This window comes from Mustela nivalis (genome assembly GCF_964662115.1).
Source record: "Mustela nivalis genome assembly, chromosome: 14".
Lineage (NCBI taxonomy): Eukaryota > Metazoa > Chordata > Mammalia > Carnivora > Mustelidae > Mustela > Mustela nivalis.
The window spans coordinates 19,153,289-19,412,395 of record NC_139033.1 but is presented as its reverse complement, the minus strand read 5'-3'; the positions used below and the strand labels follow the sequence as shown (position 1 = coordinate 19,412,395).

At 54.4% G+C, this 259,107-nt stretch overlaps 10 protein-coding genes and 1 pseudogene across 57 annotated transcripts; 7 read left to right on the top strand and 4 right to left on the bottom strand.

Moving 5' to 3' along the window:
- The first annotated feature begins 4,169 nt into the window (after positions 1 to 4,169).
- On the top strand, positions 4,170 to 23,294 carry ZNF605 (zinc finger protein 605). Of its 33 annotated transcripts, none has more exons than XM_082699967.1 (8): positions 4,171 to 4,332; positions 7,062 to 7,189; positions 7,299 to 7,410; positions 8,705 to 8,894; positions 9,011 to 9,184; positions 12,427 to 12,547; positions 12,776 to 12,865; positions 17,977 to 23,294. In XM_082699967.1, exons 5-8 carry the CDS (start codon positions 9,170 to 9,172, stop codon positions 19,770 to 19,772), a joined length of 2,022 nt encoding a protein of 673 aa, XP_082556093.1. In that variant the 5' UTR covers positions 4,171 to 4,332; positions 7,062 to 7,189; positions 7,299 to 7,410; positions 8,705 to 8,894; positions 9,011 to 9,169; the 3' UTR covers positions 19,773 to 23,294. The 33 variants fall into 33 exon arrangements, with proteins under 33 accessions (XP_082556078.1, XP_082556104.1, XP_082556107.1 ...); XM_082699966.1 differs by lacking the exon at positions 4,171 to 4,332 and adding an exon at positions 4,498 to 4,658; XM_082699955.1 differs by lacking the exon at positions 4,171 to 4,332 and adding an exon at positions 4,508 to 4,658 and having other exon boundaries at positions 12,776 to 12,931.
- A 7,426-nt stretch (positions 23,295 to 30,720) lies between these two features.
- On the top strand, positions 30,721 to 32,756 carry LOC309848407 (uncharacterized protein). Its single transcript, XM_082700006.1, has one exon. The coding sequence runs from the start codon at positions 30,799 to 30,801 to the stop codon at positions 31,771 to 31,773; it is 975 nt and encodes a 324-aa protein (XP_082556132.1). The 5' UTR covers positions 30,721 to 30,798; the 3' UTR covers positions 31,774 to 32,756.
- Positions 32,757 to 40,561: 7,805 nt separating this feature from the next.
- Positions 40,562 to 70,961, top strand: CHFR (checkpoint with forkhead and ring finger domains). 2 transcript variants are annotated; one of them, XM_082699991.1, is made up of 18 exons: positions 40,562 to 40,685; positions 40,864 to 41,007; positions 45,967 to 46,066; positions 49,705 to 49,814; positions 50,705 to 50,764; positions 50,915 to 51,124; positions 55,861 to 56,028; positions 58,215 to 58,374; positions 59,315 to 59,469; positions 59,557 to 59,719; positions 61,643 to 61,785; positions 62,779 to 62,895; positions 64,034 to 64,117; positions 64,626 to 64,696; positions 65,710 to 65,797; positions 67,722 to 67,829; positions 68,532 to 68,604; positions 69,781 to 70,961. In XM_082699991.1, exons 2-18 carry the CDS (start codon positions 40,875 to 40,877, stop codon positions 69,821 to 69,823), a joined length of 1,986 nt encoding a protein of 661 aa, XP_082556117.1. In that variant the 5' UTR covers positions 40,562 to 40,685; positions 40,864 to 40,874; the 3' UTR covers positions 69,824 to 70,961. The 2 variants fall into 2 exon arrangements, with proteins under 2 accessions (XP_082556117.1, XP_082556118.1); XM_082699992.1 differs by lacking the exon at positions 55,861 to 56,028 and having other exon boundaries at positions 40,586 to 40,685.
- A 6,692-nt stretch (positions 70,962 to 77,653) lies between these two features.
- On the top strand, positions 77,654 to 122,816 carry GOLGA3 (golgin A3). 2 transcript variants are annotated; one of them, XM_082699904.1, is made up of 25 exons: positions 77,654 to 77,996; positions 82,225 to 82,513; positions 84,596 to 84,739; positions 88,464 to 88,576; positions 95,045 to 95,703; positions 96,096 to 96,207; positions 97,848 to 98,154; positions 99,493 to 99,695; positions 102,721 to 102,858; positions 104,581 to 104,742; positions 105,028 to 105,396; positions 106,997 to 107,074; positions 107,822 to 108,085; positions 108,561 to 108,655; positions 109,395 to 109,611; positions 111,283 to 111,426; positions 112,000 to 112,197; positions 112,975 to 113,091; positions 115,669 to 115,808; positions 116,380 to 116,512; positions 116,737 to 116,859; positions 117,587 to 117,751; positions 118,562 to 118,725; positions 119,295 to 119,510; positions 119,613 to 122,816. In XM_082699904.1, exons 2-25 carry the CDS (start codon positions 82,405 to 82,407, stop codon positions 119,707 to 119,709), a joined length of 4,467 nt encoding a protein of 1,488 aa, XP_082556030.1. In that variant the 5' UTR covers positions 77,654 to 77,996; positions 82,225 to 82,404; the 3' UTR covers positions 119,710 to 122,816. The 2 variants fall into 2 exon arrangements, with proteins under 2 accessions (XP_082556030.1, XP_082556029.1); XM_082699903.1 differs by having other exon boundaries at positions 84,596 to 84,859.
- Positions 122,817 to 130,473: 7,657 nt separating this feature from the next.
- On the top strand, positions 130,474 to 154,896 carry ANKLE2 (ankyrin repeat and LEM domain containing 2). Of its 3 annotated transcripts, XM_082699944.1 has the most exons (14): positions 130,493 to 130,732; positions 134,123 to 134,250; positions 137,356 to 137,829; positions 140,635 to 140,841; positions 142,020 to 142,213; positions 142,294 to 142,482; positions 145,859 to 145,981; positions 147,742 to 147,808; positions 148,536 to 148,708; positions 149,840 to 149,946; positions 150,778 to 150,968; positions 151,395 to 152,040; positions 152,695 to 152,826; positions 153,234 to 154,896. In XM_082699944.1, exons 3-14 carry the CDS (start codon positions 137,361 to 137,363, stop codon positions 153,436 to 153,438), a joined length of 2,703 nt encoding a protein of 900 aa, XP_082556070.1. In that variant the 5' UTR covers positions 130,493 to 130,732; positions 134,123 to 134,250; positions 137,356 to 137,360; the 3' UTR covers positions 153,439 to 154,896. The 3 variants fall into 3 exon arrangements, with proteins under 3 accessions (XP_082556068.1, XP_082556070.1, XP_082556069.1); XM_082699942.1 differs by lacking the exon at positions 134,123 to 134,250 and having other exon boundaries at positions 130,474 to 130,732; XM_082699943.1 differs by lacking the exons at positions 130,493 to 130,732; positions 134,123 to 134,250 and adding an exon at positions 130,979 to 131,400.
- Positions 154,897 to 157,258: 2,362 nt separating this feature from the next.
- On the bottom strand, positions 157,259 to 165,594 carry PGAM5 (PGAM family member 5, mitochondrial serine/threonine protein phosphatase). Of its 2 annotated transcripts, none has more exons than XM_082700008.1 (6): positions 165,344 to 165,594; positions 162,127 to 162,305; positions 160,666 to 160,791; positions 160,470 to 160,558; positions 160,210 to 160,340; positions 157,259 to 158,234 (listed from the first exon to the last, which is right to left on the bottom strand). In XM_082700008.1, the coding sequence occupies exons 1-6, from the start codon at positions 165,532 to 165,534 to the stop codon at positions 158,084 to 158,086; spliced, it is 867 nt and encodes a 288-aa protein (XP_082556134.1). In that variant the 5' UTR covers positions 165,535 to 165,594; the 3' UTR covers positions 157,259 to 158,083. The 2 variants fall into 2 exon arrangements, with proteins under 2 accessions (XP_082556134.1, XP_082556135.1); XM_082700009.1 differs by having other exon boundaries at positions 160,210 to 160,343; positions 165,344 to 165,563.
- A 3,053-nt stretch (positions 165,595 to 168,647) lies between these two features.
- On the bottom strand, positions 168,648 to 178,226 carry PXMP2 (peroxisomal membrane protein 2). Its single transcript, XM_082698851.1, has 5 exons — positions 178,046 to 178,226; positions 176,593 to 176,709; positions 174,369 to 174,531; positions 171,509 to 171,628; positions 168,648 to 168,991 (listed from the first exon to the last, which is right to left on the bottom strand). The coding sequence occupies exons 1-5, from the start codon at positions 178,165 to 178,167 to the stop codon at positions 168,923 to 168,925; spliced, it is 591 nt and encodes a 196-aa protein (XP_082554977.1). The 5' UTR covers positions 178,168 to 178,226; the 3' UTR covers positions 168,648 to 168,922.
- Positions 178,227 to 178,431: 205 nt separating this feature from the next.
- On the top strand, positions 178,432 to 225,056 carry POLE (DNA polymerase epsilon, catalytic subunit). Of its 2 annotated transcripts, none has more exons than XM_082699902.1 (49): positions 178,432 to 178,548; positions 180,848 to 180,989; positions 181,363 to 181,443; positions 181,803 to 181,847; positions 182,001 to 182,093; positions 182,394 to 182,548; positions 183,937 to 184,078; positions 184,221 to 184,301; positions 185,287 to 185,394; positions 185,706 to 185,816; positions 186,270 to 186,355; positions 186,639 to 186,758; positions 188,049 to 188,181; positions 188,273 to 188,386; positions 188,499 to 188,711; positions 188,969 to 189,076; positions 192,185 to 192,313; positions 192,389 to 192,491; positions 192,583 to 192,729; positions 193,116 to 193,261; positions 196,594 to 196,742; positions 197,891 to 197,983; positions 198,176 to 198,320; positions 200,483 to 200,640; positions 200,949 to 201,144; positions 202,206 to 202,420; positions 204,113 to 204,215; positions 204,622 to 204,702; positions 204,810 to 204,932; positions 206,613 to 206,825; positions 207,111 to 207,320; positions 207,493 to 207,636; positions 208,810 to 208,950; positions 209,148 to 209,301; positions 209,379 to 209,485; positions 209,595 to 209,771; positions 209,855 to 210,078; positions 210,177 to 210,397; positions 210,705 to 210,909; positions 211,342 to 211,515; positions 212,399 to 212,524; positions 213,620 to 213,752; positions 215,025 to 215,205; positions 215,567 to 215,695; positions 215,800 to 215,993; positions 222,178 to 222,378; positions 222,638 to 222,763; positions 223,423 to 223,512; positions 223,633 to 225,056. In XM_082699902.1, the coding sequence occupies exons 1-49, from the start codon at positions 178,487 to 178,489 to the stop codon at positions 223,744 to 223,746; spliced, it is 6,846 nt and encodes a 2,281-aa protein (XP_082556028.1). In that variant the 5' UTR covers positions 178,432 to 178,486; the 3' UTR covers positions 223,747 to 225,056. The 2 variants fall into 2 exon arrangements, with proteins under 2 accessions (XP_082556028.1, XP_082556027.1); XM_082699901.1 differs by having other exon boundaries at positions 178,435 to 178,548; positions 215,022 to 215,205.
- A 295-nt stretch (positions 225,057 to 225,351) lies between these two features.
- Positions 225,352 to 229,764, bottom strand: P2RX2 (purinergic receptor P2X 2). Of its 3 annotated transcripts, XM_082699284.1 has the most exons (12): positions 229,540 to 229,764; positions 229,297 to 229,432; positions 229,133 to 229,204; positions 228,957 to 229,032; positions 228,790 to 228,886; positions 228,556 to 228,636; positions 228,308 to 228,446; positions 227,789 to 227,919; positions 227,528 to 227,618; positions 227,322 to 227,387; positions 227,155 to 227,232; positions 225,352 to 226,986 (listed from the first exon to the last, which is right to left on the bottom strand). In XM_082699284.1, the coding sequence occupies exons 1-12, from the start codon at positions 229,713 to 229,715 to the stop codon at positions 226,882 to 226,884; spliced, it is 1,248 nt and encodes a 415-aa protein (XP_082555410.1). In that variant the 5' UTR covers positions 229,716 to 229,764; the 3' UTR covers positions 225,352 to 226,881. The 3 variants fall into 3 exon arrangements, with proteins under 3 accessions (XP_082555410.1, XP_082555409.1, XP_082555411.1); XM_082699283.1 differs by having other exon boundaries at positions 225,352 to 227,232; XM_082699285.1 differs by lacking the exons at positions 228,957 to 229,032; positions 229,133 to 229,204 and having other exon boundaries at positions 225,352 to 227,232; positions 229,608 to 229,764.
- Positions 229,765 to 242,075: 12,311 nt separating this feature from the next.
- LRCOL1 (leucine rich colipase like 1) lies at positions 242,076 to 245,539 on the top strand. 7 transcript variants are annotated; one of them, XM_082700012.1, is made up of 6 exons: positions 242,076 to 242,391; positions 243,688 to 243,813; positions 243,915 to 244,040; positions 244,262 to 244,384; positions 245,184 to 245,277; positions 245,363 to 245,539. In XM_082700012.1, the coding sequence occupies exons 1-6, from the start codon at positions 242,302 to 242,304 to the stop codon at positions 245,410 to 245,412; spliced, it is 609 nt and encodes a 202-aa protein (XP_082556138.1). In that variant the 5' UTR covers positions 242,076 to 242,301; the 3' UTR covers positions 245,413 to 245,539. The 7 variants fall into 7 exon arrangements, 5 of the variants coding, with proteins under 5 accessions (XP_082556138.1, XP_082556140.1, XP_082556137.1 ...); XR_014303015.1 differs by lacking the exon at positions 245,184 to 245,277 and having other exon boundaries at positions 243,977 to 244,040; positions 244,262 to 244,786; XR_014303016.1 differs by lacking the exon at positions 245,363 to 245,539 and having other exon boundaries at positions 243,977 to 244,040; positions 244,262 to 244,786; positions 245,184 to 245,269.
- A 6,849-nt stretch (positions 245,540 to 252,388) lies between these two features.
- On the bottom strand, positions 252,389 to 253,758 carry LOC309847628 (large ribosomal subunit protein uL4 pseudogene; annotated as a pseudogene). Its single transcript has 2 exons — positions 253,729 to 253,758; positions 252,389 to 253,576 (listed from the first exon to the last, which is right to left on the bottom strand). The product of its transcript is annotated as a large ribosomal subunit protein uL4 pseudogene (transcript).
- Between the last annotated feature and the right edge of the window lie 5,349 nt (positions 253,759 to 259,107).

Genomic DNA, 259,107 nt, shown 5'->3' with positions numbered 1-259,107 from the left:
TCCCTCTCTCTCTCTCTGCCTGCCTCTCTGCCTACTGTGATCTCACTCTGTCAAATAAATAAATAAAAAAAAATACTGTTAAAAAAAATTTACTTGGCTTAATTTTTATTTAGCAATACTATTTAAAGACTATTAAGTATGCATAATTTTATGTGTACATGGTACATTCTCCAGAATAGGTCCTATTTGGACCACAAAATTAGTTTCAATGGATTTACAAGGATTGAAATCATACAAAGTATGTTTTATGACAACAGTGGAATTAAATTAGAAAGGGAAAAAAAAAAAAAAAGGAAAGAAGTCAGCTCCAGGAAAAATGTAGGAAGTCCCCAGATTAAGTCTCTAACTCAAAAAAATCACAGAGAAAATTAGAAAATACCTTGAATTAAGATGAAAATGCAACATATCAAAAATGTCTAGATAGGCACGCCTGTGTGGCTCAGTGGGTTAAGCCTCTGCCTTTGGCTCAGTTCATGATCCTGGGGTCCTGGGATTGAGCCCCACATGGGGCTCTCTGCTCAGTAGGGAGCCTGCTTCCTCCTCTCTCTCTCTGCCTACCTGTGATCTCTGTCAAATAAATAAAATCTTTAAAAACAAACAAACAGGGGCGCCTGGGTGGCTCAGTGGGTTAAGCCGCTGCCTTCGGCTCAGGTCATGATCTCAGGGTCCTGGGATCGAGTCCCACATCGGGCTCTCTGCTCAGCAGGGAGCCTGCTTCCTTCTCTCTCTCTCTCTCTCTCTGCCTGCCTCTCAGTGTACTTGTGATTTCTCTCTGTCAAATAAATAAATAAAATCTTTAAAAAAAACAAACAAACAAACAAAAACAATGGAACAACTTTTAAGCTATGAGCGTAAATGTTCCTGTTTCAGAGAGAATTAGGAATGTAAAAGCTGTATACAGAGCATAAGGAAAATCAGAAGACATTTCAGCACCAAGCAAAAAATGCGTTTTGCTTTTCAATACACAAAACTTAGTCTTTATCTGAGAATTCTTACTTGAGAAAAAGCTTATGAACATTTAAGAAATTTTTAAGATTTTATTTATTCGACAGAGACAGCACAAGCAGGCAGAGCAACCGTTGGGGGTGGGGGCGAGTAGGCTCCCCGCTGGGCAGGGAACCCGGTGTGGGGCTTGATCCCAGGATCCTGGAATCATGACCTAAGCCAAAGGCAGACACTCAACTGACTGAGCCACCCAGGCACCCCACTTATGAACATTTTAGATCTGAAAAAACCTGTAGTGATTTCTAACCCAGTATCAGAAAATTCAAGCTGGACTCAAGCTCTATGAAGATAATTCCCATATGTACAGAACAGACAGTATTCACAACATAGTTCACAAGGTAGAAAACCTCTGTAAATGCCATGAATATTGACAGGCCTTTAACTGCCATTCACCCCTTATCAAATGACAGGATATTTGGCTAAGTATAGAGCTTCTAAGTATACGCAATGTGGGAAGACTTTTAGTTATTGCTCAAGCCATATTAAACATCAGAGAATTCATACTGAAGAACTCATACTCTATGAACCTCATTAAGTCTTTCAATACCATTGATTTTTCATTACACATCAGAGACTTCTAGACCAAGATCCAACTTTACCCAAAATAAACCGAGAGAACAGGTCCCATTCCCACTGTGAAGTGTGATTAACTAGATATGGGGGTATTAACTAAATCAAGTACTAAATGAGAGGGGTCCTTGGGGTGAGCACTGGGTGTTGTTAGGGTCCGTGATCAAAGGAACGAGACTGATACAAAGCGAAGGTCAAACAAAACTTTATTTCGCGCCACGCATCAAGAATCAAACTACCGGTCAGGGCTGTCTCTTACGAAAAGGCGAGGACGATGATCCCGACAAGGTCCCAAGAAGGCCGCTCCGGACGAGGCTGCTCTAGATGAGGCAGCTCCGCAGATGAGGCCGCTCCACGATCGGAGCCGCTCCCAAGAAGAGGCCACTCCCAAGATGAGGCCGCTGCTCCATGAGGTTGCTCCCCAGACAGGGCCGCTCCCAAGAAGAGGCCATTCTGGACAAGACGGCTTCCCAGACGAGGCCGCTCCTGACGACGAAGAGGCAAGGAGGACAGCGACGATGACACGGAGGACAACCCGGATGACACAGACTCGGCTCCCCACGATGCCACTCTGACAAGGCTGCCCCCCAGAGGAAGCCACTGCTGCAGACAAGGCCGCTCGTGGCTCGGGGTGGCAAGGCATTTTGCGGCAAGGCTGCTGGTGGCTAGGGGCTGTTGGCATCTCTGGGCCACTGGCGTCTCAGGACCACTGGTATCCAGGGGCTGCAGGCATCAGGACCACTGACCGCTGGGCTGCTGGACTGCTGGAGTCTCAGGGCCACAGGCGTTGAGGGACCGCTGACAGCTGGACCGCTGGTGTCTGGGCAGCTCGAGGCTGCTGGAAGCTGCAGGCGGCTGAAGGCTGCAGGCAGCAGCTCTCCGGGCGCCAGAGGCAGGACCGCTGGAGGCAGGACCACCGGAGGTGGGACCGCTCCCGGCGGTTAGAGCTCTTACAAGAGCTGTTATAGCTCCTCCACTCCGCTGACTCTTCGCTCCCGTCGCAGCTCTCCTCCTTCCCTGCTAGCCTCGCAGCAACCTTTATGCGGTTGGTTGAGTCCCACCCCTATACAGGTGGCCAATCGGATCTCAATCCACCCTAGTGGATATACACATGCTGCACCGGCTGGACATCCCCACCCGGCCTGCCCGGCCCCTACATCAGGGTCCACAAGCAAGTTCCTCTGGGAGGGGCAGGCCTTACAGGTGCTGGACGTGAACGATCAGTCACTAGATTCTACACCCGAAACTACTGTTACGCTGTACGTAAACCTTCTGCTATTTGAATAAAAACGTGGGAAAAAAAAATTGTGTACTTGAAAAAAGCCTTCTCTTTTAAAAACACACTCAATAGTTTGATCCAATTCACTCAGGAAATCAACTAATTCATCCAGAAAATAGTACCCAAGTGAGTCGGGTGGAAAGTGACTACACACTTACGTGTCCATCTTATTTTATTTATTTATGCGGGAGAGGGCGAGAGGGAGCTCAGAGGGGGTGCGGGGCAGAGGGCGGCGCCAAGTGGGGCTGCGTCTGGGGACTCGGGGATCAGGACCTGAGCCAACGGAGAGGCTTCACCGACGGGCCGCCGGGCGCCCGGAGCCTGTCCTGGAAGTCCAACCGCGAGCAGACCGCGTGCAGGGGCGGACTCGTCCCCAACGGAGCCACGAGGAACAACATTCGGGACGAGCAGGCCGCGGAGCAGCGCGTTTCCCAAGCAGCGGCGTCGACCAGCCGTCGACCCCGGACCGGAGCCGGCCTGGCGCGAGCCGCATTACGGCCCGCGGCCCGGGCGACCTCGCGCCGCGGGGCTGGGGAAGCGGCCGGCCCCTCGCGCTCCCGGGCATCTGCCGCGATCCTGGGCCGGCGCGGCTCTCGGGTCGGCCACGACGGGGCCCTCCACACCACCAGCAGCCGCGGGAGCCCGCGCCGTCCGTCGGTGACCACGGCGGCCGCGCCAGGAGCCCGCGGGGCGGGACGCGGCGACCGGGCAGCGCGTGTGCAGAAGCGGGACCGGGGCGGAGGACGGCAGGGCGCGTCGGGCGACCTCCCGAGGGCGTCCTCCCCGTCGGACAGAAACTGCTAGCGGGACCTTATTTTGTTTCTGTTTTTTAAAACGGGCTCGTCGCGGGGCGCCCGGACGCCTGGGGGGCTCCGTGGGATGAGCCCCTGCCTTCGGCTCGGGTCGTGGTCCCGGGTGCTGGGATCGAGCCCCGCGTCGGGCCCTCTGCTCGGCTTCCTCCTCTCGCTCCGCCTGCCTGTGTCTCTGTCAAATAGAGAAAATCTTTAAAAACAAAACGAAACCGGCTGCTCGCGTGGCTTCCGCTGTCCGGTCCCCCGACTCCTCTTCCCTCCTCTCCAGTGACACGTTCTCCCCAAACCCTCGCGGCCGGGTTCTCAGTCCGTCTGTCGGCGCTGTGGGCGGCACGTCCCCGGACCGGCCGACACCACGCGCGCAGGACTTCGACCCGGCACGGACGACCGGCCGGACACCGCTTCCCCGGGACCCGCCGACACGCGCCCGCGCGCACGCTCCGGGCGGCGCAGCCCACCCGCCCGGGGGGCCCCGACGCAGGAAGCCCCAGGGCGCGCGGAGAGCCCGACAACCGGAAACCGCCGACCTGCCGTCCGCAGACGCCCGCCGCAGAGCCCTCTGGGAGATGTAGTTCGGGGCGAGCCGCACTCTGGGAAATGGAGTTCCGCGCTCGCCCTTCCGCCGTCGGCCGCGTGAGTCCCGCCGCTGTGGGCCCGAGCCGAAGGGTGTGTGCGGCGGGGGCGGGGCGGCGAGGCTGCGCGGCTGGTGCGGCCTCGGTGTCCGTGCGGGCCCCGCGCTGACCCCGGAGCACGCGCCCACTGGCTCCGGAGCCGGGTGCGAGGAGGACCGGGAGTAGGCGGGGGCAAGGTCCCGGGGCGCAGGCGCGGGTCCCTGCTGGGCGGGGCGGGGCGTGGGGGCGGCGCGGTCTGCGGACCGCGTTTGGGGGGCTGGGGTGCTGGGGACGGGGCGGGTGTGGGGGGCCGTCTGCGGGCGCCGCGATGAGGACCCCGGGGGAGGTCAGGAGCAGGGGCACCGGACGGCCCAGACACGGGTGTGTGTGCGATGAGTCCGTGTGGGCCGGGGCCGGCGGAGGGCGTTAAGTGGTGGGGGAGGCCTCGGGGGTGCCTCTGTTGGGAGGGGCTGTGGACGGAGGCCTAGACTGGAGGGGTTGGCCGGGGCGGGGGCGCGGGAGCCTCCAGAGGCTGCGCTCCGGGCTGGGGGAGAGGGTGTGTGTCGTCGGGGATGCGGCTTGCGGGAAGAGCAGGGTGCTTGAGGTGCCTTTGCGTTGACAACTGGTAAGGCCTTTGGGGGGGCCTGCTTTGGGGTGTTTAGAGGGCTCAGGGTTGGTGGACCGAGGACTTCGTTGCCTGGAAGGCATGTTGGTTCCTGACCCTGTTGGATTTCACCTGAGCCCTGGGCTTCTGGGGCGCAGGAAGGTTGAGAGGTCTCCCCCCACCCCCGTGTGTTCCAGGGAGGAGCGCGCTGCAGAGGACCCCGAAACACATGCCCCCTTGTTGGCTTATGACAAGGCCAGATACCCGTCCTCCAGACTCTCGTCCTGTGCCTCATCAGCGGCCAGCGGACTGGAGTGCCGGCTGATGGGTCAGGACAGAACCCGTGGGCTTGACAACGGGTCTGGGTGCACGCTGCTGGGTGGCCTGTTGGGGGTTGTGAGTGAGCAGACAGTGGGGTAGGAATTGGAGGTACCAGCCCATCAGTGTTTATAGAGAGCTGGTGGCCCTTTCGGATGTTGATTAGGAGGACTGTGGGGGTGTTCGGGAGTGGTGGGGGGATTAGAAAATAGGGTATGGTGGAAGTGAATGGTTGGGGCCGTGTATGCTTAAGCATTGGGAGTCCCTTGAGTGTGGTGATGGAGGCTGGCGAGGCTGAGGGGCTTGGAGAACAGTGACGGGGCACTTTAGGGTGAGTGGACGGGCTACTGTACGAAGGAGGACTTGGGATTCTGTGATGCGGATTTCACGGACTCCGCTTCTAGTCGACGGATGGAGTAGACTGCCAAGGTTATTGGGTAGGAATGTGGGGGGTCCAATGTGGCGTCAGTGTTGAGAAACTGGTGGGAATCGGAGATGACGGACTGACCTTGGCTGGGGCTTGGGGCCAAGTGAGGAAGAGCCTGCAATGGTCAGGAATGGAGGGTCCTGTGGGGGTGGGGCTGGGGAGCGACTTCGGATTTCATTGATGGATGCACTCCTGGGCCACTTGGGGGTGATGATGGGGGTTTTGCTAGAGGAGTCACTGTGGGTGTGGATGTGTAAGTGAAGATCTTGAGGGACCTCCTGCAAGGTCAGCCGTCGGTCCTGGTGGGATGAGGGGCGAGTGGGGTGAGTGACAGTGGGGCTTGTGGCACTCGGTGGCTGTGAGGTCTGGAGACTTGGGAGGGCTCTTAGTGGTCCGTGAAGGAGGGGCTGGAGAATTCTCAGGTGATCAGTGTGGGTAAGTGGGAGCCTCTGGGGGCTGAAGTTCTGTCTGGGGGCTGGGGGGCGAGGGGGTCTGGTCATTCTGGGGGCTTGTGTGTGATTGAGGCCCTCTTTGGTGATAGGGCCTGTGTGAGTTGTATTTGTGGGTTTGGGGGGGTCCCGGTGAGTTTTGGTCGCACACTGGCTCAGGCAGCACTTCCACATAGTGACTTCTTTTTTTTTTTTTTTTAAAGATTTTATTTATTTATTTGACAGAGAGAGATCACAAGTAGACAGAGAGGCAGGCAGAGAGAGAGGAGGGGAAGCAGGCTCCCCGCTGAGCAAAGAGCCCGATGTGGGACTAGATCCCAGGACCCTGAGATCATGACCTGAGCCGAAGGCAGCGGCTTAACCCACTGAGCCACCCAGGCACCCCCACATAGTGACTTCTGTTGAAAGACATATTCTTTTTTGTTTTTTGTTTCTTCTCACCCCGCACATCACATTGTTGATGTGTGACTGCTTCTTTTACTGGAATAGTTCCTTGTTTAAGTGTTCTCAGTGACCCCGTGGGCCGTACGGTCCTCCCCCTTGCTGGCTCAGTCCCGTGACCTCCTCCATCCCTGAAGCATCTTAGCTGCGTCTGGCTCCAGCCCTCTGCATGTAGTGCACCGTGATGGGCATGGTCTTCCCACAGCCTTCCGCTTCCTGCTCACGGTCTGCACGGGGCGGGCGCTTTGCTGACTGAGCTGCGGAGGGTTCTCGAGCATGTGGTGTTGGGGGCAGCCTTGTCTCATCTGTTTCTAGCCCTCGGCCCAAGTTGGGGTGGGTTGTAACTGCCTCGAAGGGGCCGGTGTTCCGGCTGTGCTCTGGTCAGCTGCCCTGGGGCAGAACCCAGCAGTTGGCTAACCTCCGGGCATAATTTTCATTTGTGGCTGACTTTTCTCTATATCCACAGGGACATTGGAGACTCCCTCCCCGTGCGTGAACGAAACACAGCTTTTGGACAAAGAGCTCTTGCTGTCCATCTTCTACAGGTGCTATAAACTCTCCATTCAGCTTATTTTCTGAAAAGGTGCCCACTGCCCTGTCCACCATGTTCAGTCTTCCTCGCTAGCCCGTCAGCCTGTGGACACGGTGCTCAACGGCTGTTCCTAGACCCCAGGTCCAGACCAGCAGTTCTGGACAAACCTCCAGCAGGATTGCTAGGAGAGGTAGAATTTGTCCCTCTTGTCCCCAGGTTGGGTGCTATGATGTTGGACATTTCTTTTCAGGTATGTTCTTAGGAAGGAGATAACATCTCGGTGTGATTTCACGCCCCTGGCTCTCGTCTCCTCTCTGGGAATGTAAGTGACCTGGTCCATGAGCAGTGAAGGAATTCATGGTGTAAGTATGTGTTTGTGTCAAGATGTCGTATTTATTTATTTATTTTTAAAGATTTTATTTTATTTATTAGTTAGAGTGAGAGAGAAAGAGAGCACAGGGAGGCAGATTGGCAGGCGGAGGCAGAGGGAGAAGCAAGCTCCCCGCAGAGCAAGGGACTCGATCCTAGGACACTGGGATCATGACCTGAGTCGAGGGCAGCTGCTTAACCGACTGAGCCACCCAGGCGTCCCGTATTTTTTGTTTATTACACTTAGCTGAAATCTTGGTTTTATTTTTTCCAATAATTCTGCCTAAGATACCTTTACGTAGCTTGCATTCTCTTAAAAAGTTCTTAGAATAGCAGTAGTACTTGGTTCTTTGGCCTCTTGGGGAAATAATGAAAATCCAAATCAGCCAACCCAAAAGTCTCTTCACAAAAGTGGAAGAAAAAGAAAAGCAGTTTTCTTGTTGCGTAAAAATTAAACCTGCAACAAGACTGCACTGAGCTCTGCAGGCAGCGCACTGAAGAGATCACGGAGGCAGAGAGAATCTCACTATTCTCTGTAGCCAGGCCGGCACACCCGTTACACACACGTTCTCAAGGTCAAGGATAATTTGTTACATGCAGCTCATACTGCATTTTCCAGTACTTGAGGTGGCCATTGTGTTAGCCTTTTGCCTTTGTCCAAAGGAAAAATCGCCTTCTCATATCTTCGTGATAAGAGGTAGTTTTACACCCCGGGTGGGTGGGGGGAGCAGGTGCCAAAGTCGGGCACTTGGATAGGGTCCTGCCCTTCCTGAGATTGGGAAATAGGGGCCGATCCTCCTGGATGACATCAAAGAGATAGCTCCCGGCCCTTAGGAAAGACATACTGGGGGATAAACCAGACCAGGCTTACTAGCTTTAGGTAAGATTTACATACTTTTCCAAGGGGCAGAGAACAAATGTACAATTACAGGTTTTCTAAAGTACTTTTTTGAATAGAAGTCACAGGAGTCTCCCTTTCTTTTCTTTTTTTTTTTTTTTTAATTTTATTTATTTATTTGACAGAGAGATTGAGAGAAAGCACAAGCAGGCAGAGCAGAAGGCTGAGGGAGAGGGAGAAGCAGGCTCCCCACCCAGCAGGGATCCCAGGACCCTGGGATCATGACCTGAGCCAAAGGCAGAGGCTTAACCCACTGAGCCACCCAGGCGCCCCAATAAAGTCTTTAAAAAAAAAAAGAAAAACAGCTTTATTTAAAAAAAAAGAAAGGGAAAGAATGTTGCATCTTACTCTGTAGCACCAGTACTAGTAACTTCATGTCATTGTTCCAGAAAATACTGCTGCACAGTGAGTGAGCCAGGGGTCTGTTTGCGGAGAGCGTCTTGGTGTGGTGATCCTTCTCTACGCACGTCTGGCGGCACCGGTGGGGCGCGTGGATGGAATCTGGCATTGGCGGGCTGGAGCCAGGGGCTGCAGAGTGCAGGCTGGTGCAGACCTGGCCTGATGCAGGCTTGCCAGGAGGTCCTCTCGCATCTGATTCTTACCCTGCAGCCCTGATTCAAGTTGTTTGATTTCCCAGTAAGAGAGAACACAGATTAATGACATCATCTAAGATAAAATTCCCACTGCATCTCCAGGCCATGACTGAGGAGCAAGAGAACTCATGTGAGATACGACGGAGGAGGCTTCGGGACTAGGGGTGTCCTCTCAGTTTACAGACATTTGACCGGAGGCCTCTACAGAGCAGCAGGACGGGAGGAGTCGCAGAACGGAGCCGATTTTCCAAGCCGCAGAAAATGTTCAAGTCCCAGGTGAGTTCTTTGTTCTCCAACAGTCTTCTTCCATAGGCGTGACAAGGCTTCTAGGAAAGCTCTTAAATACAGTTAAACCATGATCAGAAACATGAGCTTGGGAATGGCGGTGTCCGAGAACAAGGTGGATTATGGAGTCACACGAAGTCTTCGGTGGAAGCACGGATCTGTGGGAAGCGAGGTACGTTGTTGCCAGAGGTGAGCCGAGTGCAGATGGGGAGGGAAGCGCAGGTGGCGCTGGTACGTGCTTTCCTCGGACAAAAGGCAGACTACCTACTCAGTGCAGCTGACGTTTGCAGATGATGGCTTCCAGCGAAGACGTCTGGCGCGTTGTTCATGTGGGTGATAAGTGGACAAAGTCCTGAACAGTTGCCCCGGGAGGCATAAACCCTGCGGTCGATGAGCTTACTTCCCAGACTGTTCCTTACAGAGTTCCTCAGTGTGAACGAAGGGCTTGAATCTGAAGTAAAATTCAGAACTCAGAGTTCGATACAGGACGGAACCAGTGGGCCTGGACCACCCGTCTTACCTATGTTCTAGCATTAGGAAAGAAACCTAAGTCACCTGGCAGAACTGATCATTACAAATAACCTTCAAATGGCCCCATAAATATTCACTCAGTTGTAATTTTGATACTTTTTAGGTAGAAGTGTTTTTGCATCTTTTGGTAAAAGCTGAGCATGGAGGTATGTACCTTTAGGTCTTTCTACTTTTTGACTTAACAGAGTGTCACGATGGTTGAGGCACACACATCAGCGCGATCCCAGAGGACACGTGGTCTCCTGGAAACAGAAGTTATAGAGGGACCCCAGGCGGGGCCTGCTTTAGTCCAAGTTAGGTTAACACGGCCCCCAGTGGGGGCGCTTCTGCCCTGCGGTTTTTAGTCCGTCTGGGTAATGTGGTTTTAGAGGGACTGCTGGGGGCATTTCCTTCCAAGTCAGTTTGTCCACGACCGCAGGTCATTAGTCCAGACTTCGTTAGATGTGGGCAGCATCTGGGCGTGTTTGGCCTGCGGAGCGCAGGAGCGCAGTCCGTCCTCGCCGTCTCCCGGTCACGGCTTTGGTGGTTCAGCCGTTGGTCTACTCGAGAGTCTCCAAAAGGCAGCCCTGAGAGTTGTTTCTTTTGGTTTTTGTTCTCTCCAGTAGGAGGAGAAAGCTTTCAGGAACAAGTCCAAAAATCAAAGGCCATCCATGACCTTCTCCAGCACCATGCTTCCCTGGGTGCTAGGTTTATTTTTTTATTTTTTTAAGATTTTATTTATTTGACAGATCACAAGTAGGCAGAGAGACAGGCAGAGAGAGGAAGGGAAGCCTTCTCTCTTCTTCTCTCTTCTTCTCTCTTCTTCAGAGGTGCCCCTGATTTTTTTTTTTTTTTAAGTTGACCATGTGTTCAAATCTGCATCATGCGGGTTTTTTCCTAGAGCTTTTTACTTTTATGTTTTCCCTTTAGGCCTGTGATCCATTTTGAATTAATTTTTATATAAGGTGTGAGGTCTGTGTTGAGGTTTATTCTTTTGCTTATGGGTATGCCATTGTGCTAGTATCGTTTTTCTTTCTTTGTTTTTTTTTTTTTTTAGAGATTTTATTTATTTATTTGACAGACAGAGATCACAAATAGGCAGAGAGGCAGGCAGAGAGAGAGGAAGAAGCAGGCTCCCTGCCGAGCAGAGAGCCTGATGAGGGACTCAATCCCAGGACCCTGAGATCATGACCTGAGCCGAAGGCAGCGGCTTAACCCACTGAGCCACCCAGGCGCCCCAGCATCGTTTTTCAAAAACACTCCTTTCTTCGTGGAACCCTTTTTCACAATTAGTTGAGCATACTTGGGGGTGTGATTGTAAGCTGTCTGTTCTATTCGCTTGTCTGTGTACTTATCCCTTGCCGAACAGTAGGTTGTCCTGACTGTTGTGGCTTTATAGGAGGCTGTGAGGTCAGGTAGAGGGAGTCCCACAACGTTCTTCGTCCACACTGGTTTCACCTTGTAGCTCCTTTGCCTTTTGTCCCAAAACCCTCTGCATACTTGTTTTATGGCCTCTGTAACACCTTCTTTCCTGGCCTGAAAAGACCGGAAAGTTTTAAAAGCGTGCTTTTTATTCTACTCGTCTGCATATTTTGGCACCATTTGCCGTTCAGGGAGCTCCAGCCACTCCCTGTATGTGTTCCAGAAGATACGGGGAGGACCGCTAGTTCTTAGCACGTGGGTGCGGACGCAGGGGGAGGAGCGTGTGGGAGATGGGGATGTTGTCAACATTGGTGTTGGCAGTAGCTATAAAACAGGACTGTCACTTAGTGGGTGGGCACCAGGCGTGCTAGAGGTCTGACGCTGCATGGGACTCGGCTAAGAATTGTCCCCACATAGCAGTGGCACCTTCTTTGGGAAGCACTGTGCTTATTTAAACACAACGTATTCCAATTTCTTTTCTTTTTTTTTTTAAGGTTTTTATTTATTTTTCAGAGAGAGGAAGCACTGTAGGGGGAGGGGCAGGCAGAGCGAGAAGCAGGCTCCCCGCGGAGTAAGGAGCCCCATGCGGCACTTGATCCCACAACCCTGGGATCATGACCTGAGCCCAAAGTAGACACTCAACTCATTGAGCCACCACTGAGCCACCCAGGCATCCCAGAGTGAGAACACAGGCCCGGGGAGCGGCAGGCAGAGCGAGAAGCAGGGGCCTTGACACGGGATCACGACCTGAGCTGAAGGCAGATGCTTAACCAACTGAGCCACCCAGGCGTCCCCTATCTTAACGGATAGGTGGGTGGGTAGATGAGTGAATTCAAAATGAAAAATGGCTCAATGACATTATTGTTTCTCTCAAAGTATAACGCAAGGTTCGGGTATCCTATGCGTTACCAATTGCTGTGTAACAAGTCCCCCAAACCTGTGGCTAATAGCACAGTTTCTCCCACAGCCTCTCTGGGTTAGAAGTCTGCCAGCGGAGCTCACATCTGGTTCCCTTACAGGGTACAGCAGGGCAGTGAGCCCCTTCCAGGCGCAGTCACGTGGGAGTTGGTCGCCTCGGTGCCTTGGCACAGGCCGCTGGAGCCCCCCAGCCCCAGGGAGAGCAAGACAGGGCTCCCCAGAGGGAGTGGGTCAGTAAGGGCAGCGCGCGTGCCGGAGGGAGCGGGACCCCAAAGGGAACACGAGGAGTCCGAGATGGGCGAGGCCGCCTCCCTCGCTGGAGAAGAAGGCGTGTGTCCCACAGGAGCCCCTCCGCGGCTCTAACCGTGGTGACGCTTTTCCAGATCTCGTTTGAGGATGTGGCTGTGGACTTCACCTCGGAGGAGTGGCAGCTCCTTAATCCTACTCAAAAGAGCTTGTACAGAGACGTGATGTTGGAGAACTACAGCAATCTGGTTTTCTTGGGTAAGCGTGTTCGTGTGTAAACCGTGTGGATCCACTACCTGGGGGGGCTCTCAGGTTTACTGACTTGGGGGTTAAGTTTCCGATGTCAAAGATTCTGATTTCTATGCCCACCTGACAGATTTTGGGCCACTTGCTTTGTCTTGTAGTCTCCGTAGTAAATCTCCTCCGTGTGGAAGAGTTGTCAGCCCGAGGAGTCGGGTCCAAGTTGTCCGTGTTTCCAACTGACAGGTTATCAAATTATCAGACCTGATGCGGTTTTCAAGCCAGAGCCGGAAGAGCCGTGGGTCACAGAAGCAGCCCCGCGTCGGGCCGCGGCAGGTGAGAGGCACTCGTGTGCGGGGCGTCCGGTGCCCGCTGGATCACGGCTTTCTGACGAGAGCTGGGGTATGATGTTTTGAAGAGTTATTTGGAAATGTTATTTGTAAAAACTGTTTGAAGTTCCTGCGTCTTTCGAGTTGGCTCGGGCTGGGGACCTGAGTGCTTCCTGCGTCTTAACGAGCGCTCCGGCCAGGTCTGCACGGCGGGCTGTGTCCTCTTGCGTGGAGCTGGTGGCCACACGTTCCCCCTGCCCCCCCGCTGCACGAGCCGGTGGCCGGCATGGCGGACCTTGCTTTCCGGGACAAGGGTCCTCTCTCAGCCTCCTCGGCTCCTTCCTCCTCTCCTGCACCCCCACTCCGCAGGGCGGGCCTCCTGCCTCCTCCTCAGGGCTCCTTCCGTCCTGTCGCAGGGCGCCCGCCGGTCCTCTGTTAGTGTTGTTTCTGCCTCTCGTTGTCACATTTCTGTCTTGAACCCAAAGGGAGTGGAAGGGGAATCCGTGCATATAGAGCAAAGCCCGAGCACCGGGAGCCTGGTGGGGAGGCCCCGCTCTCTCCCTCGTCCGCGCGGGCGGCTCCCGGGCACCTTGCGGTGCCTCGATGTCCCTCTTCCCCAGGCTCCTCAGTGACCCGCCAAGAGTCTGCTGGGTTTAACCCCGTGGGCTGGGTTGGTGTATTCATGACATTTCTGTGGAAGAAGCTCACGGAATGGCAACATCTCATCCATTCTTCTTTGTTTTCGATTCCTGGGCCCTGAAGTCAGGGCTGCCTCCCTTAGAACTAGTGTCTTCACATGTTTCATACATTTTTCTCTGCCCGTGAGCCCCATACCCTTGCCACGGAGACCCGGTGTCGCTGCTCCGTCGGAGCCCTCTCTCCCCCGGCGAGAGCGACTCGCAGCCTCTCGGAGATCTCTGGCCACTCAGTGTTGTATTTGAGGAGCCCTGGCCCTGGTCAGGGGTTACCTGGAGTTTTTCACCAGTTTTTAACCATGAGGTCATAACAGTTTTCCCCCCATGTATTAAGATGGTCTCGCTCTCCTCTCCTCCCCGTAGAACTTACGGTGCGATGATGATTCAGTGTCTCACTAGTGGAGTGTTGTGGGGCCTGGTAAGGCGGGGCCTTTCTTCCTTCTATCCGTTGGTGCAACGGTCGTCACCTCCCAGTGTCTCGGCTCACCCTAGGAAGTACGTCACGTGACTGAGGTCGAGGTACCATTCCCAGGGGTGATTCGGTCCGGGTATGTGTTCCTCAGAAAATACTGTGTGCGAAGGTAGATGTTTGTGTTCACCCTTAGTTTAGAACCACCGCTGTCCTGTGGGACGAAAGGAACCGAGTGAAAGGGTCATGACGCAGCCTTGCAGGAGCAGGGGTTTTTAACGCAGAAGGAAATGCAGAACTATTTATTCGTCACTCAGTATTTGAACAGAAAGTGTCTATGTTAAAATGCAGGGTTCTTTATGAAGATTCCTGATACAGGAAGGAAGCGCGTTAGAAGCGCAGTCGTGAGTGCACAGGGTCCTTCGTGTACTGAGGCCTTGCTCCCTGCCTGCGCTGGGGCACGTCTGCGCTGGGGCACGCCGGTGAGAAGTACAGACCCCTCCCTGCCCTCAGGTCTGCATTCTAGTGGGGGACACAGAAGTAGTGATTGCCTGTTTGATAAGTGCTAGAAAGGAAATAAGCAGGAGATTGTTATGACGCCCTTGAAATGATGTTTACACTTGAATGAGCCACGTTGAAAGCTGGGAAGAGCGCGCCAAAAATAGGAGCAGCCATGGGGCGCCAGGGGGGCTCCGTCGTTAAGCGTTCTGCTGGGGTTGTGATCTCAGGGTCCCGGGGTTGAGCCCTGCATTGGGCTTCTTGCTCGGCGGGAAGCCTGCTTCTCCCTATCCCACTCCGCTGGTATGTGTTCCTTCTCTCGCTGTGTCTCTGTCAAATAAATAAAATCTTAAAAAAAAAAAAAAAAAAAAAGAAGGAGCAGCCATTGCACAGGTCTGGAGGCAGAAGAGGCCTTTGGGATCAGAGGGGTGCGGAGGAGTTCAGTGCGGCTGAGCAGCGGCGAGCGAGCGCGCGCGAGAGGAAGGCAGAGTGGTTGGAAGAGACGCGCGTGTTTGCACATTTGAGCCACGGTAAAAGCTTGCATTTACCAGAGGGTTTGGGTTTTTTTTTTTTTTTTTTTTTTTTTAGAAGTTTTTTTTTTTTTTTTTTTTTTAAGATTTTATTTATTTATTTGACAGAGAGAAATCACAAGTAGACGGAGAGGCAGGCAGAGAGAGAGAGGGAAGCAGGCTCCTTGCTGAGCAGAGAGCCCGATGCGGGACTCGATCCCAAGACCCTGAGATCATGACCTGAGCCGAAGGCAGCGGCTTAATCCACTGAGCCACCCAGGCGCCCGGTTTGGGGTTTTTTTTTTAAAGATTTTATTCATTTGACAGAGAGAAAGATCACAGTTGGCAGAAAGACAGGCAGAGAGAGAGGGGGAAGCAGGCTCCCCGCCGAGCAGAGCCCGATGTGGGGCTTGATCCCAGGACCCTGAGATCATGACCTGAGCCAAAGGCAGAGGCTTTAACCCACTGAGCCACCCAGGCGCCCTTTAAAGGGTTGTGTTTTGTTTTTTTTTTTTAAGCAAGGGGGTAAAAAGCCTGATCACGTTTTCTAATTTGCTCGCTGGCTCTCTGGAAACTAGAATTGAGGGGGAGCAAGGCTGGAAGAAGGAATATTAGTTTGAAAACAGAAGTGAAATGCAGGCAGTGTGGACCAGAGTGCGGCAGAAAGAAGTGGGTTCACCCGTGCCTGGCCCTGCGTAATGCCTGTAACCTACACACTAGCTTTCCAAAATGACAAGATTTTTATTTCCTTTCCTTTCCTTTTTTTTTTTTTTTTTTAAAGATTTTATTTATTCATCAGAGAGAGAGAGGGAGAGAGAGTGAGCACAGGCAGACGGAATGGCAGGCAGAGGCAGAGGGAGAAGCAGGCTCCTTGCCAAGCAAGGTGCCCAATGTGGGACTCGATCCCAGGATGCTGGGATCACGACCCGAGCCGAAGGCAGATGCTTAACCAACTGAGCCGCCCAGGCGTCCCTCCTTTCCTTTTTTTCTTTTCTTTTTTTTTTTTCGGAGAGAGAGTGGGGGTGGGGTGCAGAGGAGAGGAAGAGAGAGGGAGAAACGGGGTCCCCGGCAGACTCCCCGCTGAGCACAGAGCCCGGCAGAGGGTCAGATCCCAGGACCCCGAGATTGTGCTCTGAGCTGGAACCAAGAGTCGGACGTTCAACTGACTGAGTCCCCCAGTGCACCAAGATTTTGTAATTCTTTTTTTTTTTTTTTAATTTTATTCATTTATTTGACAGAGAGAGAAATGACAAGTAGGCAGAGAGGCAGGCATTGAGAGAGGAGGAAGCAGTTTCCCCGCTGAGCAGAGAGCCCGATGCGGGGCTTGATCCCAGGACCCTGAGATCATGACCTGAACCGAAGGCAGAGGCTTAACATGCTGAGCCAGCCAGGTGCCCCAAGATTTTTAAATTTTTTTTTTTTTTTTTTAAGATTTTATTTATTTATTTGTCAGAGAGAGAGAGAATGAGAGCGAGCACAGGCAGACAGAGTGGAAGGCAGAGGCAGAGGGAGAAGCAGGCTCCCTGCGGAGCAAGGAGCCCGATGTGGGACTCGATCCCAGGACACTGGGATCATGACCTGAGCCGAAGGCAGCTGCTTAACCAACTGAGCCACCCAGGCGTCCCTGGATTTTTAAATTCTTAAATATGTTTTGTTACAGTTGAACTCCTTAAGTATTATTTTATGTTATTTATTAACTTGTATATATATAAAATTTTATTTCTCGTTTTGATTTTAATTTAAAATTTTCATTTCTTTACTCAGATTTCATGAAACTATTTTTTATAAACACTTCAGGGGGACTTCACACTTAGATGTCTATGTATGACTCTTGCTTTTGATCTCCAAACTTTTGCTCAGTCTTTTTCATCTCAATGAATAGTATCAATATCTCTACTCACTTAAGCTCCAAACACTGGGTCCTTTTATTCTCTATATCAGCAGCTCTAGTTGGTCCTTTTTCTGAAATTCTGATATGTCTGAGAATTAGGTAAGTCTCTACCCCCACGCACGGACGCACACACACACAAACTCATGCAGAAAAAAAGTATTTGCCTTATATTTGAGTTCTTGCCAAATCTTTTGACTTGCAGAGTACCTCCTGAGAATATTGGCTCACAATTACTAGTAAAGATTATCGTAAGGTAAACAGACTTTCACTTTAAAATAGCCGATAAATGACCATGTTGTGGAAACCACAAAGAGTTGTACTTACTGGGTCCTGAAGAGTCTGTCCTAATGTGCTATGCACAGGCTTCTTGTGGTTTGGAATGATTTGCACAGGTGGATTACATATAGATTCATTATAGATTACAGATTGAGTTAAAATGTCAAAAAAAAAAAAAAAAAAACACTGGCTAGCAAGAAGGAGCCTTTATGGAGAAGTCAGTGATGGCGGCGTTTCGGGCGACAGCCTTGAACCAGAATGTTCTTCAGCTGTGCTGATCATACAGGAACCTGTTTCTTGTCTTTTGAATGACACTCAATAGCCTGTGTCTGCTCTGTATTCAGTATTTCTGCCTTCGTAGCACTCAGCAGTGTGCCAGTCCTTTTCCGTGTGCGGGCTGTTCAGCGATGCCGTCCCGGGGGGCCCCTGGTGCGGGCGGGCTTTCCTGTGCTCTTCCTCGTCTTCCCTCTGGACGGACAGCAGATAATCACATTAGTGATTAATAGTCTCTCCAGCGTTTGAGTATAAATTGCTCATGGTCGCTGCTCCTTGAGTGGATTTCATCTTTTCTCATTTAAAAATTCATGTTTCTAAGCCCTTGTAACTTTTAAATGTTTTCATTTCTGTTTAAACATTTTTTTTAGGCTTTTATTTAAATTCCAGTTAGTTAACATACGGTGTCTGTCAGAATTTCTAGAGTCCAGTAAATAGATATTATATTTGGGAGGGGTTTTGTGTTTTGTTTTGTTTTAATTGGGATCCTAGGCTCATTTCAGTTTTATTCAACGAGTATAATCATTGGGAGATTTACACAGTATGATTCATTTGTTTCCTTTTTAGAAGAAGTCTGGCTAGATAACAGTCTCAAAATGTGGCACCAGGATAATCAAGACAAGCTTAGAAGTGTGGAGAGAGGCCATGAATATGATGTTTTTAGGAAAATATTTCATTCAAGCATTAACTTTGTTCATTTAGCAATGAGACCCCATAAATGTGGCTCAGGTGAAAAAAGTTTGAAACATCCTTTTGAGTTTCTTATTCCAAAAAATAACCGTGGAAGAAAGAAACCTGATGAGCTCAATAAGAAATACTTATTGTATATCAAAGCTGATAGAACCCATGGTGGAGAGCCATACTGTGATTGCAGTAAATGTAGGAAGGCTAGCCGGACGGGGTCATGGCCCCGTGCAAACCACAGAACACACACAGGAGTCCACTTGTGCGTGGACTGCGGCAGCGTTTTCAATAAGAAGTCACAGCTCATTGTCCACCAGCGGACGCACACGGGAGAGAAGCCCTACGGCTGCAGCGACTGCGGGAAAGCCTTCTCCCAGAAGTCCTTGCTCACTATTCATCAGAGGACGCATTCGGGAGAAAAACCCTACGGGTGTGGAGAATGCCAGAAAGCTTTCAGTAGGAAGTCCCTGCTCATTTTACACCAGAGGACGCACACGGGAGAGAAGCCCTACGGCTGCGGCGACTGCGGGAAAGCCTTCAGCAGGAAGTCGCAGCTCAAGAGACATCAGAGAACCCACACGGTGGAGAAGCCCTACAGCTGCAGCGACTGTGGGAAGGCCTTCTCCCAGAAGTTCAAGCTCATTACCCACCAGAGAACTCACACTGGGGAGAAGCCCTATAACTGCAGTGATTGTGGGAAAGCCTTTTTCTGGAAGTCACAGCTGATTACGCATCAGAGGACTCACACAGGCAAGAAACCGTATGCCTGTACCGAGTGCACAAAAGCCTTCAGCAGGAACTCACTGCTCATCAGGCATCAGAGGATCCACACGGGGGAGAAGCCCTACGAGTGTGGTGAGTGTGGCGAAGCCTTCATCAGAAAACCGCAGCTCATCAAGCACCAACTGACGCACACAGGAGAGAAGAACTATCAGTGCGGTGACTGTGAGGAGGCGTTCTTTAAGAAGTCAGAGCTACTCCGCCATCAGAAGACTCACTTGGGGGAGAAACCCTACGGATGTGTTGAATGTGGAAAAACCTTCTTTGGGAAGTCGCAGCTCCTAACACATCAGAGAACTCACACTGGCGAGAAACCGTATGAATGCGGTGAGTGTGGGAAGGCCTTCACCCAGAAGTCCAGCCTGATTTCACACCAGAGGACACACACAGGGGAGAAGCCCTATGAGTGCACGCAGTGTGGGAAGACCTTTAGTGAAAAGTCAAGCCTCATTCATCACCAGAGAACCCACACTGGAGAGAAACCCTTCGAATGTAGTGAGTGTAGGAAAGCTTTTGCCTGGAAGCCACAGCTTCTTAGACATCAGAGAATTCATACAGGGGAGAAACCCTATGAATGCGGTGAGTGTGGGAAAGCCTTTGTTCAGAAAGTGCAGCTCATTAAGCATCAGAGAAATCACACAGGAGAGAAAACCTACGGGTGCAGTGAGTGTGCGAAAGCCTTCTTTGAGAAGGCACAGCTCATTATCCATCAGAGAATTCACACAGGGGAGAGACCCTATCAATGTGGTGAATGTGGGAAGGCTTTCACTAGAAAGTCTCACCTTATGAGGCATCAGCGAATTCACACGGGAGACAAATACTCCGGGTGCGGTGAGTGTGGGACCACCTTCCGCAGGGAGTCACAGCTCACGCTTCACCAGAGGACTCACGCACTCTAGAAACGGCGTGGTGCTGTGAACATGGGAAATCTGGCGTCCGATGTCTGTTTGACGTGTCCAAGGACACACGCATGGGAGCAACCCCGTCAGTGCACTGGGAAGGCAGGTCTCACCCAATTCAGAGAGGGAATTTGTTTAAGTAGACAGTGTAAGGGAGCCTTCTCCCGGAACACACAGCTTATCACCCATTGATGACTTAACGTGGAAGTCTTAGCAGTATCGTGTAGCAGACCCTGTAGTCAGAAGTGACAGCTCATTGTTAGAGGACCTACACTCGCGGGGAAACTGGACTGCTGTAAAAACCAAGCGAGAGGTTTCATCAAGAAAGGGTAACTCACAGTACACTAGAGGTTATATACACAAAGGAAATGCTGAATCGTCTGGACTGGAGATTTCCGTATGGAGGAGAGGTCCTAATGGGAAGAATTTTTATAAGCACGATCTATTGAAAGAATTCTATAACGTGTTTGTTGTATATAAGTTGTTATGAAAATGGTTATTTTAAAATGGTAGATGTGTTTTAAGTATGAAAACTTCTGCTTTCTGCTGTGTTGGTCCGGCAAGAACCAGATTGACTCCCCTGCCTTCAGCAGCTAGAAACGGTAAAATGTATGTGGAAGAATGGTTTAGAGACCGATGGCAAGCAGGTGTCTGTGATCCCCAGCAGACCATGGACAGAGTGAGGTGCGCTCCCAGGCTGCCGTTCCGGGAAGGGAACACATGCGGTCTTGTCGAAGAGAGCTGCTGACTTGGCCTTTGGAGAGGCCAGAGTAGCTAGAATTTATAGGGAGAGGAGAGGAGAGAGCTTTCTAGAGAGAGGGCTGCAGAAACCTACAAGGAGTCCCCTTGAGTCTTTTGGCTTAGCGCTGATTGGCATGTGTGTGAAAGGAAAAGTCGTGCTGGAAAGCAGGAGGCTGAACAGCTCCCAGAAATCAGTGCCAGGCTGGGAGCAAAGTCCCGCCGGCTGGAGTGGAAACCACTCTGAACACGTGCGGCGTCAGGTAGGATTCCCAGCAGACTATGATCTTGTGAAGGAACTAACCCTAGATTCAGAGCTGCTCTGGACCCACAATGTCTGGCATCCAGAAACTTCCCGACACGCAAAGAAACTATGAGAATACGACTTGTAGCCAGGACAAAAATGAGCCCGTAGAAGAGACATAGAAGAGACTGAAGCAGTTGACATTGGATAAGGGTGTTCGACTAGCTTTTATGAGTTAGAGGAAAACATGAACGTGATAAGACCTGAAGTGGAAGGTGTATTTTCAAAACCCCAAGTGGAACTCCTCAGGATGAAAACAGTGGTAATCTGAAAATTAAAAACAAAAACCAAACAAACAAAAAAACCCACACCAATAACCAAAAAACCCAACTCTGGATGGAATTAAGAACAGATGAGACACAGAAGAGGAAAAATCGATGAATTTAAGTAAGAATAAAAAAAAAAACTGTCCAACTGATGTACAGAGGAAGAAAGCCTGGGAGAAGAGAGGACGGGTCCATTGTAGTGGGAGGGGGTCCTAGGAGGGGGGGGAGGGGGAAGAGAAGGAACGCGGGAGCTGAGTAAGTGCCAGCTGAAATTGTTACCATGGGATGAAAAGTGTCACTGCACATATTCAAGGAGTTCAGAGAACCCCAAACAAGACACACAAAAACCCCTAACGGACATCATAGATGGAAGAAGAATGGTTATAAAGCACCTCGGGACAGACAGGGCGCGCTCGCAGAGCAGAGTACGTCGGCTCGTGGGCAGGTGCCGCTCCACGACGTCGGATTACTGGGGAAGAATAAAGCCCCACACCCTGGTGTTTGTTACCCATCAAGAAGACTTCTCAGAAATGAAAGCAAAAGAAGAGGCTGTAGGCTTAGCTCCAGGAAAATTAAAGTAAGTCTGGGGGCCACAGGAAAGGAATGCTGGCTGGAAGTGTGGATCTACAGGAAGAAACGAAGAGTTCTGGGAGTGCTGAATATGTGGTAAATATAATAGATTTTTTTTCTCATTTTAAAATGTTTTAAAAAGGTAATCCATTGTTTAAAGCCAAATACTGACAGTGTGTCATGGGTTATGATCTATGTAGAAGTATATGACAAAAACAACACTTTGGATGAACTTTCCAAAGTAGTCGGATTGATTACGTCCTCCGAGTCCAAAGCCTGCTTCCCCAGGGCTCAGGGTGACTCGGATCCGTAGCAGCTGCGCACGAGCGGCCCGTGTGATGGACTGGCATGGGTGCGGCGCCTCCCCGCCCTCCTCTCTGCTCTGCACCCCAGGGGCTGTCCCTCTAGGGTTCCTACTGAAGTGTGAACGCGGGAGATGGTAGATCCCCCATGGGAGGAGAGAGGCTGGACTCTGCCTTCCCTCCACTGCCTCCCTTTCCCGGACCTTGGTTTTGGCAGAGTCTGTTGCCGTATGGCCCGGCTCCTGCGGGGCAGCCCTCCTTTGGGGCTGTAGACTCTCCCTTCTCAGCTCCCACCTCCCTCTCCTTGCCCTTCACGTGCCTCACCATCCCTGGCTGGCGTCCTTACTTCTGAACCCGTTATCTGTAAATAGTCGCTCAGTTAAATGCGCTTGAATTAAAATTTGGAGCGCACCACTTGGTTTCTGTGCCGTGTTAAGGTTGAGCACTTAACAGCACTTTGAGTGCCAGTTACTGGTGCGTGTGCCTCACAGGGCACAGACTGACATCTGTCAAGATTCCCCACATGAAATGCCAGTGTTTTCTCTCTCTTTTTTTAAACCATTCCACAGAAATTATAACGAGTAACAAAGTGTTTTGTGTTTTTTGTGTTTTGTTTTGCTGCAAATGTCCGTGGCCGCACAGATTGTCGTCTGCTGCGTGTGCAGTGGTCTTGCACTTATTACTAACCCTTCTTCAGCAATAGAAGCCAAAACTCTTACGAAGTCTTATGCTACCTCTGGATTAGCCAAGCAATTTACAGAAACACATTGGCGTTTATGTTCAATATGTATGGACGAGAAAAAAGGATAGCCGGGTCCTGAGTGAGGCGGAAAGGAATGGTGCCTCACAGACCCCAGGATCTCCTTTAGAAACACTGATGGGCATACCCTCATTCCGTATTCTGCTGCTTCTCTGTATAATTCACGTAATCTGTAACCCATGGACAAGATTTCCATGCCAGTAAGAATTGCCACAGAAAGTCTCTAAAGGCTCCACACCAGTGCCCACCACCAGCACGACGGTCTGGAGAAGTCAGAGTCAGGTTGAAGCGGGCGGCCTTCAAGCCTGGACGCGGCAGCCCCGTCCGTTGTCACTTGACAGATAGCTCTTAGGAAGTTGGCCTTTCTGCACCCTCTCTCACCTGGCCCTCTTCTCTTGGTTCCCCAGGCGGCTTTTGAAGGGAAATAATTGCCCTCAGGCTACACAGCTGCATTTTCTCTCCGGGTGCGTTTGTGTTTCGGTATGCATTTTGAACTTTTCATGCAGGTCTTCTGTTTTGTGTAACCCCGAAAGACGCCATACACAATGTAGCCTGTGCCAATAAACTTGTGTATTTCTCTGGTCCTGTCGTTAAAGAATTACCTAGCCAATGAAATCAATGTTTCAAGGTGTGGACATGTTTGGAACACAGCACTGTGATAGTTACCTGTAACGGCTTCTCTGTAACAGGACTGTGTACTCTCTGTGTGACAGCAAAATGGTTTCCACCAGCACAGCTCTCCCCGGGTCCCCTGTAATTTGTCACTTAGTGAAGGGAAAGGCCACGCTCACTCTCAGCGTAGAAGACTTTATCTCATGATGCGTGTCTGCAGCTGAGAAGCAGGCCGTGTAACATCACGTGACCAGCTCACGGGCATGACCGGTAACTAAGTTACACGGTCCTGCATGTGTGGATCTGGTGATGCTGTCCGGTCATTGTTTATTTCCTGCATGGGGTCTGGGCACTTGAGATGAGCTGTTGCTCCTTGTAGCCAGACTTGACGTCTCGTCGTAGAGATTGTTACTTTGAGAACATGAAGATGAAGTAAACCAGGGACCACCAACTGTATTGAATCCCGAAATCACTATGCTCAGGTATTTTACAACACCTACGTCATCAGCAGTGCCCAGCAAGGAGAGTGTAGCTGCAGAAGCAGTCACCGGTAAGGTGGAAGAAGAATGCAAACAAAGTGACATTTGTAGTTTGAGGTTCTCACTTAAAGCCTTGCTCATTCCTGTCATTAAAATGTATTAACACATCAGGCTCAGCTTCACGAGAAGATGGGGAAGCAGATTAACTGCTACGTTAGGGGGGCATGTAAACCATGGACTTGCTACCCCTGTAGCCATCAGCTGGCAGGGTGGGTGTATCTCCAAACCGTGGTGTCACAGGCCAGCCCTGTGTGGGTGAGCAAGTGTACATACTTCTCTCTGGTGTGAGTTTGCACAGAGCAGAATGTGGGGACAGGGCACCTGAGATCTGGGCCAGCCGTGCTTCCCATACAAGGATGGGGCAGACACCGCTGACGAAGAAGGTGGGCCTGCTGGCCCGGTCTCCACTGACTGGTACCCCTAGAGAGCAGGGGCGCCCCAGGGAGCTGTGCTAGCTCACACCTATTGCCCACACTTCTCTGTGCTGTATTGGAAAAGAAAGTCTCTGTACCTCTACGTTTACTGAGTAAACGGTTCAACGAATCAGTACGCGTGAGCGTGATCATTGGTGACCGTGACCTCTAGCTTCTGTTCGCTGGGAATCCCAAACCGAGTCTGAGCTCTGGCCAGCTTCCAACACGCTTACCGTCCACACACACCTGAAACGTGCGGAGAAAAGCACCTTCCGGTTCACCCGGCGGCCAGTGGTCCGCCTGGCTGGGGTCTGGGGTCTGTGCAGAAGAGCGGCCTGCGTTCTTGCAGACTACACCGGAGACTCCCCTAATCCCTTGAAGCCTAAGTGAGTAGAACACGGGCAGTCAGCTCTACCGCAGCACAACCTGTGAGAGCGTGGAGGTGGGGTGTGCGCATTCCGGGTCGGATGTCCCCCACTCGGAATCCCCACGGAACAGACGGGCAGCGTCCGGCCCTGCGGCTGGGGGCGCAGACCAACGCCCTTGTCCGGTGCTCTGCCCACAGGAGACGCAGTTGTCCCTGGATCCCTTTCCTGTCCTTCTGTTTTCTTAAGTGATGTCCACCCCGGACATGGGGCCTAAACTCACAACCCAGAGATCAAGGGGGCCGGGCTCACCCGCTGAGCTGGGCAGGTGCCCCAGGTTCCTTCCTGTCTTAATGCCCTCCGCCCCCACCCCAGAGCCCTGATGCGTTCAGTACCCGAGCGCGGGGTTAAGGCCGATGCTTCTGGCTGCTGAGAGCTTCCGGTGGGAGAAGCTGCAGCACTCGTTCTGCGCACCCCGGGCTCTCGGAAAACCGACGGGGCTGCCGGCGAGCCCGCCGCAGAGCCCTCTGGGAGATGTAGTTCTGGGGCGAGAGGCACCCTGGGAAATGGAGTTCTGCGCGCGCCCCTCCGCGGTCCGCGGTGAGGCTCTCGGCGCGCGGGCCCCAGCGGGAGGGGGCGGGGCGGGGCTCGGCGTCCCCGCGGCCTCGTGGGGACAGCGTTCGGGGCGGGGGCAGTGTGGGGCGGTCCGTGGGGACCGGAGATGCCGAGGGGCGGAGGACGCAGCGCGCCGCGCGTCCTGCCACGTGGACAGCGGCCGCGGAGCCGGCGAGTGCCGAGGGGCCTGCGGGGGCCGGGGCCGGGGCCGGTGGAGGAGCCGGGCCCCTGCGGCTGAGGCTGGCGGGAGAGGGGCCAGCGGAAGGGGCGTTCGGGGCGCGCGGCTGCGGCGGTTGGGTCTGCGCGGGCAGCGCCGGGGCCGCAGGCTGCTCGGCGGGTGCCGGCGGTGTGGACGGCCGCCGCGGCGACTCGGGGTGTGCGGTGAGCCGGCGGCCGTGGGGCGCGGACTCTGGGTGCCGGCAGCGGGCTGTGCTGCGAGGCGGAGAGTCCGCGGCGGCCGGCGGGGCTGCGGGGCTGCGACGCGCCGCGAGTGGGCACGTCCCGGAGGGGCTTCTCCGCCGCCTGCTCCTGAGCCTCCGCGGGGAGCGCCCGGAGGCCGGCGGTCTGCGAGGCGCTGTGTGTGTCGCCGGCACCGGCTCGGGAGGAAGCGGCCGTGGGGTGTCCGTTGGCCTCGGGGACTGCGGAGCGGGGGCCCCAGGGCTCCCCGGGAATCAGGATTAGGGTGCCTGGTGCGGAGGAACGGGGGATGATGGAGTGGTTGGGGACGCCCGGTGTCCGCAGGGCACGAGCCCTTGGGGGCCTGGCGGGCCCAGTGGGGAGGGCCGGGACTGCATCTTGGGGTCCTGAGTTCCAGTCCCGGGTCGCGTCGAGCCGGCCGTAGCCACCAGAGGAGAGTGACCGCGGGACTGCGGGCTGAATGATTTGGTCGCTTGGGGCTGGAAGTCAGACACTGGTTGGCCTTTGGCTGTAACTGGGGGGCCCTGGGGTTGACTGGGGACAGAGTAGGTTTGGGCGACCGGGGAGACATTTTGTGGGGAGACTCCCTGGTCATCCGGAGGCCTGAGGGGTTACTAAGTGTGCGGGTCAGCGAGGGCCTTGACGGTGTCCGTGAGCCGGCTGTGGGCGTCGGTGGTGGCCCAGCGGTGTCCGAGCCACGGGACTCGCGGAGCTCGCGGGAGCAGGAAGGGCTGTGGGGCTGCCGGGAGGGGTTCGAGGCTCACGACTGCGCGGCCCCGGGGGTCGGTGACTGAAGACGGGGATGCTGGTGGAGCGCTGACGGGGCAGCCAGTGCGGGGCAGCCAGTGCGGGGTAACCACGTCTGTGCTCCTAAGTGTGGGTCTGAAAGTGGCTTTACTGTGTGGCCTACAAGGCAGGTGAAACATGTAAGACTTCAGATCCCGTCTTTGTAGTGTCACCACCTATGAGAGCCGCACCTCTGAAGTAGTGGCGTTACTGATAATGATTGTTATTGGTAAGAATTTCCTGGTTTCCCTGTAATCCCGTCACGTGGTCATAGGAGCACTCACCAGCCTTTACTCAGTGTTTCTGTGCCAGTCGTGGTTCGCAGGGATTTACGTGTAGAATTGTCGAGAACATCATGGGCTTCAAATGAACGACTTGTATGTTGAGGAGAAGCTCTGCTGAATTCCTCTCTTGTTTCATCAGCTGCTGAATTCCGTTTCCTCGCTTCCTTATGCCTTGACTTAAAAGTGAACGCGACATTCTTATTTTCTGTGGGCTCTATATTACTGGCCTGGTCTCTTTCCCTTCCCCGTTCCGAGAGAGAGCGAGTGCTTGGGGGAATGCTGCTACTAAGGGGCTGGGGTTCCTTCTGCATACCCCCTATTATGAGTCCTTGTGAGGTCTGTGCAGAGTCTATAGAAAACCCACTCTGAGCTTTAAAGGCAGGTTAAATGAGTTTCCAATGAGAGAGGGGTATTTCCATCTTAAAGAGAGTTTGTTACCCGACTCTACAGATTCTAGTTTCCGTGCACTAATTGGCTTGTTTGAGATAAAGAAGTCTCTGGAGCAAGGGTCCTGGGTGAAGAGAATCCTGACCCGAGACCTTTAATTTGAGCGTCAAGATAAGAATCCAGAAGATACACAGAGCCTGCAGTTTTCCCGAGAGCAGCAGAAAATGACCAAGTCCCAGGTGAGTAACTCATTTATTTCCTCAATTGTGGTACCGTACAATTCGCCCATTTTAAGTGAACAATTGACTGTTTGTTGGTGGTGGTCGTTTTTCAGTAGTTTAGAGGCTTCTGCAACCATCTAATTGTTGAGCCACAATCTAAATTTAGCATATTTTCATCCTCTAGGGGCGCCTGGTGGCTCTGCCTTCAGCTCAGGTCATGATCCCAGAACCTTGGGATCTAGTCCGGCTTCCAGCTCCCTGCTCAGCGGGGAGTCTGCTTCTCCCTTTCCTTCTGCCTGCTGTTAGCCCTGCTTGTGCCTTCTCTCTCTCTCTCTCTCTCTCTTTTTCTGTGAAATAACTAAAAATCTCAAAAAAATGTGAAAAGGACATTTTCATCCTCCTAAAAGGAAACCTATCTCCATCTCCGCAGCAGGTAACCCCCAGGGACCCCGCCCCAGCCCCAGGCCCCAGCTCCTGGGTTTGCCCATTCTGCGCATCTCATATCCACAGGATCACACGTGATGGGGTCTTTTGTGACTGGCTTCTTTCATGTAGCCTGCTTTTAAGATGGGCCATGAATTAATACTTTATTGTGTTTTGTTGTGGAATATTCTGTTGTGTGACTGGGGCAGTTGTGTTTATCAGTTCCTCATTTGCTAGACCAAATCGCTGTTTGCTATTTTGGCTGCTGTGGATACTACTACTGCCAACATTGGTGTGTATGTTCTCTTTTCTTAGGTACATACCTAGGAATGAACTGCTAGTTCCTGTGGTAACTATATTTAACATTTTAAAGAACTGATAGACTTTTTTCTAAGTACTGTTTTCTTTTTTAAGATTTAATTGCTTAGGGGCACCTGGGTGGCTCACTGGGTTAAGGCTCTGCCTTTGGCTCAGGTCATGATCCCAGGGTCCTGGGATCGAGCCACGCATCGGGCTCCCTGCTCAGTGGGGGGCCTGCTTCCCCCTCTCTCTCTGCCTACTTGTGATATGTCTGTCTATCTCTGTCAAATAAATAAAAATCTTTTTAAAAAATGATCAAATAAATGTATCATTTGGGGATGACTTCATTTATAAATAGTAGCTCTAATAATAAGGCCACTGAAGGGTCACTTGTGTGGCTGTCAGTTAAGCGTCGGCCTTCGGCGTAGGTCATGATCCCAGGGTCCTGAGATCGTCTCCCGGGTCGGGCACCCTGCTCAGCTGGAAGCCTCCCACTGCTTGTGTTCCCTCTCTGTGTCTCTGCCTCTGTCAAATAAATAAAGATCTTTAAAAAATAATAATAATAAGACCTCTGAAGTTTCTCCTGCTAGGACACATGGAAGCAGACAGCCCTGGGCTGGCACGGCACGTGAGGGGTGCCATGAAAGACTACGGGGTTTTCTGGGCTTCTGCTCTGTCGTACTCTGCCAGTTGGTTTTCTGTGTCCCACATGCCGCCTCACAGCTCAGGGTGGCTTCTGCGGCTCCAGTACAACGTCTACTCAAGAGCAGGAAGAGGGAGGCCTGGGTGGCGCAGCTGGTTAAGTGTCCAGCTCTTAGTTTCCACTCCGGTCCTGATCCCAGCGTCAACGATCAGGCCCCACATCAGGATTCGTGCTCAGCGCAGAATCTGCTTAAGACTCCCTCCGCCTCCCCCCGCCCCTCCTCCTGCTCCCTCTTGCCCTAAAATAAATAATTCTTTTTAAAAAATCGTAAAAAATAAAAGCAGGAAGAATAGTAGAGAGCAGAGGGTATTATCAGTGTGTCCCTGTCTTCCCAGAAAAGCAGCAGCTTCCCCCAGGTGGCCTCGCACACCTCCGGGAGCCGTTGCCAGCACGGATCACGGGACTGACTCTAGATGTAAGAGAGGCAGAAGGGCCAAGGGAACGGCTACGACTTGTGACTGGGAGCGGGCGCGTTGGCACCCCTCGTACAGCTGAGGTTTGCAGACAGGAGAACAGCTATCCCGAAGGCTGCTAGAGGCTCCTGCCCTGGGGTCTTTGCACCATGGTTTCACCGTCGGAGACCCACTGGTTCAGCTTTACTAGGAGCGTGCTCTTCCAGGGCCCGCCGTCGTTCGAGGACGTGGCTGTGGACTTCACGTGGGAGGAGTGGCGGCTGCTGGACTCCACGCAGAAGGCTCTGTACCGAAGTGTGGTGCTGGAGAACGTGAGCAGCCTTGTGTCCCTGGGGAAGGACACATCCGGTGTGGACTCGGCCCCGTCAGCTGGCTTTCCCTTTCGTTGACTGAAAAATGGGACCTTTGAAGTGTGTCATGACATAGGGCTTTAGTCTAAGAATTCAAAAATTCTTAGCCCTTTTTCGTCTCCAGAGTGTCTGTCCACGCACATCCCAAGTGAATGACGTCTTTCACAGCCTCTGGAGCTAAGCATTTACTTTTCTTCAGAAGCCCGAGCCCAGGAAATTGGGCCCAAGTCCTATGTGAGTTTTCCATACACAAGGTTTCAGCTCATCAGACCAGATGTGACCTTCAGGCTGGAGCAGGAGCAGCCACGGGTACATCCCGAGCCCGAGCTTTGCAGGCGAGGCCCCTGGGCGGTGGTGGAGTTAAATTCCAGCTGGAAGTGAACAGTGAAGACGGTGAGGGGTGGGCACCTGTGCAATGTTGTGTCGAGAACCCTCGAGGTCACTAACCCTCTGGAAGTGACCCGGAGCCATTGAGATGAGCTTCTCAGATAGGCAGATATCGTTTCTAGCGCTTACCATGTGAGGATAGGTCATCTGTCTTCCTTGGCTCTGATTTTCGAGTGAGCTCTGCCTCTCTGGTCCGTCCTAAGGAGCTCAACCCCTCTTTCTCCTGTTGGACTTTGTTCGTTCATTTTCCTCTCCACACCAGACCTTATCCTGCTGAGAGATCCCTTTTCTTTTCTCTAGGACACAGGATCCGTTGTGATTTTTTCCCCTTTCACTGTTTTAATTCCCACATATCTTCTTTCCCCTTTCATTGTGAACGCCTCCGACTACTGTTGCACTCCCACAGTCTTTCCTCTAGTCTCGCCTTCATTTCTCTCATGATGGTTTACTCCTCCTTGCCCTGTAACCAAAGAAATAACTTCGGAGTCCTCATTCCCTTGCTTCTAGTGCAACTTTTTTATTGCCTTCTCTTAGGGTTGAGTGTGTGTGCAGATGAAACCCTTTGCCTGGAACAGATTATTCTATCATGGCTCCTAACAACCTGTTTAGTCCATTTTTTTTCTTCTCCTTATCCATTATCGGTTTTCTACCTCAGTTTCCATGAAAGCACTTTATTTAATTTTAATTCCCAAACATGTACCGGTGTGCATGATTATTTCTGCGGTTCTGGTTCATCTGGTTCACAGTTATTGAAGAATTCACTAAAGGGTTTTAATTCTTCTCTTTTCTAGAATACTGGAAAGTTGATGAATACAAAGCATGGCACCAAGAAATTCAAGACAGGATTAAAAAATTGGAACAAGTTCATGAAATGAATGCAGGTGGAAAAATATTTCAGTCGAGCATGAACCTTGCCCCTTTAAAGCAAAAATCCAATAAGCGTGTCTCAACTGGAAAACATTTGAAATACTCACTAGATTTATTTACTCAGACTGGAAACAGTGGGAGAAAGAAAGCTGGGAAGGTCAGGGGATATGAGAAATCCTTTCTCCATATTGCATGTGAAAAAACTCCTGTTGGAGTAAAACACTATGAATGTACGGAATGTGGAAAAGTCATCAGCAGGAAGTCACGGCTCATCGTCCATCAGAGGACACACACAGGAGAGAAACCATTCAAATGCAGTGACTGTGGCAAAGCCTTTTCCCAGAAGTCACACGTCGTTACACACCAGACAGTTCACACAGGAGAAAAACGTTATGGATGTGAGTGTGGAAAGGCCTTCGCTAGAAAGTCACACCTCATCACACACCAGAGAACTCACACGGGAGAGAAACCGTACGGATGCAGCGAGTGTAGCAAAGTGTTCTCTCAGACCTCACAGCTCATCATTCATCAGCGAAGTCACACGGGAGAGAAACCCTATGCCTGTAGTGAATGCGGGAAAGCCTTTAGTGGGAAATCACAACTCACCTCTCACAAGAGAACCCATACAGATGAAAAGCCCAACAAATGCAGTGAGTGTGGGAAAGCCTTCAGGGAGAAGTCAGGTCTCCGTAAGCATCAGAGAATCCATTCAGGAGAGAAGCCCTACGGGTGCAGTGACTGCGGGAGAGCCTTCAGTGGGAAGTCACTGCTGCTTCGACATCAGAAGACTCATTCAGGAGAAAAGCCCTACGGATGCAGCCAGTGCGGGAAAGCATTTATTTGGAAGTCACAGCTGCTCATACATCAGCGAACTCACACAGGAGAGAAGCCCTATGGTTGTGGCGAGTGTGGGAAAGCCTTCTCCCAGAAGTCCCACCTCCTCGTACATCAGAGAATTCACACAGGACAGAAACCCTAGAAACAGAGTGGACGTGGGGCGCCCGGGGGGGCTCATTCAGTATGAAACTTTAAAGACACGTATCGTAGCTGTAGTGAAAAGAAGGGCCATCTGTACCCCAATGTTCACGGCAGCAGTGGCCACAGTCAGCAAACTGGAAAGAACCAAGATGCCCTTCAATGGACGAATGAATAAAGCAGATGTGGTCCATATACACTATGGAGTATGATGCCTCCATCAGAAAGGATGAATCCCCAACTTTTGTAGCAACATGGACGAGACTGGAAGAGATTCTGCTGAGTGAAATAAGTCAAGCAGAGAGAGTCAATTATCATATGGTCTCACTTGTGAAGCATAAGGAATAACACAGATGACATGGGGAGAAGGAAAAGAGAAGTGAACTTGGAGAAATCGGAGCGGGAGACAAACCATGAGAGACTGTGGACTCTGAGAAACAAACGGAGGGTTGGGGGGGGTTGGGTGAGCCTGGTGGTGGGTGTTTTGAAGGACACATGTTGCATGGAGCACTGGGTGTGGTGCAAAAACGCTGAATTTTGGAACACTGAAAAAAAATTAAAAAAAAAAAAAAGATACGTGTCTGTGTGTATATGTATGTTGGCAATGACGACAGCCAAGTAAAAAGCCTGTTGCTTCAGAGGGATATAGGCCTTACGTTCCTGAGTATGGCTACATGTTATACATTTATATATTCTTGTAGCACTTGTGAAAATAATCTGTGAGCATGGTGTATGTCGTGTTTATGGCACGGAGTCTGTGAACAGTGCTGCACAGTGGGTATCATTTGTACCATGACAGAGGAAGGTACGCTGGGCCAAATGATGTATTTCTTATTTAACAAGTAGTATAACTTATATTGCCAGATACTTTTCGGCACATGTAAATGAGTTTGAGAACTCTTACCGTGCTCTGTCTTCAATAATAGAAGCCAGAATTTTTCAGTAAAAGCTCCTGCCTCCTCTGAGTGCCCAGTTTATACACAGAACTGCTATTCACGTTAGACGCGCAAAGGCAAGAAGACACGTGAGCATGAGACAAGTGAGCAACAGAGAAGCTCTGAATAGCACTGCTCTTCATCTGAATGTGTAGGAAATAAGGTTCGTAAAAATAAAAGACCCACAAAGCATCTCCTCCTGTTATTTTTCAGTGGGATTTCTATACAGATTAGTTGTACATAGGTCAAATATAATAGAGCTAAGAACCTGTATTTTGGATTAATATGCTAAGAGATCATGTAATCCTGTTCTCTGTGTCAATCTTTTAATGTTTTCCTAAAGTAACTTGCAAATAATTAGAAGAAACTCTTAAAAAAAAAAAAATAACAACAACCGTGTAGTTCTATAGGCTTACATGCAGAGACTTGCTAGGGGAATTAGGATTTTGGGGATAATTTGATTCAGACATCTTCTACAGATGAGACTTTAGAAGTTGAGGTACCTGGGATGCCCGGGTGGCTCAGTTTGTTAAGCAGCTGCTTTTGGCTCAGGTCGTGATCCCAGGGTTCTGGGATCGAGCCCCACATCTGGCTGCCGACTCAGCGGAGAGCCTGCTTCCCCCTCCCACCCTGCCTGCTGCTCTCCTTGCTTGTACACTCCCTCTCTGTTAAATAAAATAAATAAAACCTTAAAAACAGTTAAAAAAAAAAAAAAAGAAGTCGAGGTACCTTATTGTTTGTAAAATAAATCTCTATTTAATGTACAAGAAATCTTGCAGTGCACAAGGTATTATCTTGCTTTTAAATAGGCCAAACTTAAGTATATTTGTAAATAATGTGTCTTGAAAATGCCAAAAGCCTTTCTTGAATGTTGATGAACTTCAGAGGTTTGCATCACACCCTAAATGTGTGATTTACATTCATGGTTTTTTTTTTTAAAGATTTTATTTATTTATTTGACAGAGAGAGATCACAAGTAGGCAGAGAGGCAGGCAGAGAGAGAGAGAGAGAGGAGGAAGCAGGCTCCCTGCTGAGCAGAGAGCCCGATGCGGGACTCGATCCCAGGACCCTGAGATCATGACCTGAGCCGGAGGCAGAGGCTTAACCCACTGAGCCCCCCAGGCGCCCCAGCAAACAGACTTAAATCCGGTTTACCGAAAACGCTTTTTACCCGCGTAACCGCTCAGCCAGCGCCCCCGGCGCGCCCCGAGCGGGTCGGTCACTCAGACCCCGGGTTCGCTCGGGACCAGCCCGCGGCGTTTCCCTGCGGCCGCGCCGCGCCCCGCCGGCCGAGTGCGGGCCTGCGCGTGGCCGGGGACCGCACCGCGCCTCGAGACGGCGGCCCCCGTCGCCCGGGCCGCAGGGCGGAGGGGTCGCGGCGGTCGCGTGCGGGCTCCTTCCCGCGGTCCCGCGTGCGGGCGCAGAGGGCGGAGCTGCGGGGGGACCCCGGCCTCCGGCGAGCTTCGCGGGCGGCTCCCGCATCGCGACCCGGGGTGCGGCCGGGTCGCCTGGGCGAGTCGTGAGCCCGCCGGGGCCTAGGGCGGCCCGGGACCCGCTCTTCCCGCCGGGGCCGTTCCGGGCTGCCCCCTGCCCCCGAGTCCCGCGCAGGTCCCCGGCCGGGGGCGCGCGCCCGTCCCGCCCTCCGCGGCTCGCTCGGGCTGTTGGGCCCCACGCGGTTTCCCGCAGTCGCGAGTTCCCGCCGGGGCAGTCGGTCCTTCGTGGGGCTGCCCTTGTCTTCCGCGGCATTAGGGGGTTTGCCCCCTTTTTCTCCCTCAGGTTGTAACTTAAATACCTATCTCCGAGTTTAAATTTGTAAGATCTAATCTATATGTTTATTTTATATTTACTCGCTTACAATTTAAAAAGTACAGTCTCCAGGGCAGCAAATGGAGCCGATTGTTTCTAGAGCATGTGACACACTCGGACACTGTTTAAGTACAGTTGCTGGATGGACTTTGTGTGGAAGGGCCTGCTCAGCCAGAGGGAGCCATTCTGCTGTTTCTGCAGTAAACACCGATGGACCCCGCGTCCCCAGAGGAACTGACTTAAAAGCAAGTCCGGGAAACCAGTCCCAGGTAGCAAAGCCCAGATACTAGAGCGGGTCAGGCCAGGTGGAGACGTCCAACCAGTGGGGCGCACATACTGTCTCCCTGGCTACCAAGGAGCGTGGGCCCCGCCTTATGCCAATTCTGACCAAGGTCATAGGCCAGTTCAAATATCTACTTGGGTAAATCGAAATCCATTGGCCGCGCGTGTGTGACCTAGCATGACTGTGCAGTTTTCTCTGTGTGTTGCAATCTCATGGGCCACCTCTGTGTGGCCAGGCTCAACCAGCTCTGTAAGTTAGTCTGTGAGGCTGGGAGGGGTCGCGGGACCACGGGGTTGGTTTGATTCTTGATGCTTGGCCCGTAATAAAGCTTTGCTTGATCTTCGCTTTGTACCAGTCTCGCTCCTTTGATCACAGGCGGTTATTGGGGGACCTGTCGCGGTGGGTTACTTCATCCATTGGCTTCACTCAGAGGAAGAGCATTTGTGTTTCTTGAGGGATGAATGGTCTCTTCGCCCTCAGCAGGGCGGGGTCCGGGCAGGGGTACGTCTTCAAAGTGGCTTTCATAAAAGAGTAGACGAGTTTAAATTAAGTGTAAAGCGTGTACATCAGTACAAACGAACCTCTGCACTCCAAGTCCCTATATCCAAACCCGGTTCTCCCTGGCTTCCCTCTAGGGGTCTATGTTGCCGAGGCATCCAGCTCTCTTCGGAACGCTGTGTTGCCTCGGTCTTGCCTCCCTCAGTGTCGCCCGTCACCAGAGTCTGTCCCCCCTGTGTCGCCTGTCACTCGGAGTCCCGTACTTTCTTGTAGTCTGTCCCCCGCTCAGTGCCGCCAGTCACTCGGAGTCCCCTGTTTCTTGTAGTCTGTCCCCCTTGTTGGGTCGGCGGCTCCGGGAGTGCAGGAGGAACAACAGAAATGACCGCGGGCTGCCGTCTTCCAGGTCCCTCCCCCATTCCCTAACCCTTGACTCTCCAGCCAAAAGGATGTCTGCCCGGGTCTGGCTCCATCGGATGTCTGTGATACCCGATACCTATGCAGGAAACAGGAGCATCAGGACTCCCCCACACCCTCCAATCACCAAAGACCTTACCTTGTATGTAAACCCATGCCCAGTCTTGGCCTGATAAAAGACCCCGCCGCCTCCCTCCCGGCTCCAACTTCCCCAACTCCCCCTTCCCGAGCCGGGGAACCTCACCTGAGAATGCCTACCTCCTCCCGGTGTGACTTTCCTGGCTTCCCTTCTCCTGAGCCCCCAAACTTCGCCAGAGAGTGCCTTTAACAAATCTTGCCTTGCGTTTACCTCGCCTGTAAAACCTGACACCCCTCAGAGTCCCGCACTTTCTTAACTATCGCACATTTGCAGCAATATCCACTCTGTCATAGCAAGTAGCTTCCCAGTTGTTTTCCCAATTCTGCTCTTTCAACAGATTGTTTTCCTGAATTTGGTTACTTTTTTGACTTTATCTCATTGTCCAGTTTATAATTAGATTTGGGTTACTAATGACAAAGTATACATTTTTCAAAAACATATTCACTAAGGGGTGCCTGGGTGGCTCAGTGGGTTAAGCCTCTGCCTTCGGCTCAGGTCATGGTCTCAGGGTCCTGGGACTGAGCCCCGCATCGGGTTCTCCGCTTGGCAGGGAGCCTGCTTCCTCCCTCTCTCTGCCTGCCTCTCTGGCTACTTGTGATCTCTGTCTGTCAAATAAATAAATAAAATCTTTAAAAAAAATATATATATATATATATTTTTTTTTTTTTTCACTACAAGACCAACCCCCACCCTCAATAGTCAACAAACAATCTTTTTAATTGTTCCATTAAAACAAAATAGAATCTGTTTAACTAAAACTTTCTGGCTATCGTCAATGTTTTAAAAAGTCCTATCCAAGTATGAATTACTTTAAAATCCACTCTTTAGCCTGGGTGGCTTAGTCTGTTAGGTGTCTGACTCAGTTTCAGCTCAGGTCACAATCTCAGGGTCCTGAGGTGGAGGCTGCCCCTGTGCTTAGGAGGGAGTGGGTTTCACATTCTTTCTCCTTCTGCGGCAAGCCCCACCCCCATGCACGCTCTCACTCTCTCTAAAATGAAAAGTAAATCCTATAAAAATTTACTTCTTGTTTTTTTTTTTTTTTATTGAATATACTTAACAATGAAAATCTGTTATTGATAGTAATACATTTTTGGTAAATCAGCAATGCTGGTGAATGTTGAAACTTGGTGTATTTGGGAAATTGGCTGCTGGAAAGCTTATTTCCAGTGAACTGGTTAGAGAGAGCATACTATGTTCTTAGTTACGACGGCAGTGGCATTCTAGGGCAGATGAGTGTGCAGATACAAGAGGTGTCTCTGCAGAATGAGATTTCTTGTTAAGCTTTAAATAGGAACACTCGGGGTACCCGGGTGGCTCAGTTGGTTAAGCGTCTGCCTTCCACTCAGGTCATGATTCCAGAGTCCGGGCATCGAGCCCCACATCGGGCTCCCTCCTCAATGCAGTCTACTTCTCCCCTTGCCTCACCCCCTGCTGGTGCTCTCTCTGTCACCCACGTTTCCTTGGATGTAGGCTACATTATCTACAGAAGGGGGCAGCTCTCCCTACCTCATCTGTGATTATTAGGGTGAGTTAACCCCTCTGGCAATTCCCACTTTGCTCAAGGCTGTATCAAGCATCCACAAGCCCAGCCCCAGGCCAAGCCTCACCTTCCTTTTCTGGGGCAGCGCAGCCTTCAGGAGCACCCGGAAGGACTCTCAGCGGCCTGAGTGTGTTCGGTAGAGCTTCCTTTGTGTGGCCCCTGGTTTCCACTGCTTTGTACCCCCTTGACACGTATCCATGGCTTTGCCTCTCGACACTCACAGGCTTTGTAGAAAGACCTAACCCTTGCCCACTGTCCTGCCCTCCAGAGTATTTCCTTATGGAACCGCGATGCTAGTTCACATGTTCCTGAGAATCACTTATGTAGCGTATCTTTTGTGGGAGCCATATTTGTTTTTTCAAATCAAATGAATTAATTCCTTAGCAGGGATAATGCATAGAGGTGAAATCAAATGTCTAGTGTTGGCACATATATATAATGTCTGGTGTTGATGGCTTGTGATTTTGTAAATTTATCTGTGAGGTGTGAAACCACCTGAGTATAAATGCGGAGTTGTCTGTGATAAACGTCTTTCCTCTCTGCCTTTACCTCCAATTTCTTTCCTTCTGCTAGATTCTTTCCGAAAATTTTCCCTCAGGAGGGAAAGTGTATTTTCTCTGTCACCTCTAATTTTTTTTTTAAGATTTTATTTATATACTTGACAGAGATCATAAGTAGGCAGAGAGGCAGGTAGAGGCAGGTAGAGAGAGAGGAGGAAGTAGGCTCCCCGCGGAGCAGAGAGCCCGATGCAGGACTCGATCCCAGCACCCTGGGATCATGACCTGAGCTGAAGGCAGAGGCTTTAACCCACTGAGCCACCCAGGCGCCCCTCATCTCCCATCTTTTTATTTCAGACATCAGCCCCTGCTCTGATCTGCATGAGTTCTGTGGCTTTATTTTTTGAGCGTGCTTTTCAGCAGCAGCACACTTGCTTTTGGAAGCTGTGCTTCCTTTCAGTCACCAGCCTATCACTCCACCCCAGTGGCCCTGCTTTTTGGGTTGGATGCCATGGGGTAGAGGAAGCTTGCTGTCTCCTGACCAAGTCTGCAAGGTTGAGGAATATCCATGATTTTCCAGATTGGACGTTTCTGGATGCATTGTACGTGTTTCCAAACTGCAATTACATTGTATTATTATGACAAGTTTTTTAGTCTGGTCTCAACATTTTAGCAGTTGAAAGTTGAAGTATGTTCCAGTTAACAAGAAACTTTTACTTTATGTAGTATTTAAAATAAGGTGCTGTCCTGAGGCAAGTACTATGGGGATCAGCAGGATTTGGGAAGAACATTATGCCCTCTCCAGGTATTAGCTGACATGTCCGTGTTGCTCCTGGCTCTGTGAAGCAGTCCACCCACCGTCTTTCCTGCAGAAAGGTCCCATCCATTGGTGGATAGATTCCGATGCCACTATTTTTTTTTTTTTTAGATTTTATTTATTTGACAGAAAGACACAGTGAGAGAGGGAACACAAGCAGGGGGAGTGGGAGAGGGAGAAGCAGGCTTTCCCCAGAGTGGTGAGCCCGATATGGGGCTTGATCCCAGGACTCTGGGATCATGAACTGTGCCAAAGGCAGATGCTTAATGACTGAGCCACCCAGGTGCTCCGATACCACTAAGTTTTATTTTTGAATGGTGAATACTTTTCTTTACTTACTTGTATATATTCAGTGAAGCAAAGAAATATATTCATAAGTCTTTTTTCGCTAGGGGTCCCTGATCGAACCCCGGATCCCGCTCTCTGCTCAGCAAGCAGCCTGCTTCTCCCTCTCTCTCCCGCCTGACTCTCTGCCTACTCGTGATCTTTCTGTCAAATAAAGAAATAAGATCTTAAAAAAAAAAAAAAAAAAGACTTTCTTCGATGATGTAAGTAACGTTAAGATGAAAATCCTCTTCCTTTCCCTGGATTACATTCTCAAAGCAGAGGTACAAGCAATGGCCGATCCTGCGTCTGTGCAGGATCACACTAGGTCATTAGAAGGAATCAGTACGTCGTGGTGACATAACCCCAGGTAGATGTGTTCTCTTGGGATCCGCGTCAAGAACGTACTTGGTCGGAGCCGGGGGCCCCGCTCGGGGGAGCGGCCGTTCTCGGAGGAAAGCCGCGCCGCTGCTGCGGCCGGTCGGCGGGGCTCTGGGGCCGAGGCCGGCTCGGCCAGGTGAACCCTGTCTGCAGCACCGAGTCCGGCGGACGGCCGCGTCTCGCTGGTTCTCCATCTAAACCGATGTTTTGTCCAAGATTCTGTTGACCGGCGAGCGGGAGCAGCAGAGGGAGAAGCGGGTTCCCTGCGGACCGCGAGCCCACGGGGCTGGGTCCCCGCCCTCCGGCCACGGCAGACGCTGGACCGACTCGGCCACCCGGGCGTTCGGAGGGAGTTTTGATTCGGCCTCTCCGGTGTCCGGCATCGGCGACAGCCGGAGGCAGGCGCGGTGCCAAGGCTGCGTGGCCGGGAACGGCGGGCCCGACCCCGTCCGTCGCCGCGGCCCCGACCCCCGTCGCCGCGGAAGCCCGGCCTCGGGCTCGGGCGGGCCCGCCTGCAGACGCGGCGCGGCGAGCCCCGGCGAGCCCCGGCGAGGCCCCGGCGAGCCCTCGGCGCTGCACGGGCGGCGGCGGAGGCGACCTCCGGGGACTCTCCGGGGCGCCCGTGAGAACCGCGACGCGGACAGCCGTGCGCGGCCGACGGCACGAGGGCGCTCCCTCCCGAGGACGCGCGGCCGGCCGCGGGCCTGCTCCGCCGCCGCCCCGGGAGAGCCCCGCGCCCAGCCCGGCCGACGCGGAGCCGCGGAGACCGGCCGGCGCGGGGGCTCCCGCTCGCCCCGCGCTCCCGGCGCGTCACCCGACTGCCCGGCCTTCGCTCCCCGGCCGGGGGCAGTTGGCGTCCGGAAGTGCCGGCCGATCGCCCTGACCCCGCCGTCGGCCCGGCGGAACGTCGCTTCCAGCACCGTGTGCAGTTATTGCGGACGCCCAACCCCCGATCACTCCATCTCTTTTGCCCCGACTTAACATGGCGCCGACGGCCGAGCGCCCGCAGACGAAGTCGTCCCGGCCATCACCAAAAATGGCGTCAGGACCGCCGCCAGCCGACTGCGCACACTCCGGCGGCCCCCACACTCCGAGTCTCGCTGGCCTCTCGGAGTTCCGCTCTAGCCGCCGCGCTCGGTGGGCGCCGCCGCCAGCCAATGGCAGCGCACGGCCGCTGCTGGCCCCGCCCAGCGGATCAGCTGAGGGATCCGCGATGTCTGTTGACAGCGGAGGGGGCGGCGGCGGCGGCGCGGCCGGTTCCGGGTCCGGCGCGGGGCGGGGGGTAAGCGGACGGCGCGGGGCTGCGGCGGGCGGCGGGCGGCGGGCGGCGGGCGGCGGCGGGAGGCGGCGCGCGGAGGGGGCGAGCGTCCGGCGGCGGCGTGGCGTGGGCGCGGAGGCCGGGAGGCCGCGGGGCGGAGCGGCGGTCCGAGCGCCTCCGCCGGCGTTTCCGGGTCTCTCAGATGCGAGGCGGATGGAGCGGCCCGGGGAAGGCGAGCAGCCGCCGCAGCAGCAGCCGTGGGGGAGGCTCCTCCGCCTGGGCGCCGCGGACGGCGAGCCGCACGTCCTCCTGAGGAAGCGGGAGTGGACCATCGGGCGGAGGAGAGGTGCGGGCCGGACGCCGGGGGCGCGGGGCAGGGCGGGGGCCGGGGACCAGGCTCGGGGACCAGCGCTGGGGGCCGGGCCGGGCACGGAGGGCCGGGGGGCCGCCGCCGGCGAGGAGGGCTGCGGGCTGGCCCGGGGCCGGGGGCCGGGGCCGGGGCCGGGCCGGGAGGCTCCCGAGGCCGCCGAAGGGCCCTGGGCGGGGCCCGCTGCGCTGTCCAGTTGTCCCGGTGGAACAGGCTCCGGTGGACGAGCCGCGGTGCCTTCGCCCGCGGTCGGCCCGGTCCCCGCGGAGTGTTTCGGCGGATCATCGAGTCGTCGCGAGCCCTTCGGGAAGCAGCGCCGTGATGGCCGGACCCCGAGAGCGCAGGGTCGTCGGGCCGGACCAGAGAGCGTCTCCCCGGGTGGGGTCGCATGAAGGCCGGCAGCAGAAGGAGCCCTGCAGAGTCCGGGGTGGAAAGTGAGCCAGCGGGTCGCCGAAGCCCCCGGGCGGACGACAGAGTACCCGGAGATGAGCGCGCGCGGGGGTACGGCAGGCCCCGGTTCGGGGCTGCCGCGGAGATGGGTAGCAGTAGGCGGCTCCGTTTGTTTTTATTTATTTCTTAAGATTTTATTTATCTGCCAGAGAGAGACACCGAGAGGGAGCACGAGCGGGGAAGCAGGCTCCCCTAGAGCAGGGAGCCCGATGCGGGGCTCCATCCTAGGACACTGATCAGCACCCGAGCCGAAGAAGATGCTGAGCAACTGGGACCCAGGCGCCCTGGTGGCTACGATTGAAAAGCTCTCAAGTCCCCGCTCGTAGAAGTGAGCTGCTCACTCTAGGTTGGAAGTACAGGGCGCAACCAGAGTCCCGCAGCTCGCTGGGACCAAGTGTGTCACCCTCCAGGCTCAGCTGCCTCCAAACTCCCAAGGGCCCATCTGGCTATCTGACCGGCTTGGTATCTTCCCCGCAGGGAGAGAAGTGTGCTGCTCAGGTCGGCAAAAAAGTGTGCTTTGTCTGAAAGTTAATACATCATCACTCCAGCTCTTTCTCTCTCTATATATATTTTTAGTTTTTTAAGTCCAGCCCAATTAACATACACTCTTTAGTTTCGCCTGTGTGATACAGCGATTCCGCAGTTCTGTCCACTACTCAGGGCTCGTAATGAGAAGTATACTGGAATTCTGTTCACCTAATTCACTCTTCCCCCAACCCTCCCCTGCCTCCGCCAACCAGCCGTTCTTTTCATGTAAGACTCTGTTGTTTTGTTTCTGACTTTATATTTTAAAAAAGAAAGAATGTGGAAAAATATTATTTATTTATTTATTTATTTATTTATTTTTTTTTAAAGATTTTATTTATTTGTCCAAGACAGAGGGAGAGAGAGCGAGCAGACAGAGAGGCAGGCAGAAGCAGAGGGAGAAGCAGGCTCCCTGCCGAGCAAGGAGCCCAATGCGGGACTCGATCCCAGGACCCTGGGATCATGACCTGAGCTGAAGGCAGCTGCTCAACCAACTGTGCCACCCAGGCGTCCCGGAAAAATATTATTTAAAAACAAGTATTTTTTATATGTTAACTATACTGGAATTTAAAAAACTAAAAAAAAAAAAAGGCTAAGTACTATGATAAAAAATAAGGATAATAAAGTAAAACACAATTTGGGGGGTTATTTTACCTGCACCTGTTTTTGTTTTTTGTTTGGTTGGTTGGTTTGGTTCGGTTTGGTAGTCTTAAATCTCAGTATCAAGTTAACTTTTTTTTTTTTTTTTACAACATTGAATGTTTTTACCTGCCACTAGAAACTTCTGAAAAATGCATTAATTGTCTTTAATTTATGTAATAGGAATTTGGTGAAGAGCAGAGGCCCGGCGTTTCCAACCTGGCCCTGCTTCATAACTTGCTTTGGGCTAAGGACTTCGCTTTCCTTACCTTTCTACCTACTTCACTGAAGAGTAATGCGGGTCTTACTGCGAAATCCTTAAAAGGAGCCTGGCTGGGAGTTAGCTCTTAATGTTAGCCATTGTTATTGTAACACAGTATTGTAACATCATTTTGCATGTTAATACAAGGAGCAAAAACAGGCTGTTGGGTAAATCTTCTCAGGAGAATTCCTTTTGGTGAATGTATTAATCTCTCCATGGGAAGCAGAAGTTGCTGTGTTAGCCTGTCAGGCTGTTGTAACAAAATGCCACAGACCAGGAAGCTTAAGCAATAGACATTTGTTTTTCACAGTTCTTAAATCTGAGGTCCAAGATTAAGGTGCTAGTCGATTGGTTTCTTGGTGAGAGGCCTCTTCTGGATTGCAGACAGCTGCCTTGCTAGTCTTCTCCTTCGAGACAAAGTTTTGGTGTGTCTTCCTACTCTCCTAAGGGCACCAGCCCTATCAGATTAGGGCCCCACCCAGTGGTCTCATTTAATCTTTATTCCCTCCTCCCAATCCCTGGCTGCAGTCACACGGGGGTTCAGACCTTTAAGAGGAATTTTGGGAAATACACAGTACGTAAGAATTGTAGGGCTTGATTACATTTCTTTTTTTTTTTTTTAAGATTTTTTATTTATTTATTTGACAGAGAGAGATCACAAGCAGGCAGAGAGGCAGGCAGAGAGAGAGGAGGAAGCAGGCTCCCTGCTGAGCAGAGAGCCCAATGCGGGACTCGATCCCAGGACCCTGGGATCATGACCTGAGCCGAAGGCAGCGGCTCAACCCACTGAGCCACCCAGGCGCCCCTTGATTACATTTCTTTTAAAACAACACGCGTGGTTTATGTAAGGCATTATTTCGAGGAGAAAGAGAGAGCTGAGTTGGTGTGTGTGGCAAGGGAGATGGAAGACCTCACCTTCCAAGAGCTTCCGTGCTGGGGGCGTGGCCAGCCAGCCTCCCGAGGAATTTAACCCACTGAATGATAAGCGGGGCAAATGCCAAGAATAGAACTTAGCACAGAGTATCTTGGATCTACGTTAGAATGCTATGTTCTGGTGTAGAGAAGCTTGTTAAAAACCCATCCCAGTGGCATGGTGACTAGTGCTGGGCTGGGGGCGGCCGGCACACTGTCCTGCTGGTTAGACTCCATGTGCTGGGAAGATGGTGAGCGCAGCTGAAATGTGCCTTGGGTAAATGTAGCACTTCCCCTATGTATAATGTGGAGTAAGATGTCTAAAGCTTCGGGTTCATGGAGATACAGTTCACGGTAAAATTCACCCCTTCCAGGCGCCCGGTGAGTTTTGAGAAACGGAATCACCACTGCTGTTAAGAGGCAGAACATTTCCATCACCCTAGAAAGTTCCCTAGTGGTCCTTTGGATCAGCCACCTGCTCTCAAAGCCCAGCTCTGGGCACTATCCATCTAATTTCTGTCCCTGTCATTCTGCCTTTTCCAGAATCTGGATCTAAGTGTTCCACCACCGTCTGTGTATGGCTTCTGTCCTTTGACATAACCCATTTCAGGCTGTTGTGTGTTTAAGTAATTCCTTCCCTTCCCTTTGTCTAGGCTCCACACCCAGATTGAAGCCCAACACAGGGCTTGAACTCACAACCCTGAGATCAAGACCTGACTGGTACCATGAGTTGTTCACTTAACCGATCAAGCCACCCAGGCGCCCCCGTAATGTGTATCTTTTTGGTGCTGTGTAGTCTTCCAGTGTTTGGGTGTACCACAGTTTGTTTTTTAATTCACTGGCTGATGGACACATGTATTGCTTCCCATGTTTGGTTCTTTTTCTTTCTTTTTTTTTTTTTTTTTTAAAGATTTTATTTATTTATTTGACAAAGAGAGATGACAAGCAGGCAGAGAGACAGGCAGAGAGAAAAGGAAGCAGGTTCCCTGCTGAGCAAAGAGCCCGATGCGGGGCTCGATCCCAGGACCCTGAGATCATGACCTGAGCTGAAGGCAGCGGCTTAACCCACTGAGCCACCCAGGCGCCCCTTGGTTCTTTTTCTTTAAAGATATTATTTATTTATTTGATAGAGAGTTCACAAGTAGGCAGAGAGCCCGATGTGGGCTCGATCCCAGGGCCCTGAGATCATGACCTGAACCGAAGGCAGAGGCTTAACCCATTGAGCCACCCAGGCGCCCCCCCATGTTTGGTTATTAAAAGTAAAGCTATAAGCCTTAGTAGCTATAGCATAAACTCATTATAAGCACATTAGTGATTCAATAGTAAAAAGTTCTTGAAAGATTCTATTCCTTTGGTTTAAGGAGAGAACAAAATATTTGATGATATCTCCCTTGCATTTAATGAGGGTATAATGATCATGTCCAGCTATGGATGCATTCCCCCTTCTGTGTTAAATTTTCTCAGACATGTACCTCAGTCCCATTTTCTGTGACTCTTGATTATTGCTTCAGTTTGTGATGATTTATGAAGCCTTAGATAACACTGAGAAATTAAGGAGTAAGTGAAGATATTGAAGAGTTATTTAAGTAAGACCCTTAGTTTTAAACTTCTTTTTTATCACGCCGGCTGCATAGATGTGCATATTGTGAAATTGTCACCAAGAAGCTCTGGTGTGTAGCCAGAACTGTTGATGGTGTGGGTATCCTTTAGGTAATGGGGAGTCAGAAAAGTTCAAGACATAGTCCCTCTCCCTTTGCTTTGGATTAATACTTAAATGCTTTTTCAAAAATTGCTTCTTATCGGGGCATCTGGGTGACTCAGTCAGTTAAGCATCCAACTCTTAATTTTGGCTCAGGTCATGATCTCGGTTCTGGGATCGAGCCCTGCATCAGTCACTGAGCTCAGTGGTGAGTCTGCTTGAAACACTCTCTCCCTCTGCCCCTTACCCCACTCTCTCAAAATAAAAAAATTTTTAAAAAAAATAAATAAATCTCAAAAAAATTGCTTCCTTTCTTGCTTTATTAGGTGTTGTCTCCTATGGTGCATACAACATGGGTCCTGATTTTCAAGCACATGCTTTGATAGGCAAAGGGTAGTATTATGCATGGTCCCCATGGTCATATCCAGTGTGTATCCTTTCTCTGTTTTAGGTTGTGACCTTTCGTTCCCCGGCAATAAACTGGTCTCCGGAGATCACTGTAAAATCATAGTGGATGAAAAATCTGGTCAGGTGTCACTGGAAGATACCAGGTAAGCTCCTTCTGAACTTTTCTTAAAAGGATTTCTTGTTTTTGTTTTTATGTAATCTCCACACCCATCGTGGGGCACAAACTCCCAGCCCTGAGATCAAGAGGCCCACATTCTTCCGACTGAAACAGCCCGGTGCCCTTCGTTCTGGACTTCTGTTTCTTCTGGAGTCCATTGACTACAGAGAAGAAACAAGGGCTTGTTTTCTATGACACAGTAGTTTGGTAGGCCGTCAAATTCTTAGAAAATGTATTTTCCTGTTTCCAATAACACTTCAGTGTCTGTGACCCTTCTTGAATGTGTTCAAATTATGGGCGCCTGGGTGGCTCAGTGGTTAAGCCGCTGCCTTCGGCTCAGGTCATGATCTCAGGGTCCTGGGATCGAGTCCCGCATCGGGCTCTCTGCTCAGCAGGGAGCCTGCTTCCTCCTCTCTCTCTCTCTCTGCCTACTTGTGATTTCTCTCTGTCAAATAAATAAATAAAATCTTTAAAAAAAAAAAAAATGTGTTCAAATTAAAGCAAAAATATTTCTGAAAGAAAGATTTAAAAGGCAGCGATAACCTATTCAAGTTAGACTTTCCTCCAAGTCAAGAAAATAAAAAATTGGGATGCCTGGGTGGCTCAGTGGGTTAAAGCCTCTGCCTTCGGCTCAGGTCATGATCCCGGGGTCCTGGGATTGAGCCCCGCATTGGGCTCTCTGCTCATCGGGAAGCCTGCTTCTCTTCGCTCTCTCTCTGCCTGCCTCTCTGCCTATTTGTGATCTCTGTCTGTCAAATAAATAAATTTAAAAAAAAATTGTATACAACATAAATAGTACATAAAAGTGAAAAGCTTTCCCAAATCCCACTTACCTATTAGAAATACGTATTTATTTTGTATTAATGTATTTATTTTGTATTTTGCTAGATACATTGTTTCTCCTTTTTCACTTTCATTTATGGGGCGCTTATGTCAGTGCACCCGGACCCATCTCGCCGCCTTCACTGTGATTATGTAATGATCCGTCAGCTCCTTTACTGATGGAGAGTTATTATTTTTTACGTTTTCTTTTTTTTTTTTTTTTATTTTAAGATTTATTTATTTATTTGACAGAGAGAGATTACAAGTAGGCAGAGAGGCAGGCAGAGAGAGAGAGGAGGAAGCAGGCTCCCTGCTGAGCAGAGAGCCCGATGCGGGACTCGATCCCAGGACCCTGAGATCATGACCCGAGCCGAAGGTAGTGGCTTAACCCACTGAGCCACCCAGGCACCTTTACGTTTTCTTATTGTAAATGACACTGCAGTTATTGTCTTCCAGAACTCCTTGCATTCATGTCTGATTATTTGCTTGGGGCACATGTGTAGGAAGGAACGCGGTGTCAGAATGTGCTTTCAGCCTGGTGCGAGGGGCAAAGTGGCAGGTGGCCTTCAGCAGCGTGTTGACAGTGTGCCTTTTCCACCAGACGAATTCTTATCGTTGTAAAGGTCAAGTGTTAGGAGATTGGCGGTTACGGTTGTAGGGTAGAAGACTAGGAATTAGTTTATTAGGCAGAAGTGATGCTCCTTTCCCCTTTTCTACTAGGTAGCAGATTGAGTTATTTCTTAGCCTGATGGAGAACAGCATAGCGCGGGTTCTGGAGCTGTCCCACGGCAGGGCGGGGCTCTCCGGGACTGGCCATGGGACAGTTTTGTAACAACTCGCTGCAAATTTACTGGCTTTCACAGAGCTGCGATCTCATAGTGTCGAAGATACAGAGTCGAAGTCAGGTCTCACTGGACTAAAATCAAGGTGTCGGCAGGGCTGGCTCCTTCTGGGGGTTCTAGGAGAGAATCCTTTTCTTGCGTTTTCCAGGCGCCGCCGTGTTCCCTGGCTGTGGTGGCTGGAGGGGAGAGGGTGTTCCCGGCCGGAGGAGGTGCAGGTGCAGAGGCCCGGGGCACAAGCAGGTCCTGTGCACGCAGAGTGAGTGGCCAGTGCAAAGCCGGGCAGTGGACCTGAGTGGGAAAGCCCTGGTGTCCACGCTAAGGAGTCTGGACTTTAGCCTGAGAGCAGGGAGAACTGATTGGGGTTTAAGCAGAAGAGTAAAGTCAGACTTTTTTGGTTAGAAAGGGCGTGAGAATGGATTGTGGGGAGACTCCCAGCGGCAGTGACCGGGCTGTACTGGGGAGCACCACCAGCTGCTGGAAGTGAAGCCGCGCTGGGGCACTGGCCGCTTCCCTGTGACAGGCAGAGCGGAGTGGTCGGGACAGAGACTGGGAATATTTACTTTGTGGCCCTTTACGGAATAGTAGACTAGTGGGCATCTGCTCAGATGTGAAAATAAGGCTTTTCACCCCTGGAGGCCTTAGGAGTGAAGCTGCAGAGTCAAGCTCGGGTGGTCTGAGCGCCTGTGGTCGGTTCGGTCCGCTCGCCGCGTTGTGTCCTTGTCCTATACGTTCCCATGCTGCGGCGGGTGCTTCGTCCGGTCACGACTTTCCATCAGGTTTCTACTCAGGACTCCCTCAGGGAAGTGCTGTCCCGTCCTGTCCCGGCTGACTCAGACTCCTGTCTGTCCCCTTGGCAGCCTGTCCCTCTTCCATCTGTGCTCCCTGATTGACCGGAGTGACCTCCCACCCGAGGGACCACGCCACCTTCAGCCCGTAGTCGGCACTGATTTGCTTCTGCCGGAAACCTGTCTTTCTCTCTCTTTTTTTTAAGTAGGCCCCACTCCCAGTGTGGGGCCCAGTGTGGGGCCCAGTGTGGGGCTTGAACTCACGATCGAGACCCGAGCCGAGGCGCGCCTGGGTGGCTCAGATGGTTAAGTGTCTGCCTTCGGCTCCAGTCATGATCCCAGGGTTCTGGGATTGAGCCCCAGTCGGGCTTCCAGCTCAGCGGGGAGTCCGTTTCTTCCTCTCCCTCTGCCTGCCCCTCTGCTTCTGCTCTGTCTCTCTCTCTCAAATGAATAAATAAAATATTAAAAAGAAAAGAAAAGACCTGAGCCGAGATCAAAGAGCAGGACGTTTAACTGTCTGAGCCACCCAGGTGCTCGTTGGAACCCGTCTCAAAGATTTCATTTATTTATTTGACAGAGAGATCACAAGCAGGCAGAGAGGCAGGCAGAGAGAGAGAGGAGGAAGCAGGCTCCCCGCTGAGCAGAGAGCCCGATGTGGGGCTCGATCCCAGGACCTGGAGATCATGACCTGAGCCGAAGGCAGAGGCTTTAACCCACTGAGCCACCCAGGCGCCCTGGAACCCATCTCTTAAGAGGCGTCAGTGCTGACTGGAATGAGCTGACCTGGTTGAAACTCCTGGAGGGAGGGCTGAATCTGTGGGCAGAGCAGAGTGCAGAAGCGGGAAAGAAGCTGGAAATCAGAGCTGCTGGCAGAATTCCAGGGCTCCACCAGGAGGCAAATGGGGGAGAATGTGGCGTAGGGAAAAGCAGACACGTCGGTGAGATTGGTGACGAGTTTGGCTGTCAACGAGGGGTAGCAGGCAAGCTTTTCCTCGGGAGAACTGCGGTGTGGCACTGGCATATATGGCTCCTTAAATATTTACGTTGTGCTTAGGAGTGTTTTATCGTTTTCAAAGCAGTGATACTAATTTGATTCCCTAGTGGTGGTAGAGAAAGAAAATTTTCACTCCGGAGTTATTTTAAGTAGGCTAAATTGCAATTCGTTGTCTCTGCAGCACCAATGGAACAGTGATTAACAAGCTGAAGGTTGTTAAGAAGCAGACCTGCCCTTTGCAGACGGGGGATGTTATCTACTTGGTGTACAGGAAGAATGAGCCAGAACACAGTAAGAGAGAGGGATTGGACAGGGTGGACACAGGGGTGGTTCGTGGCGGGGAGGTCCTGCCGCCGCTGGGAAGCGTCGTTGAAAGGAAGTGTGCTGAAGCAGCTGTTTCCAGTAGGAATGTAGTGTTAGCTACATTTTCTCTGCTCTTGATATAGACTCTCGGCATGAGTCATGTCTGTTGAGAATGGGAGTGTTGACCCTGCAGTCTGAGCCCGAGCCATTCTTCCGAAATCCCACCCTGGCCACAGCCATGCATCTCAGCAGAGCCAGGGGAAGTGAGCGGGGGTGGGCCGGGTGACATAGCGGAGGAAACCTCAGTTGTAGGGAGTCAGACCTAGAATAGGAGCTGGAGGCCAGAGGTCATCTGCTTTTGAAGACCTTATAGGAGACAACAGACATCTGACTGGATTCCATTCGGGCGTTTCCAGATCTGAGTATTTGTTTGGGGAGGAATGATACAGGTCAAGGAGAGTTGAGAGGGAGTCTTTCAAAGGTTACCATGAACTGGAAGAGGGAGGCAGATATTCTCGGGTTGTCTTCCACGTCGTCAAAACCAGCCCCTGGCCACGTGGCAGGTCCCGTGTCTGCTCCTGCTGGTGGTTTGAAGCGACAAGCAAAGCACAGGTTCACCCCCTGCTCATCGCTCTGCCTCCCCTAGTCTGCCTCCTGCCTGCAGACCTTTTATTCCGAGCCTTATTTATTTTAAAGTTGGTTACGTTATCTTGGGTCACTTGTTTTGAAATCTCTTGAACTGGTTAATGTTGTTACCCGCTCGCAAGTCAACATCGTCAGCAAGGACCGAGGGACCGACGTGACAAAAAGGAACAGAAAGGGGAATGGGGTTCCTGATGGTCCTGGGGACTCCGTTCTGATTGCTGATTTCCTTTTAGATGTGGCATACCTCTATGAATCTTTAAGTGAGAAGCAAGGCGTCACGCAAGACTCCTTTGGTAAGTGAGGCCGTAACAGCGCAGGTGCGTAGTAAGGGCTGTTGGTTCTCACTAGGAAAGCCTTTTCATACGCTGGAACGTCTTGGCTGAAGCTGTGGTGCTCCCCCTGAACCCTGACCGTATGCTCTTTCTGTTCTTTCGTGTTTGCAGAAGCTAATAAAGAGAATGTGTTCCACGTGACCAAAGATACCTCAGGTGCAGGGCAAGGTGATGACCCCCAGGTCCTGCCGTCATCGCCCACCACTCAGGCGTGCTTTGAGGAACCACAGCCATCGACGTCGACATCAGACCTCTTCCCCACGGCTTCTACCTCTTCCATGGAGCCCGCCTCTGCAGGGCGAGCGCCTTCCTCCAGCTCTGGTGAGAGGGGAACCTCAGGGCGGTCACTGCGTGCCTCTTTGGTCACTGATTATGACCCGTGTTATTGTGGACGGAGACAGACATAGAAGCCACTGGGGAAGCCAGAGGTGGCATCAGGCATTAGGCTGTCAGCAGCAAGATCGCTGCCGGAGTCGACGGTGTCGTGTTCCATCTGCGGTAGAAATGTGGAGAGTCCGGCCGTGCAGTAGCATGGTGTGTCTTGTCCTTGTGCGGGGATATAATTCACAGGCCGTAACAGTCACCCCGCTCAAGTGTACACGTCTGTGGTTTTTACTACATTCATAGTGTTGTGCGTTCACACCACTGTATCATTCCAGAACATTTTTGTCACCCCAAAAGGAGACCCCACACCCACCAACAGTCACTGCCCCTCCCCCAACTAATCTGCTTTCTGTCTGTGTGGACTTACCTCTTCTGGACGTTTCATACAAGTGGAGCCATGCAGTCTGTGGCCTCTCGTGTCTGCTGCTTTCACCGAGCATAATGTTTCCAAAGGTCACCCAGAGGAACATATAATTTACTTATTTATTTTTTAAAGATTTTATTTATTTATTTGAGAGAGAGTGCACAAACACACACCAGCGGGGGGAGAGACAGAGGGAGAGGCAGACTCTCCGCCGAGCGGAGAGGCCAACTCGGGACTTGATCCCAGGCCTCCAGGATCGTGACCTGAGCTGAAGGCAGACGCTTTACCAACTGAGCCACCCAGGTGCTCCTGGAATAACATGTAATTTAAAACCAGTTTTTCATGTACTGGTCTTTACCTTCCTCCCTGGTCACTAGAGAAGATTCAGACTCCCTGGGTGCCGTGGGACTTGAACATTTCTTTGTAGATAACTGTTAGGGTGTAGAGTGTATACATATATATGTTCTGTGACTTGGATCGTACTATATATGTTCATTGTTTTAAAAGATTTTATTTATTTGAGAGCGAGAGCAGCACAAGCGGGGGGGGGCAGGTGGGGGAGAAGCCGATTCCTCACTGAGCAGGGAGCTCAGTGTGGGGCTTGATCCCAGGACCCCGGGGGTAATGACCTGAGCCAAAGGCAGAGGCTCAACAACTGAGCCCCCCACCGCCCCTACATATGTTAATGTTTTAGTTCACTTTCTTAGCTGTTCTTCTATATTTTTTTCCATATTCTCTTTAGGTTTATCTTAAGTTTAAAAAAAAGGTCTTTTTGAGATTTTTTTGATTGGGGAGAATTGACATTTTTACAGTACCCAGGACAGTGGTGGTTCACCCTGGTCATTAAGCTCTTTGATGTTCTTCAGTGAAGCAAGCCTTCTTCACCTTGTTTTGGGAACTCAAAATTATCCCTAGAATGCTTTTTTTATTCTTGGTTTTTTTTTTTTTTTAAGATTTTATTTATTTATTTGAGAGAGAGACAGTGAGAGAGAGCATGAGCGAGAAGAAGGTCAGAGAGCAAAGCAGACGCCCCATGGAGCTGGGAACCTGATGTGGGACTCGATCCCGGGACTCCGGGATCATGACCTGAGCCGAAGGCAGTCGTCCAACCAACTGAGCCACCCAGGCGTCCCATTTTATTCTTGTTTTTTAAGATTTAATTTATTTGAGAGAGAGCAAGTGAGTACAAGCCATGGGGGAGGGGCGAGGGAGAGGCAGGCTCCCCACTGAGCAGGGAGCCGCTGTAGGGGGGGCCTCAATCCCAGGACCACGAGATCATGACTTGAGCTGAAAGCAGACAATTAACCGACTAAGCCCCCCAGGGACCCCTCCCTCTCTTACTCTTAACATTGTAGTGCACAGGGACCGCCTTAAATCTCGGCCAGGGTGTGTTTGGCTGTGAATAGTAGAAGACATAGTTCCCAGAGCAGAGTCTGGAGACTCGCAGCCTCGCCCTGCCTCACCAGCTCATGATGTCACCGGGCACTTCCTGTCCGTGGCGCGTCGGCTCTTTGTCTTCTTTTAATCTTCTGCTTGCAAGAAGCCCAAGTTCTAGCTGTCGCAGACACATTCAGAGGCAGGAACCAGCAAGGTCTTTCTAAAAATTTTAGAACTCGGTTGTGGGCTCAGCAGCAAAGGACTTGTCCCCAGAGGTCCCCTCCGTCCCCTCCGTCTCCTCCGTCTCCTTCGTCTCCTTGGCCAACCTAGCTGTTCTCCAAGGTGGTCCTTATTTTAGCATCTGTTCTGGTGGGACTTGGGGAAGGAGAGGCAGTAAATGCAGAGACTCTGTATGCTGCCTTGAGACCGGAAGCCTTATTTCTCCCACATTATTTGAACTTGTTTCCATATTTGTGAACTTGGTTTTCACTTGCCAGTACAGTTGCTCTTTTTAGCGTAGGGAGCACCACTCTCCTACTGGCTGCCCTCATTAAGGCTTTTTAGCTCTCTCTGCCGTCCTTACCCAGAGCCTCCGCTGCCCAGCCGAGTCCCCAGCGGCAGCGGGCTCACACAGCACACCACGCTTTCTCCCCGGGTCAGTGGCACCCGGCTGAGCACCAACACCCTCGTGTTACGGGGACTTCGGCGCGTCCATAAAGGACTTCGAGGTACTTAACAGGCATGCTTGCTTACACAACGGTAGTGGCTGGTGAGCCCTGTATCTGAGTCTCACCCACCACCTCCAGGAGATAACCAGCAGCAGAAACCAGACTCATGACCACAGGAGGCCCTCCAGCCTGTCTCCTGGTACTGCTGAACTCGAGTCCCAGCTTCTCAGACGCCTTTGACTTACCGCTATTTCAGCATCATACCTCAAACTCCTGAGTAAAAGAAAAGGCAATCACACTACCTAGATAAAAACATGCCAAATACTGAAAAATTGCCCAGATGGTTGAAGTTCTCCCGGTTCTGTTGGCTCGCGTGCCCTTTAGAGTATCCCCTGGGTTCCTTAAACCACAGAGACACGACACGGTTAGGTCACGAGCTGCCCTGCTGCTGGTTCCACCCACCCGAGGGCTTCCCCTTGTGAGGGCCGCCCCAGGAGCAGTAGAAGTGACATTCACTGACCTTGAGTGTACCCCGGGGAGTGTTGCGTATGAGCGCAGATACGATGGAAGGCTGTGGGCATTCTGGATTAAGTGCTACTCTCCAGCTGTTTGTCTCTGTAAAAACATGCTTTGTCTCTGGTCCCAAGCTGTGTGTTTTGTGGTTACTGTAATAGCTATTCAGAATTGAAGCACAGAATAGCTCTGATAGCTCTGATACCAGTAGGAATCTTTTCTATTCCATCTATATACTTAATGCAGTGTATAATGTGAGTGGGTGGGATTTGATAGTTTATTTTGGTAATGTTCTAATTTCATTCAAGGAAACCGCAATGCGGTATCACCTCACACCTCTTAGAATGGCCAGCGTCGAAAAGACAAGGGATGACAAGCGTTCTTGAGGACGCGGAGCAAGGGGAGCCTCCCGTGGTGTCGTGGGAGAGCGGGCTGCTGCGGCCCCTCTGGAAACCAGGGCCGAGGCTCCTCAGATGGTGAAAAAGGGAACTGTGTCTGACGCAGTAGCCTCGCTTCTGGGTGAATATGCGGAGAAGTGAAATCACTGTCTGCAGGAGGCACCTGTACGTCCTTGTTCCCACAGCGGCGTTCACGGAGGCCAGGACCTGGAATCGAAGAAAATGTGACACGTGTGCGTGTGTGTGTGTGTGTGCACGCGCGCGTGCACATACAACTGTTAATTTTACCATGAAAGGGCAAAAGGGCAGTGCATTTATGTATTGTACGATTAAAAAAAATCATAAAAAATTTTTCTGTAAGCAGATTGTTCAGATGGAAAGCTTAGCGCCAGTTGTGTGAAGCTGGGGGCATCTTCCTGTGTGTCTGAGTGTGTACATACTGATAAGGTTCGCAGCCTGCTGAGTGTGCTCTGGGTGCCAGGTGCTCTTACAGGTTTTGAGTTCACCCTCCCCGTGGGTCTCTTGGAGAGACACCGCCATCGTGGTGTGCATTCTGGAGGGAGAGCTCAGGAGCCGCCCCCTTCCCCCCGCCCCCCATAGTGGGAGTGAGAACCAGAGCCAGGAGCCGCCCCTTGACCCCGTCTCTTCTCTTCCCTCTGTGTAAAGCTCATTTGCTCCCTCAACAGTTTTAACCATTTTCCTTGGGCGGCTATAGGGCAGTTTCATTCTTTTTCAAAATAACGGCACTAAACACTTGCATATTACCGACTACGCTTGTACTGTCGCGGATGGTATTATAAACCAGGTCTTTATCCAGATGAAGGTTATTAGAAAGTCTCCTTACCCTCCTGCCGGCTCGTTTCAATCAGTGCTTCCGGCTTCCGGCTTGCGCGGATCAGCGCTGCCCTGGGAGGTGCTCCTGCTCCTTCCTTTCTCGCCGCACCGTCCCTCTGCTCTGTCTGGCCTTGGTGTCCCTGCCGTCCAAAGTGCGGCTCTTCTGAGAGGACGGGGTGTAGCTGCGCCAACATGAGTTACGGCACGGTGAGTGTTCGGCCTTACTTCGCATGCGGATTGGCCCCGTGTGAGACGAAACGTTCCAGGCCGATCCCAACCACAAACACGTCTGCCTTTGCTTCCACGCGAGCACGCTGCTCGCTCCAGGTCCATCCAGCACAGCAGCGGGCGCAGGTGCGTTTAAGAGACGCAGCTCCGTATTGCTAGTGAGTGTGTGTCACTGAGAATGTGGCATCTTGGATTACGTAGGCCTGACTCGAACCCGTGATGCTTCACCTGCTGTGCTCTCTCCTTCCAGGGCAGGTGAATCCAAACCTCTCTTGTTTGTCCTCCTCACAGGTTCCGGAGATGCAGGCGTGTCCCCGAAAGAGTGTGGTCCGTCTGTGGCCGGTGATGAAATCCCGACCTTTCCTTCAGCCTTCCCAGACGGAGAGGGGGCTTCCTCTTCTCTGTCAGAGCCCCGGGATCAGGAGGATTTGGAGCCCAGCAGGAAGAGAATGAAAGGAGGTCAGAGTCTCGGGGTTCTGTGTGTCTTGGCCCTTGTGGGAGTGCCGGGGTCCCAGCGGGCCTGTTCGAGCGGCTTCCGGTGGGGCCTCCCATTTTCCAGAAGTTTGAGGATAGGTCTCAGGCAGACACCTGTGGTGCCTCGGCTTTTTGGAATGGAAATCTGAACCTTTTCTTTCTTTCTTTTGTCATCATTGGATTGCACTGTGTTTACTGTCAGGTTATGCTCGTGGTCCAGAAGCAATGTGTTCTGAGTTGCTGTTCTGTCCACATTTGACAATCATTTTTTTAAGAATATGTGGCCTTTGGAGGAGTCTGGCTGGCTCATTCGAGGGAGCCTGTGACTCTCGATCTTGGAGTTACGGATTCCAGCCCCACGTTGGGTGTAGAGCTTACTAAAAAGTAAATGAACTTTATTTTTTTTAAAATATTTTATTTATTTATTTGACAGAGAGAAATCACAAGTAGATGGAGAGGCAGGCAGAGAGAGAGAGAGAGAGGGAAGCAGGCTCCCCGCTGAGCAGAGAGCCCCATGCGGGACTTGATCCCAGGACTCTGAGATCATGACCTGAGCCGAAGGCAGCGGCTTAACCCACTGAGCCACCCAGGCGCCCCGTAAATGAACTTTAAAAAAAAAAAAAATTGTTGCCTTTAAGCGATAGCTTTAACCTTTTCGTAAAGGTGATTCAGAGAAAAATCTATTTTTAAAAAGACAAAGTTAAAAAAACTATAATAAATTTTGGGAATGTGTAGTGGGACAATGGCTGCGCCGCAGGCTGGAGACCGCCCGGGGATGGGATCAGTGAGACCAGGGGCTCTGGGAGGGAGGAGGACCTTGGGGGAGGAGACTGGAAGATTTTGCATATTGTGTGAAAATTGAACTGACTGCCTTGGGGGTGTGTGTGGAAAAAATCAGCAATAGTGCGTAAAATAATAAGCTAGTATAAAAATGAGGCCACTTTGGGGGGTACCTGAGTGACTTAGTGAAGTGTCTGCCTTCGACTCAGATCTTGATCCCATGATCCCAGGGTCCTAGGATCTAGTCCCAGTCGGGCTCCTTGTTCAGCGGGGTGTCTGCTTCTCTTCCCTCTGCCCCTAAACCCCATCTCCCCCCACCAAATAAATCTTTTTTTTTTTCCCCCCACCAAATAAATCTTAAAAAAAAAAAATCGAACCCAGGCAAGGTATTATATAGTTAAAAAATACGAAGTTCTAGGGTGCCTGGGTGGCTCAGTGGGTTAAGCCGCTGCCTTCGGCTCAGGTCATGATCTCAGGGTCCTGGGATCGAGTCCCGCATCGGGCTCTCTGCTCAGCAGGGAGCCTGCTTCCTCCTCTCTCTCTCTGCCTGCCTCTCTGCCTACTTGTAATCTCTCTCTGTCAAATAAATAAATAAATCTTTAAAAAAAAAAAAAAACGAAGTTCTATACCAGCAAAAGTAGCTAAAAACACGAAAGTCGTTAACTCAGTGGAGGTTAGACCACGGAAGAGGGCTCCTGCTTCTGGTTTCTTGTAAATGTTTGACTTTGTAAATTGTGTGCAAGTATTTCTTTAATTAAAAATAAAAATTAAGCTGTGGTTAGCAACGCACGAGCACTGTGGAATAGCAGAACAGAAAAGAAGATTCACAGCTCCTGGTCACATCGGAGCGCGTACTTTCCAGTGTGTACACAAGTCACGTTTTTTGTTTAAACAAAAATGACATTACATACAAATCCTGAGTGACAAATGGCCTTTAAGCATGTATCCCGAGTGCCCCTCTTTATGTGATTACGTTTAAGTTTCGTACGAAACTTAAGTGTATTGGAATTTGAAGCTGCTTTTCAGCCCCCTTCAGAACACCCTTTGAAATACAAACACCAGGGGCGCCTCGGTGGCTTACTGGGTTAAGCCTCTGCCTTCAGCTCAGGTCATGATCTCAGGGTCCTGGGATCGAGGCCTGCATCGGGCTCTCTGCTCAGTGGGGAGCCTGCTTCCCCCTCTCTCTCTGCCTGCCTCTCTGCCTACTTGTGATCTCTCTCTCTCTCTGTCAAATAAGTAAATAAAATCTTTCAAAAAGAAAAGAAACACAAACACTGGCGGGAGCTGCGTCTTCCGTCCGTAGGTTGAGGTGTTCGTGAACCCAGAAGAGCCAGAGTCTGCTGCTTCCCCGCTTGGCTGCGGTGGTCACAACACACCCCTTTCTCTCGCAGATGGGGGCCCTGACGTGACCCTGCAGTTGCTGGCCGCAGACCAGTGTAGAGACACCCACACCGGCCTGGGCAGTGTCCGGTCCGAGGCCATGAAACCGGACAAGATGGAGGAGACGCTCACGTGCATCATCTGCCAGGACCTGCTGCACGACTGTGTGAGGTACGCGCCCCGCGGCGAGGTGTGCCGGGCCGCCGCAGCCGGGGGGAGCGGCCGCCGCGGGGTAGCCAGCCTCTGGCTCAGGGCAGGTTCGATGCTGTGGACGTCACTGTCATTTGACCTGTGTGGCCAGCCTGCCCAGAGCCCGGTGCCCGTACCTGAGGCTGTGGAAGAGCTCACGAGGCTGCAGTGGCAGTGGCCTCAGTGGGCACAGGCTGGCACAGCTCCCAGTAGATAACCCCAGTAGCCTGTGTGTGTTCCACAGACACAAAACCGGAGAACTGTACCGAGCCTTAAGGGAATGTCGTAGTTAATCCAGGGGCAATGCCCCGGAATGTGGGTCCCAGGAGCCACTGGGGAGAGCCCCCTCCTTGCTTCTTTGGGGAACTGAAGGGTGAAAGCCCTTAGAATTTCCACTGAAATGCAAGCCTTTTCCACACTCAGTGTCCCTGTTCCTCGTATGCTTCAAGTCACAGCCTGCTCTCCTGTCCCTGCTGGAGCATAGATTGTCACTTCTGGTTTCTCTGAATTCCCAAGGACCAGGTGAAAGTAGTTGAGGTCGAGCGCCGTTCTGCCAGGGGAGCCGGATCCCCTGGTGGCCTTCCCTGCCCGACAGCTGGGGCTGCGGCTGCGGCCAACGCGGGGCCCCAAATGTGATGTGTGTTGCGGCCCGACAAGCAAGGGCTCTAGGCTCTGCTGAGTCAAGTGAGCTCCGTGGGTCGGGGGTAATCGCATTTTTCTGTTTGTTAACGAACCCTCAGCCTGAGCAAGGCACATCCTCCTCTGGGGAGGGACCGCATGAACTGGGGTCCCTGCTTCTCCTGCTCCAGGCAGGCCATGCCCCACGTGCCCTGGCGTCTGGGGGGCTGCTGTGGCCTGGCAGACAGATGCTCTAGCGGCGGGTGATGCGGGGGAGTCTGAAGACCTGTCCTTGTGCCCTCAGCCTGCAGCCCTGCATGCACACCTTCTGTGCCGCCTGCTACTCGGGCTGGATGGAGCGCTCCACCTTGTGCCCCACGTGCCGCTGTCCCGTCGAGAGGATCTGTAAAAACCACATCCTGAACAACCTGGTGGAGGCCTATCTTCTCCAGCACCCAGGCAAGTGGGGAGCCCGCCCAGCTCCTGGCCGCTGCGGGGGTCTCTCCGGGGCCCCTCAGCCGGTAGAGCCACGTCCTTTCCCTCCAGACAAGAGTCGCAGCGAGGAAGACATGCGGAGCATGGCTGCCAGGAACAAGATCACGCAAGACATGCTGCAGCCCAAAGTCAGGAGGTCGTTCTCCGACGAGGAGGGCAGCTCAGAGGACCTGCTGGAGCTGTCCGACGTGGACAGCGAGTCCTCCGACGTGAGGTGAGCCTCCGCCTGGCTCCGAGTGCGGCAGGGAGCTGGGCAGGCAGCGCGGGAGTCCAGGTTGGATTCCGCCTCCAGCAGCCTGGCTGCTGCACAGTCTGGCCTCGCTTCTCGTGGGCGACGTTAGCCAGTGACCTTGGCTGCTTTGAGCATAGCAAGGATGGGGTGGACACCAGCCAAGGACAGCCACTCCCTTGGGTGACTGGGGTGGGTACTTGCCACCCTGCCTCCTCCAGTGCCCCCTCCCTCTCAGGTTCGCACACAACATTTATTTTTTGCTGCTGTTTATCCGTATTTCCTTCTAGCTTTACTGAGATGTCATTGGCACCCAGTATCTTTTGAGTTCAGGGCATCCTGGCCAGCGAATGGCTTGACTGCCGACTCTTCTAAGATGAAGAGCACCAGAGCCCACGCCCTGTCGTAAGGTGCTTGGGTTCTGGCTACAACAAAGTCACGATGTAACGCGTTCTTTGTCCCACGTGTGCGCGTGTACTCAGCAGCTCGTGCAGGGAGTGTCGGGTCCCGCACTGGGAGCTGCATGGTCCGCGTTGGTCGGGATGGTACCATGGAGAGGCCGTGGCCGCCTGGCTGAGGGGATGTGGTCCTTCGAGACCTGGTGCTAGCTGCCATTTCCTGACTCAGAAGTCCGCCGTTTGAGTTTCGGGTGGAGGCCGTCAGACTGAGACAAAAGTCAAACCTCCCAAATTTACTATTCTTTGTTTCTTTTTGTAAAATTTAGCAAATGATGGTCAGGCCAACAGAAGGAATCAAAAATCACTTTAGCATGAACATATTATGGTGCGTCCTTGTGGCCACTCGTAGAGGTGGCCACACAAGCTCCTTCTGTTAGTAAGTAAAACGCGGTGTACTTAGAAATGCTCGTACGAAGATGGGATTGTGCCGTACACGTGGTTTTGTCGGCTTTCTAGTATTCTCATGGAGAGGCCGTGCTGCGGTGCACACTCTGTGGTTACAGTTTCGTGCACATGTGCATTAGTTGACAGAGGTCAGTGACGGCACTGGAGTGGTCAGGTCGGAGAGCCTGACCCAGGGTGCCCTGCTGGACTGGCACCTGTGTCATCTCGTGCCCGTCAGGAAGGTCCTAGCGATAGCCTCTGGGAGGTTTGTCAAGGGGTGTCGGGAGACCTGCCTGCACTCGGCGTCGCCCGAGATGAGTGCCATCTCGTTCCGAAATGAGGTTGAGCATTTTCGCTGGGGGTATTCTAGAAAGGTCTCACCCTTTCTTCCCTCTCTGGCTCCTGCTGTCGGAGGCAGGCCCAGGAAGGCGCTCTCCGAGATGAGGGAAGAGTCTGTGCCTATTTCCTGTGGATTCTATTTTGCCATCTGTGTTTTTAGGAAGCTCAGTGGAAGGGCATAAAGCGAGGCGGGGCAGGGCTGCTGCGAGGACAGCGGTATTCAGCGGGGCACAACGCGCGCTCTGACTGACGCACTTTCCCAGGCGCTGGGGTGGACGTGCTGAGTGCGCCGGGCAAGCTGGGGCCGCCTCCGGACGTGGCTCCGGGCTCGCCCAGCATCAGGCCTGTGAGCGCGCGCCCCGCCCCGTGTGGGGACTGAGCGGCCGCGCTGTGGGGGATGCGGTGCCGAAGCACGGCCCGGGCAGGGCCTGTCTCCATGTGTCGGGAGCCGCCAAGGGGGCTGAGGGTGGCGAGGGACAGAGAGCCCCCGCTGCTCTTCCGGGTGAGCGCTGACTGGGTGCCCAGCGGGGACAGGCTGTCCTTCCCCATCACACACTGGGCGGCGGCGGTGGGACGGGGGGCAGAGAGGACACCTCCAGGCTTGGCTTCTGGCTCTGGTCTTGTCATGGGGCTGGGGGCGTGGCCGCCACCCCCGCACACTTGAGAGCAGGAGCCTCCTGCTTCTCCGCACTCAGGTGCGTGTGGCCTTCGTGTGCCCCCCTTGCAGCCAGCCGTACATCGTATGCAGACAGTGCCCCGAGTTCCGGCGGCAGGCGGGCCGGGCCCTCCCCTGCCCAGGGCCTGGCAGCGAGCCAGGGGCGGCACCGGCTCCGGGGGACGCGCCCTCCACGTCCACCAGTGTTTCGACAGGTGAGATGCCGCCTTCCGTGCTGTCGTCCTGCTGCGACCACCAGGATCCGGCTGTCGCTCCTGCCCTGTCGTTCCTGTCGCTCCTCTCCCCTTTCTGCCTGACTCCTGTCACTGCCTCCATGGCCCTGCCACCTCTCGTAACCGCTTGCTTCTCCGGGTCTGTTTTGGGCTGAGAAACCAGAGTTAACTTTTCTCGTGGTCCTCTGCTCCTGGGCAGTCCTGGGGGTTTAGTCCTGAACCTGACATTTGGGCCAGATGCCGACAAGAAAGGGACAATGGACAGGTGGAATCTATGTTTGTGGCCCTGGCCATTCTGTAGTTCATGGCCCCACAGGGCCCAGTTTCTTCGAGCCTTGTCACAAGGCCAGTGACCCAGGATTGTGACCCAGAGCCGTGTTCACAGATGTGTGCCATCACGCCGTGGCCCTGTGGACAAGCACGGGCAGTGCAGCGCCTGGTCACCTCCCGACTCTGCCATCCCTCAGGTGGGCTCTGTCGTTTTCAGACTGCAGATGGAAGTCCCCGGAGGGACTGCGTCTGTAGCAGATGTGTGTGCACAGGCGATGCCTCCCGTGTGGCCAGGAGTGTCCGGGGGCTGGGCTGTATGGACACAGCTCCCAGGGTGGGGTCGGCCACTCATGCCCACCAGGCCTGTCACTTGTTGGAAGACACAGAACTCACTTTATTGTTTTATCACATGGGCTTTATAGCCTGAGGAAACGTTAGAAACCTTCAAGTGAGCTTGGAAGTGTTGCTGCAGCCACTGAGCCGAGAGGTTGCTCTGCTATTTTTTGTTCTGTTTTTTAAAAGGCTCCTTTCCAATGGTAAGCTTTCATTTGGCTATTTAAGAAAACAGGTCAGAGTTCTCCCTGGGTTTTCTTGTGGCTGAGTTCCCTTGTGTGCTTTCCAGACACTCCCCTGGATGGGGGTCTAACCTGTTCTTTCTGCCTGTGTCCCGCTATGTGCCGCCCGGATATCCTGTCTGTTCCGCAGCCCAGGATTATGTGTGTGCCCTGCAAGGAAGCCATGCCATATGCACCTGCTGCTTCCAGCCCATGCCTGACCGGAGGGCAGAGCGCGAGCAGGACCCCCGCATCGCCCCCCAGCAGTGTGAGTAAGGGTGTGCATGTGCACCGCCTGCCTGAGCAGCTTCCCCAGCATGGAGCCCCTCTTGGGGTCCCTCTAGGCTCAGGTTTCAGAATGGTGGTGACTGCTGCGCCTGGTGTAAAGACGTGGCTGTGTGTTCTCATCTGCAGGATCGGCTGTCTGTGCAATCCTATCAAATAGCCATCTTTTTCCATTACTTGATAGCCTACCCCGTCATAAACCAAGTTTCCACATACGGGCAGTCTCTTTCTGAAGTCTGCATCCGATGTTTGTCCCCACATCAGGACCGTAACATTTCTCTAATATGTCACTTTTTTGAAGAAGATTTTTATTTATTTTATTTTTTAGAAGATTTTACGTATTTGTCAGAAAGAGCACACACATGTTCACAAGCAGGGGGAGTGGCAGGCAGGCAGAGGAGCAGGCTTCCCGCTGAGCAAGGACCCCCATGGGGGACTCGATCCTGGGACCCTGAGATTATGACCTGAGCCAAAGGCAGATGCTCAACCTGCTGAGCCACCCAGGCACCCCTTTTATTTGTTTATTTTAAGGAGTGCGTGGGGTGCCTGGGTGGCTCAGTGGGTTAAACCGCTGCCTTCGGCTCAGGTCATGATCTCGGGGCCCTGGAATCGAGTCCCGCATTGGGCTTTCTGCTCAGCAGGGAGCCTGCTTCCCTCTCTCTCTCTCTCTGCCTGCCTCTCTGTCTACTTGTGATCTCTCTCTCTCTCTGTCAAATAAATAAATAAGTAAAATCTTTTTAAAAAATAAATAAATAAAGAGAGTGCATGTGCATGAAGGCGGTGGGGGAGGGAGAGGCAGGGTAGGAGTAGAGAGAGGTTCACAGGCAGACCGCCTGCTGAGCAGGGACCCTGACTCGCTTGATCTCGTGACCCTGAGATCATGACCTGGGCCAAAATCAAGAGTCAGACTCCCAACAAACTGAGTCACCCAGGCACCCCTATAATGTGTCACTTTTAAGTAAAATAGGTGGAAAGCCATGCTTTTCTTTGCAGTTGCTTTTATTTTATTTTATTTTATTTTATTTTATTGCTGTCAAAATTGAGTGTGTCACTTATTTAACGGTTATTTGAATTTATTCTTCACTGAAATGGCCTGACTAGAGGCTGTGCTGTGTCCACAGGTGCCGTGTGCCTGCAGCCTTTCTGCCACCTGTACTGGGGCTGTGCCCGGGCCGGCTGCCTTGGCTGCCTGGCCCCGTTCTGCGGTAATGCCGGGTCTTTGGCTGAGTTCTGTGCCTTTGCATGTTCTCTCGGTGCCTTTGAGGGTGGTGACGGGGTGGTGTGGCCCGCGTTGTAGGAGGCTGCCACAAGTGACCCTGCTTTGTCCTGACATACTGCGTATGTCCGACGTTTGGAAGTGTCACTCTGTTCCAGCTCAGAACCAAGCAGTAACAGAGAGGTACAGGGATAGGAGCTCAGTCAGGAGGGTGTCCTTATGCGCGAACAGCCCCACTAAAGACACCCAGTTTGGCCGTGGCTTTGAGTCTTCGCTGTGCCAGACCAGGTGCTCAGGAGGCGGAGAGGGCCATCCGTTTCAGGAAGGAGTGGAATGGAAGTCATTTTGCCTGTTCTCTTTTTAAAACTATTTTATCATGGAACTTTTTATTCTTCTAGACTCTGTAAGAAAGGAAATTGGGTTATCTTAGTGTCAGTGAATGGTGCTTTCATAGAGCATCTGTAAGACGGGTGACTTTGCTTCCCTCTGTTTGGCAGAGCTAGACCTGGGCGACAGGTGTCTGGATGGGGTTCTGAGCAACAACCACTATGAGTCGGATGTCCTCAAGGTAACGGACGGACCTCCCGGACAGGCGTGGGGGGGCTCAGGCCAAGCGAGGCCCCCTGAGGTGTGCAACTCCGCTAATGGCTCTTCCTGGTACTGCTGCTGAGTGCACCGTGTGGGTGTTTTCCTATTTTCCAAAAAGGAGGTATTTCCTTCATGCCCATTATGCCACAAATCCGCAGGACTCGCTCCAGTGCCCGCCCCAGGCACAGAGCTTCGGAGTCTGGGTGGGGAGTGGGCTGGCCCCCTGGTGGAACCAGGGCCTGTCTCCTGTTTCTTCCTTTCTGACATTTTCCTTGCCATGCTTTAGAAGCTGGCCCAGCTCTTAGAAGTTCAGGGTCTGATGTGCACATCAGTCCCTTGCCAAGAGTCCCGGCTTCGTCCCATTTACGTGCAGTGCTGCGCACACAGGACGTGGGGCCTCTCCCCTGCGCGGCGGGCTCCTCCGCATGCTGCGCTCCATTCGTGGCTGTGAGCCGTGCGCGCTCGCACAGACGGAGCCCAGCAGCCGTGTGTCTGCACGGCAGAGTGTAGATCCAAACCCTGCACGCGTCCTTACCTGGTCACGGGCCTGTTGCTGCCCTAGGGCTGCTTTGGCCAGAGTGGGCTGTCCCGCCACTGCTGTGCGAGGACTGTCTTGGCAGAATTTTAGAGGGAATGTGGCCACGCCCACGTCCAGGCTTCTGAAGCTAGCCCTTGTTTCGAGGCTCTGATAGAGCACCTCAGACGAGAACCCTTGGGAACTAGGTGGCGAGCGTGTCACCGAGTCAGGCTTGGGCGGCCCGGCCCGTAGGCTGTCCCGGGTGTCCTGCGGCCTTGGAAGCAGACCCCCCCCCCCGCAACCAGCTGCACACAGCGCTCCCCCCCAGCTGCCTGACGCAAATCCCTGCCGTGCCGAGCTTGCCCGGGCTGTGGCTTTATCCACCTTCAGGGGCCTTTTATGAGGTGTTTGCCTTGTCACTTTAGTGTTTCCTCTTCCAAGCTAGTGGCTGAGGTTTCTCTTCTTCCCCGTCACAGAATTACCTGGCAACCAGGGGTTTGACGTGGAAGAACATGTTGACGGAAAGTCTGGTGGCTCTGCAGAGGGGAGCGTTCCTGCTGTCCGGTAAGCATCGTCGCGCTTGCTTTCCTCTCTCCAGAGGCGCTGGCTTGGCCTCCTTGAAAAGCAGTAACGCCGGCCAGGCGGAGCCCGGGGCTCCCACGCAGCTGCCTTCCCACAGGCACAGCCTTGCCCTCCCCCGCCTGATGGAGGCCAACAGAAAGGCGCTGATACCGTAGGTTTTCTGTGTGTAAAGTTAGGTCTGAGCCCGCAGGAGGTATTCTAGGGTTTCTCTGCCGTGGGGAAGGGCGGGCCCAGCCTGGGGACCCTGGGGCTGGTGCTTCCCAGATCCTCGGGCTCCTCCTTGGCCACTCACTTGGTGTGTTGCGAACTTGAGGTGGGCTCGCCCTGTGTTGCAGGACACCCAGTACACTGTGAAATGGGATTTTTGTCACTGAGGGAGGGGACTGTAGCAAATCAGCAAATGCCTATTTCTTTTTTTTTTTAAGATTTTACTACTTTATTTGGGGGGGGGGGCTGTGCAGGGAGGAGTAAAGACAAAGGGAGAAGGAGGAGGGAAGGAATCTCAAGCAGACTAGACTCCTCTCTGAGAGCAGAGCCCCACGTGGGGCTCGATCCGACAACCCTGAGATCATGACTTGAGACCTGAGTGGAACCTGACAGTCGGACGCTCAACCGACTGAGCTATCCGGGTGCCCCAGATGGCCTTTTTTTCTGAGACACACATTATCATGAAAGACTTTAGAAGTTGTTGGGGATGCTTCTACACAGTTCCTGTCTTGTGGACACGGTCTCACGAGCATCTTGGGTGTTCTCTGCAGCAGCCCCGTGGCTGCCCAGACCGATCATCTGAACAGGGCCTGAACTCCATTAGCTCCTTAAGGACTGCTGTAAGGGTGACATGGCTCTCAGAGATGTGTGAGTGACAGAGGGAGGCAGAAAGGGTAACGTAACCATCACGGGGAGTCCCAGCAGCTGAGCACACAGTGACGATGCGTGGACGGCCGGGCCCCTGCCTGCGCGTGCACACCGTCCTCGTAAGTGAAGGCCTGCCACCGCGCTGTCCTGTGGCCTGTTAGCTCAGCATGATACCTTGACCTGCATCACATACCGATTGACGAGTAGAGGATATTAAGTATTAAGGGATTTTCTCCTTTTCGCTCTCGGAGCCAGCACTGCAGCTGCTGGGGGGAGCATGCGCTCTGGCAGGCTCGAGAAACCGTCCGGCTGGGATAGGTAGGAAGGCTGTGCACAGTTGGGACTCTGCCGTAGTGACTCTCCGCGCCAGGACGCGACTCAGGTGTGAAGGCCAGTATCTTCTCGAGCCCGGCTGCCCTGCGTCTGCCTTTCGGGTCTTGGAAATACAGGACAGGCAAACGGGGCGAATCGTCATTTTGTCTGCCCGCGTTGGAGCAGTAACAGAATTTATGCTCTTTCTGTTTCATGGTTCACTAGCCTGTCTTTGACCTTGGCCCATAGTAGGCTGTCTGGATTTGGGGGTCTGGGTTGGTAGGGTACCTTTATTATATAAAGGAGCAGCAGGTTGTCATCTGTGTCGTGCATGTGTTTTCCACTGATCGATGACTCTTCCTTTCAGGGCCTGTGTTTCCATTCTCTGTTTAAGTCGCAGGCGGTCAGATTTACAAGTCCTTTCCTGTGTGCTGTTTGGTTTTTGTCACATAATTAGGAATAAGTCAAGAGAAAAATAATACTCATTCCTTTCAGTACTTTAAAAATTTTTTAAGATACTTGATTTTTTTTTTTTTATCCAGTGGAATTACTTTGCTGTGAGGAAATGAGTTGTTTTTGTTCTCATTTTCTGAACATCTGCCCCATTGTCTCTGCCACCCCGCCCGCCCCCCTACCATGTGGATCAGGGCCGGGTGTCCCAGGCCTTCACAAAGCCACAGCTGTCGCGCTGACGCCGCGTGCTGACTGGCCTGCCCACCTGAGGCTGTGTCCCTTGCAGATTACAGAATCACAGGGAACACCGTGCTGTGTTACTGCTGTGGCCTGCGGAGCTTCCGAGAGCTAACCTACCAGTATCGGCAGAACATTCCTGCTTCCGAGTTGCCCGGTAAGCAAAGGAAGCCTCCTCAGCCCCAGCTCTGTTCTGCCTAGATTGGCTTCTGCGTTCCTTCATGTGATGGGTACCCTGTTTGGGCCTTGGCTCCATGTTCTTAGTGGCTGTCTGCCTCAGCAGGGACAAAAATGGGCAGATAGGCTGCATGGGGGCCATGCCTCTTTCCGGGCCGTCCTCACTGGGGTGGGGGGTCAGCTCAGGCTCTGGGCCTGTCTGTCAGGACGCGGGCTTCCAAAACAAAATTCACAAAAGTAACCTGAAAACAACTGTAGTAGTTTTCTTTCCTTTTTTTCCTTTTTAAGATTTTATTTGTTTATTTGATAGAGAGAGAGAGAGCGCACACAAGTAGGCAGAGAGACAGGCAGCGGGGGAGGGGGAAGCAGGCTCCCTGCTGAGCAGAGACCCTGATGTGGGGCTCGATCCCAGGACCTCGAGATCATGACCTGAGCCAAAGGCAGAAGCTCAACCCACTGAGCCACCAGGCACCCCAGTAGTCTTATTTTCTAAATTGGGATGGTTTATTTGTTTTGTTTTTTTCCCCCTGAAATCTTGCAACAGGCCAAGGAAACTAGTTACAAAGCATGACAGATGCCATGGCTTTTCTGCTGCTGTTTGTCTCCTGGGGTCATAAATTCATGCAGCTGAGCTTGTGAGTGTGATGTGCATCACGGATAATGTCCTGTTTCCTCTTCCTAGCGGCTGTGACATCCCGTCCTGATTGCTACTGGGGCCGCAACTGCCGCACTCAGGTGAAGGCCCACCACGCAATGTGAGTGAGACCGCGCTGCCCGGCACGGGTCCTCGGGGCTGGGAAGGGGCGCCCACGTGGTCCACCTGCAGAAAGGCACACCCCTGTTTTCCTAACAGGAAGCTGATTTTTTTTCTTTTAAAAGTTTTGGCCGAGTTGATAGCTCAGCTCAGCTTGTAAGGATGTTCATGAACTAGTCAATTATTTACTTGTAAATGGGCTAATTTCATCATTTTATTTGTCTAAAGTCACGTGGTGTACGAAACAGTGCTATAGTTTCCGTGTTCCGCAGAACACAGCCGTCCGTCCGCGCTGACGCACCAGTTAGCGCTTTCTCAGTCGGTGGCTGGGGTTGGCGCCCTGCTCTGTCTTTGGTGCCTTGAGAGGTGTCTGTGATGGCTCTAACTCAGTGACTCACCAGGCATTTCCCGCTCACGGAGACATCCGCCTTGCCGTATGGGGTTGGCTGGAGGTATAGGTGAGGTGATGCTGTCAGTCAGTCTCACGGACTGATGTCGGAGGAGGTCACAAGGATCCCCAGTCATTCGTGGTTTAAGTCAAAGTCACTGAGAGTATGCCCTTAGTGCCGGGGACAAGGGCCCAAGTAAAGGCTCCCTTGGAGACTGATGCTGAGGAACGAAACCCTTGTTTTGTATTTGAGCCTAGCGTGTAGCAGACTGTTTGGGTACGGGGAAGGGAGTCTCACAAGCAACTTGTCTTTCTTAGTGAAAACATTGGTGAGGAAAGCAAAGGCACCCCTGTCTTCCCCTGGGACTGTCCTGCCCGTCACAAAGGGAGGTAATGGTGCTCTAGGCCAGCCAGCAAGTCTGTTGGTCCTGCAGGGTGGTCCCTGGTGGACCACCATATGTCTGTGGGGACACGGAGGAGGCTTAGAGTTTGAGTTCGTCTCTAAGAAAATGACCTAAAAATGTCTGACTTCTAAAATTTATTTATTTATTTATTTTTTTTTTTTTTTTTTTAAAGACAGTTTTTTTTTTTTTTTTTAAAGATTTTATTTATTTATTTGACAGAGCGAGAAGAAGAAGGTGGAGGGGTTAATTTCTTTGATGGTACTAAAAATACGTCACCGCGAGCGCCCTGTATGCGGTCAGCTTCTCATCAGGTTCTCCCAGCATATGAGCTCAGGATCCGCTTTTGTGAATACTTTGTGGTAATTTCACTCTTTTCTCCCTGCAGGAAATTCAATCACATCTGTGAACAGACAAGGTTCAAGAACTGAGCATCTAGGAGGCACCAAGGTGGCTTGGGGGTACTGGAGGTCAATGACAGCGTTTCAGAAAATACTGGCTACAGACATTTTAAGGGCATTTTACGGCCCCCAGGGGATGCTGGGGGTCTCTGCGTCCGGCACTGTAGTGTGACGACTCACGTGGAGTGAGACCTTCTTAGCGAGACCCCCCAACCCGCTCCAGTGGCCTGGGAGGCCTGGGGCACGACCCACCCCTCCTCTGAGCTCCGGTGCCCGGAGCACTTCTGGCCGAAGCACCGCTGTCACCATGCCCTCCCACTGAGACGATGACGTTCAGGTTTGCTCTCTGTACCTGTCCCAGAACTATGGCTCCAACAGACCTCTCTCTTCCAGAAAGCTTTCGTGGGGGGAAAAGGAAAGTTTGTTGTTGAAAGGAAAGGGAGCAAAAGTTTACAGCCTGCGGGACACCCCGCTGCGGGTTCGGCCACGGCTGCTGAGGCCTCTTTGTACTAGATTTGGTGCTTATCTTCTAGTGAGATTTATCACAAACGGTAGCACAAGTAATATAATTTATAATTTACAAATTGACTAAAATTGGGATAGTAGGGTATTTGAAAGAATAAACATACGTTTCTGTTTATTAGAAAAAGAAAAAATCAGATGTCCAGAACTGCTAACCCTAGACACCCAGCATCAAGCGTGGGGCCCTGTCCTAAGAGAGCAGAAGTGGGTGCTACCACCGTGAGCCTGCCGTGGAGCCGGGCCCTGGCACCCGCTTGTCGCTCTGTTGGCACTGCAGCCCCCGCCAGCCGCCCCACTTTCTTCTCACAGGCTGCGAGGGCCCCGCCGGTGCCCGGTCCACCTGGAGCAGCCCCTCCCCCGAAAGTACGAGAAGCCTTTGCTTCCACTAGATCTGATCTGCGTTGGGTTTGCCATGTCATCTGGAATAATACTTGAAATTTTGTTCTTTGTTAAAAAAAAAAATACGTTTTTTATCTTTTGTTGAAATCATCTATTATTTTTGTTTGCAAAATTGTAACTTTTTGCTTCTTCTCAGGAATAGGATTTTCAACTGTTGTCTTGCTCTTGATACGGACTCAGAAGCAGCGCTGTTTGTGGAAGAGGCCTGCTCCTCCCTGCGCTCTAATAAACAAGCCGTGTCTGTTTCTCTCCTGCGCTGGTTGCTGGTTCGCGTGTCGCCTGCCATGTGCTCCTCCCTGTCCTGGTGGGCTGCGGGTGGCGCTGCTGAGCGCCCGAGGGTCCAGCCCGTAGCCCTGCTCTCAGACCAGCCCCCGTGCGACCCGGGCCTGTGGAAGGGAAAGGGTGCAGGGTCTCACGGCTCCACCAGCCCCAGGTGTCGGGCTCTTGGCTGCAGGTTGAAGCTGTGGCTGTGTCCGAGCCCTGCGCTCAGCCTGTGCGGGAGGGAAGCCTGCCCTCCCATCTTAGGGCCCGGCCTCATCACTCCCTCCCCTCCCAACAAAGTAAGAACGAAGATGTAGCTCTTGAGATATCCCAGCTTTTTTTTTTTTTTTTTAAAGATTTTATTTATTTATTTGACAGAGAGAGATCACAAGTAGGCGGAGAGGCAGGCAGAGAGAGAGGAGGAAGCAGGCTCCCTGCCGAGCAGAGAGTCCGATGTGGGGCTCGATCCCAGGACCTGAGATCATGACCTGAGCCGAAGGCAGCGGCTTAACCCACTGAGCCACCCAGGCGCCCGAGATATCCCAGCTTTTTAAGCCTGGGTTAGAACGTGTGACTTCCCTCGGGCCGCCCTGGATCCTCCGTGAAGGACGGACATGTGTCACATTAGACGGCGGGCTCCCCGGCGCGTGGCTGACCCTGCCGGACTTGGGCTCCCCGTTCTAGAGCACACGGGAGGAGCCTGGGGCCCGAGCGGTTGCTCCCTGGGCTGTTTCACGGTGTGCTCAGGATGTTGTCATGACTTCCTGCTCGTCAGCACCCTCCCACCCGCCTAGCAGCCGGGCTGCAGTTGGGCTGGAGCCCTGCGTGTGTGTGTGTGTGTGTGTGTGGTGGCGGCACAGGCCGCCTGGGTGTGAAGGGTCAGCTCGACTCCGTGTGCTTGTCTGTGGGTACTTGGGACCAGCCCTGGCCCGGGCCCAGCCTGGCCTCGCTGCCTGCTTCCTGCCGGCTCCTCCTCCCGCAGCCTCGCCCCGCCCAGCCCCAGGCCCGGGTCCCTCTTGGGCTCTGATGCGCCCCTCAAAGGAGGGCCCTGCTCTGCTCACGCCCACATCCAAGGTGCCCCCTCCTGGCCTGAGGGTCTGAGCTGTGAGGAGAGCCGTGCATCCGCGAAGGACCCTCACTGGCCGCAGCCGGAATCAGCAACTAGTCTGATCCTGCAGCGCTGACAGGGTCAGTCACAGGCCCGGATGGGAGAGCAGCGGAGTGGTGTGGGCAGCTTCTGCCGCAGGGAAGCGGCCAGACGGTGACAGAGGTGGAGGGGTCGTCACGCCGCCCGCAGAGAGGAGGCCCAGAGAAGCCCAGCTCTGAATCAGGGTGGCTGTGGTGGACGGGGCAGCCGGAAGCCGGCCTCGGGCCTGAGGGAGGAAATGAATGGGGGACGGAGGGGACTTAGAAAGCCCCACGCAGGTCTGCAGGTGTGGCAGGACGCCGTGCTGGAACCCTTGCCTCCCTTTGTGCATGGCCTCAGCCTCCATCAAGCAGAAATCGGTGAACTCGCCCGACACTGCTTCGAATGGAAACATCCCTGACCTGATCACTGGTGGGCCGGACCAGAGGCTCCTGCCACCACCTGGGCCGTCAGCGCTCCCACGGGCAGGGGGGCCCCCTCAGGCAGGAGGAAGGGGAGTGTCACGGGTTGTCATCAGGAATGCAGACGGGCTGTGGGCAGCAGCTCTGGGGCTTAAACCCGGCAGGCCTGTCAGCCTGTTAGACCCTCACCCTGCGGAGGCCTGACCCCCGAGGGGACTGTGCTGGCAGCGGCCTGGAGGGAGTGCCCGGCGGGTCTCAGGTACTCCTCTTGGAGATGCCAGCTGCCGTGTGGGGCAGGGACAGGGAGGAGCCCAGACACACTTCGGGGGAGAGTCACAGCTCCCTGCAGAATTAATTCCAAGGACCTGGATGCACATGGAGTGCAGCCCAGTCAGGCCACAGTCACTCCGTCGGGTCTCTCAGGACAGGCATATGTGCGTTCCCTCCCGCTCTCAGCCGCTGTCCCAGCTCATCGCAGGGGCCTGAGGGAGCCCCACTTCTGAAGATGAACCAGCCCTGCCGTGAGCCCTGTGACCCGCAGAAGAGCTGCCTTGCCAGCTCCCGGGACACAGTCCTGGTCTCAGGAGTGTTGCGACCCAGTAATTCGAGGACAGCCATTTAAAAATCATGAAAATTTAGAATTCCTAAGTCACTTCAGAAGCCAAGGTGGTAAGCACTCAGGACTCCTCTCTCCTAACGAATTCACTCCGCCTGCCCATCACGTGCGCCCTCCCGGCTCTGCATCGATGTGTCTGCGTGATGTAGGCGCTCTGTGATGGTGCGCACTCCTGCCCCCCACCCCTTTGTGCACCTCAAGTTCGTGCTTGAGTTGTGCCCTGCTGGGAGGATTCACACCATGGAAATTGAGAAATGCTACAAATCAGGGTTGTTCTTATTTATTCTGGAGAGAAGTTTGTTAAACACCAGCACACGACTGCCCCCAACCAATGTAACTATGGGAACTAATACAGTTTGAAGCCACCGTGTTTTGGGGGCCTCGTCACATAGCAGAGTAACTGTCGTGGCCCACGAAGGCCTAGGACTGGGTGGCCTTGCCCCTCCCCCAGAAGCTCCCCTTCTGCCCACCCCATCTTCAGGGCCCTCCTCCGCTCGGCCTTCTCAGGGGCACGGTGGCCGCAGAGCACCAGATGGTCCTGTCTTCCTGTCACTCGGGGCTCAGTTCAGATCTCCTCCTCAGAGGGGACTCTCCCCTTACACCATCCTCCAGCCAGCCATGCAGTGTTCCTGTGCCTGTCATTATGGGAAAGTGAACACTTGCTTACTGCTTGTCTCCCCTCCATGACCCAGAGCAGGATCTTCCTGCCTTGTTTGCTGTGTGCCCAGCCCAAACCTCGGGCCCCGGCACGCGTCTCATGATCGCCGCAGACTAGTCGGCTGCTGCTTGAGCGCGAGGATGAATGCAAAGGCTCCGCTTAGGGATCCCTTGGCAGGATCCTCCCCAAGCATGGCAGACAGCTCCTTCCTGCCTCTCTGTTAAGCCTCACACACTCTCCCTTTTTTTCTTTATTTTCCTTTTTTTTTTTTTTTTAAGATTTTATTTATTTATGTGACAGATCACAAGTAGGCAGAGAGGCAGGCAGAAAGAGAAGGGGAAGCAGGCTCCCCACCAAGCAGAGAGCCCGATGCTGGGCTCGATCCCAGGACCCTGAGATCATGATCTGAGCAGAAGGCAGAGGCTTTAACCCACTGAGCCACCCAGGCGCCCCTCTTTTTTTCTTTTTAAGATTTTATTTCTTTGAGAGTAACTGAGCAGGAGCAGAGGGGAGGGGCAGAGAGAGAAGGAGACGGCCAGCTGAGCAGGGAGCTCCATGGGGACTCAATCCCAGGACCCCAGGATCGTGACCTGAGCTGAAGGCAGAAGTTTAGCTGACTGAGCCACCCAGGTGCCCTCATTTTTTTGTTCGTGTATGTTTGTCTCCTTTGAAGATGATGAGCCTGGAACTCATCAGTGGCTTCCCACCGCCCTGGCAGGCCCCGTGCAGCTTGCCCCTCATCACAGACCCCCTCCCCCTGAGTGTGCTGACTCCTTTCCAGTAAAGCTCTTCCCCAGACCCTTCTCTGCCCGCCTCTTTGTCAGACAAGCTTAGCTCAGCTATAACTTCAAGGAACTCTGAAAACGGGACTCTCCTTGCTCTTCCCTCGCCTGAGACGCTTCCCTCAGTGACCTGCACGGCTCCCTACTTTACTCACGTGTTCGCCCACTCATCCAAGGGCCTCCCTAAATCGCAGCACCCCTCCGCACCCTGTTCCCTTACCCTGCTCTTTTCCCAGCTCATCACCTCTTGTCTTGTGTTTCCGTGTGCTGTCCGGTGGTCCGAGAGGATGTAAGCACCTGTGACTGCAGGGGCTGTGTAGTGTCCAGAAGAGTGCTTGGAGTACATAGGCCGCAATGAAGACCCAGTGAACGACAGACGTAATTGGTAGCCCCTCCCACTGACACAGTTTCCTTTGCATGAATGACGCCCTGGAGGGCTGGTCTTCCCCACACAAACAGAGCTGGACTGGAGGAGGGATCCTGTCTCCTGGTCCCCAGCTAAGCCCTACACTTGGAACATCGACCGGCACAGGCACGGCACTGGAATGTGTCCGCCAACGGATGGGTTACAAGATGTGGTGTATCTAGGCAGGGCAGTATTACTCATCTGTAAAAGGAAGAAAGTTCTGATACGTGCTGAAAATGATCAAGTCCCTCTCGAAGACTAGTGCTACATAAAACAGAAGGCAGTCGCAGTATGTCACGTAGGACGTGATTCTTTTTATATGAAATGTCCAGAATGGATCCATCCATAGAGACAGAAGGTGAGTTAGTGGTTGTCAGGGGAGGGGTCTTGGGGACTGCGTGCGTACGGACCAGAGGGGCACTTGGGGGTTATGGAAATGTTTTATTACTGCGTTGAAGTAAATCCAGTTTTATTTGCTAAAATATAAATGTAACTGCAAGTTTAAAAATTGAATCGTACACATGAAAAGGGCAAATTGAATGTAAATAATACCTTGATAAACTTAAAAGTTTTACTTAATTAGCATTTTTTCCCCGCGTGGATATGCCGTTTATATCTAGGCTCATTTGTTTTTATGTTTAGTGTCATCGGTCACGTTTTACTCGTAATTTGTTCCCCAGTGTCCCACACTGGTTGCACCTGCGTAGCTCCAGTTAGTCACGTTAGTCCAAAGTGTGTACAGCTCCCTTTGGGGTTCCTGCCCCACTTTAGCCAGCCCCCGACCATTCCTTGGCCATCACTAATCTGCTTTCTGACTCTATAATCATATCAGTTCACAAATGTTATGTAAGTGAAAGCACGAGACACAGTATCCTTCTGGGATTTTCCCGCCTCAGCATAATGCCTTGGAGATTCATCTAAGTTGTCCCGCCTATCAATAGTCCTTTTTTACTGCGGAAGAGAGACCCGTGATGTGGGTGCTCCCCAGTTGGTTTAACCGTTCCTCTATTGTGGGGTTGGTCAGATTCCAGTTGTTTCCAGTTTTGAGCTATTACAAATAACAATGTGGCAAAAAAGAGTGTCCAGGTTTTTGTGTGGATCTAAGTCTCATTTCCCTCTCAGATAAATATCCAGGAGGACAATTCCTGGGTCGTACAATCAAGCATATGTTTAATTTAGAGAAATCGCCAAACTTCAGAGTGGGCGTGCCATTGTATAGTCTCACCAGTAATGTATGAGAAATCTAGTTTCTCCACCTCATCCCTAGCATTTGGTGTTGCTACTGTTTGTTTTAGCTGCTCCAATAGGTGTGTGTAGTAAGAGCTCGAGGCAGTGCTGATTTTTACTTTTATAGTAGCCAGTGGTGTTGAAATCTTTCACAAGCTTGTTTGCCATCTGCATATCCTTTTTGGTGAAATGCTTCATATGTTGGCCTGTCTTTCTGGGTACCAGGTTTGCAATATATTTTGTAACTAACTGCAGCTTGTCTTTTCCTTGTCTTAGTGGAATCTTTCTCAAATCAAAGAAAGAAAATTTAAAGATTTTATTTATTTGACAGGGAGAGCAAGAAAGGGAACACAAGCACAGGGAGAGAGAGAGGGGGAGGGGAGGGAGAAGCAGGCTTCCTGCCGCGCAGGGAGCCCAATGTGGGGCTTGATCCCAGGACCCTGGGACTATGACCTGAGCGGAAAGCAGAGGGTTAATGACGGAGCCCCCGAGGTGCCCCTCAAAACAAATGTTTTTAATTTTGGCAAACTTCAATTTATTAAGTTTATTCTTTTGTGGCATGTCCAAGAACACTTAACCAAGCCTTCAGTCCTGAAAATTTTCCTGTTTTCTTGTAAGAGTTTTATAGTTTTACACATTTCTGCACTTAAGTCCATGTTCACTTTGAGTTAAATTTTTTTGTTTGCACAGGACACGATGGCCTGTGTAGAAGATTCCAAACCTCCTAACTAATGAGTGAGTTTAGCGAGTTCTCAGGGTACAAGACCAACCCACAGCATTTAATCACATTTCTCTATACTAACGACGAACGCGTGGAAACCAAACTCTCAAACGGTCAAGGCAAGTCCATCAAAGTCCCAGGAAGGATTTTTACAGACAAGAACGAGTTTATTCTGAAATTCGTATGGGAGGGCCTGGGTCGGCCAACACCTGGACGGATCCCGAGAAAGAGCCGCGTGGGGAAATGCCCTCCGCAGCCCCGGGGCTGGAGGCCGCCCCGTGGGCAGAGGGTCAGGGGCCCGAGGCCATCGGGGGCCGGAGCAGCGGAGCGTGGACAAGTGTGCAGGAGCACGGAACGCGGGGAGGGCCGTCTTCGCACAAACGGGCCGACACACCTGCGTACCCGAGACAAAGGACGCCGTCCCGCGCACTCGGGGCCGGGCCAGCGGGGCCAGTTTCCGTTTTTGCAGAGGTAGGTCCCGGCCAGGGCCCCCGGGCGCAGCCGGCTCGGCAGTGGCGCGGGCGGGAGGCGCCGCGGAGACCCGCCTCCCGCCAGCCCGCCCCGGAGCCGCCCCGACTCCGCCCGCCGCCCCCACCCCTGCCCGTGCCTCCTGGCCACGCCCCGCGACGGGGCCGGGGCGGAGCGAGGCGGACCCCGCCCACAGCCTGACAGATGGGGCGGGGCGGGGTGGGGCGGGGCCCCGAGCCCTGGCCACGCCACTTCCGCCGGAAGTGCACGGGTCTAGCTTCCTGCCGGAGTTGGTTCTGCACGTCCAGAAGTTGCGTTTCCGTAGAGGGGAGACCCTCAGGCTCCCATTCTGAAGCCTCCCGCGCGCCACTTGTGACTGGGCTCTCGGGTCCCACCGTGCGGCCGGGGCAGCCCGGCCCGAGGGCGGCTGCTGGCCCGCAGGAGACGACGGTCTGTCATCCGGAACGGAGGCCGCGCGCCCGGCTTGTTTCCGGAGGGGCCTCGCCCGTCGCCGCGCCGCGCCCCGCCCCTCGCGCGGCCACGTCTCCGCTGGGGCAGCGCGGCCGGCGGCCGCCGAAGCCTCCACAGCGCCCGGGTGAGGGTCGCGGGCAGGCCCGGGTCGGGGCTCCGGCCTGCGGGAGCGCGGGGCCGCGGGGGGGGGCGCGGCGCGGTCGGGGCGGAGGCCGGGCGGCGGGCGAGGGGCGCCGGGGCCGGGGCGGACGCGGAGGGCCGGCCGCTCGCCGTGGGCAGCCTCGGGGCCCGGCCCGGCCTCCTGCGCCTCGACTGCGGCCGGCCGGCGGCGGCGGCGCGCGGGGTCCCTGCCCGAGGGCCGCGGGCCGGAGCGGGGGCAGCGACGGGCGCGGCGTGCGGTCAGCGGCCGAGGGCGGGGCGGCCGCAGTGACCGGCCTGCGAACGCGCGTCGTTCCCGTCCAGCGTCTGCGGAGCGGGGGGTCCGGTGTCCGGCCCGGGTCGGCCGCGCAGGCGCGTCAGCGCCGTCCACGGACTCGGTTCGGAAGCGCCGTTTCCGGTCCTGGTTCTGGTGTCGCCGTCGCCGTCGCCGAGTGGCCGGGCCGGGCGGGGACAGTGTCCGGCGGCCGCGGGGCCTCGGCTACGCGCTCGTGTCCTGACGACCTGACTTGCCGGCCGGAGAGAGCACGCGCGGGCGGCGGCGGCGGGTCCCCGCGGAGCAGAGCCCTTCGCGGGGCTCATCCCGGGACCGCGGGATCCTGACCCCGGCCGAAGGCAGCGGCGTGACCCACGGCGCCCCCCGGCGCCCCAGAGGTCATCTTCCTAAGGAAGTGGCGCTGGCGCTGCGGCCTGGCGTCGGGAACGCGGGGGGCCGCCGCGGAAGGCAGGGTCGGAGGAGGCTCGGGGTCTGCGGGGCCCCGCGTGTGCGGGAAGCCGCGGGCCACACACGCCGGCCTGCGCCGCGCGTCCGACGCGTGACTCCAGCCCTCCCGGCACCGGAGGAGTCGGCGTTCGGTCGTGTCTTCCCCGGGAAACAGCGGGAACAGGTGTGCTGCTGGGGGGGCGCCTGGGGCTCAGAGCCTCAAAGCCTCTGCCTTTGGCTCAGGTCGTGATCGCGGGCACCTGGGATCCAGCCCGTCGGGCGCTCTGCCTGGGAGCCCGGCCTGCGGCCTGCTCCCCCGACCCGCACCCCACCCCGGTCTCTGCCCGCCTGGCATCTCTGTCTGTCAAACAGATCCATAAATGCTTCTGTGAGAAGACGGATCCTTTAACTGTGTTCTAAGCCGGGGACCGGAGCGCCTGCCACGGACAGCAGCTCCTCGCGCTGTGCCCCAGCCGTCTGACCTCCTCCTCGCCCGGTTTGTCGGCAGTGAGGGAATGAGACCCTGACGACTGAGCCGCGCGGAGTCGGGTCCCCCGAGACAGGACAGAGCAGGCCAGCTTATTACCCGAAGGGAGGTGCCGCCCACCAGAGGCCGCGCTGGGCAGGCCGTGGGGTCGGCTGTCCGGCTGCAGGAGGCGCGGCCCGCGAGCAGGAGGCATCTTTGGGAGTTACCGGGCGTGTCCCAGTGCCGGGGTCTCCTCTCTGGAGGGCTCGGACGCGGTAGGCGCTCGGGCGTTCCACAGGCTTCTTGTTCCTCAGGAGATCCACGTAGGGGGAAGTAGAGAGGGGAGCACGGGACAGCGCTGTGCCCAGCGGCCTGACGCCTTCGTCTCCAGGTTTGCTGGAGCGACTCAGCCAGAGTTCCTCTTCCCCGGACAGTGCCAGGTCGAGTGTTGTCACTGCCGGCCTCGGGGGCGCGTGCTCCTCCGCGGCCCCTCGTCCGCCCTGGCCCTTCTCTTGTCCGGTTGGCGTGTTCTGTCTCTGGCGCGAGTGAAGTCTGGCCGCCTGCTCTTCCTTCTTGCCCAGGCGACGTTGCTTATTGGGGATGTGGCCATTACGTGCTGCTCTGCCCATTGGGAACTCCCGGGGACGTTCTGTCTCTCAGTGGAACCTTAGCTTCCAGGTTGCTCTTAGTCAGAATAGTTAGCGTTCCCCCGTGTTTGAAAAGGCAGTGTTGGTGTTCGGGAGGCAAACACTGTTTTGTTGCGGAGCTGCTAGCTTCGTTGGGAAGGGCTGGAACTTGGTAGGGCCAGAGACCAGTCAGGAGCCTGCACCCAGCTCAGCTCAGAGCAGGGCTGTTCGAGGAGTGGGGCAGACCTGGCGCGCGGGCTTCTGCCTCCGAGGTTCCTGCAGCGGGGTGGAGGAGGGGGCACGCACGCATTTGCAGTGCGCTGTGCCCAGGGGTGGGGGGAGACGGCCACGGCAGAGCAGAGTGGGCCGGGTGCTTCACCGGAGGCCGGGAGAGACTTGAGAGCAGCGCCGAGTGGCGGACACGGAGGGACCCTTGGGGAGTTGGCCTGGTGGTCAGGCGGGGGGAGGTGTCCATGCGAGAGGGACTGGCTTCTGCCCGAAAAGCACTCAGTCTGCCATTGTTACCTTTTCAGGCATCATAGGGAAAGGTGACTGACGCCCCTTCGCCCCTGCCTCCACAGGACAGAAACCAGGACGCTGGAAAGCAAAACGCAAACATTTTCTTTTGTTAAGGGATGCGTCGGGGTGAGCAGCACGAACCGTGTGCCCTGACCGTTGATTCCACCTTCCACTGTGCTGGTTGCTTCCTGTTCTGCAAGTGGCCTGTGATGCGGCGCTAGCCTGGCTGTCCCTGTGCTTGTGTGCCTTGGCTTGCTTTGTGGGCGTCTCTGTGGGATCAGCCTTCTACAGCAGCCAAGTGGCTTTCCGTGGAGCTGGGACCCTGTGCAGCAGTGATTTTTGGACGGTCCTGTGAGATGTGCAGGGACAGGTGTGGAGCCTCCAAGAGCCCGTTTGTCCATCCACCCCTCTCCCCGACCCCAGAAAGGTTTTTCGGATGAAAGAGATTACTGATTATTGTGCAGACAAAAACAAGATAGAGAGCTCCTTGCAGATAGGATCCGTCCTGGCCAGCCCCAGTAACTCCCTTCCTTTCTGTGATCCAGTATTTTTTCGGTCTTCAGACACTTGGGTAAGGGATATGCGGCGAGCCACACGGGTACCCAGCTTTTCAGTTAGCTGCTTGGATTGTTGTCACCCCTGCTGTCACGCAGTCTGTCTTGGTTCTTTCTAGTACAACCCTTAGTGCTGGTTCTACACTTAGTGGTACGTGTAACCTTTTCATGTTCATACCAGCACTGGTTCTGAGCCACAGCGTCTTTGGCCTGTACGGTGCCAGGCAGCAGAGTGGAACGTGCAGGTGATTAGAGCTCAAGCCAGACACTCCTGGGTTTGCACGGGGGACACTGCCATCACTAGTCATTTGATCGTGGGTAGGCCGGGTTATGTCAACCACCAGGGGCTGCCTGGTCGAGGGGTACGGCAACGGGATTGTGGAGAAGGAGGCACACCTACCTCTCCTGCGGTGGCGTCAGCGCCAGCCCCGCTCCCTCTGTGGCGGCTGCTCAGGCTCGTCCCTGACAAGTCTGTATGGGTTGGTAAGCTGGAGAAGGGAGGCATGTAAACTTTTGTCCTGAAACTCGTGAAACACAGAATAGGATGGGGTGAAACTTACTTTAAGGGGAGTAAAAGCCAACATCTCCGCAGCACGAATGGTGGGTCGGACCTTATCTGATGATCAGGAGTAGGTTATGAATATCCTCGGTTCACTTCCAAAACGGTGACCAGTTGCCAAACTTGGGGTGAAGGTTTCTTACCTTAAATTTAGCCTAGCAGGATGGGCCAAAAGCTGATCCTGAGAGAAGTGAAAGACGAGACTGGTCAACGGCTGTAAGATGCCGTCTCTGGACCCCGATTCCCAGGTGGACACCTTTCCACGTGTCGTCACCTCCCTGTGCTTCCCCGACACGGTGTACAGTTTCCATGTTCCGCGCACGTGCGTCTGCCACCATGAGGTCGGGCTCCTGGGAGGGGAGCTGGCCCTTGGAGCCCTGTGTGCCCAGTACAGGTGTCACTGCTCACAGGTGGCTATTGAAACCAAATTACTTATATTTTAATGAATAACTGAGTTCCTCAGCCTCCTAAGTCCTTCCTCTGCGAGGAGGCTCCCTGCGGTGCCTATAGGTTCGGTTACAGCCCCATCTGGGCAGGATGGCCCGTAGCCGGCACCAGCACAGGCATTAAGCACCTTCTGGAACAGCCCACATTCAGCACTGTATCCTCAAAACCTGGTATATTGTAGGTACTTAAGGGTTGTCTGCTGAATGAATAGGTCTGTGTTTATTTTGTAGGTGTGAGTTGGGAGCCAAATGGTAGTCTTGGAATTCTTACTCAAATCTGACGAATGAAGCTTCCTAATTCTTTCTTTTGTCTTTCCTATCAGGTACCATGAGATTACTTGGTTTGAGTTCAAGCCACTTATGAGACTTTAGATCTCCCCGGAATGGAAAGCTTAGTGTGGTTCTTCCCAGAAGCTTTTGGCCGCTGCTGATGGCCGAAACCAGACCTGCCAGCAGCTCCCGTGCAGCCCCTGAGACTCCGCCCAGCCTGTGCCGTTCTGACCATGGACAGGATGCCGGCCGGCTCTGGCGCCGGCACTGCAGCTGCCCCGGAGGCCCTCCCCAAGCTCCCGGGCTCTCTGGCACCGGCTGACCAGCGGGATGAAGCCCCGTGTAAGTCGCCGGGTACTCTGCTGTGACATTTTGCCTTAGAAGAGGAGGACATGGAGCCTCTTACATTTTGGATCAAGACTGTGGTGTTTAAGAGTACAATGAACTTGATGTTTAGAGTGTGTTTTTACTAGTCCGTTGAGTGTTTTTTCTGAGTCGATGGCAACTTTAAATCAAGTACCGTGCATGTCACACAGGGTGGGGGCTGCCCCGCTCTGCTCCGGCGGCCTTCTGTGGGCTTTCACTGACCCGCTGTTCCCTGCCTAGTGGCCTGCCTCTCTTGTTGCGCGGTTGCCCGAGTTTTACTAACTGGGATCCAGAAATGGTCCAGGAGCGCTCTAGGGGTTACTGGACCACATTGTGTGTTAGCTGATGGGTCATCCACGCATCAGAACTGCGGGGTGCATGGCTCACTTGCTTCTTATGCCCCTTAGGAGGGTCGGGGCAAGGTGCTTGGAAGTGGTATGGTCTGTGTGTTCTGGTTTGCTAGCAGAGATGGCATTCTGTTCTGGCAAATGGTTTTGTTGACTACCGGTCCTTCAGGGCCAGTAACAGCAAGGGCCCGAGACCGCGGATTCGGCGGCAGGATGTGTAGGGAGCCGGTCTCAGACTGGCCGCCGAGATGGCACACCCAGCGGGGCTCTCACTTGATCTCGTTTCCCTCGTGTGTGAACGGAGGATGAATGGTGCGTGCGCCTTAGGATGGTTGTAAGGACTGCAAGAAATGGTGCCTAAAGCCCAAGGACTCGGGCACAGTGGGAAGGGGCGGCAGCCGTGTTTTCTCTGTCTCGTCATCTTTGTTACTTGCTTCTCCACGGTTGGGTTCGTGTTTGAGAATGCATATATGTAATGTTTTGGGCCTTCTTTTAGATTTTTTTAGAAGTACAATATAATGCTCAAAACATTATTTTGTCATATGAACAGGAAGATGTAGAGACTCTCCCAGATCTGTAAGCCCGTCAGAAAGTGGTATTGACCTGATGACCTCGTATCTGAAATGCAGGCTCCCCTTCCCCTCACCCAGCATGCAGCAAAGGGATGTTTGTGTAAGAGCAGACGGGTGGGTCGGAGCTGTGGTCCAGGCTCCTCTGCGTTGAGTCTGTGGTGTCCCGTGTGTATTGTTCTTCCTTCCAGGAAAGCAGGACGGTGAGTCGCTGCATTGGTTGAAACTTAGGAATGTCGGAAACCCATTTTGAATTTGCTTGGGCAAAGGGCAGCTTCCTGGATGCATCCTGGGTACGTCCAGGAATCCGAGTGATGTGGGTCCCTGTGGGAGGCTCAGACCTTGCTGCCTTCGGGAACCTCTGGAACCACACCCAGAGGCCCCCGGACCCTCCCGTCCTCCCTCTAGGTGCCATCTTGGTTCTGGACCGCCAGCTGGCTCCCTGACTGGGGTGAGGGGACAGGGAAGGTAGAATGATTTAATTGTGAGAAGTCTCTTTTATCTTTTGACAAGGCAAGAGATTTCATGTAGTGTCTGAGCGATCTGAGTGTAGTGATGTTTGTGGGTGAAACTCGGTCGTCATCACTGGTTAAACCTGGGTTTTCGTCTAGCACACGCTCATCAGACGGAAGCACAGACTCCGACTCCTTGCCACAATTGTTTGGATCGGTTCGTGTAACCTTGCCTTAGATCTTCCATTTTGGAGGATACACTTATGCTTTGAAAACAGCTTTGGAACTGGCGGTGTGCGTGTGCGGCTGCAGCTCTGGTTAGCGTGCTGTCTCCAGCACCCGTTAGGAACGTTGTCAGCTGTGTTTTTAGCATTTACTTCCTTTTGCTATTTTTAAAACAAGACTTTCATGGGATTTCTCATTGGTCTTGTTTAAGTGAAAAGGAAGCACTACTACTTAAATCCCACAGGCTCGATGCCACAGTGAGCAGTCCAGCCGCTTGTCCGATACCGCCCACTAACAGGAGGACAGCGAGGCCTGCTCTCGTCCCAGAGTGACAGTCTCATGGGACGTGGAGACAACTCACGCCCCTGCATCTGCAGTCCCTTCTGTCCTGTGTGAGCCGTGCATCTGGAAAACACCTTGATCTGGTGGTTAAAGCCATGATGACCAGCCCGCCCTCTTTTCCAGGTACCAGAGCTTCAGATGGAGGAGGAGGCCTGGATGTCCCTGGCAAAGGCGACACCTGTCAGAATGGGCCGACGCCACCGTTCCCAGACTCTTCGCCATCTCTCGGTCCCCCGACAAGCCCAGGGGGTCCCGATGCCTCTCCAGGTGTGGCTGGTTTCCATGACAACCTAAGGAAGTCTCAGGGGACTAGTGCTGAGGGCAGTGTTAGAAAAGAAGCTTTGCAGTCTCTCAGACTCAGTCTTCCTATGCAAGAAACGCAACTGTGTAAGCATCTGTTCCCACCGGGCTCTCCCCTGCTCTCCCCAACCCTCCTCCCGCATCCCTTGTGACTCACCACCCTTCAGAGGCACGTGCCCTGGCCAGCTTACTGCTTGTCCCTCTGTCATCACTGTTTTATCACTGTGGTGGGTTGTGCGTTGAGCAAGTGGCTCCCTCTTAGAGAGAAGGTATACTTCTTTGTGGTCGGCACTGGGGATGCTGCGCCAGGTCTGGGTTTAAACAACTATGCGGCACGTCTTTTTTGTTACGTTGGTGGCAAGCAAGCAGTTAGGAGGGAGATAAACTTTGACAGCTTTCTTTACTGAATTATTTAATCAGCGCGGGGACCCAGGGGTGAACAGTCACGAATTGCAGCCCATGAGCCCCAGAAGCGTCCCCGCCTTTTTCCTGCACGTTTATCATACACAGACAGACACGATCTTACATAATGGGATGATGCCACACATGGTGTTTTTACCTCTCACGCCCCTCCCCGGCCTGCAAGTCACATTCTCCCATGATCTTTATACCCCTGCAGACGGCCAGGTTTCAGTCACTGTGTTTTGAGAAGGGATTAGGTTGTCATAGCCTGTATTTCCTGGTCAGTCTTACCACGTGGAGTTTGCCCCCACGCTGTTGGGTGCAGCTGCAGATTCATTCTGGGAAGGCTGGTCGGGAGCCCCTGGCGTGCCCGGGTGGCCTCTGCGCCTGTGCGGTCACCTGTCATGACCGATGCTGCGGAGAGCACCTGGCGCCCGTGTCCAGTGGTGTTGGCGCTTTGATTTCTGTGGGCTATGTCCCAGAAGCAGAACTGTTGGTTGGAAGCAGTGGCATCTTTTTATCTGTCGTGCGCAGTCCCGTTGCCACGCCACTGATGACCCTGAGAGGCATGGGCTCCCCCTGGCACGTGCTGTTTCCGGTTTTGCCAGCCTGTTGGCTGTGCCACGATGCTTCTGTGGCCCCTCAGTTTGGAGCTCACACTTCCCTGATCGTTTGGGCGTCTTCTGCCTCTTCGCTGTTGGTCATTCTTTTCTGTGAATTGATTTGTTTGGCCCATTTTTCTTTTGGATTGTTTGCCCTTTTCTTCACAGGCATTATTTTACTAGGGCCACATGTGTTTTTAAAATTTCTGTAAACCTAGGGGCGCCTGGCTGGCTCAGTTGGTAGAGTGTGCGACTCTTGATCTCGGGTTTGTGACTTCGAGCCCTACACTGGGTGTACAGGTTACTTTACAAAAATAAAATAGCTTTTTAACTGTCAACGTTGAAGTCCACAGCTGTCATTAGAAAACTCTGGATTCTTGATTTGTAAGGATCTGTGAACCCTAAGCCCAGGTGCCCACATGCTGGCATCCCGCGGCCACCAGCTGCCCCTCCTGGCGAGTGTTTACCCAGCCCTGACTCTGCTCAGTTGGGCTCCCCGCGAGTCCATAGACTCCTAGGTTTTTGCCATGTGGACCCCTTTGTTCTGTGAGAACTACTAGACCTTTTCAGTGATAAACACACACATTAGTAATGACTTGGTGAGCGCTTAGTGAAGTTCTTAGCAATTGCTCAGGTTTTAGAGGTTATTATTATTTAAGATTTTTATTTATTTTGGGTGGGGGGTGTGCTTGCAAGTTTGGGGAGGGACGGGGGCGGGGGAGAGAGAGACTCTCCAGAGCAGACTCCTGGCTGAGCGTGGAGTCTGACCTGGAGCTTGACCTCACCACACTGAGATTGCGACCTGAGTTGAAACCAGAGCGAGGTGCTTAACTGAGCCACCCAGGGGCCCCTGAGGTTTTAAGGGTTTTTTTAAAAGATTTTATTTATTTATTTGACAGAGTTCACAAGTAGGCAGAGCAGCATGCAGGGGGCGGGGGAGAGAAGCTGGCTTCCCGCTGAGCAGAGAGCCCGATGCGGGGCTCCGTCCCAGGACCCTGAGATCATGACCTGAGCTGAGGACAGAGGCCCAACCCACTGAGCCACCCAGGCGCCTCGGTTTTAGGGATTTTTTTTAAAACAACAGCTGCGGGCACCCGGGTGGCTCAGTGGGTTAAAGCCTTTGCCTTCAGCTCAGGTCATGATCTCAGGGTCCTGGGATCGAGTCCCGAGTCGGGCTCTCTGCTCTGCAGAGAGCCTGGTCCTTCTCTCTCTCTCTCTGCCTGCCTCTCTGCCTGCTTGGGATCTCTGTCAAATAAAATAAATAAAATATTAAAAACAACAACAACAGCTGCTTATCTTTTCAGAATCCACAGCTGAAGGTGGCGCTCTCTGTAAAGTGGTGAAATTAGGACACTTTTGTGCTCTCTTCGGTGTGGTAGCCGACCCTGCCTGTGCCCATGGCAGTGCTAGGTGCAGGGATGTTGAGTGTGAAAGATGCCTATGGCTTTCGCACCTTTTGCTCACTCCTCAGCTCTTTTATTACCCAAAACGAAAGATTTGGGTTCTGAGATATTCTTAATTCTGTTTTTAGGGTTTTTGTTTTTTGCTTTTTTTTCTTTAAGATCTTACTTATTTGAGAGAGAGAACATGAGAGAGGTGAGGGTCTGAGGGAGCAGCAGACTCCGTGCAGAGCAGGGAGCCTGATACGGGACTCGATCCTGGAACTCCAGGATCATGACCTGAGCTGAAGATAGTCGCTTAACCCACTGAGCCACCCCGGTGCCCTTGTAAATTCTTTTTTTGGCCAAAAAGTTGTCATTTCCCCTTCTGCGCTTGAGCCTGGCCCGTGGACTGGAATCGCCTCTATCAGGAAACCGAGGTAGCCAGTCCTAGGCCTCGCAGGGACGCCTGCTTGGCCTTCACTTTGAGTTGAGTCCTGAGTGGGACACTGAACAGTTTGTTTCCTTAGGAAGTAACGTCTGAGCACTGCTTGTGTGAGTACAAATGATTTGTGGGTCAGATTGTGTCTGCAGATGTGACTGTGTGGAGAAGGCATGTTTGGGGTCCCTTGACCACTTGCTCAGATTATCCCTCAGTACAGTTCTGTGGACACGACCGTCCACGTGCTCCTAGGCAACGTCCGGAGCATGGTTGGAGCTGTGTGCAGGCTGAGGGTCCCTGGGCCTCGGAACGCTCGGCCCCGGCTCTGGCTTGAGATTTAGTTCTTCTTTGGCTGCAAGTCATGGGGGAGCCGGGTCCGTTTTCCGGCTGAGTGCCCGTGGGGAGCGGCGGGCTGGTGGCGTGCGCACGGACCCCGTGCTTTGCCAGTGGGTTTGGCCACGGCGGTCCGGGGCTCACGGTTGTCTCTTCATCAGGCAACAGCTCTTTCAACCTAAAAGGCGAGGCATTGTTTGAAGCAAAATCATAGTTAATTGGTAATTGAGCGCAGAAGAGCCAAGCTGCTGTTCTGCTTTGTGCTCTGTGCCCTGGTGCTTTATGAGTTTTTAAATGGTCATTTCCTGGGGCGCCTGGGGGGCTCAGTGGGTTAAAGCCTTTGCCTTCGGCTCGGGTCTTGGTCCCAGGGTCCTGGGTTCGAGCCCTGCATCGGGCTCTCTGCTCAGCGGGGAGCCTGCTTCCCCCTCTTTCTCTCTCTCTGCCTCTCTGCCTACTTACGATCTCTGTCTGTCAAATACATAAATAAAACCTTTAAAAAAAAATAAAAATAAATGGTCATTTCCTCACTGCAGGTTCAACAGAGGCTTCCCTGCCCCTGGAGAAGGAGGAGCAGGTCCGACTTCAGGCTCGGAAGCGGCTGGAAGAACAGCTCAAACAGTACAGGGTGAAACGCCAGCAGGAAAGAGTGAGTCCCCCTGTCTCCAGCGAGCTGATGGGCAGCTGTGTGCGCGGAAAATGGAAATTCGCCATGGTTTCTAGGACCTGTCAGTGGTTTCTCTGTGCTGGGATGGCTGCTTGTGCTTCTCTGGCAAGAGCCTTCCTCTCTGCATTTCCCACCCTCCGGGGCTCCTGCCTGCCCTTGGATCACGCATATTTGATTCCTGTGTCTGCCATTTGAAAAGCAGAGACTGCAAGCACTTGGGTGTGATTTTTCTCCCTGCTTGGAAGGAGCAGTCAGTGCTAGGTTTCTGCTGTTTATTTCATGTGTGGTGTCTGCTGACTGGTGGTCTGGCCAGTGTTAGAGTCTGTGTTGTGTCATGTGGATTTGATGACTAGGTGCTAAAATCAGTTCTGTTCAGGTAATGAAACTTCTGTTGGTGTGCTAATGAAAACAGTCTTTTGTTATTTTATTTTATTTTTTATTTTTTAATTTCTAATTTTAATTTTATATTTTAAAGATTTTATTTGTTTATTTGACAGATGACAAGTACGCAAGAGAGGGGGAAGCAGGCTCCCTGCTGAGCAGAGAGCCTGATGCGGGGCTCGATCCCAGGACCTTGAGATCATGACCTGAGCCAAAGGCACAGGCTCAACCCACTGAGCCACCCCTGTGCCCAAAAGCAGTCTTTTAAAATCATATCAAGGGGCGCCTGGGTGGCTCAGTGGGTTAAGCCGCTGCCTTCGGCTCAGGTCATGATCCCAGGGTCCTGGGATCGAGTCCCGTATCGGGCTCTCTGCTCAGCAGGGAGCCTGCTTCCCTCTCTCTCTCTCTCTCTCTGCCTACCTCTCTGTCTACTTATGATCTCCGTCTGTCAAATAAACAAATAAAATCTTTAAAAAAAAAAAATAATAAAATAAAATAAAATCATATCAAGTGACTCTAGGCAAATGGGTTTGGTGTTTGTTTCATACTTTGTTTAGCTTTTCTGTACTTGAGAATTTCCAATTAAAGGGATTTAAAGTTAAAATATTTAAACATGCTTTCAATGAGTGATTCAGTGGTCGCATGACCCCGCCAGGCTCTTTGTGTTCCCAGGAGGGGGCTGTGACTTTATGGATGTCATTGCTCCAAAGCCAACGTGAGGGAGCTAAAGGAGCCGCCACCGGGCTCTTCTGCCTGGTCAGGGGCTTTCAGGGTTGGTCTGGCCGGCCCAGCAGAAGTCCCAGGGATAGTGGCGAGTGATCATTTCGTACCCGGCCTTGTGTCCGGTTCCCTGCGGAAGAGGAGCCTGAGGCTCAGACGGGTGAGGAGCTCGTCAGCGGTCGCGCAGCGCTGAAGGGAGAGTCGGCGTGAGGACAGGGGTCTGGGGGCCAGGCCTGTGTGCGCTGTCGCCAGGCGCCTGTCCTCACTGTGCCTTCCGGAGGCCTGCCTGGCTCGTCCAGCGTTGGGCAATTAATGTTTCAGGAGTTCAATGTAAGCTTCCAAATGTGAAATTTAGCGTCATTTTCCATCTTTAAAAATAATAGAATACACACCCGTAACTAATAGTTGAAGTGGAAGGTATTTCCTTCAGTAAATAAGATCTTCAGTGGAAGATAGTTTCCTCAGTAAGATAACGTCTCCTCAAGTGATGCAAACAGGCGTTGCGTTTGTCACATGCTGTCCTGACCGACGGTCAGTCCCCGCGTGCTCAGCATCTCTTGCCCTGAAGAAGGAGGCAGGAGGCAAGATGCTGGTGTGAGGAGCGCCGCCTGGCCTGCTCCAGGGCGCCTCAGGGCAGGGCCAGCGGAGGCGGAGTGCAGCGTGCAGGGGCGCTGTCCCTCCTTTAGTCCTCCTCTGCCCTGTGAGGAGGGGCTGTCCCTGGCGCTCGGGGCAGAACGGCGGGCGGCGTGGGCGTCTGAGCCGGGGTCTGAGCCCGCCGGCCCCGCTGCGCTGCGCTCCCCGCTGCTGTGCTCTCGGGCGGCACGCGACCAGTCAGCGCCCCTGCCGGCATGCAGACGAGTGCGGGACCGCCGAGGGAGGTTTTCCCAGGGACAGGCGAGTTCAGAATGGGAGAATCTGCCAGAACTCATTGTGGTGGTACGTCCATGTGAAGGGGCTTAGGACCATCCCAACAGGCGCTGAAAAGGTAGTTGTCCGATAAAAGTCAAAATATGCCAAACAAGTACAAACTACTAAACTAGGAGCAGAAGGGTATTTCTTTTTTTTTTTTTTTTAAGATTTTATTTATTTGACAGAGAGAGAGAAATCACAAGCAGGCAGAGAGGCAGGCAGAGAGAGGAGGAAGCAGGCTCCCTGCAGAGCAGAGACGTGGGGCTTGATCCCAGGACCCTGGGATCATGACCTGAGCCGAAGGCAGAGGCTTTAACCCACTGAGCCACCCAGGCGCCCCCAGAAGGGGGAATTTCTTTAGGAATATTTCCCTTACCTGGAAACGTAGCTCAGACCCCATACTCACATGCCACAGACGGTAAGAGTTCTGTGTTGTTGACAGCCTTTGGGAACATCATTACACCTTGGCAGGGTTGGGTCTTCATGCCGCCTGCGCCCCTCACCGTGTCCTGAGCACAGTCACCTCACAGCAGCGTGTGTGCCAGCATTTCATTAGAACCTCCCCTGATCAACATTTTGGTTGTTTCTTAGTTTTTGTAATTTTAATTTTATTTTATTTATTAATTTTTTTAAAGGGCTTTTATTTATTTATTTATTTATTTGATAGAGATCATAGACAGGCAGAGAGAGGGGTGGGGGGAAGCAGGCTCCCAGCTGAGCAGAGAGCCCGATGCAGGGCTCGATCCCAGGACCCCGGGATCATGACCTGAGCCAAAGGCAGAGGCTTTAACCCACTGAGTCCCCCAGGCGCCCATGTTTGTATTTTTTAAACAGATTTTATCTATGAGAGACAGAGAGTGCATGCAGGAGCGGGAATGCAGGCCACAGGGAGAGGGAGAAGCAGATTCCCCGCGGAGCAGGGAGCCCGATGCAGGGCTTCATCCCAGCCCCCCCCCCCCCCCCGTCATGACCCAAGCTGAAGGTGGACACTTAACTCACTGAGCTACCCAGGCGTCGCTGATTCTTTCTAAATTTTTGAAATTGCAAACAGTGCTGCAGTGAATGTTTTGTGCCTTGGTGTACTTTTGTGGACAAAGCCTTGAATGTCAGATTATTGGGTAAAGGTTTTATGTGTTTGTTAGCTTGATGCTCTGCAGTCTGGATGGCCGGACTGGTTGATACTCCAGCCGGCAGCAGTGGGACTGCTAGTGTCGTGTGCTTGTGAGCACTGAAGGAACAAAAATTGGATTTCGTTCTCTGATAGGTGACAACAAGTGTCTCCTAGCAGTTTGTGCTTTTTATGTGTTCGTGGTTTTTGTCTTTTTTTTTTTTTTTTTGAAGATTTATTCATCTATTTTAGTGGGGAGTAGAGAGGGAGAGAGACTCTGGCAGCGTCCCCGCCAAGCCCGCAGCCTGAAGCGGCGCTGGACCCCACGACCCTGAGATCACAATCTGAGCCGAAACCACAAGCTGGACGCTCAGCTGACGGACCCGTCCAGACGCCCTGTGTTTGTGTGTCTGTCAGTCTTTGCTTATTTTTCTGTTGGTTCTCTTTTTGTTAACGTAGGTGCTATATACAGGAAATTGCCCCTTTCTCATCTTTATTGCAATTTTTTTTCCCTGTTTGACAGTATCTTCTAACTATTTCCCTGGCATATTTTTCATTGCACATCCGTGTTAGACATTTGTAGTCAAGATTTCCTATCTTTGCTGTTACTTCTTTCAGGGCTTATGTCATATTTCAAAAGGATCTTCCCATTGGAGGAATATAAGTTAGTTCACCAGTGTTTTCTTCTTATTAGAAAAGTATGAGGTAGTATAAAAATATTTTTATTATTTATTTATTTAATATTTTATTTATTTATTTGACAGGGAGAGCGAGAGAGCACAGCAGGGGGAGCAGTAGAAGGAGAGGGAGAAGCAGGCTCCCCACCAAGCAGGGAGCCCGATGTGGGGCTCGATCCCATAGCCCTGGGATCATGACCCGAGCCAAAGGCAGGCACTTAACCATCTGAGCCACCCAAGTGCTCCTAAAAAGTACCTTTAAATGTGTTTCTTTAACATGCGTTGGATGCGGTCGAGAGGCGGGGACTCACCCCTGCGCGGGCTGCGGCATGGCTCTCATGTTGCTCGTTCCCTCAGCAGTTCCAGTGCCTCCTTGTTGTGCGGCTCCCCGACCATTGGCAAACCCCGCTGTACGTGGATGGATTTCTGGGCTGCATTCGGTGCCATCCGCCTGTCTTGCACTTTTCAGTTCTCAGTGGATCTGATTACTGTGGCTTTACAGTCTGTGGTAGTATCGGGACTGGCCAGCGTATCCATTGCCCTGCACCCTGACCCTTTTCCAGCTCTCTTTGCTCATTTATTCTTCCCGTCACATCCCAGTATCATTTTGAGATGTTTCCCTTTCCCCACCTGGTCCCCTTGCCTGTCGTGATTGCACAGACTTGGTGGCATAAGCATCGGATTGGGTGTTTCTCTGTAAGAGAAAGTCATTTTGAAAAGGCATCTGGAGGTGGCGCCTGGGGTGGCTCATTCAGTTGAGTGTCCAAGTCCTGGTTTCAGCTCAGGTTGGGATCTCCAGATGGTGAGATCAAGCCCCACATCAGGCTCCACACTCAGTGCAGAGTCAGCTGAAGATTCTCTCTCTCTTCCTCTCCCGCTACACTCTCTGCCCCTCCTCTTGCTCACGCATGCTCTGTCTCTCTTAAATAAAATCTTTATGAAATAGCAACAAGGAACAATGTCTGCTATCAACCTCCGTCTCCTTTCAAGGCCCTCTAGGAAGTTGTAGTTGACCTAATAAATATAAGAAAAAGAAGTGGGAGGGGCGCCTGGGTGGCTCAGTGGGTTAAGCCGCTGCCTTTGGCTCAGGTCATGATCTCAGGGTCCTGGGATCGATTCCCGCATCGGGCTCTCTGCTCAGCGGGGAACCTGTAAAAAAATCTTAAAAAAAAAAAGAAAAAGAAGTGGGAGATACAAATACTGATAAAGAGGAAAAAATGTTACTGTTTGTAGGCAATGCCTTGGAAAACTAGAGGATCAGCTGAAAAAATTAGAGTTTATTAAACTATTCTAAAATTATTAAATGAATGATTCAGAAAATTGTCAGTTTAAGCCACAAATATGAAAAATTAATAGTTATGCTAACATGACTAGTTATAAAATTAGTGGGAAAAGATAATAGTTTTAACAATAAAATAATAAAGTATTTAAGAATTAAGTTAAAATGCGATAGGAGTAGTTTAGAATTGGGGCACCTGGGTAGCTCAGTCAGTTAAGTGTCTGCCTTCGGCTCGGGTCATGATCTCAGGGTCCTGGGGTTGAGCCCCACATCAGGCTCTCTGCTCAGCGAGGAGTCCGCTTCTCCCTCTGCCTCTGCCTGCTGCCCCCCGCTGCTGGTGCTCCTTCTGTCTCTGACAAATAAATACATAAAATCTCTAAAAAAAAATAGTTTAGAATTTAGATGAATCCTACATCTCTTCCTTTGTTGATAAATGTGCAAGCTGGTATGAATAAATGGGAGCAGCTGGTTATCCCTAAGTAATTATAAAGCTAAGGTGGTTGTCACTCAGCAGGGTTGGCTTTTTTAAAGATTTTATTTAGTTATTTGAGAGTTGGCAAGAGAGAGCATGAGCTGGAATGGGGCATAGGGAGAAGCAGGCTCCCCACTGAGCAGGGAGCCCGATGCAGGACTCGATCCCAGGACCCTGAGATCATGACCTGCACTGAAGGCAGATGCTTAATGACTGAGCCCCCCACACATCCCAGCAGGACTTTTCCTAACTTGAACATTTTCGGGGTGCCTGGTGGCTCAGTTGGTTGAGCATCTGACTCTTGATCTCAGCTCAAGTCATGATCTCAGGGTCATGAGTTTGAGCCCTGTTTGGGCTCCACACAGGGCATGAATCTTAATTAAAAAATAATAATAACCTGAGGGATGCCTGGGTGGTTCAGTAGGTCAGTTGTCTGCTTTCCGCTCAGGTCGTGATCCCAGGGCCCTGGGATCGAGTCCCACATTGGGCTCCCTGGTTGGCGGGGAGCCTGCTTCTCCCCGGGCCTGCCGCTCCCCTGCTTTCGTGCGCTTGCTGGCTCTCCCTCCCTCTTCCTCTGTCTCTCTGACAACTGAATAAGCAAAATCTTTAAAAAAATAGTAATAACAACTTGAACATTGCAGGTCTGTTGAGAAAAGTGAGTGCAGGAGGACTTTAGGACAGTCTCCTAATAGCAGGGTCATGGGGAGGGACTTGGTCTGGCAGAAATTTTAAGACGATGCCAAGTCACAGTTAGGAGAGGTGTGTGCCGGGACCTGTGACTGGGTGCGGAGCTGGTGTGCTGAGGGTTTGCACAGGGAGCGTGCTTGGTGCAGCCTTTCTGGCCGGCAGAATTTGAACACGGCTTGTCGCTTTTCAACGTTGTCTCTATACTTTTCTTTCTCAGTCCAGTCAGCCTGCGGCTAGAACGAGACTGTCTAGCACACTCGACCCGGAACTCATGCTGAACCCAGAGGCCTTGCCCCGGGCCAGTGCTGTGGCCCTGACGAAGGAGTATTCCTTCCTGCGCACCAGTGTCCCTCGAGGCCCAAAGGTGGGCAGCTTAGGGCTCCTGACACATCCTAAGGGGAAGAAAAGTTCCAAGTCAAGCAAAATTCGGTCTCTGGCTGATTACAAAACTGAAGACGCAGGTACCGGGAGTTCTGGCGGAGACGTGCCTGCTGCAGACTGTGCCAGGGGCTCTCTGAAGCAGAACCGCAGCAGTGTGACGTCTGTGGTGTCCGAGGTTAGTTTGTGTCCTGAGGCTGAGGACCACCTGGAGAACGCGTCCCTGACGGGTGACAACACGTCTGAGGCCGATGGGAATGAGAGCGACACCTCCTCCCACAGCAGCGTCTCTACCCGCGGTACGTGCGGGCTTCTGGTGACCACCGTGGGCGCTCGAGAAGACTCCTATGTGGTCAATGGCCAAGAGATGGCCGCTGGTGCGCTGGGCCAGTTCCCCTCCATCACGGATGTCCTCCAGGCCGCAGCCGCCGAGCACCAAGACCGGGGACAGGAGGTCAATGGGGAGACGCGGAGTCGGACAGACAGCATCTCCAGCAGGTGGGTGCCGCCGGCAGACCGCCCCTCCGCTGCCGGAGCTGCCGGACAGTGCGGTTCTGCCCTCCTGGCTACGTGCCTCATCGTCCCCAGTTCACGTCCACACAGCTCTGTTGCCTTGTAAGAGACGGAGTAGGTCAGTAGCGTTTCCGTTGTGAAGATACGGTGTCTTCCAGCGTTTGTGCGGACGCGTCTCCGAGACTGCCCGGTGCCTCCCCAGCTGCCATTTCAGTGGGGTGTTCCGGCTCCGTGGGGGTGTGTGTTGGTAGCATCTGGAAGGGCACCAGTGCTTCCCTCAGATCTTGTGACTTACTGAAAAAAACCTGGGGGAAGAGGAGTGGTGTGAGGCGCCCTGCGGTGTCAGGCGCCTGATGCTCGGTGCCCTCGTCCCGCAGCGTGTCCCTGGAGAGCTCTGCCGCCGAGACCCACGACGCCATGCTGCAGGCCCTTAAAGACAAGATGAGGCTCGAAGGGCAGCTGGAGGCGCTGTCTGCAGAGGCCAGTCAGGTAACAGGCGCGCTCGGCGGGCCGGTGTGCCACGGCTCTGGGAGGGGTGTGTGACGCCCGGCGGTTGTGTGCGGTTGTGCACACGGCTCAAAGCGGCACCCAGGGCTTCTGTGTCCTCCCCCTTTGTCTGCGTGCTTTGTCAGCCTCAGCGAGAAGTGCCCTGCTTTCCTCTCTGGCTGTGTGCCTCAGTTTCCCCGGATCTCTGTCCGAACCCTGACCTCACAGTCCTGTGGCGGATTTCACTTCCCTGGCATCGTGAAATTGTTGTCTTCGTCCCTTTAATTCTCTTTGCTATGGCTTCTGCTTTTTTGCTGCTTTTTTGTGAATTTTGCTGTTTTCTCTTTGTTTCCATCCCTTCATTTTCAGTTTTCCCACGGACAGTGAATCTGCTCAGTAGCGTCCAGCCCTCTCGGTTCGGGCTGGAGAGCAGGGGGCCCACGCGGGCTCAGAGGTGGTGGCGTGCCGCGTGTGTGTTCGAGGATGGGGCGCAGGGTGCGGCTCTGCCAGATGCGCCTCTCATGCCTGATGTGGTGTTTGCGTGACGTGGGCCTGGGACACAGACTGACCCCTCCGTACGGAGACCTGTGTCGATGGGGGAGGTGCTCGCTGGGAATGAAGGTGAATTTTGGCGGCCCGTGACTGGCAGTCCGTCCCTCTTTGGAGTATCCCCTCACGGATGCACTGTGCTGCGTCCGCACGTTCAAGCCCGCGAATGATGTCGGCACCTTTGTTTGCTTTTACTGTGCTGTGCCTTCGCTTCCTCCCGGGACACTGATTTGCTCTTCAGTTGTGTGAATCGTGACGGGTGTGATCCCTTGTGGCTTTTCTGTAAAAATCCCGATTCTTCCTGCAAACTCTCCCTGTTTTGCTCAGATAACTCGATTTTCTTGGGTATTTATTCTTCTGTTTGTTGAATTTGATATTTGTCTTCCCGATGTTGGTTTCTTCTCGTGTGTGTTGATGTGCATTTGTGTGCCCATCTTTGCATTTTGGAATTCCTGTCCACACCCCGATAGACTCATTTGCGGGCAGGCAGGAGATGCCAGTGGCAGATGGGGCCTCTGCCCTTCCGTTGTTGTCTCTCGGACATTCTCTGCTGCGCTGGGGCCTAAGGCTTGTCCAGGCCCCACCTTTCCTCTTAACTCTTGCTTTATCCTACGCACAGTGTCCCTGTGGTTCCTCCTGTGCTTTGTGCCCCGCGGCCCTAGCTAGAGCCCCTCGGAGCCCTTCTTGTGTAGCGGGAGGCGGTCTTTACCCGCAGGCGCCTTGCACTTGGTGTCGTGGGTTCCCTCAGCGCTCCGGGTCGTCTTTCTTCGTGTGTAGGCGTGTGCACGCCAGTGCACTTGTTTTCTGAACAATTGTGTTTTCCAACATCCTTGTGGACGAGCAGGTGCCTGCGTAGTCGGGGCACTCCTGTGCAGAAAGTGAGCAGACTGTGTGGTTGCCCCTCCCGCCCCTTCGGCCTGTTTGGAGAACCTGCGTTCTTTGGGGGAGAGCCATCATGGGAGAGCAGCTGAAAGCTTAGGGATCACGGCCTTTCCCCTCTGTGTCTCGCTCGTTCATCCTGGCGGCCCTCTTACTGCACAGGGTGGAACTGGCTCGTTTTTTGAGAGTCCGTTTCCGGCTGGGGGTCTTTGCAGGCACTTAAAGAGAAGGCAGAGCTGCAGGCGCAGCTCGCCGCGCTGAGCACGAGGCTGCAGGCGCAGGTGGAGCACAGCCACAGCAGCCAGCAGCGGCAGGACTCGCTCAGCTCGGAGGTGGACACCCTGAAGCAGTCTTGCTGGGACCTGGAGCGAGCAATGACCGAGCTGCAGAACTTGCTGGAAGCCAAGAATGCCAGCCTGGCGTCGTCCAACAGTGACCTGCAGGTGGCGGAGGAGCAGTACCAGAGACTCACGGCCAAAGTGGAGGAGATGCAGAGACACATCCTCAGTAAGGACAGCACAGGTGAGCGCGCGCCCGGCCCGCGGCGGTTCCGCTCCTTAACCCTCTCAGAGGCTTCCCACAGACTGTGGTCTGACTGCGGGCGGGTTCGGCTCCTCTGCTCTGGGGACTGACCTGTTCCACTATACGCTGAGAAGTGTTGTAGTCCTGCTGATTTATGTACAGGCTGTACACTTCTCTAAAGTAAGTACTGTTTTTGGTTGAGTGCATGGAATTCGGCATATTTTTGCACATGCAGCAAAGGGGACCTTTTAAGTCTGGCTTGCAAGGCCTGCCCTGACCAGAGCCCGCTGGGCAACAGAGCTGGCCGGCAGGCACTCCCCACGCGCGGAGCCGAGGGCATGGCTGCTGCGGCTGGACCGGGGCTGCCTTTCCAAAACGCCCCCACTCTGATCTCTGAAATGCATCTGGCCCCAGGGATGTCTGATAAGGGATCGTGGATCCTCTTAAACTCTCATTTTTGTTTGTTTTTTAAGTTCTGGGAGTAGTCTTTCTAGTGGTGAGTGTTTTCTTAAATGTTGGCAGTGTTTGGCCGGTTTTGTTTGTAGTGTGCTTTGGGTTATTGTGCTTCCCGTCTCCTGCTTTCCTCCCCTCCCGCTCTTGTCAGTGTTCGGAGTTGGCCGTATCAGCACACCATTGGGTTTTAGTGGAATTAGCAGCACGATGCCATTCTGTTTATTGACCCAGATGCCATCAGGCCTTTGAAGACCAGAGACCTAGCACCCGCAGTGGCTTTGTGGACACACAGTTGACCCTCAGTATCCATGGATCCCTAATTGTGAATCCCCTGGCTCATTCCGAGTGGCTGTAGCCCCCCAGAGCAGTACTGCACTCGGTCACTCGAAAGCAGGGGCACTCTGTGCAAGGTGCGAGCTGCCCAGCATGCTCTCTCCCAGCTGAGCAGATGCCCTCGTACAGTTTAGCATCACCTCCTTTGCATCTTTGTACTTTTTAGGGTGGTTTTACAATTTAAAATGAACTCCAGACACTGTTGTGTGCTCTTAGTGCAAGGAGTCTGTGATGTGTTTCGTGGAGAAAACACGTGTGTTAGGTGAGCATCGTTCAGGCCTGAGTTCAGTGGCTGTGAGTTCAGTGCTGGTGAGTCAACAGTACAGAGTAAACGAGGCGCCTTTACCACGTACACGCACACGAAACAAGGTTGTGTATCGATCAGCTGACCCGTTTCCCACCGGGGAGCCACGATTCAGCACCCACGATGGCAGCGTGGAGAGAGCCGTGTTTCTCACTTTGCCGAGGGCCTGGCTCTGCTCGGCGTGTCTGTGCCGAGCTGCAGGCTCTCCTGTGTGCAGCAGGCCCCTGAGCTGCTCTGCTTGCTTCCAGTGCATGACTTGCGGCAGCAGATGGCGGCCCTGCAGAGCCAGCTCCAGCAGGTGCAAGGGGAGCGCGCAGCTCTGAGCAGCAAGTTGAAGGCGTCCCAGGCCGAGATCGCCTCTCTGCAGCACGTCCGGGAGTGGTACCAGCAGCAGCTCGCCCTGGCCCAGGAGGCCCGGGTCAGACTGCAGGGAGAGATGGCTCACATCCAGGTATGGCCCCTGACGTGTCTCTCCTGTACAGCAGTTGCCTTTTTCCTCAATTAAAAAGTCTTTCTGTTTTTAGATTTTATGGATACATTTTTCTTTCTTTCTTTCTTTCTTCTTTTTTTTTTTTAATGTAACAGGTTGGTCTTTCTGGGTTTGTTTTTTTTTCTTTTTTAAAGATTTTATTTGACACAGAGAAAGAGAGAAAGAGATCACAAGTAGGCAGAGAGAGAGGGGGAAGCTGGCTCGCCGCTGAGCTGAGAGCCCGATGTGGGGCTGGATCCCAGGACCCTGAGATCATGACCTGAGCCAAAGGCAGAGGCTTAACCCACTGAGCCACCCAGGCGTCCTTATGGATACATTTTTGAGAACTCTGTTGCCCGCTCATCTAGCCTACACCCCATCCTGCGGGCCAGCCACCCTCCAGGACCTTCTGATCCCAGGAGTCCTTCAGCTTCTACTTGCACATTTTTAATTCTTAAGTCCCCTCTGGAATTTCTGTTCCCGAAGCTCTGATGAGTCCCCCCCAGACGAGGGGGGCTGCCATTGTTGGAATCCAGCTCAGCCCGGTGTCTGCCTGGGTCTCAGGACTCGCACACCAGCTCCTATGTCCTGGTCACAGCCCTCCTGGGTCATTGCTGACATGCACAGAGCACAGCATGTGTCACCTCCTGGTTGGAGTTTCACTGGCTCCAGCTGCTTGGGCACCAGGTCTGTCCCACATGAATACTCTGAATGTTTCTCTCTGTTTTGTTGGGGGTACAGGTGTGTCAGCTTCTGAGTCTGCACGAAGAGTGGGGGAGTGGGTGACCATCCAGGCCCGTGGAGTAACACTGGGTCCTGCACTTTTCCTTGAGGCCTCTCCCTCTGGGCCCACTGTGCTCCAGAGGCGCTCGGGATGGCAGACAAGTGCCTGAGAAGCACTGTGCTCCACATCTTGGTGCTTTAGACTGATTAGATCGTGAGAATGACAAGTGGTGACTTGGTCAGCCTCTATCCTCTTTTTGAATTCAGCTGCAGGTTTTGTTCTCTCTCCCTTTCTTTTGTCTTTTCTTCAGATAAAATATTAGAGTTTAGTTAAAACTTATTTATTAAGGGGGCACCTGGGTGGCTCAGTGGGTTGAGCCTCTGCCTTTGGCTCAGGTCGTGATCTCAGGGTCCTGGGATCGAGCCCGGCATCGGGCTCCCTCCTCAGCAGGGAGCCTGCATCCCCCCCTCTCTCTCTCTGCCTGCCTCTCTGCCTGCTTGTGATCTCTCTCTGTCAAACAAATAAATAAAAATCTTAAAAAAAAAGAAAAAAGAATCCCTGGCACAGATCTTTAACAAAAAACAAAAACAAAAAAACCACACTTATTTATTAAGTAGAAGGTATAAATTACTAACTCCACCAAATGCTCTTAAAAAAAAACACACACACACACACACATAGAAAATCTAGTCTGTGAATACATGAAATAGAAATATTCTTAAATTTGTGTTTCATATATTTTAAGCCAAAGGACCATACGGATAAGCATATATTCTACTTACAACATACATGGAAATCACTGTGCAAGTTAATGCAAGCTTGAAGTGACAGTCATTTATACAAGGCATAAATGCATATTTAAAGGCGTATTTAAAGCAGCTACATTTATGTATCTTGACATAAGACAGAAGTGGAGAGAGGGCCCCAAGCAGGGGAGTCTAAGAGCCAAGACTGCGTTTTCTCAGATACCTTGGGAACCCAGGGTCAGCATTCCTGATTAGGAAGGTGAAGGCATGGGACCCCTGGGTGGCTTAGTTGGTTAAGCAGCTGCCTTCGGCTCAGGTCATGATCCCAGCGTCCTGGGATCGAGTCCCACATCGGGCTCCTTGCTCAGCAGGGAGCCTGCTTCTCCCTCTGCCTCTGCCTGCCATTCTGTCTGCCTGTGCTCTCTCTCTCCCCCCCTGATAAATAAATAAAATCTTAAAAAAAAAAAAAAAAAAAAAAAAGGAAGGTGAAGGCATTTCCTCCTCTCCTGCTGATGTAGAAATGTTGCCAGGCACATTCAAGAGGCAGGACAGAGCAGGGTGGTCTTTTCTCTTTCATTGCCTTAGAACACAGTCCCAGCAGATGGTGCCTTTTCCTCTGCTCTGGGTAGCTTCCACTGAGACCCCAACATTCACAACTTCTGGTCACATCTGCATCTCACAAGTCAAGAAGTGTCCACATTAGATCTGGAAGTAATATGCAGGAAAATCCAGTCACAGACCTGTGTTCCCTCAGGGCTTCTCTTTCCTGAGCCCCTCTCAGGACTGGCATGCTGTGCTGGATGCCTTCTGTGTGAGAGACGGCGGGTCAGAGGAGGCCTGACTGTGTGACAGCTAGGGGTCATCCTGGGCCAGCTTGCTTCCTGGGAATGGCCAGGGTCAGCCTGTATGGCCAGTATCGCAGACAGGCACTGAGAGGGCAGGGCATGAGATGTATCTGGTCCTAGTTGGTTAGGTCATTTTTTTTTTTAAGATTTTACTAAGTTGACAGAGAAGATCACAAGTAGGCAGAGAGAGAGGGAAGTAGGCTCCCCGCAGAGCAGAGAGCTCAATGCAGGGCTTGGTCCCAGGACCCTGGGATCACGACCTGAGCTGAAGGCAGAGGTTTTAACCCACTGAGCCACCAGGCGACCCTTGGTCAGGTCATTTTGGGGGCAGATTCCAATCCCTGCTGTCCCTGTAACCAGATGAGGCCCCTCAGCCCTGGGCTAACACATCTACCTTCACTGAGAACGTTCGTGTAGGTCTTGCAACAAAGTGCGTAGCCTTGGGGGGATTGACCCGTGACCTCAGGACTGCCAGCCTGCCCCTCTTAGGCACAGCAGCCCAGGTGGTCAGGTGTCAGGGTGAGTGACAGGAGGGTGGGCCATGAGCCCTGTGGGGGGGGTCGTGGGGAACAGCTTCCCCCAGGGGCCATCGCTGGGTAGGGACCCTCCCCGTCTTGGCCTCAGGGATAGCCCAGTCTGCACTTGAGCAGGAAATCTGGCCACTTTCTACCTTGTGGATTTTTTCTTTGAAGGTTGGACAGATGACCCAGGCAGGCCTCCTGGAGCACCTGAAGCTTGAGAACGTATCCCTGTCGCAGCAGCTCACGGAAACGCAGCAGAGGTCCATCAAGGAGAAGGAGCGCATTGCTGTCCAGCTGCAGGGCATCGAGGTGAGGGCTGTGCGTCCCGGGACCTCGGCCTGTTGGTGTTCGTCTGGGGCGTCTGGGGTTGGGGCTTCGTTTTCACGCTGGTCAAGGTCCAAGTTGACAAACACACGTACATAAACACTGACATTATGTATGCTTACATTCAAGTGTCTTTTAAGATAATCTGTAGGACAAGTAGCAGTGATTTCAGGTTGGGGACTCTGACCCTCACATTCACGGGAAGCTCCTGTGTCTCTCTGATCTGAGCTGCTGGTGCCGACTTGTCTTCAGCTCTCCCACGTGGGCCTTGCACTTGGGCAGGGGCTGGGGCTGGCTGGCAGGTGGGGGAAGCAGTTCAGCATGTTGGATCTCAGAAGGCCTCATAGGAACAAGTATTTTCTTGTCTCTGTGCTCTCTGCTTGTGTCCTCTTTAACCCTCGCAGCCACACGCCTGAGTTAGGACAGGACTGGCTGCCTCCACAGATTGTGCCTGGGGTGGTGGGCGCAGCAGCTTTGACTGGTCTCCTCAGCTCTGGGACCCCATATGGTTTCTTACCTTCTCTGAGCCTTGTTCCCTTGTTCTATGAAATGAAGGTGATAACGCGTACAGGCTTGTCGGGAAGGTGCCCAACATCTGGGCAGCGTGTGCCTGGCAGCTGTGGGCCAAGGATGTGGAAAGACGGTGTCCTGGGACTGTGGCCTCTCCTCTGTCTCCCGCCTCTCTTCACACCCCGTGTCCTCACGGGGGACGAGGGTGACGAGGGATCATTGCGGCACAGCAGGCATCTGCTACAGGGGCTCAGCACCAAAGAACTGAAAGAACTTTAAATTATAAACTGATGTTTTTCCCTAAGAAATACATCTAGGTGTTGGGTCTTGTCTACATAATCACACCGTAAGGAATGCGATGTTTGTCTCACAGCCCTCCTGTGGTTTCACCAGCTAAGTAAGAGTGTTCCCAGTAGGGGAGCCTGGGCGGCTCAGGTCATGATCCCATGGTCCTGGGACCGAGCCCTACATTGGGCTGCCTGCTAGGCAGGAAGCCTGCTTTTCCCTTTCCCCTTTCCCCTCCTTGTTTTCCCTCTCTCACTTGTTCTCTCTGTCAAATAAATAAAATCTTAAAAAAAAAAATGTTCCCAGTATCCCTTCCCCAACACAGGGATGCTCTGCAGTCTGTCCTCGCCTTAGAGGCAGGGAAGGGTCGCTCATCACTTTATCCCATTTCTTTTCTTTCTTTCTTTCTTTCTTTTTTTTTTTTTTTTTTTGGTGAGGAGATGTATTTTATTTAAAGATTTTATTTATTTACTTAATAGAAAGAGATCACAAGTAGGCAGAGAGAGAGGGGGAAGCAGGCTCCCCACTGAGCAGAGAGCCCGATATGGGGCTCGATCCCAGGACCCCAGGATCATGACCTGAGCCAAAGGCAGAGGCTTTAACCCACTGAGCCACCCAGGCGCCCCTTTTATCCCATTTCCTCAAGCTGGTCTTGTGCTCACTTTGACCTGGCTGGCCCAGGTGTCAGCAGAGGGAATCATGGGCCAGGAAGTGGGTGAGGTGGCCTCTCTCTTGGGCAGCAGGAGGTCACCAGCCTTGGGCCTCTGTGCCCCTTGGCTCCTCACTGTGTGGGTCAAAGACAGGACAGTGAGGTGAATGAGGTTTTCCCACTCAGTCTGCTGTGGTTGTCAGGTTATCCTGATAGTGTTGTGTTGTTTTTTTTTTTTAAAAAACACTGTTTTCTGTGCTCAGGCCGACATGTTGGACCAGGAAGCTGCCTTCGTGCAGATTCAGGAGGCAAAGACGATGGTGGAGGAGGACCTGCAGCGGAGGCTGGAGGAGTTCGAGGACGAGAAGGAGCAGCTGCAGAAGGTGGCGGCCTCCGCGGCATCCCTGGAGCAGCGGTTGGAGCAGGCAAGCGCCCACCGTGCCTCGCGTGGCTGCCCCGGCGCTGCACACAGCCCGTCCCTGGCCTCACTGCCCGCATTGGGGCCGGTGCCTGCTGAATCCGTTACCACGTCTCCTCAGCAGTCCGGCTGTTGCTGCCATACCTGGCCGGGTGTTGACTCCATCCTGGTCTTCCACCCCAGAACTTTCCATACAGAACATTGACCCCAAAGCGTCCTGAACACACTCCCCGAGTAGGGGCAGGGTTTTCGTTGCACGGCAGTCCTTGTGAATCGAGTTCCTATTTTCCAGGTGAATCTGACTTTGCAGCAGCGAGACCAGCAGCTTTCGGTGTTACAGCAGGAGCACCTCGACCTGCTGAGGCAGCTCACCGCAACACAGGAGACGTTGCAGGCCCGGGAGCAGTCCCTCGACGACCTGCAGATGCGCTACGACGAGCTGCACGCCCGGCTAGAGGAGCTGCAGGGGGAGGCCGCCTCCAGGGACGACACCATCCGCTTCCTGCAAAATGAGAAGATTGTTTTAGAGGTGGCTCTGCAGGCGGCCAGGAGTGGCAGGGAGGACCTGGACAGAGGAGCCAAGCGCTTGGAGGAGGGCACCGAGGAGACCTCGCAGGTTTTAGAGCAGTTGAGGCAAGACTTAGCCGTGAAGTCCAGCCAGGTAATGTGCTTTGCTGCCATTCTGTGATGAGTCGGGGTCACATGGCAGGACCGGTGCTGGCTGCTGGCTCCTTTGTTGGAGCACCTTGTTTTGTAAACATGCAAGAACGCTTCTAGCGCAGGGCCCAGGGCTCGGGTGGCCGAGGGACTCATGCCAGCAGGCTGTGTGCTTCCCACCAGCTGCTGGGTATGTAGATGCTGAGGGCTGGGAAACCGTGTCGTGTTGGGTGCGGTGAAAGTAATCTGCCGAAGGGCACCTGAGGGGCTCAGTCGGTTAAGTCACTCTTGACTTTGGCTCCTGTCCTGATCTCAGGGTCATGGGATTGTGCCCCACACCGAGCTCCACACTCAGCATGGAGTCTGCGTGTCCCTCCACCCACCCCGGGCTTCAAGCGCACATGCTCGCTCTCTGTCTCTTGCTCTTGAATAAGGCTTTTTTTTTTAAAGATTTTATTTATTTATTTGACACAGAGAGATCACAAGCAGGCAGAGAGGCAGGCAGAGAGAGAGAGGGGGAAGCAGGCTCTCTGCCGAGCAGAGAGCCCGATGCGGGACTCGATCCCAGGACCCCGAGATCATGACCTGAGCCGAAGGCAGCGGCTTAACCCACTGAGCCACCCAGGCGCCCTTGAATAAGTCTTAAATAAATTTTAGAAAGAAAGAAAGGGGTGCCTGGGTGGCTCAGTAGGTTAAGCCTGTGTCTTCAGCTCAGGTCATGATCCCAGGGTCCTGGGATCGAGCCCCACATCGGACTCTGCTCGGCGGGGAGTCTGCTTCCCCCTGTCTCTCTACCTGCCTCTCTGCCTGCTTGTGATCTCTCTCTCTCTGTCAAATAAATAAGTAAAATCATAAAAAAGAGAGAAAGAAAAAGAAATCCACCAAGAAACCCCAGTTTCTGTCCACAGATGTTGTGGAACTCAGACGTGGATAAAGTTGCGTGGCGCATTTGGATTTTCCCTGCTGCGTGCCATAGTGGAGCCCCCTGGACACGTGGCAGGGTGGTTGTGTGTCCGCGGGTGAGGGCGGGAGACGTGAAGGGTCCAGGCACATATGCACATGAGCTAGCACGCCACTCCTGGGAGCTGTTACGCTAACAGCATGACGTGACCTGACGTAGGCGAACGTTAACAAACAGCATGAGGAAGGTGCGGCGATGCGGGCAGCGGCGTCGCGGCAGAAACAGTTGGCCGTTAGACGGCTCTCCTTGAGCATGGAGGTTGAGGAGGGTGGTGGCGGGTTTCCCTCTGGGACGTAAAGTCCGGGGAGCCTGTGTTTCCTCAGCCGGCACTGCCCTGGGCCCTGTCACTTCTCAGACAAGACGTGAGGGCACGTCAAGAAGCAGTGGGGGCGTAGTTTGGGGGATTGCAGGGACCTTCAGGGTGAGGCTGAGTTTGCTCGGTTGGCTCAGTAAGAGGGATCCCAGCTCTGACCCCTGAAAAGTGCGGAGACGCGGGGTTTGGGACACTGTCACACTGGAGTCTTGCCTGTGTAGCTGTGTGCTCGCTGGTGGGTTCACTGTGGACTGAGACAGGCGGGAGCGGGCACCGGCCTCCCCGGGAGCAGAGCGGCCTCAGTGACGGCCGCGCGCGTGTCCTTTGCAGGTGGAGCAGTTACAGCAGGAGGCCGCCACCCTGAAGAAGCAGACACAGAAGATAAAGGAGCAGTTTCTTCAACAAAAGGTAAAAACGCGTTGGTTTTCCTTACGCACAGCAAGTGTGTGACAAAAAATGCCGTGTGGTTTAATCATTTCTCTCGAACAAAACTGGTCAAGTGGGAAGCAGTGTTAGACCCCCGCAGGTTTGTTTTTAGCTGCGCTCTCCCCCCCCTCCCCCCCGTTTTACGGTCTCTAGTCCGGACGGCTTCAGAGTAGGGTTGGCATCTGTGGTGTGGATCTTGGTCTTGGTCTTCCGTCCTCTCAGAGGGCATGAGCTGGGCTACGACACGGACTGACTTTCCTGTTAGCGCGTCTCTGAGAAACGACACCCTGCCGTAGCTGCGGTAGGTCCTGGCCCGGAGGGAGGGCGGGGGCTCATGTCGCAAGGGAGCGGAGCCCGTGCGGCCGTTGGAGGAATGAATGCCAAGTGTGGCTCGCACCAGCATCTTGAGGAAGGCCGACCTGAGGGACAGTTAGACGTGGTTCTGGAGTTTGTTGCTGGGACGCCAGCAGGGGGAGGACCCAGCGGAAGCGTGGCGGTGTGGCCGAGCGGGAGCACTCGCCTGGGCCCCAGGGAAGGGGAGGCCGCCAGGTGACCCTGTGCGCATCTCCCAGACGTGCTCAGATGCGTGAGCTGACGCTGTGCCTCAGCTAATGGTGTCCTGGAGCTGGTGAAATGCGTTGTCCGTAGTGCAAGACACGGCATGCCGTGCACCAGCAGCGAGCCCTTCCGCTGAAGGAGGCTGCGCGTCAGCTCTGTCTTGTCGGGCAGGTGATGGTGGAGGCCTATCGGCGGGACGCCACCTCCAAAGACCAGCTCATCGGTGAGCTGAAGGCCACGAAGAAGAGGCTTGACTCGGAGCTGAAGGAGCTGAGGCAGGAGTTAATTAAGCTTCAAGGGGAGAAGAAGTCCGTGGAGGTGGAACATGTGCGCTTGCAGAAGGAGATGTCCCACATCCACCAGCAGATGGCCGACCTCGAAGGGCATCTCCAGTCGGCACAGAGGGAGCGCGACGAGATGGAGATGCGCTTGCAGGTGGGACGCATTTGACTTCAGGGTTCGGCCAGATGTGCCTCAGGGTCTGTCGTGCAGGGTAGAGGGCAGGACAGCCTGGAACAAGTCCTTCCTGGAGTTCCCGTCCTGGAAGGACAGGCAGACAGGCAGGTTCCTCACTGGAGACCGCACGGGGCTGGAGGCCGTCAGCCATTGATAGTTCACTCCAGCAGGCGCTGGGAGGGGCCCTGGGGGGCTCGGGGAGGGCTGGTCCCTCGGGGACTACGGGCGGAGCCGCAGACAGAGGCTGACCTGGGCATTCCCTGCAACACTCTGGACAGCTCTAAAGTGATCGCTTATACAGAGAGCGATCCTCTGTCAGGGTCCTTCAGAGGCTTTGTGCTTGAGGGTGGCCATGGACCAGCAACACTGAGCCACGAGAGCCTGGTCCTGGGAAGCAGTCTGCAGGGGAGGGCTTTGCTCTGCTCACTTTGTCTTTTCTCCCCTTTCTCGGAAGTCTTTGCAGTTTGATAAAGAGCAAATGGTAGCTCTTACAGAGGCCAATGCGGTGCTCAAGAAGCAGATCGAAGAGCTGCAGCAAGAAGCCACCAAGTACGTGGGCCCGAGCCGCACGGGGGCGGAAAGGGTGGGCGCAGGCGGCCTCGAGCCCTGTCGGGGACACGCAGCAGCTGAGGGCGGGGGGACCCCAAACACGCTGTCAGTGGAGCCCTTGCCGAGGAGAGGCAACACGGGATCCACTTGTAGGCAGCCGGGGAAGTCAGATTGCAAAGCTAAGGCTGGAGGGTGGACCCCGCCCTGCATCGGTGACTGCCAGTGGTTCACAGGCACAGGCCTGTGTGTGTGTGTTCCACGGCAGGTGCATGTGGCAGCCCCTGCCCTTCCCGGTCCCACCGCGGGGCTGACGTGTGTGTATCCCTCCTGCTGCGTGTGTGCACTCCAGTAGCTTTTAGGGGCCTTTAATGCCTGTGGCATCTTGTGTCCTGCACGACCTTACTTTCATCACGGGAGGTTACCTGTGAGCTGCACTGTTGGGTTTATTACTGCTGCTCCGAGCACTGGGAGTGTGTGTCTGCGAGGACAGAAGCGTTCTCTGTTTTCCATGAGGTCCCTGGAGCGGCTCTGAGAGGGGAGCAGGATGGAAGGAGGTGCAGTGCTAGGCTCTGGGGGGCAGTCGCCGCTGGCCCCGTCTGGGGGATTGGGTCTGGGGGGAGCAGCAGCTAGCCAGGGTGGGGCTGGGGGCGGGTGAGGACCAGCCTTTCCTTGGTGCCCGCGCCAGGGCTTCCTGTCGGGAGTGAGTTCGGACTCCTCTGTCCTGTCTGCCGCACCCCAGGGCCATCACGGAGCAGAAGCAGAGGATGAAGCGGCTGGGCTCAGACCTGAGCAGCGCTCAGAAGGAGATGAAGACCAAGCACAAGGCCTACGAGAACGCGGTGGGCATCCTCAGCCGCCGCCTGCAGGAGGCCCTCGCAGCTAAGGAGTCGGCAGAGGCAGAACTGAGCCAGCTGAGAGCCCAGGCGGCCAGCGGCAGCAGCAACCTCCCTCTGCACGTGGGTAACCATCTGCTCCCGGCTGGGGTGCCAGGTGTGCGGACTCAGTACTGGGGACTCGACGTGTTACAAACGTTCACATTCTGAAGACCTGGAGAAAGATTGGAGACCCGGGGCAGAGCTTAGCGTGTCGGCCACATCTCTGTAAAGTGTCGGGCGCTAGCAGCGTGACCAAGGGCTTGAGCGCCGCCCGCACATTCTCTCAGTTCGGCCCTGCACGCCTGCACAGGGCACACCGTCCCCTCCTCCCTCAGCCTCCCTGCCCACTCCTGCCCTCCTCCACACCGCCCTGGTGTCTGGGGAGGGATTTCCTGAGTGCCCGTGGGGGGGGGTATATTTGCAGAGTCCAGGAAAGCTTCAAAAGGAAATAATCTTTTTCTTTTTAAAGATTTTATTTATTTATTTGACAGAGAGAGATCACAAGTAGGCAGAGAGGCAGCAGAGAGAGAGGAGGAAGCAGCCTCCCCGCTGAGCAGAGAGCCCGATGTGGGGCTCGATCCCAGGACCCTGGGACCAGGACCTGAGCCGAAGGCAGAGGCTTTAACCCACTGAGCCACCCAGGCGCCCCGGCCAGCGTCAAGTTTTATCCGATTTTGTTAATTTGCTTTTTGTTTATTCCTAGCCAGCGTATCACTTACGTTTAGTGATTGTGTTTCTTACTAAACGAAGTTGGTCTTTTTTTTTTCTCTCTCTACGTAAGAATTTAAAAGTGGGAAGCTATATAGCACATTGTTTTCTTACCAAATTAGGTACTTCTTTTGCCTAATTATAAAATAATGGGAGGAGGGAAATTTATGAAGTTGCAATTTGCCTTCGACCTAAAAATATGTCTTGGCTTGTTTTCTGATTCTCTGGCTTCCCCAGTGTCAGAGACAGACTGTAAATGCCTCCGGGGGCCTGCTGTTGTGTCCCCCCCGCCTCCCCGCCGCCACCGCCGCACAGCAGCCTCAGAGCCGGAGTCCTGGCTTGGTCTGTGCCTCACCACTTGTTAAATGGGGCCTTCGGCAAGTCACTCACCCCCCGATCCTCAGTAAAACGAGGCCCAAATGGAGGAAGCGGTAGATCCTCCTTGATCAGAATGGCTGTGAGACGGGCGCCTGGGTGGCTCCGTTGGTTGGGCGACTGCCTTCGGCTCAGGTCATGATCCCAGACTTCCAGGATCGAGTCCCGCATCCGGCTCCCAGCTCCTTGGGGAGTCGGCTTCTCCCTCCGACCTTCTGCTCTCTCATGCTCTCTCTCACTCATTCTCCCTCAAATAAATAAATAAAATCTTTTTAAAAAAAATGAAGAAAGAATGGCTGTGCGCGGAGACACACGGCTGCCCGCAGCAGCGAGCGTGTGCACGCACGTGGGCCAGTAGTTCTGCCGCACCTGGTGCTCTTTGCTTGCCGCAGCGAGTAATTTGTCATTCTTGTTTGTAAGTCAGAGTTTTTCTGTATTTTCAAAACGTTTGACTGGAGGAATTATTTTGTGAGTTGTTAACGTGCGCCCACTGTGGTGGGGTCACTGGGTGCTGCTGGAGGAGGGAGGTCCGGGGAGAGGTGCCTGCGAGGCGGTCAGCAGGCTGACGCGGTGGGTGCGGCAAGGCAGCCCTGCAGGGAGGGACCTGAGTGCCGTCCCATGCGGTCCTGAAGCCCACGACGAAATCCCCCTTCCTGTCCTGGCTGGTAGGAGAGGATCCAGGCTCTGGAGGCAGAGCTGCAGGCTGTCGGCCACAGCAAGATGATGCTGGAGAAGGAGCTCCAGGAGATCATCGCACTGACCAGCCAGGAGCTGGAGGAGTACCGGGAGAAGGTGCTGGAGCTGGAGGACGAGGTAGGCCGCGCTCCGGCCCCGCACAGCTGGACGGGCCTCTCTGCTCCTGGGCGGCTCTGGAGAGGCAGAACCCTCCGCGCCGTGCTTCCGAGTGCCGTCTGACCCCTTGTCTGGGTCCCTCTCACCCCTGTCCCTTACTGCCAGGCTCCCCACATGCTCTCTCGAGCACCCCTTGGTAGTGGGTTGTCAGAATGTTAGGGTTAAGATGTGCCCAGTAAGAACTCTCTGGTTGCAAATAATGAGAAAACCTATTCTTTTTTCCTTTTCTTTTTTTGAGAAAACCTATTCTTTAAAAGAATTTCATGTAACTCTTGGGCCCAGAGAGGCTGTGGCTTCAGGTGATGCTACATGTGACAGTTGGTGATGATGTCACCAAGGGCTCACCCCAGGGTCCCCGGCTCCCTGGGGGAAAGCTAGGGGGCTGGGACCTGGGTTGTGCTGTATCTGCTGCAGTCCTGGGTGGTCTGTTGGAGCTTTTTGGCACAGGTGTTGTGTTCCTGGCGTGGGGAGCTTAGCTCCCTTAGCCAGAACAGGTAACTCGTGTCGGTTCACAGTGGCTTCGATCTGTTTCAGCTTCAAGAATCCAGAGGCTTTAGGAGGAAGATAAAGCGCCTTGAGGAGCTGAATAAGAAGTTGGCCCTTGAGTTAGAGCACGAGCGAGGAAAGCTTACAGGCCTGGGGCAGTCCAACGCCGCTCTCCGGGAGCACAACAGCATCTTAGAAACAGCTTTGGCCAAGAGGGAGGCAGACCTGGTTCAGCTGAACCTCCAGGTACTCGGACCCTTTGCCGGAGGCGGGGGACTTGCTGCAGGGCAGGTGGCTCTGGGTCTGGCGCACGTCACCTCATGCAGTTGTCCCTGCCACCCACAAGCAGAGACAGGAAACGGGGAGGATCTGGTGACGTTTGGAGTCTCGCGGGGTGGGATAGGGCTGGGAGCCCCCGATGCCCCCCTTAACGAGATGTGGAGGCGCTAGGCCCCGTCCGGGAGCTTCCTGGCGGGTGGGGGCCTCCCTGCTCACGCTGATCCCACTGTTTACGACGGGCTCTTCCTGCGTAACTCAGCGCTGGGATATGGAACCTGGGGGCTCTCTCCAGACCCTGTTCTCACTCCTCAGGCTCTGCGGCCTCTCTGAAGATGGGGAAGCAGGCCTGGCACTTCAGGGCCATCTTCACGGGGCAGTCAGCAGCCAGATCCGGCCCCTGTCTCAAATGACCCAGCCACCAGAGAGCTTTTGAACTTTTATTTGGCACTGGTTCCCACCCCTGCCATGTCTGGTGGCCTCCTGCATCTGCGTTACCGGCCTCACCAGGGACGTGTGTGTTTCTAAGCCCCAATTACAGGCAGCCTTTGGGTTCCTTGCTCTGTGCTTGAAAACGGCCATCTCAGACTTTATGTTCTCCAGAGATGGAGTTCTCTCTCCTTGGCCGCCTTGTGCCTTTGTAGGTAACGCAGGATGATGTCGTGTGCCACGGTCCTGCCAGGTTCCCCGCGGGGCACTGGGGCCCCACAGGCCTTCCTCCCTTACCGCTCCGGTGATGTGCCGTAGGTGCAGGCTGTCTTGCAGCGGAAAGAGGAAGAGGACCGCCAGACAAAGGAGCTCATCCACACCTTACAGGCCGCGTTGGAGCGAGAAAAGGCCAAAGTGCACAGCCTCAAGGAACAGGTGAGTGGCTAACTTCCCCCTGGTTCTAAATGGCAACTTCAGAGCCTGTGGCAATGCAGTGTTTCTGAAAACTGCGTGTGTGTGCCCTTGATGCCTTGCTTCCTTTTTAGGAATTTATTGTACGAATGTCTTTGCTGATGTGTTCCGACAGCAGTGTCATCACAGCCTTGGTGACAGTGACAGCTGAAGGGAGCTCTGATGTCCGTCCCTAGAAGAGTGGACTTGGATTAACCCAGATGCAGTCATATGGGCCCAAGACGCACGCACAGAGCCCTGTAGACATACTTGCTGGAGGACAGTGTCGCACACATAGTCTTGAGTTAAAAAAGCAAACTGCAGAGCGATGACCCCGCTAGTGTTAAGAGAGCAATCGAGAAAGAAGGTTGCATGCACCTTCGCCGTTTCCTGGCAGGTTCCTTCCCGTGCTCAGGTGCCCGCCAGTGCATCAGGTCAGTCTTCCAGAGAGAGGCCTGCCTCGCCGCCCCTATGGGCTGGGCCAGACCTCAGCCCCTAGGGTTCCTCAGCGAGTGCATAGCCATGATTCCTCAGCAGAACATCAGCATCATGGCTTGAGGGCCAGGACTCGCTTACCCTCATGTCCCCAGCACCTGGCACCAGAGAGATGTTCACAATTTGGGGTTTTTTGTTTTTTGTTTTTTAATTTTATTTCTTCAGTGTTCCAAGATTCATTGTTTATGTACCACACCCAGTGCTAGAATGTGTTTGCTGCGTGTACACACTCAAGGGTGTTTGTCACATCCTTTAAAAGTGTCTCCGTGGTGTTACGATAGAAACGTTCTTCCTTTTTTTGGGGCGCAACAGTAGAATATTCTTTTAAGAGAGAACAGTTTTAAGATCTGTTAAGTACATGTTGCTATGGGGGATGCCTGGTTGGCTTAGTTTGGCTCAGGTTCTGGGACTGAGTCCCACATCGGCTCTGTGCGCAGCGGGGTGTCTGCTTGGGATTCTCTCCCCCGCCCCTCCCCACATGCATGCATGCTCGCTCGCTCTTGAAGGATCTGCTGCTGTGAGCAGACCCCGTTTGCCTTGCCTGTAGTTGTGGGTTTTGTTTTTTTTAAATTTTATTAACAGATAATGTATTATTTGTTTCAGGGGTACAGGTCTGTGATTCATCAGTCTTACACAATTCACAGCGCTCAGCATAGCACATGCCCTCCCAGTGTCCCTTACCAGCCACCCCATCCCTCGCCCTGTGGTTGGTTTTTATTCCTTGCGCGGAGTTGAGCTGAGTCAGCTACCCTCCCTACTTTTCTACTTTTCCCCCAATTCCTATCTTTTGCTCACTTACTAATTTTACTCTCCCTTTAATGGAGATGAAATTAGGAAATCTGTAAATAAAAGTATTGGGGAAAAGGATGGGTATGTGACATGAGCTTCCTTTTTTAAGGGTAGTAACTGAACAGTCCTCATTTATCTAAGTGGATTTCATGTAACTGTCTGGATTGTACAAACAGTACATACTAGTAAAAAGGAAAAAAAAGTAAGATTAAAGATCATCTTGAATTTGCATCTAGTGATAAACCACTGTGAACATCTTTTGTTGGAGTTTTGTTTCTTTTTGTCAGAGTTTTTTCTATATTTGACTGTCAGATAGCGTAAGTGTTTTTATTTAACTTTTATATTTTTATTTATTTATTTATTTTAAAGATTTTATTTATTTATCAGAGAGGGGGGGGGTGAGAGCGAGCACAGGCAGACGGAATGGCAGGCAGAGGCAGAGGGAGAAGCAGGCTCCCCGCTGAGCAAGGAGCCCAATGTGGGACTCAATCCCAGGACGCTGGGATCACGACCGGAGCCGAAGGCAGCTGCTTAACCAACTGAGCCATCCAGGTGCCCCTATATTTTTAATTTTTTTTAAAAAGATTTTATTTATTTGGCTGAGAGAGCACAAGCAGGGGGAGTGGCAGGCAGAGAGAGAAGCAGCCTCCCTGCTAGGCAGGGAGCCGGATGCGGGGCTCAATCCTACGATCCTGGGATCATGACCTGAGCTGAAGGCAGTTGCTTCACCGAGTCAGCCCCCTAAGGCGCCCTTTATTAAACTTGAAAAAATGAAGTCCTTGCTTGTGCTGTTTGATCAGAGAACTGAGTTATCGGAAAGGAAACTGGAAGATTTTGTTATACTCTGAGAATTTGCCGGTCTCGGAAACCTTGGGAGAAACTGCAGTCGGCCATGGGAAGGCGACTGTGTCATGGCGCGGTTAGGAGTAGCTTCAGCGCGGCTCCTCGGTGTGCGGGGACGGCGTGTTCTTCCCCAGAAACATCCGCCGCGACTGGATTTAACAAGAACGAGACGGATGTCCTTGAGGAGAGCGACCAAAACTATTGGTTCGGCAGACGCTGGTGGCTGTGTCACCTGCCTGTGCGCCAGGCGTGTGTTAGGGCTTCGGTCCTCGGGGAGTTTGAGAAGCTTTGGAAGAAAGGATGGGAGGGGCGGCCGGGACACGGGTGGGGCGGGCGGGGCGGGCGGTGGCTCTCCTCGCAGACGGCACGCTGGTGCGCTCCGCTCCGTGTGGTTCTGGCCCCTGTCCTTGGTGACGCTGGTTTCTGTCCTTGTAGGTTGCTGCCGCCAAGGTGGAAGCAGGACATAACCGCCGCCACTTCAAGGCTGCCACCTTGGAGCTGAGTGAGGTGAAGAAGGAGCTGCAGGCCAAGGAGCAGCTGGTGCAGAAGCTGCAGGCCGAGGCCGACGCTCTCCAGTGAGTGCCGCCGGCGGGGGGCTGGGTCCGCGCCGCGCCGCGGCTGGGGTTGGGCGGGCAGGGCCGCCACATCTTCCAGTTAGGACATCCCACACGTGCAGGTCACCCAGGTTCTGGCAAATCTCTGCACTCTGGAGGCAGATCTAAGAAGGAGAATGTATCTAATCTCTGTCTTAGGAAACCTGCAGCTCAACTCTGAAGTTTCTGGCCGGATGCGGGTGTCCCCACTGCATACCCAAGGGTCCTTCACCAAGAACAGAGAGCCTTGTGTGAGGGGCAGGTGCCCCGAGGGCTGGGCGCCACCACTGAGGTTCACTGCAGCCTCCATTTAGGGTGGCCTTGCGTTGAGCACATGCAGGGGCTTTTCTCCCATTGTCATCCGTAAAATGGGCAAAATGTCCTTCCCGTGGCGTCTCTGACGCCCAGTCACAGCAGAGCACCCAGAGCTCCTAGAATGGTCCTTGCCCAGAGTGAGCAGCGTGTGAGTTTCTGTCACCCGTAGTGGGGAACCACTTTGTGTTGGGGGGGGTAGGGGTGCTGTGACTTCATGCCTCCTTGTTTTTTATGCTAGGATTCAAGAGGGGAAACATTCCCAGGAAATAACACAGTTCCAGGCAGAGCTGGCGGAGGCCCGGACCCAGCTCCAGCTCCTGCAGAAGCAGCTGGACGAGCAGCTGAATGAACAGCCTATAGGAAACCAAGAGGTGACCTGCTGGGGAGGCTCTGCACCTCCGGTTAGCAGGACTGACAGAGCTAGTCTCCACTGTTGACGCATTCAGTTCCCTCACTCCTTGTCTGCTCGGAAAGGGATATTTATTCTTTCTAAGTATGATATTAAACAGTGCACAGTGATGTAGTTAGAGCAATTTATAGTGTAAAAAAGCCACTTCAAAATTCTTTTGGTCATGTGACCTTCTTCCTCCTCTAGATGGAAAATCTCAAGTGGGAGGTGGATCAGAAGGAAAGAGAAATCCAGTCCTTGAAGCAGCAGCTAGAGTTGACGGAACAGCAGAGTAAGAAGGAACTGGATGGAATACAGCAGTTGCTGCAGGTGCGTGCTGTGGAAAGGCCCTGGGGCAGAAAGTCCGGGGCTGTTCCTCACAAGGTCTAAGTGCATGACGTGAGTTACCCCTGAACCAAGCACTTCCACCAAGCCGCTTTGCGGGCGTTACCGTTTCAGAAAGAAGGCCAGGTCACACAGCTAACGGAGGCCCAGCCCCAGCGCTCCGTGTGCCCTGGGCTGAGCTGTGTGAAGTGTACCGGGACTGGGACCTGACAAAGCCCAGGCAATGGGACAGCACATGGGGGAAGTTCACGAGTCTGTGATACACTTTTCCACAAAGAGATCTATGTGTGGGCTTGACTGCTTGCGTAAAGAATCAGGAAGAGACTCTCGCCAGGACTCCTACTTGTGCATGGCTGGCGTGACAGGATTGATTTATATCTTTCTTCCTAACGGTGACACTTACTCCAATAGCTGACCTTGGAGTTGGATCAGGTGACTCTTGGAATCCACTGTAGACAGTGGACACGAAAGTATTGCTCGTTCCTCAGCAGAGGCTTTGAAATTTGGGTAAGAACGTTGAGGGCTGACTGTAGTGGGTGCTGCCCAGCCCAGACCGTGGGACGGAAGTAGGCTGGTGTGGCGGCGCCAAGTGCAGCATCACAGAAAAGTGAGCGTTATGTTTCCAGCCCCTTACCCTTGGGACATACACAGATCTTAGCAGCGCATGTAAGATCCTTCAAATTTTAAAAACGTGTGACTTCCCTTTCTTTAGAATATCAAAGCTGAGTTGGAGGTGGTGCGGGAAGATCTGTCCCTAACCCAGAAAGAGAAATTCGTGCTTCAAGCTAAAGTGTCGGAGCTGAAGAACAACATGAAGACTCTGCTCCAGCAGAACCAGCAGCTCAGGCTGGACCTGCGGCGCGGCGCGGCCAAGACGGTACTCGGGCTTGGTGCCCTCGTGGGGTTCCCTGGGCCTGTGGCACCCCTGCTGGGCAGGCGGCTGGCAACCCTCTGGTCACTCAGCCTTGAAGTTCTGTTTAGCCAGTGTGGAGCAGCTCCTGTGTGAAATAAATGATGCCAGGGTCTTGTGCTTGGCCACAGGCCAAACCCTTTTATTTTGGTGCCTTTTCCCAGAGCCTTTTGCTGCTTTTTATGAATTCCGGTATCATTTTGTTGTAATACACCTTATAAGCCATACGAAGGTTCATCTCCTGGTATTTGCAAGAGCCCCTGGGCTAGTCAGTGCGCCGGCTGGGGCCAGCAGCTGCCGCGTGGGCTTGGGGGCCCCGGGAAGCCCGCGCAGACCCTCTGTGCACCTGGCATTGGTTTCTCTGCTCGGTCCACGTTGGTGGTCTCCTGGTGCCAAGAGATCGTTCAGAGTCAGAGTCTGTTTAGCACTGTTGGCCTGTTTGTGGAAAGAGTTTGAAGTTCTAGAAAGGGGAGTTGTAGGAGTGAAAAATTGGCTTAATTTCCTAGGGATATGCGGGGTCAAGGCTGTGGTCCTCTGTGGAAAGCGCCCCAGTCCCCACAGGGGTGTTCTCGGCGAGTTCGGCCCGTCCTCCGAGCAGCCGGCGCTGCGGGTTGCCGTGTGAGCCGGCGCGCTCTCGGGCGTCAGGAAGGAGCTCAGCTCTCCACCGGCTCTCCCTGAAGCCCGGGGCTGCGCTTGTGACGGTCGGGCGCCGCGTAGGGCGCTGTGGTTGGTGTCCGCCTCCAAGCGAGAGGGCTAACCGTGTGCTTTTAAAAACAGAGAAAGGAGCTGAAAGGCGAGGCCAGCTCTTCCGGCCCCGTGACGCCAGTCAAGATCCCCGACTGCCCTGTCCCGGCCTCGCTGCTGGAGGAGCTGCTGAGGCCCCCGCCTGCCGTGAGCAAGGAACCGCTCAGGAACCTCAACAGTTGTCTTCAGCAGCTGAAGTATGAGCCGCGCTCTGTGTCCTCCCTGGGCCCTGGAAGTAGATGGCGTGTTCGACTTGGGGGAATCCTGTTGCCAGCCCTGTGAGCCCCAGAGAGGCTGGGCAGGTCGGGGCTATGTGCGATCACTCAGGCCCTCGGTCCCTCCCGTACGGGAGGCCTGCCTGGAGCTGGGTGGCCCGTAGGAGCCCTGCACGTAGCTGGAGGTTTTGCTCCCAGCATCCTGAGGCCAGTGTTGATGGGGCGTGGCCCCGTGGGGACATCTTTCTGGCCCTGTGAGCGGAGGCCTTGTGCCCGCGGCTCTCAGTGCTGTCTCACCCACCCCCTCCCTGAGCGCAGGCCCGGGTGTGCCGACCTCCGCACACACAGAGAGAAATATTGAGCCCCGTGAGTCATGTGGCCGCATGGGTGCTGCTTCCCAGATAGACGGGTCTGTCCGCCCCCCGAGGGTGCCGCAGATGCTCGTTCGGATCTGTGTTGGAGAGGACCCGTTGCCCCTTGGGGAAGTCAGAGCGTCATTTCTGGCTCTCATTTGACTGGCCTGCCTTCCTCTGCTCCCCCGGTCTGCCCAGGCAGGAGATGGACAGCCTGCAGCGTCAGATGGAGGCACACGCCGTCACCGTGCACGAGTCGCTGTCCTGCTGGACGCAGGGGGACCCCGCCGCCAGCGCTGCTCTCTCGGGAGAGGATGCCAGCCCCAGAGGAGATACGGTGCGACACAGCCAGTGCAGGGGCTCCGGACAGGCGCTGGGAACAGCAACCGCCGAGCACCCCCGCTCCGAGTGCTTGTAACTACCCAAAGGAATTTTCATTGATCAATATTATTTATTTGACTGTTTGCTCTGTGTTTTCTAAGAGATGAAGTTGAAATTTTGCATCTGCCTTTTCAGGAGTAAAAGAACTGAACAGGAGCCAAGGATTGGAGAAATAGTCATTCGCAGATCTCAGCTAGCTGCCCCACGAAATGACCAAATGCTAACAACCTAGTTTAGATCTCAGTGAGTTTCTGAATGTGTCCGAAGGGTTCCTTCCAGAAGAAGGCCTCTGGCGAGTGACCTTCGATGCTGCTCTCTGAGGGCTGATGCCCGCCAGTGGCCACTGGTGGAAACACTGCATGACTGGGTCCCGTTTCTCTCTTTCCTGATTCAGTGAGAGCTTTACCTCCCTGCAGAAATGAAACTTGATTTGCACCTTTGGTTTTATTTTACTTTCAATAGTTATGTCACCATAGGATATGTATATAAATACCGAAAATCATAAGCTAATCTTCAAAAAGAGAATATGTCCGTATTATTTAAGAATGACCTGAATTGTCTTTTTATCGATTGCCTTTTGAAAATCTGCTGTCAGGAAGTAACGTATGTGTAGGATTTAGGGATGTTGGTCAGAAAATTATATTTTAAGAAATATAATTATTTTATTTACTGTACCTTCTAAAACCAAATATTCTTGGAGCGAAAGGTTTTTTGTTTCAGTTTCACTTTATTTTTGAGAGCTTTGTCCTGAGTGCACACTCCCACCTGACCATCAACACTTCCCGGCCTCACTCCCCTTGGCTGTCCCTTGGGCGGGCCTGGTGGCCACAAGGTTACCAGTGACCACACACTGGCCTGACATGGGTGATGTTTGGGGAGAGGCCATAGGAGAGGTGGGGAGAGAGGACCAGGGCTTCCTGCAGGGCTCCAGGCCAGGCGCAAGTCTTCTCCAGGCCTCCTCCCACCTGCCCCAGCTCCCCCACCACTGTGCCCACGTGAAAATCCATCCATCGGGGCCTGTGTGGTCATCAGGGGACATGCCGAACTTGTGGTGACAGCCTTCAGAGGCCCTGTAACCTCTCATCTGGAGGGATTTCTAGCAGGGGCAGGTGATCTCTGTGGGAAGGCGGTGGAGGCCTCCTGAGATCTCCTATAGGTAAGAGTCTGATTGGGAAGCCGGCTCCCTGAGCCTGTGGGAGATTTACTTGCTTTCTGACCCATGAGGGCTGTAACTCTGTCCCCTGGCCAACTTGGCCAGGAAATCCAAGCTGATAGTTACCATTGTGAGTTAGAGAAGAGAGGCCCCTGGTGCAGATCTGCGGGTTTTAGGATCACGTTGGAAGTGGTACTGATCAGGCCAGATACGCTTCTGTTGACCTGCTTATGTCTCTCTTGTGGAGAAAACGGTTTGGTATTTTCAAGCCGTTTGTCTTATCTTACGCTATCAGAAGGTTAATTGATAAAGTAGCGTTAACCACAAAGAAGCTTAGTGTTTAAAAAAATTCCCTAGCAAGTATTGAAATTTCTGAAGTATGTATATCACTTGTACAGGGTTAATCTTGAAATAATACTTGAAGACTTTTCATTATAAATATATCCTATTTTTCATCTTAAGTTGGAAATTGTTTTTGACAAAATTGGTTTTGTACCATTAGAAAAGAAAAATTGTAATTTACATTCTTATTTATTTGGGGTGTTTCATCCTCAGTTTTAATTTTCAAACGAAGACATGACACTCAGCCTCACGCTGCGGCTCCTTTCCCACTGCTGCGTACTGGAGGTCTTCCGGCGAGAGCCGGTCACTGTGCATTTGTCATTAGGAAAGGGCAAATGGATTCTGAATAATCCTCAAGTGAAAGCAGATTTCTGTTCCTCACCCCGTTTCCCTCATGTCTTACTTGCTGTGTGTGGGTGCGCCCCTGTGCATGCGTGGATGCGGTGCGGGTGCATGTGCCTTGTGCGTGGGTGGATGTGTCTGCACACATGTGGGCGTAGACAGATGTGTGTCCCTTGTGCGTGTGTGGGCATGGGCGGGGGCGGGTGCAGGTGCCTGTGCGCGCGTGGGCGTGTGCCTTGTGCGTGGCGTGTGCGGCCCGCAGCAGCAGTGCCCCCTGCTCTCCCGACATCATCCTGCGTCGCTGTCGTCACCCATCTTCCTGTTCTGTCAACACCCAGCCTGCCTTTGGTCTGACTTCCCCGGCTGTCCCCACGCGCTGTCCTGTCACCTGTGTGGCCTGCAGCACCTGACCTGGGGCCCTTTCGTGCAGGGGCCCCTGACACTGGCTTTAGGGTTCCTTAGCAGGTCTCCTGAGAGAGGAAGCTGGACTTTGAAATCCCTGCTTCTGATTGGTTGCGGCTCACTTTTCAATCTCTGAGGGACTTGATGGGTGCTGCTGCCTCCCGGGCGACGTTCTGCGTGAATATCATTTGAAATAGTCTGTCTGTGGGCAGGGATTTTCTCATGGAAAACAGTAGTCCAGTCTGGAGTGTTTGTAAGAACAGGCTGCTGCTACGTCGTGTGTGTGTGTGTGTGTGTGTGTGTGACATGTCCTGTGCGGCGACTGTGTATGTCGTGCCCTCACTGCAGAGGACGCTGGTTTGGACGGTTCGTGATGTCATTTCTTGTTTCTCTTACGTTCCAAGAAAAGGCTTGTTGCAACGTGGTTATCGCTGACTTTTCCATGGAACACATTGGATAGATGCCGCGGATCTTATGGGTTTACATGGTTTTGTTCTACTGTTTGGAAGGTATGACAGGCAGCGTTTTGACAGGATGTGAAAGTGGCTCTTTCTCTGGCCTGGGTCCAGGTCATGGGACAGACCTGCTAGGGAGATGCTCATCACACTCTTTCTCCGTTGGAAGACTTTTCTTGGTGTAGGGATACTTACTGCAGAAGCCATGGCATTATTCCTACTCCTGTGAGTAACTTTTCAAATAGAAATGAAGTGTCCTGTGTAAAGATTTCTAGTAGTGAAAGGGACCAGCGTGTCTGAAAGCAAATGTCCTGGAGCCTTCCTCAAGAACGCTGTGACGTGTGAGACATCCTGAGCCTTACTCAAACACGTTCCAGGCAAATCTGATTGTGTGGTGGTCTCAGGCTATAATGGGATCCTTGAGGGTAATGTTGTAGAGGATCTAGAAAACTGGATGGCTTTTAAGTTACTCATTTCTGTTAAAAATTTTCTCATGAAAGGGAGTCCTCAGGTCGGGGCCATTAGGGGAAAGGTGTCACCGTGCACAACAATTGTAACTTTAAAAAGCATGTTGATTTTTTTTTACAAATTTAAGTGTGCTGGGGAATTCCTTAAATTTTGTGCAATAAACTATTTTTTGTTAAAGATTTTCGTATTTCATTGGGGGGCCTTATTTTAATATATATATTTTGCCATATTTGGGAGTAACTTTTATTTCATGTTGCTATAAACTGTTTAACTGCTTGTCTTAAAAGAGCACTTTACTGTTCTGCTAAAAGATTCAGATGGGTGTGAAATCTGACCACAGTGGAAGAATGGGAGTGTGTTCGCCGCACCCTTCCCCCTAGCCACTCTGCACCTGCTGTCACACGCAGGGGGGTGTGAAGGAGAGAAATTTTGCTGAGCAGTCCAAGAGACCAGGGGCAGGTGCCCTCTGGCCTGCGGGCATGTCCCTGAGCATGTCCCTGTATGGGGGGCTGCCTTCACCGCTGGCTCTCAACGACTGTAAGGGCTGACAGCAGCTGGACCGTAAGTACTTCTCTGAGCCTCCACCTCATGGCCCAGTTCCCCTCTTCCATCCGTATTCTTTTTTTTTTTTTTTTTAAAGATTTTATTTATTTATTCAACAGACAGTGATCACGAGTAGGCAGAGAGGCAGGCAGAGAGAGAAGGGAACAGGCTCCCCGCTGAGCAGAGAGCCCGATGCGGGACTCGATCCCAGGACCCCGAGATCATGACCTGAGCCGAAGGCAGAGGCTTAACCCACTGAGCCACCCAGGTGCCCCCATATTCTCGTTTTGATCAAAAAAGAGTTAGCCGGACACGGAAGGTCTTCCGTTAAGTGTTCCTATTAATGACCAGCATGACAAAACTGTACAGCCAAGAAGTAAACTAGTGATCACAGAATGTGGCTTTGTGGTAGGCTTTCTGCAGTTCTTTCCTGGGCCGCTCCGTAACCAGAGGCCAGGGACACAGGCGCTGCACAGCCTAAGGGCAGGATCTGACCGCCTTCTGGTCCTTCTCGCCCCGACTCCCTGAAACGGGGCGGCTGCAGTCTCGGTTTTCTCTACAGCGATCAGGAGAGGAATGGTTCTGGGCCCCGAACCTTTCCCTTTCGTCTGTAAAGTTGCTAAACCTTTGCGAGCACTGAATGAGCGCATGCATGGGTTTCGTTTGAGGCTTGCTGCGCCCTCTGTGGGCATGCAGTGGGTGGTCATGAGGGGCTGGGCACAGGTCGGCAGCGGCCGCGTCCCGGCTCAGGAGGTGGTAGGTGCAGCGGGAATGTTGTGCTGAGGGAAGGACCCACGTCTTCCCATGGAGGGGGAGCCTGGTGTTTAGAAATCACCAGGTCAGCCAGACATGTCCTACCTCGTGCAGACTGTGTGAGAAATTCAGACAGGATTGTTGATGCCGCTCCTGTCCGGTTCGGGGGATAGGCGCGAGCTGCTGGAAGAACCTGCAAGCCTTTCCTAGACAGGAAGGAATTCGCAGTCATCAGCGGCGTCTGAAACCAGCAGCAGCAGCCCCGGTTTGCCCCTCGTGCGTGCTCTCGCTTGCCCGCGAGTGGTGCAGATGCTGGTGACAAGCGTACTTTGGCGATGTCTTTTCCTGAAAACAATGGGCGGCACGAAACTGTGTTGCTCTTCCTTTTTTGGGGGGCGGGCCTGTTTGGTATGGGGCGGGCACTTCTCGCATCCCAGCTTGACTCCTGGAGCTTGAGCCAGTCAAGGGCTCGGTCAAGGGCTCAAGGGCTCGGGAAGCAGCACAGCACTGTGACGTCCCTTTCCAACTGCGAGCTTCCTGGCCGGGTGGGAAGTGTGGGGGTCACGGCAGCCTCGCGGCGGGGGGGCAGTGGCTCTGGGAAGCCCCTGAAGGGTTTCATCCACTCGGCCCTCCCCCTGGGCTGGGAACCGCTGGAGGAAATGGTCCACAAGCTTTTCACACAATCTGGGTCACAACTCCACGGAGCAGGGAATGGGCGCCAGCTTAAAGGTATCTCACAGGACACCTCATTTTGTTTGTGAGCTTTATTTTTTTCTTAAGATTTTATTACTATTTTCGAAGATTTCTTTGACAGAGATAGTGCATGCTGCACACAAGCAGGGGGAAGGGGTAAGCCGGCTCCGCTCAGCAGGAAGCCTGTCGTAGGGGATCCCAGGAGCCTGACGTAATGACCTGAGTCCACGGCAGATGCTTCACTGACTGAGCCACTGACGTGTCCCAGAGATCCATTAATTTGGGAGAGAAAGCGGAGGGGAGGGAGGGAGAGAATCCCAGGCAGACCGCCCGAGTGCAGAGCCTGGCGACGGCGCGGGGTTTGATCTCAGGACTCTGATATCCCGGCCTGAGCCAAAATCAGGAGTCGAACACTCAACCGACTGAGCCTCTCAGGTGCCTGGGAGCTTGAAATGTGCATTTGGGAAGACTCGATGGGTATTTGAAAGGGATTTTCCTAGTACCTAAACCTCGGAAGGTTGAAAGCTGACTGCCTCCTCTTCATCTAGAAAACCGCACCTTCCCCTGACCGGCTTCTTCGTGGTAGCGACACAGTCACTCTAGTCTCTGAACCCGCCAGGTTTGCCGTCCTCAACATCCTCGTCCCTCACCCGGGCAGCCGTGCTCACGGCTCCTGAGAGTGTTTCGTGCCCCTCCTTTCTCCGTGTCCGCCGAGAGCCTGGCTTGGCTCCGGAGCCAGCCCTGTGCTAGCCTCCTCCACTCCCGTCCGCGGTGGACGTTGGCTTGAGTTCTGAGCACGCGGTGTGGCTGTCGCACTGTCTGCAGTCTGGCCCAAACCAACCCGTCCCACTTAGTCCAGTCAACATTTGGAGTTCTGTGGTAAGCACTGGTGCTCTCCACCAAATGCTGCTCCGCCACTGCCTTCTAGGGGGGACGGAAGGTGCCTGCCGTGGGGCAGGAAGCTTGGCGCATTAGGGCCAGCGAGACGGATGGCCTGCAGGTGTGTCCCTTCTGGGCCAGAGCACTGACCTCGGTTGCACATGCCCCACCCTGGCAACAGCAAGAGGATGGCCACGTGGCGGCAAACGGGAGCAAGACATAAACCTGGTTCTCTCAAGCGTCTGGAGACCATGACCAGTAGGCTTAGGAGATCCCTGTGCCCTGCTGGGGCATCTGGACTCCTTCCTGTTCCTAGTGCCACCCCTGCCTCGCCTTCACTCATGGATGGGGCAGTCAGGCTTGATCCCAGAGAGAGGGCGCTCCAGGGGGAAGAAGCCTGATTGGGGGCATTTGATGATTCCTACGTGCAAACGCCTTCCTGGGCAGAGCTGAAGCTCCCACGTCCGTGGACCTCGGAAGGGATGTGGGCTTTCCCAGGAGACTCTGGCACCTCGCTGGTGGTCCCCAAGGGATGTGACCAAAAGCAGAAAGCAGACCTAGCCCATCTCCTTCATAAAACCTTCCCTAATCCCCAACCCACAGCGCTCCTTTCCTGTGTACGTTCGCATATAGGGAACTAAGCTTAAGGCAAACAGTTATTTCGGGGTTGTCCCTTTTCTCCTATGAGATTAGAGGGTATCAGGAGCTGGAGGACAATACTGTGGATCCCACTCAGCAACTGAGTTTCATTGAACAGACGAGCCTTAAAGTCAGCAACTTTGGAGACATATGTAAAGAAATACCAGTTGGGGGACGCCTGGGTGGCTCAGTTGGTTAAGCAACTGCCTTTGGCTCAGGTCAGAATCCCAGCGTCCTGGGATCAAGCCCCACCTCAGGCTCCTTGCTCAGCGGGGAGCTTGCTTCTCCCTCTGCCTCTGCCTGTGCTCATTCTCTCTGACAAAAAAATAAATAAAATCTTTAAAAAAAAAAAAAAGAAAAGAAAAAGAAATACCAGTTGGATTTTTTTCCTTGCTAATTTGGTGTAGAAATGGTGGCAGGACACATCAAACAGAGTATATTTATGAACTAGGGATAAATGCCCTTTATTAAAGACCTCTGGAAATTCAGAAAGATTGCGACAGCCTTGTGTAGAATGACGTTTTTGCTAATCTGCACGTGGAACTGCCCGGCTCCCTTACCAGCAAGGGCCAAGCGCCGCAGCTGCTGCCCGCTGTGACTGTCCCTTGTTACTCGCAGACTACCTGGCATGGGCTGCTTCCCTGGCTAGACCCCCACCACAAGTAACATCACATGTGGCTTTCCCTGCCCTTGTTGAAGGATACTCACGACATGAAAACGAGACTTTTTCACTCCGTCGTTGACGGGTGCCATCCCTGGCCCTCTCGTGATCTGGGATTGGAAATGGAGTTAGGGATTAGGATAGGCGTTAGACTACCAGTAGGAATTCGATCAAACCTGTTCCTCTCAGAAAGGACAATCAGTTCTTCCTGGTTTATTCACTGGAAATCCACTTCTACCTGCAAGGATTTACATCTCAAGTTCTCTCACTTACAGCTCCGCGCTCAATAGTGGTCAGTATCAGGACTGGCTTCCTGACATCAGAATTACTTCCCCATGATCATCCCACTCTTACTTTTTTTTTTTTTTAAGATTTTATTTGTTAGAGCGCAAGCACAGGCAGACAGAGAGGCAAGCTAGAGGCAGAGGGAGAAGCAGGCTCCCTGCTGAGCAAGGAGCCCGATGTGGGACTCAATCCCAGGACACTGGGATCATGACCTGAGCCGAAGGCAGAGGCTTGACCAACTGAGCCACGCAGGCGTCCCATCCCACTCTTACTTTAAGTGTAGTCCGAGTTAGATGGTGCTGAGGAGGATCCTGCCGTTGTAGGATTCCTCTTGTTTGCTGGAGTCCCAGAAGATCCTGGTATCAACATACTGGTTATGCAGGTAAGATGCTGTAAGAGACTCCAAAGTTCAGTGGCTTAAACAAGGGAAGTTTCTCTTTCACACAACAGCCCAAGAGTAGAAACGGGACCCATCGTGGCAGTTTCGTGGAGCCGTCTAGCTCACGTCATCTGTGACTTCCTCCTGTGGCCCAGGACAGCAGCTCCAGGCCCCAACTTCCCGTCTTCCGGTCCCACGGGGACAGGAGAGCCCTCGGAAGGCATGTTCTGTTCCCTCATTTCAAGGGTGCGGCTCGCCAATTCCGCAGACCATGGTCCGTTGCCTCCCCGTAGTCCCTGGGACGCAGGATGTGAGTTTTAGCTAGACAGCCATATGTAGTGACAGGGGCGAGTTTCTGTCATTAAAAAGTGGAGGATTCCTGCTGCTGCCCACAGCCTCTCCTCTCCAGACTATTGGGATTTGTGGTAACTATTGCACAACCCCTATGATAGGGGAGGACCCTGCTACCTCGGGGAGGCGTGGATGGATAACTTGGGCTTCGTGAACAATGGAAGCAGTAATAGCTAACAGTTAGCAAGCCCTGACCATATATGGCGGTTCTGTAGCAAGGACTGGCGTGTGTTAATCCGCGCCCCAGACGGGTGATGATCACCCTCCATTTTACCACTGAGGAGAATGAAGCACAGGGCAATTAAGTAACTCCCCCCAAGCTACTCAGCAGGTCGGGGGCAGACAGGGCAGCAGCCCAGGCCGTGTGGCCTGGAGCCAGGTGCTCTCGCCCATGCCATGGCGCACAGCTGTGAAAAGGTCACGGGGCCCTGGGTGACTGTTGGTTGAGTGTCGGGCTCTTGATGTCACCTCAGCTTATGATTTCAGGGTTGTGAGATCCAGCCCTGTGTGGAGTCTGCTTGGGATTCTCTCTCCCTCTTCCTCTGCCCTAGCCCCATCATGCCTGACCTCTTAAATAACATTTTTTTTTTTAAAGATTTTGTTTGACAGAGATCAAAAGCAGGCAGAGAGGCAGGTGGAGAGGAAGGGAAGCAGGCTCTGATGCGGGGCTCGATCCCAGGACCCCGAGATCATAACTCGAGCCGAAAGTAGAGGCTTTAACCCACAGAGCCACCCAGACGCACTTTCCCTTTTACGTATACACGAAATTTATACTAAAAGATTTTCAGTGTCTGGTTTGGTGAGTTCTGGTGACTATCCACCAGTGTGTACGGAAGCAAGACATGGAGCTTTCCTTCATGGCACCGGTTCTCTCATGCTAACCACCCCACTCCGAGGGGGCCCTTGCTCTGATTTTTTTTCTTTTTGGATCTTGCTCTGATTTCTGTCCCACAAGCTTTGGCTGTTTTTGAGACTCTTACAAATGGAACTGTACAGGGCGCACTTTTGTGGGGGGGGGCGGTCCTTGAGCTTAGTATGGTTCTCTGATTAATCCGTGCTGCTACTGAATATAGTAGGCACCACAGGAATTTTTTTTTTTTTAAGATTTTATTTATTGGAGAGAGAGCACAAGAGGGGAGAAGGTCAGAGAGAGAAGCAGACTCCGCATGGAGCTGGGAGCCTGATGCAGAACTCCATCCTGGTCTCCAGGATCATGACCTGAGCCGAAGGCACGTGCCCAACCGAGCCACCCAAGCGCCCTAACATCATAATTTCAAGTGAGAGTTCCACAGTTTGGCGTTTATCCAAGCACCTGGGCAGTTCCTGTTTGGGGCTGCCGCAAACATGGTGTGGACGTCCACCTTCCTACCTAGGACTGCACTGCTGAGCCACGGAGCAGCGGAGGTCCAACTTTGGGAGAAACTGCCTCGCTGTTCTCCAAAGTGCTGAACTCCCCTGACTCCTGCCGGCACTCTGGGAGAATGCCGCGATTACTCCACATTCTCACCCAAATCAACCATTCTGGTGGGTGAGCAGCAGTGTTTCGTTGTGGCTTTAATCTGCATTCCGCTCACCTTCAAATTTACTGACTCTTTTGTGCCCAACACGCTGTCAGTCCTACCCCATTAAATGTTTGTACCAAGGATGTCACATTTCTTCAGGGGTTTCCCCCCCATTAAAAGAAATGTATGAGTGAGGGTCACCCATTCGATGCCCAGGAGTTTCGACAAGCACATAGAGCGCTTCCCTCGGCCCCTGCAGCTCCTCCGCAGGACTGCGCCCGAGCGGGAGGCATGGGATCCCGCAGCCTGGGGCCCGCCCAGACCCTCCCGCACTGCTGCTCGCCCCCGCGCCTTCCTGAACCCTCCGCGCCCGAGGACTGCGGCCCGGGAGGCCAGTTGCGCGGTGACCGTCTCCGAGCACAGGCCGCAGCTCCCCAGCCTCCTGCTTACTCAGGCTGCGGAACCTTGTTCTAAAAGCGCGCGGCCCCAGGAGAACCCACGAAACCCCGACCCTCGCCTGCAGCCCCCGCGAGCCGCCCTTCCCACTGGGGCGGGGCAGAGCCGGGGCGCTCGGGGCCGCACCGTCCGGCAGAGCCCCCCGCGGCCCCCGAGCCCCGCCCCCCAGCCTCCCGCCCCCCCGGCCGCGCCCTCCGGACCCGGACCCCCGCCCCCGAGCCCCTCCCCCCTCTCCCCGGCCGCGCCCTCCGGCCCCCGCCCCCCGATCTCCGCGAGACCCCCGTACCCCGCCTCCGAGCCCTGCCCCCGCCTCCCCGTCCGCTCCCCGGACTCCCGGACCCCTGCCGCCCGGCCTCCCCGCGACCCCCACCGTCCGACCCCAGCCCTCAAGACCCCCGCCCGGCCTTCGAGCCCCGCCCTCCGGCCTCCCCTCCCGCCGCGGGTTCCGGGAGCCCCAGGTCGCAGCGCGCCGCGGCCGCGGGACCGCCCGTCTCAAGACCCCGCGGCCCGAGCTGCCCGCGCCGCTGCCTGAAGGCGCCCTCGGCCGCCCCGCGCCGTCAGGGACTGCGCCCCCGGCCGCGCTCCCTGGCCGGGCCGCCGGGCACGGGGACGAGCGCCCCGGCCCGCGCGTTTGGTCTCGGCCCCGCAGCGGCCACCGCGGGGCGCGGCGCCGTCAGGCAGGGGCGCGGGCAGCTCGGGCCGCGGGGTCCTCGCGCGGGCGGCCTCGTCCACGGCGGCGGCGGCGGCGGCGGCCGGGCGGTGGCGATGCTGTGGCCGCGGCTGGCGGCGGCTGAGTGGGCGCCGCTGGTCTGGGAGCTGCTGGGCGCGTCGGTGCTGCTGCTCGCGGTGCGCTGGCTGGTGCGGCGGCTGGAGAAGCGGCCGCGGGGCCCGGGGCGGAGCGGACCCCCAGCGCCGCCGCCCGGCGCGCCCACGGACTCGGCCTCCGACCCCGGTGAGGCCTGCGCGCCGCTGCGCCCGCGCCCTCCGGTCTCCGCCCCGGGCCCCCACCCTCCCCGGGCCCCTGCCCTCCCCTGCCCTCCCCGGGCCTCGGCCCCTCCGGTCTCCGCCCCGGGCCCCCACCCTCCCCGGGGCCCCTGCCCTCCCCGGGCCTCGGCCCCTCCGGTCTCCGCCCCGGGCCCCCACCCTCCCCGGGGCCCCTGCCCTCCCCTGCCCTCCCCTCCCCGGGCCTCGGCCCCCTCCCTCGCCGGCCCGGATCGGGGGTTCCGGGACAAGACCTGAGTGAAAGTCGGGCGTCCTGAGCGTTCGGACGGGGGGACGCTGGGAGCTGCGGCGGCGTCGGTGCGCCGGGGCCGGGCGGGCCCTTCTGCGAGGTCCTGCGGCCGCGCTGACCTGCGTGCGCCGCGGCCGTGGGCGCTCCGGATGCTGCGCGCGCTGCGGGCCTCCGGGACCCTTTCCCGCTGGCTTGGCTGCCCTGCGCCAAGGTCTGGGTCCTTCCCACTCCGAGAGGACGGGGACGTTCTCGGAGCAGACGGCGAGGCCCAAGCGCCCACCGTGGGATGCCCGGGCGAGCGCGGCCCGCAGGGGGGACTTCTGTCTCTCGTCCCGGTTTGCAGCTGAGGGCACCGGCCCGGGAAGGCCCGGCCTTGGCCGAGAACGCAGGTGGGGGCAGAGACAGCCGGGAAGGCGGGCCTGGGACCCCGGGTCCCGCGGACCCCCTCCGGTTGGCTGCTGCTGGCTTTGCCTTCTCTCATCCCCTTAAGACAGCTTTAGCGGGATTTTTTAATTTTGAAGATCTTATTTATTTACTTGTCAGACCGAGCGAGAGCACAAGCAGGGGGGCGGCAGGCAGGGGAGAAGCAGACTCCCCGCTGAGCAGGGCGCCCGATGCGGGGCTCCATCCCAGGACCCTGAGATCCTGACCCGAGCCGAAGGCAGAGGCTTAACCCACTGAGCCACCCAGGCGCCTCTGCAGTGTCTTTGTGTGTGTGTGTGTGTGTGTGTGTGTGTGTAAAACTTTCCTTTTTAATTTTTAATTTTCTGTTTTGAAGTCATTTTAGATTTCTAAAAAATTGCAAAAAGAGTATGACAGAAATGCACATGTGAAAAGAAGCTCAACTTTTCCAGCTAATAGTGAAATACAAATTAAACCGGAAATGAGATATTACACCCGTTAAAATGGCTGAAATAAAAATACCAAAAATGCTGGTGGAAATGCTGAAAAAACTGGGTGTCTCATTTACTGCTGGTAGAAATAATAAAGTTTCAGCCAGCCCAAAATCAGTCTGGCAGTTGCTCAAAAATGTTAACTGTGCACTGATTTTATCTTAGAGGGCATTTATCTTAGAGAAATGAAAACTTATTTCTACGCAAAAACCCATATGTGAGTATTTGTAATTATAGTTTCTAAACACTGGAAGCAGCCCAAATGTCTCCCGAGGGCTGGATGGCTAAAGGGACTGTGGCACATTCATACCTTGGAGCACTACTCAGCGGTGAAGAGGAAGGCGGTGCTGGTTTCTAGGGCGTTATGCTAGTGAAAACAGCCAGTGTGAGATGTGTATTGTGTGATTCCATTTATAATGAACATTCTTGAAAATTTACAGCGATAGAGGATAAATGAGTGCTTGTCAAGGTTTGGGGACAGGGGCGGAGGTTGGTGTGACTGTAAGGGGCGGCAGGAGATCTTCGATATGGTGGAACCGTCGAGTCATTATCAATTTATTTATTCATTTAGATTATTATTATTATTTTTTTAAGATTTTATGTATTTATTTGACAGATCACAAGTAGGTGGAGAGGCAGGCAGAGAGAGAGGAGGAAGCAGGCTCCTTGTTGAGCAGAGAGCCCGATGCGGGACTCGATCCCAGGACCCTGAGATCATGACCTGAGCCAAAGGCAGCGGCTTAACCCACTGAGCCGCTCAGGTGCCCCCAATTATGAATTTAGGCGATCATGGGATTCCACGCAAAGACAGCAGGGTGATGCAGGCCGTGGCAAAGCTTGGCCCCTGTCAGCTTCCTGACGCCCTGCTGCGTGTAAGTTGTCACCTGTGGGGCCGCCAGGAACCATCCATACTGGTTTTCAACTTGAGTTTATTGGTTTTTCCAGATAAAAAGTTAGATCCAGGGAAGTGTTCCCTCAGACCCGGACGTTAGTATCTTACATCAGCAATGTAAGCGGGACGGCCTGGAAGCGGCCCGTATTCACTGTGCGCACCCGACTGGGTTTCCACATTGTCCTCTTTGTGCTCGGTCAGTCAGGGTTGGGCAGATACTTGGGATTCTAGACCACGGGGCAGCAAACCGCATCCTGGCAGCCAAACCCAGCCTCTCCTGTTTCTGTAGAGTCTTACTGGATCCACGGCTGTCGTGAGTGTTGGAGAGAGCTTCAGCCCCAGGCTGCGGCCCTTTACGGAGGTTTGCTGACCCTCGTTCTGGCCTCCGCCTCCGCCTCCCCTTGCTTGTAGCTCCCTTCTGCTGGCGAGGGAATCCCAGATCCAAATCCTGGCTTTTCCTCAGCCGTTCTCCATCGGGCTGCCTGCGGGTTCCTAGAGTGGGCAGAGGGGGCTGCAGAGTGCGGCCTGTAGCATGCGTGGCCACGTAGTGCTTTTCATCGACTAGGTCAGTTCTCTCCCACCTGTTTGTTTCTAACTTGCAGTGCAGTGGAGCTCACTTGTTCTGGTTTGTATTCCACTGGGGGGCCTTCCCCCATCTTTTTTATTTTTTTTTAATTATTTTTATTTTTTTAAAGATTTTATTTATTTGACAGAGAGAAATCACAAGTAGGCAGAGAGGCAGGCAGAGAGAGAGAGAGAGGAGGAAGCAGGCTCCCTGCGGAGCAGAGAGCCCGACGCGGGGCTCGATCCCAGGACCCTGGGATCATGACCTGAGCCAAAGGCAGAGGCTTTAACCCACTGAGCCACCCAGGCGCCCCATTCCCCCATCTTTTTTAAAGCAATTTTTTAGTATGTGAAGCAAACATGTTCCTAAAAGTCAGAACAAATGAAGTCACAGTGTTGCCCTCTCCTGGGCTGGCCCTCAGGACAGTTCCTCTTGTCAGTTTCCACCCTCCACCCCCAACAGTTTCCCAAGCTCATTAGTTTCTGCTTTATTCTTCCTTTTGTACAGTTTTGTATATTGTATTCCTAATATTAATGACAGTGTGTTAAAACCGTGTCTTTGTTTTTACTCAGATTGACTTTGAGCGGATTCTGTTGTGCTAGATTAATAAGCCTGTGTTAGTTGATGACTTAGTAACCAGAACTGACTGTTAAGTGTAATTTGTCAGTGTCAAGCACAGCAGCACAGGTTTGATGGGTATTATTTTACCTAATTTTCATTGCTGCCTAAGAAGTAGAGCTGTTATTGTGTCCGTTTTATAGGGGAGGAAACGGGCTTGGAGTTTGCACAGCGTGTCCAAGGTCACATGGTTACTGCTGTGCCGTGCCCTACTCGTTCGGCCTGGTGCTGGCTTGGCTGCAAGGACAGAACCCCCTTCAGACTAGCCCAGGTTAGAAAGGTAGATGCGGCGCATGGACATGGGAACGGTATGAAAACTGCTCTCAGAGGAACGGATGCGGCCCCTGTTTATTCGGGGCATCCGCACCGCTTCTCCTGACCCCTTGCGTGTGGCTTCTCCCTACCCTGTGCCTTTTATATCCGTTTCCTGTCCCTGAGCTACCTCCGTTGCTCCTGTGTCCAGGTGCCGCGGGAATCTGCTTAGGTGCGCTCCCGGGGTAGAGTCCTGGGCCAGTAGGCCACCCCCTTCAAGTTCTTTGGCAGCTTTTTGGGGCTGTGCAGCACATTCATTGTTTAAAAAGCTAATATCGGGGCGCCAGGGTGGGTTTAAAGCCTCTGCCTTCGGCTCAGGTCATGATCTCAGGGTCCTGGGATTGAGCCCTGCATCGGGCTCTCCTCAGCGGGGAGCCTGCTTCCCCCTCTCTCTCTGCCTGCCTCTCTGCCTACTTGTGATCTCTGTCAAATAAATAAATAAAATCTTTAAAAAATAAAATAAAAAGCTAATATCCCTTTTGCAAATAAGGAACGGCCCATTTTGAGACCTTGGAATTGGGTGGGGGAAGGTGGCATTAAAATTTGTGAAAAAAGGTGTACAGGGGCACCTGGCAGGCCCGGTCGGTTGAGCTCTGGCTCTTGGTCTCAGGGTCTTGAGTTCAGGCCCCGTGTTGAATTCCATGCTGGGTGTGGAGCCTCCTTAAAATAAATAATAAAGAAATAAATAATAAATCCATAGAAATAGGGTAATATAATGAATTCCTGGTTTGTAGTCATCATCTAGCTACAATAGATATTAATATTTTATGAATCTTATTTTATCTGTCACTTATCTGCCCTCCCTTTTGTTCTCCTGCTAGAGTAATTTATTTTAATTTTTTTAAAGATTTATTTATTAACTTTAGAGGGAGAGCAACTCAGGCAGACTCCCACTGACCTCAGAGCCCCCACATGGGGCTCGATCTCACAACTCCAAGATCATAACCTGAGCCGAGGTCAAGAGCCAGACCATTAAAAAATAATAAATAAATAAATAAGTCAGTCAGACCATCGGGGCACCTGGGTGGCTCAGTGGGTTAAGCCTCTGCCATCAGTTCAGGTTATGATCCCAGGGTCCTGGGATCGAGCCCCGCATTGGGCTCTCTGCTCAGCAGGGAGCCTGCTTCCTCTCTCTTCCTGCTTCTCTGCCTACTTGTGATCTCCATCTGTCAAATAAATAAATAAAAATATATATTATTAAAAAAGGTCAGACCATTAACCAATTGAGCCTCCCAGGCATCCCTAGAGTAATTTATTTATTTAAAAAATACTTTATTATTTTTATTTTTAAATCGGAGAGAAAGTGAGCACAAGCAGGGGCAGTGGCAGGCAGAGGGAGCAGCAGTCGGGGGAAGCAGGCTTCCCGCTGAGCAGGGAGGCTGATGTGGGACTCCATCCCCGAACCTTGAGATCATGATCATCAAAGTCAAAGGCAGCCACTTAACCAGCTGAGCCACCCAGGCATCCCCCCCCAGAGTAATTTAAAGTTAATCTTGAATGTTCCATCATTTCATCTGACAGTACCTCTTAGAACTGTATACTCCTTGGTTTTATTGATACATTGTATAATTCTTTCTTCATCCCTTTTAGGAGTTTCTCTTTTTCTTTCCTGTGGTTTAATCCTTTGTGTTTATTCCTTGTTATTCCTGGTGTATTATTGGTATTAGAATCACTGTCCACATGCTCATGGCTCGCAGGTCTTTTACCCACTCTGAACTTGTAAAGCTTGGACTTGAAAATTGAAATGCCCTGTTGGTGGCCGTAAGGTGTTTCTGACGCTGTAATGCCTAAGTCTCCATCTGTCAATGTCTAGGATTCTCTGTCTCAGGAGTCACTCCTAGGCATCCGGACTGGAGATCTGGGTGTTATTCTAGATTGACTGCAGTTCCTCAAAACCCTCCCTGTGGCATCTGATACATCCACCCTTAAAAACCTCCAGTTTTTCTTTTTTTTTTTTTCTTTTTTTTTTTTTTAGGAAATTTTTTATTTCCCACATTCCTTTTTTTTTTTTTTTTTTTAAGATTTTATTTATTTGACAAAGAGAGATCACAAGTGGGCAGAGAGGCAGAGAGAGAGAGAGAGAGGAGGAAGCAGGCTCCCTGCAGACAGAGAGCCCGATGTGGGACTCGATCCCAGGACCCTGAGATCATGACCTGAGCTGAAGGCAGAGGCTTAACCCACTGAGCCACCCAGGAGCCCCAAAAACCTCCAGTTTTTCTAATCTGAGCCCTTGTTTCCAGCCTGTTACGGTAGCACTAGTCTGTGCTCCCTGATTTCTTACCTTCTTCCCAGTTGTTGCTGACCATGCTTAAACCGTGCTTAAACCTGTAATCCCCAGGCTTAACTACTCTTTCTCCAAAGGTATGGATTAAAGCGTTTGCTGTAGCTCAAACCCACTTGCTGGGTAGCTGTGTAACTTGAATAAGTTACTGAGTGTCTCTGTGATCGAGGTTCTTCATCTGTAAAATAGGGGTGCATCGTAATTATAACCTGCCACACGGAGAAATGGTAGTGTCTTTATACGAGAGCCAGGCTCTTGGAAAGACCCAAAACATAAAACATTAGCTACTTGTTATTAGTATTAGCAGAATGACTCCAAGAGTTATCTTTGTGGCTCCCCTGGCTAAATCTCTGGATAGATCCCCTTTATTTATGGAATAAAGTACAGAATATCAGCAGACTGTATTTCTGGAGTTGGCGTTTTAATGGGGTTTTTCGCTCACTGTGTTCCACATTATCCTTTAGCAACCAGTGAGCCTGCCTGTTTCCCCAGTATGCTTACTTTCCTAGAATATTAGTGTGATTGTATCATGGAATAGTACCAGTTCCAACGTCCTTATCCAGAAATTGCTTATTCTAATTTTGTTTAGATTATTATCAATTTGGAGACCAAAAACTTCAGAAAGTTCTCTTAGAGGGCGTATAGACTAAAAAAATCTGGAGAAACACCGAATTGAAATGAAACTGAAGCCAGCTTTTTTGCTACTGCTGTGTTGTTTTGTTTTTTTAATAAGAAAAGATGTACTTATAGCCATCACCTTGATTTTTGTTGTCTTGGGCCCAGGCGAAATGACAATGGATGCCATCTTGGCGCGACTGAAACTCCTGAATCCTGATGACCTTAGAGAAGAAATTGTGAAAGCCGGATTGAAATGTGGACCCATTACCTCGACCACAAGGTTTATTTTTGAGAAAAAATTGGCTCAGGCTTTATTAGAGCGTGGAAGAACGCTGCCTTCACATCCTCCTGGCTGCGACACCTCAAGTGCCACTGCTCTGAGCCAAGATGCACAGAAGATGTCGAAGTCTGCTGTAGAGAGTCAGGCTGAGCAGGTCGACTTGTCTGAAGACAGAGATTTTGGTTACAGCGTGGGCTTGAATCCTCCAGAGGAAGATGTCGTGACATCTAAGACCTGTTCCATGCCCTTCAGTGCTGCCACTGGGGTCAGCGGCCACAAAGCTGTGACAAGGGTGTCTGCGGAGCCGCCTCTGTACTACGGGGTGTGCCCGGCGTATGAGGACACGCCAGCGAGAAATGGTAGCGTAACGGGCACCTGGTGTCTCTTCTGCAGGTGGTTTGTGGGCAGCAGGGGCCGGGGCTTGTGAAAATCTCAAACCCCAGAGAAGAAAAGAATTTAATCACCATAATCTCACCCACCCCAAGTGAACCATTGTTAGCGTTTTTAGGTAGAACTCTGCTGAATTATTTATAAATGTATATCTGAATTTTTAAAAATGAAGAAAATTGGTTTCTGTAAGACATGCTTCACCTTACAAATGGTTTTGGCTAGCTATCATTTGATTAGTTCCCTCCTTTTTTTAAAAGATTTTATTTACTCATTTGACAGAGAGAGAGAATGAGAGAGGGAACACAAGCAGGGGGAGTGGGAAAGCGAGAAGCAGGCTCCCCGCTGAGCAGGGAGCCCGATGCAGGGCTTGATCCCAGGACCCTGAGATCAGGACCTGAGCCAAAGGCAGACACTTAATGACTGAGCCCTCCAGGTGTCCCCCCCTCTTTTATTTTTTTTATTCAACAGAATCTGCCACATTTTATGTTAATATAAATGGCTTGTGCAGGTATAAGTAGTTTTCAGCATCAAAGAATTGTAGTTTTTAAAACAAAATATTTTTTTTAAGATTTTATTTATTTATTCGACAGAGAGAAATCACAAGCAGGCAGAGAGGCAGGCAGAGAGAGGAGGAAGCAGGCTCCCTGCTGAGCAGAGAGCCCGATGTGGGACTCGATCCCAGGACCCTGAGATCATGACCTGAGCCGAAGGCAGAGGCTTAACCCACTGAGCCACCCAGGTGCCCCTTAAAACAAATTTTTATTTGAGAGTGTGAATGAGTGAGCCTGTGCAAGCAAGTGTGAGCTGGGGTTGGGACAGAGAAAAGGGGAGAAGCAGGCTCTCTGCTGGGCAGGGAGCTAGATGCAGGGCTGGATCTCAGGACCCTGACATCATGACTTGAGTCAAAGTCACATACTTAACTGACTGAATCCCCCCCATGCCCCAAAGAATTGCAGTTTTCAATCAGACGAAAGTAGATTTAGCACTGCAAAGCATAAATGAAAGCCTAACGTTGATTAGACTGTCAGAAATTACAGACTGGGGGGCGCCTGGCTGGCTCAGTGGGTTAAAGCCTCTGCCTTCGGCTCAGGTCATGATCTCAGGGTCCTGGGATCGAGTCCCGCATCGGGTTCTCGGCTCAGCCGGGAGCCTGCTTCCCCTCCTCTCTCTCTGCCTGTCTCTCTGCCTGCTTGTGATCTCTGACTGTCAAATAATGTCAAATAAGGTAAATGTCTTTAAAAAAATTACAGACTGTTATTATGGTGATGTCATTTGTGGTGATACCCCAAAATAGATTTGTTAGCCATATTATGTACCATGAGTAGAATGGAATATTGTTCACCATAAGATTTTTTTAAAGGATTAGTGACACTGGAAATGGTCATGATGCAATTTCTATTTATTTATTTATTTGTTTGTTTGTTTGTTTATTTATTTATTTATTTGACAGGCAGAGATCACAAGTAGGCAGAGAGGCAGGCAGAGAAGGAAGAGAAAGAAGCCGGCTCCCTGCCAAGCAGAGAGCCCAATGGGGGCCTGGTTCCAAGACCCTAAGATCATGACCTAAGCCAAAGGCAGAGGCTTTAACCCACTGAGCCACCAGGCACCACTCTATTTATTTTTAATCTTTATTATAAAAGTTGCCTTTTTTTTTTTTTAAGATTTTGTTTATTTATTTGACAGATAGAGATCACAAGCAGGCAGAGAGGCAGGCAGAGAGAGAGAGAGAGAGGAGGAAGCAGGCTCCCCACTGAGCAGAGAGCCCGATGCGGGACTCGATCCCAGGACCCTGAGATCATGACCTGAGCCGAAGGCAAAGACTTAACCCACTGAACCACCCGGGCGCCCCATAGTCATCACTTTTAACTTGCTTTTATTTTTTTTTTATTTAGAGCATTAATTCAGGAATTTTATTTTTCAGTATGAAATAGTATCCTTAGATATAAAGTTAAATGTGTACAAAATAACTTATTTTTATATACATGTCCACACATATGACCAAGCTTATTAATCATGTTTTCTCACTAGCTAAGGCACTTTTTCTTCAAGATTAAAAATCTGAAATATTGGGGCACCTGGTTATCTCAAGGCAGTGGAATGTACAACTCTTGATCTCGGGTTTGTGAGTTTGAGACCCATGTTGGGTGTAGAGCTTACTTAAAAATAAAATCTTTGGGTGCCTGGGTGGCTCAGTGGGTTAAAGCCTCTGCCTTCAGCTTAGGTCATGATCCCAAGGTTCTGGGATCGAGCCCTGCAGTGGGTTCTCTGCTCAGTGGGGAGTCTGCTTCTCCCTTTGCCTGCCTCTCCCTCTGCTTGTGCTCTCTGTCAAATCAATAAAATCTTAAAAGAGAAAATAAAAGATTAAAAAAATGGAAAGGCAGATGTTTAGCCACTGAGCCACCCAGGTGCCCCTAAAAAAAAATCTTTAAGAAAAAAATCTGAAATTGGGGTGCCTGGGTGGCTCAGTGGGTTAAGCCACTGCCTTCGGCTCGGGTCATGGTCTCAGGGTCCTGGGATTGAGTCCCATATCAGGCTCCCTGCTCAGCGGGTAGCCTGCTTCTCTCTCTCTCTGCCTGCCTCTCCATCTGCTTGTGATCTCTCTCTGTCAAATAAATAAATAACATCTTAAAAAAAAAAATCTGAAATATTAATATGAGAGAAAAATCAGACAACTGGATAACAGTTGTTTATTACAAAACCCATGGTCTTCAGGCGTGAACTAAGTGACGGTGTCTCTGGTTACTCCTAATTTTCCTGTTACTTTTCCCATGCAGAAAGGATTCATGTTTATGAAGATAGAAAGGAAGCATTGCAAGCTGTCAAAATGATCAAAGGATCTCGATTTAAAGCTTTTTCGAGTAGAGAAGATGCCGAGAAGTTTGCTAGAGGAATTTGTGATTATTTCCCTTCTCCAAGCAAAGCCTCTTCACCCCTTTCTCCTGTGAAAATAACATCGGTCTTCAGCAGCGGTGGAGTGAAAGGTAAGTGATGTGGCGGCTCATTTCTGGGTGTTACTGTCCTTGGGGCCCAGGTGTTCTGTGCCGTCTTCCCCATGGACTGTAACTGGTTTTCTTCTTTGAGAGAAGTCTGATTTGCACGGGAGGAGAGAGCCAAGGCCCAGGCCGTGGAGGATGGGTCAGTTGCCTGGTCTGAGAAGGACCCTGCGGAGAGAGGCAGCGGGGCACTGAGCGGGCCAGGCGTCTGCTCCAGTGCCTAAAGCTGGCAAGGCCAAGGGGGAAGCATCAGAAGGATCACGGGTGGTCCTTTTGTTGGGCTCCTTTTGTTCCGTCTCTCCTTGCTGCCTGTGGGACTTGGGCTTTGCTAGATGCCGAGACAGCCATTTCCCCGCTGAAGCTCCACCTGCTTCCAGGGCTGGGCCGGCTGCTCTGCCCCAGACCTGCTCTGCCCCAGACCTGCAGAAGTCGAGCTCACCTGCACGACCTGTCTAGTCCGAGATCTGACCTTACCCACTCCGGCTGCAAACCAGGGTCTGTGAGAGGCCTTTTCCGTCAGCGCCGTGCAGAATCCCAGCAGCCTCCGACTTTCAGCCTAGCATCCGTCTTGTCCCCTCCCGGAGCTCACAGGTGTCCTGCTTCCCAGGCCGCCTGGGACTCCCGGGGAAGGCACCTTCTCCTTGTGGACATAGGCCTTTCATCAAAGGCCCCATCTGCTGCTTTCCCCTCATCCTAACTTGGCCTGACACAGGTGCCTCTTAGAGGGAACCAGGGTGATTTTGCACAGTTGGTGGTCTGTGCAGACACCCCTCCAGAGACTGTTTCAGACACTCCCAGGTGGTTGTAATCAAACAACAAAAATCACTTCGGCTCACTCTGCCTCTGTGGGCGCGTTCTGTGTGCTCGGAAGTTCTTGCGTGGCTGCGGCTGCTGTGCCGTTACCCGTCCTCACAAAGCCTTGTGCAGCTAGAGTCCAGTCGGGTCCTTCCGTGCTTAGGCTCGTGCTGTAGTGACGTTTGTGCCATGTTGCTGGCGGGGACGTGTGCCCTTCGGCTCTTCTTGCGACCTGGTTCGTTCTTGTTACCCCCAACTAGGTTTTAAGCTTCCGTGGGAGAGATTTTCGTGGCCCTCAGTGTAGCATACAGTGGGCGATGAGAAAATGTTTGTGAAATTCAACGTTCTTAAATTCTGTCTCTTAATGACAGATGCCGTGTACTCCTCAGAGTCAGAAACTATCAACAGAGAACGAGCGAACAGTTACAAAACCCCCCGTACTCAAGATCTCACTTCCAGGCTCCGAAAAGCTGTGGAGATGGGAGAAGACGACCTCTTTTTGGATCTGACCTGGAGTAACCCCCGGTACCTGATCGGCTCCGGCGACAATCCGACCATCGTGCAGGTAAGCCTGCTCCGAGGGCTCTTGCCTCGACCGGCCGCGGCCGGCGGAAACGAGGCTCAGCACGCGCACTTTTCTTTCAGGAAGGGTGTAGGTACAACGTCCTGCATGTCGCTGCCAAAGAGAACCAGGCTTCTATCTGCCGGCTGACTCTGGAGACGCTGGAGGACCCCGAGTTTATGCGGCTCATGTACCCCGACGACGAGCCGCACATGCTGCAGCAGCGCATCTGCTACATCGTGGACCTGTACCTGAACACGCCGGACAAAGCGGTGAGCGGGCCCCACCGACGTCCTCGCCCGTCGCGGCTGTCCCCGTGAGCGTCCACTGCGTCCCGCGGCGTGTGGACGGGAGGTGCGCGGCGACGGAGCTCGGCCAGCTTAGGAAGGGGTGGGCGACAGCCAGTCACACGCCAGAGTCCTTCCCTCCCACCCACCCCCCACTGGGCAGGGCAACCGGAGTCCCAGCTGTGTGCAAGGACAGGTCCCTTCTGGCCTTCCAGAGCGGCCTGAGCTGGGCTTTGATGGGAGGATGAGCCAGTGTCGGAACTTAAAGAAAGAGAATTGAAGGGGTTTTAGTACTTTTTATTCTAGGTATCTACATACTACCTTTTTCTTTTTCCACTTAATAATAGGAATATTTCCTATAGAAAGGGTTTTTAATGGTGCACACGCTTACGTAAAAATTTCTCAACAGAAGCACTTTACGTATTTATAAGACATTTTATGTATTATGAGACAGAATCCAGTGATAGTTTAGAGACAAGGATTATAAGCTCTGAGCAAGCCTAGGAGTTTGAAAAACTGGTTGGCAGGAGAGGGAGTAGCAGAAGCATGTTGGAGTGGGGCACCACTGTTTCATGACAACGTGTTGAATGTGACACGTTGAACTCCAGAATTGCAAATCAAGACTAACTTATGTATTTATTTATCTGACAGAGACACAGCAAGAGAGGGAACACAAGCAGGGGGAGTGGGAGAGGGAGAAGCAGGCTTCCCGCTGAGCAGGGAGCCCAATGTGGGGTTCGATCCCAGGACCCCAGGATCAGGAACTGAGCTGAAGGCAGATGCTTAAGGACTGAGCCACCTGGGCTCCCAACAAGGATAGCTTTTTTAAAAAAAATTTTTAAGGATTTTATTTATTTGACAGAGATCACAAGTAGGCAGAGAGGCAGGCAGAGAGAGAGGAGGAAGCAGGCTCCCTGCTGAGCAGAGAGCCCGATGCGGGGCTCGATCCCAGGACCCTGAGATCATGACCTGAGCCGAAGGCAGAGGTCTTAACCCACTGAGCCACCCCCTCCCAAGATAACTTTTAAATCAACAAGAGAGAAAAGGGGGAATAAAGAAATATTTGGCCAAGATAGCAGAATTATAGAAGGAAGTAAAAGAAAACAATGATTATATGAAAGCAACATAAGTGTAAAGACAGAGGAGCGAAATTAGAGTTACGTCCGTTCAAACGAAGGGTGAGCGGACTCAGGAAGGGCTCCTGACTGGATTAGTACAATCAGGAAGTGCGATTTGGAACATATGAGAGAGAAACACAGTTTTCCCTGACGTCTGTGCAGTATTCACAGAAAATGCGTAGATGCACATGCATGGGGACCACTTAATACCTTCTTGGGCATTACAAGCCGTCTTTGACCATAACTCACCAAGAGTTGGAGTAAGTTCAGTTGTTGGCCACAAACGTGTCAGAAGTCACGGGCACCGCAGACCAGCGCAGTGAGAAGCAGGGCTGTGCCAGTCGGCAGCATTGGAAGAACCCAGACCCGGCTGTCTGTGCGGGAGCAGCAGTTTCCGGCAGGGGTGAGGAGAGAGGTTGCGGTCAGGTGTGCACATTTGGAAGCAGGTTAGAGATGGACGTTTTGTGGCGTGAAAAAGAGCCGTGGCTGGAAGGAGCAGTGGTGTTGAGGTCCCTTTGGATGCTCTGAATGAGTGAGAGCATTGTCCCCGATCTGCAGTGACCATGGTCCTCCCACTGCCGCAGGCCTGGCAGGGGAGGTCAGGTTTCTAGAGCTTGGGCCACAGGCCTGGAGTTATCTCAGGGACACTGTGAATCAAAGTCGTAACTTGGAGAAGGCACCAGGGCAGGTCTAGCAAAGGACAGCCTGTTTTTTTTTTTTTGTTGTTGTTGTTTTTTTTTTTAATTTATTTGACAGACAGAGATCACAAGTAGGCAGAGAGGCAGGCAGGCAGAGAGAGAGAGAGAGAAGCAGGCTTCCCGCGGAGCAGAGAGCCCGATGCGGGGCTCGATCCCAGGACCCTGAGATCATGACCCGAGCCGAAGGCAGCAGCCCAAACCACTGAGCCACCCAGGCGCCTCAGGACAGCCTGTTTTTGTAAATAAAGCTTTATTGGAACACAGCTATGCTCATTCTAAATGTTTGGTTTCTGGCCCTCAGCTGAGAAGGTTTGCCAAGCGGGACAAGAGGGCGGGATGCAGTTAGAGCTGCTGTAGGCAGGCACCTAGACGCTTCCAGGTTCACAGGGGCAGTGGATGTGAATGATGAGATGGTCCTAGAGGCTGTGGAGCAGGGGATGGGTGCTGCCTTGAGGTTACTTGCTCATACAAGATCGGTCGGGTCACCTAGAGGAGGACGGACAAGCTGGCCGTTTGAGTGCTTTTAAGCAAGGTCCATGAGGAGTCTTGGCAGCCTGGACGAGAAACTAAGGGGACGGCAGGCGTACGGAGCATGTGGAGGGCGAGACACCTCCCAGGGACTTCAGAGCTGGGATCTGCCGTGCTTGGTAATCACAGGTGGACTGCGTGGCCGTGTCCCCGCTCTGATAGACGTGAATGGGTTCTGTTTTGGCTGTGCTGCATTTGAGCCTGTGGTCATTCAAGTGAGGGGACCCAGAAGTCATTTGCTCTATAGCTGTCGGTCACAGGATGCTGTTACACTAAGGCGCACGGATCTTAAGGCCTTAGTTGAAGGTATCTGGGGAGGGTGCCACTGAGGGCAAGTGAGAGCATTGACAAGCATCCCGGGGTCGGGAGTGGAGAGTTGCGTTTACTCGATATTAGCCGCTAGCGAGAGTTTCTTTGGGTACAGACTGCGTTCATAGACTTTGTTTTATTCTGGGTGTTGCCTCTACTTGTTTATCTCACCTTTTTTTTTTTTTTAAGATTATTTTTATTTATTTAGAAACAGCACAAGTGGGGGAAGGGCAGAGAGCGAGGGAGAGAGACTCCAGCAGACTCTGTGCGGAGCGCCGAGTCTGACGTGGGCTCAGTCTGACAGCTCTGAGATCGTGCTCCGAACGGAAGTCACGAGTCACAGGTGCCCCTGCTCATTTCCTCTTTTGAGCATCAATTACATAACCCTGTACTGGGCCTGAGTCTTTAAAGCGCCGTTTACTGAGCAGGTGTCTTGCCCTTGTTCATTTATAAACTCCCCCGGGCCTGGCACCCCCCCCCCCACGCTGGCAACAGTAACTGGGGCGCAGGCCTGGCCTCCAGCCCTGGCTTAGAGTGGGCACGTGCTGATGTGCCGGTCAGGCCTCAGAGAGAGTACCAGCGTCTTTTTATGGTCTTCGGATTTTGAGGGTTTTTGTTTGTTCTGCTAAATACCTATTTTTATCGTAAACAACCTTAGGAAACAAACATCTTTAAATAAGAAATACTCTTTCTCTGCACCTTTCTCAGGGTTATGACACGCCGTTGCACTTTGCTTGTAAGTTTGGGAATGCAGATGTGGTCAACGTGCTTTCTTCACACCCTTTGATTGTAAAAAATCGAAGGAATAAGTTTGATAAAACTCCTGAAGACGTAAGTATCTATTAAAATGCTGTTCCTCTAGTGTTAGGCATGAAAATATGTGAACTCGTAGTCTTGTTCATAGCTACTGTACAGTCCCAGTACTGACTGTGTGAACGTGTTTGCCTCGTGGGCGCACCTTAGGGCCATGATTACTGAGTAAGATGCACCGTGAAGAAGAAGACGGTTCTGTAGAATCAGGAGGGAGTAAACTGCCCATGTTGGCTGATTTTATTTTCCTGAAACTGGTGGTCATTCGTTCTCAGCACCTCATGAGTTGTTTTTTTTTTTTTTTTTTAAGATTTTATTTATTTATTTGACAGAAATCACAAGTAGGCAGAGAAGCAGGCAGAGAGAGAGGGGAAGCAGGCTCCCTGCCGAGCAGAAAGCCCGATGTGGGACTCGATCCCAGGACCCTGAGATCATGACCTGAGCTGAAGGCAGAGGCTTTAACCCACTGAGCCACCCGGGTGCCCCAGCTCATGGGGTTTTTATCAGGTTCTCTCTGTGCATACCTCGGTTGACCAGGGAGTCAGGGCATGGAGGAGGAGGAGGAGGTGGTGATGGTGAAGGTGATGGAGGTGGTGGGAAGCTGGTGAGGATGGTGGTCGTGATGAGGTTGGTGGTGCTGAAAGCGGCTGACATGTGCTTAGCTCATTCCGTACCAGGTGCTGTCCTAAGCCCTCCCCGGTGTTCTCACCTGACCCACACAAGTCTTGTGAGGATTGATACTGGCAGTTGAGCAAAATGGGCTCTAGAGAGGGCAGAGAGAGGTACATCTGTGCCTGGGAGGTGGGGGTTGGGGTGGTGGAACTGACAAGAGCTAGGTGGGCGATCTGGTTCCGTGCGCTGGAGCTATTGGCTTGCTGACCTGGACCAGGCACCCCTTTGAGATGGGATCTGTAAGGGCTCCAGGCTGGTAGTGAATGCCACCTTTGTAGTTGCTGCGGCTTCCTAAGTAGTGCTTATGTTCTGTAGAACCTTCAGAGTACACATAAGCAAAGAGAGAAAATTCACCGTTCAACAACTCAGAAATTACTGTTCTTTTTCATGTGTTTGACTCAACTTTTTGTGTGCATGAGTGTGTGTGTTTTTTCAATATATTTGTCACTTGTTAAGGGCTATTCCTAAAGCATTTGCCATTTGTCACAATCGGTTACACATTTAAAAAAACAAGTTGCGCTGCTGACAGGGCACAACAGAGTTTTCTCTCGCAGGCTGGCAGGAGATGGCAATTTTGTGGCTCCTGCAGCTTTTGAAGGGTACTGGTTTTTTATTCTAGCAAAAATGTTCTCGTTGCTACAGTTCTCTAAGGGGGAAAGTTGACTCCTGTAGTAGCAAGAAGAAAACACTGTGTGTTGTGCTAAGTAGGAATTCTGCTATAATCAAGCCAGACAACAGCCACGGACAGGTCCAGGGCGGGGAGCTCCTGCTGCTAAACATTAGTGGCCTGTCGGCCTGTCTCCGCCCTGACCAATCGTGCCTCTCCGGGCATAAAGCTGGAGTGTGTAGTTGAGCACGAAGAAAGACAAATAAAGTTCACCCATAGAGTTTGTTCTCATCCTGACCACTTCAGCTTTCACAGAACATTCTGGAAGAAAGACCGTTTTGTTCAGCACATGTCTTCTGGTTGTGGGCTTCATGAGGTTTTCAGCATTAGGACACAGTCCTTGCTTTGTTAGTTTTAAAAGTTGCTTTTATAAAATTATTTTGGGGGAAAATGTGAGAAATTAAGATACAGACTGTTCACATACTGTGTCTTTTTAAAACAGGTGATTTGTGAAAGAAGCAGAAATAAGTCTGTGGAGCTGAAGGAGCGCATTAGAGAGTACTTACAGGGTAAGGTGGGGCCTGGCGCGGGGGCGGTGAGGACCGCCAGTGGGAAGGCCCTGGACTGCGCGAGCCTGGCCTTACGCGGCGGGAGCAAGCTCCGCTCTCAGGGTGGCAGCCCTTCCCAGGGTGATCTCCTGCTCCGGACCCCCAGCTCGCACGCCACTTGTTGTCATACAGTCCCTCCTTGGAAGCCTTGACCGTCTCTGGGAGACGGCAGGTTGTCTGTCGTCAGACTGGTGCTCATGGCATCACCCCGTGATGTCTGCAGGGATCCCACGTGGTGGCCCTCTGGTCCCCGCCCCCTGAACGCAGCCTGCACATCGCCAGGGCAGAGGGTGGAAGGAGCCCTTTGGTCTGGCGTTGGCTCGGCTCGTCAGCAGCGCCCTGTCAGCCCTTCTGGGTGCCGCCTTCTGCGCCATGGCCTGTCTCTCCTTTCGTGGTTCCTGGGCCCCCGCTTCTGCTAATCTTGTTGGCGCACAGAGTATGTGGGACTAAAGAGGGGTGTCTGCCCTGCCTTCCTGTCCGTCCTCCAGGGGAGGAAGAACATGGGGCTAGTTCAGTGGGTCTGGCAGAAACTGGCCTCTCGCCCAGAAGCTCTGGCTCGGAGCTTCTGCACACTCTTCATCACTGATCGCTTGCGAAGCCCCTGGTGTTCCTCGGTGACGGTGATGCAGCCGCTGACGCGGGGCCACGCCCAAGCAGACGCCTTACCTGGGCTGTCTCCTCCTCCCAGGCCACTACTACGTGCCGCTCCTGAGAGCCGAGGACACATCGTCTCCTGTGATTGGGGAGTTGTGGTCTTCAGACCAGACGACCGAGACCTCTCATATCGGCCACGGGGGAGGCGGCCCCAGAGATCCTGTTCTGACCTTGCGAGCCTTTGCGGGGCCCTTGAGCCCGTCCAAGGTGAGCTACTGTAGAAGCTTCTGGGAGCCAGCTCTTGGCTCTCCCCACCAGGAGTATTGGGTATTCCGGACTGGGGCTCGTGGAACCCCAGTGTCTGGTGACGGGGCTTGAAGGACATCTGCGGGAGGAACAGGAGTGCCTTGAGCTGTCCCTCACCGGTGAGCCGGCATGAACGTGGTGGTGAGCCCACGCTTCAGAGAAGCCTAGTTTACCTGGGCAGCCGGCATCATCGCCTGGCCCTCTGTCCGTGTCACGGCCCTTCCCGTGCCACGTGCCAGTCAGGCTGGGCTGTCCACTCCCGGATTTGGGGGCGTGTGTGGCCGCAGTGTGCCGACTGTGAAGTTCACCTTCAGGGCTGAGGTATTTCACAGGCTGTGTGTCCTCTTTCTCGTTAGAGATTTTAAAGGGGCGCCTGGGCGGTGTGGTTGGTGGAACGTGTGACTCGATCTCAGGGTTGTGAGCTTGAGCCCCATGGTGGGTGTGGAGATAACTCAAAAATAAAATCTTAAAAACAAACACATAAGAGGAGACCTACTGTATTAATATTTAAGAATAATTATCTTATTTTTAAAAATGTATTTATTTGAGAGCAAGAGAGCAGGGGTAGAGGGAGAATCCCAAGCAGACTCCCCACTGACGCGAGGCCTGACACAGGCCTGGGTCCCAAACCTTGAGACCATGACCTGAGCTGAAACCAAGAGTCAGATGCTTCACCAGCTGTGCCAGCCACGCGGCAGTGTTGATAGTTGTAAATAACTAGTTACTTGCAGTTACGGAAGTGTCTCCAGGAACAGGTGTTATCAGGTAGGTTAGATTTGGTTGCATAAAACAAAACTCTGAGTGACTTAAAAACGTAAACACTCATTTTCCTCTTGTGTGATGGGAAAGTGACTTGAGGCTCTCAGTGTGGCAGCTCTGACCCTCACAGCCCAGCCTGGGCCCCTAGGAGGGAGGCTGTGGAGCCTTGCCAGAGCCCCTCGGTGCTGCTGTCCGAACGTGGCCCTGCGGTCTGTCCAGCTGCCACACAGGAGGGCACGTTGCCCAGGGTGCCGGGAGGCACTCAGCGGGCTCTGGTGCTGGTGCTGCCCGCGACTTGGGGGCATAGCACAGCTCAGGACGTTTTCTCCTCAGGCGGAAGATTTTCGCAAGCTCTGGAAAACGCCACCTCGAGAGAAAGCAGGCTTCTTTCACAATGTCAGGAAGACGGATCCAGAAAGAGGCATGGAGCGGGTGGGAAGGTACTGGCTGGCTTTAGCACGGCGGGACCGGAGCTGAGTGGCAGTGTCGTTTTGTATGTCGCATGCTTCTGTGTTGGCTGAGGACAGAGAGCTGTTCCAGCTGCAAAACAGTCATACCTGGGGAGTGCTCATGGGGTTGGGGGAGGGGTGTAAAGCCTTTGCCCTGCGGTCTGACTCCTGCAGACGCCGCACACTAGTGGCAGAGGTTCTGCTGGCGGTCCCTCTCCAGCAGAGACATGGCAGCGTTTTGTGTGATGGCCGTACGGGGGGTGTCGCTTGGCAAAAGAGCAGGAAATAAAACACAGGAGGCGGTGTGGCCAGAAGCTGCTAGTAAAAAGTCCATGAAAAGTGTTTTCTCCATAGTCAGAAATCTAGATAACAGTGTTAAAGCTACACTGAATTGTTTTAAAACTTGTGTCTCAAAATATAGACTTAATTTTAGATTCCCAGCTTGAGCTTTTGTGCCTAAACAAAACCAGAATTCTCTCCAACTTCATACAGTTGTTTTAAGGAAACAGGATGGCTATTCTGTTGATAGGGATTCACGTCTGACCTGTCGCCTCTGTAGCGTGTGGTGCACGTGGGGTGGCCGCGGCCCCCTTCTCTCGCCATGACTTCAGTGCGCACAGTGTGGCAGCCCGTGTCCGAAACCTGCTTATTAGTCTGGCCGTGCTTGAGAAAACGCCGAGTACTGTTTTACGCCACATTTACGATACGGTCAGAGTCACAGCCGACACTCCAGGCACTGCTTGGCCCTTCTGACACAGTGTGGCTGTTTTCTGTGTGGTCCGTTCCGTGTTTTCCGACTGATGCATTGTCTTACTCTTGCAGGGAGTTGGCTCGTGAGCTGGGGTACCCCTGGGTCGAATACTGGGACTTTCTGGGCTGTTTTGTTGATCTGTCTTCCCAGGAGGGTCTGCAAAAGCTAGAAGAATATCTTCGTCACCAGGAGGCAGGCAAAAAGGCCCCACAAGACTCGGGAGCAGATGAGGCCTGTCGTCAGGAGAACCCCTCTACCTTTGGTAAGGACGCACAGCGGTCTGTGGGTTCTCGGGACCTGGCCCTGCCCTGTGGCCGCACCCCAGCAAGCACGTCCGTGTGGAGAGCCGGCGCCTGCTACTTCTGTCAGCCGCTCGTGTTCTCGGCTCCTGGTGTCCTAGCGAGTCAGGCGGGAGGGACCAGCCCCTGTCCCGCCCCACGCAGGCCTGTTCTTGACCGTGGTCTCATTTTCCTGCCTTTGCAGGTGGGGGCTGGACGCTGCCATGTCCCTGTGCGGGGTCTTGCTTGGCTTTTCCCAACGGGCAGCGCAGGCGCTCTCTGGGAGTCCGAGCAGGTGGATCTGAAGGGGAGGCCGTTGGCTGCTGGTCTTGGGGATTTGCGGCTGCACCGCGTGATCCCTCGCGGACTGTGTCACGCACCCCTCAGAGGAGCTGCTCTTTCCCTTGTAGGCCGTGCTGGGAAGTGCAGCAATTCCATCTCTGTGAGGGCGTTTCTGGATGACAACGACGACCTGAGCTTGGAGGAGATTAAAAATCGACAGAACACGGCTCGAAACAACACCCAGCCCACAGTTAGCACTTTTGGGGACTCGAAGTGTGACATCCTTCCCTTGGAGCAGGAGACCAACCTTATAGAAGCGTCCACCCTGACCAGTCCCCACGGCAGCAAGAATGGGTTCTGTGGCCCCCTGGGCGGCAGCAGGACCCCGGGCAGGAAGAGACCGGAGGCCCCAGGCGCTGGAGAAGCGCTCATCTCGCCGGTCTCCGGCTTAACGGTTGAGTTCGATAAACTGCAATTGCAAGACCTAGGAAGTAATTTTCCCAAGACACCAAATAAAAACGGAAAAACTAGGGACAGGAAGAGCTTCACATCAAGAACGGATGCCGCGAATGACTTGTTAGAGCCGCCTGCTGCTGACGCGCTTACGGAGAACCAAACCAGGACAGAGAGCGAAATGTCAGCCAAAATGGCTAAAATACGTCTGGGTCCTGACACTCCTGTGCCCGAGGTTCAGCAGAACTGTGGTTCCATGTCCTCAGAGCCCTCAGGGGTCCCCACGACGAAGGAGCCTGTGGAGAGGCTCTTCCTTTTTGGGTACGAGTGGGCGGTGTGCACGGGCGTGAGGCTGTGGGAGTGAATGTGGGAGCGCGCCTGCAGCTGTGGCAGCTCACGTGGCACTGTTCTAGTTTTCCTAAACCTTTTCTCTGCCCACGACCTGGTCGGACGTGCTTTTCTGGCTCCCAGCTCTTGCCCGAGTGCGTAGCTCCTGGTGCGGTGTTGCCGTCCAGGTTGGTGGGGCGCACGTTCTCCTTTCCAGCCCGGCCTCACGCCTCGCTCTGCTCCCGGGAACTGGTTCTCCCCAGAACAACTGGAACTGTACCAAGAACTCGGTGGTTCTTGGTGGAAGAAAGCCCATCCTGGGGTAATCTCTGCCTCCCAGGGGACAGGCCTTCTGGGTCGGGCTTCTGGTCGGTGACCCTGGAGGTGGAGATACTCAGTATTGGGGCCATCACGCCCCCGGGGGGACAGTGCCTTCTGTCTGCCAGTGTGGCCTCTGTCGCTGCACAGCCCACATCGTGGCCCTGACAGCTGGGTCCGCTGGTGGCAGGAACGGACCCGCAGCTCCTGGCCTCTGCTCGCCCTCTGCTCGCCCTCTGCTCCTGTCCTAGGCTCTTGAGTAGTGGCGTTGGAAGTCTTTTTAATCACAAGTGTTTCTGCTTTTTCTTTCTTTTTTTTTCTGTCGTGTAGAGAGGAGCCGTCAAAACTGGATCGAGATGTTTTGGCCGCTCTGGAGTGTACAGAAGTGGACCCTCAGCGGTACCCGGCCGTGCGCAGATGGAGGAGTGCCGTCCTGCGCTACTCCCCCGCGGACAGACAGAGGTCCGTGGGCCTGCAGGGTGACCTGTGTTCCACCGGGCTCGCTGGTGGCTGGCTTCCGGGCCGCCCGCTGGTGACTCAGTGTGTTCACGTAGCGCTTCGTTCGGAGCGCTGCTTGGCCAGGCTGACACATGGCACCGGACGAGGCCGCGGCTGGCGGACCCCGCGCAGACGGGTGTGCGGTTAGGTGGGAAGCGGGGGGTGCTGCTGACCCAGAGCAGGTTGGAAGCAGCCGGGAGCCGTGTTCGGGCCACACAGGACTCGTGTGGAAAGTCATAGGTTCTGTGAATCTTCGGGGCTCATGGTCCTGAGGTTTGCAGCACCCGTTCTGGAAGCGGGTGGTCCCCCAGGGCTTGGGACAGAGCCCATACTGCCCGTCGGTGCTGACAGCGCTTTCTTGGTTTCCTCAGTTGGCCGAGCCCTGCGCTGAAAGGGAAGCTGGAGTCTCCGCAGCTGGATGTCGGTGGTCCCCACAGCCGCAGCCCCGGGAGAAGCCCTGGGAAGCCCGGGCCCGCCTCCCACTCCCCAGGCCTGGGCAGCCCTGGGCGCTACAGCCCCGTGCATGGGAGCCACCTCCGCAGAATGGCACGCCTGGCACAGCTCACGGCCTTGTAAGGCTGCTCCAAGCTGCTGGGCGGCTCGTTCTCTTCTTTGTTTTTAAAGGAAAAAGGGTAAAGTGTTTATTGCTAAAACTTACCAAAAAGAATATATTCTGATTAATTTATTAGTCCTCATTTTGAGAGTAAAAGGTTTTTAGAAAATGCAAATGTTTTGTATAAAATTTAGTTTTCTGGGGTTTGGGGAGAAGTTGATAGAAGCAAATCCAGTTACAAACTTTCTGAGAATCGTCAGCGTGTAACAGTGTGGACTTGAGCTCACCGTGGGCAAGCGGAAGACGCCGTTCCCATCGTGAGTGTGCCAGAGCCGGGGCTGCCAGTCCCCCGTTCTTACAGCAAAGATGAATTTCGTGCCATCTTCCTTTTCTGGGAAGGGTCTCTGACTTTTTCGTTCCTGATAGAAATCTTTTGTTCTGCCGCATGGTCCCAGTGGCTTGGACCAATTGATAAGGTGCGTGTCTGGGGGCAAACAAACGTGGAGATGACTTAGACTTGCAAGTTTGACTCATCGCAAACATTTAAATTACTGACCAGAAGATAAAACCAGCTTTTCTCTGGGAATAAATTCTCTGGTCCGTGGGAGTCCTGGGAGTGGTCCCCGCACTTGACGAAGCAGCAGCTCTAAGGAACCTGCGCTGCCGGTCACTGGTTTCATTGCAGGGTTGTGCCAATAAAGTGATCTTTAAGTTCCCCGGGTTTGAAATTTATTGCATATTTCCAGATTCACTTCCACTGGATTTCCTTTATGAAAGAGTGTTGCATTGTAGTATAGAAAGTAGAGATTTGAGTCCCGGTCAGTAATCTTGCTCCATTTATTTTAACTTCCCCGTGGCCATGACCTTCTGGGGGTCTGCCTGGAGCATGGGGGTCATCTTAGAACCACTGCCGTGATTGATAGCCAAATCTCCACACCTGAGTTACTTCTCTCCGGTGTACACGACTCTCGCGCACTGGGGGTGCTCTGTGAATATTTCCAGTGTTTGATCCAAAATGGAAGACTCTACCAATTTTTGCTAAATCCAGTGCCTTTTGTAAATCATTTTTTATTCTCCTGAAACTTGCTTTATGCGAATATACAGGGATACTAAGTAGGCGTGAGATTTTGTTGTTACTGTTTATAAGAATTCTGAATTGGAACTTGTGTTTAAAAAAAAAGAAAAAGCTTATTTCTTTCATCTGCTAACAAGAGACAGGTCAGGAATATTGGAATCAAGATTTGGATTTTAAAACTTAAAAGCTGGTTACACAGGGTGTTTTCACTTGTGTAACAATCTGGATGTAACACAGAAAAATACATTCTATTCTGAAAGTCAGTGGCATTTACAAATGGCATCTTTGTTCTCAAAAGAAATTAGAATACAGATAGTACATCACAGCAATGATCTGTTTTCTGTAAAATCCTGTTACAGATATGTTGTAAATATTAGGATGGAAATTAAAAGTGTTTCTGTCCAAATTTTGCAGACTGTGGTTCTTATTTTCTGAAGGTTTAGGTTATCTTTGCCTGTTTGTCCATTTGTTTATATAAGGTGGTCCTGGCCCCAGTTAATGCACTTTTTTTTTTTTTTAAGATTTTATTTATTTATTTGACACAGATCACAAGTAGGCAGAGAGAGGAGGAACCAGGCTCCCTGCCAAGCAGAGAACCCGATGCGGGGCTCAATCCCAGGATCCCAAGATCATGGCCTGAGCCAAAGGCAGAGGCTTTAACCCACTGAGCCACCCAGGCGCCCCCCCCCCCAGTTAATGCATTTTTAAACTACTTAATGAAATAAATTATTATTAAAACCATGTGGTAATAATTCTAAGCTTTCAGAAAAACTGTTCTTGTGGGCAGCTAGGCAAAGTCCTGTTTTTAGTAAAATCTTAGGTAGTGTTGTAATGGAACAATCCGTTAATCCGATAGCGGTGAATGCTGTTTTGCGGCCCCTTTTATACGTAACACGGTCTTAAAAGACTTGAACTTTGATTAAGCTAGCACAAATTTCATAATTGCCGTCGGAAATGAAAAACCTTTCCTGTGATGTTAACAACTGGCGTGTAACTTTAGTTCCAAAGAGGTGATGGGGACCCCTCTGCCACAGTGGGGTGGTGCTGCGGTTCCAGGCACAAGGGACACAGGAAAGTCCCCTGGTCACTGACTGGGGATAACCCCCCCCAGGGTGTTACAGAACGAGTTCCCACCTTATGGGGCACGTGTCCGTTTGAAGCCGTTTTGGAAGTCTCCCGGGTTGGAGCTGAACCTGGTCCCTGTGTTCAGAGGGCCGAAAGGGACTAAGGAAAGGGCCAGGCCACTCCAGCTTGGTAGGTGGCAGTCTAGTAAGCAGAAGGCTACACGTGAGGCTCGTCTTGGGTGGCCAGATGACTAGATGCCTGCGTCTACCCTCCTCCTAATCCGGAGAGTTTACATGGAAGCCCTTCTTGGCTGAGCCCCACCTCCCCATCTCAAGGCCGCGTCCTGGCAGCAGCCTCTGGGATGGGACAGGGGAGGGGAGGGCGCGTCCAGGGATGGGAGGCCGTGACGAGCTCACCAGTCGGTCGGCAGTCACGTCTTTCTGAAGACCTTCCTCCCGAACAGCAGGGACCGCAGACAAATACTCTTGACTAATTTGGGATGTTTCCAGCAACTTTCACAGCTTTCAGAGGGAGCGGTGGTCTGGGATTACCGCCTTGACAGGCCGTGACTTCGGATGTCATCGCTCACTGCGTCATGGCCCTGAGTTGGGTCTCCTTGCTGGGTCTTCAAGGCATGCACTTTTCTTGTCCGACACTGACGTTTTGCATTTGTGCACAAAACCTGTAAGGATTTTCTGTTTTGCAGACAGCACTGAGTTCCTTTCCTGTCTCAGAATAAGGTATTTTGGAATAAATAGCACAACCAAATAGGAACTGGCTGCTCTCTGTTCCCACTGTCGTCCGTTCCGGTTCCCTCATGTTACACAGGTTCCGGATTTGCAGGCTTCATTTTGGCCAAACTTAGGATACTGTTTGCTGACACAAGTCTTCAGTCATCTGCCCCACCTCAGACGAGCTTCCGTCTTGGAATCGGGCCCCTGTGACCCAGGTCAGCGCCCACTCTTGCTCCTTGGCTGCATCCCCCTGTGTGGACTCGCTTTCAGTTTCCAAAATGCTGCCCTTCTTCTCGGGATGAAGTGAAATGCTGCTGTAAAGGCAGATCTGAAGTGGCTCAGTCATTAAGCCTCTGCCTTCCGCTGAGTCATGATCCCAGGGTCCTGGGATCGAGTCCTGCCTCGGGCTCCCTGCTCAGCAGCGAGTCTGCTTCTCCCTCTGCCCCTCACCCCTTTCGTGTTTTCTCTCAAACGAAAAGAAAAGTAAAGAAAAAGGCAGATCTGAAGGTGGTAAAGTGAGACAACTGTGCAAAGCCCTTGAGGGAAGGGAGTTGGGGACCTGCCACCTCCACCTTCAGGCATTTGGGTCCGAGGGTCCAGGTCTCAGGCTCGGTGGGACATGCGGCCCTTGCTCTCCTGGGCCGCCTCCGCTCCTGTCAGAGGTGTAGTGCCTGTTACTGCTCGGCTTTGAGAAGCTGGCACAGCGCCCGGCCTGTCAAAACGGTTTCTAGAAAGTGCATAGCGGGAGCCTGTGGAAAACCATTTCTCTGGCTCACTGTCCGGGTCCGGCCTCAGCCGCTGGTGGGCAGACGCCCCGCGAAGCCGTCAACCCTGAGATCACAAAATACCGGGGCCAAGAGCCTTCTGCTGCGGCAGCCGCAACCATCCCAGCAGCTCTGGGGCTGCTGTCTGGTGCGCAGCATGGCTTCCTGTTTTCTTGAAAATATTTACAATCACGACTTTGAAAAATCAGTAAAATAAAACTTTTATTTGCAGTTATCTCCAAAGTTACAGAGGAATGGATCAAATGTCCCAATTAGTTTCACTGACTGCATAAAATGTTCACAACCACTTCATAGAAACTGTAGTTTCTCCTAAGTTAACAGAGTATTTGGGATGGACACATCACATCTAAATGGTTGAATCCCTAAGCATGAAGGAGGAACGGCCAGAGGCGAAGTTGGAGCTGGCGAGTGTTTTACTGGAACAGGACACCCTGCCGTCTGTCCGATCGCCACCCAGCCACCTCCCTCACCGTGGGGCGCTGGGAGAGGCCCGCCCGTGCCAGAGGTGCAGGAGTCCGGACTGAGAAACGGGTTATCAGAGCAAGAACCCAGATGAGGAGAATCTTTAGTTGACAAATATTTAAAGTGATAAAAGGGTCTCAAGAAAGAAGAAGGTAGACAAGTTCTGAATGGAAGCGCGGGCAGCCCCTCCTCCTCGCAGCCTCGAGGGGCTCGCGTGGGGCTCGTGTGGGTCACGAGCGCGGACGCCCGTGCGGACCAGCGGTGGCTCCCACAGACAGCAGGAGTGAAGCCTCGTCCTGGCAGACAAGGCAGGAAACCCCCAGAGAGAAATCAGGCCGGTCAGCTCATAACCATTCCCTTTCCATCCTGGGCTGGAAGGACAGACTACAACACCACATTTTTAGGTACTTTTTCACCGTCCTCCTGGAGAAGTGCAGGGAGACCGCCGAGCAGCCTGTGCGGGGAAGACGGGGAAGGAGCCGTGTCCTCGGCAGCACCCACGGGAGCCACGGGGGGGACTGAGGAGAGCAGGGACTCCAGGCAGCCCTCAGGAGCGGGAGATCTTGTCCGGAGGCATGAACCCCGTGTCCCCAAGGGTCCTGAGCGCCACTCGGCCATCTGGCCGGACCACCAGGTGGGTGATGCTGCCGTTGTTGAGTGACAGGCGGAGCCAGCCTTCTGGAGGGAACTGCAGCGCCCTGGGAAGAGAAAGAACATGCTAGAACATGCCTCGCCACCAAAATGGGCTGGGGTTGGGACAACGCTAGCAGCCCCCAACCCTGTTAAGACCTTGGAGCAGACTTTCTTGGGGCTGGGACCCATGGAGGTAAGCTTTTCAAGCAAGGGGTTTCTTGGAAAGGAGCTGCTGGGCTGACGCCATCGCATCCAAGTGAGGGGCGCGGTGACGGCCCAGCCCCTCTTTGGGTCAGGGGATCCACCCAGCTCAAGTGTGTGAGTCAGAAATCCCCAGCTTCTTACACGGGCATGGGGTTGAACTTCCAGTGTCACCAAAAGGGGGCCAGGGCAGCCGGGCCGTGCGACAGAGCAGACCCGCTCCCGACCCACTCTCCCCTAGGAACGGGGCCCCAGAGCCTTTCCTTGCTCTCCGACGCACATTCTAGGTGCAGTATTTGCCAAAAAGCCCAGGACCATTACAGCTTCCCCGAGTCATCAGACGTCTTTGTGCCCTAAATGTCCACACGGACGAGGGGCATCCCCACGGCTCACACTGCAGCCTCGGGAACTACCTTCGTGCGTGCGTTTTCTCTCCCTCACCATTTCCAGAACGTCCTCACGTATAGTGACAGGGATGCTCTGGCTCCTTCTAGCCCTTTACGGCACACAGGTCACCTCTACTCCAAGTCCCCAAACACTTGTGGTGTTCTTGGCATTGGGGTCCCTTCTAGTGGCTGCTTAGGTCAGCCTGTCCCAGGGTGTGTTCTAACATGGTGTTTCCACATGCAAAATGCCCAGAGCAGCCAACCGGGACAGTGTGCGCCGAGCGCAGGAGCTCTGAGGTCAGCTTCCCGGGAGTGCTTATTTGGAGGGTGTGGCGCCCCGTCCCAGGCCCACGCCTCTTTCCCAGCAGCCACTCCACCTGGCCTGGAGCCCTGTGAGCACCTGAGAAGCCTGGCTGCTGGCATCCTGGGGCCCTGCCTCGGACATCCTGGGCTTCTCACCAGAGGCTGTGCACATGACCCTGGAGGGGAAGTGTGTGCCCGCCCCCGCCCCCAGCCCTGACGACAGGCCCAAGGGTCAAGCACAGTGAGCAGGGACCCTGGACTTGGACAGTGCCACAGGCCAGCCAGCAGGCTGTGTCCTGTCCTGCCACGGACAGACATGTCACACAAGAAGGGGACATCCCTCAGCTGTTGAAATGCCCGACACATGCTTCCTAATGGACCCAGAGGGTGGCTGGGGTCTCAGTCCTTTCAAATTCTGTACTGAGCTTCGGTCAGATATGTAGCACCCAGCGGGCCTGGCTGCCCCAGCCTGCAGGCCCGCGTCTGCGACTCGGGGCAGGGGTCACTCATGGGGGCTCTGGAAGCTGCATTAGTGCCGGGAAGCGAGGCAGGTCCAGAGGACACAGCAGCCTCCTTCCGGGGCCCAGGAGCCAGAGCAGCGAAGTGACCAGCATGGTGACGGGTCACAGCCCACAGCGCCGAACACAGATCGGCCAGTCCGTGCTCCTGTAGGCGAATGGGCGGAGAGTAAGAGTGAGCGCGCACAGAAGACTCTCAATTAATGACCGAGGACAGGATGAGGCAAACGCAAAGCCATCACTAGCCAAGCACCCTCCGTCACGGCAGGACCCACCGACGGGCTAGATCCAGCTGCCTCGAGCTGGAGGGAGAGAGGATCTGCACCGTCTCCCCAGACGCTGGCCAATCCCCGAGGGGGACACACTACAGTGCGGTGGCCGAGGTCCAGCGCCCAGGGCCTTGACCAAGGGACCACGCGAGCGTCACCCGGACTGTGCCACTGGCTTCGGGCACCCCAGCCCGCGCTGGCACCGGCGGGCTGCGTCGGTGCTCCTCCACCAAACAGGCATCGTGGTGAAAAACTCCGAACGGACGTTTCGCCAGAAGGCTGACGGGGGCCTCCTGGGCAGATGAGCGGGCGCACAGGCCGGCGGGAGGGAAGGTGGGGCCCGGAGCCCTCGGTCGCCCTCACCGGCACACGATGTAGCGGATGACGTTGGCGTGGCAGATGAAGATCTCGTAACTGTCCTCCTGCTGCTTAGCGTCCGCCCGGTGGATGTAGTTCCGGAAGGCGGCCTCGATGCGGGCTCCGTCTTCGTAATACTGCTGGGGGCAGCGGAGGGAACCTTAAGTACGGAGGGAGGCGGCGCGCAGGCCACGGCTGGAAGGGGATGGGGAAGCGGGCCGAGGGGGCGCGGTGGGGGATGCGCCCCGGGGGAGGGGGGTTTTTACCACAGCCTCCGGCTTCCAGTGGGACACGGGAGGGTCCGGCTCGATGGGGGCGCCCTCTCTCAGCAGGTCTGTGCTGACCTTGCAGACACCTGTGGGAGAAGCAGGGACTCAGCGCTGCCCCTCAGGAGAAGCTGCCCCGGGCCCTCTGCCGTTCTCAGTCCTGCTGCCCAGGGACCCGGGGGTGCCCGGCACTCACCTGGCAGGTGTTTGCTGATGATGTCAGTGGTTTCTATCGCACGGGTCATGGACGAATGGACAATTTTATTAAACTTCAACCCCAGGCTTGCAAGTCGGAGCCCAGTTAGTTCGGCCTGTTCACGACCTTGAAGGGGAAAAACACCAGAGAATTACATGTTGCTGGAGTCCCTCTTTTGTTTACTTCACAAATACTCCAGTCCTTATCCAGTACCATTAGGATTAGGGTACAAGGGGCGCCTGGGTGGCTCAGTGGGTTAAGCCGCTGCCTTCGGTTCAGGTCATGATCCCAGGGTCCTGGGATCGAGCTCCGCATCGGGCTCTCTGCTCCGCAGGAAGCCTGCTTCCTCCTCTCTCTCTGCCTGCCTCTCAGCCTACTTGTGATCTCTGTCAAATCAATCAAACAATAAAATCTTAAAAAAAAAAAAGGATTGGGGTCCAAGGGGGGCAGACCCTCCTGGAGCTTGGGCCTTCCTGCAGGGGCAGGCATTCAACAGGTGAAATCAATGACGCAGTTACGTTCAGCCCCATAGAGAAGAAATGTTAAAACAATGACCAAGGCTGAAGACGACTGAAGTCTGGGGAGGGTCCTGTTACTATTTCTGGGTCCCTCGTGCCCCTTTTATGCAATTTTGTCCTAAGACTGGGTTGCAACGCACCACTGACCCACCAGCTGTGCCATTATCAGAGATGCCAACGGCCTCCGCGTCACTAAGTATGGACTCCTGCAAACACCAATCCTTTTTCTCAACCACAGATCGTAGAATCTAGTTGACAACGCGCTCGGCCAATCAGTGCCGGCTGCATGCGGGAGCGCCGTGGACGCGGCTGCGCTGCTCACATGTGCACCGGCACCCAGGGCAGCTGGGGGCGCCCAGCAAGCTGCGCAACAGGCTGCCAAATGCTTCAGACCGTCTGGATTTCTTCAGTGCGGACACAGATGGGTCAGACCCTGTCCGACACAGAGATCTTTACAAATTTAAACTCTATCTCAGCCCACCCTGCGCTCCCTCTCCGGGGAAGATACGCCTGCACGTGGGCACGCCCAGCAGCGCCACGCGGTCGGCAAGACTTGGCAATGAGCAGTACTTCCCCCGGGAGACGCCGGAGCCGCTGCTGCTGGGTCTCTTTGCCATTAGGAAGCCGACTTTAAGGAGATCTGCAAGTGCTGACCAGAAGGATCTTTGGCAACAAGTTAGGTCAAGCAAAACGGGGTGCACACGGTGTGCCACCAGCAGGGCGTGAGCAAGGAACGCCTCCGCCGGGCTTCGGATCTGATCGTGAGAGCCACCTTCTATTTTTGAAAGTTGAGGATGTTTCCGGTGCCTGTCTCATGTCAGTTAGGCTGATGACCTATTGTTAATGACAATTCTTGAATCTCGGCCAAGCCCCTGACCCAGGTCCAAAGGGGCCCAGCACCACCAGGACGGGTGTCAGTTGGGGCTTGAGCCCCAGCACATACCCAGGGGCGTCAGAGTGCGGTCCTTTTCCAGGGAGGCATCCACGTGGTACTGGGAGTGCCTGATTAGGAAGATGTGTCGTGTGGCCTTGGCTTTGCAGTGGTCCAGCCTGGACGCCAGTTCTTCTTCTCCTGAGTCCAGGTTCCTCTTCCGCAGGTTGACCAGGGACAGTGGTTCTCGCCTAATGTTGAAATAGGAGAGGCATGTCCTTGTGATCCCTGCTCACAAGTCAGCCTTGAGTATTTCTGACAAGACAGTATTTCCATCTTGGGAAAGCGCAGGGACAACACCTGCCCTTTGCACTCTGCTCCCTGCCGCTGGCCCCGGAGAGTCCATCCTCTCAGACCACATCTCGTTTACCACCCAGCTGAGTGCCAGGCCTGTTCTGGGTGAGCAGACGCTGAATGGGACAGAGAAGCGAAGCCCTCGTGCAGCTTCTGTTCTAGTGAGGAGACTGAATAAAACAGCTAGGAGGTAAGTGATGTGCAGAAAACGAAACCCGGTGACAGGAAGGGGTGGCTGACGGAGGACCCACGAGGCCAGTACGGCCTCGCTGATGCAGAGTCTGCAACTGTGCTGTCCAATGTCAGCCACTGGCCATGTGGCTACTTAAACTCAAAATAATGAAAATTAAAAATCTGACTCCATTTCCCTGGTCACACGAAGCACATGTGAAATGGTTCAGTAGCACATGGGATAGTGGTGACCACACTGGACAGCAGGAAGAGAACATTCCAGTTATCATGAAAAGTCTAGTGGGCGGCACTCCTGGAAGGTTGAAGAGCTGAGGGGACGGTGGGGGATGAGGGTGAGGGGCACCAGCAGCCACGACGCTGAGAAACGGCCAAATCTTATGAAGACAGGCATGTCTGGTAGCTCCCAGAACTGAAATTAATAAAAGCTAACGGTCTGTGGGATGGGCAGAGCTAGGGAAAGCGTGTCCTCAAGGGAACGGTGGCAACTCAGGGTCCTGCTGGCAAGCCTGGGGTGTCCTAACAGACTGAGATGCCACACTGGAGCCCAGGGCACTACGGGCACAGACACAGGGAGCCCAGACTGGCTGAGGTTCTCCACGAAAAGGCTCTGGAACTTTCCAGCACGGACGGCCTCCCCCTTTGTAAACCTAGCCTTGGCGAGCAAATACAGTGTGTTGGCTTCAACCAATAACGCTAGAGTCCAGTGCTACTTCAATTACGTCCTTTAATCTCAGAATGAATGTTTCCTTTAAAAAAAAAAACAAAAAACAGAGTGCCTGGGTGGCTCATTCGGTTGGGTAGCTGCCTTCGGCTCAGGTCATGATCCAAGAGTACCAGGATCGAGTCCCGAAGCGGGTTCCCAGCTCCACAGAGAGTCTGCTTCTCCTCTCTCAAATAAATAAATAAAATCTTAAAACAAAACCAAAAACACCAAAAACCGAGGAAATTTAGAAGACTGTACTGACGTTTGAAAAAGAGAGTATGACCCTGGTCAAATCTTGAGAAAAACAGACAAATCCTAACTGAGGGGCATACTATAAAATTCCTGAGTGCCACTCCTCAACCTGTCAAGGTCATCAAAACAAGGAAGTCTGAGAAACTGTCACACCCAAGAGAAGCCTGAGGACACGTGACTAACTGTCATGCGGGAGCCTGGAAGAGACAACAAACAATAGCTGAAAATGGAAGAAATCTCAAAAAAGTGTGACTATCAGTCAATAATGACATACAGAGATCAGTTCGCGGACTGTGAAGAATACACTGTACCGGCATCACGAGGCGTTAGTAGAGTAAATCGGGGCAGAGTGTAAGAACTCTCACCTTTCCAGTTTTCCCGTAAATCTAAAACTATCATAAGATTTTTTTAGAAGATTTTATTTATTTATTTGACAGAGAGAGATCACAAGCAGCAGAGAGGCAGGCAGAGAGAGGAGGAAGCAGGCTCCCTGCTGAGCAGAGAGCCCGATGCGGGGCTCGATCCCAGGACCCTGAGATCATGACCTGAGCCGAAGGCAGAGGCTTTAACCCACTGAGCCACCCAGGCGCGCCAGGATTTTTTTTTTTTTTTAAGATTTTAAACAAAGAATACCAGGGGTCCCTGGGTGGCTCAGACGGTTACACGTCTGCCTTCTGTTCAGGTCCCGATCCCAGGGTCCTGGGGTTGAGCCCCACATGGGGCTCCCTGCTCCGCGGGGAATCTGGTTCTCCCTCTCCCTCTACTGCTTCCCCGGCTTGTGCTCTCTTGCTCTGTCAAATAACTAATTAAAATCTTAACAAAAACAAAGAATACCTACGAGGCTCCCGATACAACTAGGCTGCGGTGAATACTCGTGCTGCGCCCCTCACTCCCAGTAGGTAGGGAGGAGGAGCTGGGACCCAGCAAACCAGCGCACAAGGGCCACTGCCAGACTCCAGAGCAGCGCTGTCCAACAGAAACACTCCAGCGACCTCTGGACTTCAAAATCTCTAAGAAGCGTATTTAAAAACTAGAAAGGCACAGGTGAAATTTCAAAAACTCACTTTATTTAACCCAACGCATCAACAATACTATCACTGCAACACATAAACCATATTAAAAAATCCGCGGTTTTCTTAAATTTAATCCCATCAGCATCAAACAACCCTGAAGCAGTTTCCTGACCCCAGGTGCCCTTCCCCAGCGCTCCACGAGCACAGGCTTGCGGCCCCGCACGGAGCGAGACCCGGAGGTGGCGTTCCTATCGCGCTGCCTAGCCGTGTCCCCGCACACCTTCCTGCAAAGCGCTCCCCGTAAGGGCCGGGCCCTCGCCTCCGGCCGCACACGCCCGCCCACGCCCGCCCACGCCCGCCCACGCCCGTCTCTCCGGTCCGGCGGGCCGGGATCCCGGCGCCTTCCTCCGACCCCAGCGCTCCCCAAAGCGAGACCAGGCTGACCGCCCACACGCAGGTCCGAGCCTCTGTCCGCGCCTGACAGCGACCACCTCGCCCCGCCCCGCGCGCCAGCCACTGTCCCAGGCCCCAGCGTCCCCCTTCCCCCAGGCGACCCTCGGGGACAGGCGAGGCGGCCGCGGTCCCGAAGGGGGGTCGAGGGCGCCCCGGTCACCGCCAGCCTCGCGGCCACACCCGGAAGAGAAATCCGCCCGGAGCCCGCCCCGCCCGCCCCTCCGCAGAACCGACCACGTCGGGCCGAACGCAGCGGCAGGGGCGCGGGAGGCTCCCCGCCACCGACGACCCGCGCGCCCGACGCCCCCCGCGGCCCCCGCACCTGTCCCAGTTGGGGTCCCAGACGCCCGGCCCGGGGCGCGCGGACCCCGCCCACGCCGGCGCCTCGACCACGCGCGGCTCCGCGTCCCCGCCCGCGCGGGGCTTCCCCACCGCCACCGCCGAGAAGAGCACGGCGGCCGAGCCTCCGGCCAGGCCGCAGGCCGCCAGCTGCAGCGCCTGTCGGAACGCCATGCCCGCCGGTTCCGCGCCGGCCCTGCGCAGGCGCTCACGAGTGGACGGCGCGCCGCGAGGGACACGATTCCTCAGGTACCGCTTCCGGCCTGCGGAAGGCGCGGGGCCGGAAGTCCCGCCCCCGGAGCCCGGAGCCCGGAGCCCGGGGCACGGGGGACGCCCCGGCCGGTCGCAGAGAGTTTTCGGGAGCGAAGGGGGAGAGGCTTTGCGGGCGTCGGCTCCGAGGCCTTTTCCCGGGTCCTGTGCTGAGGGCCCCGGCGCACGTCAGGCCTGCCTTCGAGCAGCGAGCGTCGCCGCGGCGCCACCCGTTTGCCCGGCGCTGCCCGCGTGGACCCACCTGCCGGGGCACAGCGGGAGCTCGGAGCGGGCGGGGGCGGGGCCGCGGGGCGCGCGTGTGCGCGTGTGTGTGAGAGACGGGACCTCCGTGTCTGTGTGAGAGAGCTGCCGGGGACTGCGTGCGTGTGTGTGAGAGCGGGACGGGGTGCGGGCCGCGTGCGTGTGTCACGGGGCGCGTGCGGGAGAGAGCGGGGCCGCGGGCACGGGCGCGTGCGGGAGAGAGCGGGGCCGCCGTGGGACCGCTCCCGGCGGAGGCTGCGGCGCGGGAGGCGGCGGCCGGGAGACGCTTCTGGTGGACGTGACTGAGCAGCCGCCGCGCGGCTCCGTGACCTGAGGTAAAACCCGCCCGGCGAAACTTCCTGTCTTAAAATTACTTAGTTCATTAACTTGTTTATTGTTTATGTTTTAAGATTTTATTTATGTATCTACTTATTTGACAGACAGAGACCCGAGCAGGCGGAGAGAGGAGGAAGCAGGCGCCCCGCGGAGCAGGGCCCGACGCGGCCCGTCGGAGAACCCTGGGATCCTGACCTGACCGGGAAGCAGACACAACGGGATGAGCCTCCCCGGCGCCCCGTGGAACCAGACTTAAGCACACGGTTCTGGGGCAGTAGGTACATTCGCACTGTTGTGTAGCCGCCGCCACCATCTCTAGAACCTTCTCACCCTCCCAGACTGACGCTGTCCCTGTTGAGCACTGACCCCTCAGTGCCTGCCCCAGCCCCCGGCGCGGCCTCCGGCACCCACCGTTCCCTGTTCTGCCCGTGTGAATCTGACCGTTCGAGGACCTCATGTCAGTAGGGTCACACAGTGTCTGTCCTTTGGGGACTGGCTCAGTTCACTTCGAGTGTCCTCAAAGTTCATCATGTCGTCTATGTCAGAATTTCATTTCGAAGGCTGAATAATATTCCATTTTATGGATACAACACATTTTTGTTTTATAAAGTCTTTTTTTTTTAAGATTTTTTATTTATTTGACAGAGAGAGATCACAAGCAGGCAGAGAGGCAGGCAGAGAGAGACAGGAGGAAGCAGGCTCCCCGCGGAGCAGAGAGCCGGATGCGGGACTCGATCCCAGGACCCTGAGATCATGACCTGAGCCGAAGGCAGCGGCTTAACCCGCTGAGCCACCCAGGTGCCCCTGGATACAACACATTTTGTTGATCCATTCATCCGTCAGTGGACACTTGGGTTGCTTCCACCTTTGGCTACTGTGAATAATGCTGTGAACCTAAGTGTGCAAATACCTCCTCAAGTCCCTTTCAGTTTTGGGGGGTGTACACCCAGAAATGGAACTGCTGGGTCACCTTTGTAGGTTTTTCAGCTAGGAGTTGACATGATGTGACTTATATTTTTAAAAATCTCTGGGTTTTGGAGAACAAATCTGTTATACAGAAGTACTCTGATCTCTGTTTAAACATGGTGTCTTGAACCCATACATTTTTGCCGGCTTCTTCCAGAAGGTTGCTTACTAAAATGATAGTAAAAAGATTTTTTTTTTCAAGTAGGCTCCACACCTAGCATGGAGCCCAACACAGGGGCTTGAACTCACGACCCTAAGATGAAGACCTGAGCTGAACTCAAGAGTTAGACACTTAACTGACTGAGCCACACAGGTGCCCCATAAAAAGATTTTAAAAGAAAGAAAGAAAAAGATAAGTCCATAAGGAGAAACAAAAAGATCAGTTGACAAATTTAGAAAGCTGGAAATCAGGTCATTTTAGATCTGAGAACATGGAATATCAGTTGCCAGCATTGTAGGAAACCAAGAAGTAAGCTTAGTTAGTCCAGTGAGTTTGAAAAATCTGGGAGTTACACGCAGTAGCCCCACCTCTGAGGAAGGGTGTGGGGTTGAACAAAGAAGGACCCATTGAAAAACCTCTAAGAGGCTGTCCTCTACACCCCTCCATCACCTGTGTCTTCAGGTGAATACCTCACCTCCGTCATGGAAGATGACTTTCATTCCAGAGGACTTAAACCAGAAGGACTCTGGACTTGGACACCGGACGGCTGAGACTGTGGTGCAGTAGTAGAGCTGAGATTACTCAGACGTGATGAAGTTCGCGTGCTAACGGGACCGCTAACCCTTTCCTTCAGTTTAGCTGCAAGAATGCTGGCCACTAGACTTACACAGCCCTCCACTCTAACCACGACCCTTCCCCTGGGCAAGAAATTAAAGAATTCCTCTCTGGGGAATTCTAAGAGAAAAAGGCCTCAGTACTGAAAATGGGTGATCTCGGACAAAACCGGGTCCCTGCTCGGTCAGTCCACAGTGAGAGTACTGCCTGGTCACTCTGACTCTTAAAGGACGATGTATAATCAGCAGACTTTTGGGGAAATCCTGATTGGGAAAAAGAAAGCAAAACAAATGGAAAAAACAAAACAAAACCATGAACCCCGAGGAAACAGAAACAGCATATGGGACATAAAAGAAATTTTAAAATAGAATATTAAGATCCGAGGCTATTGTGTCCATGAGAGAAGGACAGGATACGGAGTGTGAGAAAAGGTGAGGAGGAGGGTTAACGCAAGAGCAATAAGAGCAGAGAAAAGTCAGGGGAAAGGGTGGTATATGCTCCCTACAGCCTCCGAACGTCAGGGTGACGTCCTGCTCTAGAAGGGCCCCTTTCCAATGTCTCCATGTAGGCAAGCGATAGTATTAGAGGTTTTACCACAATTTTTTTTAAAGTGAAAAAAAAAGTCAGGGCAGCCCTCTGGCCCCCCATTTCTACCAAAGTGACACAATTGTTCTGAAAAATTACAATCACCACGGAAAAAGGTGCATTTTAGTTTATTGTCATCCTAATTCGATTCAAGGTGACAAGGGAAGTCAGCACTACTGTATTTTATGACTGAGGCAGCATCACCTGAAGATAGTTTCTGCCTTTTTAAAGCACAAGATTCTTACATGAAAGGATTTCTGCTTCTCCGTCTTCTGTCACTGATCGCGAGTCAGATCAAGTCCGACTGGTTGTCTCTTCTGCTCCCTCGCCCTAGGCAGGTGGGTCCCTAGACGCACGTGGGCAGTGTGTCTGCGCTCGCTTGGGTCAGCTTCACTTCCCCAGAGAGGCCAGGTACATGTACCAGAACAGAGACACCAGGTTGGCAAAAAGCACTCGGAACTGCCGAGAGAACACAGGCCACAGTGAGGCCCTGACTGTATTTACCTGTATTTACTCTCCACCCCAGGACAAAGCTCATTTGTTGGTCCGTCCGTCCACCCACTGCCGCATCCACTGAGCCTTCACTTCGCACAAAGCACGGTGCTAGAGGGGTGAGCAGGACAGTTGGTGCCTGGGGACATTACAGGCTGCCAGAGAAAGCAGATGGGACTGCCCCCTGTCCGCTGAGCACCAGCTCCTGGCTCAGCTGCTCACCCCAGGACTGGACATGTGGCTTCCCTCAGCCCGTCGGTGATGCCCCGCCAGTCCAGGCCGTGACCCTGCTTCCATGTTCTGGCAGACATACTCCCGCCTGAACTACTTTAGTCAGTGAGCCTCCCTGATGTACAAGCTCCATGAAAGCTCCATGTTCTACCTTGTTAGTCACGGTATCCCCAGAGTTTAGAGCAGCGGGGCATACAGTAGGTGCTCGGTAAATGCTTAATAAACTCCCCTGGCCCTTAAGCACTCACCTGCAACCACCTAACCTGGAAACTAATCACAGCCTCCCAGCTTTCTGTCCCAGGGCTGCCCAGAAGGGCCCCATTTTCCAGGCTCTCCCACTCTCCCATCCAGAGATCGCTTCATGTCCTCAGCCATTCTGCCTTTCCATGCCTTTACTTCCTTGTCTGTAGACCTTAGGGTCCATGGCCCATAGCCTTGGTTGCCTTCCCCTGTGGCTCCTTAGTTGTACTCCCCGGAAAACCCACACCTCCCCGCTTTGCTGCGGCCCTGTGCCCACGCACATGAGGATCTCCGGTCAGCTCCCTCTGTCATTCTCTACAAGTCTACCCTGTCTTTACTTCCCTCAAACCCTTCCTACCTCCTCTCCCCTCCGTCTGGCCCCGCCCTGCCCTCTGCCCCTCGCAGAGGAAAGCAGGTGTAGACGGGAGTCCCCAGCGAATAGGCACCTCTCTCCTGTCTTCGTAAGGAAGGGCTTCCGTCTAAAGCACCTCTCTGCTTCTGCCCGAATCCCACGACCCCCCTTTAGGGTAGCGTCTGGCCTAGCTTCGAAGTCCTCTCCCATCATTTCTCCCCACCTCTTCACCGACGTCTTAGAGAATTTTGCAGACTTAGGGTTTCTGCTTCATCCACTTCTCGAATCACAGCCGTCTGGCTTTAGCCCTCACGGAGCCCCTGGAACTGCTCTTGGGAAGGTCACTGATAAGATCACTGTTAAAACCAGTGAAACTGATTCTCATTTTGCTTTAAGCCTACCTCGTGTGTGTGTGTGTGTGTGTGTGTGTGTGTGTGTGACCACCCAGCCTGCACCTCCCTCCCTCTTCCCATCCTTCCAGTGGAGCTGCTGCTCAAGGGAATTCTGCCCAGGTCTCTCCTCTAGAGTAGGGGTGAAAACAAGTAGATTACTTAAATGGTGGGCAAAAAAGGCTTAAGGTTGCAGTCATTGGAAAGGCCTGTTTGAGAGGCTTGCTCTTGCTTGGAGCCTGGGTACTTAGAGTTCCTGAGGGTTCCCCACCTTTCCCCAACTGCTAACAATGGCTCCTAGGCCTGGACTGCTTGCTAAAACAACATGGCTCACGGCGAGCACTTGCTCTCCTCGGGAGTCTGGAATTCTGATAAGTGCCAGGCAGAGGGTGCCTACGTGACCAGCCCTCCCCAAAACCCCTAGGTGCTGTGTCTTTTCAGGGCTTCCCAGGGGAAATGTGGCGTACACATTGCCGCATTTTGGTGGTACCAAAGCTCTTTTGGCAAGAGCCTGCTGTGTGTGACCCTCATGGGAGGGCGGGAGCACACAAAGCCAGCATGGATTCCTAAGATCCAGTTGTATATGGTTTTGAGGCTGTAAAAAACCTAGGCCAGGAGCGTAGAGATGTGCTGAGTCCTTCTAGCCTATCTCCAGCCCTGGGTCTCGTCCTGGGGCTGGACGCACAAGAGCTGTCTTTGGTGTGTAAAGGCAGTGCACGAGGGCGGGATCCTTCAGCCTTGCCCTGGTGAGCTGTTCCTGCAGCTTAGAGCCCCTCCAGGCTCCCACATTGCTTAGTGCAGGAAGTGGGCAGGGGGGCATGGGGCAGTTTCAGCAGGCCACCTCAGAACGCACCCCCCCCCCCGGTGCCCAGAAGTGCTGAGTCCCATCTGCGTGGCACCCCAAAGACTGCCCCACGGCAGGTCCCACTCTCTGCCTGCTGCTCGAGCACGTCTGCCGTCACCGCACGAGGCTGCCCTTGCCTCCCCTGCACATCCTGCTTGGCACCTGTGTGCACTTGCAACTGTGACCTGCAAGGCCAGGCCCTGGCAATACTGAACGCTTGGAAAACTCACGGTGTTCCCGGACTGGGGGGCTTTGCAGAAACATTTCCAGGTGCAATGGATGAGGTGTGGACACCTGCTTCATCTGCCCAAATCCAGAACTGCTACTGCTTCTGGGCAGAGAGAATGCCCCTGGCCATTCCAAGCTAAAACAAAGCTGGTGGAAGGTGAGGCCCCCTCTGGTTCTGCATGCTGCCAGCTGGCCCTCACCTGCAAAGGGACGTAGTTGATGTTGACAAACTGCGCGGGGGTCCAGACTTGCCAGTTCATGCGCAGCGCTGGCCAGAAGCGTCTCCTTATCTGGACAGCGACCGCAGCTGCGTCTTTCCCCTGGAAAGGAGGGGAATGTGGATGGTGAGCAACTGCCACAGCGCTCAGAACTGAAGCTGGGGTGCCAAGGTCTGGAGGACCCCAAACCCTAACTCGATGGGTTTTAAAACTGGATTATGTTCCATTGCTATGCAGACAGCACACCTGTGGGCCTGCTTAGCGCTGCAGCTCTAAGGAGCCAACACTCCGGCTGGGGAGTCAGCACCAGTGAGGCAGCCCACCTGTGATCCCTGCGTCCGCGGCCCTCGCGGGCCTTCCTCACCTGTGCCAGTGACTGAACGCTGGGATTCGTGCTCTTGCCCGAGGGCACCAGAACTGCCATTCATGCCTTGGCTGTCAGTTCTTCCCAAAACAGTCTCCAAAGTGAATACATTTTCAAGCAAAAATTGAAGCTTTTTAAAAAAATGAACCCCAATAAATTGATTCTAAATGTCATCTGAGAGGATAAATGCCCAAGAATAGCCATCTCAGAGAAGAATAGCAAGGAAAGGCCTAAAACACTGAAGATTTGAAAAAAAAAATACTATGAGATGATGGTAGTTAGAAGCTAAAAAGGGAAAGACATACAATGGAAACTAATAGAATGTGGCAAAAGACCAGAGTGCAGATGACGGCCTGCACGTTCGGGGCTGAGAGCGCGATGAAGGGGAGGTGTCCGAGCACAGGGGACTGTTCCATAAACGGTGACAAGACAATTTGCTATTTAAGTGAAAAGAAACAAGACAAAAGTAGATCTTCCACACATAAACAAAAAAATAAGAATACTAGAGAAAAGTATAGAGTATTTCTATTATCTTTGTGTTTGTCAAAAGGTACATAATGAAATCATAAAAGAAGAAAGTAAAGGAGAACATTCCCAGTATCTTCCTTGAAGGAAGCCCACAAAGGAAAAAAAAAATGACAGATTTGGATACATAAACTTTTTAAACTCCTATATGGAGAAACACTTTATAAATATACTTTATCTATATATAAATATAAATAATCTTTATCTGACTTCAAATGTTTAACTTTGTCTTCAGTTAAAAGACAAAAACCTAAAAAATGGGAGAAACTTCTGCAGTCTGTATTTGACAAGGGATTAATTTCTTTAATATATACAAATATACAATCAGTGAGAAAAAAAGCAAACACTGATAGAAATTAAGCAGTTCATAGAAGAAATACTCTAAACATATAAAAAGATGTTCAACCTCATCAATAAATATGTATACATTATTTTTTATGTAGCAAATTGCAAACTATTTAAAAGAAAAAGACATTCACGGTCATCAAGAATGTGGGGAAACAAAGCCGCGAGGGTTGGGCACTCGGGGTCACAAAGCCTGGGTCTGACTGGACTCATGGGCTTGCAAACTATGGGATCTTAAGCCGTGGGCCTGAGCTTCTGCAAAATGGCCTTGACTTGCAGCTCAAATGGCACAAAGTACTCACTGCAGAGCTTGGAAGGAGCAGTCAACGAACATCAGCGGTTTGTACTCTCCTGGAGCTTTGCAGGAGAACAAGCAAGGACAGCCTCTTTGGACAAGGCTAGGATTTAACCAAACAGGAATCCTTACACGAAAGGGACAGGCATGTGGGGGAACGCCATGCAGTCAACACGTGGGATCTATGATCAGAGAAAAGCTGGACGTTGGGACAGCGTAGGGAATAGAGCCCATGATACTGTCATTCGAGTCGTGTGGTGACTCGTGTGGTGACACAGTGGGCAGAGAAGCTGAGTCACCGCACCCTAGAGCTGAAACTAACATACCATTGTGCATCGACTATATTCAAATTAAAAAACAAAATGGAGATGCAGAAGCATCTGTAGTCTGTGTGGTACGATGTGGTCCCACATGTCATTTATGTGCTGTGTACTTCACATACTTTGGTCCCATATGACCTATGCATTCAGGGTTTTGGTCTTTTAATGAACATATATTCCTTTTATATTTGGAAGAATAAACACCTCTTTTTACTCTCAGGGACTTACTACTAAGCAGTTAAGCGGAAGCATCTTCCCTGCTTCCCCCAGCAACACTTTAGACCACAAGGGGTGTTTGCCTCAGGAACAAGAACTCAAGATGCTGCTTTACAATAAAACCTGCAGGAGAAGGTAAGGGGGGCGGGGCAGGGGGAGCTAGTGAACCAGGAAGGGACTGGGCTGGGCAGAACCACAGACCTGCCTGGTGACTGCTCACGTGGTGGGCTGTGATGCTTTAAATCTATGCTGACATTTAACCTCCTCAGAGCACTTCCGATGTTTAGGCACTGAGTTTGCACAGGGTTCCGTAATACCGTCGGGGGTCTGGAACTTGTTTCATGAATTCCATCGACCCCCTTCTCAGAACCCCGTCTGTATGAAACAGAATGTATGGGATTACCAAGGCACCAACTACACGGAAATACACCTTTCAGAGTACTCAGGAAGAGAACCTTAGGATAGATGAGTAGATGTGCTTCCGTATCGACACATTCAGGGACAAGACCTAAAGGCAGGTAGAAGGAGTAACCACCCATAAAAGCTATTCCGTCTGGAACAAATGATGTGTGATATTGAGATATTTGTGACTTCTTACTGGGGACCAGCAGACGCTGCCAGTGCAGCCGGAGTTTGTGTCTGACGTTCATAAAGGGAAGTGAGGGATTTCACTGGAGTCACTGGAGTGTACTGAGAAGGTCACGGACCCTCCGATTTCCACCCCCGGACGCCAGGCAAAGGACCGCTGTGCCAAACAAAGCTACGGCAGAGACCAACCTCCAGGAAGCTCATGATGAGGAAGAACAACAACAGGAAGGCCGGTGCAAAGAGGAGCCGGTCCAGGAGGAGCCTCTTGACCCCAGCCAAGGGGACCTCGGAAGGGATCCAGTGCTCCATGAAGAGGTAGAAGAAGTGACTCAGGGGCCCTGTGAAGAAGAACCTGAGGCCCCATGGTGGGGGTGAGCAGGACTGCCATTCTCTGAGTGTGCCCTTCTTGGGTCCAGCTTCACCCCCAAATCCCAGGTCCTAAACCCCACCTCCCTGGAGTCGCCCATCACTGGCCACACAGGTCTGGTCTGTGCGGTCCTTCTAAAAAACAGGGGATTTGACTCTGTTTCAAGCATTCCTTTTTTTTTTTTTTTTTGTCTTTGATAGACCTGCCTTGGATCTCCATCAGTTTCCATGTGGCTACCTCCTTTCCAACACTGTCAGCTGGGAGACTTGGTCCATGATTGTTGGGGACAAGAACCCACCACCGTCCCAGCCACTCTCCAGCCCAGGTCCTGTTTCATTGTCTTCAGAGTCTGTGTCACTACGTGTCATGATCTCTCTTGTTACATCAAATGGTGCCCTCTTGGGGCACCTGGGTGGCTCAGTGGGTTAAAGCCTCTGCCTTTGGCATAGGTCATGATCCCAGGGTCCTGGGATAGGGCCCCACATCGGGCTCCCTGCTGAGCAGGGAGCCTGCTTCCTCCCTTCTCTCTCTCTGCCTGCCTCTCTGACTGCTTGTGATCTGTCAAATAAATAAATAAAATCTTTAAAAAAAAATGGTGCCCTCTCTGCCAGACAGAGATAAACGTCACAGGACAGGACCGTGCCTGTCTAATCACTGCACGCGGCCTGGCTCAGACAGGGTGCTCAGGGATAGTAAGCGGATGCATCCTTGGTGTCAGAGCTTCTCCTCCAACCCGCCTGGGCCGTCAGTAAGAGGGAGTCCTGGCGTTGTACACGGGCTGGTTAGTACCGCTGCTCTGCATTCCCAAAGGGAGGGTACCTGGGACAGAACTGAACCCAGGCACTGCGGCTACTGGTGCAACAGACCTGGAGTTCTGTAGGAATCAGCACTAAAAAGATGGGCAGGGACCTACGGGTCTGCCCAATTCTGACACTGGAAGTCCTTACACAAGTGGTTCTCAGTCGTTGCTTCCCATCCTGCCACAGGTTACGTAGTGCAGAGCAGGGCTCCTTAGGAGAGGGAACAGACTCTTAATTTATTCTTTGTTCGGGGCTCTCTCCACTCAGGGTGGCACTTGAACTCAGGACCCCGAGACCAAGAGCTGTATGCTGTACCGACTCCGACTGAGCTAGCCAGGGGCCTTAAGAGGGAACTGAAGTCTGGCAGATGGAAACTGTGAATGAGTAATGCCGCCCAGGGAGTTTGGACGCATTCCTTCCCTCCAGGGCGACTGGCTTTAACTGCATTATGGAAATGTTGTGATGACCGCAACCAATATGCTTATAAGCACAAAGTGATATTTGTGAAGTTTAAATTGACAAAATGACTCTTGGTGCAAAAGACTTCAAAATAATCCATCTATACCAACGCTACCATTGGCCAGAGAACTCGGGGAAGACTTGACTGGTAAAACTCCTGAATCTCTGTGCTCTTTGCAATTCCAAGTGGTTCAGAAACTGGACACTTTTAAGGATGCCTAAGTATTTATTTCCTGCATGCTTAAAACTACGAAAATAATGGAAGTAGCTGGCCATACTTGCATCTGTTTTCCTCTTTCCTGTCTCTGTGTCGAAAGCTAACTGAGTTTCAGGTGAGTTATCTGCCCTCAGATTCTCAGCCCAATGAAAACTGCCGCACACCCCCACCCCCTGAGCAATTCAGAACGAACACCCTAACACAAGTTCACGTTATCCAGCGTTCTGATTTTTTTTCCATGCTATTTCAATGCATTTTAAAAATTATATCTCCATGGGGCATCTGGGTGGCTCAGTGGGTTAAAGCCTCTGCCTTCGGCTCAGGTCATGATCCCAGGGTCCTGGGATGGAGTCCCGCATCTGGCTCTCTGCTCAGCAGGAAGCCTGCTTCCTCCTCTCTCTCCGCCTGCCTCTCTGCCTACTTGTGATCTCTGTCTGTCAAATAAATGAATAAAATCTTTTAAAAAAATTATGTCTCCAAATTAGATCATTTCAGAAACTTGGTCTTGGTACCCTTGCTTTGTTCCAATTAGTCTGCTACTGGGTAGACCAGCCCCGTGGTGGAACTCACCCATAAACGGCATATCTGAGAGGCCCACTGACATCTAGCTTTTGAGAGCAGTTTTCTTTTTCCCGCTTCTTCTCAATCATCTGGGCCAGGAAGTTCCCAAGGGCTGACAAAATGCCACTGTGGACAGAAATGTAATCAGAGAACAGGAGCAAGCAGCAGGAGGGTGGCCGTTCCTGCACGTAATCAGCACGGCTGAGCTGACAGCAGCGTGGGACGGGGGGGTGGGGGTGGGGAGGGAATGGCTCCCTTCTAAAGCAGCCCCACTGTACAAGCCCTACATCAAAGAGTGGAGACTTCACTCTCACACACACACATGCACACAAACACTCTGCACCCATGCCAGTGTCCTGGGTGTGATGCTGCACAGCAGTGTTACAAAATGTTACCAGTGGGGGAGACTGGGCAAAGTGTACAAGGGATCTCCCAGTATTATTCCTTACAAGCGCATGTAAACCTACAACCACGGCAACACAAATTTCAGTAGAAAGGTGGAGTTGAGCCCAGTTACTCCAATACCTTCTGATAAGCTCTGTGTGCTAAGAAATCCAAAATTCTTTGTATGTCTTTAAGGACCTTCATATGATCCTTGGCTACCTCCTCCTCATCTGGTCCCTTCCTCACTGTTCATTTTTTGCAGCAACAGAGACTTTCCACTGCTCCATTGTTAGCTTGTTCTTTCCTCAGGACCTTCGCACTGGCTACCTCCGGCCAGAGAGCTTTCCCTTTCCCTTCCTGCACGGCCCATTCCCTTCCTTCGGACCTCTGTACTTCCTGTCTATTTCTCACTAGAATAGAAAGCCGAGGGTAGGGGCCTTGCCTACCCACTTACTTGCTGCTGGTACTCGACACCCCGAAAGCATGCTGTCCATGTTGATGAAAGGCTGCACTTAATAAGAGGGCACGAACTTATAAAATTAACTAATTAAAGCTAACGAAGGAGAGCGATGTCTCCCATAAAGTTTAAAATCCCAAATCAAAGGGTGCAACGAACCAACAGACCCAGATGGGGGGCGGCTTTGGTCACCTTTCGCCCAAATGCAAAGCTGCAAGACAAGGAATGCGAACACCTGCCATCCCGCCCGGGCCGCCGGGGCCGCTGGAGGCGCGGACCTGACGCCTCTGACCTCGGAACGAGCGCAGGTGCCAAGGGCGCGGGCGGGCCGGACGTGGACCTGCGGCCCGCTCCCACGGACCTTTAGGAGAGGACCTCCAGGGCAGGGCCTGACCCCCTCGTTGGGTGCGTTCCTTTGGTCGGGCTCCCTGGCAATGACCTGTCAGAACCAAACGCACAGACCCGCCTACGCGGAGCTCTCCGGCCAGTGCCGGGCTTTGGGGGGCACGCGGGGTCTCGCCTTTCGCAGGCAGCGCGTCTCCGGGGCTGCGTCCCCGAGGCCGGCCGAGCTCCCGGCCGCCCCCCGCCCGAGGACCCCCTCCGCGGCCGCTCCGCGCAGACCTGGTGGCCGCCTTGGTGAGCACCGGGTAGAGGCGCAGGAGGCGCAGGTACTGGGCGAGCGCCCGCGCCGGCAGCGCCCCGAGCCCCTCCCGGGCCCGCAGCTTGGACGCAGCCGGCGCCATCGTCTCCCCGGCTCCGCGGCCGCCCCGGCCCCCGCCCCGGCCTCGGGTCCGCTCGGGCGCGGGGACGGCCTCCCATTTCCCGCCCCGCCGCGGCCCGCATCGCGGCCCGGGGCAGACCCCGCCGTGCGCCGCGCGCGCGTCCGCACACTTTTCCCCGAGTCCCTGTCCGGCCGCCTCCCCCCCGGGCGCCCGCGGCGATTGGCGCTCGGCGGGGCGGGGCGCGGCGGGGCCTCCGGATTGGGCGGCGGGCGCGGCGCTGTCTCGCGAGAGTTGGTGGGAGCGCGCCAAATCCGTCCGGGAGGGCGGCGGCGGCGGCGCGATGGTTCTGAGGAACAGCGGGCGGCGGCGCGCGGAGCCGGGCCCGGACGGCGAGGCCAGCCGGTGAGGGGCGCGGGCGGCGGGGGCGGCGGGGCGGCGAGGCCAGCCGGTGAGGGGCGCGGGCGGCGGGCGGGCTGCCGTGTGCGAGCTCCTGGCGCGGCCGCCGCGCGGTCCTCCCCGCCGCCGTCGTCCTGCGCTCGCCCGGGGCCGCGCTCCGAGGGCAGACGGCTCTGCGGAAGCCGGAGCTGACCGAGCCGGCCCTCGGTGCCTGCAGACCGGGGCGCGGGGGAGACCGGCCTCGCGGCTGCCGCGGCGCGCGCTCGTCGCCTCCTCTCGCTCCCGGCTCGCGCGGGGTCGGGGTCGGGCCCGGGGCCGCGCGCGGGGACGGGCCGGTGTGCGCGGGGCAGCGCGCGGGGCCGTGCGGGGGCGGTGGGGGGAACGGGGCGGCGGGCTCGCGGCGGGACGACCCGCGCGGCCGACCCCGGGGGCTGCGCGGGGCCGGGCGGGTGTGTGAGTGCGACCGACCCCGGAGCTGGGCGCCCGGCCGGGGCGTCGGTGCGCGTCCTGGGCTCGCGCTCGGTGAACCGAGACAGGCCAGAGCCGGTGGGTCGAGTCGTTTCGGATCGTGTGTGCGCTGCGGACGCGCCCCTCGTAGCGGCAGAAGCGGACATTTCCCGGTCGTGTCGGTCGGTCGGTCACCGGTCACCGGTCCCGCGGGCGCGGTCGGCGTCCGCACCGCCTGCCCACGACCCCGTGTGCGCCTCCCGCGCGCGGTGCCTCACTGCGTGTCTTGCTGCAGAGCGTCCAGTCCAGACCGGTCAGCAAAGTTCTCGCCCCACCCCACCCCCACCCCCCGCCAGCTTTGCGGGTTTCGTGGTTGCGGGATGCGTGAACGCCTTGGGTGGGACCCGGAAACGCCGACGACGCGCCGAGAACCGTCCCTTTAAAAACAGTGAACACGCACAGGAAGCTTCTTTGTTGCAGCTCATTGTGGATTCTCCTGCCGTTGTGAGACCCAGAGGACGGGCCTGGGGGCGCGGTCCCTCCAGCGTCTGCCTGAGCTCAGGTCGTGATCGCAGGGTCTTGGGGCGGAGCCCAGGCTCGCTGCTCCGCGGGAGTCCCCTTGCTGCTCCCCCCTCCTGCTCTGTCAAATACATAAATAGTTTCTTTAAAAAAAAAAAAAAAGGGGGAATTCCTGAGAGATCCCGTCCACGGGTCAGCCAGTCCCCCCCCCCCCCCCCCGTGATGTCTGGGGCACTAGAATACTAGGTCCCAAGCAGGAAATGGCTGTTGGAGCGATGCATGGACACGCGGTTATGTACCCGGGTGTATTTAGTTCTGTGCCCGTGTGTGTCTGTGACCGTCAAGACACAGGACCGTTCTGTCCCCAGGCTCCCTCATGCTACCCTTTCAGAGCCACAGCCACCTTCACTCCTCCCTCTTCCTCATCCAGGGCAGCCGCTAATCTAGCCTCCACCTCTGATTTTATTTCAAGAACTCCACGTAAGTCAGATCATAAGTCAAATTATCAAAAGTCAGGTTGGCTTTTTCCACTCAGCATAATTCCCTTGAGATCCATCTGAGTTACTGCATGAATCAATACATTTCTTCTGTTTTGTTGACGGGTAGTCTTCCGTGGGATGGATATACCCCAAATTAATTATTATTTATCCGTAGGTAATGTTTCGGTTGTTTCCATGTTTTGGCTATAATGAGTGAAGTGGTATGAATGTTCACACATGAGGTTGTTTTTTTTTTTTTTAAGATTTTATTTATTTATTTGACAGAGATAACATGCAGGCAGAGAGAGGAAAGGAAACAGGCTTCCAGCGGAGCAGGGAGCCCGATGTGGGACTCGATCCCAGGACCGTGAGACCATGACCTGAGCCAAACGCAGAGGCTTTAACCCACTGAGCCACCCAGGCGCCCCCACACATGAGTTTTTGTATGAAAGAGTTTTCTTTCCTCCGGGATAAATGCCTAGGAAGGGGACAGAGGGAGGGGGGAGCGAGACTCAGTTTTGTGACCCTGAGATCATGACCTGAGCCAAGATCAAGTCAGGCACTGAGCTGACTGAGCCACCCAGGCGCCCCTCTGTGTTTTTAATATCCCCTGAGGCAGCAGCATCTAGCCTTGGTGCTTGTTTTCTTAGTGTTCTGGTTACAGAGTTGAGCGGGTTTTGAGGTTCCTGCTCCAGTCATGTTTCCAGTGACTCTTGTTACTTTGATGAACCGCTTTTGTCAAATAGGAGGTTTTTCAGGGGTGCATCGACTGTTGCATCCAAAGTGCTTACGCCGGGTGCACTGAGGTTGCGGGAGTGAGTCATGATCCGTGAAGACAGGATTTCCCTCCTTTCATTCAGGGACGATGGCCCCTCTTCCTCCGTCTCGGCACTTAAGCGCCTGGAGCGCAGCCAGTGGACGGATAAGATGGATTTGCGGTTTGGCTTTGAGAGACTCAAGGAGCCCGGCGAGAAGACAGGCTGGCTTATCAACATGCACCCTGTAAGCCCCTGGGCAGCGGCGCCCTCCTCGTGGCTTAGGCCTTGGAAGAGTGGGCGGCGCAGGTGGCGGTGGGATGGAGGGGAGCTCGCCTCCTTTCTTCTTCAGCATCACCGGCCTGTAAAGAGGCTACTGGGCAAACAAGGCTGAGGGGGTTCCCCGTTAACCCATAAAAAGTTTTCAAGAATGAGGGAGAGATTGCGAGAAATCCTCGCTTGGCAGGTGCTGTGATGCGGCTCTCGTGGACGGGGAGTGTTTATGTGGGGTTGGAGAAGGAGTTTGTTTCTGTGCTCGGGCTCCCGAAGAGCAGGAGCAAGAGGGCTCTTGTGCTGCCTCGGGGATGACTTTGTGCCCGTGTTGACTGATTCTCTTATAGACTGAGATTTTAGATGAAGACAAGCGCTTAGTCAGTGCAGTGGATTACTACTTTATTCAAGATGACGGGAGCAGATTTAAGGTAAGAGCTTGAACCCCGAGAACCTAAGACCCACTCAGTGATGAGATGTAGCTGGGATGGTAGGTGTTCTAGGAGGAGAGGGGTTGAGAGGCTTCTGCTGTGCAGCTGCCCGAAGCCTCTGGAGACATGGGCCCCTTGGAGCCATATGGGTCCCCGTCTGAGATGTCATAAGAGAAGCAGCTTGGAAGGACTGAAAGAGGGGTAGTTTTGTGTCTCAGACTCTGCCCTTGCCGTCCGTGCGGCTGCTGATTCTGGACCGTGTCATCTTGTAAGAGACTTGTGGGTACAGCGGCAAACAGCCCGTCTCACTTTTCTTTCTTCTTTCTCATCGCCCCCACATGGGTTGGCGGCTCTCACAGGTGGCCTTGCCCTACAAGCCGTATTTCTACATTGCGACCAGGAAGGTAAGCCCGCTGCGTTGAATCAGGCCACACGGCCGGTGCTTCATTTTATGGGGGGGATTTCAGGACTGAAAGTAGAGAGGGCTCTGGAGAAACGGGCGAGGAAGACAATAGATCTTACTGATAGGAAGTCCTTGCATTCTGATCTCGATGTAGGGTTGTGAACGAGAAGTTTCGTCTTTTCTCTCCAAGAAGTTTCAGGGAAAAATTGCTAAAATAGAGACTGTTCCCAAGGAGGATCTGGACTTGGTGAGTATCACCTGGACGCTTCAGGGTGAATGAGGCTGGTCTGTCCTGCCTCTGGGGTAGAGCTGGGAAGAGGTCAGGTTTAGCACCTGTGGGGTAGTATACGGATGATGGGGTTTGGTGACTGGCCGTATGTCCTCTTGGAGAATGTTAGTCGTTTAGTTGTGCACATGCAGAATTGGGCAAGATGCTTTGGACTTGCCAACTTTTCTGCTCAGCCTTTGAGTTGTTGTCCCCTTGTTTTCTTACCCCAATAAAGTCCTTTTCCTCTTGAACTCATGAGCACAATCTTACACTTTGTAGCCAAATCACTTGGTCGGTTTGAAGCGGAATTATGTTAAGCTGTCCTTCAACACCGTGGAGGATCTTGTCAGAGTGAGGAAGGACATCTCCCCTGCTGTGAAGAAGAACCGGGAGCAGGGCCACGCCGGTGACGCCTACACAGCCATGCTCTCCAGGTGGGCCTTCTCCCAAGCAGGGCAGCCTGGCGGCCCTCAGGACTGTTGCCCATTCCTGCTAAGTTGACGAGATGGATGGGAAGCAGGAAAACTAGCAACAAAGTTACCTTGAGGATCGGCTCTGTTCATTGTAGAAACACTTGCAAGAAATTAGGTAGAATTTCTTCTAAAAAATTTTTAGTTTATTTATATTTATTTATCTATTTTATTCTTTGGAGAGAGAGCAAGAGAGTGTGAGGGGAGGGAAGGGACAGAGGGTGAAGAGGAGAGAGAATTCTAAGGAGACTCCACTCCCAACACAGGGCCCAACCTGGGGATCAGTCTCACCATTTTGAGATCATCGCCTGAGCCAAAATCAAGAGGCGAACCCTCAGCCAAGCCACCCAGGTGTCCCAGCCTGGGTAGAATTTCTTACGTGGTGCATTTGTGTTCAATAAAAGGTGGTTTCCTGGGTTGTATTTTAGCTGTGCCTCTTTTCTTACAGAGGGGTGGAGTTGTGGCTCCAACGTTGAGTTGCTGTAATAGTAAAGACATTTTGGATTCCCAATGACACCCACTCCCTCCCCCTTTTTTTTAAGATTCATTTGAGAGAGAGAAAGTGAGTTTGAGCAGTGGGAGGGGCAGAGGGAAAGAGAATCCAAAGCTGACTTACCACTGAGCAGGGAGGGTAGCCCAATGTGGGACTCAATCCTAGCACCCTGCGATTGTGACCTGAGCCAAAGGCAGATGCTTAATGACTGAGCTACCCAGGTGCCCCAATTTTTTTTTTTTAAAGATTTTATTTATTGGGGCACCAGGGTGGCTCAGTGGGTTAAAGCCTCTGCTTTTGGCGCTGGTCATAATCCCAAGGTCCTGGGATCGAGCCCCACATCGGGCTGTCTGCTCAGCAGGGAGCCTGCTTCCTCCTCTCTCTCTCTGCCTGCCTCTCAGCCTACTTGTGATCTCTATCTGTCAAATAAATAAATAAAATCTTTAAAAAAAAAAAAAGATTTTATTTATTTATTTGACAGAGATCACAAGTAGGCAGAGAGAGAGGAGTCCCCACTGAGCAGAGAGCCTGATGGGGGGCTCGATCCCAGGACATGGGGATCATGACCTGAGCCAAAGGCAGAGGCTTTAACCCACTGAGCCACCCAGACACCCCAGTTTTTAAAATTTTTATCTTATATCCTATAAAATACATGTCCTAAGTGTGCATGAAATTTCCTATCTGGTCTGCTGCTTATAGGAAGGTGTCATCCGAGGTCATTCTCTTAAGAAGAGCCTGTCTGGGCACGCTGCCACCTCGATTTACCTTCTGTGTTTACTCCACGTGGGCTGTGGTCTTCGCTCCTGTTCCACCCCCAAGCAGAGTGTAGTTGAGTAAGCTGGCCTTCTCTGTTTTGCAGTGTCCTGCAAGGGAGCAGTGTGGTTATTGATGAAGAGGAAGCCTCCAAGAAGGTCACCGACCAGTGGGACAACATTGTAGACATGCGGGAGTATGACGTGCCCTACCACATCCGCCTCTCCATTGACCTGAAGATCCACGTGGTAAGTGGGCCGTGCTTTTTGGGCAGCCGGACAGTCGGGCAGTGACCCTGGAAGGATAAATCCATACAGATTTACTGTACATACAGATACACCTCCCGGGACAGACGCAGAGCTTTTTCTTAACGTGCTCCCCATCCCGCAGGCTCACTGGTACAATGTCAGATACCGAGGAAGTGCCTTTCCCGTGGAAATCACCCGACGAGATGACCTTGTTGAACGACCTGTGAGTACTGCTTGCATTTCCTCCGTCCTGGTTTTCCACTTGTTTCTGGAGAGATTTCATTCAGTGCTGAAGGATGAATTTGATTCAGAGATTTGTTTTCTTCTTTTCCCCTTAGATACTTTCTTAAAAATGTAGAAAAAAATTTTTTTTTTGGTCTTTTTCTTTTTTTAAAGATTTTATTTATTTATTTGACAGAGAGAGACACAGTGAGAGAGGGAACACAAGCAGGGGGAGAGGGAGAGGAAGAAGCAGGCTTCCCTTGGAACAGGGAGCCCGATGCAGGGCTCCATCCTGGTTACCCTGGGATCAGGACCTGAGCCAAAGGCAGACGCTTAACAACTGAGCCCCACAGACACCTATTTCTGACCAAGCATAATTTTCACCCTGTGCTTATGTATCCCCATGTGATGTCCGTGTTTGAGCTGGGCTGGATCTGAACATTTGAGGGAAAGTGCTGACTTCCATTTTGGGCTGCTGAGAGCAAAGTGGTGTGTTGAAAATGGATTCACGACCGGAAGGCCTTGGTTCAGGGATGGCTCTGTGTTCTTGGGCGATTCTGCATTGCTCTTTGCTCATATCCAACCAACTGAGCCACCCAGGCGTCCCTTTGCTCATATCCAAAACAGAGATGTCATCTCTGTACCACGAAGCCGTCTCTGGGTTGTCACAAAGGTCAAAACAAGGTCACGCATTTTCACGCACGTCGAGACTCAGGTGTTCTATAATCCTAGGATTTTCCTCTCATGCTCTAACCACTTGTATGTGTTTAAGTTTTTGTACCAGCAGTGAATCGTGGCATTCTTGATACAGCTCAGTCAACCCCAGAATGCTGGTCTCACTTCTTCTGGAACCTCTCCCTGGGGCAGCGCGACTCCTTTAGCAGCTGGAGGCAGGGGTGGAGGTGGCAGGTGTTGGGAAGATGTTTGGAATCTCTAGAGCTTGGCTTGCTTTCTGTCCAATTTAATGAGACATTGTGTCCCTGCAGGACCCTGTGGTTTTGGCATTTGACATTGAGACCACCAAACTGCCCCTCAAGTTTCCCGATGCTGAGACTGACCAGATTATGATGATTTCGTATATGATTGATGGTCAGGTAAGTGGTACCTTTTGGGATGTATGTTTCACAGGAGCAGGAACCTTGTCTAGTCTCTAAATCAGAGCAGCATCCCCCTGTGTTTCCTGTATTTTGGGTGAAAAATTAGTGAGTCGAAGCCCTGGAAAGTGAACAAACAAGCCATGGTCCTTCCAATAGAAGCTTGAGACACTCAGGGCTCTTCTTGGGGGAGCCGGGGTGACTTCCTGTTGCTGCAGATTGCTGCAGCAGGAGCTTCTGGGCCAAGAGTGAAGAGGTGTGTTTTGGCTTTATGTGTCCTAACTTGTGCCGATGGCTCACGCACTTCCCAGGGCTACCTCATCACCAACAGGGAGATCGTTTCTGAAGATGTTGAAGATTTCGAGTTCACTCCCAAACCAGAGTATGAAGGACCTTTTTGTGTCTTCAATGAACCCGATGAGGTAAAGAGGTGCCCTTGGTGGGTCGCCCGGGGGGCTCAGTCGTTACGCGTCTGCCTTCGGCTCAGATCGTGATCCCAGGGTCTGGGGGTCGAGCCCTGCGTCGGGCTCCCAGTGAGGTGGGGGCCTGCTTCTCCTCTGTCTCCCCCATTCGTGTTCTCTCTCTAGTTCTCGGTTTTATTTTGTGGGAAAATAACATCTTTAAAGGGAAAAAAGAGGTGTCCTTCGGGAAACTGCTGGTATCTGGGGCGAAACAGGAGGAGGCAGACTTGGCGCGCACGTAGCCTGCGTGGTGGCCCGCACAGGATGTTTAGTGGGGTCCCTGTCCACACTGGAGGCAGGGGCGGCTGCGGGAATGACACGGTGACAGCTTCCTGACCTGTAGGAGGGGTGTTAGGTAACGGCTCGAAGAGAAGCAGCAATCCTCTGACAGCCGAGAATCATTATTGGATTTAGGTTCATCTACTCCAGAGATGGTTTGAACATGTCCAGGAGACCAAACCCACCATCATGGTCACCTACAACGGGGACTTTTTTGACTGGTAAGTGTGACGTCTTGCTTGCGGGTCACTCCAATGTGTTTGGGAGGGGGCGTTGCACGGCGGTGTAAATGTGCTCAGTTACAAGCGGTCGAGATGGGAAGAAAGTGGGAGAGGAGGGAGGGGTAAGAGGGCCTGCTTGGCGGCCCGAGAAGCACCTCGCACTGTTTGAGAAGTGGGTGTGGGGGTTCCTGGGTCCGCTTGGGGTCCGCTGGGGGCAGTCTCCTGTCTCTGAGGGAGCTAAAGGATGACTGCCACGTGCCCGTCTGTCTGCCCTCATCCCTAGGCCGTTTGTGGAGGCCAGAGCAGCGGTCCACGGACTGAACATGTACCAGGAGATCGGGTTCCAGAAGGACAGCCAGGGGGAGTACAAGGCGTCCCAGTGCATCCACATGGACTGTCTCAGGTAGGCCTGGCAGCTCGCTGCACTGCTGCACGAGGGCTTTCTGGGACGGGGTCCGGAGCTCCTTCTTGCACGTACTGGCCCTGTCCCCCTCCCTTTGACGGGGGAGGGCGGCTTCTGAGAAGTAGCTCCCACTGCCTTCGGGACGGTGGGCGGCTCTGGCTGGGTCTGGGGATGTGCTGTCTTTTACGTGGGCTCGTTATCCCTTCTACCAACAACCACGTTAGCGTCAGGCCTGGTGGGGAAGCCAGAGCAGAAAGGCCAGGTGGGTGAGGCCTTGGTGCAGTGGGAGCCCTCCACAAAGGTGGGGGTGCTGCACCAGGGGTGTCCAGCCTGGAGAGAGGCATTCAAGGGGGCTCCGAGTGTTGAGAGGGAAGGCAGGAGAGAAAGGCGGTCTTGTGAGCCTCCAGTACCCTGTGGGGAGGTGAGTTCTGGGGAGCCATTGACACACTTGGTCTGTTTTCTCTGCAGCCCTGGCGTCATGGTGCGTGGGTTGCAGTGGGTAGGCCGAGTCGTAATGAGGGCAGGATTGGGGGATCTATGAAAGGGGGGCAGAGGCACATGAGGCACAGGGTTTGGGGTGGGCCTCTGGGGGAGCAGGGCCCAGCTTCTCAGCAGGCCTGGGAACCCCTTCACATGGGGCAGGGCGACAGAGGTAAAAGGACAGGTGGGGGCTCTCAGAGGAGGTGGCAGTACTGCGAGGTGACGGGGCATTTCTGGGGAGGAGGATGGCAGGAGTGAAGAGTGCAGAGGCTGAGGGAGCTGAGGCTCGTTGCAGTCATGAGGGGCTGTGGCTGCCAGGGACACTGTTGGCCATGGGACTGAGTTGACGGGCGGACATGGAGACGGGCCCGGGGCGAGGGGCACAGGGTGCTTCTAGTTTCCACGTGGAAGGGACTGTGGAAGGAGAGAATAGGAGCTCGGAAATAGGGTCTGAGGGAGGGGGAGCGCAGCGCAAAGTAGAAGCAGCCACAGGACGAGCTGGAGGGCCGGAGGGAGGCCGAGGGTGCGGGTTCCTGCCCGCTCACCTTTGTCTTTCTCCGTCAGGGAGGAGGGGAGGCCGTGGGGCTTGGCGGACTGGCGCTCGCCTTTCCTCACGTTTGGGGGCTCATCTGCAAGGTTGACCGGATCCGGGTGAAAGGCTTCGTGGGGGTGTGCTCCCTGTGGGGTCTCGGAGGAGATCTTTGGGGCGCCGTTAGGACTGTCTGGGGTGCGTCCAGCTTTGCCCCCTCTCCCGGTTCTTGGGCTTCGTCTCCGAGTCCTCTCTGACTTGGCTCTCGTTCTGGTTCTCAGGTGGGTGAAGCGGGACAGTTACCTTCCTGTGGGCAGCCACAACCTCAAGGCGGCTGCCAAAGCCAAGCTGGGCTATGACCCCGTGGAGCTGGACCCCGAGGACATGTGCCGGATGGCCACCGAGCAGCCCCAGGCACGTGCGTCTCCTCACTGTGCCCCCTTGCGCTTGCCGCGGGGCCTCCGGGGCTCCTCGTGGCTCTTACTCTCTGATGTTCTCTCCTCAGACTCTGGCCACGTACTCCGTGTCAGACGCGGTGGCCACGTACTACCTGTACATGAAGTACGTCCATCCCTTTATATTCGCCCTCTGCACCATTATCCCCATGGAGCCCGACGAGGTCAGTGCCTCTCGTGGCCCCGTGAGCCGTTCTCCGCACGCTGCCCGAGGGCGCTGGCGCCCAGCCGCTGGTGTGGATGCGGCTGTGGTCTGAAGCCTGGTTCCCCCCGTAGGTGCTGCGGAAGGGCTCCGGGACGCTGTGTGAGGCCTTATTGATGGTGCAAGCCTTCCACGCCAACATCATCTTCCCCAACAAGCAGGAGCAGGAGTTCAACAAGCTGACGGATGACGGTCATGTGCTAGACGCCGAGACCTACGTGGGTGGCCACGTGGAGGCCCTCGAGTCAGGCGTGTTTCGCAGCGACATCCCCTGCCGGTTCAGGATGGTGAGCCCCTCCCTGGTCTTCCCGCCGAATGCTTGGTGGGGCCCAGAAGTGGCAAGGGCTGCAGCCAACCCTGACCGCTCTCCTCCTCGGTGGCCCATCAGACCTCCTCTGTTTAGCCTGCCCTTGGCAGAGGCGCTGCGGGGCAGGCGCTCAGCTCCTTTGGGGTGTTCCCCGCGGTGTCCCGTCCTGCCTGAGGTAGACTGGTTGGCGTGACGGCATGTCCCGTCTCACTCGTGTCCTCTCGGTCGTTGTGCTAGAATCCTGCTGCCTTTGACTTCCTGCTGCAGCGGGTGGAGAAGACCATGCGTCATGCCATCGAGGAAGAGGAAAAGGTGCCCATGGAGGAGGTCACCAACTTCCAAGAGGTAACGCTCCACGGGGCCGGGAGAAGCCGTCATCACGTGCCCTGCCTGGGAGACTGGCTTCTTTCTGTAGTGTGTTTGGTGCGTCCCTGCTGGGTGCTGGTACTTGATCTCTGAGAGGGAGGACACAGGTGTGGGTCTGCTTGGGGGAGGGACAGGACAGTGTGGTGGTCACGGGTGGTCTCCAACCCAGGGTGGTAGGAGAGTGTCACCAGGAGGCGGAGGGCTGGCGACCTGATTCTTGGAACATTGTGCTGGGCAGGTTTGGGCCAGGGGGCAGAGCTGGGGCGGGAGCCCAGATTGTTTGGACTTTACTTTGTAGGCAGCGGGGAGCCATTGGTTTTTATGTTTTGTTGTTGAGGACACTTTCAAAGTGCTGAGTCCGTTCCTACAGGGACAGAGTAGAACACAGCAAATGTAACTCCCGTCACGTAAGGGCTAGAAAGCACCACCGTCGGCGTGCCCCAGGCCTGCAGGTTCCGGTCTTCGGGCGGAGCCCTTCTCCGGCGTGGCTGTTTGGCCCTGCTCAGCACTGTGGCTTGTTGAGCGACTCGTGGTTTGGAGTTTCTACCAGTTTTAGGATTGATCTCAAGAAACATCTCGTACCAGACTCACTAGGCAGAATTCAAATGAGAATGTGTTTGCGTCGTCTGCCAGCTGGGAAGTGCCGTGTAGCTGTTGTCCGCTCCGGCTGCCGTATGCCTCGGGAGCTCTCAGAGGACGACCTGTGAGGCGCATCCAGGCCCGAATCCCGATGTGAGTTAGCGCCTCAGAAGGAAAGGACACCACTTTGAAGTTGGAGAAGGGGCAACGTGAATGAAACCAGGGTGTGCTGAGCAGAGGCCTCCAGACTCCGGGCTCCTGGAGGATGGGGAGTGTGGCTCAGTTGCTGTCTCCAGAATGTTCTAAAGGGCAGCCCGGCGTCCTTAGGAAAAGGGTAACAGGCCTATCGCTTTGTTTCTAAGGGACCATCTTGTCCCCGTGATGCGGACGGGAGGTTCCAGCTGGGGTCATGGTGGTGTGGGGCGTGTCCTCTGGGAACGCTGCCTCTTCGCTTCTCCCTCACTGTTAGCATTTCAGAGTGGAAGGTGGAGGGACTGTTCTCATGATTCATTTGCCTAGAATTCAGTTAGGAACAGAAGGTATTAATGCTTCTAGTACGTCCTGTTCTGTACAATAGGTAACGCTCCTTTTAGTCATGGCTTCTTACAGTTTCTGGTGTGTTTTTTGTCTTGGCTTCTTTGGAGGGTTTTAGTTCTATTTTTGTATTTTTATTATTATTTTTTTAAAGATTTTATTTATTTATTTGAGAGCGAGCGAGCATGGGAGGGGAGAGGTCGGAGGGAGAAGCAGACTTTCTGCCAAGCAGGGAGTCCGATGCAGGACTCAATCCTGGGACTCCAGGTTTGTGCCCCAAGCAGGTGGCCTCGTCCACCAACTGCAGATAATGCAATTGCTTAACCAACTGAGCCACCCAGGTGCCCCTTTGGAGGGCTTTAAAGAGCTTTTTAATACTAAGGGCAATTTTGCATTCAAGTGATTTTTCTCATATGACTATCAAATTTAACATATTTCATAAAAAAGGGGGCTACTCTCCTGGCTAGTCTTGGGTCTGTTTAGCTGTGTTTCCGTTCACTCCTGACGGACTAAAGCAGCGGTGGGCAAACTGGCCCACGACACCCATGCAGCCAGCAGCCCAAGAATGGTTTTTACGGTTTTTAAGATGCTGTGTATACATACACACACGCGCGTGCGCACACACACACACACGCACGCAGAAGAACGTGTGACAGAATGTGTCGCCACAAAACCTAAAGTATTTGTTACCTGGTCCTTCACAGAGGTTTGCTGAGTTATTAGATTAACTTGTGGATATGCTTGTTCTCAAATTTGGGGGTTGTGTTCCTTGGTGTTGTGTATGTTTTGTGCAGAATGAACTTTTCAGTTAAGTCCCTGTCTGTGCTCTGATTTAACTCAGTGTTACATTTTGGGGAGTGGATGAGAATTCGTGCCTATCAGGAGCCTGTTCGCGCTAGCCTTACATCATTGCAGTGACTTCTTTTTTTTTTGAAGATTATATTTATTTATTTGACAGAGATCACAAGTAGGCAGAGAGGCAGGCAGGGAGAGAGGAGGAAGCAGGCTCCCCACTGAGCAGAGAGCCCAATGGTGGGGCTCCATCCCAGGACCCTGGGATCATGACCTGAGCCGAAGGCAGAGGCTTTAACCCATTGAGCTGCCCACATGCCCCTGTAGTGACTTCTTTTAGGACCATCTTTCCATTTCTGAAGGCTCTGTTGGGGTTTTTTTCTGATGTGCTGCTTTTTTTTTTAAACTGTTCTCTTTTGTTTTAGAGTTTTGGTCTCCAGTGTTTTTATTCATGCTCGTTTTCCCGCGTTTGCTCTAGGAGATGTGTTCTCTGTCTCTCGGGGCTTCCTCCTCCGGAGTCTGCTCTCGGTCATGGGGGTCATGGGGGTGCTCCTTCCGTGCTCGGCAATTTGGAACATAAACTTATGCTCAGCCGGGACTCTCAGGTGGCCTGTCAGTGCTGTCAGTACTTTGATGCGGTTTCTGGCCTAGGGTCCCTTGTCATGTGGTTCCTTGGCCGGAGGGCTCCTGGACTGCAGACTGGAGGGACCAGCCCGTGGAGTAATGCTGGAGACCGTCTAGCATGGGGGCTCAGAGCATAGCACTTGGGCTGTGGGGACCTCTGATAGAGCCCCGCTAATCTCTTGAGCCTTGTCATCTGTCGGGTGAGGAGTTGCTGAGGCTGGGGTGCCCCATGCCCTCACCATGCAGCTGCGGACGGCTCCCAGGAAGAGGGCTGTTGATACACCAGCCCAGTTCCTCACTCGCTGCACACGGCTCTGTCGTGCAAGGTCGCAGGCGGTCTTCCGCAGTGTTCCCAGCCCCAACAGGTCCCCCGGGGTAGCGGCTGCTGCACCCTGAGATGCTGTCCTCCTCAGGGCTCTGTCTCACGAGGCTCCCATACCTCCACGTGTTGGTGACCATCATCTGCTGTCCTTCTGGGATCCATGGTGCTCGTTTTGTGACCGTCCATACACTCTAGAGTTTTCATCTTAGCCTTCACTATTTTGTCCTTTCTCCTAGGTGTGTGATCAGATTAAGAGCAAGCTCATCTCCCTGAAAGATGTTCCAAACAGAATAGAGTGTCCCCTTATCTATCACCTGGACGTGGGGGCCATGTACCCCAACATCATCCTGACAAACCGCCTGCAGGTGAGACCGATTCCCCCATCAGAGTCGAGCTCTTTCTGCACAGGCCCTAACTGACCCCCTCTTGTCCCGCCGCAGCCCTCTGCTGTGGTGGACGAGGCCACCTGCGCTGCCTGTGACTTCAACAAGCCGGGAGCAGACTGCCAGCGGAAGATGGCCTGGCAGTGGAGGGGCGAGTTCAGTGAGTGTGGCCCCAGAGCAGCGGCAGGGTGGCCGGGCGGCGAGCAGGCGCGCAGGTCCCAGGCACGGACTCCCCTCTGTCACCCTCCCAGTGCCAGCCAGCCGCAGCGAGTACCATCGGATCCAGCACCAGCTGGAGTCAGAGAAGTTCCCTCCCCTGACTGCAGACGGCCCAGCGCGGGCCTTTCACGAGCTGTCCCGCGAGGAGCAGGCCAAATACGAGAAGCGGAGGCTCGCAGGTGAGCGGCTGCCGGACGCGGCTCCTCCCCCGACGTGGGCCTCTGTGGGGCCGTGCGGGGACGTCCCAGCCTGGGGTCCGTTAGACTGGATGTTGCACTAGGAGGGATCACTGTGAACCGCTTCTTCCTGCAGCCTTTCTTTAGTTCTCCTTCAGAAGGTGATCTCTCCTTCCTATGCTCTTGGGGAGTTCAGCCCGGTCACCCTGGGGCTGTCCCATAATAGGATAAACCGGCACACGTCTTCTGGGTGCCTCTGCTCCTTTGTGCCAGGCTAGAAAGCTGCGCTTGTTGGTGTCTGTTGCTTCCTGGCTTTCTCGGGCTCTGCCCAGGAGGGCTGGTACCCACTGTGCAGTCTCTCACACTCCCCTGCGCTCGCCGGTGCTCAGATTACTGCCGGAAGGCGTACAAGAAGATCCACGTGACCCGGGTGGAGGAGCGCCTCACCACCATCTGCCAGCGGGAGAACTCCTTCTACGTGGACACGGTGCGCGCCTTCCGAGACCGGCGCTATGAGTTCAAGGGTCTCCACAAGGTGCGTCTGCCCTTTGCGAGGTCCGAGCGGAGTCTAGATTCTGAGATGAGAATCCTTGCTGCTGCTCTCTGGACAGGGGTGACCGCCCCACCGAGGACGTGGGGCTCCCGTCTTTGGGGTGCTCCTGCATGTGCAAAGTAATGAGAGCACATTTGTTCTCGCTTTGAAGGACTGAAGGCTGAGGCCTCGAAAATTTTCCCAATGATTGCTTTCGAAGGATTTATTTAGAGCAGAGGTCAGCACACTATGGCTGGACGGTCCTCTTATAAGTAAAATTTTACTGGGACCGAGCTGCGTCCCCTGCTGGGGGGTGGTGAGCAGCTGGGGCAGAAACCGGCTGCACGATGTGGCATTTAGTTTCCCGCCTCTGACAGGAGGGCTGGGAGCGCGATTTCTAGGATTTCTAGATGGCTTAATCCGGGAGGCTCTGGGAGGCTCCACGGCCACACCTCAGTGGTCATAACAAACAGTAGTTTCACACTTGAGCGAATGGGGTTCTTCTGGAAGTCCTTCTTTCACCCCCAGACTCAGTAAGGCCCCCGCTCGGATAGACTCTTGTTATCACATTTTACTGTTACTACCTTTTTTGGTGGTTTCTTTTTTTTTTTTAAACGATTTTATTTATTTATTTGACACAGATCACAAGCAGGCAGAAAGGCAGGCAGAGAGAGGGGGGGAGGCAGGCTTCCTGCAGAGCAGAGAGCCCGATGCGGGGCTCGATCCCAGGACCCTGGGATCATGACCTGAGCCGAAGGCAGTGGCTTAACCCACTGAGCCACCGAGGTGCCCCTGGTGGTTTTTTTTGTGTGTGTGGTAAGATAGACATAACCTAGAACCCAACCCAGTTCTGCGGCACTGGGGACATCCCCACAGTTGTGTGGCCTCCCCCGTCGCTCTCTAGAACTCTTCATCTGACAGGACTAACACTGCACCCATGGAACAGTAACCCCCCTGTCCTGCTTTCTGTCTCGGGGTTTAACCTGTAGAGCCCCCTGGGAGGTGGGATCATGCAGCGTCTGACAATGACCGGCTCATTGCCCTCCGCATCAAGTCCTGAAGCTTCATCCATGCTGAGGCCGGGGTCCGAAGTCCCTTCCTTCTGAGGCTGAGTGGTGGCCCGCTGTGTGTGCGCCCCACATTCTGTTCATTCTTCGCCTGCCCACGGTGCTAGGCCGCGTCCACATTTTGGCTGCTGTGAATGTAGAGGTACAGATACCTTCTTAGGTCCCTGCTTTCAGGTCTTCAGAGTGTGTGCCCCGTGGCATTGCTGGGTCTTAGGGGCATTCTGTTTTCAGTGTTTAGAGGAGCTGCAGCAGCGTCTCATTTTGTTTCAGTTAAGTAACTGAAGTTTCGTGGTTACGTGTCTCTCCTGGGACAGGGACTCAGAGTGCGGTGAGTGCGTCTGTCTCATTCTTTGTTCTTTGGAGGCTGCTGCATAGTAGGCATTCAGTGCATAGCTCGGTTGTTCTGCATGGGATGGGGAGTTGAGTGGAATATTTACAGCCTCCCCCGTGATTCTTTGTCGGTTGCTCTTACTAGGGGCCTCTTGAGTAGCTCCCGTTACCCTCAGTCCGGTTAACACAGACAGGCCTGGCCCCTCATCCTGGGGCATCTCGGCCTCGGCACAGCCAGTCCCATCACGGAAACCCACCCTGCAGTTCCTGCTGGTGAAGACTTGCTCCACCGCAGTGAAGCAGGGAGAGCAAATCTGCCCGTGTCATCTCACCCACGTCCTGGGGGAGATGTCCTCCAGCAGTGTCTTTTGGGCTCAGCATCTCAGGAGGTGTGGCCTGTGGGTGTGAAGGCCAGGTGTCACCATGTGCCCCTCTGGGCTGGCCCTGGGTGGGACTGGGGTCTGGCACTCCCACGCCCAGCATTCGTGATCTGTGGCTTCTCGTCTCATTCAAAATCTGGAGAGCCTTTCATTCATTCCAGGTGTTTATTGTCTGTTTGATCAGCCCGGGGAGTGAAGGTGAGACGTTCTCAAGCAGAAAGAGAAGCGTTAACTGTTTGGCCACTGTGACAGCATCCACGTTAGCGAGCAGGGGCAGACGTGCAGCCTGGGCAGGGGCGAGGGCAGGTGCCCCTAGTATCCGTGCTGGTCACCCTCCATGTGGCGGTTCTGTGGATTTTGACAAAATCCTGTGTAATGACCATCACGGCGAAGACAACATTTCCGTTGCAACCATTTAGAATAGTGTAAGGTCTTTGGTTCTCTTTATCGAGTTTATCTTCTCCTAACGTGCTAGGGGATCCGATAAGCAGGTGTTGGTCCGTCAATAGGCTTATGAGTCATTTGTAACGCTGAGATGTTGTCTTTATTGGTGCACTTTGATCTCTGCGTCAGCGGCTTCTGAGTTCTATTGGAGAAGACCTGTAACTCAGCTTGTCCATGCGTTAAGTCAGGGTCGCACTGAATAACAGGACGATAATGGGAGCCCCTGGGCTTCTTGGGTGTCGTGACGCCCCTTCCTCTGTTGCTGGTCTCGGACGTGGGGTTCGTTTGTTTTTCTCGCTCACTGCTGCGTTCCGGCTTTCGTCCCAGGAGGCTGACGTTGCCCCAAGTCTGAGTTGTCCAAGTGGGTTGCCGTCGTGTCTTCTTGTTGATTTCACAAGAAATAAAAGCTCCTTTGTGTCCAGAACTCTTTTCAGGACATCTGCCTTGTACCAGGCAGTGCTGGGTTACCAGCTTGTCGGGACACGTGGAAGCCCAGGGTGTGGTTCTGGCCTGGCTGCTAGGTTGCGGGTTGTGCAGACCTGGGAGGGATGTGTGGGTCCCACACCCCTGTTAGGTTTCTCGGGGGCCGTAATAGCGCTGTGGTGTGTAATATGTCTTTATCCCTAGGAATTGTGTGCTGGACTCTCCAGGGGGGCCGGGTCCTGATGTCTGTGCCTTTCTGCTGGCTGTGCCCATACAGAGAACGGATAAGGAAACGTGGCCAAGGGGCGCCTGGGTGGCTCAGTGGGTTAAGCCTCTGGCTTCAGCTCAGGTCATGATCTCCGGGTCCTGGGATCGAGCCCTGCGTCGGGCTCTCTGCTCAGCAGGGAGCCTGCTTCCCCCACTCTCTCTCTGCCTGCCTCTCTGCCTACACACCCTCTCTGTGTGTCAAATAAATAAATAAATAATCTAAAAAAAATAAATAAATAAAAGGGAAACGGGGCCAAGAGTCAGCAGTGGTTTCTCTGCTCGCGGCTATGGTCTTCCGTTGTATTGGATTTTGAAGTTTTCTATAGATTTGAAATTTTCAAACTCGTAAACCGTTGGGCCGCTGACTGCGTGGAGCGTGAGCTGGAAGAGCCGAGGAGGTGACCGGTGTCTGTGTGGTCCCCAGGTGTGGAAAAAGAAGCTCTCCGCGGCCATGGAGCTGGGCGACGCGGCCGAGGTGAAGCGCTGCAGGAACATGGAGGTCCTGTACGACTCCCTGCAGCTGGCGCACAAGTGCATCCTCAACTCCTTCTACGGCTACGTCATGCGCAGAGGGTGCGCTCCCGCGGCGCGGCCGGGGAGGGGTTGGGGTGGGAGGGGAAGGGGCAGCCGCAGACACGTCGTCTCCCTGTCCGGGCTGCGCACGGTGACTTGGCAGTTTCCAGTGGGTTTCTGGGATGGAGGCCATGGAGAGGGTCTGGGCAGCCACCGGGCCACACCGCGTGACTGATACAGGGTGTGAAGCTGTCTGAGCAGTCAGGAAGGCCAGTGTTGGTGGGGGGTCCTTAAAGCCAAGGTCCACTGTTTCTGGTGCACATGGGATGAGGTGGGATCTGAATAGTGGGTGAGAGCCTTGGGGGGAGGGGGTCATATAGGCCCGGGCACTGTGGGGAGGGGTCCCTGTGGGAGGGTCAGCATGGCAGCTTGGGAGAAGGAGAAACATGGGGCACTGGGGATTAGGTTCGAGTGAAAGTCATTTTATTTATCGTTACTTTTTTTTTTTTAAGATTTATTTATTTATTCCAGAGAGCGAGTACATGTGCTCACGTGTGTGTGCAGTGGGAGGGGGGAAGGGGCAGAGGGAGGGAGAGAGATTCCCAAGCCGGCTTCCCGCTAAGCGTGGAGCCCAGCGTGGGCCTTGGTCCCACAATCCTGAGATGACCTGAGCCCAGACCAAGCATCGGACATTTAACTGACTGAGCCACTCAGGGGCCCCTGTTGTGTGTTTTTTTGATGGCAGAGAAGGAGGAGTGGGAAGCCGGGCTAGAGTGGAGTCCTAGGAGCAGGAGCGTCGGGCCTGGGGTCGCCTGACGCCTTCCACTGAGACCTGTTTGGAGGCAATAAGGCAGATGCCTGGCAGGAAGCCGAGGCCGCCCGAGGGCTTGTGTTTTCCCTGAGGAGTTAGGATGAGCGTGGGGTCTGGGAGATGGCAAGGGCACAAGATGGCGCAGGGCACGGTGGAAGAGGCTCATGTGCGGCCCCCTGGGCTGGTGGTGAGGGAGCTGCTGCCCTGGCAGTGTGCTGCCTCTCCCAGCCCTGTGCCCAGAAGGAGGGCAGAGGACTGTCCCCAGTCCTGAGCTCAGTTCCTCAGTGGTTCTCTGGCCTGCTTCGATGTCCCCTTCTTGGTTTCCTTCTCCTGACCTCCTCCAGTGACCCTTTCAGGGAGCCCCATCGGTTCCCCAGGCTGTGACTGTCTTTCTTAGGGCTCGCTGGTACTCCATGGAGATGGCAGGCATCGTCTGTTTCACGGGAGCCAACATCATCACGCAGGCGCGGGAGCTGATCGAGCAGATCGGGTGAGTGCCGCACTCGGGTCAGCCGCCGGGAGCGGATAGCCTGGAGGGGAAGGCGGGCGGGCGGCTTGGGGCGTCAGCCGGTGGGCACTGTTTCCTGGGTCCACGGCCAGGAAGGACCTTCACACTGGGTTCTCCCTCCGTGAAGGCCATGGTCCGGTCTCCATGTGGCCTTGTTTCTCTGTTTCTCCAAAGGAGGCCCTTGGAGCTGGACACCGATGGAATATGGTGCGTCCTGCCCAACAGCTTCCCTGAAAACTTTGTCATCAAGACGACCAGTGTAAAAAAGCCCAAGCTGACCATTTCCTACCCTGGGGCCATGTTAAATATCATGGTCAAGGTGAGCCTGGGTCTCCAGGGAGGGCCTGCTTCCTGGGCCTGGATTCCTGGCACCACCCCCAACTCTGATGGGGATTGGGAGGGGGACTGTGTTGGTTCTCAGTCTTGTGTGTTCCCTTCTGAACACGAGCCCGGCCTGCTTGTGCCGTTCAAGCTTCCCTAGAGCCCGAGGGTCCGTCCAGAGAGCCGTGCTCACGCTGGAGTGAGTCTTCCTCTAATGCTTGTAACTTTTTATTTTGAAGTAGTGTCGGACTTAAGAGGTTTGTGTATGCTGTGGCTCGCAGCTAAGGCGTCCACGCTCACACCACACCGTGACCAAGCTGGAGTCTTTGTGTCTCCTGCATCTCCCGGGCCCGGGCCCTGTGCCGACGTGCGGGTCCTGTCTCTCAGGTCCCTCCAGGCCGGCAGCTCCCTGTCTTCAAGGAGTCCTGGCCGGCCTCTCCTTCAGATTCGTGTCTTGTTTCTGTCGTTAGAATGAGGTGGTATGGCCTGTGTTTCCTCCTGTTGCTGCCCAGTGTCGGGATCTGCCCTGCTGGCCTCCCCTTCCCCGTCCTGCCCACTCCCCCACCACCATGCAGCCCACACCCCCCGCGGTGGTGTCCCGCGGTCTGGCTCGTGCTCAAACTACCAGAGCCGCGCGTGCACGCTGGGGAGATCGCTGAGGGGACGCAGCTGTCCTGACTCTCCCTGATCTTCCCTGGTTTGAGTGTCTGTTGCTGGTTCTGTGTGGCTCTCCCCTCCCACATTCCTGGCGCGTGGATTACTTGGAATCCTTCTGTAGGGAAGCACCATCACCCTTGACCACTTACCCCTGCTTAGTGACGCACTTGGTTGAGTCCTGCTGGGTTCTGGACTGCACTTCTTCCTCTGGCCGCTGGGGGCTCCTTCTCGTTGGCCCACGTATTCATTCTTTTTTTTTAAGATTTTATTTATTTATTTGACAGACAGATCACAAGTAGGCAGAGAGGCAGGCAGAGAGAGGAGGAAGCAGGCTCCCCGCTGAGCCCAATGCGGGACTCCATCCCAGGACCCTGAGATCATGACCTGAGCGGAAGGCAGAGGCTTAACCCACTGAGCCACCCAGGCACCCCTTGTCCACGTATTCTTGACGCATGCCTCTGTTCTGTGGTTTGGGGCTTTTTTTTTTTCTTTAGCAAACACTTTCATACTTCCTGGTCCTGTAAGGTGCTGTAGCCTCATCTTGAGTTTCCCCAGTCCCAGTCCCGTTTTTCTAAGGAGCCAGGTTCCTTTTACTGGGGAGAGTGTTAGAAACCACGGTCAGGTACAGATGCTCCTTGCTGCTGGGTGTTAGTGCTTCTAGCTCTTGCGGTGGCTGAGCCAGGAGGGAGTGTTTCCCTGACACCTTCCTTGCCCACACATGCATCTGGATTGATTTCTCTACGTGTGCGCTTTAAAACCGAAAATGTAAGTCCACACTCACCTGTCCAGCCCCAGGCTAGTCCCCTTCCTCGTTGGTAACGTCTTCCTGTGGTGAGAAGCCTGTCCCTCACTCTGGTGTGTTTATTTGTTGGGCCCTAGTGTGTGTGTGCACAGTGCCTTCGGGATTGTGCCATCACGTGCAGTGAACTTGCGGCTATAGCACAGCATGTGTGCGTAGTGTGTCTGTCTTCGGTCTGTACTACCCCGTCGGGACAGGGTTTGCCAGAGTGACGAGTCGGCCCGTCAGCGGGATTCTGCACAGAATGCAGCTGGGCTTGTGTCTTCCAGGCTGCGGTCCCTCTCGGGATTGCCCAGCATCCTGGCTGGAGAGTCACTCTTCGTGGAGTGCAGTTCTGTGGGTTTTGACCCACACAGAGTCGTGTTTCCACTGCCCCAGAGCAGCACAGAACAGTTCCCAAGAGCTGCTGCTTTATCGTCAGCCCCAGACTCTGGCCACCCAGTCTGTTCTCTCTGCAGTGATAATTCTGCCTTTTCCAGAGTGTTCTGTGAATGGAAACAAGCTGTATAAGCTTCTAGACTTAGCAGAATGCGTTCTGGTTCATCTCCGCCTGACGGGTGTCAGAACTTAACCTCTTTCTCTGGCCGAGCGGTGTCTGTTATACAGAAGAGCCCCCATTCGCTGGTGCAGCCGGTCCGCAGAGGGCAGCTGTCATTTCCAGAATGGTGGGGAGTGAGGCAGCCTCTCTTGCCCTCACTTCGCAGGAAGGCTTCACCAACGACCAGTACCAGGAGCTGACCGAGCCGTCCTCACTCAGCTATGTCACCCGCTCAGAGAACAGCATCTTTTTCGAGGTTGACGGACCCTACCTTGCCATGATCCTTCCAGCCTCCAAGGAAGAAGGCAAGAAGCTGAAGAAGAGGTAGGAATCCTGTAGGAATCGTGTTTGGGAAGAGAATGAACGGACGAGACTTAACCCATCTTGGAAGTGGACCAGGAGGCCAGATGGGAATCATAGTTTTTTAACCTTCTTGATTCAGTTTGGAAACATAATACTGCCCCCTCTGCTCTCCACCTGCTAGATTCTGGTTCCATAGGCTGCAGGAGCCTTGGGGTGGAGAGATGTGTGCCGCCCGACGGAGGCCAGAGGGGAGGGTCGGACGGAGGGCCAGTGGCACGCAGCCAGCCTCCCGGGCTCCCGTTCACTGCCGTGCTTGCCTGTGATTCCAGGTATGCAGTCTTCAATGAGGACGGCTCCTTGGCTGAGCTAAAGGGCTTTGAGATCAAACGCCGAGGGGAGCTGCAGCTAATTAAGATCTTCCAGTCCTCGGTGTTCGAGGCCTTCCTCAAGGGCAGCACACTAGAGGAAGTGTACAGCTCTGTCGCCAAGGTGGCCGACTACTGGCTGGATGTGCTGTACAGTAAGGTAGGGCCCCCCTCCTCTTCCCTGGGCTGCAGACGGCCCCCATGTCCCTGGCTCCGGTGCCTCCCGGAGTCCCTGTCAGTGGGACCCCCGTGTCCAGTGATGGAAGGCTTTGAAGAAAACAAACAGCGCAGTAAAAGCAGCTGTAGGACAGTGTACTAGTGGTCATGTCAACCTTGCTTCTCGCAATGCTTGTAGTCCCTGTAAGTGAGCGTGGGGTTTCCGTGGTTTAAACAGCAGGGCCGGCTTCCCTTCAACAGCGCCTTCTCACGGACAGCATCGTTCTCTGGCTGTTGCCGCTTGGCCTGTGTCTCGTCGTGTTTGCACTGTGTAGCTCACAGGACTGTCTGCTGCTGTCGGGCATCGGTTAGGTGTGTGGTTTCCACAGCTGTAATGTCTCCTCGAACACTTTTGTACGGGTGCTCGTCCCTCCTCTATTGTGGTATTTGCTAAGAGGAGACTTTCTGAGTCTAAGGGATACTGGAATATTCTGGAACATTATTCTGCCTTCCTTGGCTCTGTGGGCTGTGGTAGCTTGGCGTGTTGTCTTATTCTGTAGTGTTGACCCACACGTGAGAGTAACCACCAAGAGAGAAAAACACACAAAACAGGAGCCAAACAAATCTTACAGGATGTCGGGGGCACGAGGTCAGGGGCATGTGCGTGGGAGCCCTTAGGGCTGTTTGCCGCCTGACTTCTCATTGCTGAGGAAAGCCTCGGCTCCGCACTCGGTCTGTGGCTCTCCAGCTTGCATTGTCTCTCTCCTCACTCCTCCTTTCCCTGATTTTCTCTTCCTTTCAGGAGAAAAATTGCCAGTTCCGTCTTTTCCCTTTTTCTCCAGCTTTGGTACTAATAGCTCACACATTTCTTAATGTCCTCACATAGTTTAATGACATGGCAGTTAGGGCTTTGCATTTGGATTTGTAAGTGTTCCTGTTCGCTGGCGTGACGCAGCCCTGTCGCACGGCTGGAGAAAGTCAAGTGACTGGGCGGGCTGTTGCCGGTGAGCCTGGGGGGGCGCTGCTTGCCTTCTGCGCCACCGTGTGCCCGTTGCCTCTCTTCAGGCGGCTAACATGCCCGACTCTGAGCTGTTCGAGCTGATCTCGGAGAACCGCTCCATGTCTCGGAAGCTGGAAGATTATGGAGAGCAGAAGTCCACGTCCATCAGCACAGCCAAACGCCTGGCTGAGTTCCTGGGGGACCAGATGGTGAGGGACGCGGGCCTGAGCTGCCGCTACATCATCTCCCGGAAGCCCGAGGGCTCTCCCGTCACAGAGAGGTGAGGGTTCCCGAGCTTAAGGCCTCAGATGCTCGGAAGCTCGAGTCTGTTGTGGAATGTCTGTCCCTTCGTAGCAAGCTGAGCTTCCTTGGAAAGGGCAGGACGGGGCGCCTGGGGGCTCAGTCAGTGAAGCGTTTGCCTTCGGCTCAGGTCATGACCCCAGGGTCCTAGGAGCGAGCCCCACATTGGTCTCCCTCGTTGGTGGGGAGTCTGCTTCTCCCTCTGTCTCTCCTGTTCCGCCTGCTTGTGCTCTCTCTGTGTCAAATAAATAAATGAAAAAATCTTTTAAAAAAATGAAACAAGGGCGCCTGGGTAGCTCAGTGGGTTAAGCCGCTGCCTTCGGCTCAGGTCATGATCTCAGGGTCCTGGGATCGAGTCCCGCATCGGGCTCTCTGCTCAGCGGGGAGCCTGCTTCCCTCTCTCTCTCTGCCGGCCTCTCTGTCTACTGTGATCTCTCTCTGTCAAATAAATAAAATCTTTAAAAAAAAAAATGAAACAAATTATGTACAGAGTAAAGTAAAGAATTCTTTTATAGCAATAAGAGAAAGAGGACAGGAAAAGCAGGCAACAGGTAAGAACGGGCGGCTTGCAGGTGAGGAGCATGATGGCCAGTGCACGGAAGGACGTTTAAACTCCCCGTAATCAGGAAGTGCGGGTTTTAGAGGCGTCGCTGGTTGGGAAGAAAGAGCGAGGATAGCAGTTGTCATCCTGTAGACAGGCACGTGGGTGACTGTCCCCTCCCAGCAGGGCCCGAGCAGAGCGGTGCTGATTCCCCTCACGGGGGAGCACGTTTGGGGACATGCCCTGCCTCCCTGCCCCCGCGTTCACCTTGGGTTTAAGAGCGGATGTCGGGAAGGCCCTCGTGTCCTTCAGTCAGAAGACGGGCACGTGTGTTCTATGCGGTGAAAGGCGGTGTAGGCGTCGGAGTGATAGCACAGCAGCGGCGTGCTGCCTGCGGGGTGCTGCTCCTGCACGGCGGGACGCTCCCGCCTGTACCTCACTGACCAGCACGGGCGCCGCTCTTCTCGTCCCGGATACGTCTGGGCAGGAGGAGTAGAGACGCCCGCGTGGCCTCAATAAACACCCAAGCAGGGATCTCGTGCATCTACATGAGGACGGTCGGGGGAGCTGCACGGGACTTCCTCCTTCTGGTCTCTCACGGAAAATGGCAGGGCGTGAAGGCGGAGAGGACTAGGTGGTGTGTGCACCGGTGTCGGTAGTGTTCTTTCTGAGTGTCTTCCCGTTCACAAATACTTCCTCCAGTGAAAGGATGATGGTTGCCCTGCTGCTTGCTAGTGATGTGAAGCCGGCTCCTTCTTCCGGGAGAGCAGGAGTCTTCCTGTATCTCACTCCATGAGTGACATCTTCGAAACGCCTCAGTGCGTGTACACGTGAATATGTGATTTACGTGATCTGTAAACCATGGCCAAACAACACAGACCAAATGGTGCCTGGTGGGGGGAGCGTGCGTTTGCCCACGACGTTTTAATACAGCGATGCATCATGTAGCTCGTCTGACGAACATTACATATTAGCTGTACTTTACACGAAGGGACATCCTGAAGTAACAGCACGGTTACAGACGAGGTCTACACCCTTATTTCCATGTGGGATGCGTGTACATTGGCGAGCACCGTGACGGGAGTCGAGGAGATCCTGGTGTCGGTGACTTCTGTGCCTCTCTTCGCCCAGGGCCATCCCGCTCGCCATCTTCCAGGCAGAGCCCACGGTGCGGAAGCACTTCCTCCGGAAGTGGCTCAAGAGCTCTTCCCTCCAAGACTTCGACATTCGGACGGTGAGTACTGACTTTGTTCCTCTGAGGTTTAGAAGGAAGCGTCGACAGCAGAGCGTCCCTGACTCGGGTCAGCATTTTGTCTGCAGTCTTTGGTCTTGTGGTCCTCCCCTGATACGTAGGGAGCTTGTTCCACTTCAGGAAAGCTCAGTGCCGGGGAGGGCCTGGACCCAGGCGCCGCGTTCTTGGGCTGGCTCAGCCCTGCTAAGTCTGGGATCCTGGGAGTCATTTAAGTGCTCTGTGGGATGGGTTTCCCTCTCTGTGAAATGGGTACGTTTCGTCCCAGAATTTCGAGGTGGGTAAAGCGGTCGCAGGAAGCGTTCAGCTCAGTGCTCGGTGTAGAGTGAGCACAGCGCTGCTGCTGCTCCTCTCTCTCACACCCTGTCGCCGTCCCCTTCCCGCCGCCCAGATCCTGGACTGGGACTACTACATCGAGCGTCTGGGGAGCGCCATCCAGAAGATCATCACCATCCCTGCGGCTCTGCAGCAGGTGAGGCCTGCCGGCACAGACAGGGCCCCACGGGCTCCGTGGCCCCGGAACCCTGGGCCTGGCCTGTGCTAGCCAGTCGGACAGGTGATCCGTGCCCCTCTGTGTAGGTGAAGAACCCAGTACCACGCGTCAAGCACCCTGACTGGCTGCACAAGAAACTTCTGGAGAAGAGTGATGTCTGCAGGCAGAAGAAGATCAGTGAGCTCTTCGTCCTGGAGGGCCGGAGACAGGTAGTGCGCCCGGGACGGTGGGGGCCCTGCTGCTGCCATTCACGGGTCTCGGATGTTTCTTTCCTTTGTAAAAAGGTGCGCCTGACATTCGACTTTCTATTTTCCGCTGGGGGGGTCTTCTGGGATCGGATGCACTGAGCCGTCCATTAGGGAGACGGACTGTCTTCTGTGTGATGGTGGTAATTGGACTCAGGGACTCTGTGAATCACTGTGCCAGAGACTTTGGTTTTCTAAACCAGAAAATAAAAACCTGTAGAGACCGTAAAAATACTGAAGGGTGTAATGAAGGGCTTAGCTAAAATCAGAAGAGCCAAAAGAAAATTCTCCAATGCTGAAAATATTTTTAAAGATTTTATCTATTTATTTGTCAGAGAGACCGCAAGAGAGGGAGCACAAGTAGGGGATGGTGGGAGCCCGATGCGGGGCTTGATCCCAGGACCCTGGGATCATGACCCGAGCCAAAGGCAGAGGCTTAACCCACTGAGCCACCCAGGCATCCGGGGAATTAGAAATATTTAATGAGTACTGATCCTTGGGGTGCCTGGGTGGCTCAGTGGGTTAAAGCCTCTGCCTTCGGCTCAGGTCATGATCCCAGGGTCCTGGGATCCAGCCCCACATTGGGCTCTCTGCTCAAGCAGGGAGCCTGCTTCCCTTTCTCTCTCTCTGCCTGCCTCCCTGCCTACTTGTGATCTTTGTCGGTCAAATAAATAAAATCTTTAAAAAAAAGGAAAAGAAAAGAAAGTACTGATCCTATCAAAATTTGTGGTATGCAGCGAAAGAACACTTACATGCATGGTGTCTGTTTGCAAAGATGTTAGCAAACAAAAACAAGTAGGAGATCGAATAAGCATTCAACTGAAGAGTCTTAGCAGCGTACTGAGCTGCGGAGGGAGAAAGACGTTATGAAGGCAAGAGCAGGAAGGAGGGAAGTAAACAGTAAATCCCAAACCTTAGTCTTTGAAGAGACTTAGGAAATAGACAAATCTTTGTCAAGATTGATGAATCTTCTGGCTTTATTTTATTTTACTTTATTTTTATTTACTTTATTTTTGAGACTTTAATGTGTGGGAAGAGCAGGTTGCCGTGGGACTCCAGCGCCGCAGCTTATGGGAGGGTGCGCATTTGAGGGCATGCCGCAGAAGCACACAGTGTAGGGGAGTGACCGGCGCTGTGCTGGCTGGCAACTGGGGGCCGGAGGGAGATGGACCTGTGCTTCACAATATTTTATTTCTTACAAAAAGGGGAGAGCCTTGGAGCAAACGTGGAAAGATGTAAGTGTTTGCTTCGTAGTCATGTTTGAGTGATGTTTTGTTCTGTCTTCACTCTTTTTTTTTTTTTAAAGATTTTATTTATTTATTTGACAGAGAGAGATCACAGGTAGGCAGAGAGGCAGCAGAGAGAGAGGAGGAAGCAGACTCCCTGCTGAGCAGAGAGCCCGATGCGGGGCTCGATCCCAGGACCCTGGGATCATGACCTGAGCCGAAGGCAGTGGTTTAACCCACTGAGCCACCCAGGCGCCCCATCTTCACTCTTTGACATTGAAAGTAGATTGGTCGGTGCACACTGTGCTGTACCAGTGTTTTATCCCGTTGACACTGTTCAGTTGACATACGGTATAATTCTCAAGGTGGAATTATCTGAGAGATCGTGGCATTTTAAGTCTCCTTTGGGTCTTTGCAGGTGGGCATAGCACAGGCTCCACAAGGCACGCAGAGCCTTGGTGCTCCCGACATGGAGGATTTTGGTCTGGTGAAGCCACCACACTCGGCAGTTCCTGTTGCCACTAAGAGGAAGCGTGTCCTCTGGGAGAGCCAGGAGGAGTCACAGGACCTGGAGCTGACAGTGCCCTGGCAGGAAATCTTGGGGCAGCCCCCGGCCCTCGGAACGACCCAGGTAGGAAGCTTCGGAGCCCGGAATAGCCGGTGGAGGAGGGGCAAGGACAGCAGGTGGGCCCACGCTGTGCTCGCTGTGTCCCGTGGAGTCTGCTAAGCAGCTTGGGTACCCCAGGATGGGTCTTGATCTCTGAGGGGGTCAGGAGTTGTCCAGTCCCTAGAAGAGATACGCGGGCTTGGAAGCCACGTGACATAGTCACCGAGGAGGGCGGTTTCTGTTTTACTGCGTGCTCCTCTGTTGCGTTTCTTCTGTCCTCTTCCTGACCTGTCGCACCGTCTGTCCTAGGAAGAGTGGCTGGTCTGGCTCCGCTTCCACAAGAAGAAGTGGCAGCTGCAGGCCCGGCAGCGCCTGGCTCGCAGGAAGAGGCGGCGTCTGGAGGTGGCGGAGGGCGAACCTGTGCCCGGGGCCATCCGGGACAGGCCCGCCACTGGCTTGGGGAGCTTCTTGCGCAGGACCGCCCGCAGCATCTTGGACCTTCCATGGCAGATCGTTCAGGTGTGGACAGCGATCGGTGGGAGTGGGATGCCTCCAAGGGCAGCAGCGCAGCCAGTGGGAAGGTCCTGGGGCTCCTCCGATGGTCTGGCATGGAGGGAAAGGGTGGGCCTTTGCTGGCAAGCGCTTCCTGTGACGAGGCGACGCACGCTGCTCTACACTCCCTGCCTTTCAGATCAGTGAAACCAGCCAGGCGGGCCTGTTCAGGCTGTGGGCGGTCATCGGCAGCGATTTGTACTGCATCAGGCTGAACATCCCCCGCGTGTTCTACGTCAACCAGCGGGTGGCTAAAGCCGAGGAGGGGCCTTCCTATCGCAAGGTATGGGGCCGCAGGAGTTGGTGGTCTGCTGCCCGCTCGGCCTCTAACGTGGTCTCCACCCCGATGGAGGGGCCCCATAAAGAAGGGGCCTCGCAGCTAGAAAGCCAGATGAGCTAGGTGACCATCAGCGAGGTGTGCTGGGGCCTCTGTCTCCCGAGCTCCTCTTGGGGTGCTGTAAGAATTGGAGCGGTGTCTGTGGACTGCTCCGTGAGCAGAGCTGCCGTACTGTCCTGGTGCGCCCTCCTCTTGTGTCTCACGTCCATGGCGCAGGGGAGGGACTAGGTGGACACTGATCTGGGGCTCTTCTGACAGAAACAGCTTTGCTGGGATAGACCTCACGTGCCGCATGAGTCACTCATTTAAAATGTACATTTCAGTGGCTTTCGTGTGTATCGGTCACGCAGCCTCTGCTACAGTCTGCCTTGAACGTTTTTATGACCCTCGGAAGACTCCCAGACCTGTAGCCGCGTCTCCCCTCCCTCTGCCCTCGGTAACCGCTGGTGGCCGTTCTGCCCCTGCGTCAGCCTATTGCGGACGCTTCCTGTAAACGGCAGCCGCGTGACTTCGTTCCACCCAGAGCTCCTTTACGGAGGCTCCGTGCTCATCGCTCGATTGGGTGCCCACAAGCTGATGTGTAGTTGAGGAGATGAGATGTGTGTGTTTGACTGGGAACTAGATTGCAGAGGCTTCCTGGAGGAGGTGAGGCTCGGCTCTGAGGAGGAGTCAGCAGGGTATGGACCCAGCGAGGGCAGCAGACAGCAGGTGATCGGAATTCCTGTCGCTTCCTTGGATGCGGTGGGCGTGGTGGCTTCGAAGGAGGACATCTTCCGGGGACCGTCTCCTGCTCCCCTCTGCAGGGTCTCCCCACTCTGTGGCTCCCCCAGACCAGTGCTCTGACCAGGAGGAGGTGGTTCCTCTCAGATTAAACTCAGAAGACAGCAGGACGGTAAACCAGGCGCATCTGCCGCCCTTGCCGTCGGAGAGCTCCTCTGCGGCTCAGGAGCCCCGGGCTGCTGCTCGAAGTCACCGCCGAGCTTTCAGTTTTCCTCGCAAGGAGGTTGGGCTCTAGCGGGTTCACTCAGTGGCAGTGGCACTTTTCCAGTGATGCGTGTCGTGTTGGAACGGACATCACCACTTAGCTGCATGGTGAGCTCATCGCCCTGTTGTCACCAGGTCAGCCGTGCTCTCCCGCGCTCCAATGTGGTCTACAACCTCTATGAGTACTCGGTGCCCGAGGACATGTACCAGGAGCACATCAACGAGATCAACACCGAGCTGTCGGCCCCAGACATTGAGGGCGTGTATGAGACTCAGGTGGCTGTCCTCCCGGCTCAGCTGAACAAGGGTCCAGTGGGGTGGGGGGGCGGGCAGACGCGTGTGGGATGCACAGGCTAGCAAGCACAACCGTGGGCCCCGTCCGAGACCGTGAACTGCAGCAGCGCGTCTGCCGAAGACACACGGCGGCCCTCACGCTGCCTGTTCCCCCGCCCCCCCCGCCCCGCCCCTTCTAGGTCCCGTTACTGTTCCGGGCCCTGGTGCAGCTGGGCTGTGTGTGTGTGGTCAATAAACAGCTGGTGAGGCACCTGTCGGGCTGGGAGGCCGAAACCTTTGCTCTTGAGCACTTGGAGATGCGTTCTCTGGCCCAGTTCAGCTACCTGGAGCCAGGTATGACGCGTGCCGGCTGCCCCTGCCTGGCCCGGCCCCCAGCGCGCCTCAGGCTGACGGCCGCGTCCTCCCTGCAGGCAGCATCCGCCACCTCTACCTGTACCACCACGCGCAGGGCCACAAAGCCCTCTTCGGCTTGTTCGTGCCCTCCCAGCGCAGAGCGTCTGTGTTCGTGTTGGACACCGTGAGTTCCTGGCAAGGGGAGGTCAAGCCTTTGCCACCCGTGCCTGTGGCGGAGGGGGCCCTGCCACCCACACCTGCTGAGAGGCCTCACGCGGCCTCGGTCGGTCTAGGTGCGAAGCAACCAGATGCCCAGCCTCGGCGCTCTGTACTCAGCCGAGCACAGCCTCATGGTGGAGAAAGTGGGTCCCGAGCTCCTGCCTCCCCCCAAACACACTTTCGAAGTTCGGGCTGAAACCGACATGAAGACCATCTGCAGGGCCATCCAGCGCTTCCTGCTGGCCTACAAGGTGAGCGCGGTCGGGTCTGTGTGTGCGCGCCCCTCCCCCAGCCTGGGACCCTCCCCCCAGGCGCTTTCTTCCCCAATGTCCAGGAGGAGCGCCGTGGACCCACACTCATCGCCGTTCAGTCCAACTGGGAGCTGAAGAGGCTGGCTGGTGAGCTTCCCGTCCTGGAGGAGTTCCCGCTGGTGCCTGTCCACGTGGCCGATAGGATCAGCTACGGCGTCCTGGACTGGCAGCGCCTTGGGGCCCGGCGCATGATCCGCCACTACCTCAACCTGGACACCTGTCTGTCGCAGGCCTTCGAGATGAGCAGGTGAGCGGAGCGCAGGCGCTTCCTCTGTGCTCCCGTGCTCTGGCTGCTCCCCGTTTGCTTGTCCACTTCCTGGGGCTGAGCCCATGCCCCCCGTGCAGGTACTTCCACATCCCCATTGGTAATCTGCCCGAGGACATCTCCACCTTCGGCTCCGACCTCTTCTTTGCCCGCCACCTCCAGCGCCACAGCCACCTGCTCTGGCTGTCCCCTACGTCACGCCCTGACCTGGGTGGCAAGGAGGCCGACGACAATCGCCTCGTCATGGAGTTTGATGACCAGGCCAGTGTGGAGATCAACTGCCCAGGCTGCTACTCCACGGGTGGGTGCTTGAGGCCCACGGGGTCCCCGCCTGCTGGTGCTTCTGCCATTTCTTGCCATTCCATGGTGGCGGGAACGCCGAGCGGTGGGTGCTTCACGCTTGGCTATACCGGTGTGGGAACGGAGTCTGCGGGAGCTTCCATGGCTGTGGGACGAGTGAGGGTGGGCTCCACCATCTGCTCGGTGGCCGTCTTGCCGGCCGGCCCTGGCTGCCGCGGGGAGCAGTGCGTTGTCGGAGCCTGCGCTTGCTGCGGCCGGGCTGCCGCTCCAGAGCCGGGGTGCACAGGGGGCGGTTTCTCTGCGTGCAGTGTGCGTGGAGCTGGACCTGCAGAACCTGGCCGTCAACACCATCCTGCAGTCCCACCACATCAACGACATGGAAGGGGCCGACAGCGTGGGCATCAGCTTCGACGTGCTGCAGCAGGCCTCCCTGGAGGACATGATCACCGGCAATCAGGCCGCCAGCGCCCTGGCCAGCTACGACGAGACCGCGCTCTGCTCCAGCACCTTCAGGTACCCGGGAGCCTGCGGCCCTGAGAGCCTCGCCTTGACCGTTTTTGTCCCGTCCTCTCCCTAAGCAGAAGAGCTGAGTCTGGAATCCAGAAGAAACTTGAGAAGCTCTTGTATCCTCTGCCCTTGTTTTGGAAACCTAAGAGCTAACACACTGTCACTGGGGCATTTTTCCGCCGTGGGCGGCAGAGCCAGAACCCCACGTGGATCCCGGCTCTCTCCTCCGTTTGCTGGGCTTTGCTGCCCTCGGGGCACTGTGCTCTGGCCTCCCTCCTGGGGTGGGAAGCTTGCCGTAGGTGCTGAGTGCAGAGGGAGGCCTGAGGGTGAGAGGAGGGCCCGGCAGTGAGTTTGGACAGTGAGGAGGGAAGAGGCAAAGGTGACAGAATGGGGCAGGCTGGTGCTGGCGACCGTGGGGACATTTGTGCCTTCTTCCAGGATCTTGAAGAGCATGGTGGTGGGCTGGGTGAAGGAGATCACGCAGTACCGCAACGTCTACGCTGACAACCAGGTGATGCACTTCTACCGCTGGCTGCGGGCCCCGTCCTCACTGCTCCACGACCCGGCTCTGCACCGCACGCTCCACAGCATGATGAAGAAGCTCTTTCTGCAGTGAGTGTTGCCGGGCCCGCTCCCGGCCAGGCCGAGCCCTTTGTCCCTCGAACCAGAGAGGCGCTCAGCCAGCACGGCTGCCATCTGGAGCTCATTTCTGGGCTGATAGGCCGGGGTGGTAAAGGTCCTGGGGCGCTTAGTGCCGTCACCCTCTGTGCGGCATCCTTCCAAGCTGTGCTGTGCGTCATGGTCTGTCTGTCTCCTTCCGGCACAAGTCGTCATGCCTTGTGTGTGCTGTGCTGCACCTCTTGTTACCAGTGGACCTTGGAGACTCACGTGTGTGTGTGTCATCCTAATGGGCGCTCAGGCTCAGGCTGCTAGAGATCACCAAGAAGAACGGTTTTGTACCCAAGGTCATGCGAATGAATCTGCAGAATGACCTTCAGCGAGCAGAACTGATGCAAGGTCGATAGACAGTATATGACTAGCCAGGAAGATGCTGATCTGGTGGCTGGTGACAGTTGTACAGCTGACCGTACTCTGGCAGTGATGGGACGCGTGTCCCTAGCCCACTGACGCGGGAAGGTGCTATCGGGATATACTCGTCGCCTGCAATCCTCCTTATAAATGGTTCTGAACTTTCTTTTCAGGTCCTTTTCCAATTTCTCTATAGTTCTGTTGACTTTTTCCTCATCTCTAGGAGTTCTTTCTACATAAAAAGTTAGCCATTTTTGTGTGATCTAAGTTGTATGTTTTCTCCTGTCTTTGATTATGTGTGGTTTTGTTTGTGGTGGGTTTTGCCCTGCAGAAATCTTCATTCACTTTTGCTTCTGGATTTCAAGCGTATTTAGGATAGCTTTTTAGTTCGGGAATCAGCGTGTTGCTCCTGGGGTCTTGTGGTTTCTCTGCTGCTGTGACCGGTGGTTCTAACCTTCGTCTGCAGGCTCATCGCTGAGTTCAAGCGCTTGGGGTCCTCCGTCGTCTACGCCAACTTCAACCGCATCATCCTCTGCACGAAGAAGCGGCGGGTTGAAGACGCCCTGGCCTACGTGGAGTACGTCACCAACAGGTGTCGGCAGCGCCGGAGTTCTCCCTCCTGTCCTTCTCTGAGACGTTTAGCTTCCGCTGAGGGACGTTCCTGTCGGGGCTCGTAGCACAGATCTGTTCGTAATGAATGTTTCCTACCGTTGCACAGCCTCAAGAAGCCTTTAATTTACTTTCTTTTTTGAAAGATATTTGTGCTAGTATAGAATTACAGGTGCATCTGTTTTGAAAGTTTTGAAAATTTCTCTATTTCTTTCTGGGTAATTTCCTTCGTCGCATCCTTAGACTCGCTCGTCATCTCCCGCAGGGCTTGGCCTGCCGCTGGCCCCATCCCGCGGCCTTCTCGTGGCGAAAGGCCCGGTGGGGTCCTACGCATTCCTAGGGCCTGTGCAGCACATTCTATGTTTATTCTAGTCTGTCACTACATTGAGGTCAGGTCTAATAACCTTTTATGTGGTCTGTTCTGCCCACGGTCACACTCGTGTCCGCTCTGATTTGTGTTCGCTGGGTAGGTTTTTCTCCCGATCCCATGTCGTGTTTCTCTGCTCCTTGGCAGAGCTGCTGACAGCGATTAGACGCCAGCCGCTGCGAATCCGTGCGGACGCCCTGTGTGTTGGGTGCTCTTGTGTTTCGTTCTTCTGTGAATACTCCAGAGCTTTGTTCCTAGGAAACAAACCGAACCTTCCGGGCACTTCTGGAGATTTGGAGGCAGGACTGTTGCGAGCACAGCCCTGGGGCCTCGTGACTTGTGACTCTCGGACAGTGGTGCAGCGCTCGGTCGCCCTCGCCCCAGCTTCATGTTGTCTTGCACACACGTGCTGCACGCTCTGCTCCGCGTGCTTGGGGCACGCCCGGGGAGGCCCCGGCGTCTTCCGCAGCTCTTGTGTCTCTGCTCCCCTCGAGCACCAGTTCCTGCCACTCCCTCTGGGTTGGTGCAGAAGCCTCATCAGCGGCGTGTTTGTGCTGTTCCCTAGAAGGCGTGAGGAGTCATACGGTCTGAATCCACCTTAAGTTCGTCGTTAGGTGGAGGATAAGCGCGTATAAAAATAAAAAGGAAAGTGGAGAAAAAGAGAGAAACTATAGATTGCACTGAAGCAATTTCTGTTTTGCTTCCTTTTAGCATCCATTCCAAAGAGCTCTTCCATTCCCTGACAATTTCTTTCTCCCGGTCCTGGGAATTTCTTCTCTGGATGGATCCCTCCAACTACGGTGGAATCAAAGGCAGCGTTCCGTCTCGTATTCACTGCGGACAGGTAAGACCTGACCATCTTGGAGCACTGGGGATCTGAAATGACTCGGGTCCGTATTTGTCCCTTTGCACACATTTGGTGATTGCGGGCGGAGGGCCTGGTGTGGTCCCAGACTGCATCTCGCAGCAGCACACAACCGAGCACGCTGCTTTTGCGGGGCCTGGGGAGAAGGGAGGAGCAGGTGGGCAGGTGGAGAACACACAGCCCAGCCGCGGGAAAGACTCAGATGAACACAAAGCAGGGGAGGGGCTGAGAGCAGCCGTGGGGCAGGGGCTGGTTCAGATGGGAAGGATGTGGGGCTGTAAGGAGGGGACAGGCAAACCGGGTTGGAAGAGCTAGGCCGGGGGCGAGTGTCAGGCGGCCGTGACACCAGGGCAGGCCTGGGGCGGCGCCCACAGGTGCAGCACAGAGCAGCTAGGACCAGGCCACTTGGGACCAAACACCGAGTTGGAGATTTGGCTTTTAGTGATAGAACGATTCTGAGCAGGGATGTGTCGGCCTGACGTCCACGAGGGCCGCATGTTGTGGGCAGCGCTGTAGAAGGGCAGGACGCGGTCAGCGAGACAGACTTGGGTGTGTTTGGAAGATGGAGGGAATAGGCCAGTGGGATGGGCTTGGGCGGCACCCAGGCGTGTGAAGCCGGGTGTCTGTTGGCAGGTGGATGGGGAGGACAGCAAGTGCGGGTGAGGGGAGCCGTGCTTGGCCGGGTGTGTGGTGGGCACGAGGTCCGCCTGCCCTCAGGACTGAGCGTGGCTGGGGAAGCACGGCCTGTGGCAGGAGGTGTGCGGAGACATCATACCTGGACTGACAGAAGGCAGCGGTGGTTGCTGCTCTAGGGATGCGGGGGCCGTCAACCTGCACACGCTGGGGAGAAGGGCCCCCTCTAGAGGGGCATCTGGTCACGTGGGAGAGAGCTGCAGAAGCACCGTGTGGACTGGGGTCTCCGGCCCAGGAGATCTGGGATTCACACAAGAGAACTAGCCACCCGAGGTCACCACTTGTGATCTTCCTGCCCTGGAAAGGGGGAGTTGAAGAATCTTGAAGTGAATTATCTGGAGGAACAAAGTGAGAGTCCCCGTCACCCTGGGTGGCGTGCTTCTGCCCTAAGGGACCCCCTCTTCAGAGCTGTCCTGCGGGAATCCTGTCAGGCCCAGGGACTCGGGGGACTGGGTGAGCCTCACGGGACAGAAGGGTCGGGAGAGCCAGGTGGGGAATGACCTGGCTTCCTGCTGCTGGGGCCAGGACACAGCTGGGGCTGGGGCTGTGTCACAGCAGGGGTCCCCAGAAGAGGACAGAGAGGAGGAGGAGGAGGAAGAGGAGGCCGAGGCGGAAGAGGAGGAGGGGGACGGTGCGCCGGAGCCTGACGTGGAGGACAAGCTGGAAAACAACTGGAACATCGTGCAGTTCCTGCCGCAGGCAGCCTCGTGCCAGAGCTACTTCCTCATGATCGTGTCAGGTGAGCCGCCCGCCCGCCGCGGCCCCGGTGTGCGTGGGGACCTGTGCCCTGGCGGCGTGGATGGTCAGCCGCGCCCCGGCCGCAGGGCTCCCGAGAGAGGCCCTGTTTGCCCCGCGGCCTCGGCCTCGCCGCTGTGCGTCTGTGCGTGCCCCGAGGTCTTCCCTTCCCCTCTGGAGCAGACACAGCTGCTGGCGCCGTCCAGAAGGTGCGCGCATGCAGGGGTCTGGCTCTGGGTGTGTGGCAGGCGGTTCTCCAGCCTCCCCAGCCGAGCGCAGGTCCGCCAGGGCAGCGGGAGTTCACCGGGGCAGTGAGGGTCCGCCGCGACAGCAGCCTGACCCTCAAGGCCGCGCTCTCCATGCAGCGTACATCGTGGCGGTGTACCACAGCATGAAGGAGGAGCTGCGGCGCAGCGCCCCGGGAAGCACGCCCCTCAGACGCCGGGGGCCCAGCCAGCTGTCCCAGGACGCCCCGGCGGCCGGCGCCCTGCCTGGTGAGCACGCCCCGGCCGTGTCCCGGGGTCCTGGGGCCCCCCCACTCCTGCCCTCCACGCCCCATCACAACACGGGGGACACAGCCGCCTCCCTGCCCTCCTAGGAATGATCACCTTCTCTCAAGACTACGTGGCCAACGAGCTCACGCAGAGCTTCTTCAGCATCACTCAGAAGATTCAGAAGAAGGTCACGGGCTCGCGGAATTCCGCTGAGCTGTCCAGCTTGTTCCCGCGGCTCCCGGGCTCCCACCTCCTGCTCAACAACCCCGCGCTCGAGTTCGTCAAGTATGTGTGCAAGGTGAGGCTGCGACCCACACCTGCGGGGCTGGGGCCCAAGGGGTCCATGGGGCGGGGCAGGAGGGCAGCTTCATGCATGGGGGGGGGAGGCAACCTCGTGCACAGGTGGCTCTGAGGGCACGGGGTCGTTATGGTGTGCAGGGCTGGGTGGGGAGGTGGCTGGGGCGGGAGAGCGGCCTCATGTGCGGGGTGGGGGGGGTCATCTGTGTGGGGACGGGTCGTCCATGTGCGCAGGGCGGGGGCGGGAGGGTGACTTCGTGGGTGGGTGGGGGGGCGTGTGCTCGTGTGCAGGGGAGGCATAGTTGCCCAAAGGACATACTCAGGTGACTCCATCATCACTTGCTGCCCCATCGGGGCAGCTGCTGTGCGAGGCATTGGGGGTGAGAAGGAGATAAGACAGGAGAGACCCCTATCCTCAAGGAGCCTGTGTGTCAGTGAGGGGTAGGTGGGCTCGGAGGAATGGGGCAGGGCCGGTGAGGAAGATGGGGACCATGGTGAGACCCCATTGACTTGCAGGGCCTGGCCAGGTGCACCCCAGGGAGAAGGTCCATGCAAAGGCCCTGGGGTAGTAGGATCTGGGGGTGCTGGTGAGAGGCACGTGTGGAGTGGTGAAATGGTTGTGCGTGATCTGGTGGCTGGTGGGAGCCGGAACATGCCGTGATGCGCGTGGCGGTGGGGGAGAGCTTGCTGGCAGCTCCATGCCTCTCTGGGAAAGGCAGGCCGAGCCCGCCATGGGATTGTATTACCAGATGGCTCCCTCGCAGGCGTCACCTCTGCCGGAGAGAGGCTTTGCTGCGGGTCAGGTTACCTTCCCGCAAACTGCCTTTCGGGGCCGGGCTCAGGTGACTGCTGCTGCCGTCGAAGGAGTAGCTCAGTATGCCGTCTGGCCACTGTCGTGGACTGCACAATTTTCAATATCTGGATAACTTCCCTACAGTGAGATCTCACCGTTGTTCACGTGTGGTGTGTGAGTTTTGGCAAAGACCCACAGTGCCACGTCTCCGGCACAGTCAGGATGCAGAACGTTTTACCATCCTGCGAACAGGGCACCCGTCTTGGCACGCACCGAACTGTCTGTTCCATCTGTCCCGTGTCCCTGTGCTTCCTGACAGGCGCGCGCAGGTCACTCTGTGGGGTGTGGCTGTGGGAGCTCACAGAGTGCTGAAGCCGCTGACGGTGGGGGGGGGGGGCTAAAACAGGCACCGCGGGGGTCAGCCACGCCTGCCCTGCCCTTCCTGGAGCCGCCCGTCTGGCCCTGCATGGTCATGTCCCTTTCCGTCTGGCTTCTTTGACTTGGCGGAAGGGGTCCGTGCTCCTTCCCCGTTGCTGCCTGTTCCGGTGCTCTCTGTCCCGCTCTGCGACTGAGAGGCGTCCTGTTGTGCGGAAGAGCCGGGGTTGGTCTTGCAGTGGCTGAGTACATCTGGGATTTTATTGTTGGATTTTTATTGTTGGATTTTTTAAGACTGGAGTTGCTATAAACATTCATTTCTTTGTTCTTGAAAGGTTTTATTTGAGAGAGAGCTAGCTAGAGAGAGCACAAGCAGGGAGGAGAGGGAGGAGCAGTTTCCTTGCGAGCGGGGAGCTCCGCGTGGGACTCGATCCCAGGACCGCAGCCTGAGCCAGAGGTGGACGCTTCACCCAGGCGCCCCTGCTCTCTCATTCTCATACAGGTTTTTGTGTGAGCATACGTTTCATTTTATCGGAACTTAAATTTTATGGGGCAAAGATGGAGGAGGGGGATTGTCTGGGTCTTGTCCTAGTGCGGACTCCTAAAGCGGCGGGTCCGGTTTGCATTCCCGCCGGCGGCCTATGAGCAGAGGCCAGCTGCTCCACGTGCCTCCCAGCTCCCGGGCATTGTCAGAAGTTGAGCTTTGCGGATAGGTGTGTGGTGGTATCTCATTTTTAATTTGTATTTCCCCAGTACTGATGATGCTGAGTGTTTTTTCACATGCTGCTTTTTTGTCCATACATCTTTGGTGAAATGTCTAAATGTTTTGCCCATTATTAAAAAGGAGGTCTTTTTTTTTTTTGAGGTCATGTTTCTTATTTTTGAGGGTTTTTGTAAACAAAAGATTATTTGAGAGTGGAGTGGGGTGGATATTAGCAGGGGGTAGGGGGAGAGGGAGAAGCAGACTCCCCGCTGAGCAGGGAGCCTGACGCAGGACTTGATCCCAGGACCTTGGGACCATGACCTGAGCCAAAGGAGACGTTTAACTGACTGAGCCACACAGGTGCCCCCTTATTTTTTAGTTTTAAGAGTTCTTCATATATTTTTTTCCAAACGTTGGTTTACTTTTTCAGAATTCTCCTAACAGTATTTTTTCGGTGAGTGGATCTTAACTTTAATTCATCAAAATTTTTTTTTCTCGGGCTCCTAGGTAGCTCAGTGGGTTAAGCCTCTGCCTTCAGCTTAGGTCATGATCCCAGAGCCCTGGGATCAGTCCTGCATCAGCTTCCTGCCCAGTGGGAAGTCTGCTGCTCTGCCCCTACCCTGGCTTGTGCGCTTTCTCTCTCTCCCTCTCGCTCCCTCTCTCTAAGAAAATAAATAAAATATTTGAAAAGAAATTTATTTTTCTTAGAGGGGTGGGGCAGAGGGAGGTGAAGAGAGAGAATCTTAAGCAGGGCCTGGAGCCGGACACGGGGCTGGACTTCACAACCCTGAGATCATGACCTGAGCCAAAATCAAGAGTCGGAAGGTTAACGGACTGAGCCACCACTAGACTTTTTTTAATAGGGTGAGCTCTTACTGTCCTGTATAAGAGTGGGAGGAGGGGTAGAGGGAGGGTCTTCAAGCGGAGCACAGAGCCCGATTTGGGCGGGTGGGAGGGAGCAGCCGGATCCCCCAAACCATGAGATCACGACCTGGGCCAAAAGCAAGGGTCGGAGGCTTCATGGACTGAGCTACCTGGGAGCCCTTGAGTTAATTTTTATGCGGTGTGCATGTTTTAGACCGAGGTTGGTATTCCTGTGTCAGTGTGTCTAATGATCCCAGTACTACTGATCTGAAAAGACTGGCCTCTCTGCATCGGATAGTCTCGGTGTCTGTGTCAGAGCTTACGTGGCCGTGTGCACGTACGCGTCTTCTGGGTCCCCATCCACCTCACTGTTTTCTAACCCACGTCGTCTTGAATGATGTGACTTTATCAGTAAGTCTTGGAAACCGGACAGTGTGACTGCTTCAACTTTATTTTTCTTTTTTCCAAATCGCTCTGGCTAGTCCATCTAGTTCCTTTGCTTTCCATATAATATTTGAATCAGTATATCGGTTCCCTACCCAGAGGAAAAGAATCCTTTTAGAATGTAGGTTGGAGTCCTTTTAATCTAGGTAATTTTAGGGAGGATTAACATCTGAGTGCTTAGAGTCTTAGCTCGTGAACCCCTGTATCTTCCCGTTTCTCTGGCCCATGTTCCATTTCTCCAGCAGTGTGTGGGGTTTTTGGCATATAAATACCGCACACGTTCGCACCTAAGGTTTTCAGGTTGTTTGGTGCTATTGTGATGGTGCTGACTCTTTTAAACTTCAGCTTCTGTTTCTTCAGTGCTACTGTGTAGACACACACAATATTTGTATACAGACCTATCTCCTGTATCACATCTTTTTTATGCATTCACTTACCAGGGGACACTTGGGCTGCTGCTGTAATGGGCGACTCTAAATAATGCCACAGTAAATGTAGTGACAATGCGGTAGTAAATGTGATGATGCCGTAGTAAATGTAGGGGTGCACAGATCTTTTTCAATTAGGGTTTGCTTTTATCTTTTTTTAGTGTTTTCTTTTCTTTTTTTAAAGCAAATACCCAGTAGCGGAAGTACTGAATCTTAGGGCAGCTCTATTTCTAACTCACTAAGGACCCTCCACACTGTTTCCACAGTGGCCGCCCCAGCACGCACCCCACCAGCAGTGCACGAGGGCTCCCTTTTCTCTGCCTCCTCCCCACACCTGCTGTTTCTTGTGTTTCTTATTTTAGCCGTTCTGACAGGCGGGAGACGGCCCCTCATTGTGGTTTCGCTTCGCGTTTCCCTGATCACGAGTGATGTTGCGTATCTTCTTGTGTGTCTGTTGGCCGTCTAGATACGGCATTGATTTTTATTTTTTTTAAAGATTTTATTTATTTATTTGACACAGACAGAGATTACAAGTAGGCAGAGAGGCAGGCAGAGAGAGGGAGAAAGAAGCAGGCTCCCTGCCGAGCAGAGAGCCCCATGCGGGGCTTGATCCCAGGACCCTGAGATCACGACCGGAGCCGAAGGCGGTGTAGCTCAACCCACTGAGCCACCCAGGTGTCCCGACGCTAGTGTTTTCGAAGAGTGATGGCATGAGCAGCTGTAGGGTGTCCGTGCTTTGGGTGTGTGCTTATGGTCACTCCCAGGCTCAGTCATCCCCCCTCCTCTCAAGGGCACCGGCATCAAGACTACAGATAGGGGCGCCTGAGTGGCTCAGTGGGTTAATAAGCCTTTGCCTTCGGCTCGGGTCATGATCCCTGGGATCGAGTCCTGCATTGGGCTCTCTGCTCAGTGGGGAGCCTGCTTCTCCTCATCTCTTTCTGTCTGTTTCTCTGCCGTCTTGTGATTTCTCTCTCTGTCAAATAAATAAATAAAATCTTTATTAAAAAAAAAAACATTGCAGATAAATAAATGCAGACTCCCCATGCGACACAGGTGGCGGCAGTGGGGGGCCCGGCGAGCGAGCGGGGGGAACTCTCCCCGCACGGGGTTGGGGCCCCCATGGGTGTGTGGCGCTTGTCCTCAGCACCTCAGCTCCAGCCTCTGCAACAGAAAACTGAACGTATGGTTCAGAAGGACTCAGCAAGATCTCTTTCTAGCAAAGACCTATAAAATCTGGGTCATTAAAAAGTGCCTACGTAGATCAGCTATAGTTCAATAATAAACAAATAATAATAATGCTGATAAAAAATAGCTTACTGAAGAAAAGGAAGCTATTTTTTTTTAAGATTTTATTTATCTATTTGACAGAGATCACAAGCAGGCAGAGAGGCAGGCAGAGAGAGAGAGGAGGAAGCAGGCTCCCCGCTGAGAGCCCGATGCGGGACTCGATCCCAGGACCCCGAGATCATGACCCGAGCCAAAGTCAGAGGCTTTAACTCACTGAGCCACCCGGGTGCCCCGACGGCACTGATTTTTAAATATTGATCCAGCCTTGCATTCCTGAGATCCGGAGTTACCACAGAGAGCCTGAGCAGTGAGTCCCTCTTGGTCAGGATGAGCTCTCCTCTGTGTGGCTCAGTGCGTTCGGTTTATTGGTGTTCTATTGGAGATTTTGAGTGCACGTGAAGGCTGTTGGTCTGCTGTTTTCTTTACTGTCTTTGGTTTCAGGGTGCTCCCTCATAAAATGAGTTTAAATGTGTTTCCCCTTTTATGTTTCCCAGAAGATGCTAGTAGAATATTCTTGCCTAGATGTTTGGGAATTCACTAGTGAAATCTCTTTTCATTTTTTTTCTCTTTAATTCAATCCAATTTTTTCATCCGAACTTTATAATCTGTAGGTTTTTTGAGCCTAACAGGTTATGGATCCTCACTGTACGCACTTGCAAATTTACCTCCTTGCCGTGGTCTACTTGTCTCGCCGGAGAGGGTGGTGGGCTTCAAGTTTGACTGTAACTCGTTCTCTCAAAAATGTCTTCCAAGTGGTTTTGGTTCTGTGGTGTGGGAGAGGTCTCCAGAGATGTCGGTCCTGCCCTTTCCTCTCCTATCGGGATAGGGCTTCCTCCGTGGTCTGCAGGCTTCCCGGCGTCAGCTGCACGGGCTCTAGTGGGAGACTGCAGAGGCTTCTCTAGGCGGGCGTGGGAGCCCCCCAGCAGCGGGGCTTGAAATCCCCCACTCTGCGAGTGAGACCGTGAAGTCTCGTCGTTTCGGACGACAGTCCGTGAGGAGGAAGGAGTCAGGAGGAGGACGGGAGGGCCCGTCGGTGTGCCCCAGAGTCCCCTGCAGCTGACAGAAACCGTGAGCCTTGGGATGGGGGCAGGGCCTCTGCACGCAGGGCCCCACACTGAGGATCCAGTGGTGTGGCTGCCGCAACTCCCCTCCTCTGACGCTCCCCGCGGGAAAAAGGAGGGGCAGGGGGGTGCCGAGAAACGGCAGCTCCAAGAGTCCCCCGCACGCTTTCCCAGTCCTGACAGCCGGGAGGCCCAGGGGGCCATCCCTGACTCGGGCTCCTTCTCTGAAGGTGCTGTCTCTGGACACGAACATCACAAACCAGGTGAACAAGCTGAACCGAGACCTGCTTCGTCTCGTGGACGTGGGCGAGTTCTCGGAGGAGGCCCAGTTCCGAGACCCCTGCCGCTCCTACGTGCTCCCCGAGGTCATCTGCCGCAGCTGTAACTTCTGCCGGGACCTGGACCTGTGCAAGGAGTCCTCCTTCTCTCAGGTGCGCAGCGGCCGCGTCCTTGCCGTCGGTCAGGACGGGAGATGCTCTGGGCCCCTCCACAAGCGTCCGTGTGAGTTCTGATGTAAAAGGCCCTCGCTGCCACGGACCAGAACAGTGTCCTTGTAAACACACCTGGCGGTGGCGGTGCTCTGGGCCCACAGCGCCCCTGCGTGTACCACGTGATCCCTCCCCGGCCCTGGGGAAGGCTGAGCAGAAGGCTGCACAGAGAAGTGACCTGGCCCTCTCCTCCTCTGCCTAGGACGGGGCTGTACTGCCGCAGTGGCTCTGCTCCAACTGTCAGGTTGCCTACGACACCTCCGTCATCGAGATGGCTCTGGTGGAAGCTCTGCAGAAGAAGCTGATGGCCTTCACTCTGCAGGACCTGGTGAGCAGTGGGCCTGGCCCTAGGACGGCCCTTCTCCAGGCAGAGGCCTTCTGGATAAGCTGTTTGCACCCAGGAGAAGCTACAGCTGTGCACACTTCTCAAATCACAACCTGGTCCTCCGAGGTGACCACCCTGTGGTTCAGGCAGCGACCTTTTGACTTCTTCTTATACGTCTCTGGGGTTCCTACAGGGGCAGGGCTGGCCCCACGGACCTTTCATTGTAGCAAGAGGGGAGAGACAGTAAGCGAGATGAGAGTGTGTAAGTCACGGGGAGTGTAAGGAGAATGGACGGGGAAGAGAAACAAACAGGGAAGTTTTCAGTGTTGGATGGAGGGATATTCCCGCTGACCGGGGACGTCTGAGCAGCGATCTGAGGGGGCGTCCTGGAATGCGGAGACCCGAGGACGGAGCAGGGGTGAGGAGCCCCCAGGACGCAGAGTCAAGGGTGCAGTGCTCACACTGAGGGGGTTAGGAAGCAGCTGTCACATTTGGATAAATACTCTCTCACAAAGTCTCACATTTTATGCATGGTTGAGCTGAAGGCCAGGGCTGTGGAGGGCGGGGAGGTCCTGTCCAGTGAATGTGCCGAACGAGTGGCCACGGCTGGCGGTGACTGGCCTGGGCCGGGGACCTCCTCACCAGGGCTGCTCCTGTTGCAGATCTGCTTGAAGTGCCGGGGGGTGAAGGAGGCCAACATGCCTGTGTTCTGCAGCTGCGCGGGGGCCTTCGCTCTCACCATCCGCACCAAGGTGGGGCTCCCACGGCCAGCCGACCCTGCTGCCTTTCCCATCTGCCCACACCCGCTTCTCCGCCGACGCGCCCGGGCCTGCTCTGCGGCCAGGTCTCACTGTGACTGCTCGTTTCTGCAGGTCTTCATGGAGCAGATTGGAATCTTCCAGAACATTGCCCAGCACTATGGCATGTCATACCTCATGGAGACCCTGGAGTGGTTGCTACAGAAGAACCCTCAGCTGGGCCAGTAGCAACTCGAGCCGTGTCCCCATTCTGGCCCTGACCTCCCAAGCTTGTGACCACATCCAGGACGGAGCACTAAGGAACACCAGCCGCAGGGAGCTTCGGGGAGCAGGTCACGGGGCCCAGGGAGGCCTGAACCAACCGGAGCAGGAAGCGTCACCACCTCTGGGTTCCTTGGGCCCCCGCTGTGGTCAGGGCATCCCACTCTGGGCTTGAGCAGTGTTTGCAGGCCGGGGCCCTAGGACTGTGTCTTGCTGACTGAGCAGCCTCCCGGCTGTCCTGTCTTTCCTTTGCTGCCCAGGGTAGTCTCCTGTCTGGGCAGAGTCCCTGCGGGTCGCCTGGTGGGAGTTTGCGGCCCCGGATTTTGATTGCTTGTTACCGCAGAGAACATGCCCGATAGCTCAACGCCAGCAGGATTTGGGCCGTTTCCCGGGAATCCCGGTGCCGAACCCTGTGGGGACCTGGGCGTCTTTCACACAATGAGTTCCCGGAGACTTCCTGGTCACAGTAGGGTCTACAGGGGCCAGGGCTCATGTGACAACAGACCCCTTGTGTGCAGCAACGAGACTGGAATCAGGGCTGTGAGGAGTGTCCCACAGTGGCAGGGAGCCTGAGGGCCCAGGGGAGGGGCGGTGCACACCATCTATCAGACTTCAGCGCTTTAGGGCCCGGGTTTGGGGAAATCATTGCTTCATGTGTAAGATTTTAGGTTTTTCCCTTCAGCTCTGAGGGGTCCACGTCTTGGGAGAGTTGGAGAAAGCAGCCGCAGCAGTGTTGTTGGGGTTGCGTGGTCCTGCTCTGCCGTCACCCTGGTGCCTGCCTGACCTCCCCAGGCCAAGCGGAGCATGCCAGCCCTGGGCCTGCTGCCCTGACCTGCCTGCGGCAGAGCGGCTAAGTCAGGGCTGTGGCCTCCTCAATGTTGGACGCTTGCCACCGGCGTGTTCCGAGCTGAGTGAGGCCGCAGATGTGGGCCACAACGTGCGGCGCTCTGTACGGGTGGGGCTGGGCAAGGGAGAGCCCCAGGCCATGGGGCCTACCTTCCAGTGACCTCGGGAAGACCGCTGGGCCGCTGCTTCCGCTCTTCTGTCGGTGGCCCCGGAGGACCGTCCCCACACTTGGCTTCTGACTAAATGAGACGAGAGCAGAAAAAGAAAAGGAACGGCCGAGTCAGGGAGGTGACAGGCAGGCTCGCTGAATTGTATGCGCAGACCCCAAATGGGCAGCCTCGGGGGAGCTCTGGGCCACTGCGGGCTCCAGAGCCCGGCTTAAATTCATCCTTTTTGTCAAACTTCTCAGTATTACACTGTGAACTTCATTTTATTCTTTTTGAGTTTTACATTTCTTGAAATTTTTATGGGTACACGTGCAAGGTGTCTCCATCTGTACAGGGATGGGAGGAGGAGCAGCGGACATCGGTCCAGCCGAGTGCGTTGGCCCGTGGGTACTGCGCTTTGGGTGTGTCTAGGCCCTGCGGCCACGAGAAACCCGACACTGGCTGGAAGGTGGACAGAGCCTGCATCAGCCCCCAGATGGAGATTAAATCAAATTAGGGCTGGGGGGGGGGGGCTAACTAGGCTTCCTGGAAGCAGAGCCAGAGGAGCCCCAGCGCGGGGTGGGGGTGGGGCGGAGGGCCTGCACACTGCCCCCCGTCTTGTCCCTGCAGCAGGGCGGCTACTGCAGAGGCCAGCTTGGGGCCTGGGGCATTTGGGGCGGCTGAGGGCCCCAGGGTGACTCTCCTGCTTGAGAATGAGAAACCTGAACCCCTGGCCGTGGTCCCTGAGCTGCAGTCCAGCCCCAACTCGAAAAGCCAGTTTCTGCAAAACTAGAGCTGGATGTCAGTAAGCCAGGATGCTGCTGGCACTGGGGACTGGGCTCCTACCCTGAGGATTAGAAGGGTCCGGACAGGGGGCTAGGTGGGGGCTTCTCAGGTGTGTGTGACTGCTGGCCCAGGTGGGTGTGGGCAGGTGGGAGGGCTGGCTCTGGCCACCTGCCAGTGTCACTTGGACTTGGGGACTTGGGGGCCTGGGCGGGGTCTGAGCTCTCACTGGACCTTGGGAGCGATGGGATCCCAGGCGAGGTGATCTGTGGGAAGCGTGCCCGTGCTGCCTCAGACCTGTTTGCCGTCCTCGTTGCTAGGGAAACCGCTGTCCAGCCAAGTTCTGGCAGCCCCTCAAGGGGGGGGCCTGGCCAGACAGGCACCAGGCAGAGTCGCTGAATGTAATGACCGCTGTGGCATGTCCGGGTGTGCTAACCAATTATCTGCAAGCCACATCCGCTGCTGCCGGCCCGTGCGTCCCCTCAACCTGGCCCTGCCTTGTCCGTCCCCCTCGAAGCATTCATTCCTGCCCTTCCCGCAGCCCTGTTGTAAGCAGGGCCTGGGGCGCTTGCACAGGTATTTGGAGCAAGAACCAGTGTTTTCCTTAGTGGGACTCTCATCACCTACTCCCGGACTCCCCTCCACCTCCAGAGTCCCCATCCTGTCCCATATTTTGAGGTCTGGGTCTGGGGTGACACACCCACCCTCAGAAAGCTGGTAGGCAAGCTGACTGCCGAGTGGGTGCTGGGTGCAGTTGGGTTCCCTCTGCCCACGGCACCCCGCCACGGTCGGATGTCACCGTGACCTGGCTGGATGTGGGGGTAGACGCGCCCGTGCACTCTGCACCCAGGCTGGTTAGAGGGAAGTCAGGACCAAGGGTGCCCACATCTCCCACACGCAAGGACCCTAAGTGTTTCTCTTCAGGGCCTCAAGATACTTTTCCTGAAAAACAAGGCCCAAGGGTCTGCTCACAGGTTTATTGGATTCTGGATGTGTGGTTTCTTGGCTATGAAGCAAGCAAAGGGTCTGGGCGGGGAGGGCTGAGAAGCCTGGGAGGGAGGTCAGCTGGGGACAAAGAGGCAATTTGACCCATTCCACCCCGGCCCTGGGGAATTCAGGGGGCCAGGCACATGGTGTTGGCCCACTGCACAGGGGTCTTGTGGTTCCCAGTCACAGTGTCGAGGTGTGAGGGCAGGGCCCCCAGGCACAGCGTGCAGGTCTCCGTGGGCTGCCGGGGGAGCAGGGCCTGGGTCTCTTGGGACCACAGGCTTCAGGGCCCCACCAGGCAGAGCCTTCGACACAGCATCATGGAAGGTATGTGGTGGGCTCAGAGCTGGGCCAGACCTCGGGGGTCTGAGAGTGTGGAGTCCTGCTGGGAAGGTCCGGAGGTGCACAGCTCTGGTCCCGCCGTCTGCTGGGGAGGGTCCGCCATCTGCTTGGATGGGGCGGAGGTGGGGCAAAGCCATGGGGACGGGGCAGCCAGAGCTTGGCCGGCCTGGCCGGGGTCTGCAGAGCAGGGGTGGGGTGGGGGAGGGGCCTGGCCCAACACAAGCGCCAGAGTCACAGGCCAGCTATCAGGGAAGCGTCTCGGTGTGCACACCTTGTCGAATTTCTTATGGCTGTACACCTTGTTCTTGTTCATAAACGTCAGCAAGATCCAGTCACACAGGAAGGAGCCCTGGGCCGAGACCCACATGTGAGGGCCCAAGAGACACCCCCCTCCACCCCGCCCCCACGCCCCCACATACCCAGCACGCATCTCCTTACCACCCCGATGGAGGTCAGTGCTGTGGCCAGATTAATGATGGTGGGAATCAGGCTGAACTTCCCTGCCTTGGGAGGGGAGGCTGCCTTAGATGATTGTGGGGTCTGGGGCAAATGGGGCTCAAGGGTGGGGGGGGGGGAGATGGGGCTGTGCCAGCTCAGTCCTGGGGCCTGCCCGAGTCCCTAGTAGGCAGGGCGGGCTGGTTCACCTGTCCATGCACGATGACATCAATACGGATCCCATAGGCCTTGATGAGCGTGCGGGTGGCGCTGCCGTTTTCCTTGTAGTATTTGGCGAACCTGGGAAAGCATGACCCTGAGGAGCACGGTGGTGGGTGCCCACCCATCGCCCAACACGGGACGCTCCAAGACTCCACCAGCCCCGGAGGCCCTGAACCTTCAAGCACCTGCCCTGTCATCTCGAAGCAGCCAGGGCAGACGAGGAACCAGGCATCCCAAGACCAAGGTACCTGAAGTTGTAGCCAGAAGAGGCTGGGACATGTTTGGGGTCAAGCCTCCGGAAGGAGTACTTGGGGTTGCACTTTGACGCTGACAGGTCCAGGTCGCAGTCCCAGTTGATAATGACCCCAATGACGCCACCCTGCCCAGAAGTGGACACAGAGATGGGTGTCAGGGAGGGTACACAGAGGACCCTTGAGGGCCATGGGGTCCTGCCCTGAGACTGCATATGGGGTGCTCATCTTGGGGCACCTGGGGCAGCTCAGGGCCGAGAGCTGGGGTGCTTGGGTGGGCCCCACTGCTGAAGCATGAGGGGACAGCAGTGGCCAGCTATGTGACCAGGAGTCAATAATTTAGCAGGAGCCATGCATGCCCAGATGGGTTGGCTGATCACGTTTCTCCTTCATCTGTCTGAACAGGGCCAGGGCTGGCCAAGACTGCAAAGGGAGTGGGCAGACCCTTCATTGGCAATAGGGGTCCGCATCTGGAAGGAGAGCTGGCCCCCCACTGTGCCTCGGCTGCCCCCTCACCGTGTGAGCCAGCTCCGTGAAGTTCTCCCCTGCCCGTTCCACAATGAAGCCCAGCTTGAAGATGGGACAGTAGAGATCAGAGACCTCATCGAACGTGCAGCGCTTCAGGTAGCCATCCTTCCTGTGCTCTATGTTGCCCCTGCAGACAGGGCCCAGCAACGGGAGGTGCCCTGCACCCACAAACCCCGCGCTCCCAGGAGGCAGCGCCCGTCCTCAGCCCATTGTCACCATACCCTCGTGGTTCTTACTTGGAGAACTGGAATTTAGGGTAGTGGATGCTGTTCTTGATGAGGATGGTGAAATTTGGGGCCATCTTGCCGAGAAACTGGCTGAGGAGGCACAGACTGGATGTGTTTAGTCTCCCACCCCAGTCCCCCACCCAGCACACCACGGCTCTGCTCAGTGAGGAGAGAAAGGAGTGGAACAGAGTAGTGCTGGGCTGTCAGCTGGGGCTTGGGCAGGAGGGGTCACCAGGTGCACACCTGACAGAGGCCCCGTCTTCCACCGGGCACCAGCCGGACACCTCGCAGGTCTTGGCTGAGCCTTGGTAGTAGGGTACGCAGCGCCCAGTCCGCAGGCCTGCGGGCAGATACGTGCTCAGGGTACAAGGGGCGCCAACCCATCCCACCGCCGTCGCGCGCGCACTGACCGTTTCCCAGCATGTCCAGCTGCCCGGGCACGCAGTCCACGTCCGAGTCACAGGTGGCGTTGCTGACCCTCATACTCTAGGCAGGAGACAGCTTGGTGAGGATCCCCACAGCTTCTGGGGCAGGCACAGCCGGCTCCCCTCCGTCAGCCCCAGCTCTGCCCTCCACCTGGCCTCACCTCTGGGCAGGTTCCGAGGGTCTGGGAGGGTGTGACCTCAATCCTGGTGATGATGCTGAACACGCTGCCTCCCTGGGCTCAGAAAGAGGGGATGGTCGGCCGAGGCGTGCGCCGCAGGCACCCCTCGCTCCTTCGGGGGGGGGGCGCGGGGCGGGCAGACGCACCTCGGGGGGCTTCACGTACTCCTCCACGTCCCACACTTTGTGTTCGGAGAAGGTGATGCCCTTGACCTTGGTGATGACGGAGCTCTCGGGGCCCGTCTCGCTGTCCTGGTAGCTCTTCTGCACGATGAACACGTACCTGCGGGACGGGCACTGCCGCTCTGGAGGCGACCCGGGACCCTCCCCCGCCGCTCCCCGCGGCTTCGGGCCCCGGCGTCCCCGCGCCCCCGGCCCAGCCGCACCCACCACACGAAGTAGAGCAGGATGAGCAGCTGCACCGCGCGGTACACGACGCCCAGGCGCCGGTTCTTCACCACGATCACCTTGGGCGTCTCGTAGTCCCAGAACGCCGACCAGCAGCCGCGGGCCAGGCGCCTGGCCGCGTCCGCCCCTGCGGGGGGCTTGGGCTCGGCGGCCTCCATGTCCCGCAGCTCCGCCAGGGGCGCGGCGCGGCGCGCACCCTGCGGGCTAGGGGCGCGGGCAGGGGAGCCCCGCGGCACCGCCCCGGGGCGTGGCCTGTGGCGCCCCGCCCTTCCCCGCCCCGCCCCACCCCACCCCGCCCGGGCCGGGCTCGGAGCGCGCGGGGGCGCACCTGGCAGGTGCCGGCAGGTGGGCCCGGAGTAGGCAGAGCCGAGCCGGCAGCCTGCACCCCACCGCGCTCGGCGAGGGCCCGAGGACGCACCGAGGCCCGCACGTCCCTGGGGAGGACGCAGTGCCCTCGGGGGACTCGGTGGAGATGCGGCGGAGGAGGCGGCTCGGCCCCGGCGTCTCCTCGAGTCTCCGGCCGCGTGTCACGGTGGCGCGCGCCCAACCTGAAGGGCCGTCCGTGTTTGATACAGTTTCCCAGCTTGGTGGAGATGCAGGTGACTGACACTGCGGTGTGCAGGGTGGGAGTTCAAGGTGTAGGAGGAGGTGATTTCCGAAGGCATTCCTGGATCCCCACCACCACCGGGTCCCCGCTGCTCAGCAAGTGTTCACCTTCCCTGCCGGCAGGGTTGGGCCCTTGCTTTGCCCAACAGCCCCTTTGCAGGATCTAGGATGCGCTAGGAGCCGTTCAGCTCCAGCCCCCTCCTCGGGTCCAGACCCCAGTCCTCACCTGTGCGCTTTGGCTGCCGGCCTGCTTTTATCCACTTCCAATTCATTTCTGTTATCTTTGCAAACCAAAGTTGTCTTTTTCTTGAAACGTTTTATACCTTCACCCCATTTCATAATTTGGGAGCAAATCCCAGATATCATAGTCACAAAATGATAAATTTTTTACACTTTATCTAAGTGAAGTTCACTTAGCATCTAATTAACCATTTTTTAAAAAGATTTTACTTGTTTATTTGACAGACAGAGGTCACAAGTAGGCAGAGAGGCAAGCAGAGAAGGAGGAGTAAGCAGGCTCCCTGCTGAGCACAGAGCCCGATGTGGGGCTCGATCCTAGGACTCTGGGATCATGACCTGAGCTAAAGGCAAAGGCTTCAACCCACTGAGCCACCTAGGCGCCCCCTAATTAACCATTTCAATTAACTGTGCAACCACTGTTCCTACCGTGGAAACATTGTTACCATGCCCAACTAAACTCCCTGTTTTCCTCCTCCCTGTGGATTTGTCTCTTTAGGAGATTTCCTATAGTGGAATCATACAATATTGTCCACATTGTGTCTGCTTTCTTTCCCAGGGCACGTCTCCAAGGTCCATCCAGGTGGTCGCACGTACCAGTGCTTAACTCCTCTTTATGGGAGAATAATATTCCAGCGAGGGATTGTCCCACAATTTATCTGCTCCTCCTTTCACAGACGTTTGGGTGTTTCACTGTTTGGCCCTTGTAACTCCTGCTGCTATGAACATTTGTGTCCAAGTACGAGTTTGAACAGCTATTTTAAATTCTTTGGGTGTATAGGGTTTCCGGGTCACACGGTACTCCTGTGTTTTACTTTGTGAGGAATCCCTGTACTGTCTTCCAAGCAGCTGCACCACCTTTGTGGGAGTCAGCGTGTATGAGGGTTCTAGTCTCTGCACATCCTCGGGGACATTTGCTAGTTTCAGCTCATTTACTCGTCATTCTAGTGGGGAAATGGTATAACTTGTTCAGGTAAACGTCTATTTAATTTTGTGCTGACTTTAGAATTAGTTTGCCTTTTTGTTGCTGGTTTGTAACAATTCTCTATATATTGTGAACACCAGGCCCCTGTCAGATACACGATTTGCAAGTTTTTCCCCCATTGCAGGTGATCTTTTCATTGTTTTAGTAATGTTCTTTGATGCACAGAAGTCTTTAATTTCAATGAAATCAGTTTGTCTATTTTTTTTTTCTTTTGTTACTAAATCCAAATGTATCTACAGCTTCACCACAATCCCTACTGGAGTCCCAGGTGCAGAAAAGGATGAGCTGATCCTAAAATTCTTATGGCAGTGCAAGGGACCCAGAGCTGCTGAAATAATCTTGATGAAGAAGAGCAGGGAGGTTGGGTGATGGGCACTGGGGAGAGAATGTGCTACAGTGAGTGCTGTGAAGGGTGTAAGCCTGGCGGTTCACAGACCTGTACCCCTGGGGCTAATAATACATTATATGTTAATAAAAAATAAAAAATTAAAATAAAATAAAAATAAAACAAGCATAAATAAAAAAGAAGAGCAGATTGGAGGACTCGTACTCTCCACGGTCAAACCTTACCACAAAGCTATAGTAATGAAGACAAGTCCCTGTAGGACCCAGCAATGCCATTCTCCCTTATTGAGTTAAGGCTAGAAATGCAGATTTATGGAATTGAACCAAGAACCAGGAAGTAAAACATAAATATGTAAAATAGAACAAATAATTAATTTTTGACAAGTACCAAAATAATTTAATGGGAAGGAGTAGTCTTTCAATAACTGGTCCTGGGAAACTGGGCATCCACATGCAAAAGAATGAAGTTAGACCCTGTATCTTACATCATACATGGAAACTAACTCAAAATGCATCAAGGACCTATATGTAAAAAACAAAACCTTGGGACGTCTGGGTGGCTCAGTCTGTTAAGTGCCTGTCTTCAGCTCAGGTCATGATCCTGGGGTCCTGGGATCCTCCTTGCTCAGCCGGGAGCCTTCTCCCCTGCCTGCTCTGCCTGCCACTTCCCCTGCCTGTGCATGCCGCTTTCTCTCTCCCTGGCAAATAAATAAATGAAATCTTAAAAAAACAAACAAACCCAAAATCTTAAAATTCTTAGAAGAAAACATGGGAATAAATATTTGTGGCCTTGGATTTGGCAATGAATTCATATAAATTACAACTAAGTTAAAAGCAAAAAAGGAAAAAGATAACTGGACTTCACCAAAATTAAAAACTTCTGTGCTCCAAAGGACGCCATCGAGAAAGTGAAAAGATACCCACAGAATGGGAGAAAACATTTACAAATCACACATGTGATAAGGATTTGTATCTTTAAAAAAAATCACAATTTATAACAAGATGACAAATAACGATTTTAAAAATGAGCAAAGTATCCAAATAGAGATTTTTCCAAAGAAGAGACACAAACGGCCAGTAAGTGCGTGGAGAAACTCAGTATCATCAGTCAGAGGGAAGCTATCACTTCACCCCACCAGGTAAGACAGGACAAATGTTGGCAAGAACGTGGGAAAATCCCATCTTTCTTACAGTTTGTGGGACTGTCAAAATGTAGCAGCCAAAGGGTTTAAACTTAGACTTACCACAGGGTGCACAATTCCACCTCTGGATGGAATACCCGGAGGAACACGATGTTCATAGCATGATACATAATGGCTAAGATTGGAAGCAGCCCAAATGTCTAGCAACTGATGAATGAATGAATAAAATGTGGTATTATCCATACAATGGAGTAGAATTCTACAAGAAATGGAAACAAGCACCTTCTGTGTTTCATACGTTACAACAGCGTAGGTGAGCCTAGAAAACACTACGCTAAGGGAAAGGAGCTCATCCGTGAAGACAGCTGTTGGATGAGCCCATTTATACACAGTCTCCCAAACGGGACCGTCTACAGAGAGGAAAGCAGATAGGTGAGGCCGGGGGCTGGGTGCAGGGGGTGGGTCGTGGTGCTGCCTGGGTCCTGGGTGCGATGGACCACTGCTCCCCGTTGCCTGTGGCCTGGGGATGACAGAGACCTTGCCCTGGGGTGTTGGCCTGTCCCTGGGCCAAGCTGCTGGAGTTGGCAGAGAGGGTCTCCATGCCTTGGAGGGGAGGAGCTGGTCACTCTGTCCACCATGGGTTACAGGAGCATAGGGGACATGGCTTTACCGCTGGCCGGGGGGGCTGGTCACTGCGTGTGTCTGGTGCAGTGACCTGCCTGATCCCACCCAGCAGGAGGGGCACATGTCCTCACTCAACATCTGGCCCCACCACCAGCAGCTTCAGCCAGAGCAAAGCGGTGTGCTGAGAGGATTACAGACTCTTCTCCATCCCATCGTGGTTCAGACCGGTGAGCCGAAAGAGAATAGCTCGTCCCGGAGGCCAAGTGGAGGGAGCACCACTGACTCCCAGTGGAGCACCCAGAGGGGTGCTCCAGAGCAAGAGGACCGTCGAGAGCCTGGGGCACGGGGCTGCAGAAAGAAAGACACAAAGTGATGAGTAACTGAAGAAAATGATCTGATTTGAGCAAAGGCTTGTGTCTGCAGGTGGGTGTGGCTTGTGGGGTCCCAGGCACAATGACTTTAGGGGGAGGTGTCTGAACAGTTTGGGGGAGACCGCTGAATTCCAGTGACGAGGACAGACCGACAGAAAGAGCATCTCGGCTCTGCGGCGCGCCTCGCCGCTGGAGAAGCTCGGGCATTTTGTCTTCTGCATGCGGCGGGTCTTCCTCGTCTTTTCTCGGAAGAGAAAGGTGTTACACAATCTCGCATTGGTCCCAGGATGTATTGATTTCCGTTCTAGAGATGAGTCGCCTGCCCTGTGTCATTAGGGCTGCAGGGCAGGCCGAAAGGAGGGGCCAGGCCCCTGGGAAGATTCCGGTTACTAGAACGCATTCTGTTTGCCTGGGTCTGGGAGACTCCGAGTGCTTACCGGGACGTTCATGCGGGGTGTCTGGAAATCTGCTGGGAAGAAAATGAAGAAATCAAATGGGAGCCGCTGGCAGGCTTGGTTGGTACAACATGTGACTTGATCGTGAGTTCAAGCCCCACGTTGGGAAAGAAGAAGAAGGAACGACAGAAAGAAAGAAAGAAAAAAACCTGTTTACTGAAAAAAATCAACAAAATGAAAACACTTAATGCAAACTCCCCAGGCTGGAAAAAACCCGGGGGGACCCTAGTCGCGGACCTTGTAAGGACAGCCACAGTGTCCATTAACATTTATGATTTGCATAATACTTTACATTTATTATTAATTATTTATTTGAGAGAGAGAGCATGCATGCGAGGTGGGGATAGCAGAGGGACAGGGAGAAGCAGGTTTTCTGCTGAGCAGGGAGCCCAGGGCGCGGCCCGATCCCAGAACCCTGGGATCGTGACCTGAGCCAAAGGCAGACGCTTAAAGACTGAGCCACTCAGGCACCCACATAATATTTTTAAATAAGTTAAAGAAATTAGTCTCAGGAGGACTGAGTTTCCTAATAGTTTTTCAAGTGAAAAAGTTTACAAGTGAAATTTTACAAGTGAAAAATTGTTATTCAATTGAATTCTAAAACCTTTGGTTAGCAGGAAATACTACTCTAGGCAAGAATAGAATAAAAGCATAACAATGTAAAAACAACCAAGTTAAAGGTTCAGTATAAAAGCAAGAATAGATTTCCTTTTCTAAACAGCTTTATGGAGATCAAATTTACATGCCAAATGATTTACCCATTTGGAGTGTGGCACTCACTGTTTCTAGTATCTTCACAGGGTTGTGCAAACACCACAGTCGGAGTTTAGAAAGCCGACCGCCCCTAATAGAAGCCCCATGCGCATCACAGCCTCCCCCCCCCCCCGCTGCTGCTGCGTCTGGACCCCCGGACCCCCGGACTCCATGCATTCCTGCGTCTTCAGGGCCGCGCGGCCCGCGCACGACCGGCTGACCGACCCTGCGGGGACTCGATGGAGAGAAAACCGCTCCCTCTGCGCCGCCCGCCCACAGGGTCTGAGAGAGGGCGGTAAGCACCCCAGTCCCTGTGCGTCCCTGCTCCAGCGCTGCCCCTGCCCGGAGTGCCCCTCCGGAGCCGCTGCGGTGCCCACTTTCCCGGCCTGAGCCTCCCACCCGCACGTCCTCCGCTCGCCTGCTCGCCCCACTCGCCCCTTCCTGGCTCTGGCAGCCCCAGCTCGCCCTGCAGCGCTCTGCCTCGTTCTGCACCGTCTGTTGGTTGACACGACCTTTGGGTCAACTAGACTAGGTGCTCAGGTGGGTGGGGGGTGGGGAGGGGGCACTCAGCCCTCGCGGCTCAGAGCCTGGCGGCTAGTCGGCAGTGAGTACGTCCGCAAACGGTTATGGAATGAACGGTGTCTGCAGAAATAGATGAAGACCCCCCCACCAGCCAGTGAGGACACACAGGCCCTTTATCCAGGCTTGGGAGTCAGCCTCCAGGTGGGACCCGCAGACCCACAGGGGAAGATGCTGGAGGTCTAGAAGGTGGTGGAGGTGCCCCGAGGGGAGAGGGGGCACGCCCCCTGATTGGTTGGGGGACGTGATTTGGCTGGTCCTGAATTGGAAGTGGGGAGAGCAGGGGAAGCTGGGGTTGCTGCGGTGGCTCGGCCAGGATTCCTGGCTGGCTCCCACTCCCGTGTGGCCCTGCCATGCCCGCCGACATGCGGTCCCTCCTGCAGAGTGGCGAAAGTCTCCCCGTGGGGTGGAAGGGGGGACAGGCGCAGTAGGAGAGGAGATCCCCTGACTTTGCCCTGGGCTCTCTTGGCCTCCGTCCTGGTTCTCCCTCACCAGTTGGAGTCTTTTCTGGAATCATGGCTTGGCTGGTCCCACTTCTCCACGGAGGAGCCGTCGGGGCCTAGGATAAAAAGGCAGGACCATGGAACGCTTGGGCAGTTATCAACTTCGGGGAGAGATTTTCTGCAAGGACTGTGCTGTCTGGCACATTTCCCCCTGTGGCCTGCTCCTCTGCGTGGAGGAGTGCAGAGTGGTCCTGGTGCGGGGCACGCCGCCTTTGCTCAGAGACAGCAAAAGTCACACGGAGGGTAAGGCTCCCGCGTAAGGGGTTTATGGCAGTCATGGTTCTGGGAATAATATAATGGGATCCCTACTCTTTGGTGAGGTTTGCATCAAGTTTTACTTGCCAGACTGAGATACTGTGGAGTCACACCTGATGTTGGGGTTGGAAGGAAAGCCTGTGGACAGATGTCTGGTCTGAGACAGCCATAAACAAACATCCAAGAAAAGAGACTCCTATAAAAGAATATATAGGGGCGCCTGGTGGCTCAGTCGTTAGTCATCTGCCTTCGGCTCGGGTCGTGATCCCGGGGTCCTGGGATGGAGTCCCTCCCTGGGCTCTCTGCTCAGTGGGAAGCCTGCTTCCCCCCTCTCTCTGCCTTCCTCTCCGTCTACTTGTGCTCTCTCTGTCCCTCAAATAAATAAATAAAGTCTATAAATGTTTATTTAAAAAATAAAAGAATATATATATATATATATATTTAAAAGAATTTATTTATTTGAGGGAGAGCGAGCATGCACCGGTGGGGGGAAGGGCAGAGCGAGAGGGAGGAGCAGATGCCCTGCCCAGCGGGGAGCCCGATGTGGGACTTGATCCGGGAACCTGAGATCATGACCTGAGCTGAAGGCAGATATTCACTTGACTGAGCCATCCAGGCGCCCCATAAAGGAGTATTTTAACAGAAGTGGGGGTCAAGAATGCTGGTTGTAGGAGCGCCTGGGTGGCTCAGAGGGTTAAGCCTCTACCTTCCACTCGGGTCATGATCTCGGGGTCCTGGGATGGAGCCCCGCATCGGGCTCTCTGCTCAGCGGGGAGCCTGCTTCCCCTTCCCCGTCTGCCTGCCTCTCTGCCTACTTGTGATCTCTGTCTGTCACATAAATAAGTAGAATCTTTGGAAAAAAAGAAAAAAGAATGCCAGTTCTTCAAGTTCAGGAACTAGTCTTCCTCCAGGGCTGGTGAGGTGGGGACCTGTGGCCTTTGATTCCCGTGGGAAGTTTCCCTTCACGTAAACATTTCACCATCGTAGTCTGTAATGGTGCAGTTCGCGGGTATTAAGCACATCACAGTGTTGTCAGCTGCCACCCGATCCGGATCCGGGACTCTCTCGTCTTCCCAAACCGATGCTCTGTCCCCACTAAACACAGACGCCAGCCAGCCCCTGGCACCCACCATCCGCTCCATCTCTAGGAGCCCAACGGCTCTGGGGCCTCGGGTAACCGGGATCCTCCTCCACATTTGTCCTTCTGGTTCTGGCCTCTTTCCCTCGGCACCGTGTCCTCTGCGTCCTTCCATGGGCGGCCGGTGTCGGAAGTCTCTTCCTTCTGCAGGTGGATCCTATTTCATTGTATGGATGGACCCTTCATCCTGCACCCTGGGGCTGCTCCCCTCTTGGCTTCTGTGGACGGCGGAGGGCTGGAGCTGCTCCGTGTGGACGGTGTGTCCGTGGGGTGCGGACTGTTGGATGGATTGGACACATCAGGCCCAATTTTCTAAGCCAGGCTCTGAACTTCTCAAGGGCCCACAAGAAGGTCTGAGACCATAAGGTTTTTACCCCTGTTTAAGCAGCAAAAAGAACACAGCAAGTTTGACGTTCTAAAAGTTCAAGTGGTGGGGTACCTGGGTGGCTCCGTCGTTAAGCCTCTGCCTTCAGCTCAGGTCACGATCCAGGGTCCTGGGTTCGAGCCCCACATCGGACTCTCTATTCGGCAGGGAGTGTGCCTCTCCCTCTCCCACTGTCCTGCTTGTGTTCCTTCTCTCGCTGTGTCTCTTTCTGGCAAATAAATGAATAGAAGTCTTTAAAAAAATAATGAAATAAAATGTTCAAGTTGTGATTCAAATTTAGCTATTATGTACTTGCGATACTTCCAGCATTAGGGTTGATAGGAATGGAAGCAGGACTTTCAGAATTCACATAATGACTATGGATTCGACGTTTATCTTCAAGATGTTTTCCCGCCCATCACTGGTGTCATTTCTCCAGGACTTGTGCTTCAGGGCACCTGAGAGCTTTGACCGGCAGGCAGGGGGCAGAATGGGCTCCTGCACCCCTCCCACCGTGCCTGGAGCCCCGGGAAAACACTGGGGCCGTGGTCAGCGGAGTGGGATTCAGCTCAGCGCAGGGAGCCCATGCGTCTGCGCCCCACGAGAGGGGCCTTGGAGGGGAGGGCCCTGCCCACGACTGGGTCTGGACACCCAGCCTTCCAGGATGGCAAGGGACCAATATCCGTGGTCGACCCGCCCACCGCGTCGATGTGTTGCGAAGCCCTAGGGACTGGTGTAGACATCCCACATGAGTGGTTGAGGGGCACAGTTGGCGTCTCAGGCTGGTCCTGCGTTGGGGAAGCCCCATCGCCGGCCCAGGGCTGGTCATCCAGGGCCAGCTGACAGACTGCAGTTGGCCGTTGCATCTGGGCACCCGGGTTCCTCTCTCATGGACAGTCCGGCCCAAAAAGGTGGGTCTGGCCTTGAACCGTGGAGACACTTGGCTACCTTCTAAGGGCTATTTCTGTGTGGTCTGACCTCGGGCTCCTGGGGGTCTGCAAAATGGTGGCAGGAGCCTCCGGGTGGGCAGCGTCAGAGCAGCCGCGCGGAGGGCGCCCTGGAAGGCCGTGCTCAAGGCTGCCATGCGCTGTGCTGGGAACGTGCGGGACCCTCCCCTCCTCCCCCCATACCTCGCCGGCCGCCAGCAGGTGGACCCCCACGCAGACATCGCCGCTGCGTCTCTGAGGGGAAGACATGTAACCACCAGTACCACGCACTGAAACAGACTGTGAAGTGCTTTTGGGGGGTCAACAGTGGAAGAGCGAGGCGTGCGCGGCTTTCCGGCGCTCTGCCTCCCAGGCTGGCAGGGTCCGGCGACCGCAGATCCGAGAGGCTCCCCGTGCCTGTGTCTCTCCTGAAACCAGTCAGCAGAGCTGGTGAGTGAGAGGGTCCAGCCATGCCGCTGTGTGTGAGCTCGGGTCCGCCCCAGAGAAAGTGAGTACAAGAGGACAGAAAGCCAAAACGCAGACTCTGGCCAAGTCCCCCGCCACTGGCAGTTTTGTGATGCAAATGGTGAGCGGTGAGCCTCCCCTTGCCTTTCGGAGATGTCTCCTGTTGCTGAGTTCGCCCTCAGGGGGACTTGCACTTCACGTGAGCAGCAGCTCCTTTCTGGGTGTTTCTGTGAAGCTGATGGGTGCTGAGAGGACTCGTGCTGTCCGTGCTCTGGGGAAACACCAGCGTCCGACGCCAGAGCAGCGGCGCCTCTGCTGAGTGGACGGACGTGCCATTGAGGCCCCTTCCCTGCCCAGCACCCCTGCCTGGCTCTGGCTCCTCATGACCTTCCTGACTGGCCGCCCGCCCCCAACCAGGCGTCCCCGGGCAGCCCCGGGCCGCTCCGCTGGCTTCCCCCTTCCTGCTCGGCTACTGGGCCCTCCTCCTCCATCTGCGGCCCCTCCAGGCACACAGCCACTGTGCGGCTGCCTTTCTCCCTGGGGGGATTCTGTGCTTCTGAATTCCTGGTGCCCAGCCGGACCAGCCCCCCAGGGAGGACTTGTTTCGCAGTCTGGAATGTTCCCGGCCTTGGGACCCGAACGGTCTGGGAAGCTTAGCAAATAGGATTCCACGTGCTTTGCAGCACAAGTGACCCCAGGAAGGAACAAAAGGAGAGAAGAGCACGGCTTCCCTAAATCATCTGGAAACCAGAGGCTCAGGGGACACCAGTGGGATGGTGGGAGCCCACGCCTCACCTCACACACAGGGAAACAAGGTCCCAGAAAGGCTCAGCGTCCCCCCAAGGCCCTGCAGCAAACAGAGGGAACCTGGGACAGGAACTCAAGGCAGGTCTGAGTTTGAGGCTCGTGGGCCCTGGGTTGGGGGCTGGCCGTCCTGCGGGGAGCACTGTCAAGGGTGCAGGAAGACAAATTCGAGGAGAGGTTCTAGAACATGGACGGGGTGGGAGGTGGGGAGAGTGAGCAGGAAACAGGCCTGAGGCCAGAGGTTTGGGGTTGGGGGGGCACCTACTCCTGCACTCGTGGGGCTCCTGCACCCGTGGGGCTTTGGGACACAACGTGTTGGGATTTGAGGCCTCGGTGTCAGAATGCTCCCCAGAGGCTCTGACCTCTGGAAGACACCAGAAAGAACTGATGGACTCCGGGTGGTGCTATAGGATGATGGAATGTTCTGGAACTAGAAAGAGGACATGGTCACACAACATTAAGGACATACTAGATCGGGGTGCCTGGGGGGCTCAGTTGGTTGAGCGCCCGACTCTTAGTTTTGGCTCCGGTCATGGTCTTAGGGTCGTGAGATGGAGCCCAGCTCAGCCGGCGGTCTGCTGGGGAGTTTCTCTTCCTCTGCTCCTTCCCCCACGTGGGCTCCCGTGGCTGCTCGCTCTAAAATAAATATTTTGGGGGCGCCTGGGTGGCTCAGTGGGTTAAGTCTCTGCCTTTGTCTCAGGTCATGATCTCAGGGGCCTGTCTCTTCCTACTTCTTTTTTTTTTTTTTAAGATTTTATTTATTTATTTGACAGAGAGATCACAAGTAGGCAGAGAGGCAGGCAGAGAGAGAGGAAGAGAAGCAGGCCCCCTGCCGAGCAGAGAGCTCCATCCCAGGACCCTGGGATCATGACCCGAGTTGAAGGCAGAGGCTTTAATCCACTGAGCCACCCAGGCGCCCCTCTCTGCCCACTTCTGATCTCTGTCAAATAAATAAAATTTTTAAGATAAATCTTTTTTAAAAGTGTGCTAAAGACCACTGAATTGTTTACTTTATTATTTAATTTTTTAAAAAAGAATGTATTTATTTGAGAGAGAGCAAGAGAACACAAGCAGGGCAGCGGCAGGCAGAGCCAGAGGGAGAAGCAGGCTCCCTGCTCAGCCGGAACCCGACACAGGACTCGATCCCAGAACACTGAGATCATGACCTGAGCCGAAGGCAGATGCCCAACAAATTGAGCCACCGAGGCACCCCAAGAGCAAAGGGGCAAAATTGGAGACCAAGCCGTCAGCTTTATGAATAGCGAGCCAAATAACCCCGTTAGGGTGGTGGCAGCTCAGGCTAGATCTGAGGCTGACCTGGACCTCCTGGCCATCCCTCCTGGATCCAGGCCGGGAGAGTCACCTGTGCCCTGCAGCTGCTGCAGGCGCTCCACCCCAGCGTGGGGACAGGGACGGCTGGGGCCTGGGTGTCCTGCCCTACCCAGGGAGACAGGAGCTGGACTGGCAGGGGCTGAGCAGTGAGGGACCCACGGGAGCTCTCTAGCAGCAGAGAGGCTCCTGTTTAACTCAGAGAGGCACAAGTGTTCCCCAGAGAAAGGGGTGTTGAGAATTCATTTTCCACTCAGTGATAAACAGAGATTTGCCATTAAGCTGTAGAACATACTTGGAGGAACCTTAAATGAGTTTTAGGGAGTGAAGGAAGCGGGTCTGGAAGGGCTGCTTTGTAGGGTTCCAACTCGGCACACGGGGGGAAAGGCACAAGGACAGGCCCTAAGAAGATCCCCTCAAAGATCTGTGTCTGCCAGAGTTTCCTGGGCAAGGAGGAACTCGCGGAGCCCAGGGGTTTTAGGGCAGTGGAAACACTGTTGTGCTAATCTGGTGCCATATGTCCAACCCCAGAATTTCCAGCACAAGCAGCTTCCCCTTGGGGAAGCTGTGCCTGTGGTTGTAACAATGTATCACCCTCAGCTGACTGCTCCCTGCCAACCCCGCCCACACCGGTTAATAAGAGGAGACAGGCGGGGGAAGCGGGGCTGCAGAAGAACTCTCTGTACTTGATGCACGATTTTTCTGGAAGCCTAAAGCTGCTCTAGAAAATAATTATTAGTTATTAATTAAAAAAATTCTACTTTGCAAAGGCAAGATTGGGACGGACGGCAGGAAGCAGGTGCCCACGCGGGTGCCGTGGGGGCAGGGATGGCCGTCTGGGGCGTCCACAAACCACAAGCCCAATGGCGTGTGCCAGGCGCCTGCTGCTGCTGCTGTTGCTGCTGCCCATGAGCATGGCCTGGAAGCCCAAGAGCTTGTTCCTGTTCAATAAGGTCAGCGGACACCCCGTGGCACTGCACCCGTGGACGCGGCCTCATGCGGGCTCTCTGGGAATCCGGGCTCCTTCCTTGCAGTGTCTGCCCCCACGAGTCTGGTCTGGGGGCTGGAAAGGAGGGTGCCTGGGAGCACATCCTCCTCCCCAGCCCTGGGGCCCCCAGGATGGCTGATTCTGGTGCCCAGGACCCCAACACCAAATCCAGGCCAGATGGCAGCACGGTGGGGGTGGGTTGGGGGCCGAGAAAGCGTCTCTGCTGGGAGGGGTGTGGGCAACGTGAGAGTGCGTGCGCTGACTCTTCACCCCCCTAGGGCACCAGTCCCTCCACGTCCACAGCACCCACTGCATGGCAGGCAGCCCGCGGGAGGCCGGGGCTTCGGGGCCCCACGTGAGGCAGGGGAGCTTGGGTCCTGCAGCCTGGCGCTGGGTCATGGCCCAGGAGCGACCTCAGTGCCCCAGGCCAGGAGTGAGCTTCCCCATCTGGCCGCTTCTCACCTGAAAAGCCACCTCGCTGGGCTCCAGGCCCTGGTCCCCAGGTGCCTTCCGAGCTTCCGTTTTATTAAGATCTTCAAAACCAAACCAAACAGAAGTTCTCAGTGTGTGAACGCCAGTGAGTGAGTCTCCAGTGTGGAGGCATCAGGCGCCCTGTGCTCCGTTCCTCAGGCCCTGCTGGGGGGCGCCCCGCACTCAGCCTGCTCTGACTAGCCCTGGGTGGGCCCCGGGTCTCGGGAAGGCAGGCGGGAGTCAGCGTGTTTCCTTTAGTTTGGAAAATAGACCGATTTTTCATAAAAAGTTGCTCTTTATGTTAACACGGGACAGGGAGCCTATTTTTAAATAGGTTTCCGCATAAACATGTAAAACTTCTAAAGTCGTTAGCAAGAACCCACACGGACACCAGCTTTGGGCGCCTTAGTAAGTTTTTGAGTTTGCAGAGGAATTTTGAGACCTGAAGTTTGAAAACTTGGATCAAAGGCCTGGGGAGCAGGTGGCCTTCAGGGGGTGGATGGGACCCCGGCCACAGCTCCGGGCGGACTCTGTGACCCCCGAGGAGGCACCTGCCCTCTCTGAGCCTGTGCCTCGGTTTACCCTGCTGCCCACGTGGCTCACGACAGGCGCGGCCGACGTCAGCTCCCTTCCTCTCCCTGTCCTCTGGCTCCCGCTCACCCCATCGGCCACCGAACCCGCCGGGTCGGGAATATTCCAGGAAACCTGAAGGGACGCAGAAAGAAGGGGTGGGTGTTCGGAGACGGGGAAGCCCTGGCGGGCGGCCGCGAGACGGTGCCCGGCTTTGCAGAGGACGGGAGAAGCGTGCAGCGACCACTCCGAGTGCCAGAGCCGCTGCTGCGTCCCCAGCAGCCCCAACCCGCAGGCCTTCTGCGCCGCCAAGACCCTCTTCCTCCAGTGCTTGCCCAGGCGGAAGGTGCGAGCGGGCAGGGGGGCGGCGCGAGGGGCGGGGCGGGCAGGGCCGCGGGCGGCGGGGGAGGGGCCGGTGGGGAGCGCGGGCGCTCGGTGTCCCCGCAGCCCAACAGGGACCCGTGCTCTGACCACGCCGAGTGCCGCAGCAGCTGCTGCGTCACCAACAGCGCCAGCTCGCAGACGTTCTGCAGGCCCCGGGGCATCTTCCTGCAGTGCACGCCTTGGCGCAGGGTGAGGGGCGCGGCGGGGCGCGGCGGGGCGCGGCGGGGGCGGGGCGGGGGGCGGCGGGGGCCAGAGCGGCGGGGGGGCGCGGCGGGGGGCGGCGGGGCGCGGCGGGGGCCAGAGCGGCGGGGGGGCGCGGCGGGGCGCGGCGGGGGGCGGGGGTGCGGGGCGCGGCGGGGGCGCGGCGGGGGGCGGCGGGGGCCGGAGCCGAGCCCGCTCTGCGCCCGCAGCCCGACGGCGCCCGCTGCGGCCACCACCGGGAGTGCCGGAGCCAGTGCTGCATCGCGCTCAGCGAGGTCAGCTGTCCCCGCTGCGTCCGCCGGAGCGGCCTCCTGGCGCAGTGCCTGCCCTTGGTGAGCGCCCGCCCCCGGGAGGGGCTTCCCGCGGCGCCCGAGGCCGGCGGCCCGCGAGGGGGCCCGGGTCTCCACACCCGCGGGGCGCCCCCTTCCGGGAGGGGCTGACGCCGGCGGCCTCCGGGTCCGTTTTCCTTAACCGGAAAGGAAAGAGGCCCTGGGGGGACCGGGCCCCGCGGTCAGGGTCCCCGTGGGAAGCAGGTGCCGCGCGCCTGGGGAAGGGCCCCGTTAGCTGCGGGGCTGCGGGGTGAGCCCCGAGCGGGGGCAGCATCAGGATTCACAGCGGTGGGCTGAGGAAGGGCGGCCCGCGGGGGGAGGACTCCGGCCCGCGCTCTCCTTCCCTCCGCTCCTTTTGGACCCTTGGGAGAGCGGAACAGTAACCCTAAAACCGCAAGGACAGAGGTCAGCCTCCTAGGGCACAAGACCTGCGCCCCTGCCCTGCAGACGGGTCGTGGGGGGGGCGCACATGGGACCTGGGCAGACGGAGACCAGGGTGGGGGTGGCGGACAGAGTGGTGGGCGTGGAGACGGAGATGGGGACGGAGATGGGGACGGAGGTGGGGGAGTCAGAGACAGCGAAGGCCTGAGGGGTGCGGCCGGAGACAAGGGAGCGGGAGCTTGGAGAAGGGTGGGGGCCACAGCAGCTGGAGTCGGGCTGGGGGGCTGCGGAGAGAACTCGGGGGTGCAGTGTTGTGTGGGTGTGCAGGCGCCTGGCTTGAGGCTGGGATCGGTAACTTTTTTCTGATGGTAAAGGGGTCTCTGTCTCCCCAATTCTTGAGCCCATAACCCCATCTCGCCAGGTGCGGTGCCATTGGCTCCTCGAGGAGCCCCGGGCACAGCGGGTGCTCCCGGAAACTGTTCCCTGCTGGGCTCCCACGGCTGCCCTGGCCGCAGGCGAGCTGATGGCCGAGGGGCGCGAGAGCTGTGAGGCACCTGTCTCCCCCGTGCATGTGGCACTTTCTCTCACTTGGTCCTTCAGTGACAGGGGAGCTTGGCTCTCGGGTCCACGCTGCTCTCTCCCGGCTGTGAGGACCTGGAGGCGGCGGACGTGTCTGTCCCTTCTCCCAGCGGGGAGCTCCTGAGGCAGACCGTGCGCGTGTCCGGGGACAAACTGCGGCTCCCAGAACCTTCCCACCAATAAACACCTGCTGACTCACCCGGCGTGTTTTGTCGCATCCATTTTTGTTTTCAGACAACAAAGGGAAAAACAATGTGGAGCCGTGGCGTAGTGGCACCCGCTTGGGTCACGTCCAAGGCTGCCTTCCTGAGGATGCGCGACTAGTCAGAGATCGAGTCTCACTGGGAAGGGAAAGAGCCAGAGCTGCAGCGTTTAAGACCCGAGGCGGAGCCCCTCCCCATGCACAAACGCCTCTTGTCCTTGCAAGTAGAGACAGTCGGTCAGTCCGTCCAAACTGAAAAGGGGCCGCCAGGAGCAGCTGGGAGCTGAGGTCGCCCTGGAGGGGCTCCCACTTCCTTGGGTCACTCGTCCTTCCTGCTCTGGCCCCCGGTCCGGGAGCATCTCTCGGGACAGGTGCCCTGGCTAATGAGAGCCTATCGGCACCAGCGGCTGCTCGCCGTTCCCAGAGCTCAGCACCGTAGCCACCCGGATGACGGTCTTCTGGGGTCTCCAGCACCCACACCTGCTGACACTGGGCTTCATGAAAAATGATTTCCTCCTCCTCTCCGTCCTCGCTCGCTCTTCCCTCCTCTTCCTCTCCCTTTCTCCTTCCTCTTCTCTCTCCTCCTTAGCTTGAGCTAAGATGATCCCTGCAGAGAAAGGAGAAGCCTTGCTTCTATCCCAGTAAGAACAGCTCAGGTAAGCCACAAATCATAGTTAAAAAACAAAAAACAAAACAAACAAACAAAAAACGGAAGGAACAGATCTGAATGTAAAACATAAGACCTAAAGCATTTAGAAGAAAAATAGGGTAGAGCGCGTGGGTGGCACAGTCCGTTGAGTGTCTCTTAGTTTCTGCTCAGGTCATGATCTTGTGATTGTGGGAGGAGCCCCCAAGGTTCCTGTTGCTTTGCACTCACTAGGGAATCTGCTAGAGATTCTCTCCCTCTGCCCCTCCTCTCTCTCTCTAAAACAAAAAAAATAAATCTTAAAAAAAAAAAAAATAGGCTATTTTCTTGACCTTGGATTCAGCAGAGTTCTTTGATGTGGCCACATGTCCCTCATAAGAGAAAAAGTAGTTAAACCGCTAACATAAGAATTTCTGTTCTATGACAGACACTTTAAAAAAAAAAGATTTTATTTATTTTTTTAATATATTTTTTAAAAAGATTTTATTTATTTATCTATTTGACAGACAGATCACAAGTAGGCAGAGAGGCAGGCAGAGAGAGAGAGGAGGAAGCAGGCTCCCCGCTGAGCAGAGAGCCTGGCAGGGGCTCGATCCCAGGACCCCGGGACCAAGACCCGAGCCGAAGGCAGAGGCTTTAACCCACTGAGCCACCCAGGCGCCCCATAAAAAAAGATTTTATTTTTTGTTACGTAATCTCTGCACCCAAGGTGGGGCTCGAACTCACAACCCCAAGGTCAAGCATCACATGCTCTACCCACCATGCCAGCCAGGCACCCCTAGGGTTGACACTGTTAAGAGAATGAACACATCTAACAAAGAACTTGTATCCAGAAAACATAAAAACTCTTGGAACTTAACAGTTACTAAACAACCCAGTCAGAAAGTAGACGAAAGTCTTGCACGCATAGTTCACCAAGGAGACCAAGAGATGGTCGAGAAGCGTGTGACGTGTTGGCTGTCACTCACCAGCTGTCAGAGCAGACGGCGGAGTGCCTGGGACACTCCTGCCCCCACTGCTTGTGCCAGACTCATGGGGACACCCACATCCGGGACCCAGGTCACTTTTCCACACCTGTATTTCTAGCAGCTAAACATAGTTCTTAAATTGTATCATCCACCCAAAAGACAAGTTCCCTTTTAAGATTTGGAAGAGATTTCTGTCTTTATTTTTATTTTTTTTAAATTAAAGGAAATACCATTTAAGATTTCATTTGAGAGAGCATGAGCAGAGAGGGGGGGAAGCAGACTCCCCACTGAGCAGGGATTCCCACGTGGGGCTCAATCTCAGGACCCAGGATCATGACCTGAGCCAAAGGCAGACGCTTCACCGACTGAGTCACCCAGGTGCCCCAGGATTTCTGTTGCGGCTCAGAACGAGCCGGGAGCTCAGGACCAAGGGGAAAGCCTGGACCTGAAACAGGGGCCCCTAGGTAGAGCCCAGGCCTCTGAGCAGGCTTCTGGGGGAGCAGGTCTGCTGCCAACACCCCTGACCCCGGGGAACACAGGCAGGGTGGCCATGCAGCCATCTTGGCGCAGGTGTAGTTGGAGACCCACAGACCGTGGGCCTAGTGCGCGTGCACAGGGTGCCGCAGGCAGGGCCGGCCGGGACCTAGAGGGGCAGCCGGTGCTCAGAGACGCTTGGCGTCGACAGATCCAAGCCGCATGCGGCCCCTGAAGCTGGGGCTGGACAATCCGCACTGCTGGGCAGCGAGGTCCACGGGGAGGGCGGGTTCCTTTGCTGGAGAGGCCCGGGACCCCGGCGGCAGGCCGTCCACGGGGCTGGGGGTGTTCAATGTACCGCCTCAAGGACCCTCCCAGGCTGGGGGTCCTTCCACTCTGAGGCCGGTCAGGTGCTCTGGGGCGGACCCGGAGATTCACGGGGCCGCCAGGTGGGCTGGCGAGGGGCAGAGGGCGCAGTGCAGGCCACGCAGGTGATGGCCTGGGCTCCCAGGACAGTGACAGGCTGAGTGCCAGGCCCGCGTGAGCCCCCCAGGTCAGGGGAGCCCGGGGCCTGGAACAGGGGCTGATGGGCGAGGTCGGGACAAGGAGCAGACCCGTGTGCCCCCGTGTCTGCCCAAGTCCGAGCCCAAACCCGCACAGACGCCCGCGTGTCCCCCTGAGGCCTGTGGGGTTTCGGGGCCGTGAGTGCTCACAGATGGTCTGTGTCCTCCTGGCTTTCATGTTAATGATACGCTGAGCAGGTATCTCCCACGAACAATGGTTTTTAGTTTATCATTCAGTAACACACCCAGTCCCGTGCTGGGTTCCTGTCCGGGTGTGGGGAGCAGGAGGGAGAAAGCTCAGATATCGCAGAGGGGGATTTTATTGGAATCAGAGCGCGACCTCCGCTAGCCGAGGTCTGACCTCCAGTGGCCAGAGTGAGATTTCGGTGACGTGGAGCTGGTGTCCCGGGAAGCTGGTGTCCCGGGGAGGCCGGTTGTCCTTCCCCGTGGGGTCTTTGCGGGGCTTTCTCTCCTGCCTGTGAGGGGCCCCACCAGCGGGGGAATCCGGGTCAGCAAGCTGTGGTCTTGGCCTCACCGACACGGTCGCACAGCCCTCCAGCTCGGGGCAGTCCGGGTCCCCGGAGTCGCCTTGTCCTATTCCCTCTTCCTATGTCTGCACTGATGAGCCCCCAGTGGGACCTGCAGCCGCTGAGCTGTGGAGCTCCTGGGGGCGGGGGACAGAGGAGAGGAAGCCGTCCTGCGCCGCGGGCTGCGTTCTCGTGTCAAAACAACAGCCTTCTCCTCGCAGCGAAGGGGTGCGTGCGGGGTCCTGGCCCGGCAGCTCACAGCCATCCGGCCTGTGGCTCCATAGCCCGCGCCCACGAATGCACACTGGGACCTAGGGCCCCGCACAAATTCAAGTTCTCAGAAGTGTCTGTCTGCCCTGCAGGTCTGCGTCACCCGGAGTCTTGACCACCAACAATCCTACTTTGTGAGCGGTTTCCCTGTGAGGCACGTTCTCCGAACCACACTTCCATGACAGCGCAGGGGACTAGGTCCCGGCTGCGATCAGCACAAGCACAGCACGAAACCTTAACGTGCTACCATATCCGGTCGCTGAACGGGCCACAGGTCGGCCTCTTAAATGCCCCGTGGCTTCCTTGACGCCGTGTTTCCGAGGGAAGGTCATGGACAGGAGGCTCCGGGGGTCCTAGCTGCACAGCACCATCGGGCCTGCCTGCCCCTGCCGTGACGCCAGCTTCCAGGCTCTCGTGATGTTAGAGAAGGCGCGCGTTTGTTCCCCGGTCAGGGCCTGCAAGGTCTCCACCACCGGGGCTTCCCACTGTCTTTATGTGTCTAGTGCACGACTGACGTTTATGTGGTGAATTTCTGCAAGCTCAGTGTGACATAATCTGGCTGTTTTAACAGCTCCTTCGTCCTCTCTGACCTCAAGAAATAGCATTTCCTTCTCATGTCACACTCGTCATGTCACACACAGCCCATGAGATTGGGTCCTGTTTTCTGTTTGGATTCCAGGGGGTCAGCCTTGGCTCGGCACGTAGTACAGTTTCTGTGTGTGCGGAGGTGGCTGAGGTGACATGGAGGCCGTGTCCTCGGGTCCTTCTCCTGCAGCACGGCTGGAGGGGTTCTGGTCCATGCCAGCGGCTTCTCCTTCGGAACGTGTTTCCCTTATGCCAAAGGAGGCTCTCTGTGGCACATCAGGGGACATCAGGGAACCGCACAACTGAGGCGACCAGTGACCTCTTTCCTCCTGGGAGCGCCCATTGTCTAATTTCAGTTTCCCAAGGAATCATGACACGACGGTGTGTGGCGTCTCCTTCACTTCCGGCCGGGCTGTCTGGGCTCCCAGAACCAGGACCTCCCCGAGATCATAGCTGCTCTAGGAGCGTTCCCCGAACCGGCCCGTCTTCCCGCAGCAGGTGTCAGTCTACAGTCAGAGGAAGAGCGTCCGTGTTGTTTTTGTCCAGTCTGTTATTTCTGGTCATTTCTCCCAATGGCTTCGTGTTGAATTTCCATTGCCCTGTTTGCTTCTGTTGGAAATTCACTTCTGTTCTATGCCACGGCGCTAGTTTTGTCCATTGTGGCCAACGATGACCAAGCCTCGGGGGCGTGTGTGTGAGATCGAGACTGCTTGGTCTTTCCATATTGAAAACTCCACGTGATTTGATGGGTTTGGAATTGGCTGCCCTGTTCCTCCAATGGAACCTTCTACCGGTCCCACAAGGACCTGTAAGGGTCTCCTGCCTGTCAGAGAACCGGCTTCTGGCATAGGACGTGAGGTGGGCATAAATGAGAGGACTCAGCCCATTTGGGGGATGGACATCTGTCTAGAAAGTCCTGCCTATTAAGTTTCGATCAGAGGCTGTGATCGTCGCTCCGAGTACCATCGAGGGAGGATGTATCAGGAGCGAATCCCTTATTGCTGGGGTGGGAATCTGTGCTGGGAGACTGAAGGTCGACATGGGCCACCAAGGAGCACGTGTGTTACGCGCCAAGATCCTACGTGTGCTGTGTTCGCAGTATAAGGGCCTCTTGCTTTATCTTTCTGAGATTTTTCTCTCACTTGGGTTTATCGCACAGCGGCTGTAAGTTACAACAAGTAGAAGAATATCGAGATGTAATGAAGTGATAACGCCCCTCCCCCACCACCGACTGCTCCCACCGCTTTGGGGAAAAATAGCGTCGTTGCGAGGCTTGTGTGTACGAGGTTGTCCCTGTGCAGCTCGGGTTTCTTTTTTGTTCACGTGTGGCCTTCCCTGAAGTCAACAAAACTGTAACCAGTGCATCAACTTCACAGTGTGGCTAAGCCATGTCTCGAAAGAGGTTCTCTGGCTTTAGCCACTACAAGTACTGGTTTGGGGAGAGATTCCCCAAAATGGAATATGAGTTAAAGAATTTTTTTTTTCATTTTATTTATTTTTTTTTTTAAGATTTTTTATTTATTTATTTGACAGAGATCACAAGTAGGCAGAGAGGCAGACAGAGAGAGAGAGGAGGAAGCAGGCTCCCTTCCGAGCAGAGAGCCCGATGCGGGACTCGATCCCAGGACCCCGAGATCATGACCTGAGCCGAAGGCAGCGGCTTAACTCACTGAGCCACCCAGGCGCCCTTTTTTTTCATTTTAATAGGATCTACTGTCCAGTTACTATGCAAAAGGCAGAAACAATGTTTGCTCCTACTAGCAAATCTCTGAACATCTGCCCCCCCCCAGCCTCATTAGGACCGGATGTTAACTGTTCATTTAGTTTTTTCCATCACAGTGTAAGTGCAGTCATCAACCTCCATCGCCTGTTTCCCTGTCCCCACCCCTTCCCCTCTGGTAGCATCAGTTACCAGTCACCGTCAGTGCTCCCTACAGTTCAGAGTCTGTCTCTTGGTTTGTCTCTTTTTTCTCTTTGCTCATAGGTCTTGTTTAGTAAATTCCACATACAAGTGAAATCATGTGGTGGTTGTGTTTCTCCGACTGACTGACGTCACTTGGCATAATGCCCTCTTCTGTCTCTGAGCGCAACTGGCAAGATTGTCTTCCTTTTTATGGCCGAGTCATATCCCATCACCATCCTCCATCCGTCAGCCGATGGACGTCTGGGCTCTTTCCACGATCGGGCCACTGGACACTGCTGTTCTGAACACAGGGCGCACGTGTCCCTGTGAATTAGTGGTTTTGTGTTTGTGGGGTGATCGCCCAGGAGTGCGGTTGCTGGGTTGTGGGGGAGCGCCATTCCTAGCTGCTGGTCCTCCATGCCGTTGTCCCGACTGGCTGCACCAGTTTGCCTTCCCACGCACAGTGCGTGAGATTTCCCCTTTCTCCACACCCTCACCACCTTCGCTGTTTCCTGACTCGTCGATGTGAGCCCTCCTGACCGGTGTGCGCTGGTATCTCGTGCTGGTTTTCACTGAACTTCCCGGATGATGAGTGATTTTGAGCATCTTTTCGTGCGTCCGCTGGCCATCTGTAGGCTTTCTGTGGAGAAGTGTCTGTTCGTGTCTTCTGCCCATTTTTAATAGGATTATTCCTCCTTTGGGGTGTTGAGTTGTATAAATTCTTCATCTGTTTTGATTAGTAGCTCTTGGGTTCATTGGATACATCATGTGCAGATGTCCTTTCCCATTCTGTAGGTTGCCTTCTAGTTGTGTGTGTGTGTGTGTGTGTGTGTGTGTGTGTGTTTGGCTTTGATCACGTCTTTATTCAAAATTGGTATCCAAAATTATTTGACTTCCATGAGCACACGTTCAGTTCTTAGGTGGCTTCTCTGCAGAGGGTTTCTCTTCTGCAGGCTTCGTGTCAGTGGCTGATTTCTTGGTAGCTGCAGCCTTCCCCCCCACCACAGGCTTCTTGCCTGGAACCACCTTCTCATCTGGTTTGGCTTCTAAGGCTGCCGCCGCCTTACCCGTCCGGAGTTTGTGATTCTTGGTCCAGCGTATGGTCCCCGCGCAGGGGTTTAGCTTCAGCCCGATCCTCCGGTTCTCCCCTGGGCTCTTCCTCAGGACCTGGCGATGACTCTTCTGGCGTGGTGCTCGGAGGGCTCTTTGGATCTCTGGACTTTTCAAGATTCTGCTAAGGTCTGTATTAAGCATCTCATGCACGGGAAGGTTGTAGTGACTCTTGAGGGAGGCAGCCTTCCGCCAAGCGCCATACAGATCGTCTAACCTGCGGAAAGCACGTTCGGTCCAAACGCAGAAACGTCCCACGTACCCACCAGGAGCAAGTTTCAAAATGTTCAGTTTTTGCTTACAGTAAGGAAAGTACTTCCAGGATGTTTCTGAAGGCCTCGATGACCCCGCTGTCCTCACAGTAGATGATGCAGGTCCCCGGCGCGACACGACGGCGCTTTCTCATTTTGCCCTTGCCGGCTCTCACTCGCCGGGAGGCGTAGACCTTCTTGATTTCATTCCAGGCTTTAAGCCTCCTTGGTCTGCTTGTAGCCTTCGACTTTATCTTCGGCCGCCAAAGGAAGTTCAGGAACTTCCTCAATACGAAGACCTTTAGACATGACCAGCGCTGGTAAGGCTGAGGCAGCCAGGGCAGAGCCGATGGCATATCGCCTCTGTGTTGTGCACACTCTGCGATGCCAACAGCGCCAGGTTTTGGTGGGTGCCAACATGCGGCCCCCACGACACCTGTTTCCAAAAGCACCCTGGCCAGAACGGTCAGTCCCACCGCCTCGAACTCTGGGCATTCGGGCCAGAGCTCTGCCAGTGCCCCAAGACTCAGCACTGGCGCGAGGACCTGCTGACTCACTGACAGCACAAGGCTGTCTGCTGTTTTTGTGCAAGCTGATGTGAACAGAGTTCACAATATCCGGTCGAATGGGAGCCTTGAACACAGCAGGCAGAGTAACACTTTTGCCAGATGATTCCCCCTTTTCGGGGCACACAGATATATGGGCGAGCTCATGCCATCGCGGGGAGAGGAGAGGGCTATGTTCTGGTTTTGGTGATGATTTCTTTTCCTGTCTAGAAGCTAGTTCCTTTTTGGCTTTGTGACCTCCCCTCAGGAGACATGCCTAGAAAGAAGTCGCTGCGGCCAGTAAGAGGAGGCGACTGCCTGTGTGCTCCCCTGGGGTTGTCACGGTTTCCTTCTCACATTTCGGGTTTTTCATCGACCGTGAATTTAATTCTGTACGTGCTGGAAGGAGGTGGGTCAGTTTCATTCTTTTGCATGCGGCTGTCCAGGTCCCCCCGAACCATCTGTCGAGGAGACTTCTCCCAGTGGAGAGTCACCCCTGCCTCGTCGGAGATCGGCGGTAGAGCGGGGGCCCTTCTCCCGCCGGGCTCGGTGTCTCTGGGCCAGGACCATGCTGTCGTGATGGTGACAGCTTTGTAACCGAGCTTGAAGTCTGGAGTTCTGATGCCACCAGCTGTGTTTGGTTTTTTTTCCCCCAAGATTGCTTTACCTATTCAAGGTCTTTTGTAGTTCCCTGAAAATACTAGGATCGCTGGTTCTGGCTCTGTGGGACATGCTGGTGTTTGGACAGGAATTGCAGGAAGGTGTAGACAGCCTTGGGCGGTAGTTCAACCATTCCTCATATTCTAGCTCAAGAGCACGGGAGGTCTCTCTCCTTGACTGAGTTGCCTTCTTGCCTTTCGTCGGTGTTTATGGTTTTCACGGTACAGGTCTTGCATCTGTTTGGTTTAACTTATTCTTGGATGTTTTATATAGTTTTTTGTGTGATTGAAAGTGCTTGTTGTTGTTTAAAGGTTTTTAAAATTTATTATTTGACAGGCCAAGATCACAAGTAGGCACAGAGGCAGGCAGAGAGAGGCGGGGGTGGGGGAAGCAGGCTCCCCGCCGAGCAGAGAGCCCGATGTGGGGCTCGATCCCAGGACCCTGAGATCATGACCTGAGCCAAAGGCAGAGGCTTAACCCACTGAGCCACCCAGGGGCCCCAAGTGGTGTTGTTTCTTAATTTCATTTTCTGCTCCTTCATTATTGGTCTGTAGGAAAGCAACAGGTTTCTCCATATTGATTTTGTATCCTGCAGCTTCTCTGAACTCCTGTGTCCGTTCTAGTCACATTTTAGCGGAGTCTAAGGTGTCCCCTTTCTGTCAAAGTCTAGACATAGCGTCTGTGATCTAATCAGGGGTTGATGGTCTGCAAGCTCCTTGGGAGCCTCCCAGATGTGACGTGAACCTCCCAGAGGTGATGTGAACCTCCCAGATGTGACGTGAACCGGCCACTGCTCTGAGGACAGGGAGAGACCAAGGCAAGGGACAGACACTGCACATCGGTGGGCGGCAGTTTGAGAAGCAGCGGAACTCCTGTCCATGGCTTGTCCTGGGCAGCAGCGAGAGGAGAAGACCCCCCACCCGCCTGCCCCCTCTTAGAGGCTTGTACTGGGCTCACTCACGAGACTGTCCAGACGGTCTCAACGCCACGTCACAGTCTCATGGCCACATCCTGGGAGCAGCCTCTGGGGACAGCAGGGGAAACCCACGTTCCAAGGACAGGGCAGGGGTGTGGAGCCTCTGAGTCCGGGTCACGGCAAGTGGTGGTCACAGTCTCTCCTTGACCGTTCCCGGCACCCACCCCTCGTGCCGGCTCTTACCACCTCCCGTGAACATCCGTTCTGCCGTCTCCCGAGCCCGGAGGCGGCCCTGTGGCAGCCGTCCCGCTGTGCTGGAGGCAGAGGCCACAGCAACGACACAGGTGCAGACAAGACAAAGCCCAGAACAAGACAACCGTTCCCCAGATGAGCAGCAGCGTTCCCCACCAAGACGGCCATGATCCCAACCACTGATTCCGGAAGTCCCCGAGGCTGGGGTCGGACCACTCATGGTGCTCCCTGCGTCCACGTGAGACCCGAGAAACGTGACCCAGCAACAGGCGCGTCAGGGACAAACACACCACCTTCTGCCTGGATCATGACACAGGTGCCTCCTTGCGAGGCGGCAGGTGTCCGAGGCCACCGTGGTCTGGGGGACAGGGGACAGCTGTTCTCAGTGAAGACACACAGGTGTTCTGTAGGACAGACTGTTGAGCCATCGCTCAAGGCTCACGGGGTGAGTCCAGTCAGGGCTGCGAGGTCTGCAAACCGATGGAGGGAATGGAGTCCGCAGCCAGACGACCGCGTCGTCACAGCCGAGCGTGTCCACCCGGCCTTCAGGAGAGGGACCTTGTCGGCTGCTGTTCCCACGGGACCGGTTCTCTCCCGGGGCCCAGGGGAGCCCCAGGGCACAGCGGCCCAACCACCCAGCTGGGAGCCACGACCAAAGGTTTGTGCCCCAAAACCTGGATTCCCACGGGGGCCGCCCACTAAAGACCGGGGTGGTGAGACCAGTCCCTGCCAACCAGTGACTGTCCCTGCATGTGACAGGACGGCCAGAGTCCCCGTGGTGTCGGTCCCAGGTTGCTGGTATAACTGGGCTGGTTTTGTTCAGAGTGACCTTTCTGTTCCCAGCATAGGGGTGACTGGGTGTGCAAATGCCCTTAGCCCAGAGTAAGCCTCATAAACCCTTCCAATTCTGGGCATAGCCACCAGGACTCTGATGGAGTTCCTTCTAGAACCTTCCAGTGAGCGATTTGAGGGGCTGCCTTTAGGGCGTGTTTGGCAGAACACAATACCCATGGCCGGTGTTAGGGACAGGCTGTTGGTCATATCAGATGAGCAGGGAGCTGTCCTCACTGAACGCCTTCCCCTCCCCCTGGGGGGCGAGACCCTCCATCGCCAGCCTGAGCGGCTAGAGGGCAGCTGCCCACATACCCAGCAGTAGGACTGGTTTCCTCACCGGGCACGGGATCGGGCCCCCGTGGGAAGGTACGACCTCCGGGTGCCCGTGCTGTGACTGGACACCACGGGACCGGCAGAGGCTCAGGTCAGGCGGACAGACAGGAGGAGGAGCTCTCATGGGAAGGTCGTCCCCTCCTACGGGAATGACCCTCGAGACCCGAACTCTAGACAGAGTGTGGCTGCATCTTTAGGAATCTGACCGTGCTGTGCACACCAACCATGTGGGCCCGGGAGGCAGCCCCGTCCGGCGTGAGGGGGGACCGTGGTGGGAGATGCCGGGTCGGGACCCCCACCCGCTCCCTCTTTCCCCGGTGCGTGTTCCGTGCGGGTGTGGCGTGTTTCACGGGTCCGAGGGCCGCGGGACGGTGGGATCCCAGCGCAGAATGCGTAGTTTCCCGTCACCTGGGGCTGGGAAGTGACTCGTGTACCCCGGCGGGACTCCCCGGTGCCAATTCCGGTCCTTCGCTCCTGTCCCGCGTGTGCTGAGGCTCGCTGTCCTCAGCAGCAGAGCACGGTGACCCTCGGTGGGAGTCAGGGTGTCGACTGTGTCCTGCAACTTCCACGGGTTACAGACCCGGCAGCCTCAAAGGGGGTCCCGTCTGGCTTACTGCTCTGGGCCCCACAGCTGTGCGTTCAGACGCATCCAAGCCTGGACAGGACTGCGGTCACCCGGCCAAGGTGGTTGGACCCGCGTGTGACGGGGTCTGCTGCCTCGTGTCCGCTGTGTCCGAGGGTTGCTGACGTCAACCTCTGTTCTTCTTCGAGCTCTTTGAGGCGCGAGTTACGTTGAGGATTTTCTTGTCTCGAGGGAGGCTGGCGTCACGACAGACTCCCTCCGAGAACGCCTGCTCCTTCCCGAAGACAGCGCAGTGTTTGTGCTCCCAGCGCTCTCCTGGGGTTCACGTCCAGGTTCCTGGACGGCACGTGCGTTGCTTGGTGGCGCGTCGTTCAGCCTCCGCGGGTCAGTGATTTTCCCCTTGTTTCCTGGTCAGGGATTTCCGGTTTCGTGAGGTCTGGAGAGACGGTCGATGAGACTCCGCGCTTCGATGTGCTGAGACGTGTCTCGCGGCCCGGCCCGGGATCCACCGCTGCGAACACCCTGCGGCCTTGGCGCAACGTGTCCTGCAGTCGGAGACGCGCGGCTCTGCGTGTCTGTTCGTCCCTGTGGACTCACGTGTCGTCAAGGCCATGTGTCGGTGTTCTGTCTGTACGACGTGCGCAGAGGTTGGTGGCGCGTCACAGCCTCTCCTGTCCCCGTGTCACCCAGGCCGCTCGCTCTCCATCCGCTGGTGGCGCTGAGAAACTGGCACTTGGTGTTTCTGCGCCGGGGCCGCAGGGGACCCAAACCGTCCTGCTCTCCGGTTGGACTGGTCCCTCCCTCACTAGCTAACGCCCTCCTGGGCCTCTGCTTACAGACCGCACGTCTGTGCTTCCGACAGAGGACGGCCGCGAGGACGTTTTGCGTCCTTTGCAGAGATGTCTGTCTGTCCCTCACGGCCGGCCTGCGCGTCTGTAGGGCTGAAGCGAGTCTTCCGTGGGCTGCGGGTGGTGGGTCTCGCGCTTCCGTCCCCCATCGCCTCGGGTCTGGGGCTTGAGGCCGCTCACACGGAAGGCCCGAGCGCTCTGCCCGCGCCTGCTGCCGCCGGTAACTGCCCCGCAAGGCCTCCACAGCCGCCGGCCGGGAAGTGCCGGACTCGGGGCTTCCCTGCGCCTGCGCAGCCCCGCGGGTCTGGGCCGGCTGGACGGTTCCCGCACAAGCCCTCGCCGCGGGCGGCCGAGCCCCAGCGTGTCCCCACGGCCTCGTGCTGACCCCCTCCGCGCCACGAGTCGTGAGGTCGGTCAGGACGCCGACGCGGCGAGTCCCTCGCCTGTGACCGGTTTCACTGCCGTGCCCCGCAGCCTCACGCTGACCTCAGAAGGACGGACTTACTGCCGTTGGGGACGCTTGCGTTTCCGACGAGTGTCCTTCTGCCATTTGCTCACAGTCACGGCCTCTCCTGGGCGGCGGCAGGTCCGGCTCAGGCCGATGGGCTCTGCCAGCCGCTGCGGGTCCAGGACGCGCCATTGGAGCGACGCAGAGCCCTGGGCCGCGGGCCGCCCCCCGGCACTCTGTTTGGATTTTGTCGCTGCCTCTGACCTGCACGGCCTCTGCTGAGAAAACTGGTGGCCTCTGGGGCTTCCTCTGAGGGCAACTAGTTGACTTTCTCCTGCTTTTTCATTTTTTTTTTTAAAGACTTTATTTATTTGACAGAGATAGATCACAAGCAGGCAGAGAGGCAGGCAGAGAGAGAGAGATGAGAAGCAGGCTCCCCGCTGAGCAGAGAGCCCGATGCGGGACTCGATCCCAGGACCCTGAGATCATGACCCGAGCTGAAGGCAGAGGCCCAACCCACTGAGCCACCCAGGCGCCCCTGCTTTTTCATTTTTAAAGATTTTCATTGACTCATTTGGGAGGGAGAGCGAGTGAGGGGCCGCAGGGAGGGAGGCGGTGGCAGCTCCGCTCGGCACGGGAACCCCCTGCGGCGCCGCTCCGACGCGGGCACCACGACTGGGCCCCAGGCAGCCGCGTAGCCGCATCAGCGGGCGCCCCTCCTGCTGCCCGCGCGAGTCCCCTCCCCTCCCCGCCCGGCTTCGGGACTATTGTCCTTCCGGGGGACCCCCCAGGGGTCATCTTCTCCGGGTTCTCTGTGCGGCCTGATCCCGGATCTCGGTCTCCTGCTC

Coding starts and splice junctions, on each gene's coding strand:
- ZNF605 (XM_082699952.1), top strand. Junction 12,548..12,775: donor CAGCAATCTGGTTTTCTTGG/GTAAGCGTGTTC, acceptor TCCAACTGACAG/GTTATCAAATTATCAGACCT. Junction 12,932..17,976: donor GCTTTCTGACGAGAGCTGGG/GTATGATGTTTT, acceptor TTTCCTTTTTAG/AAGAAGTCTGGCTAGATAAC.
- LOC309848407 (XM_082700006.1), top strand. CDS start 30,799: ATGAATGCAGGTGGAAAAATATTTCAGTCGAGCATGAACCTTGCCCCT.
- CHFR (XM_082699991.1), top strand. CDS start 40,875: ATGGAGCGGCCCGGGGAAGGCGAGCAGCCGCCGCAGCAGCAGCCGTGG. Junction 59,470..59,556: donor CTATCTTCTCCAGCACCCAG/GCAAGTGGGGAG, acceptor CTTTCCCTCCAG/ACAAGAGTCGCAGCGAGGAA. Junction 59,720..61,642: donor AGCGAGTCCTCCGACGTGAG/GTGAGCCTCCGC, acceptor CCCCCCTTGCAG/CCAGCCGTACATCGTATGCA.
- GOLGA3 (XM_082699903.1), top strand. CDS start 82,405: ATGGACAGGATGCCGGCCGGCTCTGGCGCCGGCACTGCAGCTGCCCCG. Junction 102,859..104,580: donor TCCAGCTGCAGGGCATCGAG/GTGAGGGCTGTG, acceptor TTCTGTGCTCAG/GCCGACATGTTGGACCAGGA. Junction 119,511..119,612: donor CACCCCCGCTCCGAGTGCTT/GTAACTACCCAA, acceptor CTGCCTTTTCAG/GAGTAAAAGAACTGAACAGG.
- ANKLE2 (XM_082699942.1), top strand. CDS start 130,546: ATGCTGTGGCCGCGGCTGGCGGCGGCTGAGTGGGCGCCGCTGGTCTGG. Junction 140,842..142,019: donor CAGCAGCGGTGGAGTGAAAG/GTAAGTGATGTG, acceptor TCTTAATGACAG/ATGCCGTGTACTCCTCAGAG. Junction 152,827..153,233: donor TCCCCCGCGGACAGACAGAG/GTCCGTGGGCCT, acceptor TGGTTTCCTCAG/TTGGCCGAGCCCTGCGCTGA.
- PGAM5 (XM_082700009.1), bottom strand. CDS start 165,534: ATGGCGTTCCGACAGGCGCTGCAGCTGGCGGCCTGCGGCCTGGCCGGA. Junction 160,792..162,126: donor CCGCACTCTGACGCCCCTGG/GTATGTGCTGGG, acceptor TTCCCCTTCAAG/GTCGTGAACAGGCCGAACTA. Junction 160,344..160,469: donor ACTGGAAGCCGGAGGCTGTG/GTAAAAACCCCC, acceptor CGCTGCCCCCAG/CAGTATTACGAAGACGGAGC.
- PXMP2 (XM_082698851.1), bottom strand. CDS start 178,167: ATGGCGCCGGCTGCGTCCAAGCTGCGGGCCCGGGAGGGGCTCGGGGCG. Junction 174,532..176,592: donor CTCAGATATGCCGTTTATGG/GTGAGTTCCACC, acceptor ATGGGGCCTCAG/GTTCTTCTTCACAGGGCCCC. Junction 168,992..171,508: donor TCAACTACGTCCCTTTGCAG/GTGAGGGCCAGC, acceptor TTCTCTCGGCAG/TTCCGAGTGCTTTTTGCCAA.
- POLE (XM_082699901.1), top strand. CDS start 178,487: ATGGTTCTGAGGAACAGCGGGCGGCGGCGCGCGGAGCCGGGCCCGGAC. Junction 211,516..212,398: donor ATGAAGAAGCTCTTTCTGCA/GTGAGTGTTGCC, acceptor CTTCGTCTGCAG/GCTCATCGCTGAGTTCAAGC. Junction 222,379..222,637: donor AGGAGTCCTCCTTCTCTCAG/GTGCGCAGCGGC, acceptor TCCTCTGCCTAG/GACGGGGCTGTACTGCCGCA.
- P2RX2 (XM_082699283.1), bottom strand. CDS start 229,715: ATGGAGGCCGCCGAGCCCAAGCCCCCCGCAGGGGCGGACGCGGCCAGG. Junction 229,033..229,132: donor CCCTCGGAACCTGCCCAGAG/GTGAGGCCAGGT, acceptor TCTCCTGCCTAG/AGTATGAGGGTCAGCAACGC. Junction 227,388..227,527: donor ATGTCATCGTGCATGGACAG/GTGAACCAGCCC, acceptor TCCCCTCCCAAG/GCAGGGAAGTTCAGCCTGAT.
- LRCOL1 (XM_082700010.1), top strand. CDS start 242,302: ATGGCGTGTGCCAGGCGCCTGCTGCTGCTGCTGTTGCTGCTGCCCATG. Junction 242,392..243,687: donor GCTTGTTCCTGTTCAATAAG/GTCAGCGGACAC, acceptor CCGGCTTTGCAG/AGGACGGGAGAAGCGTGCAG. Junction 244,041..244,261: donor AGTGCACGCCTTGGCGCAGG/GTGAGGGGCGCG, acceptor CTGCGCCCGCAG/CCCGACGGCGCCCGCTGCGG.